This window comes from Mangifera indica, chromosome 17, assembly GCF_011075055.1.
Source record: "Mangifera indica cultivar Alphonso chromosome 17, CATAS_Mindica_2.1, whole genome shotgun sequence".
Lineage (NCBI taxonomy): Eukaryota > Viridiplantae > Streptophyta > Magnoliopsida > Sapindales > Anacardiaceae > Mangifera > Mangifera indica.
In genome coordinates this window covers 12,925,423-13,210,666 of record NC_058153.1, presented here as the reverse complement: position 1 = coordinate 13,210,666, position 285,244 = coordinate 12,925,423, and the positions used below count along the sequence as shown (strand labels likewise).

The window sequence follows — 285,244 nt, the reverse complement described above, 5'->3', positions numbered from 1 at the left end:
TTTTCTTGATGTTTCAATTTTTTTGTTGTGGGCTTTACTTATGTGGTAACTAACTGGACAAATTTGGTATTGGTGATAGTTTGTTTGATCACTTGTATAGACACTGAAATGCCCTTGAGTTACTACAGTTTGCCCTTTTGTAAGCCACTGGAAGGTGTCAAAGATAGTGCTGAGAATCTTGGTGAACCTTTGATGAGTGGTGTGATCGAGGATTATCCCATTAAGTTTAAATTGCATGCCAATGAAACTGAAATCTCTTTTGTGTAAATCTGATCTGTTATCAAAAGATAATTTTGATTAGTTGAAGAAGAGGATTGACGAGTTGCATGAGGCAAATTATTACTCCAAGGAGCAGTGATGGTCATTTGGTTGAGATATGAATTCAACCTTTACCAAAGTTTCTTGTTTTACTTCTGAACTATCTTTGCTTGAGAGCTTTCAGTAAAATGGTATATATCAATAATTTGGTTCAGTCTTCTCAATCTTTGTTGCATTGAGATCTTATTATGATAGTGTTAAACCCAAGTGTATTTGCATAGCATTGAGATAATTTTGCATGTTCGATACTTAATGGCTCTGATCTTTACGATAGTGTCCTGTCCCTTTGAAGGTTTTTCCCTCAGAATGGCCTCTACTGATGTATGTTATTCTTAGGTATCTGCGTTCAGTGCAAGCTTCCTCGTTGTTCAACACTGCAGTATCATATTATTAGCTTATTCAAGTTATAAATAGTCAAATGACAAGTTGCAATGCATTGAATATTTTGTTACTGGGTTCTTGACAGCCATGAAAATTCCCTGGAAAGGTTTCTATATCTTTCCCTTTAAAGTTTTACTTTCTTTTGGGTGATAGTGTTATTAACTCATTTTCAATACTTGCTATGAATGCCAATTGAATTCATAGAATATCTTTCTCGTTCAATCGATCATACTTTTTGTTTGATCAATATGCATTCAATCTTTGACAAATTACACATATAGTTAATCTAAATTTATAAACATTAGTAGAAGTGTGGGACTAGAATTGGATCCGAATTGAGCTAGCTTAGCTCGAATTCCCTTTCAATGACACTATTTATCACGTAGATGACACTATTTATCTTGTTGATGATAATATTTAACCAGCCTATGTTTAAGTTCAGTTCGGTTTGAATCCAACCCTAAGTAAGACTCATTGTTTTCCATTGATCAACTAGCAAGATTCTATCATCAAATGATAATACCCTTCTTGTTGAGGAACTCTCTTTGAGCCCTTTTCAATTTGCAGTTTGTATTTTTTTTTTTTTTTAATGGTTGTTTCTTTCTGGTGAAGGATTTGAATGGAGCTCTTGTTTTGCGTGCTTAGCCATGTGATGGAAAAGGCAAGAAATGTGATAAAAGCTTGTGATTCAATCACATTGACCATACACACAGTTCCTGTTGAAGTTTCCATTTCTTATTTTATCATCTTTTGGTATGCTTTCTTTATCATGAAATTGTAATGTAACTTTCACTCTTTCAAGATTCAATTACAATAATAGTGGAAATGTGGTTAAAATTCTTGTCCCTCGCTAAACTCTTAGTGAGTTTGCACCTTTTAATGTTATGATTTTTTTTTTTTTTTAATTACAAGATAGTATTGAATACCAAATATTTTTGGATTCAAATTGGATATTAATATGAACAAAGGGTTAGTCTATAGATTAATTGATTTAATCGATCAGATAGATAAATAATATTAATATGATATAATAAAAATTTACAATGGATTTTAGTCATATTGATACTAATATGATAGTTGAATTAACTTGTATAAACGATTAAATTGTGACTTGATATGATTCATTCGGTTTAATCAAAAGTGAATTTAGTTTGATGGTTAAAACAAGTTTTAACTATTATCTCGATTGGATTTATCATCGATTCTCTATCAAACTTATCAGCCTTATCTAAATATATTTATTACTCAAAACTCTTATCACTTTCATTTGACATTTTTGGATATATTGTGAAATGTAGGGCATAAAGCACATGAAAAATTTTACTGAAAATTTTTTACACAATACGTCACCCGACCACAATTCTATTTGAATATATATTATAATTATATTTGTTAATTTGTATATCAATAGTTCTTATGTCCTAATCAAACCATGCCCTCCAACTTGATCAAAGCCCTATTTTGATTCGGAAACATGGATAGGAAGTAGAATTAGATCTATCTAAGCTTAAGATATATAAGTTTAGCTATACCCAATTAGTCAGAATATTAAACAACTTAAATGATCCTAAACCAAAATTCAAATATTATTATAATATAAATTTATTCATACAAATATGTAATTTTAAAAATATAATTTTAAAGTGAAAAAAAATAATTATTATTTTAGTGGGTAAGTATAATTTTACACAATTTATTTAATTATATAATTTTATTATATTATTATTATGTGAAAACTTATTTTCCTTTGTGTTTTTCATTTTTTTAATCTCTAATGAAAGTTTGGAAATTCATTAATTATTTTTTTAATGTTATTAATATGAAAGAGAAACTGTAAATAGTATAGTAACAAAATCAAATCCATCCCATATAAAAGCTCTTCAAACACAAAATCTCTCCCTGTTCACATAGTCATAGACTCTCAATTCTCTCTCTCAAAGGTCAGTCAGATCCAGAACCCTCTGTAACCTTCTCTGTTTCATCATTTATTGATTGTGTATTGCTTTTACTATTTCATAGTTTGCTTTTTCATTCATTTCACGATCTGGGTCTCCCGGATCTACGTCAAATTCATCCAAAACTGATCAATAATGGACTTAACACGCAATTTTAGCGTTTGTGTACTGTCTTTTATCTTGATATTTCAATCTTTTTCTTATGGGTTTTACTTGCCTGGTAGCTACCCTCACAAATACGACGTCGCTGATGTGTTGTCTGTGAAAGTTAATTCAATTTCTTCTATAGAAACCGAAATGCCCTTTAGTTATTACAGTTTGCCTTTTTGTAAGCCTCAAGAGGGCGTCAAAGATAGTGCTGAGAATCTTGGTGAGCTTTTGATGGGTGATAGGATTGAGAATTCTCCCTATAGGTTTAAGATGTATAACAATGAAAGTGATATCTTTCTGTGTAAAACGGATCCGTTGTCGAAAGATAATTTTAATTTGTTGAAGCAGAGGATTGATGAGTTGTATCAGGTTAATTTGATCCTTGATAATTTGCCTGCAATAAGGTACACCAAGAAGGATGGCTATCTTTTGAGGTGGACTGGTTTTCCAGTTGGGGTTAAGTATCAAGATGCTTATTATGTGTTTAATCATTTGAAGTTTAAGGTTCTTGTCCATAAGTATGAGGAAACTAATGTTGCACGTGTTATGGGTACTGGTGATGGTGCCGAGGTGATTCCAATGAAGGCTAGTGATGGATCTGATGATCCTGGTTATATGGTTGTTGGATTTGAGGTTGTGCCATGTAGTGTGATGCATAATGTTGACTCGGTGAAGGGATTGAAGATGTATGGCAAGTACCTGAATCAGATTAGATGTGATTCAAACATTGTGTCTATGCCTATTAAGGAGGGTCAACCACTTGTGTTCACTTATGAGGTTAACTTTGATGTGAGTGATATTAAGTGGCCATCACGTTGGGATGCCTATTTGAAGATGGAGGGATCGAAGGTCCATTGGTTCTCAATCTTGAATTCTCTTATGGTCATCACTTTCCTTGCCGGTATTGTTCTTGTGATCTTTTTGAGGACTGTTCGGCGTGATCTTACTCGGTATGAGGAGCTTGACAAAGAGGCTCAAACACAAATGAATGAGGAATTGTCTGGGTGGAAGCTTGTCGTGGGGGATGTTTTCCGTGCCCCAAGCAATCCTGGGCTTTTGTGCATTGTGGTTGGAGATGGAGTGCAGATTCTCGGCATGGCTGTTGTGACTATTTTGTTTGCTGCTCTTGGATTCATGTCACCAGCTTCCCGTGGAACTCTTATCATAGGTATGCTGATTTTCTACATGATTCTTGGTGTTCCAGGTGGCTATGTCGCCGTTCGTCTGTGGAGGACAATTGGTGGCGGTGGTCTTAAAGGATGGATTTCTGTGGCATGGAGGGTTGCTTGTTTTTTCCCTGGTATTTCCTTTTTGATTCTAACCACTTTGAATTTCTTGTTGTGGGGCAGTCATAGCACAGGAGCCATTCCATTCTCTTTATTTGTTATTTTGCTTCTGCTATGGTTCTGCATCTCTGTACCCCTTACCCTATTTGGCGGATACCTTGGGGCAAAGGCACCTCATATTGAATACCCTGTTAGAACCAACCAGATTCCACGTGAAATCCCTGCCCAGAGATACCCATCTTGGCTTTTAGTTCTTGGTGCTGGCACTCTTCCATTTGGTACCCTCTTCATTGAGCTCTTCTTTATCATGTCTAGCATCTGGATGGGTCGTTTTTACTATGTTTTTGGTTTCCTCTTGATTGTTTTGATGCTGCTTGTGGTGGTTTGTGCCGAAGTATCTCTTGTTCTCACATACATGCATCTTTGTGTTGAGGACTGGAAATGGTGGTGGAAATCCTTCTTTGCTTCCGGATCAGTTGCAATCTACATTTTCTTGTACTCCATAAACTATCTCGTCTTTGATCTCCGAAGTCTGAGTGGACCTGTCTCAGCCACCCTTTACTTGGGGTACTCTCTCTTCATGGTTATAGCAATCATGCTAGCAACGGGCACAGTTGGTTTCCTTGCCTCATTCTGGTTTGTGCATTACTTGTTCTCTTCAGTGAAGCTGGACTGAAGAACTCCCTCCTTTTCGCAGATCACCATTCTGAAGAGCAGTTGCAGTTCATTGGCAGATAAAAGAATGCAACCTTTACGGAATTTTATCATGCTATACTTCATTATTTCTGAAATTTACTTCACTGGGAACTTAGTAAATTGTAATATCAATAATTTGGTCCAGTTTTCCTTAAATTTTGTTTATATTGAGTTCATGGCATGATAGTGTTATACTATAGTTTTTTTGCTTCCTTCCGGATTAGAGGCTTATCTAGTTGGTTGTAGTTTGTTAATTTGGCATTCTGAATTTCAAGAACTATGTTCTTGACCATTCAAGCATCTTCTTTTGTTTCACTATTTTGGCTGCCGTGATTTGCATTTTGGTGCCTTTTGCTGCTTTTTTAACTATTTTGGTTTACAATTTTCATGTTATGAGTTTACAAATTTAACATGAATATACTGTTTACAAATTTCATAATGATATTAATTTATTGTCATAGCGATGGAAACCGAATTTCCCATTGATGTAAACCATATGAAATTGGTATGTTAATGTTTATCAAACAGCTGTGGAGGCAGAAAGACAATGTATTGATGAAGAGGAATCTCAAATCAATCTAATATGGCCAATTTAATAAGCTACAAGGTTCTTCTCTTAAGCAATGTTTCTGTATCTAAGCCGGGCCTTGATTTGATCGAGAAGTCAGTCTAGGTCTTGACTGGTTTGATTGCCTGTTGGATAGGTGACAAATTTTATGAATATGGGTCTTGATTGGCTTGACTGATGGTTGCAGAGGTGTCGATGGGCCGGACCGGGTTGATTCAGGCTTGACCCATCGAGCTAATGGGCCGGGCCCAAAGCCTAAACAATAATAGATTTTTGGACTGAGCCGACCCATTAATATATAAAGGCCCAAGACCCAACTCATATAAAAATAGGCCTTAAATAGGCCGGGCCGGGCTTTAAATATTTAAAAATTTTATTTAAAATTTTTAAATACAAATTATAAAATATAAATAAATATATACTATGATAATATTCAAATGGATCGAATTCATTTGATATTTGATTCATTTGTAATATTTTGTAATGATAAAATTAAAATTATAAACACAAAGAATTATTATTTATGAATTTAGATATTTTCTGAAAGATAATTGATGAGAGAAAATGAGATTAAAAATATAATAAAATAATTAAGATTGAGAGATTTGTAAATGAAAGTGAAAATGAAGAATAATTGAATAAATTTAATAAAAAAATTAATTAATTAAAAAATTTAAAAAAAATTTGAAGGCTTTCCCTCTCTGCCTAACAAGGCTTCTGCCTTGCGGCAGAAGAAAACACAAGATGCTTCTGTCAACAGAAATTATTAAAAGAAAAAATTTAAACAGTAGCGGGTCAGCCAGGCCAGCCCATGGTTTAATATTAAAGTCCGAGGCCCAGCACAATAGGCTCATGGGCCTAATCTGACACACTACAGTATCAAGTTGAGCTTTCTCGTATCGTATTTTTTTTTGTGTTTCGTATCGGGCCTCTATTTGGCCCGACCCAATTGACGTGTCAAGATGGTTGGATAGGTGATAAATTTTATAAATAAAATTATGATCTCATGACGTATAATGTATATTCTTTGACAGATAGATTTGATTTAAACCTGAACCCTCTCTAAGGGCATTGGGCATTGGGTGATATCAGATAAAAATTGAGTTATTAACGTGTACAGTCGAACATATCAGGATGAAATGTCAAAAATTATAAATATTCAATCATATTAGGAGGAAATGCCCAAAAATTACAAATATTCAAATAAAATAAAAAAATAGAAGATGTGGTAACCGTTTATCCGTTAATATCAACTACTTTACAAAGATAATTCTTCTCCCTTTCGCAGAACTCCAACAACAAAAATGCAGCCCTCCTCTTCACTTTCTTCTCTTCATTCTTCCATTAATCTCCATTCGACTCCCTCTCTCTCTCTTCTCCCCTCTTCTCCCTCCTCTTCTTTTTCTTCTTCCTTTCTCTCTTTTCATCCCTCTTCTTCTCTTCACTTCATTCCTCTTAATGTGTCCTTCTCCCCTCTCCATGCCACTTCCCCTACCAACAAAGCTAAGGTCCTTTTACATACACATACATAGCAATTTTCCCACAAGGAAACACATGTAAGATATTAATATTTTTGTTTTGGGCTGCAGGGTTTTAGGGTCACTTGTGCTTCAACTAACCGGCCCCTTAAGATGATGATATCTGGAGCTCCGGCTTCAGGGAAAGGGACTCAGTGCGAATTAATTGTTCAAAAGGTAATTTGATTGAATTTTGTATCAGCAATTTCATTTTTAGTTAAAAGGGTTTAGGAAAAATGACTTTTGTTGTTGGATTGTGGTTTGAATCAAAGGGTTTAGTTATTGATGACTATTCATTCAAAGGGGAAAATAGTACTTGATTATCAGCCATTTTGATGGTCATAAAGGCTCAAATTTATGTGATTTTCTAGTGCTTTGTATGAACTGGCTGTGAATGGTAACACAATTCCTCATTATCCAAATGGTTTTTCGGGTGATAATCTTAATTGTTGTTGTGAAATTAAGTTGCATAATTGATGAGCTAATGCTGTGAATAGCATATAATGGCTGCAGTTTGGGTTGGTCCACATATCAACTGGGGATTTGTTAAGAGCTGAAGTGTCAGCCGGGACTGACACTGGGAAAAAAGCAAAACAGTTTATGAACGCTGGTCAACTTGTTCCGGATGACATCGTGACAGCTGTAATACAATAATTCATTCACTTGGATGAGTTTTCTTTTTTCTTACATTTTTTGTCTTGAATACTTTTATAAGATAAAATTTCTTTTCTGTAGATGGTAACAGCTCGATTATCTTGTGAAGATGCTAAAGAAAAGGGGTGGCTTTTGGATGGATATCCGCGGAGTTTTTCCCAAGCTGAGAGTCTTGAAAAATTGAAGATTAGACCTGATGTCTATGTCGTGTTAGATGTATGTGACTTTATTTATATTCACTATCATTGCTTATGATTATTGGGCATCGTCTCAGATTGATTTGCATTTACTCCTTTTAAAGCATTAAAACTTTTGGTTGAACTTAGCTGAAAGTTTTCTTGTAATGCACACCGCTGCACTTCCGCATTGGAGATATATGTAAATAAGTATTTATCTTATCATTGGATGTTTTAATGCATCAATGCTAATGGTGGTTCTCTGTGTTTTAGGGTCTAATTAGACTTTTAATCGTTTTATCTCAAATCTTTGTTTGCATGTTTTACAATCTATGGTGAAAATGGTTTAATTGCTCATAATCAGACCTTTCTTGGTGAAATGAAATGTGTCTTTTACATGATGTTATGTCTTAATACTCAGGTTCCTGATGAAATTCTAATCGACAGATGCATTGGGAGAAGACTAGATCCAGTGACTGGGAAGATTTATCATCTGAAAAATTTCCCTCCAGAGAGCAAGGAAATTAAAGCAAGACTTGTTACCCGTCCTGATGACACAGAGGAAAAAGTAGGACCAGATATCATTTATAGTCGAAACAAATAGTTGAACTAATCTGCACATATGTTTTCTATTACCTTTTTGAGACACAGTGCCGAAAATTGGTCATCACTGTCAGGCATTTGACATGGTATCATACATGTCTCTTTGAAATTTTTGTGTAGGTGAAATCACGACTGGAAACATACAAACAAAACGCTAAGTCAATCTCATCGACTTACTTAAACATTTTGAAGAAGGTGCTTGAATCTTTCAATAGTTTGTTATGACTTAATTATTGAACCTTGTTAATATGAATACCTTTCAATCTTTTCACTGACATTTCAATGTAAAGGTTGACGGAAATCAGCCCAAAGAAATGGTTTTCAAAGATGTTGAGTCTTTGCTGTCTCAAGCACAAGAAGAGAAAGTGGAAACAGCAACATCAGGTAAATGTTCTAGCATTTGAGTTGTACTCTGCAGGATTGCAGTACATTAATGTTGTTGATGTTTTATATCCATGTATGTTTCAGCGAAACCAATGCTTAAAAGTGAGAGCAGGCCAGATCAATCATCTTTTAGCCAGGTATACTTTTGTCATATTGGTATCTATGTAAATTCCCTGTGTACATGCGATGTCTGTATGCTGGTCTTTATTATTCCTTTCTTCGATATATTTCACAGGATAACTGGAGAGGAATTCCAACTAGATTGAATAATATTCCTCATTCTAGAGAAATCAGGAACTATTTCTATGATGATGTGCTGCAAGCGACGCAGAGAGCAGTAAATGATGGAAGAACTCGGCTAAGGGTCAGAATATTTGCACATACATCTTTTCTGTTAGATATTTAATTACCTTTGATCCATGAGGCATTATGTTTTATATTCAACTATGACAGGTGGATATTAATATTCCAGAATTGAACCCAGAAATGGTAAGGATTAAATCTTGTAGAGAGCAAAACTTTCCTATTAACGTGTTCTTAACCTTATTTTATGATGCACAGGATGTTTATCGTATAGGGACCTTGATGGAACTCGTTCGAACGATTGCTCTTTCATTTGCTGATGACGGAAAACGTGTCAAGGTATTTTGCCAATTAATGGTGTAGAAGTAAAATCACTGCGGCTAATCATCTAACTCTTTCAACATTTTTTCTGTAAGGTCTGTGTTCAAGGGTCTATGGGTGAAGGGGCACTTGCTGGAATGCCCTTGCAACTTGCTGGAACTCGTAAGATTTTGGAATTCATGGATTGGGGTAATGAAGGTGCAATGGGGACCTTTATCAATATTGGCTCAATAGGTACAAGACTTAATTATGTACCTCCAGCTCATGTTGCTTTTTTTTTTTGAATTTCTGAAATATGACTTTGATATATAACTTGCTGACTTTGACAGTGTTATCATAACTTCATGTTTTGCAAAATAAATGCCAATTTCTATAAGCTTTACAGCAATCAGTCACTTGGCAAATGAAGAAGTTGGTGAACAAGAGGATATGGTTAGCTGATGATTTCTTTTCTGGGATGATGGCAGGTGCCAAAGAAGTTAGTGAACAAGATGACATGTTTCTCTTAGTCGCTCCTCAAAATGCTGTAGGGAATTGTATAATAGACGTAAGAAGCTCGAGTGTAGATGTTCCATTTCAGAATTTGAAAGTCTTACATGTTTTAGTAGCAGGGTCAGCTTTTAACCTTGTGGTTGACTATGCAGGATCTAAGAGCTATGACTGATGCAGCTGGGAAGAGGCCTGTCATTCTTGTCAACCCAAGGCTTAAGGTTAGAATCTCTGACATGATTTTTCTTTAATATTTTCTCTCATGTAATGATTTTTGTATCTTGAAACTAGCAGATGTATCTATCCTGCATTTTGCATATGTAGGATTAGAGCCAATGTGGCTCCAGAATGTCCAAATAATACTGTATTGCCATTTATTTTACCGGCATTTTGCATTTGCTGCCACAATACACCAGATCAAAGAAACATCCTGAACAGCCACTTTAAGGAAGAAAACATGTATCTTTCTCTTTTATGTTGGGCTAATGCATTATCGAAATTATTTCAATTCAGGATTTACCGAGCTCAAGCGGTGTCATGCAAGTAAGTAAGCCAGAAATTTAAACTCATAAACATCAGTAGCAACCAGCCAGTGCCTTACTAGTTCATTTGTCTCCAGACAATGGGTAGGGAGGAGAGATTGGAGTACGCTGCTTCATTTGAGAGCTGTTATTTCTTTCGACTTCTGTATTACATGGGAACTCAATATCCGATAATGGGAGCTCTCAGGATGTCATATCCGTATCGTTATGAGTTGTACAAGAGGGTTGATGAGGCTCCTGGCAAAGAAAAGTATGTGATCTTGTCTGCCTTTGCAGACAAGCCAAATTCAGATGAAATTAACAACGCCTTCCTGGGAAAACCGAGGTAATTAACATGCATTCCAAGATTACATGTAGTTATTTTTAAAATGATTAACATTGTCTTTAACCTATGCATGCAGGAATCAAGCAAAGAAAGCCTCAGGATTCTGGTAAGCTAGCAACATCTATATATGTTTTCCATGTATATATATATATAAGATCCCATTATTATCTTCTCATGTTGATGGATAATAGACACTTTTCTATTTCATTTTTCTTATAGGGGCTTCCTGAGCAGCGTATTTTGAGTAGAAATACATCTGTAAATACTACCGTATGCATCAGCAAGAAGTTTTGTTTTTCACAGTTTTGAGTCCATTGTAGAAGTTACTGTTGATATATTTCTTTTTTGTTACTAATCCTTCGTTATAGTCTTGTAAAAGTCATCCATGTTGTGATTGCACCATAGACAACTCTCATTTAATTGACCGCAATTACAAGACTTGATAGTTAGTATCTTCGAGTTGTGTTCATAACGTGTCATTTCAGGTTTAGGATCAAAAAATTTTTAATTTGAATCCAAATCTAAAACTCAAACACAATCTAAACTATAAATAGGATGACACACTTAACTTTAAAAAGAAATGGAAATGATGAAATTAACATAAGGAGGAATTGTCCAAGAGGAGATTGATGTGAAATGAAGTTGGAAATGACAAAGATTGACATCACAAGGAGTTATTGAAGAGGAGATTGATATAACATAGGGCTAAAAATAACAAAATTGGTGTAAAAAAAAAAAAAAGCTAAAAAGGAGGAAATAAACATTGAAGAGACCGACAACTAGGGTTTGTGTGGTATGGGGTTAGGGTTTTTTTAACTTCTCACTTATTATTTATACTAACATAAAAAAGTAACATTTTAGTCTCTACACAAAATAAAAATGATATATTCACCCTTAATATATATTAGATTCACTCGTAACCAAAACAAAATAGACAAAATCACTCTTAAACAATTCATATGTCCATCCAATAATTAATTTAGAGTAATCATTTTACTAAATCAATATCTGATCGGAATATAAAAACTATGATTACAAAATTCATAGGTATAATCTTATTAAAAAAAAGTCAATTATATTGTGATTACACTGTAGATTATCTCTAATTTTTTATATTATAAAAATGTTGTACTAATTCATCATATAGAGACATAAAAAATATTAAGATTGAGAATGTGTATGGCAAGTGAGGTTGTGATAATAATGACATAGAAGGATTTACATGTAATTGAAGTAGTAGATAGAGATTAATATTGATAATTAAGGGAAAATAATTAAAATGCATTCGTAGGTATTAATTAGAATAAGGATTGTGCTAAGGTCATGGTGTTGACTCAGAATTTCTTAATCTTAACGTAATAAGATCAACCAATGGCTTCAACTTAGAAAAAAAATCTTCAAGGAAATATCAAATATATTATCTTTCCAATAGAATTGTGTAGACTTTAGATCAAATAACAAGATAAAATTGTGACGACTTTCTCTTGAGTGGCTGATTTGATTTTTGTAATGATGATTTTAGTTTCCCAAAAATCTTGATACCAACATTGCGTGGTCAAAGATTAATCTATTCTATTATAGGGAAGAGGGCATTGGCTTTGGCCCCTCTCAATTTTCTTTACAAAATGTATAATTGTAGTTTAGATACTACAGTAAGTAAGCCAGCAGCATTATGAGTATACTGTTAGAAAATAAAAAGAAATTATCAATCCAAATCAATCACCAATAATAAAAGAAATTTACTTGTTTCAGTTAATCATGTTTTTATCAAATTGGGATTTGAACAATATATATAACTATACATTTATATAAGAACTTAGGATATCCGTAAATCTGAATAATATGACTCAGTAGAAATTGAATTTGACTTAAACACCGATTAATTTCAAATTGATTTGATTAAAAGATGGCTCAATTTCAGTCCTATTTAAATTAAAAAAAATATTTAATTCGAGTTTGATTTGGGCTTATTGAATCAAAATTAAAAGCAATTTAAATTTGATTTGAATAAAAAAAATTTGATTCAATCTAGCTTAAGTTCGAATCAAATCTATGATTCAAATTTATGTTTTCGTGACTTAAGTTTATAATTTATTGATAAAACAATATCATTTTATCTATAATGGATACAATAACGTTATTTAGATAATTGTTTGATATAAGCCATTTACAATAACGTCGTTTAGATAATTGTTTGATATAAACCAAATTAAATTATAAGTCAAGTTCATATTAAACTAGACTATCCTTCAATTCACAAACCAAATCAAATTGAATTTTTTTTAACTCAATTCGATTTGAAAAATAAATTGACTTATTTAGTTTTACTTTACTTAAATTTGAATTAAACAAATTTAAACTAATTAAATTGAATTAAATCAGTTTTTGAGCCTAAACTAATTTAATTAGACTCTAATTCTAAAAAAAAGAAAAAAAGAAAAATCCTCCCACCTCCTTGACCCGCGGTTGCCCGCAATGACACCCAATCATTCCTGTGATATTCCTTAGGCCGCAGTTCAACATAATCTTAAAAAACTTGCTTTCTCAAGTAATTTGATGGAATCAAGACCTTTCAGATTTTTCTTGGGATCAGAATCATAAACAAAACAGGATTATGAAGTCCAATATTGGAGGAAACCGTTTTCCCACTTTCAAACTGCCAATATTTAAAACAAGGTGAAGCAAATACTTTTTATAAATTTATATATATTATTATATAATTAAATAATCTTAAATTAAAAATAAAATAAAATTTAATCGTATAATAATATATATAAAAATATATATATTTATGTTTTTAAAATAAAAACGTATATAATTGTTTAATATTTTTTCAACTCATATAATAATTTATTCATAACAAAATTCGTAAATATATTATATATGATTCATTATATGTCATAAATTAGTATCTAAAATTATGCTATCTTGAGGGAATTGATAATGAATTTATATTGCATTTAATTTGTGGTTTGACATAGAATGAAGCAGATAAAGGTCGGTATCTAGATGCTAATTTGAAGCTCACCACATATGGTAGAAATTCTTATTACAAAAAGGAAGTTTGAAGCCCATTTCATTGTTAACTTGTCATGTCTTGCTTTTTCTGCCAAAACTAAGACAAACCCAGAAAAGTTTTTCTTCTTCTTCTATATGATGATGAGGAAGAACTGAAGGTTCTCATAAGTTGCGTCTCGTAGAACTGAAAGTTTTGATAAGTTGCAGCTGGTTTTAGTAAGTTTTGGGAGAAGAGAAAGGGAGGGATTTGAAGATGGCAGGAGGGCATATTGGACCAACTGGTGTGGCAAAGGAGAGAGCTGAACAATATCAAGGAAGGGTTACATGTTATGTGGTTATTGCTTGCCTTGTGGCTGCAGTTGGTGGGGCAATTTTTGGTTATGATATTGGAATTTCAGGTACATCTCTGTAAAAAACCAAAAAAAAAAAGTTCATGAAATCAATACTTCTTGGCTCTTTTTTGTCTTTTCATTTTCACTTTTTGGTCCCATTAGAAGAGGAACTGATATATTCATGATAATCTGGATGAAAATTACTTCACCTTTTTCCAGATTCTGATTCTGAGAAAAAAATTAACTTTTAGTATTTTGATTAGAATTTGCTATTGATTCTAGTTGAATATACAATTGGCAGGAGGAGTGACATCTATGGATCCATTTCTTAAGAAATTCTTTCCCCATGTTTACAAGAAAAAGGGTCTTGCACATGAAAATAACTATTGCAAGTTTGATGATCAAGGCCTTGCAGCATTTACATCTTCTCTATACCTTGCTGGTTTGGTTGCATCCCTTATAGCTTCACCAATTACAAGGAATTATGGCCGCCGTGCAAGTATAATTTGCGGCGGTGTCAGCTTTCTTACTGGCTCAGCTCTAAATGCTGCATCTGTCAACCTGGCAATGCTCCTCTTGGGTCGAATCATGCTTGGTGTTGGCATTGGTTTCGGAAATCAGGTATCATGTTTTGCAAAATTGCTTGATTGTCATATAGGGTAAACCATCGGTTCAAACTGTGAACTAGTGGGTAGATTGGTTCGACTGTGGTTCAATCCAGTTCAAAACTCCTAATGGACTGGCTCTTGGTTCTCAGTCGAACTGATCAGAATGTTTAGTAATGTTGCAAAACAGTTAACTTAGTCTTCCATACCATTTTTTGAAGGCCGTTCCTCTATATTTATCAGAGATGGCTCCAACCCATATTCGAGGAGCCTTGAACATGATGTTTCAGTTAGCAACAACCCTGGGAATTTTTACAGCAAACATGATCAATTATGGAACACACAGGCTTGAATGGGGATGGAGGCTCTCACTTGGCCTAGCTGCATTGCCAGCTTCATTGATGACTTTGGGAGGGCTATTTCTTCCTGAAACACCCAACAGTCTAATCGAAAGGGGACTTGTAGAGGAAGGGAGAAAAGTCCTGGAGAAAATCAGAGGAACCACACATGTTGATGCTGAGTTTCAAGACATGATAGATGCAAGCGAATTAGCTAACTCAATAAAGCATCCTTTCAGAAACATCCTTGAGAAAAGGAACAGGCCTCAACTAGTTATGGCCATCTTCATGCCCATGTTTCAGATCCTAACCGGCATAAATTCAATTCTCTTCTATGCTCCAGTGTTGTTTCAGTCCATGGGGTTCCAGCGAAATGCTTCTCTCTACTCCTCAGCTTTGACCGGAGCAGTTTTAGCATCATCCACTGTTCTTTCTATACTAGCTGTAGATAGATTAGGCCGAAGAGTTTTACTTATCAGTGGTGGATTACAAATGATTACATACCAGGTAAATATTGTGACAAAAAACGCAAGCTCTCATACTATTTAACTAATCTTAATGTTCTCTCGCGCTTTGTGGATATGTATGCAAACAGGTGGTAGTTTCGACAATCTTGGGGCTGAAACTTGGCAACAATCAAGTGCTATCAAGAGGCTTTTCAGTGCTGGTGGTGATAGTGATATGCCTGTTTGTATTGGCTTTCGGATGGTCATGGGGGCCTCTAGGATGGACAGTGCCCAGTGAAATATTCCCATTAGAAACACGATCAGCTGGGCAAGGCATCACCGTTGCTGTGAACCTCTTCTTCACATTTGCCATAGCGCAGAGCTTCCTTTCTCTCCTCTGCGGACTGAAATTCGGGATCTTCCTCTTCTTTGCTGTATGGATTGCCATCATGACAACATTTGTCTACTTCTTCCTGCCTGAAACCAAGGGGGTTCCCATTGAAGAGATGATATTCCTATGGAGAAAGCACTGGTTCTGGAAGAAGATCATGCCGGATATCCAATTCAAGCAATTCGATTCAGTGGATCAAGTTACATGAGAATGTAAATAGCAGAAGCAAGTTCAGCTGGCTCCCCAGAAAAAAAAGATGCAACAGAGAGATATGCCCAAGTAAATTATTTACGAATATAGAATCCTTGAAGCTTAATGTACCCAAAACTTTATTGGCAATAAACTTGGCCAGATTTGTTTGTGGCTTTTGCTCTCAGTTTCAGTTTCCTTCCAACAAGTTTAGCACCATCAGTCCAAGTATTTGAGTAATTAGCCTATAAATAGGAAGGAAAAAACTCAGTTGTTTTTTCCTTGAATGTTATTTGGCTTTTTTTTCTTTCTTAATTGTTCAATACATCATTTTTACTTTTTTCATCCAACATAACTGGTACATTCTTGATATGTAAGAGTGAGCAAAAATGTCCTTAACCCAGAAAAATCAAACCTTTGCTTGTTTGGCATCACTGGATATACAAAAATTAGATTATCAAAACAAGAAGGTTAAGCATATATTAATCTAATGGGTATGAAGGCTCCTTGTTAAAGATTGTAATATAGAAAGGCTGTTGTTGCTGCGTCTAGCCAGTATAGTATGATAGCTAAATCCTTTCCAGGAGAGTGTCAAATAACTAACCGATATTTGATTCAAGTGATATTCAGTACTTCGTACTTTTGAGAATTAAAAGGTCACTAGCCTGTACACCAGACACCCAATTATGCCATCACTGCAGTGCTCAACATAATCTCTCTGCAGTCTCGATGCCAGTACAATAGCCTGTTTCATGTCACCTTGACAACAAATTTCTTGCTCTTCAAGAGGAGAAAGAAGGTGTCCTTTTAGTTCTCCGTAATGAAACTCAACCTCTTGGAAATGTTTCATTTCATCGATCAGTTGTATTCCTTGTTCATGAACACATGATTTGCTATTAGAAACTTGATATTTTGGGAGAGAAATTTGTTGAGTTATAAGAGAATCCAAATGATCTGTTGAGTGGACTGCTATCTCTTGTTTGGAAAATCAACATTCATCCAAAAAAAAGATAGAGAGAAAAGTTGAGGCCTTAAAATTAAAAGTCATACAATAGCCTGTTCCATCCCAGCCGCTAAGTCAAATTGTCTATCTTAATTGGCCAAAAGACTTGTCCTCACCAAAAGTATAGTAAAATTTTAAAACGTCATTATTTGGCCTTTAAAAATTTAAATATTCACTTATAAATGAATTTTTATTAAAAATCTTAGATAAAGTTAGAGATAAAATAATTATTTATTAAAAAATTAAAATTTTATCATATTTTCCTCTTTAAATTTAAAACTCATAATTTTTCTCATCCGAAGTTTGAAAAGTTCCCTTTCACCCCTAAGTTTTTTTCTCCTCCTCCTCCAACAACAATCTCCTCTCCAACCATTTGTCGGCTTCCCACCATCGTCAAGATCGACTGATATTCTCTTTTCGGTGGTCGATTTTTGTTGGAAGAAGACAAATCGTTTTCGTCTAACGAAAAGATGAATTCGACTAGCTTGAGAGAAACCATGCATGTCTTCATTCAACCATTTTCTTCAATTAACTATCTATGTTGACAAAAATTACATCTCAAGATATGTATCTCTAGAACAACGAAGACGAAATATTAGCCACTGAAAAGAGAAGATCGGCCAACCTTGAAAATAGTGGGAAGTCGATCGACAACTCGGGAGGAGATTGTTGCCAGAGGAGGAGGAGGAGAAAAAACCTAGGGGTAAAAAGGTAACTTTTAAAACTTTGGATAAGGGTAAAATTGTAAGATTTTAAATTTAAGGAGAAAAATGTGATACAAATTTTAATTTTTTTAATAAATAATGATTTTACTTTCAATCATAATTGAGATTTTTAACTGAAATTGAGTTATAAATAAATGTTTAAATTTTTAAAAATTAAAAGATAAGATTTTGAGATTTTATTATAGCTTGGGTAATAATAAGTCTTTTGGCCATCTTAATATGCTCTAACACTAACGATTTTATATCTTTTGGTTTTCGAACCATCCAATTTGTGACATACTAAATTGAGTATTGCCTTATTTCTCATTTTAAAATATCTAATCCTATAATAATAAATTATTATTTATACACAAAGATATTCACGCTACTCTTACAAAATTTGCCAATCAAATTACAATGCACCCTTAAAGTTGAATTAAATTTATTGATGTCGTCGTCATAAACCTCACATCAAACATTTTGTTAAACCCTACAGGCCTACCCATATAGCGAGCTTTCGCACCTTAAATTCACATACGAAACCTCACTTATCTTTATTTAAAGACAAGAAACTCAGAAAAGAACCCAATTTCGTCCATTTCATTGGTATGCATTCCTTTCGAAATATAAATTTTCTTTTCTTTTCTCTTCAGTTGTTTCTTAGTAACGAATTCTTCGTGGGTTGTGTTGATTTTGTTAGATTTTTGGAATTTGGAAGTTGGGGAGATTAAATTGTGTTATATTTTGCAAGTTTCCATTGAACTTGTGACGTTTTCCATGAAATGCCTCCGAGAGAAGTGTTTTAATAGTTATACTTAAGAAGTGATCAGTTTGAATCTTACATAAATTTTTTTGTGTTTTTTTTTCCCCCTTTTCGGTGCTAGAATGAACTCAAGAGGATTAAATATCTTCAATAATAGAACCAGGAGGTTAGGGAATTTGATCGCTTTTTTCTAGTCAAAATGAATAATTTCTTTGTTTTTTCTGTTGAAGTACATAGTTTTGGATACTGGTTGAATGATATATTGACTGAAGGAGTATTGAATTTCTCAGTGCTAGAACAAATTCAAGAGTTTTATTGTACATTTTTATGATTACTGTGTTTTTGAGTACCCATCAATCATAATGTTTGCTTCACTGATTCTTATGGCGAAGCAACAGGTTATGGCATGTTGATCTCTTTTTCAGGTCATAGTTAATAATAATTTTGTTTTGGCAGCTGAAATATACAGTGTTGAGTGGAAAAAATGCCACCTTATGATTGTATGTTGCTGGCGAAACCCCATGTGAAAGCAGGAGCGTTGATGGAGTTGGTAGCAAGAGTTGCCAAACATGTCTAGAGTAGAAATGGGGTTCTTACTGAAATCAAATCATTTGGGACCGTACAGTTGGGCTATGGTATCAAGAAGCTCGATGGAAGACACTTTCAGGTAATTTAACTCACCCATGTTTTCCTTGCACTCTTAATCTTTTTGTTGTTTATATTTTATTTTTTAAACTTAAAAATTTATACCGAACCCCTTCTGTCTTAGAGTCTTTGATCTCGAGATCTTTATACAACCCTAATGGGTCCAAGTAGTTGAATTAGCTAGTAGCCAGTAACATTTTGTTGTTTACTTTGTAACTTATTGCCGTGATTTCTTTTTGTGAACATTATCGCTACTGTCAAAAATGCCTCTTTATGTTTGTCTACTTACTAACAACCCTCCTTTTTATTTGGCTTTGGACTTGACAATAAAAAAGGTAATTGGCTTTGGACTTGACAATTCATAAACTGGTTGATATTATAGGGTAAACCACTAATTATGGTTGTGATGGGATTGATCTTTCTCAATCATGTTGATGAAATGAAAAAGGTAATTGTTGTTATTGTACAATTGAAAGCTTCCACTTGGCCCACAGAATTTTCATGTAAAGTCTCTAAATTCTAAAACTTCCCTTTGAAGTATTATAACACAATTCATTTAACTGATTGTGCTTTACTCTGTTTTGAACCCTAGCATATAGGGGTACTCTTTATTTGGTTTCTTATGTAAAGCATTGCAATACACTGGAGCATGCAAACTTGGAAAAAGAGCACAATTAGAAATCCTAAATCTTAATTGATTTCCAAACTAAATCATCATATGACCATAGAGCTTATTGGCTTTTAATTATAAAAGATATCACAATTGTTAAGTTAGAAATTCTTTGGAATTCAATAGTTGCAAAAGTTAGGTCAGACAGATATTTATAGTCTTACCATATTACATGCACTAGGAAATGTCTTAAAATTTACTGACATATAGTTAAAGAACCCACATCCTAAATTTCCTAGGATTCAAACTCAAGACCATTTGAAAAATCTTATATAAGTGGTGGTAATGAGAGTTTTTATTTACCGCTGTGGACCATAATGGGAAAAAATGAAGTTACAGGGAAACAAGTTATTTACATAGAAAAGTAGACTGTATCTTTTTAGCTATTGGTGTATATATTATGAAGCTTGTGAGGCTTATGGCTTCATGGAGGATGAGTGACACTACATAGTCATGCTTTATTTATCCCTTTTTAACTGGATGGATTTCCCATGGTTGATCAATGAAACAAACTGGCTGTTTCTTTTCTACATTGTGTAGGGCCAAATGATGCAGTTGACTATGATGGCTACACCCAACATCAACAAGGAGCTACATTACCTGAACAAGGAAGATAGGCTACTGCGTTGGCTTTTGGTTAAGCACACAGACAAAATATGGGCTGGAGTTTCTTAGTGAAGAAGATGGAAAAGCTGAACTTAGCAAATTTTCCCGAAGCAGCATCTATGACGATGAGGATCTTGATGAAGATGATGACGATTATGATGAATATGATGCAGAGCAAGAGGAAAGAAAAGAATATGTTCATCTTTTTTCTAGTAAGGTTGACATCATCTATTTTTGTCAGTTAAGAGTAATGAAATTATTTAATTGTAATTCTGCTGCCAGCTGATAATCTGTTGTGAGCTTTAAGTTTTGTTCTTTTAGACCTTTTTGCTTATATTTCAGCTACTAAACAAAAGGGACCTAAAGGCAACTCTTGTTCTGGGTCTCTCATTTATGGAATCACTTGATTGTAGACGTTTGGAATAGATATATGGTGATAGGGCATATCAAATCTAGTTGTATAGCCAATGAATTAGGATTTTGAAATTAGAGATTTAATATGTCTTAATGGACTTGGTATATGTCTCCAATTTTGGCCGTGAGATTGCGTAAGGGGCTTGAGCATGGTCCCCTTTATCACAATCAATTGATAATAATTGACACATTGGGCTAGTAATATGGGTATGCCTGTCCAAATTTCATCTTTCTACTGAATTGTTTGTGTTTCTGACATTTCGTTGAACATTTTTAACACATTATTTCTCTTGGTGTGCCCAGTTGAAACCGATAAATGGAATTCAGAAAGCATATATATATATAATCTCTAAATCAAATTTATCAATAGCCAGTTTAGTTAGAGAGCCAAGGCGCCTAATACTGAACTCATGTCACGTTATAAGTGTGATTGTCTATATACTAATATGGTGAATTTTCGAGTTTGACAGATAATATCTACGTCAAAGAGTATAGTATGGATAGCATTATGTGTGTTAATAAGTAGTAGTGGATGTCTGAACTGAGTTTAAGTAAGGGATAGCTACTATGTGTTTAAAATGGATAATTTATTAATAGTTAGTCGTCTATTATATTAGGATGTTACAAGTGATATTTACTAATAGGATAAACCGTAACGATGATATTGAGTCTTTTAAAGAGTAAATATAATACTATAGAAAAATCTTACATCGATAAAGTACAAAAGAGACATTGAATTTATATGAGAATCATACATTACGTGAGAATACTAAAAAAACATTAATTAATATAGTCATGAGCTTTTAAACATATTTTAGGTTTCAAAATTCAAAAATAATCTGTGATAGATTATGTGTTCATAGCATCCAACTGTGGTTATAAGTTCAACGTTACGAATTAATAAATAATTGGTTGTAGCTTTTAGGTATGATTAGGTAAAAAGGGTGTCAATTCAAATGAGGTTAATGGCTAAGTAACGTATATCTTTTGACTGAAATGGGTTGGCATCCAATAAAAGGGGAAAAATCTCTTCTCTTATATTTTATTTTCCTGAAAAAGAAGTGTTTTTTTCCCAGTACACACGGCCACGTAGTGGGTGCCATATCTTTTTCAAAAGTGTCTTGGAAAAATTTCCGTCAAACCGTAAAGTTTTACCATTTTTGGCCCTTTTTTGGGTGATCATAAGCTATCTGTTATTGTTTTAGTCTTTTCCCCTCTTCTGTGTTTAAGGTAATTTTGTTTGATATTCAAATTTCTACTACAGAATCAGGGTAATTTTGTTACATAACCAGTACATCCAGGAGCGGATTTGAGTCAAACGGAGTCCAAAGAAGGGCCAGTTTGAGCTGGGTAGCAATATAGATAGGGGCAGAGCGGCAGCATTCTATAGCAGTGAAGGATTCATTGAGAATTAACTTTCTCAGCAACTTTTCTCTGAAACAACATTAATGGTGGATTGCTTCAGCCAAACATTATCTTCACGGGCTCACTGTGACGTATTGCGGACGAAGAGGAGTTTTCTTGTGATGCCAAAACAATTTAATACCTCTCACTGTTCTGTTTCCAATAAATGAAACCACAACCAGAGCACAAAATTAGTTTCAAATTAACAGCAACAAAAGACAGAGTCTTTTATGTCCATTGCAATTAAATTTTCATAACTTAAACCCTCTTTGTCTTTTCACATTTTGTTTCACTCTTTCTTACCATCCATCATGATGTTTTTAAAATGAACTAAAAGTTAGTATATTATTCATAATAATATTTGATGAGATGATTCTGAAATGACAGAATAAATAAACAATCAATTTGAATAATGACAAACTCTGTTGGTTAATTCATTATAGTATGTTTAGATTTTATAAGTTAAAAAATGTCAAATTATTTGCCCCATTATTGATTAATCTACACTTTAAAATCATAACATTCTTCTGCTATGTAAATTGATAATTTTATTTGGTGTTACATTAAAATTAATACCAAATATTAATTTATTATTATATAATTAAAAATTACTTTAACTTTAATTCAAAATTATTTAATTATATATGTGTTTGCATCTATGTTTGTACTTATTTTGAGTACATTTTTTTTTTAATTGATAGGTCATTGTCACATAGTTAACATGATCATCGTCAAAGACGCTTAAAACAATATTGATATCTTGTTTTAAGGTTTCAAATCACGATTTAGAGAATTACGAATCTTAATTTAAGAGCTTATTAAAAGACTTATTAAAAAACTTAAAAGGGATTAATGTTACCTTTATAACTCACCAAATATATATTGTCTTCACCTCGATTATAAGACTAAATAGATCATAATCAGAAATTAAAAAAAAAAGGAAAAAAAAAAAACCCTCACAAAACCCTTACAACAATTATTGGAATGAATGATTTGGACCACAAAGGGATGGACTGCAAGTAGCTTTGTCTATTATTTGAGAACACAAAAGGCAAGACTCATCATCATAAATCAGAAAGAAAAAGGGAATTGCTTTTATCAAAACCAGTGTCTTTTACCCTTTACCTTCCCTGCACTTGCAAAATGTCACTTCCTTCACTAGGACAAGATTTACTGTTGTCTTCTTTACTTTATTTCAACCTAATTTTCTTTGTTCTGTCAAAACCCCAATTTCTAACTCCAAACTAACAGTCCCCTCTTTCTTTACGCATTATAAATGTCGTCTTAAAATGAAAAGGAAGTTACTCATTTCATCTAAACATAATATGAGTTCAACAAAGATGGAATAGCTTGATAATTATGCAAATTTGCCAGAAAAAGTCAGGCCAGTAACCTTATAAAAGATGTCTATAAAATGGATATATGCTAAAAAATAGCATAGGTTATAGGATTCTCTCCAGTGAAAAAGAAAGTGCAAATGCCTCTCTGTGAGTGTGATCAGGATAAAACAAAAAGTTTTAATTCTTTAATGGCCAACAAAATTAAAATAAATTAACCCATCCAGGGTCCCTCTTGCCCCCAAAAGCACCCTAATAATATTCTCATTTCATCTAATCACTATCTCTAGTTCCCATGCATCATTCAACCCACAAAAAAATGAAAACGCCAACCCGCTTTGTTGTTTTCTTTGTTTCCTGAAAACAAAAAGAATTTTTTGCAAAATTTTGTGAGTGTGTGAGTGAGAGAGAGAGTGTCCCTCTTGGTATTTTCAATGGAAATTTTTCATTGCTTGTACTTGATTTTTGTTATCTCCTCCATGTCTCTTTCATTAGTTTTTGCAAATGATCCTTATTCTGAAGCCCTTCTTGGTTTAAAATCTCAAGTCATTGATGATTTCAACAGTCTAGATGATTGGTTTGTGCCTTCTGGAGAAAACCCACTGGGGAAAATCTATGCTTGTTCATGGTCTGGAGTTATATGCAACAAGAACAATTCCATTGTTGTCGGTTTAAACTTGTCCACAAAACTGCTTGCTGGTGAGTTACCAGGGAAATACTTCTGGGTTTTCCATGATCTTGTTGATCTTAATCTCAGTCAGAACTCTTTCTCTGGTCAATTTCCTGTTGAAATATTCAATCTTTCTAATTTGAGAAGCTTGGATATCAGTAGAAACAATTTTTCTGGTCACTTTCCAGGAGGGTTGCAGAGTCTTCAAAACCTGGTTGTTCTTGATGCCTTTAGTAACAGCTTTTCAGGTCCTTTACCTGTTGAAGCTTCTCATCTTCAGAATCTCAAGGTTCTGAATTTAGCTGGGAGTTACTTCAGTGGACCAATCCCATTTCAGTATGGTTCTTTCCAGAGCCTGGAGTTTATTCATCTAGCTGGAAACTTTCTCAATGGCGAAATTCCACCAGAGCTTGGAAATCTCAAGACTGTGACTCACATGGAAATTGGTTACAACTCTTACCAGGGAGGCATCCCTTGGCAATTGGGTAACATGAGTGAGATTCAGTATCTTGATATTGCTGGTGCAAATCTCTCTGGCTCAATACCAAAAGAACTCTCCAATCTCACCAAACTTGAGTCTATTTTTCTCTTTAGAAACCACTTGACTGGGAAGATTCCCGGGGAGTTTAGCAACATGAAGGCTCTCTCAAGCTTGGATCTTTCCGATAACCAGCTTTCGGGGCCTATTCCTGAGAGCTTTGCTGAGTTGAAGAACCTGAGTTTGCTAAGTCTTATGTACAATCAAATGAGTGGCACTGTACCCGACGGCTTAGCTCAACTTCCTGCCCTGGAAATTCTATTCATATGGAACAATTTTTTCTCAGGGTCACTTCCTGAGAATCTTGGCAGAAACTCAAAGCTTAGATGGGTTGATGTTTCTACTAACAATTTTGTTGGTAGCATTCCTCCAGATATTTGTTCTGGAGGTGTGTTGTTCAAGTTGATTTTGTTTTCAAATAATTTTACTGGAAGTCTTTCACCATCCCTCTCCAATTGTTCCACTCTTGTCAGACTGAGGCTTGAAGACAATTCATTCTCAGGTGAAATCCCTTTGAAATTCAGCCATTTTGCTGATATTTCTTACATAGACTTGTCTAGGAACAAGTTCACTGGTGGGATTCCCACTGATATATATCAAGCTTCAAAGCTTCAGTACTTCAATGTCTCTGATAATCCAGAGCTAGGAGGCATGATCCCACCTAAAACTTGGTCTCTTCCACTGCTGCAAAATGTTTCAGCATCAGCTTGTAACATTACAGGCACTCTCCCTCCATTCAAGTCCTGTGAATCCCTTACTGCCGTTGAACTGCAAATGAACAACTTATCAGGAACTATCACTGGAAGTATTTCGGATTGCCAGGCACTTAAGAGAATTAATTTAGCTAACAATAAGTTTACTGGTTCTATCCCTGAAGGACTGGCAAATCTCCCTGATTTAGGTGTCCTAGACTTGTCACATAACAATTTCAGTGGCTCAATACCACGAAAGTTTGGGAATTGTTCAAGCTTGGTTCTCCTAAATGTATCTTTCAATGATATATCTGGCTCCATTCCCTCAGGAAAGGCCCTGAAAATGATGGGTAGTAGTGCGTATGTTGGAAATCCAAAGCTATGTGGAGTTCCTTTGCAATCGTGTGCAACTTCAATAGCTATATTGGGAAGCAAAGGCTCCGGAAAGCTCATACTTGTGCTGCTACTATGTGTAGGGGTTTTAATGTTCATTGCAGCAGCACTTTTGGGGATACTTTGGTTCAGAAGAGGAAGTAAAGGCCAGTGGAAAATGGTCTCATTTCTTGGACTTCCTCGGTTCAAAGCAACCGACGTCTTGAAGAGCTTCAATTCTACTGATGCAGAGGAAGCAATGCAACCTCCACAATCAGGTTCCATATGCAAGGCAGTTCTGCCTACAGGAATTACAGTATCGGTGAAAACAATCAAATGGGGAGCAAAGAGAATGAAGGTCATGGAAGAATTTTTAACTAGGTTGGGAAGTGCAAGGCACAAGAATTTGATTAGATTGCTTGGTTTTTGCCACAACAATCATCAAGCCTATCTGCTATATGACTACTTGCCTAATGGAAATTTGTCTGAGAAGATCAGAATGAAAAAGGATTGGCCCACCAAGTGCAGAATTGTGATGGGAATTGCTAGAGGACTTTGCTTCCTTCACCATGATTGCAATCCTGCAATCCTTCATGGAGATCTCAAGTCAAGTAACATAATTTTCGACGAAAATATGGAACCCCATCTAGCTGAATTTGGCCTCACACATCTTACACAACTAGCAAATGGTTCAATTCCAGCAACAAATTCCAGGAGAGAATCAGGTACAGTTTACCTTTTACATGCTTTCATGTAGCATGCATTTTAGCTTCATGCCTTTGTGCATAATTTATAAGCGATAGATGGGCATTTATTCAGGTGAATTCAACAATACCATCAAGGAGGAGCTGTACATGGACATCTATGGTTTTGGAGAGATCATTCTCGAAATCTTAACAAATGGTAGGCTTACAAATGCTGGAACTAGCATTCGAAACAAGCCAAGAGAGAGCCTCTTGAGAGAAATATGCAATGACAATGAAGTTGGTTCAAGCAGTTCATTGCAAGAGGAGATAAAATTGGTTCTTGATGTTGCACTTCTCTGCATTAGAACTACTCCTTCGGATCGCCCTTCCATGAACGACACGTTGAAGTTTCTATCACGACTGTCGCCACTAAGCAAAACTGCAGAACTATGAAGCAAGAACAAACAAGGCATGTCAAAGAGCGAGAATACATATCTACATATATATATATCATGAATACATATATATTTATGTATATAAGAAGCAGATAACATATATGATATGAGAGTGGCATTGTTATATTTAGTTTTGAGTCATATTGATTGAGTTTGTGGATTAATTCTGTAAGTATGGTATCACACTGAAGATTAACTAGTGGAATCTCATCCTGTCAGGTTTTTAGCTTTCTTCATGCCTAACGGTTTAAGAATTTCATGTGTTTTTAGTGCCTAATTGCTAGTTTCTTGCCATGTTTAGCTCAAAATGATCCACAATAGATAAGGTTTAATCCATAATAAGCTTACTACCACTCGAAGATTCAAGTTAAGAGGCATCGTCATTTGTGGTAAGAATCAAATCTAAACTTACCTAAGAAACGAGTAAGTATATGACATCCAATGACTTTTTATCTTTTGTTTCTGGTTTTTCTTCTACTCTAGTTTATTTTTTGTCGATTCTTCTTTTTTATTTTGAACGAAGCTTTAACTTTTTGTTTGCCTAACACTTTTGGGCAATTTTTCAGAAAAATTCATTATTAGCTTATAGGGATATGTATAATTTATTTTAAATTGTAAAATTGAATTTAACTATTTAAAAATTACAGTTTGGTTTGGATTAAAAATTTTTCAATCCTTTTTTTTTTTTAGTTTGGATGATTTTTAAACAGAACTAAATCGTAAATCATATTTTTTAATATATATATATATATATATATATATATATATATATATATATATATATATATATATATAAATTTTTTAAAAACTTAATTTTTCTTATTATATATCGTATAATATGTATTTTAAAAAATAAAATAATAAAAAAATTATAATTGATATGTCATTATTTTAAAAAATATCATAAACACTCATAACATTTAAAAATTTTTCATAAACATCCACATTGTACTATTATTTTTTTTTAAAAATATATCGATTTATATTAATAATATGTAGTATATATTGTAAGATATTAATAACTATGATTCAAATCGTAATTTAAACTGAATCAAATTATATTTTTTTAATTTGGTTTGATTTAATTTAAAATCTAAAATGATTTAATTAGATTTAATTTATAAATTTTATAAACTTTTTTAATTTAATTTAAAAAAATTCTCAAACTATATTAAACCAGGGTAAACAGACCCTCGTTAGCTTGAAGGAGCCGAACTTAAATTTGAATATAATATAAAAGGCTTTAGTCGATATATAAATCCGAAGATTGGCGGGAATAGTCACGTGCCAACGTCACGTCAGCACCAAAAACTTAAAACCCAACCCCATATCCCCTCCATTTTTACACGCAGAGAGACGCTCTAAACCTGCTTTACTCTTCCAACCACCGAAACAAATAAGAGTAGAAGAAACTCAGAAAGATTGAAAATAAACGATGTCCGGATGGGACGAAGGCGCGGTGTTTTACAGCGATCAAGCCCTGTTCCCGAAGGACGCCGCGGGGGGAGCTTCGACGGAGGCCACGCCACGCCGCCACTCGGTCCTGATCAAGTTCAAGTAGTTCATCAGAAACTTCGAGAGAGACAAGAACGTGTTTCTTACAGAGAAAGCTTGATCGAAGTTTTTGCTGGTTCACTCGGAGGACCTCCTCTCCTTTGATGCCGACCTTTCCTCTCTCCTCCGCTCCTCTCCTGCCGACTACCTCCCTTTAGTACTATCTGCTTTTCGATTAATTTTCAAATTTAAATTTAAGTAGGTGTACGGATTGAAAAGTTTTTATTTTTATTTCTTTATTATGTATCAGAAATCAGGGTTATCAGATTTTATGTGGTATAATATTAATGAGTCTTGAAAATACAGCAACATTTTAATGTATAATGAAGGATTTGATAAATATTCTATTTTACTTTTTAATTGGTTGCATGATTGTTCAAGTCCTGTATGCGTTTATTAGTTTGAGACGGCGGCAGCTGAGGTTTTGGCAAGTTTGAAGATGAAGATGCAGATGGAGGAGCCAAAGGTAGGGGAGGTGCAGATTTTGCTTACCTCTAAGGAGGATTCTATGTCAATACGGTTGCTTGGCGTAAGTGAGTTTGGATTTTCGTTAAAATTATTGTGAGTTGTTTATTTTATGTTTTGAATGACCATTTAAAGGGAGTGATGTTTCTCTAACCGTTGGGCATTCTCAATATATCTCAAAGCTGGTACAGATATCTGGGATTACTACAGCTGCTTCCAGGGTTAAGGCACAGGCAACTCATGTTCATCTATCATGCAAGGATTGTAAAAGTACCATTGATGTCCCTTGTCATCCAGGCCTTGGTGGGGCGATTGTTCCTCGATCTTGTGGCCATCTCCCTCAGTTTAATATCATAAAATCTTGTCATAGTTCATGTTTTTGGAATTAGGAGTTGGAGGAATTATTGGTATTTTCTGTAGGTGGGAGAAGAAGCTTGCCCCATTGATCCTTGGAATGTGATTCCTGAAAAGAGCCAGTATGTTGATCAGCAAACCCTGAAACTGCAAGAGAATCCTGAGGTAATGAAATTCTCATTTGATGGGTGTGACTTTGAAATTAGAGTTTCACAAGGTTGATCATTACAGGGATTTACAGCATTTTTCAAGCTGCCAATTCATCTGCCTTATAAGAATCCTTGCACCTTGAGGGATAGCATTCTAATATATCTTAATTGTATTTCATTGCTGATTTTCTTGTGTTGCTTTAATTTTATTCAGTCATTAAGGAGCAGTTGCAGTCAGCCAACCTTATATCAGGGTTGTAGGTATAGAAGAAACAAATGAGGCCATCTCTTGATGTCCTTCTGCTTTCACACAAGAAGAGGTAAGAACTGAAATTATGTTGAACACATTTTTCTAAATTGTACCATCATCTCTCCAGTGCCTTTATACTGGTGTGCATTCAATCAGGTGGGATTCTTATGAAGGATATATAATCTTTTTGTCGTGGTGCTCATTTAGAAGCCCTATGTTTTCTCCTTTTTTTGTTGGTTGAGAAAAACAAATTGTACACTAATTTTCATCTGATTTTTCTGAAATTTTTATGCGAACAAAACTGCAATTTGGTTGGCAGAGTTATGATGCATGACTAGAAATTTTATTTTTGATGGGTTATAATCTTCATTATAACCCAACTTCTCAGAGCTTGTGCCTTTTCTTCTCCAATAATTTTCATTAGCTAAGTCCTGTGTTGCTAGTATATACCTTTAAGTGTTGACCAATGAAACCCAGAAAAAAAGAAGAGCAAATATTTGTTGAATAATGATATGATCCTGTTATGGGAGCCCCTTTTTCATATTGTAAATTGTAATTTCACTACTTGCAGATAGAAGAATTCAAAAAATTTGCTTCACAACCAGATGCATACAAAGCAATATGCTCTAAAATTGTTCCCTCCATATGTGGTCACAATGATGTGAAGAAAGCTGCGGCTTGCCTTCTGTTTGGAGGATCAAGAAAGGTATATCATAAACTTCAACAGTGTGAACTTGTCTAATTTATTGATTTAATATGAATTTATTAGTGAATATAGAATTTGCCAGATGGTGTGAAGTTAAGAGGTGATATCAATGTCCTGCTTTTGGGAGACCCATCTACTGCCAAATCTCAGGTTAGTTCTCTATATTTTTATTAGTGTTATGCATATAGGTTTTTTGAAGTTACTGTTTGGTGGTTGCTTTGTGGCTCTGTTTTATTCCTGCTCTTATTGAAAGGTTCTTGATGTATATGTAAGCTTTTTCGTCTAGGCATGATAAGTTTCCATCTAAGATAATTCATTCTCTTGCTTCTTTTGCCACACCGGTGCTAATTTTATGATTACTATTTTTAGTTTGTCAAGTTTGTTGAGAAGACAGCTCCTATAGCGGTTTATACTTATGGGAAAGGTTCATCAGCTGCTGGTCTTACAGCTTCAGTGATCCAAGATAGCAGTACTGTATGTTCTTGATCTTATGTGTCAATACAATTTATATTGTTCATTTTATTCTTTCCCTATGTTTCATGGAAGTTGGTTTTTAATTGATTAATAATTTCCTGTTAACTTGAATTAATTGATTCCATGACTTCATTTTCTTCCAAATCAGCATGAATTTTATCTTGAAGGAGGAGCCATGGTTTTGGCAGATGGTGGTGTTGTCTGCATTGACGAATTTGACAAAATGAGATCAATGAGATCAGAGGATAGGTATTTCTAAATAGAATTAGATTTTGAAGACTGCATTTCTCCATCTTATGATGATGGTCCTTCAAGAGTTTGGCTTTCTGTGGCTTGGGGTTTCTATTCATGAAGCCATGGAGCAGCAGACAATATCCATTGCGAAAGCAGGAATAACAACTGTTCTCAATTCAAGAACTTCAGTTATTCCTCCTGCTAACCCTCCATCAGGATGTTATGATGACCTTAAGGTTAATGCAGCTTCTGTTGTTTTTTTAACCGGGGACCTTACCCGTATTTGTTGGATGGATAAACTCAGGTCACAGTGATCTGACTCACAATCATTACATCAAGTAAGTCCAGGTTTTACTGTTACAGACCTGGAGGGTGAGGAGTCCTAATCCAGAAAGGTGCAGTTTCTTCCCAGGAAGCAGCACCAGAACTGCAGAATTCCCAGAATTACAACACCACACAGTATAGTTGGAATAGTAGTCAATGTAACAGTGAAATGTAAACCATTCAATGTAACAGAACATCAAGATTTGTGTATTCATTCCATTTAACGAGATCTGATTACAATCAAGGAAGAATCCCTCTTTCTGTGTATTACAATATTGATTTTCAGAAATTACATAGAACAGTGATTGCTTACTCAAAAGAACACAGCTCCACAATAGCCTTATCAAACACAACTGCCCATCCCACACAGCTCTTCGAGAGGCTTACTCTCCCTTCCTAATCACTTTCCTCTAAAAAAAGCTCTCCCCACTCTTCCCTCCTCCAAGTCTATATCTACTCTCCCACTCCTCTGCCTTCTTTCTGCCACTCAGGGTTTGCCACCTCATCACCTGAATTTCCCAAGATCAAATATAATTTCCTTGCTTCTAACTCCTGCTGCCTTTGACTTGAGAGACTCTTCAAACTTTTTTGATTATCTTCTGTCTTTCCAGCTTGGCTGCCACTTGTCATTCCTCCTCTCTTGGTCTTCTTTTTGACATACACCTTCATCCTAACAATCACAAGCATGACAGATATTCGAACCCAAACTTTCTTTACTTGGATCAGTTTTTCATTTTCATACTGTATTTTCTGCTTGAGTAATTAACCACGTTTTTCTCTTTTCAGACAGCTCTAGATAATATTGATTTGTATACAACCATTCTTTCTAGATTTGATTTAATTTTTATTGTGAAAGATGGTAGAATGTAGAGTCGGGACAAGGTAATATATGACATCTCGCTTAGCTATTAAATTTCCTTTAATTAGTTGCTGAAAATAAATTTCTATATTGCAGCTTATTGCTAGCGATATCATGAAAGTTTCTGCATCTGCAAATGCTGTCTCAGGTGATAGCAAAGCTTCTGAGGATGAGAATTGGCTGAAGAGGTATTTGTTCCAAGCAAGTTTTTATATGTTCTTCAAAAACCCAATCTGCTTAAATACATATGATATACTCAAGTGTTTGAGTTGCAACTCTGACAGGTATTTATAATACTGTAGAGTTGAATGCCGCCCCCGTCTATCAGAATCTGCCTTAGCAAAGCTTCAGGATCAGTATGTCCAAATAAGAAAGGTATTCTAACGTTAGTTTATGGCCCCTAGTCTGACAACCAGTAATAGCTATTATCATAATTATTATTGCAGAACATGAGACGCCAGGCAAATGAAACCGGTGAGGCTGCTGCAGTACCCATTACTGTAAGGCAGCTTGAAGCTATTGCAAGGTTAAGCGAGGCACTTGCTAAAATGAAATTGTAAGAACTGGATTTAAACATAAGACTAAAAAATTCAAGTTGTATCCATATGTTTCCTCTAGTTTTTGTCTTTCCCTTTGCGGGGCTAACATCTGTATTACTTATCTGCCACTCCTTGAACCATGATATTAGGTCCCGTATTGCGACTGAGAATGAAGTTAACGGTGCTGTAAGACCAGGGGTGGATTCGGGCCGGGTCGAGCCCGAACACCCTTTGGCTTGAGTTCAGCTTGAATAGATATGGTCAGGCTTGAATTCAACTCGAGTTCATCGAACCAAAATTAAATCTAGCTTGAGTTCGGCTCAAATGAAAAATAGCTCAGTTTAATTTAGTTCAAGTGCGGCTTGATTTTATAGCTCAAATTAATTATTCAAATTCGTAGCTCGGTTCGGCTCAGATTAATGGTTTGAATTGATGGCTCAAATGTATAGCTTGGATTCGTAGCTCGAGTTTGTGATTCATTAACAAAACAACATTGTTTTATTTAAATAATATTCAAAATTTCTGTTTCGAGTCACAGATTCGAGCTGAATTGAGTCACAAATTCGAACTGCCAATTCAAACTACTAAAATCGAGCCATGAATTCGAACCAAAACAAGCTACGAATTCGAACTACTGATTTGAGCTATGAATTTGAGCTAAACACCTATTGACTCAAATTAAAAAATGAACCAAATATTTTAGCTCGAGTTCGGTTTGAATTTTAATTAAACGAATTTAAGCAGAACTAAATCAAATCAAATCAACTTTTGAGACTGCGCGGATTTGGATCATATCTACGGCTAAGTAAGACATTTTACAGTTTCCACAATGGGCGCAGCACAATCTGGAATACATCAACAGGTAAATCTAACCGGCGAGATGGCTAATGAGATAAAGGTTGAGCCATATGAATGATGACCACCATTCTGCCCTTTTTTCCCCCCAAAACTTCCATTAATCATTGGTTCCCTTTAAACAGCAAGCCGAAACCCATATAAAAAGAAAACTAGGCATCGGAAACCAAATTTCGGAAAGGAGATTGATTGATGATCTCGCCAGAATGGGACATGAATGAATCAACAGTAAGTGATGATTGTCGGATTTAACAATGTTAGACATTGTTAGTTTGGATAATGGTTCAGTAGATAGACATCATTTTTTAGTGGCAAATCACCCATTAGGTTTAAATAATTGCTGTTTGAACTGAGATCGTCGCTTACATGTGTTGGCGGGTAAGAAGAGCTCTGATACCTGTGCACCAGAGAGATGAAGTTGAATACAAATAAGACAGGCGGGTTATTTTCCGAAAAGTATACCAGCCCCTCAAAGCATATGTGATTATTCCTAATGACACATTTTATAAAATTACCAAAAAGGCCCCTAAACTTAGCGGATACTAGGGACAAATTAAAAGACATACATGTACCGCACGCATATTTCTCTGGTTTGAGTATAAAAAGAGGTTTCCACTTCCTTGTAGTTTTGTTGGTTGTGACATAAATTCATGAATCACTTTACAATAATATGATGCAGCGAAACTAGAGTTGGTTTCAATTTGAACTCAAATTTGAGTAAAAAATTGTATTCATTTTCATTATAAATTGAGTTCAAATTGATTTTAATATTTTAGAGTCGGTGCGGATCAAGTTAAAATATCTTAATTAATATTTTATAGTATGATAATATTTTATTATTGTTACTTGTGTGTTATTAAAAATAAATAAAATGTGAATAACACAAAAATTCATCAAAGAGAACTCTAAAGGAATAAAATGAAAATTTTATAACATCCAAATTTTAATAATATCTAATAATATATTGAAAAACAAATAAGGGTATTATGGATTTTTACTTAAAAGTTGAGGGTAGATTCCAATTGTGATAAATTTGAATAAAGATTCATTTGAGTTTGATTTAAATTTATAACGGTTAGTTCAAACTTAAGTTTAAATTTTTTGAAACAGTAAACAATAATGTTAGAGAAAAAAAAATCATTTAAAAAGATGAAAAAAACAAATTTTGATGTTTATGTTAATCGACAATTGAGCTTAAGTTTGATAAGCTTGAAGTTTGGCTCGCTTGAGATAAACAGTGAGTTGAGTCCGAGCCTGCTTGGTTTGAATTCACCTCGACGTTTGACTTCTGAGGGGGTTTTACAGTACTTTTGGAAACTTATGGATCAAAGATATTCCGATATGTACGGGCCAAAAGAATTATGAATTTACGACACATTGTGAAAAAGGCGGCCGAACCGGCTGAATTAACTCTGTAGTCCATCATCCTACAAAACTATATTAGGTAGAACTGAAAGTGAGCCATGCCGGCGCGGCCGCCGCCGGGCAAGAGTCTTCTGGCCAAATGGAGCTCGCCATTTATCGGCGACTACAACTGCTGCCGCCACTGTCGTTTACATAGTAGAAGAATGACTTCACTAGTGGTCTCTTCTCACCACCAACGTCCTCTTAGGTCATCTTTCTAATACTTTAAATTGTTTTCATAATTATTATTTATCTATTTAAATTAAAGACATAATTTAAACTATAATAATTGAATGCAGATACGCCGTGCTTGGTGCTGGCTTTGCTGGTCTCTCAGTCGCTTGGCATTTGTTGAAAGTACTATTTTATATTTTACATTATTATTTTTTGAAGCAGATCTCATAAAGTGAACTGAAAAAGCATGAATTTTGATTAGAATGATGCACTATATCTTCCCAAAGACAGAAAAAATGATTTTTTTGATGTATTGACACTATCAAATTTGTTTTTTATGGCCTTAAAAATGTTGTTGAAGTTGAATTTGGTGTAACTGAATTTGCAGGAGAGTGCTAAGGAGTTGAGTGTATGTGTTGATATATATGATGAGATTGGCATAGGAGGTGGTGCTTCTGGAGTATCAGGAGGACTCCTCCATCCTTATTCTCCTAAAGGTTTTCATTATATTATTATCTTTATATGTATGATACTCCTTTTATCTTGATTTGGGTTCAACTTGTATTTTACTATCTAAGTTTTTTCTGAGGATAATTCTGTATTAAGGATGGAAAAGATACCAGGAATGTTTTGATAATACAATTGAAGTTTTTTTCTTAGGATAATTCTGTATTAAGGAAGGTAAAGATTCCAGGTATGTTTTGATCATTTGATGCTGATGCCATAGCATAAGAAAATATTTGTTGTAATTTATGACATAACATTTTTTGTTCATAGGGTGTCATTTAAAATTGAAAAGAAATTTATTACTAATATGCTGTTTTCGTTAGTAGATGATTTGTTTTACTTTCATTACCAGTTCTTGTTAGCCTGGATGGTTTTTGGTAACTATGAGAATGTTATATACAAAGTTTGAGATGTTTTTTAGGTGTATTTACATGTTATAGCTTTTGCAGCTAAGCTTCTTTGGCGGGGTGCTGAATGTTGGAAAGAGACTTTAAAACTTTTAAGCATTGCAGAAGCAGCAATTGGTTTAGAAGAAGCAAATTCAGAATTGGAGGAATCTGGTCAAGATTTGAGTGAATTTGTCATAAGGAGAAGGTTTGTCTCCTTTTCAGTCAAGTTTCTATTTCATTTCATAGTAAATTTCTTTCTAGATCTTGGTAATCCTTCCCAAACAGGTGCGGTAAACAAAATATGCGCACTTGGATAAAATTAATGTTTTTTTGTCTTACAATTTATACTAACACAAATAATTAATGAACTTACCTATCAGGTCAGATTATTTTATGTTTACTTTATTGCTCATACACATGGGACTTGGAAATTTGTTTAGATTCCTTTTTTTTTTAATACAAGCTGCACTCTTATTCTCTGCATCAATTAACTCATACCTATTCCATTGCTTTCATTCGTATTCAGGGGCATCTTGCGGCCTGCAACAAATATGAAGACTTTGAATACATTAAATGATGTAATATTTTTGAAACTCAATAGAAATTTGCTAGGTTTGTGATTGGTAAATGATTTTCTGGTAATATTGATGTTTCTGTCTTATGTGATTAGAATGCTCAGAACTGCCTTTCCAGTTGCAGAATAGAGACTATTGATAAGGATTCTGCCCAAAGACTTGTTCCCAATTTATGTGTCCCTTTGAACACAGCCTTTTATATGCCTGATGCTGTCAATGTTCATCCCCAGCACTATCTTCAGGTATGAACAATTAAGAAATTAATCTTTGTTACAGCAAGTTTTCATCTACTTCTTGTAAATTTTCTTTGTTTTCTGGTTATCTACTAGGGGCTATTCTTAGCATGTAAAAATCTAGTGAAGGGATTGTCCAGTTCTGGTTTTGGAAGGAAAGAGTTGTATCTCCACCAAAAATCCATTAGTAATCTCCTGGAATTGAAAGGTAATCTCCCATTCTGTTGATTAAGCTCCTTTCTTTTCTTTTTTTCCCCCTCTATTGCATGTGATATATTACAAGTGGTGATGGAAAACTACTGGATTGGATTTCATGTTTTAGGATTCCCAGATACTGCCCATCTAGTTTGTATGTAACAACCTGATGATATACTCGACATTCTTATGTTTGGACAGGCTGACAGTTGCCGTTTTCTATATGCTTATTTGTGCTTAGCTCATGTCCTGGGTGTTTTCCATGGTTGTGAAGTATATAATTTATGTTCCATATGTAGTATACTTTAATGAAGACTCTTTCTTCTGCAGAATCCTGATTTTCGCTTTATGTGTTTAGGAGAATATGACGCTGTGATTGTATGCATGGGTGCCAAAGCAGACATGCTTCCAGAGCTCTCTGGTAGGCTTCCATTGAGAACATGCCGGGGAGTCATTGCTTGCCTGCAACTACCTGGTGGTATAGGGTAAAAGTCACTATATGTTTTCTTATGAATTAAAAAGTCAATTGCTACAATTTGATGTGAAAACTGATACGAACTTTAGAAGAACCACACCTCAAAAACTACCTATTGAGATGAGAGATCTCAAGGCTATATAAACCCCACACTAGTTGTTCATACTTTTCAATGTGAGATCTAAGTTTCATACTTTGTACTTGAGATCTTAACATACCACGACTCTCCGTAGCCCTGGCACCCACGCGGGTTGGCTGTGCGTTAACTCCTTGCTAGTCTCGGGTGAACACTATAATGCCAGCATCATCACCCGCGCCGCACAATTGCAACTGGGAGACATAGTGATGACTCTGATACTAAATGATACGAACTTTAAGAGAACCATATCTCAAAAACTAGCTATTAAGATAGAATAGCCCAAAGTCATATAAACCCCACACTAGTTGCTCATACTTTCTAATGTGAGATCCAAGTCTCATACCTTGCACTTGGGATCCTAACAAAAACTCAATTTGTTCACAAGCAATGCTATGTGAACTTATAATGAGTGCCAATTTGAATACGAAAGAGGATGTGTCATAATGTAATTAGGTGTTATTTTATTTTTGATTCAAAATCACTCAATCATATGATGACATACCATTATTGGTATCTAAATTGGTTTCCATTTTAAGTGCAAATGGTTTTCTTGTTTGTTTACATGACTTATTATTTGTAATGCTATACTGTAGGCAAGAGTATCCAGATGATGGCCCATCAATATTGGCAGATGCATGGCTGGCTGTCCAAGGGACTCGCAGTCTGTATGTGGGCTCAACATGGGAATGGAAATCAAGAAATTCATCACCAAAAGTCTCTGTGGATGAAGCTTCAAAAGCCTTGGAAGAACTTCTGCCAAAGGCATCTTCCATATATCCAGGCATAACGAATTGGTCTTTCACTGAAGCTAGGGCAGGCTTGAGAGCAATGCCACCACTTACAGTCAATGGATCACTTCCCCTTCTGGGTTGTATTGAAGACCTTATAGGTAAAACTCAGACCTGTAAATACTGGCTATTTGGAGGACTTGGTTCAAGAGGCTTATTGTACCATGCCTGGCTTGGGAAATTAATGGCACAGGCTGTGCTTTCCTGTGATGAACGCATAATCCCACCTGAACTAACTGCATGGAAGAAAATAAATCGATAGTTAACTAGAGATCATTTTTTGGAAACACTGACATTATTCACACATGAACAAGATCCCCATTTGTGGCTCCTGCTAGCATCCCAACTTCACAAGGGTGTGCATGAAGCCTGTGAGAAATTGCAGACATACACAAGCTCCAAAAGCTCATCTTCTTTCATCAGCTAGGGAATCATCGGCTAGGGACAGGACCTCATATTGCTTTGCCCTCACAATGAGATCTATATAAAAAATAAACTCCATTTTATTGTGAACGTTTACAGAGTTCCAAGCAGTATATTTATGATAATAACGTGGATGAGATTTAATTATGGTAAAATGGCAGCTGAAGATAGGAGAGGTTGAAGAAAGTAAAAAAGGGCGAATTTCCATCAAATCTTAAAATTTACAGATTACAGGAAAGTTTACCAAAATTAGTATTAGTATTACACTTTACTTCATAGAGCAGTTTCAAAACTGAAAGTAGAATTCAATTTGACAACTAAAAGTAAATCCTACAAGCCACGAGTGCCGTCTCGATTAGCTTAACAAAAACAGTTGCATGTCATTTAGCAACAATAACATTACTCTTCTGCATATTCCTGGCCTGTTGTCCACACGTAAACCTGGCCTCCACTTGTGGCCCCTGCCAGCATCCCAACTTCATAAGGGTGTGTATGAAATCTGCAAGGAATTGCAGACATATGAGGGCTCTGTAGGGTCATTACTGTTCTTCTTTCAGCTGGAGATATTATATCAACTCCTCTTTTCATGTTGCCGATGAAGACATATGAATCATCCCAGCCCCATACCGCTCTGCTCCAACATACGGTAAGCAAGTTGAGTTTAAAATATGCTCAGTTTTCATAATGTAAAACACATAACTGAATCAGGAAACCACAGCTTATAAAATCTGACAAATTTCTTCTGTTGGAAACGCTGTCAGATTGATCATATAACATCAAATGGATAGTTTTAAAAGAAAAACCCAACTTTCCATTTTAGGCAACAGGAATACCTGAAAGTAGATATCCATCTGCCTGTCTGATTATAATGTTCTATCATGCAAGCGTCCTCAAAGTTGACACCACTCCATATTCCAACCGTATCATCATAACTACATGAAATAAAAGTAGACATTAGTACTTGATGAAAAACAATTAATCTAATACAAGGAATAAAAGCTAAATGCAAAGTGAGACCTAAACAAAATAACAAACCTTGTTGTTACAAGGGAGCTTCCAGAGGGTGAGAAGTATGCAGCATGCACAGCCTTTTTGTGACTTGCTATCTTCAAAGGTTGGGGTTTATGTGCATTCATACTTCTCAAGTCCCAAAGACAAGCGGTCCCATCTGAGGAACTGGTAGCCATGGTGCTGAGGTTTTGTGAGTTAAAATCAATGGTGTTGATCCTTGCATTATGAAGATGAGATTCAGTTGTGGATTTTTTAGTTCTAACATCCCAAATATTCAGTCCCCCTTGACCTTCACTGAAATATAGGGTGTTTGCGACATTTGGCTGCTGTGAAAGAGAATATATGGAGTACTCACCAGAATGAACCAAATCAAATACCTCCTTTTCAACATCCATCAATCGAATGAAACCATCATAGCAGCTAGTAAAGATCTGAAATTAAAATTAAAAAACACATAGATCATGAAGGACAAGAAACCTTAGACAATAAAAATAATGGCAGGCAAGTTACAAAATACTAAACACTAATTGCCTCCTCACTTCTTAATTTCTATCATGCAGTAAACATCTACCATTTAATCAAATAAAATAGTCATCTTCAGAAAAACACAAAATAAGACTAAGCTTATGTTTGGGTACTTAAACACCATATAATTATAAATGTTTCAAAAAAAAAAAGTACCTTAGACAAGCAAGATTGTTGAACTACAATTCCTGATATAGGTCCTGTATGCGTGTGGTACAAATTTATCCCATCTTCTTCATCTTGCATAGCATTTAAATTCCAAAATCCGACATTCCCATACCTGTTCCCAGCCATAACCATCCTCGTATCATTAGAAGGGAAAAATTTCGTTACCAGGATCTTTCCAGGCATAAGTCGTGCTATATTGTTTGACTTCAAAATCAATGATCCCAAATCAACATGACTCCTAAGTTCAGTCTTCTCAGCCTTAACTACACTGTTAATCAAATCAGAAGAATAATCCTCATCTTCACAAGTCTTAGACCTGTCAAATTCTTTAACTAAATCATGTGAATCACATTTTTCACTCAAGTTCTCATCACTTTCTTGTTTAACCAAAACAGCCACTTGGGATTTTATTTCAATATCCGAACAAGTATCAGACTTCTCTTCAACTAAACCACCATGGTGTTGCTTAGCAACACCTAAAATGGCATCAATAAGTGATCTATCAGAATCAGACTCACTTCTCTCAGCATAAGCATTTTTAAAACTAATAGAACCACTCATATCAGGAGAAGAAGACCCCTTGAAACTAACAGACTTTGAAGTTTTATTATCAGAATCAACAAAATCATCACTTAAAGCTAAACCCTTAAAATCTGGAGGCATCCCTCTAGTTCTTAAAGATTGCCTGATCACAACTGGAGTCTCTGATTTGACCTTCTTCTGTGGAGTGAGTTTATATGATTTAGTTTCAACTCTGCCACCAGCAAATTCAAACATACATGTATACATTAAATTGTGTGCTTGCACAGTAGTACACACAGAAAGTAAAAAAATTATTTCACAACACCACTATCTTTTAAAATCAAACATCAAATTTGTAATATTTCCGAGCCTATTTGCATCTTTCAATGTCAAAATCTATGCTGTTACAAGTTCTAGTATTTTTTATTTGTGAATATAAATCAATATTATCTTATCACAGGCTTTTTTCAATATTATCAATACGCATAAAATTTCTCAACAAAGATGGCAGATTTAAGGCAGAAAAAAGGTTCCTTTAAATATATTTATTTCTTAATGCCAAAAATCAGAAAATGAGTTGGGTTTGTTCTCTGACCTAGCTTTGGACAGATAAAGCATCAATTCAAGAGAAACACAAAAATAAACTCTGAATAAAAATTACATGACAAATTTCAAGCCTTATTCATTACAAATACCCACAAATTTCTCCAAAAAATTATGGATTTTGGGCAAAAACAAGTTTTTTTCTTATTTTAATCCAAAATAAAGATGGGTTTATGAAAATGAAAGGCAAAAATTCAACAAAAATACGAAAAAAGGGTATTCAATAAAAATAAAAAATCAAGCACAAACACATATATAGAGAGAGAAAAAGGATAAGTACTTTTGGCGCTTTGCAGCAGCAGAGAGATCGGAGGCCTTGGAGAGTATCTTAAGAGAAGCCAAAACCTCGTCGTTTCGCTTAATGTTTTGGAGTCGTTTTCGCTCGTATTCAGTTAGTTGTTCAGACGCCATTTGAACGCAGAATCAAAGAGATTCAGAATGCTGATAGGTTTTGAAAAAGGAAGAGTTTTGTTGTGTTCATCAATGGCGGTGGTGGTTTTTTTGTATGGTCGGCTCAAGTGGGCGGGAAAATGTTTCATGCAGCCACGTGGCTTTGTAATGGCGCTTTTATGAAAGTCCTGTTTTGGTCTCAAAAGAATTTAGAGAAAAAATATATATTATTTGCACATAATTTTATTATATATATAATATAATATATGTTGACACAACTAAGCCAATGGTTTGATCAAACTTATTCAAGTTTGAATTCGATGTAAATGTGCCCAAAAAGAGCTACGTTCAAACAGACTCGAATTCAAGCTTTAGAGTGTTTAACTCATCAATCTCATGAGCTAAAAATTTTAATACAAAATAATATCGTTTTAATCAATATATATTAAAACAATATCGTTTTAATAACGAACTAGTTAAAAACTCGATTTAAGTTTAAACTCGAGTTAAATTTTTTTGAAACGATCCGAGCTCGAATTCGAGCTCATTTGAAGTGAACTCAAACTCAGTTATATGCAAATCTAGCTAGGCTTGAGCTCAAGTAAACTTGAACTTGGTTTGATTCGAATCTAACCTTAGCTATGCCCTATATTGTGTACTTGTAATTGGTAACAAAAAAACTCATCAAAATTAATTAGGTTTATGTTTAAAAAATACATAACCACCATAATTAATAATTATATATTCCTTGATAAATTATGTATAATATAATTTTATGATTTAAGTAGAAAGGGAAAGATTTTCATGTAGTGAGAAGTTGAGATAACAATAAATCAAATCCCTTCTTAGAATCAGCAAACCAACAAGTCTCATCCTCCTCATTCTCTTCCTATGCTTGAAAATAAAAATAATACAATACAATACAATAATGAACAGAAAAATAGTACAGGAAAAAGGACTCCCCACTTTGGTTTCCCTTGTGCACCATGTTAGTTTAGTTTCTTGGTCTTTCTCGTAATTTTTAAGCATTTTGATCCTGTTCTTCAATGTTTTTTGATCATGTTTCGAGTAAACTTTCTCATACTGTGTAGTGTTGTTGGATGGTATCAATGTCAATGCCCTTCAATTTCACCACTGATTCAACATGCCCTTTAAGTGTATGGAGCTCTCTCAACCTGTAACATCATAGGCTTTTAGCTTGGAACCTGTAATATTATTGATCAGATATAAACGTTAACAATGAAAAATGGGATACCTTGCAATTTCAGCACGCTTCTTGGCCTGCTCAGCAAGCTCATTATGGTCATGGTAACTGGCCTTATCTTTGCCTTTACCTTCACTGTCAACTGTCTGCAGACCATGCAGGGTGCGTTGTGCCATGGCCCATTGTGCCTCCCTTTCTCCCTTGCCAAAGTCTTTCTTAGTTGTGAAAGCAGTCTGGATTGCACAAAACAATCAAGTTAGTAAAACAACCGTTTTCGTAATCATGAGAAAGTCCTATGATTGTTTGTCTCATTGAAGAAATTTCTAGTTTAGTATAAAAACCTTGTTCTGGAGCATGTTATCCCAGGCCCTGCCACTCAATGCATAGCGAATGAGGAACTTGATAGCATCAAGAGGTAAGTATGTGACAATGCTGAACAGCCAGATGACTCCAGCCCATCCCCATCCAATGCCATAAACTCTTGCAAAACTCCACCTTGCATACACAGCAATAAGAGTAGCAAGCTGAATGGAACAAGCACCAAGAAGTTAGAAATATTGATTCAAGCATTGTCTTGTGCAACCAAAATTTTACAAGAAATTTACTGACCAATTGTGCTATAAGGAAGGCAATAATTAGCATGACACCAGGGCGCTCTAGGAATGACCAGCTCCTTGACCTTGTCACAAAGATAAGTGCTTGACTGACGATGCTCACTTGGAGATACAAAGCTGATGCAAGCTGGTCTGGTTTATCATGGATTGGCGCCACTCCAAATTTGTCCTGCAATATTTAAGGTTATATACAAATCCGATTTCAAAACTGGAGACTGGCTAAAGCCTACAGTCATGAATCATAGACCCTGTGGGAGCAAAGCATATGTCTAACCCTATCAGCTTTTAGTTGAGTAAGTGATTAATTACTTACGGAGAAGAAGTTGGTGTCATGGACAAGCCAGAAGAAGACTGCGGTCCAAAGAGCCATGTATGTTCCAAGGACAATACCAGTGGCAAAGATTTCCTTGAGCTTCCATGAGTCAGGCATTGGAGATGGCTTGACTCTATCCTTGGAGATGGTCATGATGGTTCCATCATTGAGTATGGCAATAATCAAAACCATGAATGGAGGGAAGTCAAACTGCCAGATGAGAGCGACTAGCAGGAATCCAAACACAACTCGGATGGTAATTGAAACTGCATAGATTGTGTAGTTCTTCATTCTTTGGAAAATGGCTCTGCTTGTCAACACAGCACTGACTATCACACTCAACCCGGGCTCAGTTAATACAATGTCTGAGGCACTCCTGGCAGCATCAGTTGCATCTGCAACTGCAATGCCAATGTCTGCCTTCTTCAGAGCTGGTGCATCATTCACACCATCTCCTGTCATACCACAGATGTGTTTCCTCTCCTGTAGCTTCTTGACAATCTCATACTTGTGTTCTGCATTAATTAAAGTGCTCAAATGAGATGTGAATCTTGTGATTAGTTGATGAAAATGAAAATTACATACCGGGGAAGACTCCAGCAAATCCGTCAGCCTTCTCAATCAGCTCATCAATTGGGATGGAAGAAATTGACTCATCCTTGGTCTGACCAAGGAGGGAGGATGAGGGGTACATATTTGTGCCCATGCCAAGTCGACGAGCGGTTTCTTTTCCAATGGCAAGCTGATCCCCAGTGATCATCTTAACATTGACACCTAGGTCAAGAGCACGGCGAATAGTCTCAGCACTGTCATGCCTTGGAGGGTCAAAGAGAGGCAAGAGACCAACAAATTCCCATGGACCTCCCGGACTGTCCTTGGTCTTCTTTGGGACAGTCTGCAAATTGTAGGAATTCATAAGTACCATAGAATCATTATGAACAAGTAATGCATATTTGGGACACTTCACCTGTTTTGCAACTCCCAAGGAACGCAGACCACGATCAGCAAAATTAGCAATGATCTTATGAGCCTTTTGCAATGTCTCGCCTCTGAGCTGACAGAGATCAATGATCTGCTCAGGAGCACCCTTGCTGCTTCTGTGCCAGTCCCCATGGCTGTCAATGTAGGTGATTGCAGTGCGCTTCTCCACAGGATTGAAGGGTAAGAAATGCACCTCAGTGATTCCAGCTCTAGCCTACAACATGAAAAAAATAACTCATTTCGGTTGTCTAAAAGAAACCTACACATAAACAATGTTCTGGAGACAGATATTTTATGTACCTCTTGGGGGTCACTCAACATTCCAACTATTGATGCATCAATAGCATCCTGATTTTCAGTCCTAGAAGCCCTTGCTGCATACAGAACAAGGCCATCTTTGTCAATGTCACTTGCAAACACCTGCAATTGTAAACATACACGCCATTATAATAAGAAGTCAATTTTTTTTATCCATGGCATTGGCTTCTGACACTGACCTCAAGAAGGTTTTTATCCACTGTAAGCTTGTTGAGGGTGAGAGTTCCTGTCTTGTCACTGCAAAGAACATCCATTCCAGCCATTTCTTCAATAGCAGTCATCCTCTTTGTGATGGCACCTTGCTGCGACAGCCTATGTGATCCAATAGCCATAGTCACTGACAAGACTGTTGGCATGGCAATCGGGATGCCTCCAATAAGAAGCACCAATAGATTGTCAATACCATCTCTGTAACTCCTGTGCTGGATTGGATACATCACAATGATCTCAACCAACATCCCCACTGCAATTGAGCAGATACAGAAGTTACCAATGGCTGTCAAGACCTGAATGATCAAATTGAAGCATAACTATGAGTTCAAAACACAATTCATATGTGAAAATTTTGATAATCAGCAATGAAAAAAATCATATGCGAGGCCCAGCTTTTACCTTCTGGAAGTGACCAACATTGTTGGTGTTATCGACAAGGTGAGCAGCTTTGCCAAAGAAGGTATGGACCCCAGTAGCAATGACAACAGCCTTGATTTCACCTTGCTTGCAGGTTGAACCAGAGAACACCTCATCACCAGGGTTCCTTGTAACGGGGAGGGACTCACCAGTGAGAACAGCCTGATCAATCTTCAGTGGATCTCCCTCCAAAAGACGAGCATCAGCTGGTACAATATCTCCCAACTTGATGCTAATTATATCTCCTGGTACCAAAATCTCTGCGTCTTGTTCACTCCATTTGCCATCCCTCAACACCTGCAACACAAATCATACACAGACAGTTGCAATGTCAGGAAAACTTTTTCAGCTTCACGAATTGCAAAGTTAAGGCAGAATTACCTTAGTTTTAGGGGCCAGACCAGCCATCAGAGCAGCTGCAGCATTACCAGCATTGTTTTCTTCAATAAAACTAATAGTGGAGTTAATAAACAGCAAAGCAACAATGCCAACGAAGTCAGGCCAGTCGGGTGGCTTGCCACCTCCATTGGCTAAAACAATTGCCATAATAGCAGCAGCTTCCATAACCCATGATAAGGGATTCCACATGAAACCTAAAAACATGAGAAATTTACTCTCCTTTTTCTCTTCAAGCTTATTCCTGCCAAATATTTGAAGCCTTTTTTCTCCTTCCTCTGTTGTTAACCCCTTTTCTGTACATTTTAGCTGTGCAAAAACTTCCTCCATAGGAACTCTCTCCTACACACACAAAAACACCATCAAACACAAACTCTTTGAACCTCCTTAAACACAAATATGTACATACATACATACATACATACATACATACATACATACATATATATATACACACACACACACATGAAAAAGTACAGTTTAAGTTTACTTACAAGATCAACATTTTCTTTCTCAATTTCTTCTAATGAGATATCAGCCATGGTGCAAGTTTATTACAAAAAGTAGGGAGAAAAAAAAAATCAATAATGAAGAAAGAAGAGAGCTGTGGTCAGATAAAACCGCCCATTACTGCTCTTCTTTCTTCAAGCATTATTAAAGCTGTTCTAATTAGACATCTTCTTCATCTAATCCCTACTTTATAAAAAATAAAATAAAAATAAGAAAGAAAGAGAAAAAGGAAGGAATGAGACTTGTTTAGTTGAAACCAATGTTAGTTCGGCAGCTACTCTCTGCTTCAATTCTAATTAGTTTTATAACTTTCTGTATGAAAATTAGAGGGAAAGAGAGGATCTCGGAGATGGTTGGTTTTGCCACTATGGCTTCCAAAAATGTCTCCGGATTTTGCTTAAAATTGTTAGACCGGTTTCACCCTTTGCCTTTGTTTTTCTTTTCGCTAACCGTGTTTGTTAATTTGGATTTTCTCTGTTGAAATTTGGTCAAGAGTATCAACATTCGTGTGTTTAGCCGTTAATTCTTTTTGAGTATCAAAAACTACCATACACCCAAATAAGGATATTATAGTTCTGTACCGATTCCATAATGTTATTGAATCATTAATAACTAAATGTCTTAACATATGTTATAATTTATTTCATCATCAATTAACTTTAATTTCTTATAAATCTTATACTGATGTTTGGGAAGGAAGCTTCATTACTCAATATTCAAAAGAGAATTTCCCCTAACAATCAAGCTGAACCGATATGGATTGATAAGGTTGAAGTAGGCCTAAAAAAGGTTGCAGATAAGCATTTTTTGACATGAATAGAAAACGGGTTGTGTTTGTACTGGTTTGCAAAATTAATCAAGCTCAGCTTGACCCTTCATAACCCAAACACAGCTTAAATTCAAATGTCACGTCATTTTGTGTTAAATAGATCAGATCAAATCAAGTCAATTTAATACATATTATTCAATGTAAAAAAAAAATTAAGCATGCTATGTTAGAACACAAACTATAGACACAAGATGTACCTTGATTAGTACATTTATCCAAATATATGCTACAAAATCTAAACGATGATCTGTGACAACAAAATAAAATGATCAGCTGGCCACACGTTAAGCCAATGTATGGTAGTTTTTTATCATTCAATCAAAAAAAATCAACAGCTGCAGTTGTATATTCAACAGTGAAATCATTTTCAATCTCCCATTTCAGGTATAGTATAACAAAAACATAAAAACACAAAGCAGGCATGGACCTCTAAGCATACTATTGTTATGGTGATAACAGGTACATAAAAAGGTTGTCAGTAGTAGCCCTGGTTATTTTCTGTCTAAAATGCACCCAAATCATACATACAATCTGCAAACCAAGGAGAGAAGATCTATCTTTATTTCAGGACTTTCCAATAAAAAGAAACTGCCTATAAGCTTCACAATCAAATCCCTAATATAAAATCAAAATGATTTCTCAAAAACCTGACTAATCCTAATCTCATTGATATAGCCCAATCAGATAGTAAGTGATAATAATAAGTATGCCATTGTAAACAACACCTACACTTCCCTACAAAAGCTGATGCATAAACAATCCTGAAGAAATTGACTACTTACATATATCCAAATAGACTTCACAAACTCCCTTTACTCATAAGTTGAGAATATGCAGATTTCTGATGATAAGGCCGGTCAGTTCCTCTCAAGAAAATGAAGTTTTCATCCTCAACATAGCAAATAAAAATACATAAAGCTTTCAACCAACTTCACAAATTATCTTCTACATTTTCAGTCTCCTTAAACCTAACTCAAGGCACTAGAACTGTTTATCATGAATTTGTGGTCAACCAATCTATAATAAAAAATTTGAAGACATGCATTGTGCTGCTCAGTCACAATCAGCATAACTCTTCCACTAACTCCTGCTCATGCTAATAACTTATAATCATTACCACGGGAAAAAATCACAATTCCTATCGAAAGATGATGTTATCAGAAAAGACATATATCCGTCAAAACCATAAAACCCATTAAAGATCAGCTTTACCTTAATTTAACTCAACTCAACCAGCTCCCGTAGGCAAAGAGAAACAAATAACATTGAACACATTAAAATAACAAAATGATGAAAGGGGCTAGAAGAGCAACTTGAAATTCTCACATTGAGATGGATAGAATAGTTGAATTCAAAACCATTACTTGAAAAAATAACAACATACAATAAATCTCAAAACACCAGTCTTTCGGTTGCTCCAAAAACAACAAAATCAAATACTTAAACTAACTCGTCCATCTTAGAACCCTAGCTTGGTACGGCGCCAGTGCCTACGCTTCGCATTATACCTGCAACAAAAACAAAACAAAGCAAACCCTTAAACTAAAATGTTTTCAACTCATAAAAACTCAAAACAATAGCATGGAAGACAACACAAAACAATCCCATCTTTAAAATTTCTTCAAATCACAAATACTAAGAACAAAAACATAAAAATGATGAGAAGTAACAATACCTGATAGTATTGTCTGTGCGCAGACGGATCCAGTGGGGGATGGGCCTGTTCTGTCTCATCTTCTTCGCCAGCTTCTTCTTGATGATGAAAGTCTTGTGTGACGGCTACACACATAAACACTTAGTGAAACACGTTACACTATGTATAAATAAAAAATAGAAATCTAGAACTTAAGAGGCAAAAACCAGCCCAAACCAGCAAAGAAAACAATCAAGTGAGATGGGTCTATACCATTTTCTCTCGTAGAGCTTCGGTTACCAAAAGTTGGCGAAGCTGCTGCAAATGGCGAATAAAACCCTAGTTTCAAACGGTTAGGTCAGTTTATATAGTACAGTTATTTCGGCGGTAAGCGATGAGTTGGGCCTGAATTGGTAGGTTTGTTATAGGCCTTTTATGATGATACATTTGGGTTGGCCCGTAATTATAGCTAAGCCTTTTGGCTTGTTCTTTGCTCTCTCTTATCTTGCCCATCTATTTCTTATACCAACAAAATTATAGAACTTATAATCAACACTATTTTGATACTTTAAAAATAAAATAAAGTATTTTCATATGATTAAATAATTTTAAATTAATAATAATATCTATTTGTCGTATGATATGATATATATATAAAATAATACGTGTATATTAAGATGTTTAAAAATTATAAGATATGATGTATGTATCATATAATACGATACGATACATATTATTTTTATAAATCAATTAACCTTTTTTAAAGAAGTGATGATATAGTAAAAGTGTATTTGAGAAATTTTAAAATTTCAAAGAATATTTGTGAAATTTTTTAAGATGATGAAGTAACAATTAAAATTTTTTATTATTTTATCAATTTTTAAAAGATGTATGCAATATATGATATAAACTATTAACTTTTTAATATATAATACGATATATGATTAAATTACCATGTTTAGTACAAGTACGTGTAATCTAACTTTTTGTATACATGAAATGGGGAGGACTTCCAAGAAAAAACGTGGATGACAAATTATAATTCTACAAAAATATAAGTTTGTTTGTGTTTAATTTAAGATCGATAAATTGAAGTTTGCATTTAATTTAAAAATAACATAACTTTGCATTCGAACACAATTGGCATGTTTCACATAAAATTAATCGACTCAAATTTCACTCGATTATAAAAATAACTCGTGTCACATGTAATTAGCTAGAATGGAAGTGAACAAATAGAACTTGATAACTAAAAAATTTAAAAAGCCTTTGCATTCTCATGTAATTTTATATTTTTTTATTAAATTATACATTATTTAAAATAGAATTTCTTTTATTTAAATTTCATGAATTTTCAATAATTATTTATTCTTCATACCAGCAAGTCAAGATATAGATCCGAGAAAACTGATTCAAAGACAAATGACACCAAGAATTGTCCGAAAATTTAACAAAGCAAACACATAAATTCTGCATAATTCTATCAGCCTAATCCTCCCACATAATTTTCCTGTCCGAACTTCATTCCAAAACCTGTAACAAACAAGAAACAAATATTCAAAGAAACTGATATGGCAGGGCCAGAGCAAGTAGCACAGCAGTCAACAGAAGTTCTTCACCAGAGAAAACGCCTTGGCCAGTGTCCTTTGAGAATGGCGATTACAGGATTTGCCTGTATTGGTGTCATCGGCTACTTTGTTTTGTATTCCAACAAGAAACCTGAAGCGTCAGCGCTTGACGTCGCCAAGGTTACGACTGGCGTTGCCAATTCTCATAACTCGAGCCCTTCCAAATAGATTTTTCAGCCATTTCCAGGATCATTGTCAGTTTTTGCTTTTGCTGGTTTAACCTGTTTGGCCGGCACTATTATGGATTTGGATGATTCCTTATTCTGTTGTTGTTTTGTGATTCTAAACAAATAAGAATATATTACTACTACAACTGTAACAACTATTGTCTCATGAACCATTTCTGAACATGAGACTTTTAAAGTTGAGGAAATTCAGTTTAATTGAAGTTCCCTTTATATATATGTGTGTGTGTGAGAGCAATATTACGTGTATTTTTTATTTTGAATTAAAAATTATTTAATTATATAATAATATATTATTTGTATATTAAAAATGTATGTATATATAATGGACAAGAGTTGTGATGAAATCAAACACTTCATTGTTCAGTTCTAATAGACCCATTTAAGTTAAAACAATTTCAGTTTATCAAACTCGAATTGAACATCAACATCGGAGGACTCTTTTGTTTTATTTTTTTTTAATTTTTCTCTTAAAATTTTTCTTCCTTAACCGCAATAACAAATTTCAGAAAAGTGATGAAAATTTTGGTTACAAGAAGAAAAAATTCACTCTAAAAGGTTAAGCAACATAATATATCAAATTATCACAAAAACTACGATAGCAAAAGGTTGTTTTTAATGACTGATTAATATAGATGAACTACAGTTTTGGGCTCGGCTCTTCACTTTTTATGACAATTCTTTTATTTTTCCTGTACAACTATTCACTTGCTCTTTTTCCACCCGAATTAACATGAACTAACCATCCTAAAATTGGCATGGGGAGCTTTTCGATTTGAATAGGAAAGGATGATATGAAAGATCAGATGAAGCCAAAAAGAGGAAGATGATAAGCTATGTTAAGTTAGAATATGCCTTTTAGTTGCTAATTCCAAAACCAAATGTTGAAGAAATTTATGTAATTTTGTCATCTACTTATTAGTTGCCTTTATGATCAAGACAGACTAAACTAAAGATGCCCTAACAGTTCTTTAATTGATTTTAGATGCTAGAAATTTTTATTGTCTCTTGCTTATTGTCTTGAAAAACACTCCCAAATCCATCCAAGTTTGCTGAAAACAAGAAAGAGTCAAGATTGGTGTTACCAACAAAATCATGATTGAAATTGACAAAAATCAGCAAGCCGGCCTATGAGCAGCATAAGAAACTACACAATTGGCATTCTGCTGAGAAATTTCTTAGATGTGAATTTTCCTTGACAAGAACTGACTCTTGTGTATAAGAATTGCTAAAAATTTACATAATTTTGTCGTTTAACATCAAAAAGTAGCAAATTTTCATAAATTTCTATCAATTCTTACAAATAATTTCAAATTTTACAACCACAGGTCAAATCCAACCTTTAAAAATATATGGAAGTCCGTAAAAGAACTGAAGATATTATATATCTCCCTGGCAAGAATCCGAGCACAAACCTCCAAGCATACAAATAACAATGGCGATAAAATCGTAGACTTATTGTACCATCATCATCCTGACGTATATAAGCATATGCTTCTTTATGTTTAAACTACGAAACCTGCAATAATAATCACAAGGCTTTGGCCTTCAGGAAAATCTTGTCAATGGGTAGCCTGAAAATTATGCCAATCTTCTGGAACATAGTCCTGATTGCTTGTGCAGTCTTTCCATTGTCTACAGGATTTCCTTCCAGGAGTCTTACCGATTACTCAGCAGGGCCTGGAACATCAGCTCCAAAATCTCCACCAGTTTCATGGTCTCCTGCAGCTTCACCGGTTCCTTCTTGGCATATACCATCCACACCTTCAAAATCTCCATCTTCATCTCCATGGTCTCAACTTTATCCTCCAGCTCCTTCTCCGGCTATTACAAGGCCTGAACCATCCACTCCTGAAGCTTCTCCGTCTTCATGGTCTCAGCGACCATCAGAAATCAGTCCTATTTCTTTTCCTCCTTCCTTGCCTCCATTGCCATATCCTGAGCTCCCATCTCCATCACCAATGCCATCTTCTGTGACTCCGTATCCATGCGTTGAAACTGCAGCTCCAATGCAATCTTCCATGCCTCCATCAATGCCTTATCCTGAGCCTCCATCTTTATCTCCAATGCCATATCTTGAGCCCCCATATCCATCTGTTGAAACTCCACTGCCAGTGCCAGCTTCTATGCCTCCAGTAATGCCATATCCTGAGCCTCCATCTTCAATGCCTCCTTATCCATCTAGTGAAACTCCACCGCCAGTGCCAGCTTCTGTGCCTCCAGTTATGCCATATCCTGAGCCTCCATCTTCAATGCCTCCTTATCCATCTGTCGAAACCCCACCGCCAGTGCCAGCCTCTATGCCTCCAACAATGCCACATCCTGAGCCCCCATATCCATCTGTTGAAACTCCGTCGCCGGTGCCAGCTTATATGCCTCCAACAATGCCATATCCTGAGCCTCCGTCTTCTATGCCTCCTTACCCATCTGTTGAAACTCCACCGCCAGTGCCAGCTTCTATGCCTCCAGTTATGCCATATCCTGAGCCTCCATCTTCAATGCCTCCTTATCCATCTGTCGAAACCCCACCACCAGTGCCAACCTCTATGCCTCCAGTAATGCCATATCCTGAGCCTCCATCTTCAATGCCTCCTTATCCATCTGTCGAAACTCCACCGCCAGTGCCAGCTTCTATGCCTCCAGTTATGCAATATCCTGAGCCTCCATCTTCAATGCCTCCTTATCCATCGGTTGGAACTCCACCGCCAGTGCCAGCTTCTATGCCTCCAGTTATGCCATATCCTGAGCCTCCATCTTCAATGCCTCCTTATCCATCTGTCGGAACTCCACCGCCAGTGCCAGCTTCTATGCCTCCAGTTATGCCATATCCTGAGCCTCCATCTTCAATGCCTCCTTATCCATCTGTCGAAACCCCACCACCAGTGCCAACATCTATGCCTCCAGTAATGCCATATCCTGAGCCTCCATCTTCAATGCCTCCTTATCCATCTGGTGAAACTCCACCACCAGTGCCAGCTTCTATGCCTCCAACAATGCCATATCCTGAACCTCCGTCTTCAATGCCTCCTTATCCATCTGGTGAAACTCCACCACCAGTGCCAGCTTCTATGCCTCCAGTTATGCCATATCCTGAGCCTCCATCTTCAATGCCTCCTTATCCATCTGTCGAAACCCCACCGCCAGTGCCAACCTCCATGCCTCCAGTAATGCCATATCCTGAGCCTCCATCTTCAATGCCTCCTTATCCATCTGTTGGAACTCCACCGCCAGTGCCAGCTTCTATGCCTCCAACAATGCCATATCCTGAACCTCCATCCAAATCACCAATACCATCTCCAGTATTGCCTCCCGACAATGGCATCAAAGGTGGATACTGGCCCGTCTGGATGGCTCGAGAGGTCCCTCCTTCGGCAATTCCGATGATATATTTCACACATTTATTCTATGCTTTCGCTTCTATAAACTCCTCAACTTATGAGCTCTCCATCACTAACCGTGAGAGTCATTGGATGAAGAACTTCACAGCCACTCTCCACGCTCAAACCCCACCACTAAAAGCTTTCCTATCTATTGGAGGAGATGGAGTAAGCGCTGATACTTTCTCCAAAATGGCCAATAAAAGCGAAAACCGTGCAATCTTCATCCAATCCACTGTTCAATTAGCAAGAAAATATGGCTTTGATGGCCTAGACCTCAGCTGGGTATACCCAGCCACAACAGAAGACATGTCAAACCTTGCACTTCTGGTCAAAGAATGGCGAGAATACGCTGAAAATGAGTCGAAAGAATCCGCAAAACCTCGCCTTCTCCTCTCCGCTGCAGTTTACTTTTCTCCGGATTTCTTTTTATCAGATGTTCCTAGGAGCTACCCTTCAGTTTCCATTAGAGACAATCTTGATTTTGTCAACACTTTGAACTTCGACTACCATGGAAGCTGGAACACTTCTGCCACGGCGGAACATGCTTTGTTATATGACAATAATAGCAGGATTTGCACAAGTTATGGAATGGATGCCTGGCCTGTGGCAGGAGTACTTCCTGAAAAGATTGTGATGGGGCTGCCAATGTATGGCAGAACCTGGAAACTGAAAAATCCTGAAGAACATGGAATTGGAGCACCAGCAGTGGGAATTGGCCCTGGAAAGAATGGAGTTATGCCATACAAGGACATTTTGGAGTTCAGTCACGGCAATGGTGTCTCTACGGTGTATGACAATGCCACAGTTTCTCAATATACTTATGAAGGAACAGATTGGATTGGTTATGATGGAGATAGTTCAATATACGAGAAGATTGCCTATGCCAAGAGAATGACGCTTCTTGGGTACTTTTTTTGGGTACTTGGGTATGACAGCAGCAGTTGGTCACTCTCGCAGTCAGGTAAATTCTTTTGTTACACATCAGTGATAATATGTCACCATATAATTTAGATTAACTAAATGAATTTTGTGCTCGGTTTTTGCAGCATCAGACGTATGGGATTACCTGTGAAGATTTCTGCTTACAATTGTGAGCTTTTCCCGCATTTGTATGTAATGTGACAAATAAATTTCATAATCCATGCTTGTAAGATCATGTTAATTTTGTAGCATTTTGATAAAGTGCTTTATACCAACACAAGGAGGACATAAATGATATCTCTTGAGAAAAATAAATCAACTTTATCCATACATATTTCTTCTAGAAGGGATATAAAAATTAAGATTGATGTTATCAATCCATAAATCCCTAAAGCAATTTATTAGAAGAAGGATTTCATTACATTGTGCCACATTGTACAAGTTTACATTGAATTTTATAGGTTTATTATTAATTTTTGTAAAGTTAATCTTAATGAACATTTCAATGGTGGTTTTAGTAAATACAAATAAACTATCTTGTTATTATATAATTAGATAATATAATTGTTTATATTATTTCTAACTTAAAATCACACAATCATATGATAACACAACTTACTCTCATAGTGATATATCAGTTTATTTATATTCATTAGGATCCGTTTATTTATATATAGAGTATTATTACATTAACATTAGTACATCACTACCAAAAAAGGCAAAACTTTAGGCTTCGAATAGGTCAAGTTGTGTTTGATCATAATTTATTTAAAAATAAGGATGGATGAAGAGTCTAAGTTAAAAACTATTATTGTTCAATATTATCCAGTAAATAAACCCGTTTTAAAATTGTAATTATATAATACTAATGTCAACGATCAAATCGATAAAGATTTACATTAGTCCTTTAACAACGTCAAGACCCATGAATATAAATACAAGACAAGCATTTCATCTCAATAGAATCAATATTGCATATTCTCATTAGTAATTGGTACTATCGTTTCTATTTACCAAATCAATGTGCCTCATTGTTTATGATAATTTTAATAATATTGTTATTTATGAAAAATAAGTAAAACTTACTATAAATGTAACATTTTTTATGACATAAATTATCGCATAACACACATCAAATTTGGAATTAAAATTTATATCATAAAAAAATGAGGTTTGTGAATGCTCATGATTAGCTATAACATCCCAAGAGAGTGAAGGATTTTATTATGGCATTGTGATTTCCTCCATCCTTGATGCCCTTGTTTGAGATGCATAAAAAAAAAAAAAAGGGAAAAATAAAATCTCGAAGCTTATATTGAAGTTCTATTTCAATCATTCCGAATCCATGCCCTGGAAGCTGCAAATATGAAAAAGTAAAATAACATATGAGTTAGTTTGAAAGCATTTTAGAACAAGTAATCAAAAAGAGATTAACGTGTTAAAATTTAAACTTAATTTGAAAATAATTTAATTTTGGATTCGATTCAAGTTAACTCAAATTTAAATATTCGAATTAGCTTTAACTTTCAACTTTTAGATTAAAATTGATTCATACTATCTGAGCTCAAACAACTTAATCGAATCCAGTCCTAAGAACATTACCTTGGGTTGAAATTTCCCATTTGTGATCGAAACTGAGGTCCCAAAAGAAGTACCCACGAAGCCCAAGGGCCTGAGCAAACCCAATTTTTATAGTGGTTGATATGGGATCATCATACCCAATCCATGTTGAGCCCGCATATGAATATGTGGATATACTTTCCAAATCATAAGTCACAGTGGCACCATTTTCCTTATTGAGCTCCTGGGCCAGTTGCAACTGCTGGCGAGCCAATCCCATTTGAATTTGGGTCCTTCAGAATCCAAGACTTCCCCTAGAGAGGCAGGCCCATAACCATTTTGCTACCTGGTAGCCCGGCTTGTAGCCACGATTGCAGCCCATTGCTTGTGCTTAGGTTGCTGGTTGGGTCGTACCACGCGGCATGGCCACCGGTTGATGAGATATCCCAAGACCCGTGATAGTCGAAACACATTGGACTGACCCAGTCCAGATTTCGAACTATCGACTCAACTGGGTATTTTTGTTAGATTATGTGTCGACAAAGAAGTCCACGGAGAAGTACACAGCGGCGGTGAATAGTAGAGGAGGCTGGTTCGTGACCTTAGCTTCTTCGTCAATGGGGAGCCGCTATTCTTGAAGCAGCAGGCTCAAATCATCCATCTCTCTTGGGCTCTTAGGGAACTCCCAATCAAGGTCCAGCCCATCAAACCCAATTTATGAGCACCTATGTACCACGAAAACGGAAACGGAGAAACATGAAAACACGGAAACGGAAACGTGGAAACACATTTTTTTAAAAACATAGAAAACGGAAACGTAGGAAAACTTATAAATATGAAAAATATAAGAGTTTTTTTTATAAATACTAAATTTTTTATAATAAAAATACATAAACATGTATAATATAAAAATAAATAATAAAAAAAGAATGAAGAGAAAGAATACTATAAAATAGAATTATAGAACCTATTGTAAATTATTCTTAAGCAAACGTATATAGATATTTAAGAAAAAAATAACAATACACACCAATCTATATAATATGTCGGGAAGAGATGAGTAACACATCAAAAAGTAGAGAGAAGATGAATTCAATATGAGATTTAAAGACATTTTCGGTTTGAAAATATAAAAGATATGTATTTAATCGATTTTATGATTTTTCTTCTAAAATAAACGTGTTTCAAAATTTTTCAAAAATTTTGAAATGGCCCGAAACGTTTCCTACAAGTTTTAGAGAGTTTCGGAAACGAAAACGTTTCCAAAACGTGGAAACACATCCTATTATAAGTTTCCGTGCTACTTAAATGAGCACTTTACGTGACTGAGGATCTGAAGCTATGAGAACAAAGAGTGAGGAATCACATCGCCACCACCAATGGAGAAAAGTGTCTTCACCGGAGGAGTTTTGTAGCGGAGGGTGGTGGTGAAGTTGGACAGAAGAACCGCAGTCGAATTCGCGATTTCAAACTTGTATGTAATGTTACCTGGAAAAAGAAAAGCATAGTAAATATGTGTGAACAAAGAAGTCTTTATGGCTGATGGAGGGAAATTCTCAGACCATGAAGGCCAATAAGCGGCTTTGACTGCCGGCCGCGACACATCGACACAGCCAGTGGCTGCCATGGTTGAAAGGCAAACAACCATAGAAAGGAGAGCCACATAATATTGGGCACATGCCATTTTTCTTATAATAAAGTTTTGATATTTGACAAATGCAACCCCACCATTAAAGATTTCTGTTTACATATATAATACAAGCTATCTATATATAAATGAGGAGACATTTTTTTTTTAAGTTTAAACGATGACCTATTCAAAATTGTCTTAGAAAAATCAAGTGACTCTTTGTCCACTTCATATTGGCATTAAGCTTGAAGTTGATTGTAACATACATAAATCATATATGATAACATAAACATATTTCTTGCTATGAAATTCTAGCTGTTTTATCCTCAGTTTCGTGTGGTATATAAATACAATTTTATATATTCAAAAATGATATTTTACATACCAACAGTTGAATATCCATAGTTATAAACAAACTAACGTATCATTATATAATTAAATGATTTTGAAATTAAAAATAAAATAAACAATCTATGGATACCCACAATTTATATATGATAGAAATCGGCCAATCACTTACATATATATACATATATGTTAAGGACCACTTCAGTCTCAATGGTTTACCGAAAAAAAACAAATGAAAGTGGCATCAAGCCATGAAACATGAGTGAATAAATATAAGAGAGAGATTCAAAGGAGAAATAAATAATTAATTTTCAATTCTAAATTTGATTGGGTGGCTCATGTGTTTGTCCAGCATTTGTGTATGCTTATGAAAATGAAGGAACATGTGGAAGGAAGATCACAACATCAATGATTTTGAGAGGTGTACATTTGCAGCTATTCTAAAATCAATATGGTTTGCGCATCCATTAGTATATGGACATCCCTTAACCAGAGAATGCATGACACCTCATCCATGTCATCTGTCCATAGTGAAAAACAATAACTTTCTTTCTTATTAACCTCAATTCCTTGTCAACCTTAATTGCAATTTTGTCTTCAATATAACCCAGTAGCACAGTAATGCTTGAATTTGAATTGTAACAATAACATTATAACTCTTTTCTAGTTTGAAAATTAAAAAAAGAGACGAGGGAACATATGAAAAACACAGATAGATATCAAATATCTCATTCAAAACTTAGGATCAACCCATTTCATCCTAAGCAAAGCTGCAAGATTCTTAAACCCAACAATACCCCTAAAGGCTTCTTTCTGACGTTCAGTCCTCCTAAGGTTGTTTCTCTATAATCTTTGTATTTACTCTTTCAAAGCACTCTCCCAAAGCTATTAATGTCATAACCATAAACATAGATTGTAGGTCAAATTGCCTTGAAAAATCACTATGTCCAACTTATTTGTTTTCATATGGCATCATTGTAACGGATATCGGAATTCATTATTGAATCTTCATCACGACTACTGTTGTCAATCTTGCATAAGACTCTAATTAGGAATCTTATCAACACCACAGACACCGCCTCCTAGGATGTGAGAAAATCAGAGTTACTAAGGAGCAAAAACGCAGGCTTCTTTGAAATTTTGGATGATTAAGCATACCAAAGATGTAGAAATGCAAGCTTTTGTTCGGTGTGTACCTGTTAATCCCAAGACTGGTTCCAGATTTACGTGTTGAAGTCTTGCTGTAAGCTCAACTGCATTCTTGAGATCCTCCAGTCCTTGATGAGAAGTTTTGGACGCTGGCAATTTCCCCTGAAATATTTACATAGAGCTGATTAACTTCATTCTTGAACTCCTTGCAGATTGTTTGCATATTTGCTAAGGTTCCTGGCAGCTGACACGTCTGTTTTCAGTTTAGATTGCAGTCTTTCATTCTATGTCCCTGAAAGAACTAGCAGTTTTTATGGGGATTCAATAAAAGTCTTTCTGGAAGACGTTTGGTTTATCATTAATGAAATAGATCGAAGAGTATTAGCGTCTAGCCCAGATAAGGTGAGTGAAAAGAGCAAGTTTTATGTCAGAAATTCGAAGCTCACTGCAAGAAATCCAGGACCCAGCTCTAATCCAACTTTGACAGAATGAACTCTGCAAATTGAGGGGCAGATAGAGGAAAAGTGGTGTGTTGGTTTTGCAAGCCATTGAAGAACTTTGGCAAGTTTCAGGCAATTGATGCTTTTGCTTGCCATAAAAGCAAGCAAGCCAGCAACTTGGTCCCTTGTAAAACAGAAATGTTAGCGAAGTACCAACTTTGAAGCTATCTAAGGTATATGTGTGTACAGTAGAAAAAATAAAATTCTTTTATATGTTTAATCAGGCTTTCAATAGGAGGAATTTCAACTTTTATACTTTTTTGGTGATTCTTTGGTCAACTGCCTATGAAATATGCACTATATCAGACAGAATCAAAGGAAAGGATGCATATCTTTACTGAAAGCACAGCTAATTAACTGAACATCCCCAGAATTGTGGGTTATAAAGTGAGATTAACAAGAACATGTCAGTGTCACATTTTGTGAGGTGACTGCAACATATAACTACCAACAACTATTTAAGAGGAGTGAGCTGGGATAAATGAAAATGTCAGACTTGTAAGCATTTTAGTGAATATATTGTTCTGCAGCTACCAAGACAAAGAATGTCATTTATGTTTGATATATATATGTTAGACAAATCGAAAAACATGCCCGAAGACAGAAAGTGCTAAGAAAACCTTAAAAAAAAAAGCCAAATGCACAAATACTCCAAATAAGAACACACTATTTACGCGAAAAATTCAATAAGGGAAAAACCATTGACTGAAGATATATAAAATTTTCACTATAAATAGTAATATAGATCACAAGATGGAGAAAGACTATTTTGTGCTTCCTTTGGCTAAGCTGTCAATCTTAGCTCACTCTATGTTACATCTCTCACACTATCTCCTTTTACATACACTTTAATATAATATTTATATGAAAACCTTTTTTGGTAGAGCTATATTCACAGGTAGCATGTTTACAATAACTCTCACCTGTTTTGCATGCAGGTTATACCAATTTAGCTGCAGGTTACTCATATTCTACCAGTTAACTGTTGCATTTATTTAAGTGTAATTAAATGTTTATCTGCTAAGTCAAGTGGTCCATATACTTCTCCTAATCCTCAGGACAATTTTTATATATAAGATATAAACCAAAACAAAGTTTTGGCAATAGGTATAAACACTTTTAGTCTTAGCATAAGAAAGAAAAATTAACTTTTGATAATAGACTTTAGGGGTAAAAAATAAAACAATTCTCTGCAACATTACATGGGATGAAAAATAAAAGAATGAAGCCTGACTATTTCGTAAGAACCCTGCATTATCCTCTGCTTACCAGGAAACACAGCAATTACAACAGTGGTTTACAGGTTGTGTGCCATACTTAATAAAGAATCTACAATTTCTTGAAAATCTTTAGAGATTAGCCCTCCACTCATCGTGGTTCCGGTTGAGTAATTGTTGTGTCATTGACTGAAAATATTTTCTCCTTGAAGATGCAATTACTATATTCATGTTCATCTCTTCTAACTGAAAAAGCAGGCTTCTTTGGGGAAGGGATATCTGCACTTTCATTTTTTAGCATGTTATAAACTCTGAGCATGGTTGGTCTATCTGCAGGAATTTCCTGAACACACAATAAAGCTACTTGCATGCATCTCTTTAGTTTCAATGAAGAAGAAGAATCATCCAGTGATGAATCAAAAAACTTCATGCTTTCACCTTCTCTCCACAATCCATACCCCTGAAACATTGCAGATTCCCAGACAGATTTCAATAGACTGAAATTTTGTCTTTTACTTAGTATAAAAAAGAGACTTACATATTCCAAAAGGTTTAAATTTTCATTGCTGCCATAATAGCATGAGGTCTTCTTGCCACTTATGATCTGCAGAAGAAGAACCCCATAGCTATAAACATCATACTTTATGGAGTAAATACCTTTTCTTACATATTCAGGAGGAACATAGCCACTGCAATTCAACATAGCAAAGAAAACGCCATTATTCAACACGACACTTGAAGAAATGTTGTGTCACATCGCAACTTAGGCAAATTAATTACTTACTATGTTCCAACTATGTGGTCTGTGTTAGCTTCGCATTCATGTCTTCTGAAAGCTCTAGCCATGCCAAAATCTGATATTTTGGGATTCATTTCACTATCCAACAAAATGTTGCTAGCCTTTAGGTCTCTATGAACTATTGTAATGTTTGAGTATTCTTGCAGATATAAAAGCCCTTGAGTAATACCTTCAATGATCCGAACACGTTTTTGCCAATTTAAAAGATACTGCTTGTTAGAATCTGTAGATACATTATTCATTCTTTAGTATCATACCTGAAGGATTTATTGTTATGCAGAGAAGCTATTTAAATCCAATCAAAGATATATAGAGGACAATAGGGAACACAAAGTGGCATACCAAAGATGTAGAAATCCAAGCTTTTGTTAGGCATATATTCATAAATCAGCATCTTTTCTTCCTTTTGGGTGCAAATTCCCAATACTGGTACTAGATTTACATGTTGAAGCCTAGCTGTAAGCTCAACTTCATTCTTGAACTCTTCAAGTCCTTGATGAGAAGATTCTGCAAGCCTCTTCACTGCTATTTCTTGTCCCTTCAGTAACCTCCCCTGAGGGTTAAAACCCACTACTCTTATAAACAAGACATACTATTAACCCAATAGTTTTTGAATAACATGAACAACCCGACAAAATGGCATCAGTTGCAAATCCTAAACCAGTGCCTAAAATGTAAGAACCTGCTAGCATTACCTTGTAGACAGGTCCATATCCACCCTCGCCAAGCTTATTATCGTTTGAAAAGTTATTCGTAGCTGCTTTAATTGTTAGAAAAGTGAATACTTGCAGCTTGTTTGCATCACTGTTAAGGATTTCAATACCTGTTACTATGATTTTCAGTTTAGATATTGAACTCTTCATAGTACTCATAATCCCTGAAACTAAGTTGAATGTAAAGCACAATTCAGTCATACAAACAGTCCAATCCCATTATTTCATGGTTGATTATAGCACTCATATCTAACTATAAGCTTAAGTTACCTGTTGTTTTGAGTACTATTTTTTTCAAGCAGCAAATTACAGTACCAAGAAGCAGCATAAGGGTAGCTGTTGTAACAAGAATTATTATCAGCAAACGCCGCTTGTCCTGCCAGTCTTTAGTACTTTCCTTTTGAGCTGAAAAAGCATTGCTTATGTTCATTAGAATCACAAAGTTATTAAACTTGTTTAATATTTTAATAAAACGATTTAATCAGAAACACTTAGGATTGATCTTCCCACTGAAATTCCTCTGCATTTTCTCCGTTTAAGCCAATGATGGAGAAGATAACATACCAGCTGAAGAAAGCTCCCATTTGTCGTCATTAGAGAGCTGGAACACATTGTAACCAAGCAGCCCTTTCTCTTTTGCATAAGAAACTTTAGCTGTTATAGCCTCCACACCATCAAAATTGATCCAATTTGTTCCAGCAGCGAAGATGTTCACAACATAAGTATGATTATACACTGCAGTAGCTCCATAACCATAATCTTGAATGAACGATTTGAGGAACTTGTAACCTATAGAACCATCTATTGTGATACTGGGACCAGAAGCCGGTGCACCAATAGCATTATCGGTTGGACTAAGAAGTGTCCACGCGTAGCCATGGTAAGGCAAACCCAGAACAAGTTTATGAGCTTCAATTCCAATGCTCAGCCATTCATTTATACTATTATTGGTATTGAACCAACCTGAAGAACTATATAAAGCAGCATGAAACCCTGTAAAATTATCCCTTGTAGGCACATAATAGTCATATGCTGAAACATGTATCCAATTGAGATTCCTTTTCAATGATTCTATGGGGTAAATGACCGAGTCTTGAGCAGGTAAGTGATGGCTGGTGATTACTAGTAAAAGCTCTGAAGTACCTGAGTTTCTTGGCTCTGAAATTTGTCGAAAAGGGTTCCTAAATTTGTCATGTTGATGGCTCTGTTTGGCTTCACACCAGCAAGGTCTAGGCCATGGAAGCCATACAGCCTGGCTGTTTCTATGGAGGATTTGATAAAAGTCTTTCTGGAAGATGATTCGTTTATCATTGAAGAAAAGATTGAAGAGTCTTGTCCTCCACCCCATATTGATAACAGTGTTACAACGGATGGGTTTTTGCGTTTCACAGTGGTGGTGAAATTGTAGAAAGATTGTTCAGAAGTTGAGTTGAAAAAAATATGATAAGTGGAGGAGTTTATACGAGCGAAACCGCACATAAGGTGAGTGAAAAGAGCAGAATTTATTTCAGATATGGGGAGCTCGCTGTAAGAATCCCAGTAACCACCTCTAATCCACCTTGGTGACGAGTCCTTGCAGCAGGAATGTGTGAGAGAAATGAAGAGGAAGAGCAGGAAGGCGATGGTTTTGTCAGCCATGCTTGATTATTGTTGATTAGGGCTCGAGTCTGGTACTTAAGCCAAGTTTGAGCTTGTTGTGGCTCGACTGAACAAGCGTGCAAATTTGCCCAACTCTCTTACGTAAAACTCTAAATTGGCTGCGATTAGAAAAACGACAGATCAATTGTCCTCTGATGACTTCATTGATAGATTTCGTGGGAAAATCAGACACTTTCTCCTTGTTTTTAAAGCACATGCTGTATAGGTAAACCTATGTAAGAAATTATTATTATTTTTTTGTTTTTGGGGAAAAATTCAACTCAGTTATTATTGATTCCAGTTTGAGTCTTGTATTTAAGGGAAGTATGAGTTTGTTGTTGTTTGACTCCACAAACATACAAATTTATCCTCTTTATTTTATTTTATATAAGACTTTAAATTGCATCCAATTGGAAAGAAACGAAAACCATTGAAAATGAGTGATTTTATATTTGATCAAAACTCATATTCATTGGTAAGTCAATTTTCAACTTGGGTAACCACTTGCACATTTCTCTTGGACGCCTCTTTCTTGTTGCTTCTTTGCTCCGTGGGAGATAAACATCTCAATGTCTGAAAACAATTAGCTAAAAGTTTCAAAAATGTAGAAACTTTAAGGGAAACTAAATTAAACACCCATTTAGCCCCCCTTTTAGTAAAAATGCTCTGTTTTTCTATTTTTAAATAAAAATGCCTATTTTTCAAACTTTCAAATAAAAATGTCCTAAATATTTTTTAAAATATCAAAACTACCTTCCATCACTTCTATATAAACTCTCACTTATATACATTTCTCATATCATTCAAACACTCATTCTAATTTTTATTTTTACTTAATATTTGATATTGTGAATTCGCTTAAAAAAAATTCATATTTTTGAATTTGAATCAAAAAAATTAATTCGTGAGAAAAAAATATTTATACAAATTTTAATTCAAAATTTAATTTTATTTGTTAAATCTAATTTGTAAGTTATGTAAAAGGGGCATTTAAATATTTGATAATAATTTAGAGGTTAAACAAAATATTAGAAAAATATGAGAGAATTTTGATATTAAACAATATATGAAGGTTTTAAATAAAATGTTAGTAAAATATAAGGGTATTTGGATACAAGTCAACTTATGAGGGTGTTAAATGAAATATTAGATGATTATAGAGGTTGAAAAATGTTAGAAAAATGAGGGATATTTTGATATTAAACAATGTAAGAAGGTTTTAATTGAAATGTTAATAATATATAGAGACATTTCGATACAAGATAATATATGAGGGTGTTAAAAAATGTTAGATAATTATAGGTGTTAAATAAAATTTTAGATAAATATGGGTGAAAAATTGGCCACTGAAATTCGTCCAATTTCATGCAAATTCGGTGCAATTTTTCCTAACTAAACATGTATCTCATATCTAGAATTCATCATAACATGATTTTAGGCATCAATTTCGGAAAATCACAACAAATTCATCAATAATTAAAATACGTTCGTACGTATTTATATATATATAAATACACTGTTCACACCAATTAATTTCTAAGCATACTTCCAAATCATGTTTATATCACCAACATCACAATTGCATTGATAAAACAAGACTCTAATACCAATGTAAACAAAAATAACACAAATCAAAGATCATAGAAAAACATACCCGATTTAGAAATTTGAAACTTTAGTGATGATTGGTAATACAATGCACTCTTGTCGGAATTCACAACACACTTTGCTTGATTTACTTTCTTGTTTTCTATAAAAATTTCTTCCAGATAAAGAGAGTAGTGGAGAAAAAAGCATTCTATGAGATTTTTTTTTAGCGTAAAAAAGTAATATCCCAATAAAAGTTACGCTCATTTATATTAAAAGAGAGAGTCACAGTTAATTTCAATAATTGTCAATGGTAAAAAGGTCATTTTCATATATATAAAGGTTAATTTTATCTTTTAACCCTAATGGATTTGGTCAACCCAACATAGGTGGACCGGATCCAATATCAAAGATCAAAACAATGATTGGAAATAGAAGTTCGGCCACATTTTTTTTAAAGATTAATTATTTTGAGTAATATTATATGCATATATTTTTTATACATAATTTGAGTATATATTTGATATGTTATTATGTGACTGAATATTATTTATCTTTAATTCAAAATCATTCATGACATATAATTTATATATTTAATTTATATGAAAAAAATGTGCACACAATTTTATTGAATTATGTTAGCCATTTATGCCTTTGAATCCTCATTTTTTTAATAACATTTTTTACCCAAGACTCCAACTTCATACCCATTTTATTCTCTCCCTAAGCTTACAATTATACAACCTTAGCCACTCAAACTTATTTCATTCATATTCTTAATTAAAAGTCACTTTAAAATCAAAGAAATGTTATTAAGACGACGAGCTTTCTTTAGGACTTAAAAAATATACAATGCTGTTGTTTCTGACCCAGAATATTGTAAAGTTCCATTATTCTAACTCTGGTCTCTTTTAGCCAAGCATGGTCCTTCCCTGGACAAATAAAAACTTACAAACAATGAAGCCATTTATTCCGAGGAAAGAAATTTGAAGGCGTCAAGTCAATGTCGTCAAATGGCATTCGATGCAACATCAACCGAAAATATTTCTGAACTTGTAGCCTTTTCTTTTCATCAGTCTGTTCCCAGAAAGCAGGCTTCTTGGGGATGATCATTTTGCTGTTCCTGGAAACATAGAAAAGCTGGTTGGCAAGAATCTCAACAATTTACAACAACAGCAATTGCTGATGCGCCAATTCCACTATCATCAGGATTCCTGGACACCAGCAATTTTCCCAGATCGATCCTAGCTTTGAAATTCTGGTAAGGATCCAAAAATATTTGGATTAAAATGCAGACAAAAAATGCGAAGGTTAGGTAATTTAAATATCTTTGCAAGGAGTTCGCATGGCATGTTTTTAAAAGTTGAATGGAGAGAAGCAATCTAATTTAAAATTCCACATGGGTTGTCCCCGCTCTTTGTTTCCAGGCACTAATTCTAATTCGACTGTGACACGGCATCAATGTAGGTCAAATCCTCCCAAATATACTTCGATTTTTTGTCTCCTGATTATAATTTTTTTTTTTGCATTAAATGCATGAGTTGACGGCATTTACTTAGCTATGAGTCTATGACCCAGCAATATCACAGCGGAGAAAACATTAAAAAGAAAAGTATTTAATAAAAAAAATAACGAGAACAAAATACCCACGGTTATAAATATTTATTTTAATTATTTTATGACCTGATTATTTATATTTTTGTTATAATTAAATAAATTTATACTTTTAATTATTAATTTTTTATTAAAAAATTTTGTCATTATTAATCAGATTGGATCGAAATCAAATTTACTTAATCTCAAAAATTAGTTTAACTCAGTTTAACTCAATTCAGATTTTAGATAAGTTAAAATCAAATGGTCAACTTATTTTAGAAATTAAGTCGAATGTAAATTAAAAGAAGTTTAGCTTGATCTAGATTGAGGTTGACTCGATTTAAAAGAACAAACTAAATTGTTCGGTTTGAATTTGATTTAATTTTGAATTAAAAATATTTAAACCGAGCCAAATCAAATCAATCTGAATTTTAAGATTAAACCTGCTTAATTCGAATCTATAAGTAATGTAGATAATAATCAGATTATCACATTTATATTAAACATTAATAGATTACATTTTTTATAATTAAAACACTCTTACCTTTAATTTATATAACAAATAATATGATATATGTTTTAAAATAATTATATCTAAAAGATTTTAATAAAATAATATTTTAATGTTATTTTATTATTTTTAATAAAAATATAATAATTATTTATATTTACTTTTTACCAAATAAGATAATAAACTACCTCGGTGGTGGGAATAAAATATTATTTATAACAAACCCTGCTCAAAAGACATTAAAAATTTTTAGAAAATGTGAAACGTTGCCCTTTCACTCCATTGCAAAATCAAAATATCTGATTCAATTTCCATTCCAGTGTTCCATCTCCAAACAATATTGAATCAGCTTTCTAGTTTCAATTCTCCAGCTCCACTCCAGCCGCTCCCAAACCAGTGCATTATTCCTAAAATCGGCGGCCGGCAACGATCGAGCGAATGGCGACCAACTGAGAGGAACGAACGAGACTGTCCGACGATAATCAAGATGAGGAGAGACTAAATCCGACCGACGGAGACCAATCAACGAACTGAGAGGACGACCGACCAACCGATGACGACGACAGACAATATCCGACCGAGAATCGAACAGAAATTGGTAAATCCTATTTTTTATGTGTTTTTCTTTTAGGTTTCAGCAGTGATTGATTTTGATGCGGGGGTTTTATCTTTTATTAGGTTTCTGCAGCTTTGTTTCATCAAAGTCAATCCTATTATTTGGATTGGTAGTTTTATTGTTCTCTTGGCTTTTTGTAAAACCCCGGTCGCTAATATGGACTATGGCCAGGGTGTGCTCGTAATTTCTTTTAAATTATGATGTATTGAATTCTTGATATGATATAGAGGCAATGTTTTATGTATAATTACGGATATTTTTATTGGTTAATCAGTCTTTTCTTAAATGGATGCCTTATCATATGAATAATAGCTATTAAGACGTATCACAGGTTTTGGCATGTCTTTTCCTTTTGTTTCCCCATTCTGGTTTTTTTTTTTTTTTTTGGGTACTTTCATTGCTGCTGGTGCGTTTACCTTCATGTTAGCCTTGTTGACTATATAAATACCTCACTGATGCATACTTTTTGAGTTTTCATCCAGTATCTCAGAGTCCCCGTTATAAGTTTCTGACTCTTTTGGCAAGAAGAGGAATTAAGAGGTGTCGTTGTTCTCATTTTTGCAAACAAACAAGTCTATATTAACACCCTTTTTTCTTTTTAAAGATTCACAGACAACTTGGCATCTAGTTTGTGTTTTTTGAACATAAATGAGAATGACGACCAATGTATGATTGCCTTTGTTGTTATTCTGAGAAGTACTGTCAATCAGGGATTTTTTTTGCTTGCTAGTATGGGATTCACATTATTTTGTGCTCTAAAGGACTGTTAATGTTATTATCTTGTGTCCTCTATTTAAGAGAAGCGCCCGTATTGTAGGAAGGTATTCATTGTTTTGTCCTTTCAATTATTTGTAGGGAAGTGAAGCTGGAAGAGAGCACTTAATTTAATTCTTGAAGAAACTCTTTTGATATTTATTTAGCCTCTGCATTTGGATGAAACGTATGCTAAGATGATTAGAGATTTCAAATTAAAAGGCTTATGCTTCTAGCTAGTACCTGCAGATATACATGATTATAATAGTTGCTATTATTGTGGTATGCCTAGAAATGTTTTATGTGCCTCCGGATAGCTGTTGGGACTATTTTGCATTGCATCTTTTGGTTTTATAAGCTGCATTTGGACATTTGGGGGGTTAAATTGCTTGTTTCTCTTGGTAATTGGTTGAAAATGTGAATACAACCAAGATTTTGATTAAATTTGTTTTGTATTTTTTGCTTTTAAAATTTAGAGAAATGGAAATGATACTTTATAAACCATGGTTGTAAAATTCTGGTCCAGAAATGTGTAAATTTTGCACTCATGTGCCTTTTTACAGTTCTAACTTTAATTGTATCAAACTAGGTAACAATCTAAAACATATATCTACAGTTGGAAAGTCGGCAAACATCACGGTGGATAAAATTGATAGGCAAGAGTTACTTCAACAGAAGGGATATGTCATATGGATTATTGGTCTTAGTGGTTCAGGTTTGTTAGATGTTACTTCCAATACGTTTTATGTGTATGAATTAATCATTGGCATTTGTACTGGTCCCACTGGACACTAATTTTCTTGATACTCTGAAGAATTTGATTATTTAAAATGATCTGTTGTCAGTATTCGATTATTCCTTTCGTATAGAAGAAAATATGGTATAGAAGCAAAGTTTTATGTATAATAACTGGTATTGTTATTGGTAAATCAATCTTTTTCTATATTTTAAGGATTCTTTATCATATGAATAATAGCTATTTAATAGTATCACAGGCTTTGGCGTGTCTTTTCCTTATGTTTTCCCATTCTGTTTGTTTTTTTAAGTATGCTCATTGAAAATTAATAAAATAATTAGTGTTTGCTGTTGGTGTCTTTACCTTCATGTTAGCCTTATTGAGTATTTATATGCTTACTGATGGATACTTTTTGAGTTTTCATCCAATATCTTAGAGTCCCTGTTATAATTTTTTCACTCCTTTGGCAGGAAGAGGAATGAAGAGGTGGTGTTGTTTTAGTTTTTGCAAACAAGGTCCGTATTAACACCCTTTTTATTCTTTTTAAAGATTCATAGACAGTTTGGCTTCTAGTTTGTGTTTTTTTAATGTAAATGAGAATGACAACCAATGCATTGCCACCTTTGTTGTTATGAGAATAAAAGGTTAAAATATTATTGTTATTTATCGGAGACCATTCATTTATGGTTCATGTCTTGATATTGCTTTTTCATATTAATTTTCTACAATAATTTCCTTCTTGTATTTCTTCTATTTTTGCAATTTATAAATGTGGATACTTTGATACTGGTGTTTGAAATTGTTTAACAGACAAAAGTATCATGTGAGGTCATGGTAAATTAATGTTAGACCATTGCCTGTAAAATCTGCTACCCTGAGATGCTGATCAGAGGCTGTTAAATTTTTTTTTTGGTTAATTATATTTAAAATCCACTTCACCACTTAAATTTTATGATGTTATAATTACAAGAGCTCCAGCATTCTAGTCCTTTCAAGCAAGTTAAAAATTTTGTTTTAGCATTTCCTAGAAATCTCCCAGCAGTGAATTATTGAAAATTATTTGCAGTTATGTTTGCATAATCCTTGACCATTATCTTTTACTATGATTAGTGATGAATGACAACATTCAAAAGGTGCAGCAAAGCTGAGAGATTCAGACATGGTCCTGTTATGTGTACAAAATTGAATCAGGTTTTGGAATTGATTTAAATGTGACGATGTAAGGCATGTGATGATATTCTAATAGCATATGCCAAAATTGTGGCAGTGGGTGATATAATTTTGATGATCTTGATCTCATTAATATATTAAATGCAGGCTCTCTTTTCATCATGGAAGAAGGGCGGTGCAATGCCGTTCATAGTTGATACAGTAATGTTTCGGTCATTTCTTCATTTGCTCTATGTAGTTCTTTCTATATTGTTTACCTCTCTTCACAATTTGTAGGTATTTGAAGATACAAGTAAAATATGAAACACTTGATATTGATTGTGCATAATACAGGCATTCATATGTTACCTATAACAATATTTAATTTTTATTAAAGAAAAAGGTTATCATAATAGAAAATTTAGAGATTTTTTTTAATTTTTTATTATTGAGGATCATAACGGAGACTTTAATATAATTGTAATCAATATATAATTAATATCAAAAATCATATTTTAAGAATTAAATTTGCATTATCAAAATCTCTCTTACCGTAACAATGAAACTTATTTTGTTATTATAATGATCAATACAAAAATATTTATCATTCATATTATGTTTATTTATCAATATGTATGCATAAGTGACATGCCTATCTGTAATCAGATAGTCGCTTTTTGAGTGTCTATATATAAGTTTAACTAAGAATAAGTTTTGACTTTATAATAAAATTTTAAGTAAGAGGGATTTTATGTGATAATTTTATAAAAAAAACATTCAAAAACGTCCTAATGTTGTATTATTTGTTTAAATCTACCTTAAAACTTTAGAACCTCTCGAAATTCCAACTTTTAGCAATTAGTGTTAAGGGCCTTTTTTTTATTGCATTCTTTTTGACTGTATTGACTACATTATAAGCTCAATTTTTCTCAAAAAAGAAAGAATGATGGCCTTTCAAAAGCACTATATTTGTGGAAATTTATAGATAAGACAGTTGGATATTGGAACATCTAAAGTCTTTTGCATTCTTTTTACGTCAATAAATTTGAAACTTTGAACAATGAGAATTTTGAACAATGAGAAAAAGAAAAAAGAGAAAATAGTTATTGAAATATCTAAAGTCTAGCCCATATAAAGGTTTGAAAATTTAGTCAATTAAAGACTGATAAATACATCTTTTTGAAAAGAGGTCAAGTATGTGTTGTTCAATTATTTCATATCGATGAACTCATAAATCTTCATCTAATTATTCAAATCATTAAATACTCATTAGTAATTACAAAAAAAAAAATCAAAGATCTCATAACATCATTGAGGAAACATCCTGTATTATTTTTTCAAGATAAATTGATAATAAAAAATGAAATGGATGAAAAAAGTTTACATAATTTATAAGGGTGGATTACTTGCTTTTGGAATTCCAAATTGTATCTTATCATGCAATAAGTCTCTCTATTATTAATGGATGGAATTGATTTGCAACCAATTCTCCATCTGATTCTTTTAACTAATTAACAATATATGATTGGAAATTGGGTTAGTTTCACATTAAATATTTTCTGGATAGATATTTCTTTGAAAACAAACTTAAGTCTACTTAAACTTAACTATGGTGGATGCTATGAGTTAATTTCATGAAAAATAATAAGACGTAATAGTAAAAGAGCAAAGAAATAATATACACTATATGTCATAGAAATATTTGATATATAAATATCACCATATATAAAAACTTTAGATATTTACATTGACTCTAAAGTCTTTGAAATAAATACAAAACATGCATAGATTAATCAGGTTTCAAGTTGTTTTTATGAAGATGATACACTAATTTAGACTCTAAATTAATTGAAGAAATTAATAATATATCATTTTTATTAATACAACTGAGATTATATGTTTTTATAGATTAATCAGGGTTGAATGTTAAATATTACTGTGAAGTACCCAAGAGATGTTTCTGTAAAAATTAAAAAAAATTAAATTAAACTTAAATAACAATAACATGTATAGTTATCAACCAATTACATCAACTTGAAAAAAAAGATTACGTTCACAATACTCTAGGAAAAAGTTGCAGAGTTGCCTAAGTCAACAAATTTTGGAAAATAAAGTTACGTTCACAACACTCTAAAAAAAAGTTGCAGAGTTGCCTAAGTCAATAGATTTTGGAAAATAAGGTTACATTCACAATACTCTAGAAAAAAGTTGCAGAGTTGTCTACGTTAACAGATTTTGGAAAATAAGATTACGTTCATAACACTCTAGAAAAAAGTTGCAGAGTTGCCTAAGTCAAGAGATTTTGGAAAATAAGGTTACGTCTATAATACTCTAGAAAAATAAAAAGTTGCTAGACAGTTGCCTTAGTTAACAAATATGGATAGGTGGATAGAGTGATCTCATTGCATTATAAATAGAGTGAAGACAATGTGTTGTGAGTCACAAGAGCTAGCATTCTATAGTTTATTATTCTGATAAGAAATGGGTTGTAAGTGGCTTTTGATGTTGTTGCTAGTAATAAAGTTGGTTTGTTTGGGCGAGGGGTGTTGGGATGAAGAGAGAACTGCTCTTCTACAACTTAAGTCTTTTTTCAATTATGTCAATTCTTACAATTGGGTGGAGAATTCAAACTGCTGTGAATGGAAAAGGGTTGTGTGTGATGACATCACTGGAAGAGTCATCCAACTCTATCTTTATGCAAATTTCGAATCAGAATTGGAAAAGAGCTGGTACCTAAATGCATCATTGTTTTCTCCCTTCCAACAACTACAAAGTTTGAACTTAAGGTTCAATAACATAGGTGGTTGTATTGAGAATGAAGGTCAATTGTCTTTCTCCTTTGAATTTTATTATTTCTACAATTAGCATCATGTTTATTTGTCCATAAATTTCTTTGCATCCATCTAGTATCATGTGATTTTAATAAAATGAATTCTTTTTATTAAAAAATAAATCCTCATAAATTTCTCCTTTGCAATTAAATTGCTTAAAAACTCAAATTTTTACTTGCCAACAACATTTATTATTTGTATGCATTGATTTAAAATATTGAGAAATGTCCTAAAAAATATTAATGTTGGAATTTGATTTTTACTTATTGATTCATATTTTCTATATTTTGTGATAAATTATATGATTATATACATGAAACAATTTATTGGCTTGAAAATGTTTGAGTAGTTGCAGGTTTTGAGAGGCTATCAAAGTTAAGAAACTTGGAGGAGCTAGTATTAAACTACAACCAATTCAATAATAGCATTTTATCATCTTTAACTGATCTCTCCTCATTAAAATATTTGGATCTAAGTCAGAATAATTTGAATGGGATTATTAATATTCAAGGTAACTAATAAGCTTCTCATTTCCATAATTTCAACCTTTCTTTTTTTGTTGTGAATTTATGATATAATTAAACCTTTAAAAATAAATATATGAAACAATTTAATCTTGTGAAATTGTTTGACTATTTCCAGGTTTGAGTAGCTTGGAGAGACTAGATTTAAGTCACAACAATTTCAATAACAACATCTTATCATCTTTGGGTGGTCTTTCTTCATTAAAATCTTTGAGTCTAATGGATGTTGGATTGAAGGGAAGTGTTGATATTGAAGGTAAGTATGATATATTTTGTCATGTCTTCTTATTATCAATTTTTTAATTAATTATATTTCAATTATCATTAGGATTATATTCCTTGAAAAACTTAGAGGAGTTGAACATGGGGGAGAATAACATTGACCAATTTGTCAACTCCAAAGGTAAAACCATTAAACACAATTCTTGAAGTTAATATTAATTCCTTTTATGAAAGAAAAAAATGTGTTTAATAAATCTTTATGCTCCCACTAGTAAAAAAAGGTATAATTTTTTTTCTATAATTTGTAATATATGCGAATGAATTTTAATCTCATTTATTAGTTGAATTAAATGTCACTAAACATTAAATACATTTTAAAGTTCAATTCTTGGTATTAAATTGAAGTTTGTTAATTGTGAATTTAATATTTTAACTTGCAGATCATAGAGGTTTGACGAAGTTGAATATCCTCTATCTATATGATATTGAAACCAGCGATGCAAGTGTTTTTGTACAATCAACATTAAATTCATTCCCATCTTTGAAGATACTCGACCTTTTATATAATAATTTTAATAGAACAGTCATTGTTCGAGGTAAGAAATAAGTTTAAAGTTATAATGCTAATACAAAATAACCGTTAATTTATCAATTACTAATTATCTAGCATCATTTTAAATATGTTTCACTATTTTAACAGAGTTGCACAATTTAACCAATTTAGAAGAATTGTGGTTGGATGGATCTAAGCTCCATATAAGCTTTCTACAAATTGTTGCGACTATTTCTTCGCTGAAACATTTATCAATGGAATATTGTGAATTCAATGGCTTCTCATATGATCAAGGTAAATTCAAGATTAATTTTATTTATATATTAATTCATATATCACACAAGTTCAAGTTAGATATTAATTTTTTTTTGAATTTGTGGATGAAACACCTTCTATTGTTGTTATTGATGAATGAGTTATCAAAAAAACTCTTATGCATATAGAAAATTTTAGATTCCGGTTAGATATAAAAATGAAATGTTTCTTAAAATGAGATCAAATATTAATTTGTATACATATAGAAAAATTATTTTTCTTTTTCTGAAAATACTGTAGATATGTAGTTCCAAAAATGAGATTAAATAGTTATATTTTAATTGATCAGGCTTTTACTATTCAAGTCCGCCTCGTTAAGTATTTAAAAATATAAAAATGTTTATTATAACAAAATTAAGTGTATAAACTTTTGAATAGATAATTAGATATGTAAATGATGTGTTATCATGTGAATAAGTAATTTTTAATTAAAAATAAAATAATATTTAATCACATAATGACACATTATTTGTATACTCGATCATATATTTAAAAATGTATACATATAAGATTGCTCGTGTTTAGTATTATTACATATACACACACATATATAATTAAATATATAAATGAAATGTTATTATGTGATTGAATGATTATGAATTAAAAATAAAGTAATATATAATTATATAATAACACATTACTAATGTATTAAAAGTATATATACATACCATTGCTTAAATATTTATTATAATAAAATTATGTACATACACTTTTGAGTGTATAATTAGATACATATATGATGTATCATCATGTAAATTAGTAATTTCAAATTAAAAAAAAAGTAAAATCTAATTATATGATAACATATTATTTTTATATCCAATCGTATATTAAAAAATGTGTGGAAATAAGATTGATCATGTTTAGAATTATTATTATATATATAAAAGTAGAATGTGCAGTTAAGCTTAATAAAATTATATTTTATTAAATTTCTATATTTCGAACAATAAAATTCACAAACATTTATGTCAATATTTGCAGGTCCAATCGCTTTCAAAAATTTGGAAAGTTTGTTCATGGATTGGAGCACTCTCAACAACAGCTTTTCTAAAATATTTAGACCAATAACTTCTCTCAAGCAATTATTATTGTCTGATTGTGGACTCAATGGCACACTATATGATCAAGGTTAGTAATTTGCTTCTTCAAAGACATCTTTTCCTACTCTTTGTTTCTCTCCAATAGCTGCGTCACTTGAAGTCCCATGCTCATCTAGAACATTTTGTTTAATACCCACTTTTAGCAAATCTCTGACCATCACTCAAGTGTTAAAGTAACAAGGTCTTCTTAAAAAAAAGCAAAAAATCTCTTAATAGTTTCTATAGAAGACAACTAAAAAGAAACAAGGTTAATTAATTATTGACCCTACATCTTTAAAAAAATAAACATAATAATAATATAATTTATAACATATATTAAAATTCTATATTACCCTTATATTTGATAGAATATATTCACATTGACATTCAATGAGTAGGTATTTGAGTTTTTTAATTAATGGATAAAATTTGGCGATACACTAAACCTAAGGCGGGAGTAAGTTTTTTGGCCATCAATTAAAGGAAAATATTATCTACATGCTTCTTGTATTAACTTAAAAATCACTTTTATTAATAAATTATACTTAAATGAAAAGGTGACAAAAAAGACAATAAACCATGTTTACTACAATAATAAAATATTTAAACAATTTATGTTAAGTATTAAAAGATCAATTGTATTTATTAACTGATGAATTTAAGATAATAAACAGTAAATAATATTAAAATCACTAAAAGTTAGATTTACTAATATTTTTTATAAATTTTTAAATTATATATCATCATAATAAAATAACATATTTTATTTCAGGTGTGTGTGAGATGGTTCATTTGCAAGAGTTGGATATTACCGACAATAATTTATGGGGTACCTTACCTTCATGTCTTGCAAATTTGACTTCACTTCAACAATTATATATTTCTTCGAATCAAATTACTGGAAACATCTCTTTGTCTCCCCTGAAGGATCTTGCATCCATCAAAGCTCTTTACATTTCAGACAATCTTTTTCAAATACCAGTTTCACTTAATTCATTTTTTAACCTTTCAAACCTCAAAGATTTCGAGAGTGAAAATAACCAATTATATGTGGAGACCATGTCAGATTCCTTGATCCCAAAGTTTCAATTAAATTTCATAACGTTGTCTGGTTATGGAAATGTTGGTGTTTATCCCAAATTTCTTTATCATCAACATGACTTGCAATACATTGACCTCTCTCACATTAACTTGGGTGGAAATTTCCCTTATTGGTTATTGCATAACAATACCCAATTGAAAGCACTTTATCTAGTTAATAATTCTCTTTCAGGAACTTTTCATGTGCCTTTTAAGGCCAATTTGAATTTAACATTAGATGTATCCTTCAATTTCTTTCATGGACAAATTCCAAAAGATATCGGTGCAAAACTACCAAACCTAATATCTTTAAACATGTCTAGAAATAATTTCAGTGGTAGCATTCCATCTTCTTTTGGTGATATGAAGTCATTGGTAGATTTAGACTTATCCAACAATAACTTATCTGGTGGAATACCTGAACACTTAACCATGGGTTGTTTCTCACTAGAACTACTTTCACTATCAAACAATAATTTGCAAGGTCACATCTTCTCCAATAATCTGAATATGACAAGATTGTTCTGGTTACACTTGGGTGGAAATCATTTTAGTGGAAAGATCCCAACAAGCTTGTTGAACTGCTCCTCGTTAGCAGTATTATATCTCAATGATAATCATCTCTCAGGTAAGATCCCAAGATGGTTTGGAAATCTATCAATTTTGGGTGATATAGTGATGCCTAGTAATCAACTTGAAGGTCCACTTCCGAAGGAACTATGTCAATTGAATTATCTTGAAATTTTGGACCTTTCAAATAACAATATCTCTGGAAGTTTACCACCTTGTTTTGGCTCTGTAAGCTTCAAACAACTTCACTTGTCAAGAAATAGATTAGAGGGATGTCTAAAAGATACTTTCTACATTAATAATTCTGTCTTGGCAGTCCTAGATCTTAGTTATAACCTCTTAAAAGAGAATATTCCAAGTTGGATTGGGAAACTCTCTTCTTTAGGTTACCTGATTTTAAGTAACAATAATCTTGAAGGTGAGTTACCTACTCAATTATGCAATTTGGGAGAGCTACGCTTAATAGATCTTTCAAAAAACAATCTTCATGGTGAAATTCCTTCTTGCTTATATTTTACTGCCCTCTATGAAGGAAATGGGAATGATACAAGTTTAACTTTTGCCTTTGATGATGGAGGTGCTTTTGGTAGTCCAAAATGGCTTCCAAGGGGAAGTGAAGAATCTATAGAAATCACAACAAAAGGTATATCATACTTTTATAAAGGAAGAATCCTTAGATTTATGTCTGGAGTTGATCTTTCATGCAATAAATTGTCTGGTGAAATTCCTCATACAATTGGAAATCTTACTAGGATTCATACTCTTAATCTTTCTCATAATAATTTGACAGGATCAATCCCAACAACATTCTCAAATCTCAAACAAATTGAAAGTTTGGATCTTTCCCATAACAATCTAAGTGGAAAAATTCCCCTTGAACTAGTAGAGATATATACTTTGTCTGTTTTCAGTGTGGCATATAATAATTTGTCTGGCAAAACACCTGAAATGATTAGACAATTTGCAACATTTGAAAAGAGTAGTTATGAAGGAAATCCTTTTCTTTGTGGATTGTCATTGAACAAAAGTTGCAACCCATTGGAATCATCATCGTTGGCACTAAAAGCTTCAACAAGTTGTATAGAAGATGATAATGATATTGTTGACATGGATATTTTCTATATAAGTTTTGTGGTGACCTACATAATTGTGCTATTAGCAATGGCTGTAATTTTGTATGTAAACCCATATTGGCGACGAACTTGGTTTTATTTTATAGAGACATGGATGCTCTCTTGCTACTATTTTGTCATTGACTCTTTTGGACAATTTCGTTGTTGAATTGTATTATATATAATATTACACGTTCGAAAACCAATTTTTATATTTCAATATATAGTTTTATTGTCAATTGATAATATAAATTTATTGAACCATTTAAATGAAACTAAAAATCTTGTACTGATTTTTAAAGTTTATTAAATCTATACAAATAGATTGATGCATAAACAATTTTAGATGTCAAATTCTTATGGCATTATTAGTCAGAACATAAAAATCTACTCATCACTTACTAAGAAATGGAAGTCTATCGATATTCAACAAAAAAACATTAATGCATGTTCTTCCTTGAGCAAAAGAGCAGTCGAGAGAGTGAGAGTGTTTAAACAGTATCAAGAGAGAGAGAGTATTGAGAATCTTCTTATCAAGCAAGCCTGTTCAATAACAATTTTTAGAACGACAGTGTGATGCTTCAGCTGGTGCGCTCCGTTTTATTAAAGACCAACATCTGTTAACTATTGTAATTTAACAATTTTTAGAACGACAGTGTGATGCTTCAGCTGGTGCGCTCCGTTTTATTAAAGACCAACATCTGTTAACTATTGTAATTTACTGCTTCTCCTCAGCTATTCCACAACTATCAAAACACACCCCTTTGTGTGCTGATATTCTTAACAATAATTTTTTTTTTCTCAAAATATGAGCTTCTTTAGGACCTAAAAAATACGTAATGCTCTTGTTTCTGACCCAGCATATTGTAAAGTTCAATTATTCTAACCCTGGTGTCTTTTACCCAAGCATGATCCTTCCCTTGTCAGACAAAAATTACAAACAATAGTCTGAAGCCATTTATTCCGAGGAATGAAATTTGAAAGCGTCAAGCCAATGTCATCAAATGGCTACCACTTGAGAATTTGTTGCATCATCAACTCCATAAACCATATGGGCAATAGTGGAACTGGGAATTGCCCTTGCAACTTATTTGACTTTAAAGAATAATAAGACTAGGGGAGAACACATAATGAAGCACTGGATAAACCATATGGGCAACGAGAGAACTTATTTGTTGGCAAGGTTCAAGGTTTGCAATGAATCTATTCTTCTAGGTATTTTGCCAGCAATCTTATTTGATGAAAGGTCTAGGCCGTCAATTTGTCTCAGGAAATCCTCCCGAATAAACTTTGATGAATTTGTCTCAGGAATTTTTTTTTTTTATATTAAATGCTTGAGTTGACAGTACTTATTTAGTTATGAGTCTATGACCGATCGATATCACAGCGGCCCCGAAAGCATTAAAAAAAACACTTTTTTAATAAGAAAAAATTAATGAAAAAATAAATATCCAAATATTATAAATATTGTTTTGATAATTTTAATAATTAATTATTTATATTTTTGACATGATTAAATAAATTTATAATTTGAGTTATAAATTTTTAAATTTATCATAAAAAACTTATAATTTTGTTGTTACTGATAGGGTTGGATCTGAATCAAATTAACTTAATATCAAAAATTAGTTTAAATTGATTTGATTTAATTTAAATTCAAGATAAGTTAAAATTGGAGGTGAGCTAGTTTTTAAAGTTGAGTCGAATTCAAATTATGAGGAATTTAATTCAATGTAACTAAAGGTTGACTCGATTTAAAAAAAGAGTGAAATTATTTGGTTTGAATTTGATTTGATTTTAAATTAAATAAATTTAAATTGAACTAAATCAAATCGATTTAACTTTTAAAACCAAATTAACTCAATTTGGATGAAAACCTTTTCAAACCGAAGCAATTCAAGCTCCTTAAAAAGGCTCAACTTGAATAACTCTAAACAATTAGTGTATTTTTCAAATTTTAGCTAGAGCTTGAATCTAAGCTTTGTGGAAGTCAAATCGAGCTGCTTGTTCCTGCCTCAAAATGACATCGTTTGGTGTGCACCTAAGGAGATTTGACTAGATTAAAAGACATGAAAATTTGTAAATAAAGTGTGAAACGTTGCCGTTTCCCACACTACAAAATCTAAATATCTAATTCAAATTCCATTCGACTTCTCCAAACAAAATCAAAAAATGAATCGGCGACTGGCAGCGACCGAGCGAGCGCGACCAACTGAGAGGAACAAACGAGACTGTGCGACGATAATCAAGATGACGGACGATCGACGGACGAAGAGGAGAGACGAAATCCGACTGATCAACCGATGGCGATGAGAGAGAATATTCGACTGATACGGACAGAAATTGGTAAATCTTATTTTTTATGTGTTTAACTTTTAGGTTTCAGCATTGATTGATTTTGATGCGGGGGTTTTATCTTTTATTAGGTTTCTGCAGCTTTGTTCCATCAAAGTCAATCCTATTATTTGGATTGGTGGTTTTATTGTTCTCTTAGCTTTTTGTAAACCCTGGTCGCTGATATGGAATATGGCCAAGGTTGGCTCCTAATTTTTTTTTTTTTTTAAATTATGATGTAGAGGAAGCCTTTGAATTCTTGATATGATATAGAGGCAATGTTTTATGTATATTTACTCGCATTTTTATTGCTTAATCAATCCTTTCTTATAGTTTAAGTATGCTTTATGATATGAATAATAGCTATCAATACGTTTCACAGGTTTTGGCGTGTCTTTTCCTTTTGTTTGCCCGTTCTGGTTTTTGTTTTTTTGGGCACTCTTTGAAAATTAATAAAATAATTAGGCTTTGCTGTTGGTGTCTTTACCTTCATGTTAACCTTGTTGACTATTTAAATGCCTTACTGATGCATACTTTTTGAGTTTTCATCCAGTGTCTCAGAGTCCCTGTTATAAGTTTCTGACTCTTTTGGCAGGAAGAGAAATTAAGAGGTCCGGTTGTTCTCATTTTCGCAAACAAGCTGGTCCGTATTAACACCCTCTTTTCTTTTTTAAATATTCATAGACAGCTTGGCATCTAGTTTGTGTTTTTTGAACATAAATGAGAGTGACAACCAATGTATGACTGCCTTTGTTGTTATTCTGAGGAGTACTGTCAATCAGGATTTTTTTTCTTGCTAGTATTGGATTCACATTATTTCGTGCTCTAAAGGACTGTATATGTTATTATCATGTGTCCTTTATTTAAGAGAAGCACCTGTATTGTAGGAAGGTATTCATTGTTTTGTCCTTTGAATTATTTTTAGGGAAGTGAAGCTCGAAGAGGGCACTTCATTTAATTCTTGAACAAACTCTTGTGATATTTATTTAGCCTCTGCATTTGGATGAGAAGTATGCTAAGATGATTAGGGATTTCAAATTAAAAGGTTTATGCTTCTAGCCAGTTGCTGCAGATATACATGATTATTATAGTTCCTGCCATTGTGGTATGCCTATAAATGTTTTTGAGCAATTATGTGCCTCCGGATAGCTGTTGGGACTATTGCGCATTGCGTCTTTTGGTTTTATAGGCTGTATTTGGATATTTGGGGGGTTAAATTTCTTGTTTCTCTTGATAATTGATTGAAAATGTGAATATAACCAAGATTTTGATTAAATGTGTCTTGTATTTTTTGCTTTTAAAATTTAGAGATTTGCATACATGTTAATTACTCTTTTAGTGGAAATGATATTTTATAAACCACGTTTGTAAAATTCTGGTCCAGCAATGTGTAATTTTTGCTCTCATGTGCCTTTTTAGATTTCTAACAAACTAGGTAACTATCTAAAACATATATCTACAGTTGGAAAGTCGACAAACATCTTGGTGGATAAAATTGATAGGCAAGAGTTACTTCAACAGGAGGGATGTGTCATATGGATTACTGGTCTCAGTGGTTCAGGTTTGTTTGATGTTCCTTCCAATACGTTTTATATGTATGAATTAATTATTGGCATTTGTACTGGTCCTGCTGGACACTAATTTTCTTGATACTCTGAAGAATTTGATTATTTAAAAATGTTGTTAGTATTCGATTTGTCAATTTTGCATTCATAATCTTGCTTCTAGAATTGAGCAATGGGTAATATTTAAGAAATTTCCTCACTTAACAGTAGTTTTATTTCTTTGGTCTTATTATTTTCTATTGTACATCAATTTTTATATGTATATTGGTGGTGTGTTGTGTCCTTTGGGAGCTTAGAGGGAGTTGTAATTTAATAACCAATTAACCATGCACATCAGCTTCACTTGCCTTTTGCTTTTACAGTGGCATAATTGATGATTATTTACAAGCTAAGTTTTCCAGTCCTTTCATATAGAAGAAAATATGATATAGAATCTAAGTTTTATGTATAATTACTGGTATTTTTATTGGTAAATCAATCTTTTCCTATATTTTAAGGATGTTTTATCATATGAGTAATAGCAATTAAGTAGTATCACAGGTTTTGGCATGTCTTTTCCTTTTGTTTTCCCATTCTGGTTTTTTTTTTTTTTTTTTAAGTACTCTTATTGAAAATTAATATAATAATTAGTTTGCTGTTGGTGCCTTTACCTTCATGTTAGCCTTGTTGACTATTATATGCATTACTGATGAATACTTTTTGAGTTTTCATCCAATATCTTAGAGTCCCTGTTACAAGTTTCTGACCCTGTTATAATTATTGGCAGTTATATTTGTATAATCCTTGACCATTATCTTTTACTGTGATTAGTGATGAATGACAGCATTCAAAAGGTGCAGTAAAGCTGAAAGATTCAGAAATGGTCCTGTTATGTGTATAAAATTGAATCAGATTTTGGAATTAATTTAAATGTGAAGATATAACGCATGTGATGATATTCTACATCAATAAAACTATGTATACCCATTTTTAATACACAATTTATGTACACAGATAAAGTGTTATCATGTGATTGGATGTTTCTTTATCATATGATGACACATATTTTAAAATCACCTAATTACATGATGACACATCACTATGTGTATGAATTGTGTACCAAAAATGGGTACACATAGCATTGCTCATTCTACATTTAAGCTCAAAGATTCAGACATGGTCCTGTTGTGATATTCTAATAGCATGTGCCTAATTTGTGACAGTGGGGAATATGATTTTGATTACCCTTTTGGGACAACATTGCTTGATGCTTCAGAACCTGGGTTATCTGATAAAGATAGTGTCCTTTTCAGAAACTTGATCTCATTAATATATTAAATGCAGGCTCTTGTTTCATCATGGAAGAAGGGCGATGCAATGCTGTTCATATTTGATACGGTAATGCTTCGGTCATTTCTTCATTTGCTCTATGTAGTTATTTTTATATTGTTTACCTCTCTTCACAATTTGAAGGTGTTTGAAGATACAAGTCAAACATGAAACACTTAATTTTGATTGTGCATAATACATGCATTCATATGTTACTTGTAACAATATTTAATTTTTATTATAGAAAGAAATTATTGTAATAGAAAATAAAAATTTTTTTTCATTGTTTTATGATTGAGAATCGTAATGGAGACTTCAATATAATTGTAATTATTATATAATCAATATTGATAATTATATTTTGAGAATTAAATTTTCATTATCAAAATCTCTCTTACCATAATGATGAAATTTATATTATTATTATAATAAGCAATAAATATAGTTGTTACATCAAAAAATTCTTCGTTAATATTATGTTTATTGGTCAGTATGTATATATAAGTGATATGCCTATCTGTAAACTGGTGCTTTTTGAGAATCTATACGTAAGTTTGACTAGAATTCCAAATTTTAACTCAATGCAAGTTTTTCAAATTAGATTGGAGACAAATAATATAGCCATGTTTTAGGAAAGTTATTTAGTCATCTTGTTGCTCTCCTCGACTTTATTATTACATTATAAGCTTAATTCTTCAGAAAAAAAAAAAAAAATTTATTCATGGATCATTATACTTGCATTTAAATTAGACCTTTTTTTGTCTACTCTAAGATTTCACCAGATTACAAATCCTGACCGATGTTGGTTAAATCATCAACAGGGTAATTAATTCTGGGTGTAGAAAAGAGCTTCAGCTTGTAGTAACCAGTCTAACCTGCCAGAGTTCCCGGAATCTGCAGTGCAGTTAGGGCATCTTGCTGCAATGCTTTTGCAACTTTCTGAGGATATACCACACATTTGTCATCACAGCTGCTGCAAGATGAAAGAATTACATGGAAAATTCAATACAGAAAAAACTATGGACAGAAGATAGAAAACCTTTCGCTCTGAATAAATTAGATTACAAGAAGAAGAAAGACTATTGTGTATTCTTTTTGACTAAGCTCTTAATCGTAGCTTACTCTGTTTTACATCACTTATATTATTTCCTTTTATATACACTATGATACAGCTTTTATATGAGAACCTTATTTGGTAGATACTTTTATATGAGAACCTTAGTTGGCAAATACTTTACATGTGTACTTGCAGGTAGTATGTTTACAATAAGTCACACCTGATTTGCATATAGATTATATTAGTTTAACCGAAGGTCACTCATATTCTACCTGTTGATTGTTACATTTATTTAAGTGTAATGAAGAATTTATCCACCAAGTCACGTGGTCCATATACTTCTCCTAAACGTGAGGACAATTTTGTGCATATCAAATGTATATTAAAATAATGTTTTGGCATTGGTATGAACAGTTTTAATCTTAGCATAAGAAAGAAAAATTAACTCTTCAGAACAGACTTTAAGGGTGAAAAAAAAATTAAACAATTCTCTGTAACATTACATGGGACAAAAAATAAAAGAATGAAAAGCCTGACTATCTCGTTGGAACCCTGCATTCTCCTCTGCTTACCAGGAATCAAAGCAATTACAACAGTGTTTTACAGGTAGTGCCATACATAATAAAGAATCTACAATTACTTGAATATCTTTGAAGATTAGCCCTCGACTCATCGTGGCTCAAGTTGAGTAATTGTTGTATCATTGACTGAAAATATTTTTTCCTTGAAGGTGCAATTACTAGACTCATGTTCATCTCTTTAAACAGAAAAAGCAGGCTTCCTTGGAGAAGGGATGTTAGCACTTTCACCTTTGAGCATGTTATAAATTCTGACCATGATAGGTCTATCCGCAGGAATTTCCTGAACACATAGTAAAGCTACTTGCATGCATCTCTTCAGTTTCAATGGAGAAGAAGAATCATCCAGTGATGAATCGAAAAACTTCATGCTTTCACCTTCTCTGAACAACTCATACCCCTGAAACATACCAAATTTTACATCAGACTGAAATTTTGTCTTCTAATTTTAGTATAAAAAAATTATTTTCATATTCCTCAAGGTTTAAAGTTTCACTGGAGCTATAATAGCATGCAGTCTTCTTGCCACTAATGATCTGCAGAAGAACTCCATAGCTATAAACATCATACTTTATGGAGTATACACCTTTTCTTACAAATTCAAGAGGAATGTAGCCACTGCAATTCAGCATAGCAAAGAAAAGGCCATTATTCAAGCATGACACTTGTCACATATCAACTTAGGCAAATGAATTACTTACTATATTCCAGCAATGCCATCTGGGTTAGTTTTGCATTCATCTTTTTTGAAAGCTCTAGCCATGTCAAAATTTGAAATTTTGGGATTCATTTCGTTATACAACGAAATATTGTTGACCTTTAAGTCTATATGAACTATTGTAAACTTTGAGTATTCTTGCAAATATAAAAATCTTTGAGTATCTTCAATGATTCAAACACGTTTTTTTCAGTCTAAAAGATACCGTTTGTCAGAATTTGCAGATACATAATTCATTTTTTAGTATTGCACTTAGAGAAGCTATTTGAACCCAAATAAGGATATATAGAGGACGGTGGGAAACATAAAGTGGCATGCCAAAGGTGCATAAATCCAAGCTTTTGTGCAAATTCCCAAGACTAGTACTAGATTTACATGCTGAAGCCTTGCAGTAAGCTCAACTTCCTTCTTGAACTCTTTAAGTCCTTGATGAGAAGTTTCTGAAAACCTCTTTATTGCTATTTCTTGTCCCTTCAGTATTAAGCCACTACTCTTCTAAAGAAAACACTCTATTAACCCAATAGTTTAAGAATATCATGAACAGCCCCATAATTGGCATCAGCTGCAACTCTTAAATCAGTTCCTAACATGTAACAATCTGCAAGTATTACCTTGTACACAGGTCCATATCCACCCTAGCCAAGCTTATTATCATTCGAAAAGTTATTCGTAGCCGCTTTAACGGCTATAAAACTGAATACTTGCAGCTTATTTGCATCATTGTCAAGGATTTCAATGCCTGTTACTTTGATTTTCAGTTTAGACACTGAACTCTTCATAGTACTCATAATCCCTGAAACCAAATTGAATGTAAACCACAATTCAGTCATACAAACAGTCCAATCCCATTATTTCATGGTTGATTATAGAACTCATATCTAACTACAAGCTTAAGTTACCTGTTGATTTGAGTAATATTTTTTTCAAGCAGCAAGTTATGGTACCATGAAGCAGCATAAGCACAGCAATTATAAATCAAAGTAGTAAGTTTAACATACTTGGTCATTCATGACAATGAAAGAGAATCATGACTTGAAAAATCGTTGAAAGAAATGTACAATTCTTCTAAAGAAGAAAGATTTCCAAAGGCAATCGACAACTCACCTGAAAATTTGCTGTTATATAAGTAAAGATGAGTAATCTTGATAAGATTACCAAGTGAAGGCGGAATCAATTCTGAAAAACTACAAGATCTTATACCCTAAGTTGGTAAGGAATTCCCCATTGAATATGGAACCTCACCAAAAAATGTTGTGTTCACAACTCTCAATTCTTCGAATGGTTGTTGTTTTGAAATTCTGATAAGGATCCAGAGAGATTTGGATTAAAACACGCATAAAGAATGCAAAGATTGGGTAATTAGAATATCTTTGCAAGGAATTCACACGACATGTTTTTAAAACTTGGAACTTGGAAGCGTAATGGAGAGAAGCAATCCGGTTTAAAATTCCACGTGGGTTGTCCCCACTCTTTGTATAAAAGCACTTGTTGTAATGTAATAATTCCAGAGACTATAACGCATCATCAATGTGGGCCTGGAAATCCTCCCAAATAAACTTTGATGAATTTGTCTCTATGACCAAGCAATATCATAGTGGGGAAAGAACTAACGAAAAACTAAAACTATAATAAAAAATTTGAAAGAAAAAACTCACGATTTTAATTATCAATTATTTATATTTTCATTATAATTAAATAAATTTATACTTTTAATCATGAACTTTTTAAAATTTTTATTTAAAAAACTTATAAATTTGTTAAAATTGATAGAGTTGGATTTAAATTAAATTGACTCAGTCTCAAAAATTGATTTTGCTAAGTTTGACTTAATATGGATTCAAAACGAGTTAAATCAAGGGTCTAATTCTTGAAATTAAGTTGAACCTGAATTAGAGGGGTTAAACTCAATCCAAATAATTTGACTTGAATTTAATTTGATTTTAAATTAAACAAATTCGAATCAAACTAAATCAAATTAATTTGACTTTTGAAACAAAATTACCTCAGTTCAAATGGAAACCTTTTTTAAGTCAAAGCAATTTGAGCTTATTAAGAGGCTCAATTTGAACAAGTCTTAACATTATATATAATTTTCGAATTCTAATTTGAGCTTTACTTTAAACTTTGTGGCTCGTTTCTGCTTCAAAATGTCGTCGTTTGGTGTGCACAGAAAGACGTTGGTTTAGGTCAAAAGCTATAAAAAAATTTTAAATAAAGTGTGAAACGTTGCCGTTTCACTCTGTTACAAAATCAAAATATCTAATTCAATTTCCATTCCACTTCTCCAAACAAGGTTTCCATTTTCCAGCTCCAGTCCAGTCTCTCCCAACCCAATGCCTTATTCCTAAAATCTCATGAAATCGCCGACCAAAAACGACCGAGTGAAGACTGGCGACCAACTGAGAGGAACAAATGAGATTGTGCGACGATAATCAAGATGACGGACGATCGACGGACGACGAGGATTTACGAAATCTGACCGACGGAGACCAAACAACGAATTGAGAGGACGACCGACCAACCGACGACGATGAGAGACAATATCGGACTGGGAATCGAACAGAAATGGGTAAATCCTATTTTTTTATGTGTTTTTTTTCTTTTAGGCTTCAGCATTGATTGATTTTGATGCGGGGGTTTTATCTTTTATTAGGTTTCTGCAGGTTTGTTCCATCAAAGTCAATCCTATTATTTGGGTTGGTGGTTTTATTGTTCTCTTACCTTTTTGTAAACCCTGGTCGCTAATATGGACTATGGCCAAGGTTTGCTCCTAATTTTTTTTTTTTTAAATTATGATGTAAAGGAACCTTTGAATTCTTGACATGATATAGAGGCAATGTTTTATGTATAATTACTGGTATTTTGATTGGTTAATCAATCATTTCTTATATTTTAAGGATGCTTTATCATATGAATAATAGCTATTAAGACGTATCACAGGTTTTGGCATGTCTTTTCCTTTTGTTTCCCCATTCTCTCTCTCTTTTTTTTTTTTGGGTATACACTCATTGAAAATTAATAAATTAATCAGTCTTTGCTATTTGTGCCTTTACCTTCATGTTAGCCTTGTTGACTATTTAAATGCCTCACTGATGCTTACTTTTTGAGTTTTTGTCCATATTTTCCACATCTTAGACTCCAACTCTTTTGTCAGGAAGAGAAATTAAGAGGTGTCGTTGATCTTATTTTTGGAAACAGGCAGGTCCATATTAACGCCCTTTATCTTCCTTTTAAAGATTCATAGACAGCTTGGCTTCTAGTTTGTGTTTTTTGAACATAAATGAGAATGACAACCAATGTATTGCCACCTTTGTTGTTCTGAGAATGAAAGTTTAAATATTATTGTTATTGATAGGAGACTTTCATTTATGGTTCATGTCTTGACATTGCTTTTTCATATTAATTTTCTACAATAATTTCCTTATTGTATTTCTTCCATTTTTGCAATTTATGAGTGTAGCACAGTATAATGTTCCTTATTGTCTTGATATTGGTGTTTGAAAATGTTTAACAGACAAAGTCTCATGTGAGGTGGTGGTAAATACAACGAGGTAGACCATTGCCTGTAAAAACTGCTACTCAAAGTTGCTAATCAGAAGCCATTAAATATTTTTTTCTGTTAATTATATATAAAACCCACTTTGCTACTTAAATTTTATTATGTTATAATCACTAGAGCTCCAGCATTCTAGCCCTTTCAAGCAAGTTAAAAATTCTGTTTTGGCATTTCATAGAAATCTCCCATCAGTGAATTATTGAAAATTATTTGCAGTTATGTTTGTATAATCCTTGACCATTATCTTTTACTATGATCAGTGATGAATGACAGCATTCAAAAGGTGCAGCAAAGCTGCAAGATTCAGACATGGTCCTGTTATTTTTGAATCAGGTTTTGGAATCAATTTAAATGTAAAGATATCAGGCATGTGATGACGTTCTAATGGCATATGCCTAATTTGTGACAGTTGAGAATATAATTTTGATGATCTTGATCCTATTAATCTATTAAATGCAGGCTCTCGTTTCATCATGGAAGAAGGGTGATACAATGCCATTCATATTTGATAAAGTATTGCTGCAGTCATTTCTTCATTTGCTCTATGCAGTTATTTTTGTGTTGTTGACCTTTCTTCACAATTTGGAGAAGATACAAGTCAAACAAAAAACACTTGATATTGGTTGTGCATAATACATGCATTCATATGTTACTTGTAAGAATATTTAATTTTTATTATTGGGAGAGATTATCATAATAGAAAATTTAAAGATTTTTTCTTCATTTTTTATGATTGAGGATCATAACAGAGATTTTAAAATAATTGTAATTAGAAAATAATCAATATCAATAATCATATTTTGAGAATTAAATTTTCAATATCAAAATCTCATTATAATGATGAAACTTATATTATTATTATAATGATTGATTACAACAACAATATTTATCATTGATATTATGTTTATTGATTAGTATGTATGCATAAGTGACGTGACTATATGTAAACTATTTGTAGCTTTTTGAGTTTCTATACATAAGTTTGACCAAAAAGGAGTTTCTATATATAATAAAATTTTAATTAAGGTGGTTCTATGTGACAATTTCATAAAAATAATGAGAAACGTCTTAATGTTACATTATTTGTTTAAATCTTGCCTTAAAATTTTGGACCCTTCTCGAATTCCCAATTTTAACTCAATGCAATTAGTATAAGGGTGTGTTTTTCATTGCTTTCCTTTTGACTGTATGATTGCATTATAAGCTTAATTTTTTCCAAAAAAAAAAATAATGGCCTTTCAAAAGCCCTGTGTGTGGGAATTCATAGATAAGACAGTTGGAAGAGAGAAAGTAGCTATTAGAATATTTAAAGTTTAGCCCATATAAAGGTTTAAAAATTTAGTCAATTTGAGATTGACAAATACATATTTCTAAATGAGGTCAAACATGTGTTATTCTATTATTTTATATCAATAAACTCATAAATCTCTATTTAATTATTTAAATTAATAATTAGTAATTATAAAAAATGATTTTAAATATCTTATAACATCACTTAGGAAACATCCTATATTATTTTTTTCAAATTAAATTGATAATAAAAAATGAAATGGAAGAAAATAAAGTTTATATAATTTATATGGGTGGATTACCTGCTTTGGAATTAAGATGGTGGAGCCTTCTGGAATTCCAAATTTTACCTTATTATGCAATCACTCTCTCTACTATTAATGGATGAAATTGATTTACAATCAATTCTCCATCTTTTCTTTCAGCTAATTAATAACATATTATTGGAAATTAGGTATTTCACCTTAATTATTTTTTGGATAGATATTTCCTTAAAAACAAACTTACCTCTAGTTAGACTTAACTAAGGTGGATGCTTTGAGTTAATTTCATCAAAAATAATAAGGTGTAATAGTAAAAGAGCAAAAAAATAATATACACTATATGTCATAAAAATATTTGATAATAAATATCATGCATATATAGAAACTTTAGATATATAAAGTAACATTGATATTTTCTTGTTTGATAATCGCATCAATTGCATATTCCATGAATAAGATATCCATCCTAAGAACATACAAATTAATTAGCATATAAGGTAGGTAGAGTGACATATCCTCCTAAACTTCAGGACAATTGTGTGCATATAAAATATAAACTAAACTAAAGTTTTGGCATTAGGTTTACAGGCTGGAGTGCCATACTTAGGAAGGAATTTACAATTACTTGAATATCTTCCAAGATTAGTCCTCGACTCATCGTGGTCCCAGTTGAGTTACTGTTGTATCATTGACTGAAAATATTTTCTCCTTGAAGATGCAATCACTATTCTCATATTCATCTCTTTTAACTGAAAAAGCAGGCTTCTTCGGAGAAAGCATGTCTACACTTTCACCTTTGAGCATGTTATAAACTCTGAGCATGGTCGGTCTATCTGTAGGGATTTCCTGAACACACAGTAAAGCTACCTGCATGCATTTCTCTAGTTTCAATAGAGAAGAAGAATCATCCAGTGATGAATCAAAAAACTTCATGCTTTCACCTTCTCTCCACAATCCATACCCCTGAAACATTGCATATTCCCATATAGATTTCAATAGATTGAGACTTTGTCTTTTAATAGTAGTATAAAAAAATGACTTACATATTCCAAAAGGTTTAGATTTTCACTGGAGCCATAATAGCATGCTGTCTTCTTGCCACTTATGATCTGCAGAAGAAGAACTCCATAGCTATAAACATCGTACTTCATGGAGTATATACCTTTTCTTACATATTCCGGAGGAACATAGCCACTGCAATTCAACATAGCAAAGAAAAGGCCATTATACAACACATGACACTTACAGAAATGTTATGGGCAAATTAATTACTTACTATGTTCCAACTATGTGGTTTGTGTTAGCTTCGCATTCATCTTTTTTGAAAGCTCGAGCCATACCAAAATCTGATATTTTGGGATTCATTTCGCTATCCAACAAAATGTTGCTGGCCTTTAGGTCTTTATGAACTATTGTAAAATTTGAGTATTCTTGCAGATATAAAAGCCCTTGGGTAATACCTTCAATGATCCGAACACGTTTTTGCCAATCTAAAATATACCATCTATCAGAATCTGCAAATATATCCATCATTTTTTAGTAACATGCTTAGAGAATTTATTGTTATGCAGAGAAGCTATTTGAACCCAGAGAAAGATATATAGAGGACAGCGGAAAACAAAGTGGCATACCAAAGATGTAGAAATCCAAGCTTTTGTTTGGCATGTATTCATAAATCAGCATCTTTTCTTCCTTCTGGGTGCAAATTCCCAAGACTGGTACAATATTTACATGCTGAAGCCTTGCAGTAAGCTCAACTTCATTCTTGAACTCTTCAATTCCTTGATGAGAAGTTTCTGAAAGCCTCTTCACTGCTATTTCTTGTCCCTTCAGTAGCCTCCCCTGAGGGTTAAAACCACCCACTACTCTTATAAACAAAACATACTATTAACCCAATAGTTTAAGAATATCATGAACAGCCCCATAAATGGCATCAGCTGCAACTCCTAAACCAGTACATGTAACAGTCTGTTAGTATTATTACCTTGTACACAGGTCCATATCCACCCTCGCCGAGCTTATTATCATTCGAAAAGTTATTCGTAGCTGCTTTAATGGTTGTAAAACTGAATACTTGCAGCTTACTTGCAGTATTGTTGAGATTTTCAATACCTGTTACTTTGATTTTCAGTTTAGATGTTGAACTCTTCATAGTACTCATAATCCCTGAAACCAAATTGAATGTAAAGCACAATTCAGTCAAACAAACAGTCCAATCCCATTATTTCGTGGTTGATTATAGCACTCATATCTAACTACAAGTTTAAGTTACCTGTTGATTTGAGTAGTGTTTTTTTCCAACAGCAAATTATGGTACCAAGAAGCAGCATAAGTACAGCTATTGTAACAAGAATTATTATCAGTGAACGCGGCTTGTCCTGCTGGTCTTCAGTACTTTCCTGTTGAGCTGAAAAATATTTCTTATGTTCAGTAGAATCACAAAGTTATTAAATTTGTTTAACATTTTAATATTATGATTTAATCAGAAACACTTAGGATTCATCTTCCCACTGAAATTCCTCTTTATCTTCTCTGTTTAAGCTAATGATCAAGAAGACAACATACCAGCTGAAGAAAGCTCCCATTTGTCATCATTAGAGAGCTGGAAAACATTGTAACCAAGCAGTTCTTTCTCCATCGCATAAGAAACTTTAGCTCTTATAGCCTCCACACCATCAAAATTAATCCAATTTACTCCAACAGTGAATATATTCACGACATAAGTGTGATTATACACTGCAGCAGCTCCATAACCATAATCTTGAATGAACGATTTGACAAACTTGTAACCTATAGAACCATCTAGTGTGATACGGGGACCAGAAGCCGGTGCACCAACAACATTATCAGTTGGACTAGTAAGTGTCCAAGCGTAGCCATGGTAAGGCAAACCCAGAACAAGTTTTTGAGCTTCAATTCCAATGCTCAGCCATTCATTTATACTATTATTGGTATTGAACCAACCTGAAGAACTATATAAAGCAGCATGAAACCCTGTAAAATTATCCCTTGTAGGCACATAATAGTCAAATGCTAAAACATGTATCCAATTGAGATTCTTTTTCAATGATTCTATGGGGTACATGACCGCGTCTTGAGAAGGCAAGTGATGGCTTGTGATTATTAGTAAAAGCTCTGACTTACCTGAGTTTCTTGCTTCGAAAATGATCTCATCATGCCATTCATCGAAAAGGATTCCTAAATTTGTCATGTTGATGGCTCTGTTTGGCTTCACACCAGCAAGATCTAGGCCATGGAAGCCATATAGCCTGGCTGTTTCTATGGAGAATTTGATAAAAGTCTTTCTGGAAGATGATTCGTTTATCATTGAAGAAAAGATTGAAGAGTCTTGTCCCCCACCCCATATTGATAAAAGTGGCACAACAGATGGGTTCTTGCGTTTCACAGTGGTGGCGAAATTGTAGAAGGATTGTTCAGAAGTTGAGTTAAAAAAAATATGATAAGTGGAGGAGTTTATACGAGCAAAACCGCACATAAGGTGAGTGAAAAGAGCAGAATTTATTTCAGATATGGGGAGCTCGCTGTAAGAATCCCAGTAACCACCTCTAATCCACCTTGGTGACGAGTCCCTGCAGCATGAATGGGGGAGAGAAATGAAGAGCAAGAGGAGGAAGGTGATGGTTTTGTCAGCCATTGAAGAAAGGAAGGTGCTGTTTAGCAGGAAATGTGAATGTTCATTCATCAAGCTAGGCAAAAATACAACACATCAATTGTCCTCTGATGACTTTATTGATAGATTTCGTGGGAAAATCATACAATTTCTCCTTTTCTGGACCACGAGTTGTATCGGTAAATCTATACAAGGAATTTGTGATGCTTTGATTTTTTGTACGGATACAAGTGTAACAACTTTGAATTTCAAGGGATTGACTAAGAACTTTGTTGCTTTCCAGACAGACATAGGAAACACCTTGACTCACTGTTTTTTTCTGATATTCCAGGTTTGATTTTTATTCCAAATATTGGACCCTTCCCAGGGGTTTCTATTAGTCTGGTTGACTACTAATACATTTCCTCATCATCGTCTTAATGATTTATTACCATTTGCTAAATAATATCAATTGCCCAATCTCAATTAGGGTTGCGAGCCTCACTGATCAGCTCGTATTGAGCCGAATTCAACTTAATTATTGTTGATTAAGACTCAAGTTTTGTACTTAAGCCAAGGTTGAGTTTGTTGTTGTTTGACTCAACAAACTTACAAATTTGCCCCCTTCATCCTATCTTGTGTAAGATTTTAAGTTGTCTAAAATTGAAAATGAACAAAAGCCACTAAAAATGGGTGATTTTATGTTGGATCAAAACTCATATTCATTGGACAGCTCTTTCCTGTTGCTTCTTTGCTTTGAAGGAGCTGAATGTCTCAATGCCTGAAAACAATTAGCTAAAAATTTTACAAATTTAGAAACTTTAAAGTCCTCTATCTCTAATCAACTTACATTAATGATAATAAAGAAAATATGAAAGAACGACAAAAAGAATACGAAGCAAGAAAAAAGAAAAACAACGAAGAATTTACAATGATTTGACATTTAGTTATATTATCTACATCTGTTGTCAAGGTAGCCAATCAATCTACCATAAAAACAATTAGAGAATTTACAAGATACTTACAAACCAAAGCTCTTTACCTTAATTATCATTTGTTTTCTTCCTCTTTATTCTCTCTTCTATATGCTCTATCTGTTATCTAATTAGGACTCCACTTCTCTATCATTTTTGTATGCAAGCCCTACTCATAGTATATTTGACACTTGTTTTACCACTAATCGTATTTGTTTTACTATAGGTCACACTTGTACATTTGACTAGATGAACTAACAAATAAAGTTTTAACCATTACACTTACCAAAATAATGTAATGATTCACTTAAAAAAGAAATTGAAATTTCAAAGGTCAAAACAATGAATGGAAATAAAAGTTTTGACCGCATAATATTTTTTTTTTTGAAATTTCAAAGATCAATACAATGAATGGAAATGGAAGTTCGACCATATGATTTTTTTTTTACCACAATTTTTTTTTTGAAAGTTCAAAGATCAAAACAATGAATGGAAATAGAAGTTCAATCACATAAATTCTTTTGTTTTTTTGAAGATTAATTATTTTGAGAAATGTTATGTATATATATATTTTTTATATATAACTTGGGTATAATTTGATGTGTCATCACATAATTAAATGTTATTTATTTTTAATTTAAAATCACTCAATTACATGATTATGCATCATTTGTGTACCTAATTTATGTATAAAAAATATATATGTATAATTTTATTGAATTATTTTAATCGTTTATACCTTTGAATCCCTTTTTATTTTATACATTTTTTACCCAAGATTCCAACTTTATTCCCGTTTTACCCCCTCCCTAAGCTTACAAGTGTACAACCATACCGACTCAAACTTATTTCATCCGTATTCTTAATTGAAAATCACTTCAAAATCAATAGAATGTTATTGGGACGATTAGGACTTAAAAAATAAATAAAATATTGTAAAGTTCAATTATTCTAACTCTGGTGTCTTTTGAATTGTGTTTTCTGTCTCTGTAGACTTTCTACCTGATTTCTTGAAACTTTCGTTAAATTCGTACCGGATCAAACCAGTTGGTATCAAAGTTGAGCGCCGAACATGGATGAGGGGAACAGAGTGCAAGAGCCTACAAGATTAATGATATAACTTGTTCAGGAATCAAAACTTCATCAGCCATGATTACTGAAGGACACAATTGATGAAATTAAGAGTTTGATAGGAGGCTCGAGCATTTAGCAGTTTGTGATCTTTACTAAGTAGAAGATGGTGGACCTAATAGTGGAGGGAATCACTGCGGGAACATCTCAGAAATTGCCATGGGGCAGTTCAACTGAACTTTCCCAGGCCAAGTACTTTTTCGAAGTGGATGGAACACCACTTGAGAATTGGGTGAAGGTGGCTGCTCGGCACCTGGACGGATGAGCTATCCAGTGGCACCTAGGGTTCGTCAAATCCAGAGGTAATCAATTAGGGACAAATACCCAAATCCCTGTCCTCGGGAAAATCTTTCTCTATCCGTGCACCATTCTTGATATGGGGATCCGGGGAGTCTCCATGCCCTATTGTGGGAAAATTTTTTATTTCATTTCTCTTCTTTTTACTATTATATTAAAAAAATAATAAAATATTTATTAAATAAATGTTTCAATATTTTTATTTAGTTTTTGTTATCCTTAAAGCGTTTAGAAGTCCAGTAATAATTAATCTAATTAAAATTAAAAATTCTAATTTGATCAGGACCACGACTCTTAGAAAACTAAGTCTTTCATAAAACCAGTTTTATTATTTTATCATGACTTAAAAAATGACGGAAGGAAAATATCCATTGTTATAAATACGTATTTTAATGATTTTATCCTCTAATTATTTATATTTTTGTTTTAATTAAATAAATTTATACTTTTAATTATGCATTTTTTTAATTTCTTGCAAAAAATTATGTTGTTATTAGTCAGGTTGAATTCGAATCAAATTGATTGAATCTTAAAAGTTAGTTTAGCTTGGTTCAACTCAATGCAGATTCAAGATGACTTAAAATCAAAAGGTCGGCTAGTTCTAGAAATTGAGTCCAGTCTGAATTAAAGAAAGTTTAGCTTGATCTAGATTGAGGTTGGCTTGATTTAGAAAGACAAGTCAAATTGTTTAGCTTGACTTTGATTCAATTTTGAACTAAAATTATTTGAACCGAGCTAAATTCATATCAGAAATGAGTTAAAATCAAAGGGTCGATTAATTCTAGAAATTGAGTTGAAGCAAATTAAAGGGAGTTTAGTTCAATTTAGCTTGAGGTTGGCTCAATTTAAAAAAACGAGCCAAATTTTTTGACTTAAATTTGATTTGATTTTAAACTAAAAATATTTAAACTAAGTCAAATTAAATCGATTCAAATTTTGAGACTACATCAGCTTAGTTCGAATCTAAACTTATTCAAATCGAAGCAATTTGAGCTCATTAAGAGGTTCAACGCAAACAGTACAAATAATTCATGTATTTGTCAAATTCCAACTTGAGCTAGTTTTATAGAAGCAAACATGAGCTACCCATTTTTGCTTCAAAATGACATCATTTGGTGTGCATCAAAGGACGTTGGTTTAGATTAAAGGGCCATTTGATTTTTGATAAAAAAATATTATCGTGATAATATATCTTTTATTACTTGTATTATTTTGTTTAATTTGTTAATAATAAAAAATTACGATAATATTTTATTACTTATGTGATATGATAGATAATGTAGATGATAATATGATTATCACATTCATATTAAATATTAAAAAATTATATTTTTTAAAACTGAAATAGTCTCACTTCTAATTCATGTAACAAGTAATATGAAATATATTTTAAAATAATTATAATAAAAATATTTACGTAAAATAATATTTTAATATTATTTTATTATTTTTAATAAAATATAGTAATTATTTATAATTATTTATTTTTATCAAATATAATAATAATTTTCATCTAATAATATTTAAAATAAATAATAAAATATTATTTAAACCCAAGACCGTCACCAAGGTGTAAGAAATTTAAAAAAAATGTGAATCGTTTCCGTTTTACTCCATTACAAAATCAAAATGTCTAATTCAATTTCCATTTCACTTCTCCAAAAGATATCGAATCAGCTTTCTAGTTTCAATTCTCCAGCTCTATTCCAGTCTTTCCCAAACCAGCGCATTATTCCTAAAATCTTATGAAATCGGCGACCGGCAACGACCAAGCGAGTGGCGACCAACTGAGAGCAACAAACAAGACTGTGCGACGATACTCAAGATGACGGACGATCGACGGATGATGAGGAGAGACGAAATCCGACCGAGGGAGACCAAGCAACGAACTGAGAGGACGACCGACCAACCGATGACGACGAGAGACAATATCCGACCGAGAATCGAACAGAAATTGGTAAATCCTATTTGTTATGTGTTTTTTCTTTCAGGTTTCAGCAGTGATTGATTTTGATGCGGGGGTTTTATCTTTTATTAGGTTTCTACAGCTTTGTTCCATCAAAGTCAATCCTATTATTTGGATTGGTGGTTTTATTGTTCTCTTGGCTTTTTGTAAAACCCCGGTCGCTAATATGGACTATGGCCAGGGTTTGCTCCTAATTTCTTTTAAATTATGATGTAAAGGAAGCCTTTGAATTCTTGATATGATATAGAGGCAATGTTTTATGTATAATTACTGGTATTTCTATTGGTTAATCAGTCCTTTCTTATATTTTAAGGATGCTTTATCATATGAATGATAGCTATTAAGACGAAATCACTGGTTTTGGCATGTCTTTTCCTTCTGTTTCCCCATTCTGGGTTTTTTTTCTGGGAAATTATCAAAAATGGCCAAAATACCCTCCCACTAAGCAAAAATGCCCAAAGTCACTATTTTCAAGCAAAAATGCCCAAATTCACTATTCCTAAACAAAAATGCCCATGATTTTTTTTAAAATACCAAAATTACCCTTCCCTTCATTTATATAAACCTCCTCACTCACTAGAAGGGGTTAAATGAAATTTTATTAAAATTAGAAGGGTATTGTGATATTAAACGTTATAAGAGCATTATAAATTTCTCAATGAAATTTTAGGAACAGATAATTGAGGGGTCAAACAAAATGTTATTAAAATTTGGAGCGCATTTTGATATATCGACTCGTATTTTTCAGATTTTTGAAGAATTTTTTTATTGTTGCCATTTTAGGGTTTTTCAACTTTTAGAATTCGAATTTCAGTTCCATTTTTTTGAATTTCATCGTTTTACGATAGATTGACTCGTATTTTTCAGATTTTCGAAGAATTTTTTTATTGTTTCCATTCTAGGGTATTTCAACTTTTAGAATTCGAATTTCAGTTCCGTTTTTTTGAATTTCATAGTTTTACGATAGATCGACTCGTATTTTTCAAATTTCTGAAGAATTTTTCGATTGTTGCCATTCTAGGGTATTTCAACTTTTAGAACTCGAATTTCAGTTTCGTTTTTTTGAATTTCATCGTTTTACGATATATCGACTCGTATTTTTTAAATTTCTGAAGAATTTTTCGATTATTGCTATTCTAGGGTATTTCAACTTTTAGAATTCGAATTTCACCATTTTACGATACATCACTCAAATCACATATATAATGAAATCAAATACATATCTATATATAATGGCAGATAAAGTACATCGTACACATACGCACATACAATAAATATATACATACGAACATATGAAGAACGATAAACAAATAACGAGGTAACTAAATATACATCCGTGAGCTACTCGATATAGTGAAAATACAACTGCGATGCTAAACGTCGACGCATAGAGGTAGACGACTCTCGGGGAAAATCGTAGCTCCGTGACAACGCTAAACACTAAAAAAAACATAACATAAACACGCCACAGTCATCGGAGCCCAATCCCTACTGAGGGATATCCGTCGCTCGATACAAAGCAAGGGAATCACGTCGTAGAGTCCTCCCAGAAGCAAGGGAATGAATGTCATATACGGTTGCATGTGCTGCTCAAGAGACCTCATATTCTCCGAATATGATACCTTCGAATCGTATACCGTAATCGACCACTCACGAAAATCTATAACTCTAGCGACCCAATGTGCATTGTCGAAGTTTATAAGGATGTAAACTTATAAACATTGACAAATAGTTAATTATCGCTGTCGTCAACCAATTCAATGTAATAGAAATATATATACACTATACCTGATCGACCATCCCCCATGGTTTGTACAACAATCCCGGGGTGTACGTTGCCTCAACCATCCTCGTGAAAAGCCCCGAAAACTCAAACTCGTCAATCGGTGTGGTCTGTCAACTCTTTCAAGCCATCTCAATATGGTCTCCGAAGAATGTGTGGGCAGTCATCCAACGCTGGGAAACAGTCGTACGGTGCTCGTCCTGGTGCTGACATAATAAAGCCAAAAAAGAATCTACATGCTAAAATGGTATAAACAAGTTCACGTGTTAGTTATTGATAAATATATCAAACTTTTTACCAAATTATATAGTATAGACAGCTTACATCGTCGGTTAGCCGCTCACGGAACTCTACAATAAGCCGCCAAAAGCCGTCCTTCGACTTCGATCCGACGAAGTAGACATCATGCGTGTCAGAAGCCGCAACTCTGATATACCATGTGAGGAAAGATTCCTCATACTCTGACGTAGAGGATCGAATGGTCAGGAGTTACCGTTTCGCCCTCCCTCTGAGTGGATTTGTATACGGGGTGCGAACCAGCGGACCCTTCCGAATGATCCGACCACGTGCTATACGAACCAGCTGCATGATACAAAAAACTATTAATTCATTATTTCATTCTACATTACAATTAACATTAATCGATTTATTTTACCTTCTTTTGTGAGAATTATCCTGCACAAATTTTAAAAATTCGTTAGACATTCAAAAAAACAAATATGTAAACAAATGTATTCGTGGAAAAAACATAAAAAGAAAAAAATACGAAATAATCAAAAAGGAAAGGGAAATTATAAAAAATAGTCAAAATTTAGGGGGTCTAAGGAAAATTACCCAAAATATTCAGGTTTAAGCAAAAATGCCCAGGTTTTGTGAAATGACGAAACTGCCCCCATATATAAACACAGCAAATTTCTTACTTCCCACGGTCAACCAAATTTCCGCCGATTTTCTTGCTTTCCGGCAACCGCAAATGGCAAAAAAGGTTAGTATATCTCCCATAATCTTGTTTGAATCAAGTTATTGCTCATATTATTGAGATTTGATTGAGATTTCGAGGTTTGAAATTTTAGGGTTTCAATTTGAACAATGCTTAAAATGTTTTTATTCTTGGTTGTTTTCGTTGAATTGATTGAGGGGTTTTGTGTTATACAACGTGTACATTTGATTTATGAACAAATTTTGGCCAAAACAACCAAGTTTTGGCTGCAAATGGCTGCCGAAGGATTGGCAGTCCGATCATGGGAACAGTATTTCCCACAGTCAAACGATTTCTCCCATGGTCAGCAGACATTGACCGTGGGTTAGGGGGGTAAAATAGCTTTGTTAAAATATTGGGGAGCCGGGGAGATTCATTAGAACACAACGGGTTTTTCTAAAATTTGCCATATAACAGTTGACCTGTTTTAAAAAGGAATTTTCATGAGGGGGTAAATTAAGAATTTTGTTATCTAGGGTTTCTGATCGTGCAGTTTTCGAATTTTATATCCGTTTTTTCTGTTTTAGGGTTTTTTATATGTAATTTTCAAATTTGAGATTCGATTTTTTGAATTTTGGAGCTTTTGGCACAATTTACGATGTAATAACATAATTTCAACTCAATATTTCGATTTTTTCATTTATAGGATATATTGATTCGTGTTTTTGAATCTCAGTTCCATTTTTTTGAATTTCACCGTTTTTTCGAATTTCACTATTTTATGATAGATCGATTCGTATTTTTCAGATTTCCGAAGAATTTTTCGATTGTTCCCATTCTAGGGTTTTTCAACTTTTAGAATTTGAATTTCAATTCTGTTTTTTCAAATTTCACCATTTTACGATAGATCAACTCGTATTTTTCAGATTTCTGAAGAATTTTTTGATTGTTGCCATTCTAGGGTTTTTCAACTTTTAGAATTTGAATTTCAGTTTCGCTTTTTTGAATTTTATCGTTTTACGATATATCGATCGTATTTTTTAGATTTTTGAAGAATTTTTTGATTGTTGTCATTCTAGGGTTTTTCAACTTTTAGAATTCGAATTTCAGTTCCGTTTTTTTGAATTTCACCTTTGTACGATAGATCGACTCGTATTTTTTAGATTTCCAAAGAATTGTTTGATTGTTACCATTCTAGGGTTTTTCAACTTTTAAAATTCAAATTTCAGTTCTGTTTTTCAAATTTCACCGTTTTACGATATATCACTCGTATTTTTTAGATTTCCAAATAATTTTTTGATTGTTGTCATTCTAGGGTTTTTTAACTTTTAGAATTCGAATTTCAGTTTCATTTTTTTGAATTTCACCGTTTTAAGAGATATCGACTCGTATTTTTCAGATTTCTGAAGAATTTTTTGATTGTTGCCATTCTAGGGTTTTTCAACTTTTAGAATTCGAATTTCAATTCTGTTTTTTTGAATTTCACCTTTTTACGATATATCGACTTGTATTTTTTAGATTTCTGAAGAATTTTTTGATTATTGTCATTTTAGGATATTTCAACTTTTAGAATTTGAATTTGAATTTTGTTTTTTCGAATTTCACTGTTTTCGGGATATATCAACTCATATTTTCTTATTTTCGATCGATTTTTTGATTGCTAACATTCTATGGTATTTCAACTTATAGAAATCACATTTCATTGAAGTTTTTTTGTATTTCACCGTTTTTGGCTATATCGACTCGTATTTTCTAGATTTCGATCAATTTTACAATTATTGACATTTTAAGGCATTTCAACGTCTAGAATTCGAACAATCTTATTTGTTAAGTTTTGTCATTTCTTTTTTGATTATTTCGTATTTTTCTTCTTTTTATGTTTTTTCCACGAATACATTTGGTTACAAATTTGTTTTTTTGAATGTCTAACGAATTTTTAAAATTTGTGTAGGATAATTCTCGCAGAAGAAAACGGGTTGACGACAAGTTGCGAATCCCCGATGAGTCTAGACACTTTCGGCCAGATGCGATATGTCATGCACGGGTTGAAATTCGAATTCTAAAAGTTGAAAAACCCTAGAATGGCAACAATAAAAAAATTCTTCAGAAATAAAAAAAATACGGGTCGATCTATCGTAAAACGGTGAAATTCAAAGAAACAGAACTAAAATTCGAATTCTAAAAGTTGAAAAACTCTAGAATGCAACAATCAAAAAATTCTTCAGAAATCTAAAAAATACGAGTCGATCTATCGTAAAATGGTGAAATTTGAAAAAATGAAACTGAAATTCGAATTTCAAAAGTTGGAAAACCCTAGAATGGCAACAATCAAAAAATTCTTTGGAAATTTGAAAAATACGAGTCGATATCTCGTAAAACGATGAAATTAAAAAAAACAGAACTGAAATTCAAATTCTAAAAATTGAAAAACCCTAGAATGGCAACAATCAAAAAATTCTTCGAAAATTTGAAAAATACGAGTGATATCTCGTAAAACAGTGAAATTCGAAAAAACGAAACTGAAATTCGAATTCTAAAAGTTGAAAAACCTAGAATAACAACAATCGAAAAATTCTTCGAGAATCTGAAAAATACGAGTTGATATATCAAAATGCCCCCCAAATTTTAATAATATTTTGTTTGACCCCCTAATTATCTATTCCTAAAATTTCATTGAGAAATTTATAATGCTATTATAATGTTTAATATCGCAATACCCCCTAATTTTAATAAAATTTCATTTAACCCCTTCTAGTGAGTGAGGAGGTTTATATAAATGAAGGGAAGGGTAATTTTGGTATTTTAGAAAAAATCATGGGCATTTTTGCTTAAGAATAGTGAATTTGGGCTTTTTTGCTTAAAATAGTGACTTTGGGAATTTTTGGTTAGTGGGAGGGTATTTTGGACATTTTTGAAAATTTCCCAAAAGGAAATGACAAAACTTAACAAATAAGATTGTTCAAATTCTAGACGTTGAAATACCTTAAAATGTCAATAATCAAAAAATTGATCGAAATCTAGAAAATACGAGTCGACATAGCCAAAAACGGTGAAATACGGAAAAACTGCAATGAAATGTGATTTCTATAAGTTGAAATACCATAGAATGTTAACAATCAAAAAATCAACCGAAAATAAGAAAATATGAGTTGATATATCCTGAAATGATGAAAATCGAAAAAACGGAACTGAAATTCGAATTCTAAAAGTTGAAATACCCTAGAATGGCAACAATCGAAAAATTCTTCAAAAATCTAAAAAATACGAGTCGATATATCGTAAAACGGTGAAATTTGAAAAAACGGAACTGAAATTCGAATTCTAAAAGTTTAAAAACCCTAGAATGATAACAATCGAAAAATTCTTTGGAAATCTGAAAAATACGAGTCGATATATCGTAAAACGATGAAATTTGAAAAAACGAAACTGAAATTCGAATTCTAAAAGTTGAAAAATCCTAGAATGACAACAATCGAAAATTTTTTCAGAAATCTGAAAAATACGAATCGATATAGCGTAAAACGATAAAATTTAAAGGTAGTGTGGGTGTGGTGGGGGTTGAGGCACTTTCATTGCTGTTGGTGCCTTTACCTTCAAGGTAGCCTTGTTGACTCTTTAAATGCCTCGATGATGCATACTTTTTGAGTTTTCATCCAGTATCTCAGAGTCCCTGTTATAAGTTTCTGGCTCTTTTGGCAAGAAAAGGAATTAAGAGCTGTCGTTGTTCTCATTTTTGCAAACAATTTATATGGGTGGATTACTTGCTTTTGGAATTAAGATGGTGGAGCTTTTTGGAATTCCAAATTTTATCTTATTATGCAATCACTCTCTCTACTATTAATGGATGGAATTCATTTGCAACCAATTCTCCATCTGTTCTTTCAGCGAATTAACATCATATTATTGGAAATTATTTTCTAGATGGATATTTCTTTGAAAACAAACTTACCTCAAGTTAAACTTAACTAAGGTGGATACTTTGAGTTAATTTCATGAAAAATAATAAGTTGTAATAGTAAACGAGCAAAGAAATAATACACACTATATGTCATAGAAATATTTGATATATAAATATCATGTATATATAGAAACTTTAGATATTTACATTGACTCTAAAGTCTTTGAAACAAATACAAAACATGTATAGAAAATGTACAAAATTTCAATAAATAAACAAGTGTTTATGTTGTTTTCATGAAAATTATATATTAATTTAGACTTTAAATTAATTAAAAAATTAATTATATATAATTTTGATCAATACAGTTGAGATTTTATGCTTTTATAAATTCATCAAGTTGGATCTTAAACATTGCTTTTACCATAACATGAGGTTTTTGGTATTATGTTACTGTTATTACAGTATCATTACCATAAAATAAAATTCTTTTCAGCAATGACTGACATGTATTTTTATATCATCCCACTATTTTAGATTAATAATTTCTTGCCAATTTTACAACATTGTAAATTAGTAGTTCTCTTATATAACATTTTTTAATATTTTATCTTACAAAGTTATAGTTTTTTTTTTTTTTTCAATAAAATAGAATATAGTTGAAAGATAAATTGTTTTCATACTCGCAATTATCTAGCGCGTGGTCCATGTTCAAGATCCATGAGATGTTTCTATAAAAAAAAATTAAAATTAAATAACAATAACATGTGTAGTTGTTAACCAATTACATCAACTTGGAAAATAAGATTACGTTCACAACACTCTAAAAAAAAATTTGAGTTGCCTAATTCAACAAATTTTGGAAAATAAGGTTACGTTTACAATACTCTAGAAAAATAAAAGTTGATATATAGTTGTCTTAGTCAATATATATGAATAGGTGGATAGACTGAAGGTCTAGTTGTATTATAAATAGAGGGAAGGTGGTGTGTTGTGAGTCACAAAAGGTAGCATTATATAGTTAATTATTTTGATAAGAAATGTTTCCTAAAAAGAGATTAAATAATTATATTTTAACTGGTCAAACTTTTAGTTAACCTTAAATGTTGCCCACGACAAAAATGGGTTGCATTGAAATCATTTTAGTATTCAAGTCCACATAACAAAATGTTTATTACAATGAAACTATGTAAATATATTTTTAAATATATAATTGAATACATAGATGATATGTTATTATATTATTGAATGATTATAAATTAAAAATAAAGTAATATCTAATTATATAATAATATATTACTGTATACTAAAAGTATGTGTACATAACATTGCTTAAATATTTATTATAATAAAATTATGTGTATACACTTTTGAGTACGTAATTAGATACATATATGATATGTCATCATGTAAATTAGTAATTTCAAATTTTAAAAAAAGTAAAATCTAATTATATGATAACATATTATTTATGTATTCAATCGTATACTAAAAAATGTGTAGATATAAGATTGCTCATGTTTAGAATTATTGTTATATATATATATATATATATATATATATAAGTAGACTGTGCAGTTAAACTTAATATATATTTACATGTTGAAAATTTAAAATGATTTTTGGAATGCATAGGTTTTATTAAATTTCTATATTTCAAACAATAAAATTCACAAACATTTACGTCAATATTTGCAGATCCAATTGCTTTAAAAAATTTGGAAAGTTTGATTATGAATGATATAACTTTCAACAATATCTTTTTAAAATTTTTAGACCGATAATTTCTCTTAAACAATTATCATTGTCTTATTGTGGACTTAATGACACATTATATGATTAAGGTTAGTCATTTGCTCATATTCTCTCTACTCCCCCACTTCATATTTGATTTTCACAACATGCTTAAGTCAAACCTTATATATATATATATATATATATATATATATATATATATATATATATATATATATATATATATATCGAAACATATAAAATATTTTTTAAGTTGGAGATTGCTTTTCTACTTTTGATTATTTGAGACATTGAAAGGTTTTGAGCTACTATTTTCCTTTCTCTTAGCGTAAAATATATTGTATTTCAATAATTAGTATATATAGTTTCCCCAAAGCCATCAATTCTATTTATGTTATAAAGATAAAATTTAAATTAAAAAATTTCATCTAATTTTAATTCTACTCAATAACAAATAAGTATATAAAATTAATGTTTTAAAATAAATTGCTACAACGGATGAGATGTTTCTAAATATCACAAGACAAAAGTAAATGAAATTTAATATTTAGTCAGTCAAATAAATACTTTTGCAACAAATAAAGGCCAAAAAACCTTTTTCCCACCCAAGATTTAGTTTATTGTTAATGTCTCACCCACTAATTTTGAAGAATCTGTATACCCACCCATCATCCCATTCCGTTAATTTAATTATAAATTATCGATGTACTTTTTATTAATATAATAACAAAAATACCCTTTTCTCATTTCTCAAACAAAAAAATAAAATTAACTCAACCTGTCTCTCAAATATTTTCTACGTCATTAATTCTATTTCTTTCTCTCAAACCTCATCTCACCTCACCTCTACTGTCGCCTACTCTGCTTCTCTCACTCTCTTTTTCTCCCAATCCCTTTCAACACTCTGTTGTTGATATTTCCTTCTTCAAAGACATCTTTTCCTACTCTAGAACATTTTGTTCAGTACCCACCTTTATCAAATCTATGAGCATCACTCCAATGTTAAAGTAACAAGGTTTTTTTTAAAAATAGTAAAAAAATCTTTTAATGGTTTCTGTAGAAGACAATTGAAAAGAAACAAGGTTAATTAATTATTGACTCTACATCTTTAAAAAAATGAATATAATAATAATAATAGAATTTGTAATATATATTAAAATTCTATACTACCCTTATGTTTGATAGAATATATTCACATTGACAATCAATGCATAGGTACTTCAGTTTTTCAATTAATGTATAAAATTTGCCAATACACTAAACCTTTGGTGGGAGTAAGTTTTTTCGCCATCAGTTCAAAGAAAAAATTATTTACATGTTTCTTGTGTTAACTTAAAAATCACTTCTATTAATAAATTATACTTAAGTGAAAAGGCGACCAAAAAAAAATAATAAACCATGTTTACTATAATAATAAAATATTTAAACAATTTATGTTAAGTATTAAAAGATCACTTGTATTTATTAACTGATGAATTTAAGATAATAAACAGTAAAAAAACTAAAATCAGTGAAAGTTAGATTTACTAATTATTTCCATAAATTTTTAGATTATATATCACCTTACTAAAATGACATGTTTTATTTCAGGTGTGTGTGAGATGGTTCATTTGCAAGAGTTGTATATTGAATCCAATAATTTATGGGGTACCTTACCTTCATGTCTTGCAAATTTGACTTCACTTTAACAATTATATATCTCTTTAAATCAAATTATAGGAAACATCACTTTGTCTCCCCTTTAAGGATCTTGCATCCCTCAAAGTTCTTGACGTTTCAAACAATCTTTTTCAAATACCAATTTCACTCAATTCGTTTATTAATCTTTTAAACCTCAAAGATTTCAAGAGTAAAAATAACCAATTATATGTGGAGACGATGTCAGATTCCTTGATCCCAAAATTTCAATTAAATTCTGTAACGTTGTCTGGTTATGGAAATGTTGGCACTTATCCCAAATTTCTTTATCATCAACATGACTTGCAAGATGTTTACCCTTCCCACATTAACTTGGGTGGAAATTTTCCTTATTGGTTATTGTATAACAATACCCGATTGGAAACACTTCATCTAGTTAATAACTCTCTTTCAGGAACTTTTCAAGTGCCATTCGAATATAACAACATTAGATGTCTCCTTCAATTTCTTTCATGGTCAAATTCCATTAGATATTGGTGCAAAACTACCAAACCTAATGTATTTAAACATGTCTAGAAATGGTTTCAATGATAGTATTCCATCTGCTTTTGGTGGTATGAAGTCATTGAGAATTTTGGACTTATCTAACAATAAATTGCCTAGTAGAGTACCTGAACACTTAGTCATGGGTTGTTTCTCACTAGAAGTACTTATGCTATCAAATAACGATATGCAAGGTCAAATATTTTCCAATAATTTAAACATGACAGGATTGTTGTGGTTAAACTTGGGTGGAAATCATTTTAGTGGAAAGATCTTAGAAAGCTTGTTAAATTGCTCCTCATTAAGAGTATTATATCTCAATGATAATCATTTCTCAGGTGAGATCTTAGGATGGTTTGGAAATCTATCAAATTTAGTTGATATAGTAATGCCTAATAATCAATTTAAAGGTCCACTTCCGAGGGAACTTTCTCAATATAGTTCTCTTGATATTTTAGACCTTTCAAATAATAATATCTCTGGAAGATTGTCATCCTGTTTTGGCCCTTTAGGTATCAAACAAATTCACTTGTCAGGAAATAAATTACAAGGACGACTAAAAGATGTTTTCTACATTAATAGTTCATCTTTGGTGGTTTTAGATTTTAGCTATAACCACTTAGAAGGGAACATTCCAAGTTGGATTGGGAAACTCCCTTCTTTAAGTTACTTGATCTTAAGTAACAACAACCTTGAAGGTGAATTACCTACTCAATTGTGGAATTTGGGACAATTATGCTTTATAGATATTTCGAAAAACAATCTTCATGGTAAAATTTCTTCTTATTTATCTTTTACTGCCCTCTTTGAAGGAAATGGGAATGATGAAACTTTAACTTTTGGCATTGAGGATAGACATCATTATATTTATACAGATGAGCCTTTTGAAGCAAATGGGAATGATGAGCTTCCAAGAGGAAGTGAAGAATCTATAAAAATTATCACAAAAAATATATCATGCTCTTATAAAGGAAGAATCCTCAAATTTATGTCTGGAATTCATGCAATAAATTGTCCGGTGAAATTCCTCATACAATAGGAAATCTTACTAAGATTCGTACTCTTAATCTCTCTAATAATAATTTGATAGGATCAATTCCAATGACATTCTCAAATCTCAAACAAATTGAGAGCTTGGATCTTTCCCATAATAATTTGAGTAGAGAAATTCCTGTTAAACTAGTAGAGATATATACTTTATCTGTATTCAGTATAGCATACAATAATTTATTAGGCAAAACACCTGAAAGAATTAAACAATTTACAACATTTGAGGAGAGTAGCTATGAAGGTAATAAATTTCTTTGTGGATTGCCATTGAATAAAAGTTGTAACCCATTGGAATCACCATCATTGGCACCGAAAGCTTCATCATGTAATGAAGAAAATGACAGTGATTTTGTTGAAATGGACATCTTCTATATAAGTTTTGTGGTGACGTATATAATTATGCTTTTAGCAATTGTTATAATTTTATATGTAAATCTATATTGGCAACGATCTTGGTTTCATCTTGTGAGGATATGAATGTTCTCTTGCTACTACTTTATTATTGATCACCTCACAAAACTTTGTCATTAAGTTAAGTTGTATTGTAATATTATATGTAAACTTTGTTTTCCTGTTGAAAATGTTTTTTTCTATCTGTTGTTGAAAAGTGAAGTAGTTACTTTGAAATCTGTGAAACTAAAGGCAAGTGAAAGAGCTATTGTTAAGCTTTGTTAAAATCCTATTAGTTGCAATCTTCAATGCATATTTTAAAGACCTATAACTTGAGGAAAATAAGCTACTAATTAAGCCAAGATTTTTTTTTTTTTTAACGTTGAAGTGTCCTAACGAGTAGTCATTTTATATGAGAGGATTAAATTAACAAATTAAATGCAAATGTGAAAATGAGAATGTGGTAACTATTGGATTCATATTCATTTGATGTAAACTCCAAAACCACTTGCTACTTCAACCTTATCTTTATTAATTTCAAAATTTTCAATCAAATTTTATTATAAGTTTCAATAACTTCTATGGTTTTAAATTAATGAGGAGAATATTGAAATACTCAAAATTTCAAAAATACCTTTACAATTTTTTTAAATTTCCAAACTCCCCAAAAAATTACATTAACACCTCTGATATTATAAAAAATTATAGTTCATCTTCCAAACTTCTGAAAAGATAAAATAAAAAAAAAAAGTAAGAAAAAGAGAAAATATAAAGAATAAGAGAAAATAAAATTATCTATGCAAAATGACCTTTTTGTCTTTTTACTTAATAAAATTCATTAATAGAAATAAATGACAAATGAGAATCTAATTTTTTAAAATTTAAATAACAAGAATTTATCATTGTAATAAACCTTGGATGGGAAATAGTCTTTTGACCTAATTGTATACTATTTATGTGGCCAGAGGACTAATTCCCACCTAAGTTTTAACGTTTTCTTATATTCATATCCACTGACTTTGTAAAACCCAAAGTCCCACCCATTAAGTGCTAAATTAAATAGTTTCTATTAGTCAGATTTAAACGACTATTTTATCTTATATTTAATAATATTACCAAAGTATCTTTTAATTTAAATAATTATTTTACCCTTTCTAAAAAATGATCAAAATTGCCCTCTAATTTAAATTATTAATTTATTGTAGTAATCAAGCGATTTGATGTTAATTATAGTGCTTCTCCTATTGTTACATTCGTTAATGTGATTTGTTAATTATGTTAATTACATTTTAGACTAAATCAATGGCTGAATTGTTGGATTGCTTGAAGAGCTGGATTGTGTATCTGTTCGTTTGCATATATGCTGCGCAATTTAGAGTTTCAAACTGAAGCTGGAAATGCTGTAAATTATGTATCCTAGAAATGCATAATTTATAGCATATTATACAAATTTTCAAAGATATGGAGAAGCTCTTATATATCAACATCCACGTTTTTCACAAAATTAAAAGAAAAAACTCATTAAATGAGAGTAAAATTTTTTAACAACAGTGGAAGAAAGAAGGAAAAACAACAACAGTTTGATATCATGTATGGAATACAAAACCCTTAACGAACGAATTTTTTTTCATTTTAATGAACATAATAATAATACACAAACTAAATTGATAGATATACAAGTGTCAAAACCATACCATACCCAAACTTTTAGCACTCAGAACAAGTAACAACAATTCCATGTAAAGAATGAATTTTTTTTTTTAATGAACAGAATAATAGACATCAAATCACAACAAACTACGAATGAGCCATACTAAAAAGTTTTCCTATGCTTTTGAAGGTGTTGTCGTCGTCATCTTAGCCGTGAACGTAAACAGTTCACCGATTGTTTAGGACCACAAGCTATAATGGATAGGAAGATGAAAGGCCAAATGACTTCCTTTTTCCTTATTTTCAATTATGGTGCATTAAAGATGGCGTTGATGCGAAGCAATTCCTTTCGTCAAAATAATACCAGTCGTTGGATGTCAAGCATTTATGGCCCATTAAACACGGCTACTTGGACTGCAAATGGGTCAGTGTTTGTGTCGCCGAATTTGCAAAAAGTCGGCCGTATTTCGTTCAGCGGCCCGCATGGTTAACACTCATTTCGTCACACCAGCGTTTTGTCAATAAATCGCTGATCCATTCTGCCAAGACGCCAAAATATTGAATGACGTAAAATCAATTCGCCACATGTCACACACAAAGGAGATAATGTATAAAATAATGAATCTGGGGTTTTTATATTATTATTTATATTACTAATAATTTCTGTTAATTTTAACAATTGATGAATGAAACTTTTGATTTTATAAAATTAATGGATAAAATTTTAAGAAAGTATCAAACCTTGGGTAGGAAAACATCAATATTGGGCTTTTATATATATATATATATATATATATATATATATATATATATATACATAAAGAAAGAGAGAGAGAGATATGAGGTATTAGAAAAAGTTAAAGGAATCTCCTAAGTTAATAGTCAATATAACTGAAATTATATAAGTTCGTCAGAAGTAGCTAGCTAGAACGTGACTTAGAAAATTAAGTTTGAGTTGATAGTCTTTGAAAATTAAGTTCGTCAATACAACTTTTTTTTTTAAGAAAAAGTTGATAGTCTTTGAAAATTCATCTTTTAACTTCCACATTTTTAGAATTCACTATAATCACCACTATAAAACATATATGACGAATTAAAAGAGGAAATATATATACTTATTATGTTCCAACAACTTTTTCAGTGTTTGCTTCAAGTTCATCATTTACAAAAATTCTAACCATACTGAAATATGATATTTTTAACTTCTTACGTTTATCTAATAATATATTATTTACTTTCAAGTCTCGATGAATAATAGTTAATTTTGAATATTCTTAAAGATTTAAAAGTCCTTGAACTATATATTAGAGTTTAGACAACACTTAACTCGGTTATGATTTTTAAAGCGTTGCTTAAAAATAACATAAACTACAATTTTAATACTGTTGCATTAGGAAATTGGCAATAAACAATGGTTACAAAAAAAACCGTAACATTACAAGATATAAAACAATATATTTAATAATGTTGTATTAAATTAATAATAAGCAACAGTTGCAAAAAAATCAGAGCGTTATAAAATATAAAATAATGGATTCGATAGTGTTATATTAAGAGATTGATAAGGAGTCACAGTTGCAAAAAAACCGTAACATTATGAAATATAAAACAATGAATTTATATCACTATCGTTATAGATCAAAATTTTAGCCACAACTTAATTAGATATGAAATATTATAGTGCATCAAAACTATGACCATCAATTCGTAACTATGAGCAGAGTTACAAATTTAAAGTATTGATTCGAACCATAAATTCAAGTTAAACCAAACCATGAATTCAAACTATCAATTTCAAGTCATAAAAGAATTGAGTCGAGTCAAATTCGAGTCAAATTATTTTATATTCAAGATAGATGACATCATTCTCGATTAAAAGAATTAAAATAATTTTAAAAAAAGTGTGAAACGTTGTTGGTTCACTCCCATATACAAAAATAAAATATCAATTTCAACATTTCTCCAAACGATAACAAAAGTAGATTTCTTGTTTGTACTTAATAAATTCAATTCAGTCTGTTCAAACTACCCAAAAAAAAGTTTTAACGAGAAGTAAATATCTCATATTATAAATATTATTTTCATTATTGAAATGATTAATTATTTATATTTTTATTAAAAATAAATAAATTTATTAGGCTTTTTGGCAAAATTTTTGTCTTAAAAGTATTTTCCGATCTCCGGCTCGAATATTAAGTGTTCAAGCCCTAAGCCCAATAAGGGCCACCGTACATTAAGGCTACACCTATTGCTGATGTAAGATATAACTATCTACCAAATATAAGATTGTAGCACTCCGTTTTCCAAACAATTCGTTTGTATATAATGTCTAAATTCCATAGTCTTGTAAGATTCAATTCCCAATCCGCCGGCCAACCACTCCCAACTGTTCATTGTTCCTCGACGCCGAACGTTTTGAAGAAAATGAGCTGCGCTTGGGGCTATCGGGAGGTGGCCGGCGGTAGTGGTGGCAAAAGTGAGATAGCCAAGAGCAGTGGAAAGAGAGGCTTTTCGGATACGGAGGTTAACGAAAGAGTCGTCGTAGTCGGTCGTGATTGATGTTGATGTTGTGGCGAAGATGAAGGAGAAGACCAATGTTTCAAAGCCACCGGCCAAGTAAGTTCTTATGCTGTGTTCATGTTTACACTGGTTAAATTGAAATCTTTAAAAAATTATTACTTAAAACGTCAAAATGATCCATTAATTACAGAGATCTGGATGATGAGATAAGTTATTAACATTATAGTGAAGATTTTAACTTCAGATTTGGAGTCATACTGTGTTCATCTTTATACATTGGAAGATCTGTTCCTCCAAAATTGCTAGTTACGTCGTGCTCAAACTAGGCAATTTTTTTTTTTAAATTTCTATATATGTTAATGGTTTCTTTCGTAATTGAATTTCTTTTGTTACTTTTCCATGTATTAGAGATATGTGAGTTCTCTTGTTAATTGAATTTACTTCTCATATCAATCAAAATTTCATGAAATTTGTCACTGTAATTGCTGCTATCTTCCCACTGTAATTGTTGATTTTTTCTGTATCGGCCACTGATGAGTAGTTGTCGTCAACATTTTTTTTTTTTTTATGTTTTTAATTTTGTTATATGATAATTATGTATGCCTTTTTAATACACATTCCTCCATCGTTGCCATTGTAAGTAATTGACTTGTAGTTAATCTCTAATTTTGTTGTTTGTGACTACTTTTATTCTATTGCCATTGTTGTTTCTGAAATCCGGTTACTGCCACTCACCACCATTTTTCCACAAGAAGTTTAATATAGCCCTTTGTCAACGAAATTCAAGTAATGTCTATTGAGTAAGGAATTTCGGCTGGTGAAGGGGCTTACTGACAAAAAGAACCGAAGTTTCAAGTGAAGTGAAATATAGATGATTTGGCAGTCACTTATGTATATTTATCATATGAAATTGTGAAGATATTAAAACAACTGTGTTACCCTAGAAATTCTTGAAATAAATTATTCTGATTACAATCATGATTTTGTTTCCACATATGTAGAATTTGATTTGAGGTGCACGCCAATAAGTGAATCTTGATTGATTCAGTTCTTGAATATACTGGTTGGTGTCTCTATCTACTTTTCTACATGGTTGGGTGTGTGTGTGTGTTGTCTGATGCTTAATAAATGGAGAACCATTTTAGATTATACCTATGAAATATTTCTTTAATGTCAATTGAATTTATTTTTGAGAATGCTTGCTGTAATAGATGAGGATAATGCATAACTGGAGCAGGCTTTTGCTATGTCCATGAATATTCTTGGATGTGATGTTTCCATGGTTGATGCTGATATGCCAGATGCAACTAATGAAGACAAGGAGTTGGCTTTGGGTAGGCTCTTTGGTTGTGCGCCTTTGTTATGTGTTTCTATACAAAGTATCATGCTAATAAATGCTTAATGGCTTACTTCTGGGATTGACAAAATTTCACCTGAATCTCAAAACGCTTTCTACAGTGAGCTGGGGCATTTAAAGCAGCATCTCAATTGGCAACTGCTATTCCACCTCCTGATTCTATATTGAGCCATGGTTTGGTTGGTAGGTGAGTAATTTGATGTACTTATAATAGCACCATCTGAGTGTGTTTAATTCATTTTTAATTGACTTTGAATATATTATGTTTAGCTGTTATTTGGCAAACTAGGTTGCGAGAGTTAGTTTACTTCTAGGTGCTTCAAGCGCATGAAACAGCGAAAGATAATGATGTTATTTTCTTTAAAAGTTAAAACCATCTTTGCAATTTAACTTGTATTTACTAGTGGAAAATTGTAATGAATTTTTTTTCTTTAAATTTTGTTAGTTGTTGCAGTGGAATTTGACCATAGTGAATTATATGTACGAATTGTTAGTTTAGATAGAAGGTGGATTGTAGTTTTTATATTATAATATTATCGTAAATTTTATTTGCTTTTTTTTTTGGTGACATGTGAGTACATAGTGGTTTGTTAATTTATATTCTAATATTTTGTTAAATAATAAATTCATTGATTATTTTCTTTTTTGTTTAAGAATGGTGGTAAAAGACAGTGTGGACATTTAACTTCATGATTATAGAGGAGGCATGGGATTTAGACGTCTTTTGAAGATGTCATTCATCATATTAACATCATCCGAGACTCCCCAAATATGATAGCCAAGCAGCTTCTTCTCCTTTGCATAAGAAATTTTGGCTCTAATTGCCTCAACGTCATCAAAACCAATCCAAGTTTTTCCTTTTGTCCAGTAATTCACCACATAAGTTGAGTTGTACTTGACATGAACATCAGGACCATATTGCTCAATATAATTATTGATTTCCCTATATCTTACTGCTCCGTTTGGCAATCTAATGGCTGGTCCCTTTGCTGCTGCACAAATACCATTCTCCATAGGGTTCTTTAGTGTCCATGCGTAGCCAAATAGAGGCAAACTCAAAACCATGTTATTTGCTAATAATCCTCCATTAATCCATTCTCTCATACAGAGCTACATGAGCACCTGTAAAGTTATCAAATAGAGGTTGAATATAAACCTGAGCCAATTCAAGCGTTGTTGTATGCTCTCTATAGGGTAACAGGCCGGAAGGCAGCATTGGGTAAAGTTATCAAATAGAGGTTGAATATAAACCTGAGCCAATTCAAGTGTTGTTGTATGCTCTCTACAGGGTAATGGGCCTGGAAGGCAGCATTGGTGTATGTTTAACTCTTGCTGTCAAGAGGAGTTGGGACTAATTAGAGACTGCCGCCTCTAAAACGATAGCAACTCTCCACTCTTGAAACAGAACTCCTATATTGAACACCTCAGAGCTTGAAAATGGATAATGCCAATCAAAGTCAAGGCCATGAAAACCGTAAAGTCTGGCTAATCTTATCGAGGAATCAACGAAGGATATTCGTTACAAAAAGTCACTTACCATAAAAGAAGTTGCTGATTTATTTGCATCATTACCCCCAATAGATAGCAGTGTAGTGAGTGATGACAGTGTGTGTGAATGTGGAGAAAATTTCTGCATCAGTCGGTGATACTAAGAGCTGGTAGGAGCATAGCCACAGATAAGGTGAGTGAAGAGAGAAGAATTAATCGCCGAAATGGGAAGTTCATTGTCTGTTGAATGCAAATAATAACCAGCCCTGATCCAATTAGTTGCGCCATAGAAGATTAGAAGAAAATACAGAAAACAATGGTGATAATCTTGGACTTCATTTGAAGGTGCTTAAATTGCGCCACTTGTTATCTATCAGGGTCTTTGCTTACCTCATACGCCTTGCAATTGCTTTCATATCGTCCAGAGTGGTGTCAACATTCCAATAACCAGATGACATGACGGAATTTAATTGGAATATAACATGGCTTCCACATATAATCGGGTATCTTCATCCTTTAAATTAAATCTGAGGTTTGAAAGGTTGAATAATAAATTGAGTGAAAGTGGGGTTTAAAAGTAAACATTTGAGATATAAAAGACATTGATATACTCTTGATGATCCATTAGTCGAGATGAAAAGATGTTTATGATATTTTGATTCAAATTAAGAGATATTTAATTGTTAAAGTGAAGTAAAATTGGCAAAACACGAACCCCATAAATCATTAGAGCCAATATGCAACTCTTCCAAATGCATCATCTCACACAAGCTTTAAATAAAACATGTCTTTTATTATGAAGATATTGAATTTAGAAAATTTTACATAAAGCATTAGTGAACTAAATTTCTAGCAATTTTAATATATTTCTCTTTGTCATTACTTATTATTTCAATTTTAATATGTTAGCAGAGTTTAATATATAAACCATATCAATAACAGCCAACATGATTCTAAAAGTTAACAAAACTGTTGAAACATTAAAATTTTTAAGGTGAAGGTTTGAGTTCAAACCTTTGTCATACTTATAAAACCTTAACTTACCTAGTACAGTAATTATGAGTTTAATCATTATGTCTCGGGATGGGGTTTCCGATTATAAAAAAAAATTCTAATAATAATAGCCAACATATAAAAGAACTGAGATAATTAACTGTCTCTCATTTCAATTCTCTTACTAGAGATTTTATTCCATCGAGAGGCCAAGAATCGAATATGGGAATTCAAAAGGATAGAGTTAAGTTTAATATAGACGGTACAATATTTGAAACAACTGTTACAACTCTAGCAATTATTTGATGAAAACCAGGACTTAAACTCACAATTCAACAAATCTTATAATCATTTATTTAAGATCTTTGGCGTTCTCAAACCCTAAATCTAAATCCTAAACTCATCAAATTTTGTTCTATATATAAATACTAATTCAATAAAACACCAGTGTCTTTAGCAAAGAAAAGTAAAGAAAGATATTTCATTTCAATATTATATATGGAGCTTCCAAGCTGGTCACATTGTGCGACTTTGTTGTAACAAAGCAACCGATTTAAAATGACAAATGAAACTGATGAATTGCTAAGGCATTGGTTAAATAATTTATAACCTTTCAAACTGTCCAGAAATATTTAAGTTTACGAAGACTACAATCTTTGCTAATATTGGACGAGGATGTTACAATATCAATGGTTATTTTATTCAATTTGATGTCAATCATATACAAAGATTTCAACGAAGAGAAGCCACTCCCAAGATGATAATATTATACTATCGAGGTGTTGTTAAACTGATTCATATATTTAATTTAGAAAGTCCAATCATATCATGAATTCAAAAATTAAATTAGTTGCAATTTCAAGCGAATAATTTGCTTCACATAGATATGGTCATACAATGTTTCAAAATACTATTGGAAAAATAGATAAATCAATGAGTAAAATTAGTAAAATTCCAACTTTTATATTTGTTTTTGGCTAGCGAAACTGAGGTCTTACAGATTGAAAGTTGTTTAAGTTTAAGAGTCTGATGTTCATATTTCTTTTGTAAGAATGTCATATAATATCGTATCCATGCTTGCTTTGAAATAATTATACGTATAAAACAAAATACTAAACCTTTCCTTCTTTATGGTATGACATTCTTGCCGATGCATGATCCCCATTCTATATTTTATTCTGGATAATCTCTAATAAAAAAATATAGCTTAATGAACTTTAGCTCTTGGCAAATTAAAATTTCCAAGAGAAGGCCAAGTCAAGGGGACCCAACCCAATTAGAGAGTATGTTGATATCACAGGATGGGAAGGGTGATGAAATCACAACCGTCTGATCTATCTAATGTGGAAACAAAATTGAAATAAAGCCCGCTTTCTCAACTACGTTTGGTCTAAATAAACGAAGACTAAAGAAGTCTTAGACATTAAAGAGAACAACATGGAGAAAGCAAAGTTAAAAAGAGAGAAGAAGAATTGAGCCAACAATTTGTTTGAAATCAAACCCTTCCAAAATTCTCCAATAGACAAAAAAATCTTAAACCCCTCTCTAAAATTCTTCTCTCTCCAATACCCACATCTTGTTTTCCCATGATTTCATCAAATTTTGCATCTTTTTGATTCATTTCATTTCCTCTGTTTCCTCTGTATTTCAAGTTCAGGTTCCGTTCATGTTCTTGTAGTATTCTTCATTTGTTTTATTTGAAATGTCTCCTTTATTTAGTAGGTAGAATTTTCTCCAAAGTTTCCTGGAAGTTTAAAAAATATCCTCTGCTTTCTGTGTTTTTGGTCCAATAATCCCGCAAATTTGTGTTCAAATCAAATTTTTTGGTTTGTTGACTGCGTAAATTTGTAAAATTTGGTTGAAAAAGCCAAGAATCTGATATGGGAATTCCAAAGGATCCAGTGAAGTTCAATGTTGGCGGCAGAATATTTGAAACAACTGCAGCAACTTTGGCAAATGCAGGACAAAACTCTTTTATTGGTGCATTATTTGATGAAAACTAGGACTTAAACTCATAATTCAATAACAATTCTAATGAAGCTTTCTTCGTTGATAGAAACCCCAACTGCTTTTCAGTTCTTCTTGATTAATATAAGTGAGTGATATAAAGTCTCGCATCTAATAAAATCAATATAAGTGAACAGTATAAAAGGTGTTGGAAACTAAAGTCTCACATTTAATAAAATTGTGTAATATGAATTTCGATTTTCACACTTATAGACCTAATAAATAAAATTGTATAATATGAATTTCGATCTTTACACTTATAAACTCCGCATATTCCAACATGCAAAATGAAAGGAATGTAGGTCAAATTAGGATTTGTCATCCCTTTTTATCTGATATTTTTTTCATTCCTCCATGAATTTCTAATCTACTTATGTGTCTTGCCAATTAATTTTCTTTAATATTGTATAATAGTCTGTCATAATGAAAGAATAATAATAACTTTTATGTTTACTTAAAAGAAAACTAAATTAAGAGATAATTGATACCATGATGTCTTTCATTTGAAACTTGAAAATGAAACGTACATTGGTGATTAATGAGTTGTCATTTTGTGCAAATTTAGTTTTCAACAGCCGCTTTACTGATGATGCCCAGGAAGAAGAAAATTACAAAGGGTATGTGGTAGGAATAATTTATCAACTATGAGAACACTTTCCAGATGCCCAGTTCTTAATGTTCAATTTCCGTGAAGAAAAGACCAAAAGTCTTATAGCCGAGGTCTTTGCTGAGTGTGATATAACCATAATGGACTACCCTCAGCATTATGAGGGTTGTCCATCGCTCACACTGGAGGTCATCCACCATTTTCTGAGATCTACCGAAAGTTGGGCAGCAAAATGTACTGATAATGCATTGTGAGCGCAGTGGTTGGCTAGTTTTGGCTTTCATGCTGGCTGCACTCTTGATTTATATGAAACAGTAATAAGTTATTAATTATTAATTACAATTTTTGGCTAATTGATTGAAATTTTGATTCCAAAAATCAAAATATAACTTTAAATATCTAATAACATCACTAAGGAAGCATCTTGCATTATTTTTCAATAAATTTTTAAATAAAAATTGATAATAAAAAATAAATTTGTTGATAAAAAATTATATAAAAATATGGGTGAATTACTTGCTTTCGTAGAGATGATACTTCAAAATAATTAAAATGGTGGAACATTAATTTTCAAATTCTATTTAGGAGATGCAATATGACATTTTTTTTGCAAACTTACACATTGCCCTTATTATTATTATTATTAACGAAAATATTTTCATTATTATTAATGTTTTTTGAAAAAATATTATATTGAGTAGATTAAAGAAATGGGCATCCCTATTCCAAACACGCGAAGTCTTGGTCAATGATTGTTAAGATGATGGAGCCTTTTTGGAATTGCAATTTTTTATCTCACAAGTCTAAGCATTGGTTGTTGATAGAATTGAAAAATTAGGATTATTTAAACTTTAGATAGTTACATTGATTTAAAAGTCTACGAAACAACGACACAATATGCATAGAAAATATTCAAACTTCCAATAAATAAAAAAATGTTCAAGTTATTTTCATGAATATTATAGTGAAGCACCCATGAAATGTTTCTATAAAAAAAAAAAAAATTAAATAAATCTTAAATAAAAATAATTTGTGTAGTTGTCAACTAATTACATTAACTTGGAAAATAAGATAACTCACAAGTCTAGGCATTGGTTGTTGATAGACTTGGAAAATTAACATTGACTTAAAAGTCTATGAAACAACAATAAAACATGTATAGGAAATATACAAACTTCCAATTAATAAAAAAGTGTTCAAGTTATTTTCATGAATATTATAGTGAAGGCCCCATGAGATGTCTCTATAAAAAAAAAAAAAATTAAATTAATCTTAAATAAAAATAATTTGTGTAGTTATCAACTAATTACATCAACTTGGAAAATAAGGTTACGTTCACAACATTATAGAAAAAAGTTGGAGAGTTGTCTAAGTCAACAAATTTTGAATTGTTTATTCATTAGTAATGAAATTAAGCCATATTTATTGAAAAGTAATATTTCATATATAAATAAATTGTACAAACAATTTCTCAAAAATTGATGTGAAAATTATTACAAATTAATTTTGTTTGTATGCATAAAATTATTCATTTATTAGTTTTTTTAATTTTTATCGAATGATATTGAATGTATATTTTTAATATAATTGTAATTAGTATATAATCAATATCAATAATCATATTTTGAGAATTAAATTTTCATTATCAAAATCTCTCTTATTATAATGATGAAACTTATATTGTTATTATAATGATCAATAAATATAATTATTACAATAATAATATTCATTATTGATATTATGTTTATTGGTTAGTATGCAAACAAAAGTGACATGCCTATCCGTAAATTGTTTGTAGCTTCTTGAGTTTTTATATATAAGTTTGTCTAAGAAAGAGTTTTGACTGTATAAAAAAAATTTAATTAAGGTGGATTCTATGCGACAATTTCATAAAAAATAATTAGAAACGTCCTAATGTTGCATTATTTGTTTAAATCTTGCATTAAAATTTTGGAATTCCAACTTTTAACTCAATGCAATTAGTACAAGGGCGTGCCTTTTAATTGCATTCCTTCTAACTATATGAGTACATTATAAGCTTAATTTTTTTCCAAAAAAAAATGATGGCCTTTCAAAAGCCCTATGTGTGTGGGAATTCACAGATAAAACAGTCCGACATAATATCTGCATCAATAAATTTGAAATTTTGAACAATTGAGAAAAAAAAAAGAAAACAAAAAATAGCGATGGAAACATCTAGAGTCTAACCCTTATACAAGTTTAGAAATTTAGTTAATTTAAAATTGATAGATACATTTTTCTAAGGAGGTTAAACAATGTTGTTCAATTATTTCACATTGATGAACTCATAAATCTCCAGCTAATTACTTAAATCAATAATTACTAATTAGTAATTATAAAAAATAATTTCAAGTATCTTATAACACCACTAAGGAAGCATCATGTATTATTTTCTTCAAATTATTTTTATATTAAATTGATAGTAAACAATGAAATGGATTTTAAAAAAGAAAGTTTATATAATTTGTATGGGTGGATTACTTGCTTTTGGAAGTAAGATGGTGGAGCCTTTGGGAATTCCAAATTTTATCTTATTATACAATCACTCTCTACTATTAATGGATGGAATTGATTTGGAAGCAATTCTCCATCTTTTCTTTTGGCTAATTAACAACATATTATTTGAAATTACGTTAGTTTCACATTAATTATTTTCTGGATAGATATTTCTTTGAAAACAAACTTACCTCTAGTTAAACTTAACTAGAAATTAGGTCGATACCTTGAGTTAATTTCATCAAAAACAATAAGATGTAATAGTAAAAGAGCAAAGAAATAATATACACTATATGTCACAGAAATATTTGATATATAAATGTCATGCATATATTGAAATAGAAAGTAACACCAATATTCTTGTTTGATAATCGCATCAATTGTATATTCCATAAATCAGATATCCATCCTAAGAACATACAAAATAATTAGCATATAAGGAAGGTAGAGTGACATATCCTCCTAAACTTCAGGACAATTGTGTGCATATTAGATATTGTTGAAAGAAATGCCAAAACTAAACTAAAGTTTTGGCATTAGGTTTACAGGTTGGAGTGCCATACCCAATAAGGAATCTACAATTACTTGAATATCTTTCAAGATTAGTCCTCGACTCATCGTGGTTCTGGTTGAGTTATTGTTGTATCACTGAATGAAAATATTTTCTCCTTGAAGATGCAATTACTATTCTCATATTCATCTCTTTTAACTGAAAAAGCAGGCTTCTTCGGAGAAGGGATGTCTGCACTTTCACCTTTGAGCATGCTATAAACTCTGAGCATGGTTGGTCTATCTGTAGGGATTTCCTGAACACACAGTAAAGCTACATGCATGCATCTCTCTAGTTTCTATGGAGAAGAAGAATCATCCAGTGATGAATCAAAAAACTTCATGCTTTCACCTTCTCTCCACAATCCATACCCCTGAAACATTGCATATTCTCATACAGATTTCAATAGACTGAGACTTTGTCTTTTAATATTAGTATAAAAAAATGGCTTACATATTCCAGAAGGTTTAGATTTTCACTGGTGCCATAATAGCATGCTGTCTTCTTGCCACTTATGATCTGTAGAAGAAGAACTTCATAGCTATAAACATCGTACTTTGTGGAGTATATACCTTTTCTTACATATTCCGGCGGAACGTAGCCACTGCAATTCAACATAGCAAAGAAAAGGCCATTATACAACAAATGACACTTACAGAAATGTTATGGGCAAATTAATTACTTACTATATTCCAACTATGTGGTATGTGTTAGCTTCGCATTCATCTTTTTTGAAAGTTCGAGCCATGCCAAAATCTGATATTTTGGGATTCATTTCACTATCCAACAAAATATTGCTGGCCTTTAGGTCTCTATGAACTATTGTAAAATTTGAGTATTCTTGTAGATATAAAAGCCTTTGGGTAATACCTTCAATGATTCGAACACGTTTTTGCCAGTCTAAAATATACCATCTATCAGAATCTGCAAATATATCCTTCATTTTTTAGTAACATGCTTAGAGAATTTACTGTTATGCAGAGAAGCTATTTTAACCCAGAAAAGAATATATAGAGGAGTGTGGGAAAAACAGAGTGGCATACCAAAGATGTAGAAATCTAAACTTTTGTTCGGCATGTATTCATAAATCAGCATCTTTTCTTCCTTCTGTGTGCAAATTCCCAAGACTGGTACAAGATTTACATGCTGAAGCCTTGCAGTAAGCTCAACTTCATTCTTGAACTCTTCAAGTCCTTGATGAGAAGTTTCTGAAAGCCTCTTCACTGCTATTTCTTGTCCCTTCAGTAGCCTCCCCTGAGGGTTAAAACCCACTACTCTTATAAACATACTATTAACCCAATAGTTTAAGAATATCATGAACAGCCCCATAAATGGCATCAGCTGCAACTCCTAAACCAGTACATGTAACAGTCTGTTAGTAGTATTACCTTGTACACAGGTCCATATCCACCCTCGCCGAGCTTATTATCATTCGAAAAGTTATTTGTAGCTGCTTTAATGGTTGTAAAAATGAATACTTGCAGCTTCCTTGCATCATTGTTGAGATTTTCGATACCTGTTACTTTGATTTTCAGTTTTGATATTGAACTCTTCAAAGTACTCATAATCCCTGAAACCAAATTGAATGTAAAGCACAATTCAGTCAAACAAACAGTCCAATCCCATTATTTCAGGTTGATTATAGCACTCATATCTAACTACAAGTTTCAGTTACCTGTTGATTTGAGTACTGCTTTTTTCCAACAGCAAATTATGGTAGCAAGAAGCAGCATAAGTACAGCTATTGTAACAAGAATTATTATCAGTGAACGTGGCTTGTCCTGCCGGTCTTCAGTGCTTTCCTGTTGAGCTGAAAAATATTTCTTATGTTCAGTAGAATCACAAAGTTATTAAATTTGTTTAACATTTTAATATTATGATTTAATCAGAAACACTTAGGATTGATCTTCCCACTGAAATTCCTCTTTACCTTCTCTGTTTAAGCTAATGATCAAGAAGACAACATACCAGCTGAAGAAAGCTCCCATTTGTCGTCATTAGAGAGCTGGAACACATTGTAACCAAGCAGCTCTTTCTCCATTGCATAAGAAACTTTAGCTCTTATAGCCTCCACACCATCAAAATTAATCCAATTTGCTCCAACAGTGAATATATTCACGACGTAAGTGTGATTATACACTGCAGCAGCTCCATAACCATAATCTTGAATGAACGATTTGACAAACTTGTAACCTATAGAACCATCTAGTGTGATACGGGGACCAGAAGCCGGTGCACCAACAACATTCAGTTGGACTAGTAAGTGTCCAGGCGTAGCCATGGTAAGGCAAACCCAGAACAAGTTTTTGAGCTTCAATTCCAATGCTCAGCCATTCATTTATGCTATTATTGGTATTGAACCAACCTGAAGAACTATATAAAGCAGCATGAAACCCTGTAAAATTATCCCTTGTAGGCACATAATAGTCATATGCTAAAACATGTATCCAATTGAGATTCTTTTTCAATGATTCTATGGGGTAAATGACCGAGTCTTGAGAAGGCAAGTGATGGCTTGTGATTACTAGTAAAAGCTCCGACTTACCTGAGTTTCTTGCCTCGAAAATTACCTCATCACGCCATTCATCAAAAAGGGTTCCTAAATTTGTCATGTTGATGGCTCTGTTTGGCTTCACACCAGCAAGGTCTAGGCCATGGAAGCCATACAGCCTGGCTGTTTCTATGGAGAATTTGATAAAAGTCTTTCTGGAAGATGATTCGTTTATCATTGAAGAAAAGAATGAAGAGTCTTGTCCCCCACCCCATATTGATAAAAGTGGCACAACAGATGGGTTCTTGCGTTTCACAGTGGTGGCGAAATTGTAGAAGGATTGTTCAGAAGTTGAGTTAAAAAACATACGATAAGTGGAGGAGTTTATACGAGCAAAACCGCACATAAGGTGAGTGGAAAGAGCAGAATTTATTTCAGATATGGGGAGCTCGCTGTAAGAATCCCAGTAACCTCCTCTAATCCACCTTGGTGACGAGTCCCTGCAGCATGAATGGGGAAGAAAAATGAAAAGCAGGGGGAGGAAGGCGATGGTTTTGTCAGCCATTGAAGGAAGGAAGGTCCTGTTTAGCAGGAAATGTGAATGTTCATTTATCAAGTTAGGCAAAAATACAACACATCAATTGTCCTCTAATGACTTTATTGATAGATTTCGTGGGACAATCATACACTCTCTCCTTTTCTGGACCACGTGTTGTGTTGGTAAACCTATACAACTTTGAATTTTAAGGGATTGACTAAGAACTTTGCTACTTTTCAGACATAGGAAACACCTTGACTTAACTGTTTTTCTCTGATATTCCAGGTTTGATTTTTATTCCAAATATGGGACCATTCTCAGGGGTTTCTATTTGTTTGGTTGACCACTGATGCATTTCCTGTAATCGTCTTAGTGATATATTACCATTTGCTAATTAATATCAATCTCCCAATCCTAATTAGGGCTCCAAGCCTCGCTGATCAGCTTGTATTGAGCCGGGTTCAACTTAATTATTGTTGATTCAAGCTTGAGTTTTGTACTTAAGCCAAGTTTGAGTTTGTTGTGTATTGCCTCGACAAGCTTACAAATTTGCCTCCTTCGTCCTATCTTGTATAAGACTTTAAATTGCCTACAATTGAAATTAAACAAAAACCATTAAAAATGGGTGATTTTATGTTGGATCAAAACTCATATTCATGGGACAACTCTTTCTTGTTGCTTCTTTGCTCTGGAGGAGCTAAACATCTCAATTTTTGAAAACAATAAGCTAAAAGTTTAAAAAATGTAGAAACTTTAAAGTCTTCTATCTCCAATCAACTTATATTAATGATAATAAAGAAGATATGAAATAGCGGCAAAAGGGATACAAAGCAAGTAAAAAGAAAAACGACATAGAATTTACAGTGATTTGACATTCAGTTGTATTATCTACGTCCGTTATCAGGGCAGCCAATCAATCTATCATAAAAACGATTAGAGAATTTACAAGATACTTACAAGCCAGAGCTCTTTACCTTAACTCTCATTTGTTTTCTTCCTCTCCATTCTCTCTTCTATATGCTCTATCTGTTATCTAATTAGCACTCCACTTCTCTATCATTTTGTATGCAACTCCTAATCATAATGTAATGATTCACTAAAAAAAAAATTGAAATTTCAAAGATCAAAACGATGAACGGAAATAGAAGTTTGACTGCATGATTTTTTTTTTTTTGAAATTTCAAAGATCAAAACAATGAATGGAAGTGGAAGTTCGACTGCATGATTTTGTTTTTACCACATAATTTTTTTTTTTGAAATTTCAAAGATCAAAATGGAAATAGAAGTTCAACCACATAAATTCTTTTGTTTTTTTGAAGATTAATTATTTTGAGAAATATTATGTATAAATATTTTTTACATACAATTTAAATATATATTTGATGTGTCATCATATAATTGAATGTTATTTATCTTTAATTCATAATTGTCTAATTATATGATTTTACATCATCTATTTACTTAATTTATGTACAAAAAATATATACGTATAATTTTATTAAATTATTTTAGTTATTTATACCTTTGAATCCAATTTTATTTTATACTTTTTTTACCCAAGATTCCAACTTCGTTCCCGTTCTACCCACTCAAACTTATTTCATACATATTCTTAATTAAAAATCACTTCAAAATCAATAGAATGTTATTGAAACGATGAGCTTTCTTTAGGACTTAATAAATCAATAGAATATTGTAAAGTTCAATTATTCTAACTCTGGTGTCTTTCAGCCAAGCATGGTCCTTCCCTTGACAAATAAAACTTACAAACAGTAGTCTGAAGCCATTTATTCCGAGGAATGAAATTTGAAAGCGTCAAGTCAATGTCATCAAATGGCATTTGTTGCAACATCAACCGAAAATATTTCTGAACTTGTAGTCCTTTTCTTTTCATCAGTCTGTTCCCAGAAAGCAGGCTTCTTGGGGATGATCATTTTGCTGTTCCTGGAAACATAGAAAAGCTGGTTGGCAAGCATCTCAATAATTTACAACAACAGCAATTGCTCATGCACCAATTCCACCATCATCAGGATTCATGGACACCAGAAATATTTAAATAAAATAATATTTTAATATTATTTTATTATTTTAAACAAAATATAATAATGATTTATATTAATAATAAGTAGGAGTAATAAAATATTATTTAAAACAGTTCAGAAGATGTGAAAATTTTTTTAAAAAGGTAAACGTTGCCGTTTCACTCCCCTGCAAAATCAAAATGTCTGATTCCATCTCCAAACAACATTGAATCAGCTTTCCAGTTTCAATTCTCCAGCTCCACTCCCGTCTCTCCCAAACCAGTGCATTATTCCTAAAATCGGCGACCGGTAACGACCGAGCGAATGGCGACCAACTGAGAGAAACAAACGAGACTGTGCGACGATAATCAAGATGACGGATGATGAGTAGAGACGAAATCCGACCGACGGAGACCAAGCAGCGAACTGAGAGGACCACCGACCAACCGATGACGACGACAGACAATATCCGACCGAGAATCGAACAAAAATGGGTAAATCCTATTTTTTACGTGTTTTTCTTTTAGGTTTCAGCAGTGATTGATTTTGATGCGGGGGTTTTATCTTTTATTAGGTTTCTGCAGCTTTGATTCATCAAAGTCAATCCTATTATTTGGATTGGTGGTTTTATTGTTCTCTTGGCTTTTTGTTAAACCCCGGTCGCTAATATGGACTATGGCCAGGGTTTGCTCGTAATTTCTTTTAAATTATGATGTAAAGGGAGCCTTTGAATTCTTGATATGATATAGAGGAAATGTTTTATGTATAACTACTGGTATTTTTATTGGTTAATCAGTCTTTTCTTATAATTTAAGGATACTTTATCATATGAATAATGGCTATTAAGACGTATCACAGGTTTTGACATGTCTTTTCCTTTTGTTTCTCCATTCTGGTTTTTTTTGTTTTTTTTGGGTACTTTCATTGCTGTTGGTGCCTTTACCTTCATATTAGCCTTGTTGACTATATAAATGCCTCACTGATGCATACTTTTTGAGTTTTCATCCAGCATCTCAGAGTCCCTGTTATAAGTTTCTGACTTTTTTGGCAATAAGAGGAATTAAGAGGTGTTGTTGTTCTCATTTTTGCAAACAAACAAGTCTGTATTAACACCCTTTTTTCTTTTTAAAGATTCATAGACAACTGGGCATCTAGTTTGTGTTTTTTGAACATAAATGAGAATGATGCTCAATGTATGATTGCCTTTGTTGTTATTCCGAGAAGCACTGTCAATCAGGAATTTTTTGTGCTCTGAAGGACTGTTAATGTTATTATCTTGTGTCCTCTATTTAAGAAAAGCACCCCTATTGTAGGAAGGTATTCATTGTTTTGTCCTTTGAATTATTTTTAGGGAAGTGAAGATAGAAGAGAGCACTTAATTTAATTCTTGAACAAACTCTTTTGATATTTATTTAGCCTCTGCATTTGGATGAAACGTATGCTAAGATGATTAGGTATTTCAAATTAAAAGGTTTATGCTTCTAGCTAGTACCTGCAGATGTACATGATTATTATAGCTGCTATTATTGTGGTATGCCTAGAAATGTCTTATGTGCCTCCGGATAGCTGCTGGGACTATTTTGCATTTCATCTTTTGGTTTTATGGGCTGCATTTGGATTTTTTTTTTTGGGGGGGGGGGGGGGGGGGGGGGGGGGGTGTTGTTTAAATTGCTTGTTTCTCTTGATAATTGATTGAAAATGTGAATATAACCAAGATTTTGATTAAATGTGTTTTGTATTTTTTGCTTTTAAAATTTAGAGAAATGGAAATGATACTTTATAAACCACGGTTGTAAAATTCTGGTCCAGAATTGTGTAATTTTTGCACTCATGTGCCTTTTTAGAGTTCTAAGTTTAACCATATCAAACTAGGTGACAATTTAAAACATATATCTGCAGTTGGAAAGTTGGCAAACATCACTGTGGATAAAATTGATAGGCAAGGGTTACTTCAACGGAAGGGATGTGTCATATGGATTATTGGTCTTAGTGGTTCAGGTTTGTTAAATGTTACTTCCAATATGTTTTATGTGTATGAATTAATTATTGGCATTTGTACTGGTCCCACTGGCACTAATTTTCCTGATACTCTGAAGAATTTGATTATTTAAAAATGATCTGTTGTCAGTATTCAATTAGTCCTTTCATATAGAAGAAAATATGATATAGAGTTTGGAGGGATTTGCAATTGAATAACCAATTAACCATCCACATCAGCTTCATTTGCCTTTTGCTCTTGCAGTGGCATAATTCATGATTATTTATAAGCTAAGTTTTGCAGTCCTTTCATATAGAAGAAAATATGATATAGAAGCAAAGTTTTATGTATAACTACTGGTATTGTTATTGGTAAATCAATCTTTTCCCATATTTTAAGGGTGCTTTATCATATGAATAATAGCTATGGAATAGTATCACAGGTTTTGGCATGTCTTTTCCTTATGTTTTCCTATTCTGTTTATTTTTTTTTTTTTTTGTATGCTCATTTAAAATTAATAAAATAATGGCCAATGGACTATTTCCCACTCAAAGTATCCTCCAATCTAAAGTTTCCACCCCTCAACTTTGAAAATTCCATTTACCCACCCCTGCGCAATTAAAATTAACGGAACCCTAATTTCTTAAAATTTTATTTCTCCCCCCCCCCCCCCCCCCCTCCCCTTTAAACTTTAAAAATTAAAAGTTTCCCCTGACCTTAGTTTTAAAAAATGGTAGTTTCCTTTTAGGATTTAGTTTCTAGATCTCTGATGTCATTGTCGACAATCTCTCTCTCCCGAAGCTTCTTTTGCCTCTGACAGTCTCTTTCCACTCAGTTGGACGCTTGATCGGCGTCCAACGAAGCTTCGGAGATGACGGTAGACAAAGAGCTTCGTCAAGAAGACCACCAGAGGGAGAGGAAGCTTCGAGAGAGAGAAGTTATCGGCAATGACATCTGAGATTTGGAAATTAAACCCTATGGGGGAACTGTCATTTTTTAAAACTTAGGTTAGGGGGAATTTTAGTTTTTAAAGTTTAAGGGAGGAAAAGTAGATTATATTTTAGTTTATTTTTAATATTACAAATAAAATAACAATTTTGCCCGTAGAACCATTAACTTTAACCAGTTATGGGTAGGTATTTAGGATTTTCAAAATTAAAGGGGGGAAACTTGGGAAAACAACATACTGTGGAGGGGAATAAGTCCTTTGGCCTAAAATAATTAGTCTTTGCTGTTGGTGTCTTTTACCTTCATGTTAGCCTTGTTGACTATTTATATGCCTTACTGATGCATACTTTTTGAGTCTTATCCAATATCTTAGAGTCCCTGTTATAAGTTTTTGACTCTTTTGGCAGGAAGTGGAATTAAGAGGTGGTGTCGTTTTCATTTTTGCAAACAAGCAGGTCCGTATTAACAACCTTTTTATTCTTTTTAAAGATTCATAGACAGCTTGGCTTCTAATTTGTATTTTTTTAATGTAAATGAGAATGACGACCAATGCATTGCGCCTTTGTTGTTTTGAGAATAAAAGGTTGAAATATTATTGTTATTTATTGGAGACCATTCATTTATGGTTCAAGTCTTGATATTGCTTTTTCATATTAATTTTCTACAATAATTTCCTTCTTGTATTTCTTCCATTTTTGCAATTTATAAATGTGGTATGGTATAATGTTTTGATGCTTTGATATTGGTGTTTGAAATTGTTTAATAGACAAAAGTATCATGTGAGGTCATGGTAAATACATTTTAGTCCATTGCTTGTAAAAACTGCTACCCTAAGGTGTTAATCAGAAGCCGTTAAATTTTTTTTTTGGGGTTAATTATATTTAAAATCCACTTCGCTACTTAAATTTTATGATGTTATAATTACGAGAGCTCCAGCATTCTAGTCCTTTCAAGCAAGTTAAAAATTCTGTTTTGGCATTTCATAGAAATCTGCCAGCAGTGAATTATTGAAAATTATTTGCAGTTATGTTTGCATAATAATCCTTGACCATTGTCTCTTACTATGATTAGTGATGAATGTCAACATTCAAAAGGTGCAGCAAAGCTGGGAGATTCAGTCATGGTCCTGTTATGTGTACAAAATTGAATCAGATTTTGGAATTAATTTATCTGTGAAGATACAAGGCATGTGATGATATTCTAATAGCATATGCCTGAATTGTGACAGTGGGGGATATAATTTTGATGATCTTATCTCATTAATATATATATATTGATGATAAGATTAGTACAAACGGTAAGTGTACTGAACATTTGTGAAAGTTAGAGCAAGAAAATAAAGACACTGAGATTTTTAACATCATTTGGTCGATCAATTCGTAGCCTATATCCATAAAGCGATGAATGCTTGTATAATTACTAAAATGTCATCCCTTAACCATTTTATTGTTTTCAATTCAATAAACTTGAAATTTAGATATATGAGAAAAAGGAAAAGCTTAGAAATTAAATAGTGAATGGAAATTTAAAGTCTAACCCCCGTAAAGGTTTAGAAATTTAGACACTTGAAATTGATAGATACATATAAGTCTAACCTCTACAAAGGTTTGGAAATTAAGTCATTTACAAATTGACAGATACATCTACAAATCAAATGTTCAATTATTTCAAATCAATAAGTGCATAAATCTACATTTAATTATTTAAATGATAATAAATTCTAAATAGTAATTGCATAATATGATTTTAGATCTCTTATAACATCATTAAGGAAGTATCTTGTGTTATTTTTTTGAATTATTTTCTAAAATAAATTGATAATAAAAAATAAAATAGATCAAAAAAATTTGTATAATTTATATGGATGGATTACTTGCTTTTGAAACTATGATTCTTGATTATCAATGAAATGTGTCTTAAATATAGGTTATCAAATTAAGGTAATCTTTTTTACTTGGAAGATAAGACAATGGAACATTAATTTTCAAAGAGCAATACTATGCATACTCAATTTGGATACATAAATAAGTATATACTTATATGTGTAATTATGTAATTGAATATTATTTTATCTTTAATTCAAAATTATTTAATCCTATGATGATACATATTAAGTGTGTATTCATTTGTGTATCTAATATGAGTACGCACAATTTTATTCATTTTGAAAGAGCTTCTATTTAGAAAATGCAATATAGTATTCTTTTTACACATTGTCTATATAGTTTCCTTTATTATTATTATTATTATTAAGGAAAATATATTTTTTATTTTTTTAACTAAAAATATATTAGCACAAAGAAACAACAAGCCAAGTTTGGGCTTAAAAAACAAATTAAGCTCACCCATGCCCAAAGGGAGGACAACAAAGGAAAAGTCTAGAACCAAACTAATGGGTATTCTTATAAGATTCTCCGTAACACCAAAGTCTTGGTGGTGGAGCCTTTTGAAATTTCAAAAATTAACTTATTATGCAATCAATCTCTTTGTATTAATGGATGAAATTGATTTGCAACCAATTCTCCATATTTTCTGTCAGCTAATTAACTACATATTATTGGAAAACAGGTTAGCTTCACATTAATTATTTTTTGGATAGATATTTCTTTGGAAACAAACTTTAAGTCTAGTTAAACTTAACTGAGGTGGATGCTATGAATTAATTTCATCTAAATAATAATGCAATTTTTTCTGGATAAACTTGAAATATATACTTTCAAAAGCATATGTGTGAAAATTCATAAATATGATAGTTGTAATCAATATCAAGTCAATAAACTTGAAATTTGGATATATGAGAAAAAGAAAAAGATAAGAAATTAAATAGAAAATGGAAATAAAAATTCAAAGTTTAAACATTTAAAGTCTAACTCCTATAAAGGTGTGGAAATTTAGTTACTTAGAAATTGTCAGATACATACGAGTCTAACCCCTATAAAGGTTTAGAAATTTAGTTACTTAGAAATTGATAGATACATACGAGTCTAACCCCTATAAAGGTTTAGAAATTTAGTTACTTAGAAATTGATAGATACATACGAGTCTAACCCCTATAAAGGTTTAGAAATTTAGTTATTTAGAAATTGACAGAAACATACAAGTCTAACCCCTATAAAGGTTTAGAAATTTAGTCATTTAAAAATTGACAAATACATACTTTTGAAGGAAGTCAAACACATGTTGTTCAATTATTTCAAATCGACAAGTGCATAAATCTCCATCTAATTATTTAAACGATAATAAGTTTTAAATAGTAATTCCCTGATATAATTTTAAATATCTTATAGCATCCCTAAGGAAGCATTTTGTGTTATTTTTTAAAATTATTTTCTAAAATAAATTGATAATAAAAAATAAAATGGATCAAAAAAGTTTGTATAATTTATATTGGTGGATTACTTGTTTTTGAAGCTATCATTCTTGATTATAGTTAGTATATAATCAATATTACTAATCATATTTTAAGAATTAAATTTACATTATCAAAACTCTCTTACCATAATGATGAAACTTATTTTGTTATTATAATGATCAATAAGTATAGTTATTATGACAAAAATATTTATCTTTAATACTATGTTTATTGATCAGTATGTATACATGTCTATCCATAGACTGTTAGCCGCTTTTTGAGTGTGTATATATAAGTTTAACCAAGAATAAGTTTTGACTTTATAATAAAATTTTATCTAAAACATCCTAATGTTGCATTGTTTGTTTAAATCTTGCTTTAAAATTTTGGACCCTTCTGGAATTCCAACTTTTAACTAATGCAAATAGTACAAGGGCATCATTTTTATTGCATTCGTTCTGATTCTATGATTACATTATAAGTTTAATTTTTTCCAAAAAAAAAAATGGTGGCCTTTCAAAAGCCTTATATTTGTGGAAATTCATAGATAAAATTGTTGGATATTGGAACACCGAAAGTCTATTGCACTCCTTCTACGTCAATAAATTTGAAATTTTGAATCATGTGAAAAAAAAAAAGAGAGAAAATAGCCATTACAACATTTAAAGTCTAGCCCATATAAAGGTTTAGAAATTTAGTCAATTTAAGATTGACAGATACATATTTTTGAAGGAGGTCAAACATGTGTTGCTCAATTATTTTATATCGATGAACTCATAAATTTCCATCTAATTATTCAAATCAATTATTATTAATTAGTAATTACAAAATATAATTTTAAATATCTTATAACATCACTAAGAAAGCATCCTATATTATTTTTCAAATTATTTTTAAATTAAATTGATAATAAAAAATTGAAATGGATGAAAAAAAAGTTTATATAATTTATATGAGTGAATTACTTGCTTTTGGAATTAAGATGGTTAAGCTTTTGAAATTCCAAATTTTATCTTACTATGCAATCACTCCCTCTACTATTAATGGATGGAATTGATTTGCAAGCAATTCTCCATCTTTTCTTTCATCTAATTAACATGTTATTGGAAAATAGGTATTTCACATTAATTATTTTCTAGATAGATATTTCTTTGAAAACAAACTTACCTTTAGTTAAACTTAACTAAGGTGGATGCTCTGAGTTAATCTCATGAAAAATAAAAAGACGTAATAGCAAAGGAGCAAAGAAATAATATACACTATATGTCATAGAAATATTTTATATATAAATATCAGACACATATAGAAACTTTAAATATTTACATTGACTTTAAAGTCTTTAAAACAAATATGAAATATGCATAGAAAATATACAACTTTCAATAAATAAAAATGTGTTCAAGTTGTTTTCATGAAAATGATACACTAATTTATATTCTAAATTAATTAAAAAAATTAATAATATATAACTTTTATCAACACAATTGAGATTATATGTTTTTATAGATTAATCAAGGTTGAGTCTTAAATATTATTGTGAAGTATCCAAAAGATGTTTTTATAAAAAAATAATAATAATAAATTTAACTTAAATAACAATAACATGTGTAGTTGTCAACCACTTACATCAACTTTGAAAATAAAGTTACGTTCACAACACTCAAGAAAAAAGCTACAGAGTTGTCTAAGTCAACAGATTTTGGAAAATAAGGTTACGTCTATAATACTCTAGAAAAACAAAAGTTGATAGACAGTTGTCTTAGTTAACAATTATGGATAGGTGAATAGAGTGAAGATCTCATTGTATTATAAATAGAGTGAAGGTAGTGTGTTATGAGTCACAAGAGCTAGCATTTTATAATTTATTATTCTGATAAGAAATGGACTATAAGTGGCTTTTAGTGTTATTGTTAATGATGAAGTTGGTTTGTTTGGGTAAGGGGTGTTGGGATGAAGAGAGAACTGCTCTCATGCAACTTAAACCTTTTTTCAATTATCCCAATTTTTACAACTGGGTGGAGAATTCAAACTGTTGTGAGTGGAAACTTGTTGAGTGTGACAACATCACTAGTAGAGTCATCCAACTCGATCTTGTTAATGCAATGGATAGGAAATTGGGAGAATGGTATCTGAATGCATCTTTGTTTTCTCCCCTCGAACAACTGCATAGGTTAGACTTAAGTGACAATAATATACGCGGTTGTGTTGAAAATGAAGGTCAATTGTCTTTCTCCTTTTAACTTTATTATGTCTATATTTAGCATCCTATTTATTTTTTGGTAATTTTTTTTTTTTTGCATCCGCCTAGTATCATATGATTTTAATAAAATGATTTCTATTACTACAAAATAAATCTTCATAAATTTCTCCTTTGCAATAAAATTGCTCAAAACCTCATATTTTTTTGTGCCAACAACATTTATTATTTGTATGCATTGATTTAAAATATTGAGAAAGGTCCATAAAAATAATATTGTTGGAATTTTACTTTTACTTATTGATTTATATTTTCAATATTTTGTGATAAATTATATCATCATATACACAAAGCAAGTTATTGGCTTGAAAGTGTTTGAATAGTTACAGGTTTCGAGAGGCTATCAAGGTTGAGAAACTTGGAAGAACTAGTTTTAAGTTACAACAAATTCAATAATAGCATCTTATCATCTCTAGCTGGTCTCCCCTCATTAAAAATATTGTGTCTAGATGAGAATAATCTGAATGGGATTATTAATATTCAAGGTAATTAACCTAATTAGCTTCTCATTCCCAGAATTTCAACTACTTGTTTTTTTTTTTTTGGTTGTGAATTTATGATATAATTAGACATTTAAAAATAAATATATGAAACAATTTTAATTTTGTGAAATTGTTTGACTATTTCAAGGTTGAGTAGCTTGGAGAGCCTAGATTTAAGTTCCAACAATTTCAATAATAGCATCTTATCATCTTTGGGTGGTCTTTCTTCGTTACAATCTTTGGTTCTAGCAGATGTTGGATTGAAGGGAAGTGTTGATGTTGAAGGTAAGTATGATATAATTTATCATGTCTTTTTAGCATCAATTATTTAATTAATTATATTTCAATTATCACTAGGATTATATTCTTTGAAAAACTTAGAGGAGCTGGACATGGGGGAGAATAACATTGACCAATTTGTCAACTCCAAAGGTAAAACCATTAAACACAATTCTTGAAGTTAATATTAATTCCTTTCATGAAAGAAAAGAATGTGTTTAATAAATTTTTAAACTCCTACTAGTTAAAAAAATATATATAATTTTATTTTTTTTGTAATTTGCAATATATGAGAATGAGTTTTAATCTTATTTATTAAGTGAATTAAACGTCACTAAACAATAAATCATTTTTAAAGTTTAAGTCTTGGTATTAAATTGAAATTTAATACTTATGAATTTAATATCTTAATTTGCAGATCATAAAGGCTTGAAGAAGTTGAATGTCCTCTATCTAAATGAAATTGAAACCACTAATACAAGTGTTTTTTTACAATCAACATTAAATTCATTTCCATCTTTGAGGACTCTCGACCTTTCAGAAAATATTTTTAATAGAACAGTAATTGTTTGAGGTAAGAAATAAATTTAAAGTTATAATGCTAACACAAAATAGTTGTCAATTTATCAATTACTAATTACCTAGCATCATTTTAAATATGTTTCACTGTTTTAACAGAGTTGCACAATTTAACCAATTTAGAAGAATTGTGGCTGGATAGATCTAAGCTCCATATAAGCTTTCTACAAAATGTTGCCACTATTTCTTCACTGAAACGTTTGTCAATGTGGGATTGTGAATTCAATGGATTCTCATATGATCAAGGTAAATTCAAGATTAGTTTTATTTATATATTAATTCATATATCACACAAGTTCAAGTTAGATATTAATTTTTTTTTTGAATTTGTGGATGAAACACCTTCTATTGTTGTTATTGATGAATGAGTTATCAAAAAAACTCTTATGCATATAGAAAATTTTAGATTCCGGTTAGATATAAAAATGAAATGTTTCTTAAAATGAGATCAAATATTAATTTGTATACATATAGAAAAATTATTTTTCTTTTTCTGAAAATACTGTAGATATGTAGTTCCAAAAATGAGATTAAATAGTTATATTTTAATTGATCAGGCTTTTACTATTCAAGTCCGCCTCGTTAAGTATTTAAAAATATAAAAATGTTTATTATAACAAAATTAAGTGTATAAACTTTTGAATAGATAATTAGATATGTAAATGATGTGTTATCATGTGAATAAGTAATTTTTAATTAAAAATAAAATAATATTTAATCACATAATGACACATTATTTGTATACTCGATCATATATTTAAAAATGTATACATATAAGATTGCTCGTGTTTAGTATTATTACATATACACACACATATATAATTAAATATATAAATGAAATGTTATTATGTGATTGAATGATTATGAATTAAAAATAAAGTAATATATAATTATATAATAACACATTACTAATGTATTAAAAGTATATATACATACCATTGCTTAAATATTTATTATAATAAAATTATGTACATACACTTTTGAGTGTATAATTAGATACATATATGATGTATCATCATGTAAATTAGTAATTTCAAATTAAAAAAAAGTAAAATCTAATTATATGATAACATATTATTTTTATATCCAATCGTATATTAAAAAATGTGTGGAAATAAGATTGATCATGTCTAGAATTATTATTATATATATAAAAGTAGAATGTGCAGTTAAGCTTAATAAAATTATATTTTATTAAATTTCTATATTTCAAACAATAAAGTTCACAAACATTTATGTCAATATTTGCAGGTCCAATCGCTTTCAAAAAGTTGGAAAGTTTGATCATGACTCATACCACTCTCAACAATAGCTTTTCTAAAATCTTTAGACCAATAACTTCACTTAAACAATTATTACTGTCTGGTTGTGGACTCAATGACACATTATATGATCAAGGTTAGTAATTTGCTCATAATTTTCTCTATTCCCCCATTTGATATTTGATTTTAATTAGAAGCTCAAGTTAAACCTTTTATATATATAAATATATTAAAAACATATAAAATATTTTTTAAGTTGGAGATCACTTTCCTACTTTTGATTATTTGAGACGTTGAAAGGTTTGAGCTACTATTTTCCTTTCTCTTAGCGTAAAATATATTGTATTTCAATAATTAGTATATAGAATTTATCCGAAGCCATCAATTCTATTTATGTTATAAAGATAAAATTTAAATAACAAATAAGTATATGAAATTCATGTCTTAAAATAAATTGCTACAACAGATGAGATATTTTTAAATATAATAAATGTTCATCACAAGATAAAAGTAAATGAAATTTAATATTTGGTCAGTCAAATAAATACTTTTGCAATAAACAAAGGCCAAAAAAAGCTTTTTCTCACCCAAGATTTAGTTTATTGTTAAAGTTCCACCCACTAATATTGAAAAATCTATATATCCACCTATCATCCAATTCTATAAATTTAATTATAAATTATCGATGTACCATTTATTACTATAGTAACAAAAATACCCTCTTCTCATTTCTAAAACAAAAAAAAAAGATCAAATCTATTATTAATATTGGATGATGTCTCTCAAATCTCACCTCACCTCTACCGTTACCCACTCTGCTTCCCTCACTCTCTTTTCCTCTCAAACTGTCTCAACACTTTGTTATTAATATTTCCTTCTTCAAAGACATCGTTTCCTACTCTTCGTTTCGCTCTAATGGTTGCATCACTTGAAGTCCTATACTCGTTTGGTACATTTTGTTCAGTTATCATTTCTTGATAAATTGTTTGTCGAGTCAGGTGGCAATGATGGTATAGTTAAATATTGGGATGTTGCTAGTAAGATGATGGTATAGATAAATTACCTATTCTCAGTTCTTTTTGTGTACCCAACATATCTCCACTTTACCAGATCTATGATCATCACTCCAGTGTTAAAGTAACAAGGTCATCTTTCATAAAAAGTAGTAGAAAATCTTTTGTCAATTGAGGGAAAGTGGATCTCACTAGGTTTTCCAAATTGGTTTCTAAGACCAAAAAGTGAAAAAAAAAAAATACTCTTTGGACACATTCATCACCATTGCGAAATACCAAAGCTTTTCATAATAAAGAAGGAACAGATGGGAGGATTTAATGGCTTCAGTGGGAGACAACTGAAAAGAAATAAGGTTAATTAATTACTGACCCTACATCTTTAAAAAAAAATGAATATAATAATAATATAATTTGTAATATATATTAAAATTCTATATTACCCTTATATTTGATAGAATATATACACATTGGCAATCAATGAGTAGGTATTTGAGTTTTTTAGTTAATGGATAAAATTTACCAATAGACTGCACCTTAGGTGGGAATAAGTTTTTTGGCCATCAATTAAAAAAGAAATATTATCTACATGCTTCTTGCATTAACTTAAAATTCACTTCTATTAATAAATTATACTTAAATGAAAAGGTGACAAAAAATATAATAAACCATGTTTACTATAATAATAAAATATTTAAAGAATTTATATTAAGTATTAAGAGATCACTTGTATTTAAGATAATAAACAGTAAAAAAAATTAAAATCACTAAAAGTTAGATTTATTAATATTTTTTGTAAATTTTTAAATTATTTATCATATCATAATAAAATGACATGTTTTATTACAGGTGTGTGTGAGATGGTTCATTTGCAAGAGTTGCATATTGACTACAATAATTTACGGGGTAGCTTACCATCATGTCTTGCAAATTTGACTTCACTTCAACAATTATATATCTCTTCGAATCAAATAACTGGAAACATCTCTCCCCTTAAGGATCTTGCATCCATCAAAGTTCTTCACATTTCAGACAATCTCCTTCAAATACCAATTTCGCTTAATTCATTTTTTAACCTTTCAAACCTCAAAGATTTTGAGAGTGAAAATAACCAATTATATGTGGAGACCATGTCAGATTCCTTGATCCCAAAGTTTCAATTAAATTCCATAACGTTGTCTGGTTATGGAAATGTTGGCACTTATCCCAAATTTCTTTATCATCAACACAACTTGCAAGAAGTTCACCTCTCCCATATTAACTTAGGTGGAAATTTTTCTTATTGGTTATTGTATAACAATACCCAATTGGAAACACTTCATCTACATAATAATTCTCTTTCAGGAACTTTTCAAGTGCCATTTGAGGCCAATTTGAATTTAAGAGCATTACATGTCTCCTTCAATTTCTTTCATGGTCAAATTCCAATAGATATTGGTGCAAAACTACCAAACCTAATTTATTTAAACATGTCTAGAAATGGTTTCAGTGGTAGTATTCCATCTTCTTTTGGTGGTATGAAGTCATTGAAAATTTTGGACTTATCTAACAATAGATTGTCCAGTAGAATACCTGAACACTTAGTCATGGGTTGTTTCTCACTAGAAGTACTTATGCTATCAAATAACGATTTGCAAGGTCAAATCTTTTCCAATAATTTGAACATGACGAGATTGTTGTTGTTACACTTGGGTGGAAATCGTTTTAGTGGAAAGATTTCAAAAAGCTTGTTAAACTGCTCTTTATTAGAAATACTATATCTCAATGATAACCATTTCTCAGGCGAGATCCCAAGATGGTTTGGAAATCGATTAAATTTATATGATATAGTGATGCCTAATAATCAATTTGAAGGTCCACTTCCGAAGGAACTTTGCCAATCTGGATCTCTTGAAATTTTAGACCTTTCAGATAATAATATCTCTGGAAGTTTACCATCCTGTTTTGGTAGTGCAGGTATCAAACAAATTCACTTGTCAGGAAATAAATTACAAGGACAACTAAAAGATGCTTTCTACATTAATAGTTCCTCCTTGGTGGTTTTAGATCTTAGCTATAACCACTTAGAAGGAAACATTCCAAATTGGATTGGGAAACTCCCTTCTTTAGGTTACTTGATCTTAAGTAACAACAACCTTGAAGGTGAATTACCTATTCAATTGTGCAATTTGGGAGAGCTACGCTTGATAGATCTTTCGAAAAATAATCTTCATGGTAAAATTCCTTCTTGTTTACATTTTACTGCCCTCTTTGAAGGAAATGGGAATGATGAAACTTTAAATGTTGGCTTTGAGGATATAATTCAATATATTTATGGAGATGAGACTTCTGAAGCAAATATGAATGATGAGCTTCCAAGAGGAAGTGAAGAACCTATAAAAATTATTACAAAAAATATATCATGCTCTTATAAAGGAAAAATCCTCAAATCTATGTCTGGAATTGATATGTCATGCAATAAATTGTCCGGTGGAATTCCTCGTACAATAGGAAATCTTACCAGGATTCGTACTCTTAATCTCTCTAATAATAATTTGATAGGATCAATTCCAGTGACATTCTCAAATCTCAAACAAATTGAGAGCTTGGATCTTTCCCATAATAATTTGAGTGGAGAAATTCCTGCTGAACTAGTAGAGATATATACTTTGTCTGTATTCAGTGTAGCATACAATAATTTATCGGGCAAAACACCTGCAAGAATTAAACAATTTGCAACATTTGAGGAGAGTAGCTATGAAGGGAATAAATTTCTTTGTGGATTGCCATTAAATAGAAGTTGTAACCCATTGGAATCACCATCATTGGCACCGAAAGTTTCATCAGGTAATGAAGAAGATAATAGTGATTTTATTGAAATGGACATCTTCTATATAAGTTTTGTGGTGACGTATATAATTGTGCTTTTAGCAATTGCTATAATTTTGTATGTGAATCCATATTGGCGACGGTCTTGGTTTTATCTTGTGGAGGTGTGGATGTTCTCTTGCTACTACTTTGTTATTGACCATCTCACAAAACTTTGTCGTTAAGTTGTATTGTAATATTATATATGTAAACTTTGTTCTCCGGCTGAAAACGTTTTTTTCTATCTGTTATTGGAAGGTGAAGTAGTTATTTTGAAATCTGTAAAGTTGAAGGCAAGTGAAAGAGCTGTTGTTAAACTCTGCTAAAATCTTATTAGTTGGCAATCTTCAATGCATATTTTAAAGACCTATAACATGAGGAAAATAAGCTACTAATTAAGCCAAGATTTTGTTTTTTAAAATGTTGAAGTGTCCTAACAACTAGTCATTTTATATGAGAGGATAAATTAATAAATTAAATGCAAATGTGAAAATGAGAAAGTGGTAACTGGTGGATTCATATTCATTTGAAGTAAGCTCCAAAACCACTTGCTACTTCAAGTGCCTTCTCATTGTAACAAAAAATGATCGAAATGCCTTCTCATTTAAATTATTAATTTATTGTAGTAATCAAATGATTTGATGTTAATTACAGAGCTTCTCCTATTGTTACATTTGTTAACGTAATTTATTATTAATTATGTTAATTACATTTAAGACTAAATCAATAGTTGAATATCATCATATACAGAATACAAAACCCTTAATAAACGAATTTTTTTTTTAAATTTTAATAAACATAATAATAATACACAAACTAAATTGATGGACATAAAAGTATCAAAACCCTAACATACCCAAACTTTTAGCACTCAGAATTGGTAACAACAATCCCATGTAAAGAATGAATTTTTTTTCTTTTAAATGAATAGAATAATAATAGACATCAAAACACAACAAATTACGAACGAATCATACTGAAAATTTTTCCCACGCTATCAAAGATGTTGTCGCCGTCATCTTAGCCGTGATCGTAAACAGTTCACCGATTGTTTAGGAATGGAAAGGAAGATGAAAGACCAAATGACTTCCTTTCCTTATTTTCAATTATGGTGCATTAAAGATGGCCGGCGTTGATGTGAAGCAATTCCTTTTGTCAAAATAATACCAGCCGTTGGATGTCAAGCATTAAAGACGGCTGCATGGACTGCAAATGGGTCAGTGTTTGTGCCGCATTTCGCTCTGCCGTCAGACACAAAGGTGATAACGTATAAAATAGCTAAGGTTAGATTTGAATCTAGCTATTTTGAGTTTAGCTCAGTTGAGTCTGAAATGAGTTGATTTTAGATAAGTTTGAGCTCAAATTATTTGTTATATTTTTTAATTAAAATTTTTTATACAAAATGATGTCGTTTTAATAACAAAAAATAAACGGAACAAATTTCAAATCAAATTCGAGCTGGCCTTAACTGAGTTCGGTCAAGCTCGAGCTCAAACTCGAACAAACTATATATAAACCGAACTGAATTTGAGCTCAAGTAAGTTTGAGTTCGATTCAGCTCAAATCTAACCCTAAAAATAACTATTAATTTATTATTCATGTCACTAATAATTTATGTCAATTTTAACTATTAATGAGTAGAAATTTTGATTTTACAACATTAACCTAATTTAATAAACTAAAATTTGTTATTTTAATTTTTAAGTTTAAACTAAAATTTAATAAAATATAATTCTTTTACCATATATATATATATAAAAGACAAAGTTAAAAGAGTCCTCTAAATTAATAATTGGAATTAAATAAATCCGTCTAATATGTTAGCTATAGCTGAACTTGGAAACTTGGGATACGTTTACAATATCTTTTTTAAAAAAGTTGATAGTCCTTTGAGTAGGTAGCCAGAGTATTTGACATATTAAATACATTCAATGTTGATTTTGTAATAGAAAATGAATCAAAAATGTATTTTATATTTATGTTTAAGTTTTTCTTAAAATAAATAAGTTTTTTAAGAAAATGTATTACTTTGAAAATTTATCTTTTGAGTTCCACACGTTTTGAATTCATCATAATCACCACTAGACAACATATATTGCAAAGTAAAAGAGGAAATATATGTACTTGCAATGTTCTAACAACTCTTTTAGTGTTTGTTTCAAACTTATTATTTGCAAAAATTCTAACTATATTGAAATACGATATTTTCAACTTCTTATATTCATTTAATAATAATTACTTGCTTTCAAGTCTCAATGAATGATAGTTAGTTTTGAGTATTTTTGAACATATAAATCTCCTTGAATCATATATCAAGGTTTAGACAACACTTAACTTGACTGCAGTTTTTAAACCATTGCTTAATTAAAATAATATAAACTATGGTCTTAATATTGTTGCATTAGAAAATTCACAATAAACAACGGTTACAAAAAAATTGTAGCATTACAAGATATAAAACAACAGATTTAATAATGTTGTATTAAATTAATAATAAGCAACTGTTGTAAAAAAACTGTAACATTATAAAATATAAAACAACGGATTCAACAGTGTTATATTAATAAATTAACAATAAGTCGCGGTTGCAAAAAAACCCATAACATTACTAAATATAAAACAATGAATTTATATCACCATTGTTATATATCAAAATTTTAGCTACTGTTTAATTAGATATTAAATATTATGGTGTATCAAAATTATGATCATCAATTTGTAACCAAAAATTTGAGCTACAAATTTAAAGTATTGATTCAAACCATGAATTCAAATTGAACCAAACCATAAATTCAAACTATCGACTTCGAATAATAAATTTGAGCCAAACTATGCCACGGATTCAAGCAATTAATTTGAGCCATAAATTGAAGTCAAATTCTAATTGAACTGAGTCAAATTCGAGTTAAACTATTTTCTATTTAAGCCAAACAACATCATTTTCGATTAAAAGAATTAAAATAATTAAAAAAGTGTGAAACATTGTTGTTTCACTCCCATATGCAAAAATAAATTATCAATTTCAATACTTTTCCAAACAATAACAAAAGTGGAAAAACTTTTGTTATTTCAATACTTTTCCAAACAATAATTAATTATTTTAATAATTAATTATTTATACACTGATTAAAAATAAATAAATTTATTAGGGCTCTTGGCAAAACTTTCGGCTTACAGTATTTTCGCGCTCCGGCTTGAATATTAAGTGTTCAAGCCCTAAGCCCAATAAGGCCCATTATATATTAAGGCTACACCTATTGCTGATATAAGGTTAATTATACAAAGTAAAAGACTGCAACACCCTGTTTTCCAAACAATTCATTTGTATATAATGCCTAAATTCCATATTCTTTAAGATTCAATTCCCAATCCGCCGGCCATCCACACCCAACTGTCCATTGTTCGTCGACGCCGAACGTTTTGAAGAAAATGAGCTGCGCTTGGGGCTATCGGGAGGTGGTCGGCGGTCGTGGTGGCAAAAGTGAGATAGCCAAGAGCAGTGGGAGGAGAGGCCTTTCGGAGACGGAGGTTGACTTGAAGTTTCATTTGTTAACGAAAGAGTCATCGTAGTCGATTGTGATTGATGTTGATGTTGTGGAGAAGATAAAGGAGAAGACTAATCTTTCAAAGCCACCGGCGAAGTAAGTTCTTCTGCTGTGTTCATGTTTACACTGGTTAAATTGAAATCTTGAAAAAATTATTACTTAAAACTTCAAAATGATCCATAAATTACATAGATCTGGACGATCAGATAAGTTATTAACATTATAGTGAAGATTTTAACTTCAGATTTGGAGTCCTACTGTGTTCATCTTTATACATTAGAAGATCTGTTCCTCCAAAATTGCTAGTTACGTCGTGCTCAAACTAGACAATTTTTTTTTTTAATTTCTATATATGTTAATGGTTTCTTTCGTAATTGAATTTCTTTTGTTACTTTTCCGTGTATTAGAGATATGTGAGTTCTCTTGTTAATTGATTTTACTTCTCATATCAATCAACATTTAATGAAATTTGTCACTGTAATTGCTGCTATCTTTCCACTGTCAGTTGATTTTTTCTGTATCGGCCACTGATGAGTTGTCTTCAACATTTTTTTTTATGTTTTTAATTTTGTTATATGATAATTATGTCAGCCTTTTTAAAACGCCTTCCTCCATTGTTGCCGTTGCATGTAATTGACTTGTAGTTAATCTCTAATATTGTTGTTTGTGACTACTTTTGTTCTATTGCCATTGTTGTTTCTGAAATCCAGTTACTGTCACTGACCACCATTTTTCCATAAGAAGTTTAATATAGCCTTGTTGTCAATGAAATTTAAGTAATGTCTATTGAGTAAGGAATTTTGGCAGGTGAAGAGGCTTACTGACAAAAAGAACTGAAGTTTCAAGTGAAGTGAAATATAGATGATTTGGCAGTCACTTATGTATATTTAGTATATGAAATTGTGAAGATATTAAAATAACTGTGTTACCCTAGAAATTCTGTGAAATAAATTATTCTGTTTACAATCATGACTCTGTTTCCACATATGTGGAATTTCATTTTAGGTGCATACCAATAAGTGAATCTTTGATTGATTCAGTTCTTGAATATCCTGGTTGGTGTCTTTATCTACTTTTGTACATGGTTGGGTGTGCGTGTGTGTTGTTTGATGGTTAATAAATGGAGAACCATTTTAGATTATACCTATGAAATATTTCTTTAATGTCATTTGAATTTAGTTTTGAGAATGCTTGTTGTGATAGGAGGATAATGCATAACTGGAGCAGGCTTTTGCTATGTCCATGAATATTTTTGGATACGATGTTTCTGTGGTTGACGCTGATATGCCAGATGCAACTAATGAAGACTAGGAGTTGGCATTGGGTAGGCTCTTTGGTTGTGCCCCTTTGTTATGTGTTTCTATACAAAGTATCATGGTAATAAATGCTTAATGGCTTACTTCTGGGATTGACAAAATTTCACCCGAATGTCAAAACGCTTTCTACAGTGAACTGGGGCATTTAAAGCAGCATCTTGATTGGCAACTGCCACTCCTGCTTATGCATTGTGCCATGGTTTGGTTGGCAAGTGAGTGATTTGATGCATTTATAATAGCACCATCCTAGTGTGTTTAATTCATTTTTAATTGACTTTGAATATATTATATTTAGCTGTTATTTGACAAACCAGGTTGCAAGGGTTAGTTCACTTCTAGGTGCTTCAATCGCATGAAACAATGAAAGGTAATGATGTTATTTTCTTTAGAAGTTAGAACCATCTTTGCAATTTAACTTGTATTTACTAATGGAAAATTGTAATGTAATTGTTTTTTTTTTTTAAATTTTGTTAATTGTTGCAGTGGAATTTGACCATGGTGAATCATATGTATGAATTGTTAGTTCAGATAGAAGGTGGGTTGTAGTTTTTATACTCTAATATTATGGTAAATGTTATTTGCTTCTTTTTTTTTTTTTTGGTGACATGTGAACACATAGTGGTCTGTTAATTTATATTCTAATATTTGGTTAAATAATAAATTAATTGATTATTTTCCTTTTTGTGTAAGAATGGTGATCAGTGATGGTAGAAAAAAGAGTGGACATTTAACTTCAGGATTGTTAAGGAGGCATGTGATTTAGAGGTCTTTTGAAGATGTTTTTCATCAAATTAACATCATCTGAGACTCCCTAAATATGGTAGCGAAGCACCTTCTTCTCCTTTGCATAAGCAAATTTAGCTCTGATTGCCTCAACATTATAAAAACCAATCCAAATTGTTCCTTTTGTCCAGTAATTCACCACATAAGTTGAGTTGTACTTGACATGAACATCAGGACCATATTGCTCAATATAATTCTTGATTTCCCTACATGTTACTGCTCCATTTGGCAATCTAATGGCAGGTCCCTTTGCTGCTGCACAAATACCATTCTCCATAGGGTTCTTTAGTGGCCATGTATAGCCAAATAGAGTCAAACTCAAAACCATTTTATTAGCTGATAATCCTCCATTAATCCATTCTCTTATACAGAGCTGCACGGACACATGTAAAGTTATCAAATAGAGGTTGAATATAAACCTGAGCCAATTCAAGTGTTGTTGTATGCTCTCTACAGAGTAATGGGCCCGGAAGGCAGCGTTGGTGTATGTTTAACTCTTGCTGTCAAGAGGAGTTGGGACTAATTAGAGACTGCCGCCTCTAAAATGATAGCAGCTCTCCACTCTTGAAACAGAACTCCTATATTGAACACCTCAGAGCCTGAAAATGGATAATGCCAATCAAAGTCAAGGCCATGAAACGTAAAGTCTGGCTAATCCTATCGAGGAATCAATTAAGGATATTCGTTGCAAAAAGTCACTTACCATAAAAGAAGTTGCTGATTTATTTGCATCTTTACCCCCAATAGATAGCAGTGTAGTGAGTGATGACAGTGTGTGTGAATGTGGAGAAAATTTCTGCATCAGTCGGTGATACTAAGAGCTGGTAGGAGCATAGCCACAGATAAGGTGAGTGAAGAGAGAAGAATTAATCGCCGAAATGGGAAGTTCATTGTCTGTTGAATGCAAATAATAACCAGCCCTGATCCAATTAGTTGCGCCATAGAAGATTAGAAGAAAATACAGAAAACAATGGTGATAATCTTGGACTTCATTTGAAGGTGCTTAAATTGCGCCACTTGTTATCTATCAGGGTCTTTGCTTACCTCATACGCCTTGCAATTGCTTTCATATCGTCCAGAGTGGTGTCAACATTCCAATAACCAGATAACATGACGGAATTTAATTGGAATATAACATGGCTTCCACATATAATCGGGTATCTTCATCCTTTAAATTAAATCTGAGGTTTGAAAGGTTGAATAATAAATTGAGTGAAAGTGGGGTTTAAAAGTAAACATTTGAGATGTAAAGGACATTGATATACTCTTGATGATCCATTAGTGGAGATGAAAAGACGTTTATGATATTTTGATTCAAATTAAGAAATATTTAATTGTTAAAGTGAAGTCAAATTTGCAAAACATGAACCCCATAAATCATTAGAGCCAATATGCAACTCTTCCAAATGCATCATCTCACACAAGCTTTAAATAAAACATGTCTTTTATTATGAAGAAATAGAATTTAGAAAATTTTACATAAAGCATTAGTGAACTAAATTTCTAGCAATTTTAATATGTTTCTCTTTGTCATTACTTATTATTTCAATTTCAACTTCTTCGATATCATTTCACCAAAGTTTGTTGGAATTTGACCATCGAAGAAATTAACAGAGATATCTAGTGTTATTAAATTCATATGAGAGTAAAATGGCGGCAAGAATTCAAGCCGAAATCAAGTTTGGCCCTCGAGTTAGAGTATATATATATCAAACATAAATATGACTCCTAGTTAAAGTAAATGATCTTTGGAACAAATAAAACGTAAATTGTGACACTTGGATCATACAAGTTCCATGAATAAAAGCAACACACATTCCTATACATATTAATATTATCCTTATCACTAAAATGATAACTATTCAACCTGGATTCATGTTAGTAGAGTTTAATATATAAACCATATCAATAACAGCCAACATGATCGTAAAGGGTAACAAAACTGTTAGAACATTAAAATTTCTAAGGTGAAGGTTTGAGTTCAAATTTCTATCATACTTATGAAACCTTAACTTACCTAGTACAGTGATTATGAGTTCGGTCATTATGCCTCGGGGTGGGGTTTCAAGTGAATAATTTGCTTCAAATATATATAGTCATACAATGTTTCAAATAATATTGGAAAAATAAATAAATCAATGAGTAAAATTAGTAAAATTTCAACTTTTATATTTGTTTTTGGCTAGCGAAACTCTGAGGTCTTACAGATTGGAAGTTGATTATGAGCATCAAACCATGGGTCTGATGCTCATATTTCTTTTATAGGAATGCCATATAATTTCGTATCCATGCTTGCTTTCAAAAAAATTATACGTATAAAACAATATAAACAAAATACTAAACCTTTCCTTCTTTATGGTACAATATTCTTGCGAATGCTTGATCCTCATTTTATATTTTATTCTGGATCATCTCTAATAAAAAAATATAGCTTCATGAACTTTAGCTCTTGGCAAATTAAAATTTCCAAGAGAAGGCCAAGTCAAGGGGACCCAACCCAATTAGAGAGTATGTTAATATCACAGGATGAGAAGGGTGATGAAATCACAACCGTCTGATCTATCTAATGTGGAAACAAAATTGAAATAAAGCCCGCTTTCTCAACTATGTTTGGTCTAAATAAACGAAGACTAAAGAAGTCTTAGACATTAAAGAGAACAACATGGAGAAAGCAAAGTTAAAAAGAGAGAAGAAGAATTGAGCCAACAATTTGTTTGAAATCAAACCCTTCCAAAATTCTCCAATAGACAAAAAAATCTTAAACCCCTCTCTAAAATTCTTCTCTCTCCAATACCCAGATCTTGTTTTCCCATGATTTCATCAAATTTTGCATCTTTTTGATTCATTTCATTTCCTCTGTTTCCTCTGTATTTCAAGTTCAGGTTCCGTTCATGTTCTTGTAGTATTCTTCATTTGTTTTATTTGAAATCTCTCCTTTATTTAATAGGTAAAATTTTCTCCAAAGTTTCCTGGAAGCTTAAAAAATATCCTCTGCTTTCTGTGTTTTTGGTCCAATAATCCCTCAAATTTGTGTTCAAATCAAATTTTTTGGTTTGTTGACTGCGTAAATTTGTAAAATTTGGTTGAAAAAGCCAAGAATCTGATATGGGAATTCCAAAGGATCCAGTGAAGTTCAATGTTGGCAGTAGAATATTTGAAACAACTGCAGCAACTTTGGCAAATGCAAGACAAAACTCTTTTATTGGTGCATTATTTGATGAAAACTAGGACTTAAACTCATAATTCAATAACAATTCTAATGAAGCTTTCTTCATTGATAGAAACCCCAACTGCTTTTCAGTTCTTCTTAATTAATATAAGTGAGTGATATAAAGTCTTGCATTTAATAAAATCAATATAAGTGAGCAGTATAAAAGGTGTTGGAGACTAAAGTCTCACATTTAATAAAATTGTGTAATATGAATTTTGATTTTCACACTTATAGACCCAATAAATAAAATTGTGTAATATGAATTTTGAGTTTCACACTTATAAACTCAGTATATTCTAACATGCAAAATGAAAGGAATATAGATCAGATTAGGCTTTGTCATCCCTTTTTATCCAATATTTTTTTCATTCCTCCATGAATTTCTAATCTACTTATGTATCTTGCTAATTAATTTTCTTTAATATTGTATAATAGTCCGTTATAATGAAAGAATAATAGTAACTTTCATGTGTACTTAAAAGAAAACTAAATTAAGAGACAATTGACAACATGATGTCTTTCATTTGAAACTTGAAAATGAAATGTACATTGGTGGTTAATGAGTTGTCATTTTATGCAAATTTAGTTTTCAACAGCTGCTTTACTGATGATGCCCCGGAAGAAGAAAATTACAAAGGGTATGTAGCAGGAGTAGTTGATCAACTACAAGAACACTTTCCAGATGCCCAATTCTTAATGTTCAATTTCCGTGAAGAAAAGGCCAAAAGTCTCATAGCCGAGGTCTTTGCTGAGTGTGATATAACCATAATGGACTACCCTCAGCATTATGAGGGTTGTCCATTGCTTACACTGGAGGTCATCCAGCATTTTCTGAGATCTACCGAAAGTTGGCTCTCACTTGGGCAGCAAAATGTGCTGATAATGCATTGTAAGCGCAGTGGTTGGCTAGTTTTGGCTTTAATGCTGGCTGCACTCTTGATTTATATGAAGCAATAATAAGTTATTAATTATTAATTACAATTTTTGGCTAATTGATTGAAATTTTGATTCCAAAAATCAAAATATAATTTTAAATATCTAATAACATCACTAAGGAAGCATCTTGCATTATTTTTCAATAAATTTTTAAATAAAAATTGATAATAAAAAATAAAATTGATAATAAAAGGTTATGTAAAAATATGGGTGGATTACTTGCTTTTGTAGAGATGATACTTGAAAATAATTAATTAAAATGGTGGAACATTAATTTTCAAATTCCATATGGGAGATGCAATATGATATTTTTTTGCAAACTTACATATTGTCCCTATTATTATTATTATTAAGGAAAATATTTTCATTATTATTAATGCTTGTTGAAAAAAGATTTATTGAGTAGATTAAAGAAATGGGCATCCTTATTCCAAACACACAAAGTCTTGGTAAGCATTGGTTAATGGTTGTTAAGATGATGAAGCCTTTTTGGAATTTCAAATTTTTAATTTACAAGTCTAGGCGTTGGTTGTTAATAGACTTGGAAAATTAAGATTATTTAAACTTTAGAGAGTTACATTAACTTAAAAGTCTATGAAACAACAAAACATGCATATAAAATGTACAAACTTCCAATAAATAAAAAAGTGTTGAAGTTATTTTCATGAATATTATAGTGAAACACCCATGAGATGTTTCTATACAAAAATAAAAATTAAATTAATCTTAAATAAAAATAACTTGTATAGTTGTCAACCAATTACATCAACTGGAAAAATAAGATAACTCACAAGTCTAGGCATTGGTTGTTGATAGACTTGGAAATTTAAGATTATTTAAATTTTAGAGAGTTACATTAGCTTAAAAGTCTATGAAATAACGACAAAACATATATAAAAAATGTACAAACTTTCAATAAATAAAAAAGTGTTGACGTTATTTTCATGAATATTATAGGGAAGCACCCATGAGATGTTTCTATAAAAAAATAAAAATTAAATTAATCTTCAATAAAAATAACTTGTTTAGTTATCAACCAATTACATCAACTTGGAAAATAAGATAACTCACAAGTCTAGGCATTAGTTGTTGATAGACTTGGAATATTTAAAATATTTAAACTTTAGAGAGTTACATTGACTTAAAAGTCTATGAAACAACCACAAAACATGAATAGAAAATATACAAACTTCCAATAAATAAAAAAGTGTTCAAGTTATTTTCATGAATATTATAGTGAAGGCCCCATGAAATGTTTCTATAAAAAAAATAAAAATTAAGTTAATCTTAAATAAAAATAATTTGTGTAGTTATCAACCAATTACATCAACTTGAAAAATAAAGTTACGTTCACAACATTACAAAAAAAAAGTTGGAGAGTTGTCTAAGGCAACAAATTTTGAATTGTTTATTCATTAGTAATGAAATTAAGCCATATTTATTGAAAAGTAATATTTCCTAAATAAATAAATTATACAAACAATTTCTCAAAAATTGATGTGAAAATTATTATAAATTAATTTCGTTTGTATGCATAAAATTATTCATTTATTAGTTTTTTTAAATTTTTATCAAATGATATTAAATGTATATTTCAATGCTTGGAGACTGAGAGTTGGGTAAAGTATTAATACTTTTCAATTGGGTGGATAAAAAATTGTAAGAATCTCATTGTACTATAAATAGAGTGAAGGCAATGTGTTATGAGTCATAAGAGCTAGCATTATATTCTGATAAGAAATGGATCAAACACCTTCTATTGTTGTTATTGATTAATGAGTTATCAATGAAACTCTTATACATATAGAAAATTTTACATGCCTGTTAGATATGAAAATGAAATGTTTCCAAAAATGACATCAAATATTAATTTTTCTTTTTAGGATAATAATTTGTATACATATATTTAAATTGATCAGACTTTTACTATTCAAGTCCGCCTCATTAAGTATTTAAAAATATAAAAATGTTTATTATAACAAAATTGTGTGAATAAATAATTTGATATGTATATGATGTATCTGATTAAATAATTTTGAATTAACAATAGAATAACATTCAATCATATAACGACATATATTTATGTACTTAATCATATACTTAAAAGTGTATACTAATAGCACTGAGTATGTTTAGTAATATTATACACACACATACACATATATAAGTAAACTGTGCAGTTAAGCTTAATATATATTTATATGTTAAAAATTTAAAATGATTTTTGACATGCATATAGGTTTTATTGAATTTCTATATTTCAAACAATAAAATTCACAAATATTCATGTCAATATTAGTAGGTCCAATTGCTTTCAAAAATTTGGAAAGTGTGATTATGGACTATACTACTCTCAACAACATTTTTTCTAAAATCTTTAGACCGATAACTTTTCTCAAACAATTATCATTGTATGATTGTGGACTCAATGACACATTATATGATCAAGGTTAGTAATTTGCTCATATTCTCTCTACTCCCTCACTTCATATTTAATTATTAGACATTGAAATGTTTGAGCTACTATTTTCTCTTCTCTTTCTAATAGAAATATATTGTATTTCAATAATTAGTTTATATAATAGAGTAAGATCAAATTTAAATTAAAAAAATTCATCTTATTTTAGTTCTATTCAATAACGAATTAGTATATGAAATTAATGTATTAAAATAAATTTTTACAATGGATGAGATATATCTTAATATAATATATGTTCATCACAAGATAGAAGTAAATGAAATTTAATATTTAGTAAGTCAAAAAAAAAAACTTTCATCATAAATAAAAAAAAATTATCTACAGACTTCATGTATCAGCTAAAAAATCACTTATATTAGTAGATTACACTTAAATGAAGAGGTGACAAAAAAGAAAACGTACCATGTCTACCGTAATAAAATATTTAAACAATTTATGATAAGTATTGATCATTTTCATTTATTGATGAAATTAAAATAGTAGATAGTAAAAAAGATACTAAAATCATTGAAAATTAGATCTTTCAACAAGTTTTTAAATTATATGTCATCATAATTAAACAATGTGTTTTATTTCAGGTTTATGTGAGATGGTTCATTTACAAGTAGGGTTGGATTCGAACCGAGCCAGCTCAAGCTCGGATTGGTCAACTCGAAACAAGCTTGCCTTAGCCGAGTTCGGTCAAACTCGAGCATGAAGTCATTGCAAAATTTGGACTTATCCAATAATAACTTATCTGATGGAATACCTGAACATTTAGCCATGGGTTATTTCTCACTAGAACTACTTTCACTATCAAACAATAGTTTGCAAGGTCAAATCTTCTCCAACAATTTAAATATGACAAGATTGTTATGGTTACAATTGGGTGGAAATCATTTTAGTGGAAAGATCCCAATAAGCTTGTTGAATTGCTCCTCATTAGAAGTATTATATCTCAATGATAATCATCTCTCGGGTAAGATCCCAAGATGGTTTGGAAATCTATCATATTTGGTTGATATAGTGATGCCTAGTAATCAACTTGAAATTTTGGACCTTTCAAATAACAATATCTCTGGAAGTTTACCACCTTATTTTGGCTCTTTAAGTTTCAAACAACTTCACTTATCAAGAAATAAATTAGAGGGACATCTAAAAGATACTTTCTACATTAATAATTTTGTCTTGGTAGTCCTAGATCTTAGCTATAGCCTCCTAAAAGGGAACATTCCAAGTTGGATTGGGAAGCTCTCTTCTTTAGGTTACTTGATCTTAAGTAACAATAACCTTAAAGGTGAGTTACCTACTCAATTGTGCAATTTGGGAGAGTTATGCTTGATAGATCTTTCAAAAAACAATCTTCATGGTAAAATTCCTTCTTGCTTATATTTTATTGCCTTTCATGAAGGAAATGGGAATGATGAAATTTTAACTTCTAGCTTTGATGATGGAGGTGCTATTCTTAGTTCAGAATGGCTTCCAAGGGGAAGTGAAGAATCCATAGAAATCACAACAAAAAGTATATCATACTTTTATAAAGGAAGAATCCTTAGATTTATGTCTGGAGTTGATCTTTCATATAATAAATTGTCTGGTGAAATTCCTCATACAATTGGAAATCTTACCAGGATTCATACTCTTAATCTCTCTCATAATAATTTGACAGGATTAATCCCAACGACATTCTCAAATCTCAAACAAATTGAAAGTTTGGATCTTTCCTATAACAATCTAAGTGGAAAAATTCCCCTTGAACTAGTAGAGATATATACTTTGTCTGTTTTCAGTGTGGCATATAATAATTTGTCTAGCAAAACACCTGAAATGATTAGACAATTTGCAACATTTGAAAAGAGTAGTTATGAAGGAAATCCTTTTCTTTGTGGATTGCCATTGAACAAAAGTTGCAACCCATTGGAATCACCATCGTTGGCACCAAAAGCTTCAACAAGTGGTAAAGAAAATGATAATGATATTGTTGACATGGACATTTTCTATATAAGTTTTGCGGTGACTTATATAGTTGTGCTATTAGCAATAGCTGTAATTTTGTATATAAATCCATATTGGCGACGAACTTGGTTTTATCTTGTGAAGACATGGATGCTCTCTTGGTACTACTTTATTATTAACTATTTTAGACAATTTTGTTGTTGAATTGTATTATATATAATATTACATGTACAACAACTTTTTTTAATATTTCAATATATAGTTTTACTGTCAATTGATAATATAAATTTATTGAACCATTTAAATGAAGCTAAAAAGCTTGTACTAATTTTTAAAGTTTATTAAATCTATAAAAAAAAAATTGATGCATAAATAATTTTAGATGTCAAATTCTTATGGCATTATTATTCAAAACATAAAAATCTACTCATCACTTCCCAAGAAATGGAAGTCTATGGATATTCAATAAAAAAAACATTAATATATTTATTTGCTTACTGCTTACGACTGTTCTCTCTTATGGAAGCCTGTTCAATAAAAATTTTTAGAACGACAGTGTGTTGTTCCTCCTCAGCTATTCCACAACTATCAAAACACACCCCTTTGAGTGTTGATATTCTTAACAATAATTTTTTTCCCCTTAAAATGTGAGCTTTCTGTAGGACCTAAAAAATATATAACGCTCTTGTTTCTGACCCCACATATTGTAAAGTTCAATTATTCTAACCCTGGTCCCTTTCACCCAAGCATGATCCTATATGGAGCAGGGTGGTAAAGAATTAAAATTTCTTATTGAATATGGAATCTCACCGGAAAATATAGTGTTTACAACTCTCAATTCTTTAAAGGGGTTGTTGTTTTGAAATTCTAGCAAGGAAAATATTTCAAATATCTTATACATCTCTAAGAAAGCATCCTGTATTATTTTTCAAAATAAATTGATAATAAAAAATGAAAAGGATTAAAAAAAAGTTCATATAATTTATATGGGTAGATTACTTGCTTTTGGAATTCTAAAAAGTAATCAGTCTCTTTTTTTATTTGTTGATGAAATTGATTTACAACTAGTTCTCCATCTTTTTTTTCAGCTAATTAACAACATATTATGGAAAATTAGGTTAGTTTCACATTAATTATTTTCTAGATAAATATTTCTTTGAAAACAAACTTAAGTCTAGTTAAACTTAACTAGAAATTAGGTGGATGCTTAGAGTTAATTTCATCAAAAATAATAAGATGTAATACTAAAAAAGCAAAGAAATATTATACACTATATGTCATAAAAATATTTGATATATAAATATCATGCATATATTGAAACTTTAGAGATAGAAAGTAACACTGATATTCTTGTTTGATAATTGCATCAATTGTATATTCCATGAATGAGATATCCATCCTAAGAACATACAAATTAATTAGCATAGAAGGCAGGTAGAGTGACATATCCTCCTAAACTATAGGACAATTGTGTGCATATTAGATATAAACTAAACTAAAGTTTTGGCATTAGGTTTACAGGTTGGAGTGCCATACTTAGGAAGGAATTTACAATTACTTGAATATCTTCCAAGATTAGTCCTCGACTCATCGTGGTCCCAGTTGAGTTACTGTTGTATCATTGACTGAAAATATTTTCTCCTTGAAGATGCAATCACTATTCTCATATTCATCTCTTTTAACTGAAAAAGCAGGCTTCTTCGGAGAAGGCATGTCTGCACTTTCACCTTTGAGCATGTTATAAACTCTGAGCATGGTCGGTCTATCTATAGGGATTTCCTGAATACACAGTAAAGCTATCTGCATGCATTTCTCTAGTTTCAATGGAGAAGAAGAATCATCCAGTGATGAATCAAAAAACTTCATGCTTTCACCTTCTCTCCACAATCCATACCCCTGAAACATTGCATATTCCCATATAGATTTCAATAGACTGAGACTTTGTCTTTTAATAGTAGTATAAAAAAATGACTTACATATTCCAAAAGGTTTAGATTTTCACTGGAGCCATAATAGCATGTTGTCTTCTTGCCACTTATGATCTGCAGAAGAAGAACTCCATAGCTATAAACATCGTACTTCATGGAGTATATACCTTTTCTTACATATTCCGGAGGAACATAGCCACTGCAATTCAACATAGCAAAGAAAAGGCCATTATACAACACATGACACTTACAGAAATGTTATGGGCAAATTAATTACTTACTATGTTCCAACTATGTGGTTTGTGTTAGCTTCGCATTCATCTTTTTTGAAAGCTCGAGCCATACCAAAATCTGATATTTTGGGATTCATTTCGCTATCCAATAAAATGTTGCTGGCCTTTAGGTCTTTATGAATTATTGTAAAATTTGAGTAATCTTGCAGATATAAAAGCCCTTGGGTAATACCTTCAATGATCCGAACACGTTTTTGCCAATCTAAAATATATCGTCTATCAGAATCTGCAAATATATCCATCATTTTTTAGTCACATGCTTAGAGAATTTATTGTTATGCAGAGAAGCTATTTGAATTCAGAGAAGGATATATAGAGGACAGCAGAAAACAGAGTGGCATACCAAAGATGTAGAAATCCAAGCTTTTGTTTAGCATGTATTCATAAATCAGCATCTTTTCTTCCTTCTGGGTGCAAATTCCCAAGACTGGTACAATATTTACATGCTGAAGCCTTGCAGTAAGCTCAACTTCATTCTTGAACTCTTCAATTCCTTGATGAGAAGTTTCTGAAAGCCTCTTCACTGCTATTTCTTGTCCCCTCAGTAGCCTCCCCTGAGGGTTACAACCCACTACTCTTATAAACAAAACATACTATTAACCTAATAGTTTAAGAATATCATGCACAGCCCCATAAATGGCATCAGCTGCAACTCCGAAACCAGTACATGTAACAGTCTGTTAGTATTATTACCTTGTACACAGGTCCATATCCACCCTCGCCGAGCTTATTATCATTCGAAAAGTTATTCGTAGCTGCTTTAATGGTTGTAAAACTGAATACTTGCAGCTTACTTGCATCATTGTTGAGATTTTCAATACCTGTTACTTTGATTTTCAGTTTAGATATTGAACTCTTCATAGTACTCATAATCCCTGAAACCAGATTGAATGTAAAGCACAATTCAGTCAAACAAACAGTCCAATCCCATTATTTCGTGGTTGATTATAGCACTCATATCTAACTACAAGTTTAAGTTACCTGTTGATTTGAGTACTGTTTTTTTCCAACAGCAAATTATGGTACCAATAAGCAGCGTAAGTACAGCTATTGTAACAAGAATTATTATCAGTGAACGCGGCTTGTCCTGCTGGTCTTCAGTACTTTCCTGTTGAGCTGAAAAATATTTCTTATGTTCAGCAGAATCACAAAGTTATTAAATTTGTTTAACATTTTAATATTATGATTTAATCAGAAACACTTAGGATTGATCTTCCCACTGAAATTCCTCTTTATCTTCTCTGTTTAAGCTAATGATCAAGAAGACAACATACCAGCTGAAGAAAGCTCCCATTTGTCATCATTAGAGAGCTGGAAAACATTGTAACCAAGCAGTTCTTTCTCCATTGCATAAGAAACTTTAGCTCTTATAGCCTCCACACCATCAAAATTAATCCAATTTACTCCAACAGTGAATATATTCACGACATAAGTGTGATTATACACTGCAGCAGCTCCATAACCATAATCTTGAATGAACGATTTAACAAACTTGTAACCTATAGAACCATCTAGTGTGATACGGGGACCAGAAGCCGGTGCACCAACAACATTATCAGTTGGACTGGTAAGTGTCCAGGCGTAGCCATGGTAAGGCAAACCCAGAACAAGTTTTTGATCTTCAATTCCAATGCTCAGCCATTCATTTATACTATTATTGGTATTGAACCAACCTGAAGAACTATATAAAGCAGCATGAAACCCTGTAAAATTATCCCGTGTAGGCACATAATAGTCAAATGCTAAAACATGTATCCAATTGAGATTCTTTTTCAATGATTCTATGGGGTACATGACCGCGTCTTGAGAAGGCAAGTGATGGCTTGTGATTACTAGTAAAAGCTCTGACTTACCTGAGTTTCTTGCTTCGAAAATTATCTCATCATGCCATTCATCGAAAAGGATTCCTAAATTTGTCATGTTGATGGCTCTGTTTGGCTTCACACCAGCAAGATCTAGGCCATGGAAGCCATATAGCCTGGCTGTTTCTATGGAGAATTTGATAAAAGTCTTTCTGGAAGATGATTCGTTTATCATTGAAGAAAAGATTGAAGAGTCTTGTCCCCCACCCCATATTGATAAAAGTGGCACAACAGATGGGTTCTTGCGTTTCACAGTGGTGGCGAAATTGTAGAAGGATTGTTCAGAAGTTGAGTTAAAAAAAATATGATAAGTGGAGGAGTTTATACGAGCAAAACCGCACATAAGGTGAGTGAAAAGAGCAGAATTTATTTCAGATATGGGGAGCTCGCTGTAAGAATCCCAGTAACCACCTCTAATCCACCTTGGTGACGAGTCCCTGCAGCATGAATGGGGGAGAGAAATGAAGAGCAAGAGGAGGAAGGTGATGGTTTTGTCAGCCATTGAAGAAAGGAAGGTGCTGTTTAGCAGGAAATGTGAATGTTCATTCATCAAGCTAGGCAAAAATACAACACATCAATTGTCCTCTGATGACTTTATTGATAGATTTCGTGGGAAAATCATACACTTTCTCCTTTTCTGGACCACGAGTTGTATCGGTAAATCTATACAAGGAATTTGTGATGCTTTGATTTTTTGTACGGATACAAGTGTAACAACTTTGAATTTCAAGGGATTGACTAAGAACTTTGTTGCTTTCCAGACAGACATAGGAAACACCTTGACTCACTGTTTTTTTCTGATATTCCAGGTTTGATTATTATTCCAAATATTGGACCCTTCCCAGGGGTTTCTATTAGTCTGGTTGACTACTAATATATTTCCTCATCATCGTCTTAATGATTTATTACTATTTGCTAAATAATATCAATTGCCCAATCTCAATTAGGGTTGCGAGCCTCACTGATCAGCTCGTATTGAGCCGAATTCAACTCAATTATTGTTGATTAAGACTCAAGTTTTGTACTTAAGCCAAGGTTGAGTTTGTTGTTGTTTGACTCAACAAACTTACAAATTTGCCCCCTTCATCCTATTTTGTGTAAGATTTTAAATTGTCTAAAATTGAAAATGAACAAAAGCCACTAAAAATGGGTGATTTTATGTTGGATCAAAACTCATATTCATTGGACAGCTCTTTCCCGTTGCTTCTTTGCTTTGAAGGAGCTGAATGTCTCAATGCCTGAAAACAATTAGCTAAAAATTTTACAAATTTAGAAACTTTAAGGTCCTCTACCTCTAATCAACTTACATTAATGATAATAAAGAAGATATGAAAGAACGACAAAAAGAATACTAAGCAAGAAAAAAGAAAAACAACGAAGAATTTACAGTGATTTGACATTTAGTTATATTATCTACATCCGTTGTCAGGGTAGCCAATCAATCTACCATAAAAACAATTAGAGAATTTACAAGATGCTTACAAACCAAAGCTCTTTACCTTAACTATCATTTGTTTTATTCCTCTCTATTTTTTTTTCTATATGCTCTATCTGTTATCTAATTAGCACTCCACTTCTCTATCATTTTTGTATGCAAGCCCTACTCATAGTATATTTGACACTTGTTTTACCACTAATCGTATTTGTTTTACCATAGGTCACACTTGTATATTTGACTAGATGAACTAGCAAATAAAGTTTTAACCATTACACTTACCAAAATAATGTAATGATTAACTTAAAAAAGAAATTGAAATTTCAAAAATCAAAATAATGAATGGAAATAGAAGTTTTGACCTCATGCTTTTTTTTTTTACCACATAATTTTTTTTTTGAAATTTCAAAGATCAAAACAATGAATGGAAATAGAAGTTCAATCACATAAATTCTTTTGTTTTTTTGAAGATTAATTATTTTGAGAAATGTTATGTATATATATTTTTATATACAACTTGGATATAATTTGATGTGTCATTATATAATTGAATATTATTTATTTTTAATTTAAAATCACTCAATTACATGATTACGTATTCTTTGTGTACCTCATTTATGTATAAAAAATATATATGTATAATTTTATTGAATTATTTTAATCGTTTATACTTTTGAATCCCTTTTTATTTTATACATTTTTTACCCAAGATTCCAACTTTATTCCCGTTTTACCCCCTCCCTAAGCTTACAAGTGTACAACCATACCGACTCAAACTTATTTCATCCATATTCTTAATTGAAAATCACTTCAAAATCAATAGAATGTTATCGGGACGATTAGGACTTAAAAAATCAATAAAATATTGTAAAGTTCAATTATTCTAACTCTGGTGTCTTTTGAATTGTGTTTTCTGTCTCTGTAGACTTTCTACCTGATTTCTTGAAACTTTCGTTAAATTCGTACCGGATCAAACCAGTTGGTATCAAAGTTGAGCTCCGAACATGGATGAGGGGAACAGAGTGCAAGAGCCTACAAGATTAATGATATAACTTGTTCAGGAATCAAAACTTCATCAGCCATGATTACTGAAGGACACAATTGATGAAATTAAGAGTTTGATAGGAGGCTCGAGCATTTAGCAGTTTGTGATCTTTACTAAGTAGAAGATGGTGGGCCTAATACTGGAGGGAATCACTGCGGGAACATCTCAGAAATTGCCATGGGGCAGTTCAACTGAACTTTCCTAGGCCAAGTACTTTTTCGAAGTGGATGGAATACCACTTGAGAATTGGGTGAAGGTGGCTGCTCGGCACCTGGACGGATGAGCTATCCAGTGGCACCTAGGGTTCGTCAAATCCAGAGGTAATCAATTAGGGACAAATACCCAAATCCCTGTCCTCGGGAAAATCTTTCTCTATCCGTGCACCATTCTTGATATGGGGATCCGGGGAGTCTCCATGCCCTATTGTGGGAAAAATTTTTCTTTCATTTCTCTTCTTTTTACTATTATATTAAAAAAATAATAAAATATTTATTAAATAAATGTTTCAATATTTGGTGTGCATCAAAGGACGTTGGGTTAGATTGAGGGGCCGTTTGATTTTTTGATAAAAAAAAATTACCGTGATAACATATCTTTTATTATTTGTATTATCTTGTTTGGTTTGTTAATAATAAAAAATTATGATAATATTTTATTATTAATATAATATGATAGACAATATATATGATAATCTGATTATCACATTCATATTAAATATTAAAAGATTATATTTTTTTAATTGAAATAGTCTTTCTTTTAATTCATATAATAAATAATATGAAATATATTTTAAAATAATTATATTAAAAATATTTATATAAAATAATATTTTAATATTATTTTATTATCTTTAATAAAATATAATCATTATTTATAATTATTTATTTTTATCAAATATAATAATAATTTATATCTAATAATATTTAAAATAAATAATAAAATATTATTTAAACAAAACACCATTGGCGATATGTAAGAAATTTTTAAAAAATGTGAAACGTTTCCGTTTTACTCCATTACAAAATCAAAATGTCTAATTCAATTTCCATTTCACTTCTCCAAAAGATATCGAATCAGCTTTCTAGTTTCAATTCTCCAGCTCTATTCCAGTCTTTCCCAAACCAGTGCATTATTCCTAAAATCTTATGAAATCGGCAACCGGCAACCACCAAGCGAGTGGCGACCAACTGAGAGGAACAAACAAGACTGTGCGACGATAATCAAGATGACGGACGATCGACGGATGATGAGGAGAGACGAAATCCGACCGACGGAGACCAAGCAACGAACTGAGAGGACGACCGACCAACCGATGACGACGAGAGACAATATCCGACCGACAATCGAACAGAAATTGGTAAATCCTATTTTTTATGTGTTTTTTCTTTCAGGTTTCAGCAGTGATTGATTTTGATGCGGAGGTTTTATCTTTTATTAGGTTTCTGCAGCTTTGTTCCATCAAAGTCAATCCTATTATTTGGATTGGTGGTTTTATTGTTCTCTTGGCCTTTTGTAAAACCCCGGTCGCTAATATGGACTATGGCCAGGGTTTGCTCCTAATTTCTTTTAAATTATGATGTAAAGGAAGCCTTTGAATTCTTGATATGATATAGAGGAAATGTTTTATGTATAACTACTGGTATTTTTATTGGTTAATCAGTCTTTTCTTATAATTTAAGGATACTTTATCATATGAATAATGGCTATTAAGACGTATAACAGATTTTGGCATGTCTTTTCCTTTTGTTTCTCCATTCTGGTTTTTTTTTTTTTTTTGGTACTTTCATTGCTGTTGGTGCCTCTACCTTCATATTAGCCTTGTTGACTATATAAATGCCTCACTGATGCATACTTTTTGAGCTTTCATCCAGCACCTCAGAGTCCCTGTTATAAGTTTCTGACTTTTTTGGCAATAAGAGGAATTAAGAGGTGTTGTTGTTCTCATTTTTGCAAACAAACAAGTCTGTATTAACACCCTTTTTTCTTTTTAAAGATTCATAGACAACTGGGCATCTAGTTTGTGTTTTTTGAACATAAATGAGAATGATGCTCAATGTATGATTGCCTTTGTTGTTATTCCGAGAAGCACTGTCAATCAGGAATTTTTTGTGCTCTAAAGGACTGTTAATGTTATTATCTTGTGTCCTCTATTTAAGAAAAGCACCCCTATTGTAGGAAGGTATTCATTGTTTTGTCCTTTGAATTATTTTTAGGGAAGTGAAGATAGAAGAGAGCACTTAATTTAATTCTTGAACAAACTCTTTTGATATTTATTTAGCCTCTGCATTTGGATGAAACGTATGCTAAGATGATTAGGTATTTCAAATTAAAAGGTTTATGCTTCTAGCTAGTACCTGCAGATGTACATGATTATTATAGCTGCTATTATTGTGGTATGCCTAGAAATGTTTTATGTGCCTCTGGATAGCTGCTGGGACTATTTTGCATTGCATCTTTTGGTTTTATGGGCTGCACTTGGATTTTTTTTTTTGGGGGGGGGGGGGGGGGGGGGGGGGGGGGGGGGGGGGGGGGGGTGGTTGTTTAAATTGCTTGTTTCTCTTGATAATTGATTGAAAATGTGAATATAACCAAGATTTTGATTAAATGTGTTTTGTATTTTTTGCTTTTAAAATTTAGAGAAATGGAAATGATACTTTATAAACCATGGTTGTAAAATTCTGGTCCGGAATTGTGTAATTTTTGCACTCATGTGCCTTTTTAGAGTTCTAAGTTTAACCATATCAAACTAGGTAACAATTTAAAACATATATCTACAGTTGGAAAGTTGGCAAACATCACTGTGGATAAAATTGATAGGCAAGGGTTATTTCAACGGAAGGGATGTGTCATATGGATTATTGGTCTTAGTGGTTCAGGTTTGTTAAATGTTACTTCCAATATGTTTTATGTGTATGAATTAATTATTGGCATTTGTACTGGTCCCACTGGACACTAATTTTCCTGATACTCTGAAGAATTTGATTATTTAAAAATGATCTGTTGTCAGTATTCAATTAGTCCTTTCATATAGAAGAAAATATGATATAGAGTTTGGAGGGATTTGCAATTGAATAACCAATTAACCATCCACATCAGCTTCATTTGCCTTTTGCTCTTGCAGTGGCATAATTCATGATTATTTATAAGCTAAGTTTTCCAGTCCTTTCATATAGAAGAAAATATGATATAGAAGCAAAGTTTTATGTATAACTACTGGTATTGTTATTGGTAAATCAATCTTTTCCCATATTTTAAGGGTGCTTTATCATATGAATAATAGCTATGGAATAGTATCACAGGTTTTGGCATGTCTTTTCCTTAAGTTTTCCCATTCTGTTTATTTATTTATTTTTTTGTATGCTCATTGAAAATTAATAAAATAATGTCCAATGGACTATTTCCCACTCAAAGTATCCTCCAATCTAAAGTTTCCACCCCTCAACTTTGAAAATCCCATTTACCCACCCCTGCGCAGTTAAAATTAACGGAACCCTAACTTCTTAAAATTTTATTTCTCCCCCCCCCCCCCTCTAAACTTTAAAAATTAAAAGTTTCCCCTTGACCCTAGTTTGAAAAAATGATAGTTTCCCCTTAGGATTTAGTTTCTAGATCTTTGATGTCATTGTCGACAATCTCTCTCTCCCGAAGCTTCTTTTACCTCTGACAGTCTCTCTCTACTCAGTTGGACGCTTGATCGGCATCCAACGAAGCTTCGGAGATGATGGTAGACAAGGAGCTTCGTCAAGAAGACCGCCGAAGGGAGAGGAAGCTTCGGGAGAGAGAAGTCATCGGCAATGACATCTGAGATCTGGAAACTAAACCCTAGGGGGGAACTGTCATTTTTTAAAACTTAAGTTAGGGGGAATTTTAGTTTTTAAAGTTTAAGGGAGGAAAAATTGATTATATTTTAGTTTATTTTTAATATTACAAATAAAATAATAATTTTGCCTGTAGAACCATTAACTTTAACCAGTTATGGATAGGTATTTAGGATTTTCAAAATTAAAGGGGGGAAACTTGGGAAAACAACATACTGTAGAGGGGAATAAGTCCTTTGGCCTAAAATAATTAGTCTTTGCTGTTGGTGTCTTTTATCTTCATGTTAGCCTTGTTGACTATTTATATGCCTTACTGATGCATACTTTTTGAGTCTTATCCAATATCTTAGAGTCCCTGTTATAAGTTTTTGACTCTTTTGGCAGGAAGAGGAATTAAGAGGTGGTGTCGTTTTCATTTTTGCAAACAAGCAGGTCCGTATTAACAACCTTTTGATTCTTTTTAAAGATTCATAGACAGCTTGGCTTCTAATTTGTATTTTTTTAATGTAAATGAGAATGACGACCAATGCATTGCGCCTTTGTTGTTTTGAGAATAAAAGGTTGAAATATTATTGTTATTTATTGGAGACCATTCATTTATGGTTCAAGTCTTGATATTGCTTTTTCATATTAATTTTCTACAATAATTTCCTTCTTGTATTTCTTCCATTTTTGCAATTTATAAATGTGGCATGGTATAATGTTTTGATGCTTTGATATTGGTGTTTGAAATTCTTTAATAGACAAAAGTATCATGTGAGGTCATGGTAAATACGTTTTAGTCCATTGCTGTAAAAATTGCTACCCTAAGGTGTTAATCAGAAGCCGTTAAATTTTTTTTTTTGGTTAATTATATTTAAAATCCATTTCGCTACTTAAATTTTATGATGTTATAATTATGGGAGCTCCAGCATTCTAGTCCTTTCAAGCAAGTTAAAAATTCTGTTTTGGCATTTCATAGAAATCTGCCAGCAGTGAATTATTGAAAATTATTCGCAGTTATGTTTGCATAATAATCCTTGACCATTGTCTCTTACTATGATTAGTGATGAATGTCAACATTCAAAAGGTGCAGCAAAGCTGGGAGATTCAGTCATGGTCCTGTCAATAAGTGCATAAATTTACATTTAATTATTTAAATGATAATAAATTCTAAATAGTAATTGCATAATATGATTTAGATATCTTATAACATCATTAAGGAAGTGTCCTGTGTTATTTTTTTGAATTATTTTCTAAAATAAATTGATAATAAAAAATAAAATAGATAAAAAAAATTTACATAATTTATATGGATGGATTACCTGCTTTTGAAACTATGATTCTTGATTATCAATGAAATGTCTTAAATATAGTTTATCAAATTGAGGTAATTTTTTTACTTGGAAGATAAGACAATGGAACATTTATTTTCAAAAAACAATTCTATGCGTACTCAATTTGGATATATAAATAAATATATACTTATATGTGTAATTATGTAATTGAATGTTATTTTATCTTTAATGCAGAATTATTTAATAACATGATGACACATATTAAGTGTGTACTCATTTGTGTATCTAATATGAGTACGCACAATTTGATTCATTTTGAAAGAGCTTCTATTTTATATTGGTGGATTACTTACTTTTGAAGCTATCATTCTTGGTTGTAGTTAGTATATAATCAATATCAATAATCATATTTTAAAAATTAAATTTGCATTATCAAAACTCTCTTACTATAATGATGAAACTTATTTTGTTATTATAATGATCAATAAGTGTAGTTATTATAACAAAAATATTCATCTTTAATATTATGTCTATTAATCAGTATGTATACATGTCTATCCATACACTGTTAGCCGTTTTTTGAGTGTGCATACATAAATTTAACCAGGAATAAGTTTTTGACTTTATAACAAAATTTTATCTAAAGTGGATTCTATGCAAAAATTTCGTAAAAAAAACATTGAGAAACGTCCTAATGTTACATTATTTGTTTAAATCTTGCTTTAAAATTTTGGACCCTTACGAAATTCCAACTTTTAACTCAATGCAATTAGTACAAGGGCATCCTTTTTATTGCTTTCCTTCTGATTGTATGATAAGCTTAATTTTTTCCGAAAAAAAAAATGATGGCCTTTCAAAAGCCTTATGTTTGTGGAAATTCATAGATAAAACAGTTGGATATTAAACATCTAAAGTCTATTGCATTCCTTCTACGTAAATAAATTTGAAATTTTAAACCATATGAAAAAGAAAAGAGAGAAGATAGCCATTGGAACATCTAAAGTCTAGCCCATATAAAGGTTTAGAAATTTAGTCAATTTAAGATTGACAGATAGATAATTCTGAAGGATATCAAACACGTGTTGTTCAATTATTTCATATCGATGAACTTATAAATCTCTATCTAATTATTCAAATCAATAATTACTATTTAGTAATTACAAAAAAATAATTTTAAATATCTTATAACATCACTAAGGAAGCATCCTGTATTATTTTTCAAATTATTTTTAAATTAAATTGATAATAAAAAATTGAAATGGACGAAAAAAAAGTTTATATAATTTATATGAGTGGATTACTTGCTTTTGGAATTAAGATTGAAATGGACGAAAAAAAAGCTTTTGAAATTCCAAATTTTATCTTATTTTGCAGTCACTCCCTCCACTATTAATGGATGGAATTGATTTGCAAACAATTTTCCATCTTTTCTTTCATCTAATTAACAACATGTCATTGAAAATTAGGTATTTCACATTAATTATTTTCTGGATAGATATTTCTTTGAAAACAAACTTCAGTCTAGTTAAACTTAACTAAGGTGGATGCTATGAGTTAATCTCATGAAAAATAATAAGACGTAATTGTAAAAGAGTAAAGAAATAATATATTCTATATGTCATAGAAATATTTGATATATAAATATCACCATATATAAAAACTTTAGACATTTGCATTGACTCTAAAGTCTTTGAAACAAATACCAAATATGCATAGAAAATGTACAAACTTTCAATAAATAAAAAAGTGTTCAAGTTGTTTTCATAAAAATGATACACTAATTTATACTCTAAATTAATTGAAAAAATTAATAATATATAACTTTTATCAATACAACTGAGATTATATGTTTTTATAGATTAATCAAGGTTGAGTCTTAAATATTATTGTGAAATATCCAAAAGATGTTTCTATAAAAAAATAATAATAATAAATTAAACTTAAATTATAATAACATGTGTAGTTGTCAACCAGTTACATCAACTTGGAAAATAAAGTTACGTTCACAACACTCAAGAAAAAAGCTACAGAGTTGCCTAAGTCAACAGATTTTGGAAAATAAGGTTGCGTCTATAATACTCTAGAAAAACAAAAGTTGATAGATAGTTGTCTTAGTTAACTATCTATGGATAGGTTAATAGAGTGAAGATCTCATTGTATTATAAATAGAGTGAAGGCAATGTGTTGTGACTTACAAGAGCTAGCATTCTATAGTTTATTATTCTGATAAGAAATGGGTTGTAAGTGGCTTTTAGTGTTGTTGTTAGTGATGAAGTTGGTTTGTTTGGGTAAAGGGTGTTGGGATGAAGAGAGAACTGCTCTACTGCAACTTAAATCTTTTTTCAATTATCTCAATTTTTACAACTGGGTGGAGAATTCAAATTGCTGTGAGTGGGAAAGTGTTAAGTGTGACAACATCATTGGCAGAGTCATCCAACTCGATCTTGATTATGCAAGGGATGAGGAATTGGGAGAATGGTATCTAAATGCATCATTGTTTTCTCCACTCCAACAACTACAGAGGTTGGACTTAAGTTACAATAATATAAGTGGTTGTACTGAAAATGAAGGTCAATTGTCTTTCTCCGTTTCACTTTATTATTTCTATATTTAGCATCATATTTATTTTTCTATAATTTTTTTTTGCATCCACCTAGTATCATGTGATTTTAATAAAATGAATTCTCTTATTACAAAATAAATCCTCATAAATTTCTCCTTTGCAATTAAATTGCTCAAAAACTCATATTTTTACTTGCCAACAACATTTATTATTTGTATGCAATGATTTAAAATATTGAGAAAGGTCCTAAAAAATATTAATGTTGGAATTTGATTTTTACTTATTGATTCATATTTTCTATATTTTGTGATAAATTATAAGATTATATACATGAAACAATTTATTGGCTTGAAAATATTTGAGTAGTTGCAGGTTTCGAGAGGCTATCAAAGTTAAGAAGCTTGGAGGAGCTAGTATTACGCTACAACCAATTCAATAATAGCATTTTATCATCTTTAACTGATCTCTCCTCATTAAAATATTTGGATCTAAGTCAGAATAATTTGAATGGGATTATTAATATTCAAGGTAACTAATAAGCTTCTCATTCCCATAATTTCAACTTTTTTTTTTTCGTAAATTTATGATATAATTAAACCTTTAAAAATAAATATATAAAACAATTTAATCTTGTGAAATTGTTTGACTATTTCCAGGTTTGAGTAGCTTGGAGAGCCTATATTTAAGTCACAACAATTTCAATAATAGCATCTTATCATCTTTGGATGGTCTTTCTTCATTAAAATCTTTGGATCTAACAGATGTTGGATTGAAGGGAAGTGTTGATGTTGAAGGTAAGTATGATATAATTTATCATGTCTTTTTAGCATCAATTATTTAATTAATTATATTTCAATTATCACTAGGATTATATTCTTTGAAAAATTTAGAGGGGCTGGACATGAGGGAGAATAACATTAACCAATTTGTCAACTCCAAAGGTAAAACCATTAAACACAATTCTTGAAGTTAATATTAATTCATTTTATGAAATAAAAAATGTGTTTAATAAATCTTTATATTACTAGCAGTAAAAGAAAGATATAATTTTATTTTTCTTTAATTTGCAATATATGAAAATGAGTTTTAATCTTATTTATTAAATGAATTAATTGTCACTAAACAATAAATCCTTTTTAAAGTTCAATTTTTGGTATTAAATTGAAATTTATTAATTGTTAATTTAATATTTTAACTTGCAGATCATAAAGGCTTGAAAAAGTTGAAGGTCCTCTATCTAAGTGAAATTGAAACCACTAATGCAAGTGTTTTTTTACAATCAATATTGAATTCATTCTCATCTTTGAAGACACTTGACCTTTCATATAGTAATTTTAATAGAACAGTAGTTGTTCGAGGTAAGAAACAAGTTTAAAGTTATAATGCTAATACAAAGTAGTTGTCCATTTATCAATTACTAATAACCTAGCATCATTTTAAATATGTTTCACTATTTTAACAGAATTGCACAATTTAACCAATTTAGAAGAATTGAGGTTGGAGGTATCTAAGCTCCATATAAGCTTTCTACAAAATGTTGCCACTATTTCTTCACTGAAATATTTGTCAATGTGGTATTGTGAATTCAATGGCTTCTCATATGATCAAGGTAAGTTCAAGATTTTTATGATAATACAGTGGATATTTCTAAAAAAGAGATTAAATAATTATATTTTAATCAGTCAGATTTTTAGTTAACCTTAAATGTTGGCCACGACAAAAATGGGTTGCATTGAAATCATTTTACCATTCAACTCCATGTCACAAAATGTTTATTATAATGAAACTATGTAAATATACTTTTAAGTATATAGTTAAATATTTAGATAATATATTATTATATGATTGAATGATTATGAATTAAAAAAAAAGTAATATCTAATTATATAATAACACATTATTATATACTAAAAGTAATACTCATTATTATGAATGATTATGAATTAATATCTAATTATATATAACATTGTTTAAATATTTATTATAATAAAATTAAGTGCATACACTTTTGAGAGCATAATTAGATACATATATGATGTGTCATCATGTAAATTAGTAATTTCAAATTTAAAAAAAAAGTAAAACTAATTATATGATAACATGTTATTTATAATCCAATTGTATACTAAAAAATGTGTGGAAATAAGATTTCTTATGTTTAGAATTATTATTATATATATTTACATGTTGAAAATTTAAAATGAATTTTGGAATGCATAGGTTTTATTAAATTTCTATATTTCAAGCAATAAAATTCACAAACATTTATGTCAATATTTGCAGGTCCAATTGCTTTCAAAAATTTGGAAAGTTTGTTCATGGATTATGTTACTCTCAACAACAGCTTTTCTAAAATCTTTACACCGTTAACTTCACTTAAGCAATTATCATTGTCTGGTTGTGGACTCAATGGCACATTATATGATCAAGGTTAGTAATTTGCTCATATTGTCTATACTCCCCCATTTGATATTTGATTTTAACTAGACGCTCAAGTCAAACCTCCTATATATATAAATATATTAAAAACATATAAAATATTTTTTAAGTTGGAGATTGCTTTTCTACTTTTGATTATTTGAGATGTTGAAAAGTTTGAGCTACTATTTTCCTTTCTATTAACGTAAATTATATTGTATTTCAATAATTAGTATGTATAGTTTACCCAAAGCCATCAATTCTATTTATGTTATAAAGATAAAATTTAAATTAAAGAAAAATTCATCTAATTTTAATTCTACTCAATAACAAATAAGTATGTGAAATTAATATTTTAAAATAAATTGCTATAACAGATGAGATGTTTCTAAATATAATATTTGTTCATCACAAGACAAAAGTAAATGAAATTTAATATTTAGTCATTCAAATAAATACTTTTGCAATAAATAAAGACCAAAAAAAACCTTTTTCCACCCAAGATTTAGTTTATTGTTAAAGTCTCACCCACTAATTTTGAAAAATCTATATACCCACCCATCGTCCCATTATGTTAATTTAATTATAAATTATTGATGTACTTTTTATTAATATAATAACAAAAATACTCTTTTCTTATTTCTCAAACAAAAAAATAAAATTAACTCAACCTAACTGGCTCTCAAGCTTTTTATGCTCCATTAATTCTATTTCTTTCTCTCAAACCTCACCTCACCTCACCTCAACCGTTGCCCGCTCTACTTCTCTCACTTTCTTTTCCTCTCAAACCCTTTCAACACTCTATTATTAATATTTCCTTCTTCGAAGACATTTTTTCTGCTCTAGAACATTTTGTTCAGTACCTACTTTTACCAAATCTATGAGCATCACTCCAGTGTTAAAGTAACAAGGTCTTCTTAAAAAATAGTAAAAAATCTCTTAATGGTTTCTGTAGAAGACAACTGAAAAGAAACAAAGTTAATTAATTATTGACCCTACCTCTTTAAAAAAAATGAATATAATAATAATATAATTTGTGATATATATTAAGATTCTATATTATCCTTATATTTGATAGAATATATTTACATTGACAATCAATAAGTAGGCATTTGAGTTTTTTAGTTAATGGATAAAATTTATCAATAGACTAAACCTTAGGTGGGAATAAGTTTTTTGGCCATCAATTAAAAAAGAAAAATTATCTACATGCTTCTTGTATTAACTTAAAAATCACTTTTATTAATAAATTATACTTAAATGAAACGGTGACAAAAAAGACAATAAACCATATTTACTACAATAATAAAATATTTAAACAATTTATGTTAAGTATTAAAAGATCACTTGTATTTATTAACTGATGAATTTAAGATAATAAACAGTAAAAAATATTAAAATCACTGAAAGTTAGATTTACTAATATATTCTATAAATTTTTAAATTATATATCATCATAATAAAATGACATGTTTTATTTCAGGTGTGTGTGAGATGGTTCATTTGCAAGAGTTGGATATTACCGACAATAATTTATGGGGTACCTTACCTTCATGTCTTGCAAATTTGACTTCACTTCAACAATTATATATCTCTTCGAATCAAATTATGGGAAACATCTCTTTGTCTCCCCTTAAGGATCTTGCATCCCTCAAAGCTCTTCACATTTCAAACAATCTCTTTCAAATACCAGTTTCACTTAATTCATTTTTTAACCTTTCAAACCTCAAAGATTTCGAGAGTGAAAATAACCAATTATATGTGGAGACCATGTCAGATTCCTTGATCCCAAAGTTTCAATTAAATTCCATAACGTTGTCTGGTTATGGAAATGTTGGTGTTTATCCCAAATTTCTTTATCATCAACATGACTTGCAATACATTGACCTCTCTCACATTAACTTGGGTGGAAATTTTCCTTATTGGTTATTGCATAACAATACCCAATTGAAAACACTTTATTTAGTTAATAATTCTCTTTCAGGAACTTTTCATGTGCCTTTTGAGGCCAATTTGAATTCAACAACATTAGATGTCTCCTTCAATTTCTTTCATGGTCAAATTCCAAAAGATATCGGTGCAAAACTACCAAACCTAATATTTTTAAACATGTCTAGAAATAATTTCAGTGGTAGCATTCCATCTTCTCTTGGTGATATGAAGTCATTGGCATATTTAGACTTATCCAACAATAACTTATCTGGTGGAATACCTGAACACTTAACCATGGGTTGTTTCTCACTAGAACTACTTTCACTATCAAACAATAATTTGCAAGGTCACATCTTCTCCAATAATCTGAATATGACAAGATTGTTCTGGTTACACTTGGGTGGAAATCATTTTAGTGGAAAGATCCCAACAAGCTTGTTGAACTGCTCCTTGTTAGTAGTATTATATCTCAATGATAATCATCTTTCGGGTGAGATCCCAAGATGGTTTGGAAATCTATCATATTTGAGTGATATAGTGATGCCTAGTAATCAACTTGAGGGTCCACTTCCGAAGGAACTATGTCAATTGAATTATCTTGAAATTTTGGACCTTTCAAATAACAATATCTCTGGAAGTTTACCACCTTGTTTTGGCTCTGTAAGCTTCAAACAACTTCACTTGTCAAGAAACAGATTAGAGGGACGTCTAAAAGATACTTTCTACATTAATAATTCTGTCTTGGCAGTCCTAGATCTTAGCTATAACCTCTTAAAAGGGACCATTCCAAGTTGGATTGGGAAACTCTCTTCTTTAGGTTACTTGATTTTAAGTAACAATAATCTTGAAGGTCAGTTACCTACTCAATTATGCAATTTGGGAGAGCTACGCTGGATAGATCTTTCAAAAAACAATCTTCATGGTAAAATTCCTTCTTGCTTATATTTTACTGCCCTCTATGAAGGAAATGGGAATGATACAAGTTTAACTTTTGCCTTTGATGATGGAGGTGCTTTTGGTAGTCCAAAATGGCTTCCAAGGGGAAGTGAAGAATCTGTAGAAATCACAACAAAAAGTATATCATACTTTTATAAAGGAAGAATCCTTACATTTATGTCTGGAGTTGATCTTTCATGCAATAAATTGTTTGGTGAAATTCCTCATACAATTGGAAATCTTACCAGAATTCGTACTCTTAATCTTTCTCATAATAATTTGATAGGATCAATTCCAATGACATTATCAAATCTCAAACAAATTGAAAGTTTGGATCTTTCCTATAACAATCTAAGTAGAAAAATTCCCCCTGAACTAGTAGAGATATATACTTTGTCTGTTTTTAGTGTGGCATATAATAATTTGTTTGGCAAAACATCTGAAATGATTAGACAATTTGCAACATTCGAAAAAAGTAGTTATGAAGGAAATCCTTTTCTTTGTGGATTGCCATTGAACAAAAGTTGCAACCCATTGGAATCACCATCGTTGGCACCAAAAGCTTCAACAAGTAGTATAGAAGATGATAATGATATTGTTGACATGGACATTTTCTATATAAGTTTTGTGGTGACCTATATAATTGTGCTATTAGCAATGACTGTAATTTTGTATGTAAACCCATATTGGCGACGAACTTGGTTTTATTTTATAGAGACGTGGATGCTCTCTTGCTACTATTTTGTCATTGACTCTTTTGGAGAATTTCGTTGTTGAATTGTATTATATATAATATTACATGTACGAAAACCATTTTTTATATTTCAATATATAGTTTTATTGTCAATTGATAATATAAATTTATTGAACCATTTAAATGAAGCTAAAAATCTTGTACTGATTTTTAAAGTTTATTAAATCTATACAAATAGATTGATGCATAAACAATTATAGATGTCAAATTCTTATGGCATTATTAGTCAGAACATAAAAATCTACTCATCACTTACCAAGAAATGGAAGTCTATGGATATTCAACAAAAAAACATTAATGCATGTTCTTCCTTGAGCAAAAGAGCAGTCGAGAGAGTGAGAGTGTTTAAACAGTATCGAGAGAGAGAGAGTATTGAGAATCTTCTTATCAAGCTAGCCTGTTCAATAACAATTTTCAGAACGACAGTTATGAGTCTATGACCGAACGATATCACAGCGGCGAAAGCATTTAGAAAAAAAAAACGTTTTTAATAAGAAAAAATTAATGAAAAAATTAATATCCAAATATTATAAATATTGTTTTGATCATTTTAATAATTAATTATTTATATTTTCATTATGATTAAATAAATTTATAATTTGAATTATAAATTTTTAAATTTATCATTAAAAACTTATAAGTCTGTTGTTTCTGATAGAGTTGGATCTGAATCAAGTTGACTCAATATCAAAAATTAGCTTAAATTGATTTGACTTAATTTAAATTCAAGATAAGTTAAAATTGGAGGGTTAGCTAGTTTTTAAAGTTGAGTCGAATTCGAATGACGAGGAATTTAACTCAATGTAACTAAAGGTTGACTCGATTTAAAAAAAGAGTCAAATTGTTTGGTTTGAATTTGATTTGATTTTAAACTAAATAAATTCAAATTAAGCTAAATCAAATCAATCTGACTTTTGAAACCCAATTGGCTCAATTCGGATGAAAAACTTTTCAAATCGAAGCAATTCAAGCTCCTTAAAAGGCTCAACTTGAATAACTCTAAACAATACATATATTTTTCAAATTTTAGTTTGAGCTTGAGTATAAGCTTTGTGGAAATCGAGTCGAGCTGCTTGTTCCAGCATCAAAATGACACCGTTGGTTGCACCAAAGGACATTTGACCACATTAAAATACGATAGAATCTAAGTTTTCCAGTCCTTTCATATAGAAGAAAATACGATATAGAATCTAAGTTTTATGTATAATTACTGGTATTGTTATTGGTAAATCAACCTTTTCCTATATTTTAAGGATGTTTTATCATATGAGTAATAGCTATAAAGTAGTATCACCGGTTTTGGCATGTCTTTTCCTTTTGTTTTCCCATTCTGTTTTTTTTTTTTTTAAAGTACTCTTATTGAAAATTAATAAAATAATTAGTCTGCTGTTGGTGCCTTTACCTTCATGTTAGCCTTGTTGACAATTTATATGCGTTATTGATGCATACTTTTTGAGTTTTCATCCAATATCTTGGAGTCCCTGTTATAAGTTTCTGACCCTCGTATAATTATTGGCAGTTATGTTTGTATAATCCTTGACCATTATCTTTTACTATGGTTAGTGATGAATGACAGCATTTAAAAGGTGCAGCAAAGCTGAAAGATTCAGACATGGTCCTGTTATGTGTACAAAATTGAATCGGGTTTTGGAATTAATTTAAATGTGAAGATATAAGGCATGTGATGATATTCTAATAGCATATGCCTCATTTGTGATAGTGGGGAATATAATTTTGATGATCTTGATCTCATTAATCTATTAAATGTAGGCTCTGGTTTCATCATGGAAGAAGGGTGACACAATGTCGTTCATATTTGATAGAGTAATGCTTTGGTCATTTATTCATTTGCTCTATGTAATTATTTTTGTATTGTGCATAATACAAGTCAAACTTGAAATACTTGATATTGATTGGGCATAATACATGCATTTACTTGTTACTTGTAACAATTTTAATTTTTATTATAGAGAAAGATTATCATAATAGAAAATTTAGATTTTTTATGATTGAGGATCAAAATGGAGGCTTTAATGTAATTGTAATTGGTATATAATCAATATCAATAACCATATATTTAGAATTAAATTTTCATCATAAAAATATCTCTTACCATAATGATGAAACTTATATTGTTATTATAATGGTCAATAAATGTAGCTATTATGATAAAAATGCACATCGGTATGTATAAAGGACATGCCGATCTACAAACTGTTAGTTGGTTTTCAAGTATGTAATGTATGATAAAATTTTAACTAAGGTGGCTTCTATGTGATAATTTCATAAAGAAAATAAAGAGAAACATCCCAATGTTGCATCATTTGTTTGAATCTTGCATTAAAATTTTGGACCCTTCTGGAACTCCAAATTTTAACTTAGTGCGATTAGTATAAAGGAGATTTTTCAAATTAGGTTTTAGACAAATAATACAACCACGAATTAGGAACGTTATTTAGTGAGCGAAGACGTGTTTTTTATTGCATTCCTTCTTGATTGTATAATTACATTATAAGCTTAATTTTTCCCCCAAAAAAATGGCCTTTCAAAAGCGCTATGTGTGTGGAAATCATAGATAAGACAGTTGGAGAACAATGAGAAAAAGAAAAGAGAGAAAATAGGGACTGCAACATTTTTTGTTTAACCCTTAGAAATTTAGTTAATTTTAGATTGACAGATACATTTTGTTGTTGAAGAAGGTTAAGCATACGTTGTTCAATAATTTCATATTAATGAACTCATGAATTTCTATCTAATTATTTAAATCAATAATTATTAATTAGTAATTACAAAAAATAATTTCAAATATAGTATAACATCTCTAAGAAAGCATCCTGTATTTTTTTTAAAATTATTTTTCAAAATAAATTGATAATAAAAATGAAAAGGATTAAAAAATAAAAGTTTATATGATTTATATAGGTGGATTACTTGCTTTTGGAACTCCAAAAATTAACTTATAAGACAATCAGTCTTTTTTTATTTATTGATGAAATTGATTTACAACTAGTTTTCCATCTTTTCTTTCAGTTAATTAACTACATATTATTGGAAATTAGGTTAGCTTCATATTAATTATTTTTTGGATAGATATTTCTTTGAAAACAAACTTATGTCTAGTTAAACTTAACTAAGGTAGATGCTATGAGTTAATTTCATCAAAAATTATAAGACGTAATAGTTAAGTGTCCTCATTTTTCATTACATGCTTAAATCTTGCATTAAGATGGTGGAACATTTTTAAAATTCTAATTTTTTAACTTATAATACGGTTAATCTCTCACAAGTCTAGTATTTCACATAATCTTATAAATAAAATAGTTTAAACTTTAGATACTTACATTATATGTCATAGAAATATTTGATGTCTAAATATCATGCATATAAGCTTTAAATAATTACATTGACTCAAAAGTCTCTTTAAGCAAAGACAAAACATGCATAGAAAATGTACAAACCTGCACGAGTCCCTAAGTTATGCCAAAATACTAAAAGAAACCCACTAGAAACTCCCAATCAAGGGTACAAAAGAAAGATCAAACAAGACCACATCTTTTATAGAAAGAACTATCCCATAAAAAGTTATCAATTAACTAAGAGAAACACAAACGCCCAAAGGGACCAAACTCAAATGGTGCATATTCATCCAAATATGTAACAAGAAACCAAAAATCAAAAACTGTTTTTATTGTTCATATGGTATGAGTAGTTTTTTTGTTCTTGTAGTTTAACCAACCAAATCAACTCTAAATCCAACCGAACTTTCTTTCAAGCTATGGACGTACACAATTGATGTAGAGTAAGACAATTAAATTACAAGTAGAATGCAGTGGTAGAAATGGTAATTATGTTGCAATTCTCTGCCACTAATTTGATTGCCTTAAACTCTTAATGCTCCCAACCGAAAAGGTGCACTAATTTAAACTCTTAATTGATTGAAAATATTAATAAAATATAACCTTAATCAATATAGTTGAGATCTTATTAATCAAGGTTGGATCTTAAATATTATTGTAAAGTACCCAAGAGATGTTTCCATGAACAAAATTAAAAATAAATCAATTGTGAATAACATGCATAGTTGTCTGCCAATTACATCAATTTGAAAAATAAGATTGTGGTCACAACACTCTAAAAAAAAAGGTTAATAATTGTTTCAAGTCAACATATATAGATAGGTGGATAGCTCGAGTAAATTTGACGTTGATGACCAAAATGTGTTTGGTATTTTTAAATTAGACAACAAATTAGTTATACATTTATTAATGAAATTAACTCATGTTTATTAAAAAGTAATATATATATATTATATATACAAATTAATTATATAAACCATTTCTCACAAATTGATGTGAAAATTTTTACTTTTTTCCTTTCTTTTGTTTGCATGCATTATATGCTTAAATCTTGCATTATTATGGTGAAGCCTTTTTGGAATTCCAAATTTTTAACTCAGAATGCAATTAATCTCTCACGAGTTTAGGCAATGGTTATTGAGTAGGAGTATTTCACATCAGTTTAGAAATGAAACAGTTTAAACTTTAAATATTTAGACATGGTCCTATTACGTGTACAAAATTGAATCGGGTTTTGGAATTAATTTAAAAGTGAAGATATAAGGCATGTGATGATATTTCACATTTAAGCTGAAAAATTCAGACATGGTCCTGTTATGATATTCTAATAGCATATGCCTAATTTGTGAGAGTAATTATCATAACAGAAAATATAAAATTTTTTTCTTCGTTGTTTTATGATTGAGAATCATAATGGAGACTTCAATATAATTGTAATTAGTATATAATCAATATTAATACTTATATTTTGAGAATTAAATTTTCATTATCAAAATCTTTGTTACCGTAATGATGAAATTTATACTATTATTATAATAAACGGTAAATATAGTTATTACACTAAAAATATTCTTCTTTGATATTATATTTATCGATCAGTATATATACTTAAGTGACATGCCTATTTTGACTAACTAAATTAAATTTACTACACGTTAATATTCCTGGAACCTGCAGCTGCAGTTACAGCATCTCGCTGCAATCCGACCGACCAACAGACGACGATGAGAGACAATATCGGACTGGGAATCGAACAGAAATGGGTAAATCCTATGTTTTTATGTGTTTATTTTCTTTTAGGCTTCAGCATTGATTGATTTTGATGCGGGGTTTTTATCTTTTATTAGGTTTCTGCAGCTTTGTTCCATCAAAGTCAATCCTATTATTTGGATTGGTGGTTTTATTGTTCTCTTAGCTTTTTGTAAACCCTGGTCGCTAATATGGACTATGGCCAAGGTTGGCTCCTAATTTTTTTTTTAAAAAAATTATGATGTAAAGGAACCTTTGAATTCTTGACATGATATAGAGGCAATGTTTTATGTATAATTACTGGTATTTTTATTGGTTAATCAATCATTCCTTATATTTTAAGGATGCTTTATCATATGAATAATAGCTATTAAGACGTATCACAGGTTTTGGCCTGTCTTTTCCTTTTGTTTCCCCTTCTTTTTTTGGGTACTCTCATTGAAAATTAATCAATTAATCATTCTTTGCTATTTGTGCCTTTACCTTCATGTTAGCCTTGTTGACTATTTAAATGCCTCACTGATGCATACTTTTTGAGTTTTTGTCCATATTTTCCACATCTTAGACTCCAACTCTTTTGTCAGGAAGAGAAATTAAGAGGTGTCGTTGATCTTATTTTTGGAAACAGGCAGGTCCATATTAACGCCCTTTCTCTTCTTTTTAAAGATTCATAGACAGCTTGGCTTCTAGTTTGTGTTTTGTGAACATAAATGAGAATGACGACCAATGTATTGCCGCCTTTGTTGTTCTGAGAATGAAAGGTTAAAATATTATTGTTATTGATAGGAGACTGTTCATTTATGGTTCATGTCTTGACATTGCATTTTCATATTAATTTTCTACAATACTTTCCCTATTGTATTTCTTCCATTTTTGCAATTTATGGGTGTAGCACAGTATATTGTTCCTTATTGTCTTGATATTGGTGTTTGAAATTGTTTAACAGACAAAGTATCATGTGAGGTCGTGGTAAATACAGCAAGTTAGACCATTGCCTGTAAAAACTGTTACACAAAGGTGCTAATTACAAGCCATTAAATATTTTTTTCGGTTAATTATATATAAAATCCACTTTGGTACTTAAATTTTATTATGTTATAATCACTAGAGCTCCAGCATTCTAGCCCTTTCAAGCAAGTTAAAAATTCTGTTTTGGCATTTCATAGAAATCTCCCATCAGTGAATTATTGAAAATTATTTGCAGTTATGTTTGTATAATCCTTGGCCATTATCTTTTACTATGATCAGTGATGAATGACAGCATTCAAAATGTGCAGCAAAGCTGCAGGATTCAGACATGGTCCTGTTATTTTTGAATCAGGTTTTGGAATCAATTTAAATGTGAAGATATCTGGCATGTGATGACGTTCTAATGGCGTATGCCTAATTTGTCACAGTGGAGAGTATAATTTTGATGATCTTGATCCCATTAATCTATTAAATGCAGGCTCGCGTTTCATCAAGGAAGAAGGGTGATACAATTGCATTCATATTTGATACAGTAATGCTTTGGTCATTTCTTCATTTGCTCTATGAAGTTATTTTTGTATTGTTATTGGGAGAGATTATCGCAATGGAAAATTTAGAGATTTTTTCTTCATTTTTTATGATTGAGGATCATAGTACAGATTTTAATATAATTGTAATTAGTATATAATCAATATCAATGATCATATTTTGAGAATTAAATTTTTATTATCAAAATCTCTCTTATTATAATGATGAAACTTATATTGTTATTATAATGATCGATAAATATAGTTATTACGACACTAATATTTATTGATGATATTATATTTATTGATCAGTATGTATACATAAGTGACATACCTATCCGTAAATTGTTTGTAGCATTTTGAGTTTTTATATATAAGTTTGACCAAGAAGGAGTTTTGACTGTATAATAAAATTTTAATTAAGGTGGATTCTATGCAACAATTTCATAAAAAATAATGAGAAATGTCCTAATGTTACATTATTTGTTTAAATCTTGCATTAAAATTTGGAACCCTTTCAGAATTCCAACTTTTAACTCAATGCAATTAGCATAAGAGCGTGCTTTTTATTACATTCCTTCTGATTATATGAGTACATTATAAGCTTATTTTTTCCCAAAAAAAGAAAAAAATGATGGCCTTTCAAAAGCCCTATGTATGTGGGAATTCATAAATAAGACAAGTGGATATAATATCTACATCAATAAATTTGAAATTTTGAATAATGAGAAAAAAAAAAGAGAAAATAGTGACTGGAACATATAGAGTTTAACTTTTATATTGGTTTGGAAATTTAGTTAATTTGAAATTGATAAATATATTTTTCTAAAGAGGTCAAACAGTATTGTTCAATTATTTCATCTTGATGAACTCATAAATCTCCGTCTAATTACTTAAATTAGTAAATACCAAAAAATAATTTAATATATCTTATAGCATCGCTAAGGAAGAATCATGTATTATTTTTTCAAATTATTTTTTATATTAAATTGATAGTAAACAATGAAATGGATAAAAAAAAAAAGTTTATATAATTTGTATGGGTGGATTACTTGCTTTTGGAATTAGGATGGTGGAGCCTTTGGGAATTCCAAATTTTATCTCATTATGCAATCACTCTCTACTATTAATGGATGGAATTGATTTGGAAGCAATTCTCCATCTTTTCTTTCGGCTAATTAACAATATATTATTTTTTGCATTAATTATTTTTGCATAGATATTTCTTTGAAAACAAACTTACCTCTAGTTAAACTTAACTAGAAATTAGGTGGATGCTTTGAGTTAATTTCATCAAAAACAATAAGATGTAATAGTAAAAGAGCAAAGAAATATTTGATATATAAATGTCATGCATTTATTGAAATAGAGTCACATATCCTTGTTTGATAATCACATCAATTGTATATTCCATGAATCAGATATCCATCCTAAGAACATACAAAATAATTACTAATTAGCACATAAGGGAGGTAGAGTGACATATCCTCCTAAACTTCAGGACAATTGTGTGCATATTAGATATTGTTGAGAGAAATGCCAAAACTAAACTAAAGTTTTGGCATTAGGTTTACAGGCTGGAGTGCCATACCTAGTAAGAAATCTACAATTACTTGAATATCTTTCAAGATTAGTCCTCGACTCATCGTGGTTCTGGTTGAGTTATTGTTGTATCACTGAATGAAAATATTTTCTCCTTGAAGATGCAATTATTATTCTAATATTCATCTCTTTTAACTGAAAAAGTAGGCTTCTTTGGAGAAGGGATGTCTGCACTTTCACCTTTGAGCATGTTATAAACTCTGAGCATGGTTGGTCTATCTGTAGGGATTTCCTGAACACACAGTAAAGCTACCTGCATGCATCTCTCTAGTTTCAATGGAGAAGAAGAATCATCCAGTGATGAATAAAAAAACTTCATGCTTTCACCTTCTCTCCACAATCCATACCCCTGAAACATTGCATATTCCCATACAGATTTCAATAGACTGAGACTTTGTCTTTTAATATTAGTATAAAAAAATGACTTACATATTCCAAAAGGCTTAGATTTTCACTGGAGCCATAATAGCATGCTGTCTTCTTGCCACATATGATCTGCAGGAGAAGAACTCCATAGCTATAAACATCGTACTTCATGGAGTATATACCTTTTCTTACATATTCTGGAGGAACATAGCCACTGCAATTCAACATAGCAAAGAAGAGGCCATTATACAACACATGACACTTACATAAATATTGTGAGCAAATTAATTACTTACTATGTTCCAACTATGCGGTCAGTGTTAGCTTTGCATTCATCTTTTTTGAAAGCTCGAGCCATGCCAAAATCTGATATTTTAGAATTCATTTCGCTATCCAACAAAATGTTGTTAGCCTTTAAGTCTCTATGAATTATTGTAAAATTTGAGTATTCTTGCAGATATAAAAGCCCTTGGATAATACCTTCAATGATCCGAACACGTTTTTGCCAGTCTAAAATATACCGTTTATCAGAATCTGCAAATTTATTCTTCATTTTTCAATAACATGCTTAGAGAATTTATTGTTATGTAAAGAAGCTATTTGAGTATATAGAGGACAGTGGGAAAAACAGAGTGGCATACCAAAGATGTGGAAATCTAAGCTTTTGTTCGGCATGTATTCATAAATCAGCATCTTTTCTTCCTTCTGTGTGCAAATTCCCAAGACTGGTACAAGATTTACATGCTGAAGCCTTGCAGTAAGCTCAACTTCATTCTTGAACTCTTCAAGTCCTTGATGAGAAGTTTCTGAAAGCCTCTTCACTGCTATTTCTTGTCCCTTCAGTAGCCTCCCCTGAGGGTTAAAACCCACTACTCTTATAAACATACTATTTACCCAATAGTTTAAGAATATCATGAACAGCCCCATAAATGGCATCAGCTGCAGCTCCTAAACCAGTACATGTAACAGTCTGTTAGTATTATTACCTTGTACACAGGTCCATATCCACCCTCGCCGAGCTTATTATCATTCGAAAAGTTATTTGTAGCTGCTTTAATGGTTGTAAAACTGAATACTTGTAGCTTACTTGCATCATTGTTGAGATTTTCGATACCTGTTACTTTGATTTTCAGTTTAGATATTGAACTCTTCATAGTACTCATAATCCCTGAAACCAAATTGAATGTAAAGCACAATTCAGTCAAACAAACAGTCCAATCGCATTATTTCATGGTTGATTATAGCACTCATGTCTAACTGCAAGTTTCAGTTACCTGTTGATTTCAGTACTGCTTTTTTCCAACCGCAAATTATGGTACCAAGAAGCAGCATAAGTACAGCTATTGTAACAAGAATTATTATCAGTGAATGCGGCTTGTCCTGCCGGCCTTCAGTATTTTCCTGTTGAGCTGAAAAATATTTCTTATGTTCAGTCGAATCACAAAGTCATTAAATTTGTTTAACATTTTAATATTATGATTTAATCAGAAACACTTAGGATTGATCTTCCAACTGAAATTCCTCTTTACCTTCTCTGTTTAAGCTAATGATCAAGAAGACAACATACCAGCTGAAGAAAGCTCCCATTTGTCGTCATTAGAGAGCTGGAACACATTGCAACCAAGCAGCTCTTTCTCCTTTGCCTAAGAAACTTTAGCTCTTATAGCCTCCACGCCATCAAAATTGATCCAATTTGCTCGAACAGTGAATATATTCACAACATAAGTGTGATTATACACTGCAGCAGCTCCATAACCATAATATTGAATGAACGATTTGACAAACTTGTAACCTATAGAACCATCTAGTGTGATACGGGGACCAGAAGCCGGTGCACCAACAACATTATCAGATGGACTAGTAAGTGTCCAGGCGTAGCCATGGTAAGGCAAACCCAGAACAAGTTTTTGAGCTTCAATTCCAATGCTCAGCCATTCATTTATACTATTATTGGTATTGAACCAACCTGAAGAACTATATAAAGCAGCATGAAACCCTGTAAAATTATCCCTTGTAGGCACATAATAGTCATATGCTAAAACATGTATCCAATTGAGATTCTTTTTCAATGATTCTATGGGGTAGATGACCGAGTCTTGAGAAGGCAAGTGATGGCTTGTGATTACTAGTAAAAGCTCTGACTTACCTGAGTTTCTTGCTTCGAAAATTATCTCATCATGCCATTCATCGAAAAGGATTCCTAAATTTGTCATGTTGATGGCTCTGTTTGGCTTCACACCAGCAAGATCTAGGCCATGGAAGCCATATAGCCTGGCTGTTTCTACGGAGAATTTGACAAAAGTCTTTCTGGAAGATGATTCGTTTATCATTGAAGAAAAGATTGAAGAGTCTTGTCCCCCACCCCATATTGATAAAAGTGGCACAACAGATGGGTTCTTGCGTTTCACAGTGGTGGTGAAATTGTAGAAGGATTGTTCAGAAGTTGAGTTAAAAAAAATAGGATAAGTGGAGGAGTTTATACGAGCAAAACCGCACATAAGGTGAGTGAAAAGAGCAGAATTTATTTCAGATATGGGGAGCTCGCTGTAAGAATCCCAGTAACCACCTCTAATCCACCGTGGTGACGAGTCCCTGCAGCATGAATGGGGGAGAGAAATGAAGAGCAAGAGGAGGAAGGTGATGGTTTTGTCAGCCATTGAAGAAAGGAAGGTCCTGTTTAGCAGGAAATGTGAATGTTCATTCATCAAGTTAGGCAAAAATACAACACATCAATTGTCCTCTGATGACTTTATTGATAGATTTCGTGGGAAAATCATACACTTTCTCCTTTTCTGGACCACGAGTTGTATTGGTAAATCTATACAAGGAATTTGTGATGCTTTGATGTTTTGTAGGGATACAAGTGTCTAACAACTTTGAATTTTAAGGGATTGACTAAGAAGTTTGCTGCTTTCCAGACAGACTTAGGAAACACCTGGACTTACTGTTTTTTTCTGATAGTCCAGGTTTGATTTTTATTCCAAATATTGGACCCTTCTCAGGGTTTCTATTAGTCTTGTTGACTACTAATACATTTCCTCATCATCATCTTAGTGATTTATTACCATTTGCTAAATAATATCAATCTCCCAATCCCAATTAGGGCTGCGAGCCTCACTGATCGGCTCGTATTGAGATGAATTCAACTCAATTATTCTTGATTAAGGCTCCAGTTTTGTACTTAAGCCAAGGTTGAGTTTGTTGTTGCTTGACTCAACAAACTTACAAATTTGCCACCTTAGTCTTAAATTGTCTAAAATTGAAAATGAACAAAAGCCATTAAAAATGGGTAATTTTATGTTAGATCAAAACTCATATTCATTGGACAGCTCTTTCCTGTTGCTTCTTTGCTCTGAAGGAGCTGAACGTCTCAATGTCTGAAAACAATTAACTAAAAATTTTAAAAAATGTAAAAACTTTAAGGCTCTCTTATCTCTAATAAACTTACATTAATGATAATAAAGAAGATATGAAAGAGAGGCAAAAAGGATACAAAGCAAGTAATAAGAAAAACAACACAGAATTTACAGTGATTTGGCATTTAGTTATATTATGTACATCCGCTTATACCTTTAATCCCATTTTATTTTATACATTTTTTACCCAAGATTCCAACTTCATTCCCGTTTGACTCCCTCCCTAAGCTTACAAGTATACAACCATACCCACTCAAACTTATTTCTTAATTAAAAATCACTTCAAAATCAACAGAATGTTATTGGGACTATCAGCTTTCTTTAGGACTTATCTAAAAAATATAGAATGCTCTTGTTTCTGACCCAGAATATTGTAAAGTTCAATTATTCTAGCTCTGGTGTCTTTTAGCCAAGCATGGTCCTTCCCTGGAGAAATAAAAACTTACAAACAATGAAGCCATTTATTCCGAGGAAAGAAATTTGAAAGCGTCAAGTCAATGTCGTCAAATGGCATTTGTTGCAACATCAACCGAAAATATTTCTGAACTTGTAGCCTTTTCTTTTCATCAATCTGTTCCCAGAAATCAGGCTTCCTGGGGATGATCATTTTGCTGTTCCTGGAAACATAGAAAAGCTGGTTGGCAAGAATCTCAATAATTTACAGCAACAGCAATTGCTGATGCGCCAATTCCACTATCATCAGGATTCCTGGACACCAGCAATTTTCCCAGATCGATCCTAGCTTTGAAATTCTGGTAAGGATCCAAAAATATTTGGATTAAAATGTATACGAAAAATGCAAAGGTTAGGTAATCAAAATATCTTTGCAAGGAATTCGCATGACATGTTTTTAAAAGTTTAATGGAGAGAAGCAATCTGGTTTAAAATTTCACATGGCTCTTTGTTTCAAGGCACTAATTCTAATTCGACTATAACTCACCATCAATGTAGGCCAAATCCTCCCAAGTATACTTTGATTTTTTTGTCTCGTGATTTTATATATATTTGCATTAAATGGACGAGTTGACAGCATTTACTTAGCTATGAATGAGTCCATGACAAAGCAATATCACAACGGTGAAAACATTTAAAAAAAAAGTATTTAATTAAAAAAAATAACGGAAAGAAAATATCCATAGTTATAAATACTTATTTTAATTATTTTATGATCTGATTATTTATATTTTTGTTATAATTAAATAAATTTATACTTTTAATTATAGATTTTTTAAATTTTTTATTAAAAAATTTTGTCATTATTAATTAGATTGGATCCAAATCAAATTGACTCAATCTCAAAAGTTAATTTAACTCAGTTCAACTTAATTCAGATTCTAGATGAGTTCAAATCAAAGGGTCAACTTGTTTTAAAAATTGAGTCGAATCTAAATTAAAGGGAGTTTAGTTTGATCTAAATTAAGGTTGGCTCAATTTAAAAGAACAAGTTGAATTGTTTGACTTGAATTTAATTCAATTTTAAATTAAAAATATTTGAACCGAGCCAAATCAAATCAATCCGAATTTTTAAATTAAACCGGCTTAGTTCGAATATATAGATAATAATCAAATTACCACATTTATGTTAAGCATTAAAAGATTATATTTTTTATAACTAAAATACTCTCACTTTTAATCCATATAACAAATAACATGAAATATGTTTTAAATTAATTATATCAAAAATATTTTAATAAAATAGTATCTTAATATTATTTTATTTTTTAATAAAAATATAATAATTATTTATATTTATTTTTTATCAAATAAAATAATAATTTATCCTGATAAAATATTATTTATAACAAATACTGCTCAAAAGACTTTAAATTTCTTTTTTTAAATTCTAAACGTTGCCCTTTCACTCCATTGCAAAATCAAAATATCTGATTCAATTTCCATTCCACTGCTCCTTCTCCAAACAATATTGAATCAGCTTTCTAGTTTCAATTCTCCAGCTCCACTCCAGTCTCTCCCAAACCAGTGCATTATTCCTAAAATCGGCGGCCGGCAACGTTCGAGCGAATGGCGACCAACTGAGAGGAACGAACGAGACTGTGCGACGATAATCAAGATGACGGACGATCGACGGATGCTGAGGAGAGACGAAATCCGACCGACGGAGACCAAACAACGAACTGAGAGGACGACCGACCAACCGATGACGACGACAGACAATATCCGACCGAGAATCGAACAGAAATTGGTAAATCCTATTTTTTATGTGTTTTTCTTTTAGGTTTCAGCAGTGATTGATTTTGATGCGGGGGTTTTATCTTTTATTAGGTTTCTGCAGCTTTGTTTCATCAAAGTCAATCCTATTATTTGGATTGGTAGTTTTATTGTTCTCTTGGCTTTTTGTAAAACCCCGGTCGCTAATATGGACTATGGCCAGGGTTTGCTCGTAATTTCTTTTAAATTATGATGTAAAGGAAGCCTTTGAATTCTTGATATGATATAGAGGCAATGTTTTATGTATAATTACGGATATTTTTATTGGTTAATCAGTCTTTTCTTAAATGGATGCCTTATCATATGAATAATAGCTATTAAGACGTATCACAGGTTTTGGCATGCCTTTTCCTTTTGTTTCCCCATTCTGGTTTTTTTTTTTTTTTGGGTACTTTCATTGCTGCTGGTGCCTTTACCTTCATGTTAGCCTTGTTGACTATATAAATGCCTCACCGATGCATACTTTTTGAGTTTTCATCCTGTATCTCAAAGTCCCTGTTATAAGTTTCTGACTCTTTTGGCAAGAAGAGGAATTAAGAGGTGTCGTTGTTCTCATTTTTGCAAACAAACAAGTCTGTATGAACACCCTTTTTTCTTTTTAAAGATTCACAGACAACTTGGCATCTAGTTTGTGTTTTTTGAACATAAATGAGAATGACAACCAATGTATGATTGCCTTTGTTGTTATTCTGAGAAGTACGGTCAATCAGGGATTTTTTTTGCTTGCTAGTATTGGATTCACATTATTTTGTGCTCTAAAGGACTGTTAATGTTATTATCTTGTGTCCTCTATTTAAGAGAAGCACCCGTATTGTAGGAAGGTATTCATTTTTTTGTCCTTTGAATTATTTGTAGGGAAGTGAAGCTAGAAGAGAGAACTTAATTTAATTCTTGAAGAAACTCTTTTGATATTTATTTAGCCTCTGCATTTGGATGAAACATATGCTAAGATGATTAGAGATTTCAAATTAAAAGGTTTATGCTTCTAGCTAGTACCTGCAGATATACATGATTATAATAGTTGCTATTATTGTGGTATGCCTAGACATGTTTTATGTGCCTCCGGATAGCTGTTGGGACTATTTTGCATTGCATCTTTTGGTTTTATAAGCTGCATTTGGACATTTGAGGGGTTAAATTGCTTGTTTCCCTTGATAATTGGTTGAAAATGTGAATATAACCAAGATTTTGATTAAATGTGTTTTGTATTTTTTGCTTTTAAAATTTAGAGAAATGGAAATGATACTATATAGACCACAGTTGTAAAATTCTGGTCCAGAAATGTGTAAATTTTGCACTCATGTGCCTTTTTATACTTCTAACTTTAATTGTATCAAACTAGGTAAAAATCTAAAACATATATCTACAGTTGGAAAGTCGGCAAACATCACGGTAGGCAAGAGTTACTTCAACAGAAGGGATGTGTCATATGGATTATTGGTCTTAGTGGTTCAGGTTTGTTAGATGTTACTTCCAATATGTTTTATGTGTATGAATTAATCATTGGCATTTGTACTGGTCCCACTGGACACTAATTTTCTTGATACTCTGAAGAATTTGATTATTTAAAAATGATCTGTTGTCAGTATTCGATTATTCCTTTCGTATAGAAGAAAATATGGTATAGAAGCAAAGTTTTATGTATAATTACTGGTATTGTTATTGGTAAATCAATCTTTTCCTATATTTTAAGGATTCTTTATCATATGAATAATAGCTATTTAATACTGTCACAGGCTTTGGCGTGGCTTTTCCTTATGTTTTCCCATTCTGTTTATTTTTTTAAGTATGCTCATTGAAAATTAATAAAATAATTAGTCTTTGCTGTTGGTGTCTTTACCTTCATGTTAGCCTTATTGAGTATTTATATGCCTTACTGATGCATACTTTTTGAGTTTTCATCCGATATCTTAGAGTCCCTGTTATAAGTTTTTGACTCTTTTGGCAGGAAGAGGAATTAAGAGGTGGTGTTGTTTTCATTTTTGCAAACACGGTCCGTATTAACACCCTTTTTATTCTTTTTAAAGATTCATAGACAGTTTGGCTTCTAGTTTGTGTTTTTTTAATGTAAATGAGAACGACAACCAATGCATTGCCACCTTTGTTGTTATGAGAATAAAAGGTTAAAATATTATTGTTATTTATGGGAGACCATTCATTTATGGTTCATGTCTTGATATTGCTTTTTCATATTAATTTTCTACAATAATTTCCTTCTTGTATTTCTTCTATTTTTGCAACTTATAAATGTGGATGCTTTGATATTGGTGTTTGAAATTGTTTAACAGACAAAAGTATCATGTGAGGTCATGGTAAATAAATGTTAACCATTGCCTGTAAAAACTGCTACCCTAAGGTGCTGATCAAAGGCTGTTAAATTTTTTTTTGGTTAATTATATTTAAAATCCACTTTGCCACCTAAATTTTATGATGTTATAATTACAAGAGCTCCAGCATTCTAGTCCTTTCAAGCAAGTTAAAAATTCTGTTTTGGCATTTCATAGAAATCTCCCAGTAGTGAATTATTGAAAATTATTTGCAGTTATGTTTGCATAATCCTTGACCATTATCTTTTACTATGATTAGTGATGAATCAAAACATTCAAAAGGTGCAGCAAAGCTGAGAGATCCAGACATGGTCCTGTTATGTGTACAAAATTGAATCAGGTTTTGGAATTGATTTAAATGTGAAGATGTAAGGCATGTGATGATATTCTAATAGCATATGCCAAAATTGTGGCAGTGGGTGATATAATTTTGATGATCTTGATCTCATTCATATATTAAATGCAGGCTCTCTATTCATCATGGAAGAAGGGCGGTACAATGCCGTTCATATTTGATACAGTAATGCTTCGGTCATTTCTTCATTTGCTCTATGTAGTTATTTCTATATTGTTTACCTCTCTTCACAATTTGTAGGTATTTGAAGATACAAGTAAAATATGAAACACTTGATATTGATTGTGCATGATACAGGCATTCATATGTTACCTATAACAATATTTAATTTTTATTATAGAAAAAGACTATCATAATAGAAAATTTAGAGATTTTTTTTTATTTTTTATTATTGGGGATCATAACGGAGACTTTAATATAATTGTGATAAGTATATAATCAATATCAATAATCATATTTTAAGAATTAAATTTGCATTATCAAAATCTCTCTTTTCATAACGGTGAAACTTATTTTGTTATTATAATGATCAATACAAAAATATTTATCATTCATATTATGTTTATTGATCAATATGTATGCATAAGTGACATGTCTATCTGTAATAGTCACTTTTTGAATGTTTATATAAAAGTTTAACCAAGAATAAGTTTCGACTTTATAATAAAATTTTAACTAATGGGGATTTTAGGCGATAATTTTATTAAAAAAACATTGAAAAACGTTCTAATGTTGCATTATTTGTTTAAACCTTCCCTTAAAATTTTAGACCCTCTCGGAATTCTAACTTTTAACTCAATGCGTTTTAAGGGCCTTTTTTTAATTGCATGCATTCCTTTTGATTGTATGATTACATTATAAGCTCAATTTTTCCCAAAAAAGAAAGAATGATAGCCTTTCAAAAGCGCTATATGTGTGGAAATTTATAGATAAGACAGTTGGATATTAGAACATCTAAAGTCTTTTGCATTCTTTTTACGTCAATAAATTTGAAATTTTGAACAATGAGAAAAAGAAAAAAGAGAAAATAGTTATTGGAACATCTAAAGTCTAGCCCATATAAAGGTTTGGAAATTTAGTTAATTAAAGATTAACAAATACATCTTTCTGAAAGAGGTCAAACACGTGTTGTTCAATTATTTCATATCGATGAACTCATAAATCTTCATTTAATTATTCAAATCAATAATTACTCATTAGTAATTACAAAAAAAAAAAAATTAAAGATCTTATAACATCATTGGGAAAGCATCTTGTATTATTTTTTCAAGATAAATTGATAATAAAAAATGAAATGGATGAAAAAAGTTTACATAATTTATAACGGTGGATTACTTGCTCTTGGAATTCCAAATTTTATCTTATCATGCAATAAGTCTCTCTATTATTAATGTATGGAATTGATTTGCAACCAATTCTCCATCTGATTCTTTTAACTAATTAATAATATATGATTGAAAATTGGGTTAGTTTTACATTAAATATTTTCTGGATAGATATTTCTTTGAAAACAAACTTAATATACACTATATGTCATAGAAATATTTGATATATAAATATCACCATATATAAAAACTTTAGATATTTACATTTACTCTAAAGTCTTTGAAATAAATACAAAACATGCATAGATTAATCAGGTTTCAAGTTGTTTTTATGAAGATGATACACTAATTTAGACTCTAAATTAATTGAAGAAATTAATAATATATAATTTTTATTAATGCAACTGAGATTATATGTTTTTATAAATTAATCAAGGTTGAGTGTTAAATATTACTGTGAAATACCCAAGAGATGTTTCTGTAAAAATTAAAAAAAAAAAATTAAACTTAAATAACAATAACATGTATAGTTATCAACCAATTACATCAACTTGAAAAAAAAGATTACGTTCACAACACTCTAGAAAAAAGTTGCAGAGTTGCCTAAGTCAACAAATTTTGGAAAATAAAGTTACGTTCACAACACTCTAAAAAAAAGTTGCAGAGTTGCCTAAGTCAATAGATTTTGGAAAATAAGGTTACGTTCACAACACTCTAGAAAAAAGTTGCAGAGTTATCTACGTCAACAGATTTTGGAAAATAAGATTACGTTCATAACACTCTAGAAAAAAGTTGCAGAGTTACCTAAGTCAAGAGATTTTGGAAAATAAGGTTACGTCTATAATACTCTAGAAAAATAAAAAGTTGCTAGACAGTTGCCTTAGTTAACAAATATGGATAGGTGGATAGAGTGATCTCATTGCATTATAAATAGAGTGAAGACAATGTGTTGTGAGTCACAAGAGCTAGCATTCTATAGTTTATTATTCTGATAAGAAATGGGTTGTAAGTGGCTTTTGATGTTGTTGCTAGTAATAAAGTTGGTTTGTTTGGGCGAGGGGTGTTGGGATGAAGAGAGAACCGCTCTTCTACAACTTAAGTCTTTTTTCAATTATGTCAATTCTTACAATTGGGAGGAGAATTCAAACTGCTGTGAATGGGAAAGGGTTGTGTGTGATGACATCACTGGAAGAGTCATTTATCTCTATCTTCGTGCAAAAATTGAATCAAAATTGGAAGAGAGTCGATACCTAAATGCATCATTGTTTTCTCCACTCCAACAACTACAGAGGTTGGACTTAAGTTATAATAATATAAGCGGTTGTATTGAGAATGAAGGTCAATTGTCCTTCTCCTTTGAATTTTATTATTTCTATATTTAGCATCATGTTTATTTGTCTATAATTTTTTTTGCATCCACCTAGTATCATGTGATTTTAATAAAATGAATTCTCTTATTACAAAATAAATCCTCATAAATTTCTCCTTTGCAATTAAATTGCTCAAAAACTCATATTTTTACTTGCCAACAACATTTATTATTTGTATGCAATGATTTAAAATATTGAGAAAGGTCCTAAAAAATATTAATGTTGGAATTTGATTTTTACTTATTGATTCATATTTTCTATATTTTGTGATAAATTATATGATTATATACATGAAACAATTTATTGGCTTGAAAATGTTTGAGTAGTTGCAGGTTTCGAGAGGCTATCAAAGTTAAGAAACTTGGAGGAGCTAATATTAAATTACAACCAATTCAATAATAGCATTTTATCATCTTTAACTGATCTCTCCTCATTAAAATATTTGGATCTAAGTCGGAATAATTTGAATGGGATTATCAATATTCAAGGTAACTAATAAGCTTCTCATTCCCATAATTTCAACTTTTTTTTTTTTTGTAAATTTATGATATAATTAGGCCTTTAAAAATAAATATATGAAATAATTTAATCTTGTGAAATTGTTTGATTATTTCCAGGTTTGAGTAACTTGGAGATACTAGATTTAAGTGGCAACAATTTCAATCATAGCATCTTATCATCTTTGGGTGGTCTTTCTTCATTGCAATCTTTGGTTCTAATGGATGTTGGATTGAAGGGAAGTGTTGATGTTGAAGGTAACTATGATATAATTTGTCATGTCTTCTTATTATCAATTTTTAGTTAATTATATTTCAATTATCACTAGGATTATATTCCTTGAAAAACTTAGAGGAGCTGAACATGGGAGAGAGAATAACATTAACCAATTTGTCAACTCCAAAGGTAAAACCATTAAACACAATTCTTGAAGTTAATATTAATTCATTTTATGAAATAAAAAAATGTGTTTAATAAATCTTTAAACTCCCACTAGTAAAAAAAAATATAATTTTATTTTTTTGTAATTTGTAATATATGCAAATGAGTTTTAATCTTATTTATTAAGTGAATTAAACGTCACTAAACAATAAATCATTTTTAAAGTTTAAGTCCTGATATTAAATTGAAATTTAATAATTATGAATTTAATATTTTAACTTGCAGATCATAAAGACTTGAAGAAGTTGAATGTCCTCTATCTAAATGAAATTGAAACCATCGATGCAAGTGTTTTTTTACAATCAACATTGAATTCATTCCCATCTTTGAAGACACTTGACCTTACAGAAAATAATTTCAATAGAACAGTAATTGTTCGAGGTAAGAAATAAGTTTAAAGTTATAATGCTAATACGAAATAGTTGTCCATTTTTCAATTACTAATTACCTAACATCATTTTAAATATGTTTCACTATTTTAACAGACTTGCACAATTTAACCAATTTAGAAGAATTGAAGTTGGGTAAATCTAAGCTCCATATAAGCTTTCTACAAAATGTCGCCACCATTTCTTCATTGAAACATTTGTCAATGATCGATTGTGAATTCAATGGCTTCTCACATGATCAAGGTAAATTCAAGATTAGTTTATTTACATATAAATTCATATATCACACAAATTCAAGTTAGATAAATGTGGTTTCAAACTTAATCCAAGATATTAATTTTTTTTTTTCAATTTGTGGATCGGATACCTTTTATTGTTGTTATTGATTAATGCGTTATCAATAAAACTCTGACATTATAGAAAATTTTATATTCCGGTTAGATATGAAAGTTAAATTGTTTCCAAAAATGAGATTAAATATAATTTGTATACATATAGAAATATTATTTTTCTTTTTATGATAATACTGCAGATATTTCCAAAAATGAGATTAAATAATTATATTTTAACCAGTCAGGCTTTTAGTTAACCTTAAATGTTGGCCACGGCAAAAATGGGTTGCATTGAAATCATTTTACTATTTAAGTCCACGTAACAAAATGTTTGTTATAATGAAACTATGTAAATATACTTTTACGTATATAATTAAATACATAGATGATATATTATTATATGATTGAATAATTATGAATTAAAAATAAAATAATATCTAATTATATAATAACACATTACTGTATACTAAAAGTATGTATACATAATATTGCTTAAATATTTATTATAATAAAATTATGTATATATACTTTTGAGTGTATGTGTATATATATATATGATATGTCATCATGTAAATTAGTAATTTCAAATTTTAAAAAAAGTAAAATCTAATTATATGATAATATACTATTTATATTTCTAATTATATACTAAAAAATGTGTGAAAATAAGATTGCTCATGTTTAGAATTATTATTGTGTATATATATAAGTAGACTGTGTAGCTAAGCTTAATACATATTTACATGTTGAAAATTTAAAATGATTTTTGGAATGCATAGGTTTTATTAAATTTCTATATTTCAAACAATAAAATTCACAAACATTTATGTCAATATTTGCAGGTCCAATCGTTTTCAAAAATTTGGAAAGTTTGATCATGGATTATGTTACTCTCGACAACAGTTTTTCTAAAATCTTTACACCGATAACTTCACTTAAGCAATTATCATTGTCTGGTTGTAGACTTAATGACACATTATATGATCAAGGTTAGTAATTTGCTCATATTCTCTACTCCCCCATTTGATATTTGATTTTAACTAGACGCTCAAGTCAAACCTTCTATATATATAAATATATTAAAAACATATAAAATATTTTTTAAGTTGGAGATTGCTTTTCTACTTTTGATTATTTGAGATGTTGAAAAGTTTGAGCTACTATTTTCCTTTCTATTAACGTAAATTATATTGTATTTCAATAATTAGTATGTATAGTTTACCCAAAGCCATCAATTCTATTTATGTTATAAAGATAAAATTTAAATTAAAGAAAAATTCATCTAATTTTAATTCTACTCAATAACAAATAAGTATGTGAAATTAATATTTTAAAATAAATTGCTACAACGGATGAGATGTTTCTAAATATAATATGTGATCATCACAAGACAAAAGTAAATGAAATTTAATATTTAGTCGGTCAAATAAATACTTTTGCATTAAATAAAGGCCTAAAAAAAAAACTTTTTTCCCACCCAAGATTTAGTTTATGGCTCAATAACAACTAATTTTGAAATATCTATATACCCACCTATCATCCCATTCTGTTAATTTAATTTCAAATTACCAATGTACCCTTTATTAATATAATAACAAAAATACCTCTCTCTCATTTCTCAAACAAAAAAATAAAATTAACTCAACCTAACCATCTCTCAAACCTTTTATACTATATTAATTCTATTTCTTTCTCTCAAATCTCACCTCTACCGCCGCCGCCCACTTTGCTTCTCTCACTCTCTTTTCCTCCCAAACCCTCTCAACGTTCTGTTTTTAATATTTCTTTCTTCAAAGACATCTTTTCCTACTCTTCGTTTCACTCCAATGGCTGTGTCACTTGAAGTCTCATGCTTGTCTAGAACATTTTATTCAGTGCCCACTTTTACCAAATCTATGACCATCACTCCAGTGTCAAAATAACAAGGTCTTCTTCCATAAAAAATAGTAAAAAAAAAAAAAGAATATAATAATAATAAAAAAATTTATAATATATATTAGAATTCCATATTACCCTTATATTTGATAGAATATATTCACATTGGCATTCAATGAATAGGTATTTGAGTTTTCCAATTAATGGATGACATTTGCCAATACTCTAAACCTTAGGCGGGAGTAAGTTTTTTGGCCATCAATTAAAAGAAAATATTATCTACATGCTTCTTGTATTAACTTAAAAATCACTTCTATTCATAAATTATACTTAAATGAAAAGGTGACAAAAAAGACAATAAACCATGTTTACTATAATAATAAAATATTTAAACAATTTATGTTAAGTATTAAAAGATCACTTGTATTACTGAAAGTTAGATTTACTAATATTTTCTATAAAATTTTAAATTATATATCATCATAATAAAATGACATGTTTTATTTCAGGTGTGTGTGAGATGGTTCATTTGCAAAAGTTGTATATTGACTCCAATAATTTATGGGGTACCTTACCTTCATGTCTTGCAAATTTGACTTCACTTCAGCAATTATATATCTCTTCGAATCAAATTATGGGAAACATCTCTTTGTCTCCCCTTAAGGATCTTACATCGCTCAAAGTTCTTCACATTTCAAACAATCTCTTTCAAATACCAATTTCACTCAATTCATTTTTTAATCTTTCAAACCTCAAAGATTTCGAGAGTGAAAATAACCAATTATATGTGGAGACGATGTCAGATTCCTTGATCCCAAAGTTTCAATTAAATTTCATAACATTGTCTGGTTATGGAAATGTTGGTGCTTATCCCAAATTTCTTTATCATCAACATGATTTGCAAAATGTTTACCTCTCTCACATAAACTTAGGTGGAAATTTTCCTTATTGGTTATTGTATAGCAATACCCAATTGCAAACACTTCATCTAGTTAATAATTCTCTTTCAGGAACTTTTCAAATGTCATTTGAGGCCAATTTGAATTTAACAACATTAGATGTCTCCTTCAATTTCTTTCATGGTCAAATTCTAAAAGATATTGGTGCAAAATTACCAAACCTAATGTCTTTAAACATGTCTAGAAATGGTTTCAATGGTAGTCTTCCATCTTCTTTGGTGATATGAAGTCATTGAGAATTTTAGACTTATCCAACAATAACTTGTCCGGTAGAGTACCTGAACATTTAACCATGGGTTGTTTCTCACTACAAATACTTAAGTTATCAAATAACAATTTACAAGGTCAAATCTTTTCAAATAATTTGAACATGACTGAATTGTTATGGTTACAATTGGGTGGAAATCATTTTAGTGGAAAGATCTCAGAAAGCTTCTTAAACTGCTCCTTGTTGGAAGTATTATATCTTAATGATAACCATCTCTCCGGCAAAGTCCCAAGATGGTTTGGAAATCTATCATATTTGGGGGATATAATGATGTCTAATAACCAACTTGAAGGTCCACTTCCGAAGGAACTTTGCCAATTAAAATATCTTGAAATTTTGGACCTTTCTGAGAATAATATCTCTGGAAATTTACCATCTTGTTTTGACTCTTCAAGTATCAAACAACTTCACTTGTCAAGAAATAGATTTCAAGGACATCTAAAAGATTTTTACATTAATAGTTCCTCATTGGTGGTCTTAGATCTTAGTTATAACCATTTAAAAGGGAACATTCCACATTGGATCGGGAAACTCCATTCTTTAGGTTACTTGATCTTAAGTAACAACAACCTTGAGGGTGAATTACCTACTCAATTGTGCAATTTGGGAGAGCTACGCTTGATAGATTTTTCAAAAAACAATCTTCATGGTAAAATTCCTTCTTGCTTATATTTTACTGCTCTTCGTGAAGGGAATGGAAATGATGAAACTTTAACTTCTAGCTTTGAGGATGAAAGTTATTTTATTTATTCTGATTGGCTTCCAAGAGGAAGTGAAGAATCTATAAAAATCATTACCAAAAATATATCATGCTCTTATAAAGGAAGAATCCTCCAATTTATGTCTGGAATTGATCTTTCATGCAATAAATTGTCTTATGAGATTCCTAATACAATAGGAAATCTTACAAGGATTCGTACCCTTAATTTTTCCAATAATAATTTGACAGGATCAATCCCAATGACATTCTCAAATCTTAAACAAATTGAGAGTTTGGATCTTTCCCATAACAATTTAAGTGGAGAAATTCCTTCTGAACTAGTAGAAATATATACTTTGTCTGTATTTAGCGTAGCGTACAATAATTTATCAGACAAAACACCTAACAGGATTAGACAATTTGCAACCTTTGAAGAGAGTAGCTATGAAGGAAATAAATTTCTTTGTGGATTGCCATTGAATAGAAGTTGCAGCATGTTGGAATCACCATCATTGCCACCAAAAGCTTCATCGGGTAATGAAGAAAATTATAGTAATTTTGTTGATATGGACGTTTTCTATATAAGTTTTGTGGTGACCTATATAACTATGTTTTTAGCAATTGTTATAATTTTGTATGTGAATCCATATTGGCGACGATCTTGGTTTTATCTTGTGGAGATTTGGTTGTTCTCTTGTTACTACTTTGTTATTGACCATCTCACATTGTAATATTATATGTAAATTTTGTTTTCCTGTTGAAAACAATTTTTTTTTCTATGTGTTATTGGAAAGATAACACATATTTTAAAGACGTATAGCTTGGAGGAAAATAAGCTACTAATTAAGCCAAGATTGTTTTCCTTTTAAATGCTCAAGTGTCCTAATAATTTTGGATTTAGAGATGAATAAAAAGATAGAATAGAAAATGAGAAAGTGGTAACTATTGAATTCACATTCATTCGAAGTAACCTCCAAAACTACTTGCTTATATCCTAACTTCATCTTTATACATTTCAAAAATTTCAATCAAATTTTAGTATAAGTTTCAATAACTTCTATGGTTTTAATCATTATGTGATTTCAGATAATTAGAAATTCATCAAAAACCCATTTATAAGCTGCCATTAACACTTAATAAAATCCCCTTAATTCATTTTCTGACATACATATATATATATATATATATATATATATATATATATATATATATATATATATATATATATATAGCTAACATAAACATTTCTTGATTTGTTATGAATATTAATTAAACTATTTGATGAACAAATCTTAATAAAAGTTTTTCAAATTTTGGATGGATTTTATCCAAATTATTTCAAGTCAGATTGAACTAATTAAATTCAAATCAAAGTTTGAATTTGTTTTCACAAACAAAATGATTTAAAACAATTTCAAATATTTGAATTTGAAAAAAATTATTTTTTAATAAAGTTTTTAAATTAAACCCGACTGCATTTTTTAATTATAAATATATTATTTATATATGTATATATATATATATATATATATATATATATATATATATATATATATATATATATATATATATATATATATATATATATATATATAGTTTTTTAAAAGGTATATGTTTTTTATTGTTACACAATCACTGCACTAAAAGCAATTGTCTCTATTTCTCGTTCTATCCCTCTCGACATCACAGCTACAACCCACAGCCGACCTCGCACTTTCCGCCCTCCGTTTCCCGTTCCATATTTACCGTCGTTGTCTCCTGCCAGAAAAGAATTATAGATTCGTCATTGTCATTCTGGTTTCAATCATTATCTCAGGCGTCAATCAACTTGTCATCCAACAGTTTTTTAGTTGTGTCGTCATCTGAATCGCTTCATTGTCACTCAATTCGCCGGTAAGTCGTTCTTTTTCTTCTTCTTTGCGATTTGTTTTTTATGTGCAGTTTTTTTTTTTTTTTTGTTTACTTGGAACTACATCTCTCTCTTTCTTTTTTCATTTTAGTTATTTCCTGCAACTTCAGCTTTAAGTTAGGTTGTCATTCATTTAGTTGATGAGAAACTGGACAGTGTCTTCATTTGCTTATCATTCATTTGTTTTTGTCTGTAATTGGAAGAAATGAAAGTGCTTTTGGTAATAAAGGTTTAGTGCATTATGATGCTCACAAATTGTTTGATAAAATTCCTACATAGGAATATTAAAATTTTTAAAACAAAGTCTAAGTGCATTATGATGATGATGCTCATTGTGAGTTACTGGTTTGTTGGAACAAAGTCTTACACACTTAGGAATAAATGGACGTCTGATATTTGTAATCTGTCATAGTTGTCATAAAGGGAAAACTTTTATGCTTGGATGATGTATGTGTTTTTGTATAATAATAAACTCAATTAACTTGCAACCTATATAATATGAATTTCATCCTCCTCGCATTGTGTCTCCCACATTCTTCTTAGTCTCCTTTTTTTTTCTCTGACTTCTGATTTGTTTCACCCTAGCATTGCCTTTTCTATCTCGTGACTCAGCAGACGAATTAAAGTGCTCTGTTGGACTTAGGTGATAGTTATATTTGTTTTGCATGGTTGCATTCTTCTTTTTATATATTTCTTACTAATAAAATCTCATTTTGAAATTGTATCATTTCTATAGGATACAATTTGGCTTGCGCAATTACTGTGTATATATCCCACTTGCAAGTTAAAAAAAGTATCTAAGCATTCTAGCTATATGCTTTCTACTCTGAGCCGGGATACAATTTCCTTTAGTGTGTAGACCAAGAAAGTTTTCATGAATAATGTTAGAATTTATGGTATGGTGACTGTTATCAAACTTGTGATAACATTTCTCGATAGTTGATTAGAACATTATGTTAGATGTTTTTCCATATATGCAGGAGCAGTGAAGATTTGCAACATTTGATTATTAGAAACAATGGGGCTTTCGGATTTATTTTCCATTGCTTCTTTTCCAGTTATAAAGACGCTACTTTTCACTGTGGTTGGCTCTCTTCTTGCTCTGGATCACATAAACGTTTTGGGGGAAATGGCAAGGAAGGAATGGAATGGTGTAAGCCATTTTGTTAGATTTCAGTTCTACAGTTCAATGTTCCTCATTGCTTAGTGCCTATGGAAAGGATCTCTCAATAATCAAATGGGCTAACGGTTGTATTTCCTTTTATTATTATTATTATTATTTTATCTTCAGGTAGTGTTTTTTGTGTTCAATCCAACACTAGTGGGAAGCAACCTGGCATGTTGGTGGTGATGAACTGTTGATTGGCAAGCTATCATTGATTCTCAACGTTTGGATGTGGTTTCTTCAGAGAGGCCTGGACCCATTGATAATGCTGATTTAGTAGAAAATATTAATGGTCCTGAAGGTGATGCTCTAGAGCTTCTAGAAATTTGGTGGAAGGGCAGGACTATGTTTTAGTTCCTCAACAAGTTTGGGAAAAGCTTTTTCACTGGTATTTCATTTTCTTCCTATAACCTTTGTGGTTTGATTCTTTTCATATCTCCAAGGCTTTAGTTTGAGTTTGTTTGTGCTCAGGGTGAATGAATTTTTTAATTGCTTCCATGGGGGAAATGGCAAGGAAGGAATTGAATGGTGTAAGCTTTTTCATTGGTATTACATTTTCTTCCTATAATCTTTTTTTTTCCTCTGTTGAGTACATCTGCATACACTTGGCTTATATAATTTATGTGTGCAGGAACATGACTATTTAAAACTACTAACTTGCCCACTAGTTCTCAAATACGACAAAACATTCTCTTGTTCAGTGCTCCAAATTATGATGGATGAATCCCGGTAAAAATACTTTCAATTTCTCCCTTTTGTTTTTCCAGTTTAATCTTAGCAAATGTGTGTACTGAAATTAGTTAATTGATATTTGATCCCACACATTTGCATCTAAGAGAAAATTAAAAAAGTTCTACCACCACAAGTTATGTATGTGTGTGCTGAAATAATCTTTATTTCAAGATTGATTTGATTTTCATGTCAGCATGTTTATCGTTTGTAATGTTGCATGCACATCTCTTTTTATTGTGTTTGCTACTGCTATGTTCATTGTTTGCTTGACTACTGCAAGGATATGAGTTCTGGTGTTTCTTTATTTACTATCTAAGGCTAATGTTCTGTTAGAAAGTGGTGAAGCAATTTTGGTGAGCACATGATATGTTTCATGTGCCATTTAGGCAGGTTTGTTCATACTGCATTATGATCACTTGGGCTGGTGAAATCCTAGAGTTTTGCTATCACATAGTTGTACATGCATAGAAATAAAGATATTGATTTTTTTATGTATAGGAGTTATATTTAATAAGATTGGAAAAGATTTCTTTCATGGATTGATTGCTACTGAAATCAATCTCTGACATGCTTCTTGTGAGTCGCATCACTGTATTTTAATGAGTCGCGTCACTATATAAAGAGGGCTCATGATTTGTTTCGCTTCTTATTCTAAACATTTTTTAACATCTTGTAAGGTAGAATATGATACTTCTTGGCAGAGGTAAGAATACACATCCTTCCGTCTACAGTTACATTTTTTGGAGGCTGAAAATTGTCTAAGTTTGCTGATATGATCTTATAATCTCCTAGAAGTGAAATTTTCACAGATAATGGGATTTCATATCACAAAATGTTTGAAGGGTTATGCAAATGTTCATTCTATCCTCTTCCTTCACAATTTGTATGTACTTGAAGATAAAAGTGAATTATGAAACACTTGATTGTACATAATACATAGATTCTTAAGTCACTTATAACAACTTTTTAGTTTTTATTATCAGGAGAGATTACCATAAGAGGAAATTTATAGTTTTTTTTCTTTTTTTTTTATAATTGTGGATCATACGAAGACTTTTAGATAATTATAATTAAAACATAATCAATGTCAATGATCACATTTTGATAATCAGAATTTTATTATCAATATTATTATAACGATGAAGATATTCATTATTAATATTATGTTTAGTAACCGGTAAATATTGTTATAATGATAAGGGTATTCATCGTTTATATTATATTTGGTGATCAACAAATATTGCAATGACGATGAGGATATTGATCGTTGATATTATGTAGAGTAACCAATAAATATTGTTATAATAATAGGGATATTTATCGTTGATATTATATATAATGACAGGTAATTATTATTATAACGTTAGAGATATTCATTACTGAAATTACTATTTTTAAGGATGGGGCTTACCTCTCTTGTTATTTATATAAACAATGAGATTTTTCTTTCGTTGTTAGTACTTTTAGTGGCGAAGGCTATAATAACAGACAATGACAATATTTTTCCGTCATTAAAACTTTTTAACAACAAAAAATTGATTTTTAATGACTAATTTTCCTTTTTGGGTAGCCTTTTTCTTTATAGTGTTAGCCAACTTTAAAATGTTGTGTTTTAGTCAGTTCCTTGAGGTTAAACTGTTATTTTTTTGAATTGATAAGGGACACATTGAGATATTCAAAAATACCATCAAAACTTTTTTCAAACTTTTAGACCCCTTAGAAAATTACATTAACACCCCTAATATTATAAAAATTATTGTTCATTTTCTAAACTTTTGAAAAGATAAAACAGAAAAATAAGTAGGAAAAAAGAGAAAATAAAAAATATAAGAGAAAATATAATGATCAATGCAAAATGATCTTTTCCTCTTTTTATTTAATGAAATTCATTAATAGAAGTTAATGATAATAAGGAATTTGACTTTTTGAAACTTAAAAAATGAAATTTATCATTTTAATAAACCTTAGATGGGAGATATATATCTATATGTTTGAAATATGATTTATTCTGTTGATAATATTATTAATCCTATTAGTGATGTTATTCATCATGTTGGCGATCTCCAACAACATCTTATGTTAACTCAAGCTAATTATTATGGATTTGTGCAAAGGTTGAGTTAACTCATGTTAGTTCTACTTAGTTTGAATCTAACCCTAATTAGTAAAGGTGGATTTGATTTGAGCCAAATCGAGTTTGAGGCTGGTCAAACTCAAATTAAAGTCATGATACCCAATTCGAGCTCTTTCAAGTTGGTGTACACTATAATTGGAGGGTTATCGACAAAGTGAATAATGTAACCAAATGGACAAATGAGTCGATCTCGAGCCTAACTAAGCAAGAGCACCCACTTGTGATCATCTCATTCAAATTGAGCTATGGATTCAATCCAAGCCAATTTGATGAGATCTACCCCACCCCTATCAATTAAAGAAAATATCTATATTACCAAGAGTTTTTAGAGAAAATTAAACTTAATTGAACTATTCTTGCCAGTCAGAGTTCCTAAAATCTCCAAATTACAGCACCTTGCTACAGTGCTGCAAATCCTTCAATCATCTGCCTACAAATTCTGAAATAGTTGTGCCATTGAGTCTTGCCATGTTTTCTCCATCTTCATCATCTTGTTTCGAGAAAGCTGGCTTCTTCGGAATCATTATATCTGAGGTTTCATTTTTAAGCATGGAAGAAACTTCCAACCTATCATTTGGATTCGCTTGGACAAATAGCAGAACTATTTGCTAGCACTTCATTAATTTACACGAGGAATTTGTATCATCTAGTGATGGATCCATAAACTTCATGCCTTTGTTATCTTTCTAGAGCCCATATGCCTGAAATTATCAAATACACATTATCTGTCTAGTTGATCAAATTCCAAATTTCGCACAAATTAGAAACCTTATTAATAATACTGGCTGACACAAAACTTATATATTCTAGCAGGCTTAAGGAAATCCTTTTTCCACTTGTATTTGTAGAAGTAGAACCCTAAAGCTATACGCATCAAATTTCGTAGAGTATATGCCTCTTTCAACATATTCAAGAGGACTTAGGTTGAAGTTTCTGCCACGTTTGTGAATCCCTGTAAAATTACTTTTAAAAAAATATATATTCAGGAGGAATATAGTCATTGCATTGGACAATACAAGCTTGAGTACATGAGATACCATAAATGTTTTTATGAAACCCAAAGGAAAAAAAATGACAAAATGTGCACTAAGCATAGGAATGCAAGTGTTTTTGTGGAAACATCAATATGAGGAAAAAAAACCACGAATAGACAAAAGAGAAAATTTCCCTCCAAGTGAAGAAAAGATTATTTTGTTCTCTATGTGTAAAATCTTTTGTTGTACAATCTCTTTGTTTACCTATACTTTAATATAACTCTCATATACAAACCTTACTTGATAAATATTTAACACATGTTCTCGCTGACCACATATTTACAAGTGATATGTAAATGCACTATAGCAAGTCTCACCCATTACGTTCAACAATACCAAGAAGTGGGCAAAGTCTTAACTGATGCATTCTCCCAACCCACACCCCATATAAGATCAGTAGTGGGTTATAAGATTAATTAGGTCTATCAACCTAAACCCTTTATTACCATCATAGATATTCTTGAAAATTCATCTTTCGAATTGCACACTTGCAGAATTCACCACTATGCAACATATATGCCAAAAGAGGAAATACTACATTTCAACAATTCTTTTAGTGTTTGCTTCAAGTTCATCTTTTGCAAAAATTCTAACCATACCTAAATCTAATATTTTTGGCTTCATATGTTCATCTAACAGGACATTATTAGCTTTCAAGACTTGGTGAATTATAGTTAATCTTGAGTATTCTTGAAGATAAAACTTCTTGAATAATTTGAATTCGCTTAATCTTAACTGGAAGATGTATAACTTGGAGGAAAATAAGCTTTGAAGCCAAGAATTATTTTATATTAGTCTGCACTGAAAGCTTTTCTAGTGATCAAGGTGGAGATTTTTGACTGATACTCGTAAAAGCTGGAAATGATACTAATTGGCTATAGTCACAGTTTTTATCCTTATATAATTATACTCATCACCATATATATTGCTGTATGATTTGATGAATTATCGATTGTTTATCTCCAATGTGAGGTTCACACATTGTCCCTGTAGTTCCTTTTATTTATTTAGTTATTCGTATTATTAAGAAGCATATTTTTAGCTCTTTGATAGTTGGTAAAAATAGGGGTAAATTCAAGTCAAACTTGAACAAGAGACAACTTAAGCTTACCTCAAGTCCAGGACAACGAGCTCGAGCTCGAGCTCAAACTCAAGCTTGAGTTAATTCAAATGGTCAACAATGATGCCTGAGAGAGAGAAGAAGAAGAAGGGCCTCCTTTGAGCTTAAGTCAATTGAATTTTGGAACCCTTGAATTCGTTTGAGTCAAACATGCATTCCAACCTAGTGTGTCTCGGCTCAAATTCACCTCAAGTGAAAAAAGGTTATATTGAGTAACTTAAAGTAATGGGGCTTCTTGTAAAATTCTTCCAAACACACAAGTCTATGTTGTCCTTTGAGTCAATAGTTCATGGAATTGGAATGCCCAACTTAGGTAAGTTCTCAAGCAGCTGTATTGACTTTGAAAATTAAACTGACATGTCAAATACGTTCGCTATTGGTTTTGCAATAAAACTAATTTTAAGTTTTTCTGGAAATAAATAAGATGATGTAAATAATTTATCTTTTTGTGGTCTCCTTATGAGCAAACATCCAGAAAAGACTGTGTGTAAAACTCCTGTCACTCAATTTAACAATATAATATTCTTGATTTTTTTGTAAGATTAATGTGATACCTGAAGTTGCTTTTCGAAGGATTAACTAACAAAAAATTCTAGAATTATGAATGAAGAAGAATTACAGAGTGAAGATGAAGAGAGAATTAGAATTATCAGTTTTGCGCCAGAACTGACTCCTCACTTTATTCTCTAGTTTTTTTTAATAAAACTATATGTGTCTATTTTGAATATATAAATAGGTACACATTTATATATGTTATTATATAATTAAGTGAAGTTAAATTAAAAATAAAGTAACGTTCAATCATGTAATGACACACATAAATATGTATCTATTTATATACTTAAAAAAATACATATAGTATTACTCTTATTAAAAAACATAAAACCCGTGTTTTATAATGAGGCAACACCGTATTAGAACAAGGAGCAAAATAAATTGTTGCAACTTATGAGATATATCTAAATATAATATATGTTCAACACAAGGCAAAAGTTAATTAAATTTATTATTTAGTAAGTCAAATAAATACTTTTGCAATAAATAAATAAATAATAATTATCTACAGATTTCAAGTATTAGCTTAAAGATCACTTATATTAATATATTACACTTAAATGGAAATGTGATAAAAAGATAATAAGCCATGTCTACCGTAATAATGAAATATTTAAATAATTTATGATAAGTTTTAAGTGTTCACTTGTATTTATTAATTGATGAAATTAAAATAATAAACAGTAAAAAAAGATGTTAAAATTACTGAAAATTAGATTTACTAACATTTTTTCCATAAGTTTTTAAATTATATATCATCATAATTAAACAACATGTTTAATTTCAAACGCTTGTGAGATGGTCCATTTGCAAGAGTTGCATATTGACTACAATAATTTACGGGTTACCATACTTTCATGTTTGGCAAATTTGACATCACTTTAATAACTAAATATTTCCTTGAATCAAATTACGAGAAACATCTTTTCGTCTCCCCTAAAGGATCTAAGATCTATCGAAGTTCTTTACATTTCAAACAATCTATTCCAAATCTCAATTTCACTCAATTCATTTTTTAATCTTTCAAACCTTAAAGATTTCGAAAGAGAAAATAACCAATTATATATGGAAACCATGTCATATTCCTTAATCTCAAAGTTTCAATTAAATTCTATAACATTGTCTGTCTATGGAAATGTTAGTACTTATCATGAATTTTTTTTATTATCAATATGACTTGTAAGAAGTTTACCTCTCTCACATTAACTTATTGGAAATTTTCCTTACTGGTTCTTGTATAACAACACCCAATCGCAAACACTTCATCTAGTTAAAAATTCTCTTTTAGAAACTTTTCAAGTGTAATTTGAGGCTAATTTGAATATAGCAACATTAGATGTCTCCTTCAATTTCTTTCATGGTCAAATTCCAAAAGATATTTGTGCAAATCTACCACACCTAATGTTTTTAAACACGTCTAGAAATGGTTCCAATGGTAGTATTCCGTCTTCTTTGGTGATATGAAGTCATTGAGATTTTTGGACTTATCCAATAGTAACTTGTCTAGTAGAGTACCTAAACACTTAACCATGGGTTGTTTCTCACTACAAATACTTAAGCTATCAAATAACAATTTGCAAGGTCAAATCTTTTTCCAATAATTTGAACATGACTGGATTATTATGGTTAAAATCGAATGGAAATCATTTTAGAAGAAAGATCTCAGAAAACTTGTTAATGCTTCTTATTAGAAGTATTATATCTCAATGATAACCATTTCTCAAGTGAGATCCCAAGATGGTTCGAAAATCTATCAAATTTAGTTGATATAGTGATGTCTAATAATCAATTTGAAAGTCTACTTCTAAGGGAATTTTGTCAATATAGTTCTTTCAGTATTTTTGACCTTTCAAAGAATAATATCTCCGGAAGTTTACCATCCTGTTTTGGCCCTTTAGGCATCAAACAACTTCACTTGTCAAGAAATAGAGTACAAGGATGAAGGATGTTTTCTATATTAATAGTTCCTCTTTGATGATGTTAGATCTTTGCTATAACCACTTGGAAGGGAACATTCCAAGTTGGATCAAGAAACTCGCTATTTAGGTTACTTGATCTTAAGTAACAACAATATTGAAGGTAAATTACCTACTCAATTGTGCAATTTGGGAGAGCTACGCTTGATAGATCTTTCCAAAATAAATATTCATGGAAAAATTCCTTCTTGCTTATATTTTACTAGCCTCCATGAAGGAAGTGAAGAATTTATTAAAATCATTACAAAATATATATTATGCTCTTATAAAGGAAGAATCCTCAAATCTATGTCTGAAATTGATCTTTCATGCAATAAATTGTCCCATGAGATTCATAATACAATAGAAAATCTTACAAGGTTTCATACTCTTAATCTTTCTACTAATAACTTGACAGAATCAATTCCAATAACATTTTCAAATCTCAAACAAACTGAGAACCTAGATCTTTCTCATAACAATTTGAGTGGAGAAATTCCTCCTAAACTAGTAGAGATATACACTATGTTTGTATTCAACGTGGCATGCAATAATTTATCAAGCAAAACACTTGAAGGACTAAACAATTTGCAACCTTTAAAGAGAGTAGCTATGAAGGAAATAAATTTCTTTGCAGATTGGCATTGAATAGACGTTGCAACACATCAGAATCACCATCATTGGCACCAAAAGCTTCATCAAGTAATGAAGAAAATGATAGTAATTTTGTTGACATGGACATCTTCTATATAAATTTTGTGGTGACCTATATAATTGTGTTTTTAGCAATTGCTACAATTTTGTATGTGAATCTATATTGACAACGATCTTAGTTTTATCTTGTGGAGATGTGGATATTCTTTTACTACTACTTTGTTATTGACTATCTCGCAAAACTGTCATTAATTTGTATTGTAATATTTATATGCAAACTTTGTTCTCCTGTTGAAAATGTTTTTTCTATCTGTTATTGGAAGGAGAAATAGTTACTTTGAAATCTATGAAGCTGAAGGATGAAGGCAAGTGAAAGAGTTGTTGTTAAGCTCTGTTAAAATCCTATTAGTTGCAATCTTCAATGCATATTTCAAAGAATAGTCACTTTATATGAGAGGATTAAATTAACAAATTAAATGCAAATGTGAGAGGAATAATTTTGGATTCAGAGAAGATTTAAAAAGATAGAATAGTAAAGTGGAAAGTGGTAACTTTTGAATTCACATTCATTCAAAGTAAGCTCCAAACCACTTGCTACTTCATCTTTATTCATTTCAAATTTTTCAATCAAATTTTAGTATAAGTTTCAATAACTTCTATGGTTTTAATCATAACATGATTTCACATAATTAGTAGAAGTTATGGTTTTAATCATAACTTCTATGTTTCTATTAAAACTTAATAGAAACATCAAATTATTAATATATTTTATTAACCTAAAATTTTATCATTAGATTTTTAAAAATATCAAAACTTTAAAATATTATGTTTTGATCAGTTCTTTGGGGTATAACTGTCAATTTTTTAAAATTAATGAGGGGTATATTGAAAAATTCAAAAATTCAAAAATACCTTTAAACTTGTTTTAAATTTCCCAAACCCCCCAAAAAATTGCATTAACACCCCTAATATTATAAAAAATTATAGTTTATCTTCCAAACTTATGAAAAAGATGAAATAGAAAAAGTTGGAAAAAGAGAAAAAGAAAATGAGAGAAAATAGAATGATATATGCAAAATGACCTTTCTACGTTTTATTTAATGAAATTCATTAATAAAAATGAATGATAAATAGGAATATGATTTTTTAAAAACTTTGGATTGTAAATAGCCTATATATATATATATATGAGGTATTAGAAAAAGCAATAAATTGCAAGGTCATACTTTCTCTAGTAACTTAAGAACACTTTAAGAGAAAGTTAAGAGTCCTCTAAGTCAATAGTCAATATAACTTGAATTGCAAAAATTCCTCAAAGAGTTGGCTATAGCTTGACTTGGAAAATTAGGTTATGTTCACAACACTTAAAAGAAAAAAAGTTGATATTCTCATGGAAAATTAGGTTGTGTTCACAACATTTTTTAAGAAAAAGTTGATAGTCTTTTTGAGTGGATAGTCAATGTAATTAAAATCCCCAAATTACGTGAGCTCTGAATCTCAAGTAGCCATATCAACTCCCCGTTAGTGATATTATTCATCATGTTGGGGGCCTCAACAACCAAGATCAAGCCAACTCATGTTAGTTCGACTTGGCTTGAATCCAATCCTAACTAGAGAGATAAATTCAATATAAACCAAATCAAGTATGAGGTTGACTCAAACTTAAATCGAAGTTATAATACCCAACTCAAGCTCGTTCAAGCAAGTGCACAATATAATTGGAGGGTTGCCAACAAAGTGAACAATGTCACCGGATAGACAAATGAGCCGATCTCGAGCCTAGCCACCAAGCTAGAGCTCCAACTCGTGATCATTTCATTCAAACCAAGCAATAAATTCAATCCAAGCCAATTTTGATGGGATCCAACCTTATCTATTAGAGGGAATAAAGAGTTTTTAGACAAAATTAAGCTTAATTGAAGTGTTCCTGCTAACCAGAGTTCCTAAATCTCCAAATTACAACACCTCGCTGCAGCGCTACAAATCCTTCAATCATCTACCTACAACTTCTGAAATAGTCGTGCCATTGAATGTTGCTATGGTTTCTCCATTTTCATCATCTTGTTTCGAGAAAGCCGGCTTCTTTAGACTCATTATATCTAAGGTTTCATTTTTAAGCATGGAGTAAACTTCCAACATGGATGGTCTATCATTTGGATTTTCCTGAACACATAGCAAAGCTATTTGCAAGCACTTTATTAACTTACATGAGAAATTTGTATCATCTAGTGATAGATCCATAAACTCCATGCCTTTGTTATCTTTCCAGAGCCCATATGCCTGAAATTATCAAATACACATTTATCTTTCTAGTTGATCAAATTCCAAATTTTGCACAAACTAGAAGCCTTGTTAACAGTAATGGTTGTCGAAAACTTACATAATCTAGCAGGCTTAAGCTTTCTTCATGGCCATATAGAATTGAAACCCTTTTTCCACTTATTATTTGTAGAAGTAGAACCCCAAAGCTGTGCACATCGGATTTCATAGAGTATATGCCTCTTTTAACATATTCAGGAGGAACAAAGCCATTGCGTTGGACATTACAAGCTTTAGTACTTGAGATACTATATATATTTTTATGAAACCCAAGGTAAAAAAACAACAAAATGTGCAATACTAAGCATAGGAATGCAAGTATTTTCGTGAAAATCTCAATACAAGGAAAAAAACCACAAACAGACAACAGAGAAAATTTTACTACAAATGAAGAAGAGATTATTTTGTTCTCTATATCTAAGATCTTAATCTTAGCTCACTCTCTTTTGTTGTACAGTCTCTATTTACATATACTTTAATATAATCATTATATACAAACCCTAGTGATAGATACTTGACATGTGTACTCATTAGTTGCATGTCCACAAGGCATACTTACAGTGTAGCAGGTCTTACGTGCTATGTTTGACTATACTAAGAAGTGGGCAAAGTCTTAACTGATGCGTTTACCTAACCCACACCTCATATAAGATAAATGGTAGGTTACAAGATCAAGTCTACAGCCTAAACCCCCTACTACCACCACAAATCTTCTTGAAAATTCATCTTTCGAATTCTACAATTTTGGAATTCACTAAAATCTCTACTATACAACATATATGCCAAAAGAGGAAATTTATGTACTTACTTTGTTCCAACAACTCTTCCAGTGTTTGCTTCAAGGTCATTTTTTGCAAAAATTCTAGCCATACCAAAATCTGATATTTTTGGTTTCATATATTCATCTAACAAAACATTACTAGCTTTTAAGTCTCGATGAATGATAGTTAATCTTGAGTATTCTTGAAGATATAATAATCCTTGAACAATCCCCTCAATAATAAGAACACGCTTTCTCCAATCCAAAGTATACCTTCTAATAGGATCTACATCAAATTCAATTGTTTGTCAACAACCAAGAAGAAAAAAGAAAATATATGCACAAAAATCAGAGCTAAGACTTCACAGTACCAAAAAGAAAGTAGTCCAAGCTCTTATTCGGCATGTACTCGTAGATCAACATATGTTCTTCTCTGTCAGTACAAAATCCCAGAAGTCTCAGAAGATTTACATGTTGGAGTTTTGCTGTAAGCACAACCTCATTCCTGAACTGCTCATATCCTTGAGTGGATGTTTTCGAAAGTTTCTTTACTGCAACTTCCTGTCCAATGGGTAATAAACCCTGGCAAAAAAAAAAAAAAAAATTATGTTCCACAATAAGCTAGAAAAGCCAAATTGCAATAGAATGTACCTTGTAAACAGGACCATATCCCCCTTCTCCAAGCCTATTTTCAATTGAAAATCCGTCTGTAGCTGCCTCAATGTCATGAAAATTATAAGTTATCAGATTTGGAGCACTGCAGTGAAATTCCCGAGCTGCAGATGGGTCATTTCTTCTGTACTTTGATCCTTTACTAGCTGAGTCCACTGTCCCTATAAAACAAACATGGCTCCAAAAATTACATGAGTATTCATCACTCTATGGACAAAATAACTGTTGATTTATATGAACCACTAGCAATAATCAGTATATTAATTGTTACCTTTTAATTTGAGACTTCTCCTGCAGCAGTAAAATATCACAAATACTCCCAATAGAAGAGCAAAGGTAGCTGTTGCAGACAGAAGGATTACTAACAAAGGCCTCTTATTATCCTTCTGAACGTTTGAGGAAGATGAATTATTTATACGCACTTCGGCTGGAAAAATAATTAATATGTAAGTATCTGAATTCAAGAAGTCAATTGTCCAATTTAATCATAACTTACCAGCAGTTTCGGAAAGAACCCAATTAACATCATCTGAGACTCCCCAAATATGGTAGTCAAGCAGCTTCTTCTCGTTTGCATAAGAAACTTTAACTTTAATTGCCTCAACGTCATCAAAACCAATCCAAATTGTTCCTTTTGTCCAGTAATTCACCACATAAGTTGAGTTGTACTTAACATGAACATCACGACCATATTGCTCAATATAATTCTTGATTTCCCTATATGTTACTGCTCCATTTGACATATTAATGGCAGGTCCCTTTGCTGCTGCACCAATACCATTCTCCATAGGGTCCTCTAGCGTCCATGCATAGCCAAATAGAGGCAAACTCAAAACCATTTTATTAGCTGACAATCCTCCATTAATCCATTCTCTTAGACAGAAATCCGTGCTAACAAAACTAGTTGGGTTATACAGAGCTGCATGAGCACCTGTAAAGTTATCAAACAGAGGTTGAATATAAACCTGAGCCGCAACATGGACCCAATTCAAGTGTTGTTGTATGCTCTCTATAGGGTAACGTGCCCCGGAAGGCAGCGTTGGTGTATATTTAACTCTTGCTGTCAAGAGGAGTCGGGACTGGTTAGAGACTGCCGCCTCTAAAACAATTGCAGCTCTCCACTCTTGAAAGAGAACTCCTATATTGAACACCTCAGAACTTGAGAATGGATAATGCCAATCAAAGTCCAGGCCTTGAAAGCCGTAAAGTCTGGCTAATTTTGTCGATGAATCGATGAAGGATTTTCGGTACAAAAAGTCACTTACCATTAAAGAGGTTGCTGATTTATTTGCATAGTTGCCCCCAATAGATAGTAGTGTAGTGAGTGATGGGTTCTTTTGCTTCACAGTATGTGTGAAGGTGGAGAAAATTTCTGCATCAGTCGGTGATACTAAGAGCTGGTAGGAGGTGAAATCCACGTCAGAATAGCCACAGATTAGGTGAGTGAAGAGAGAAGAATTAATCGCGGAAATGGGAAACTCATTGTCGGTTGAATGCAAGTAATAACCAGCCCTGATCCAATTAGTTTGCGCCATTGAAGAGCAGAAGAAAATACAGAAAACAATAGCGATAATCTTGGACTACATTTGAAGGTGCTTAAATTGCGCAACTTGTCATCTGTCAGGGTCTTCAGCATTACGTTTATATGCATATCCAGTGGGGAAGAAAGCTGTGCCAAATTTCTGGAGGACACTATTTTGGACGATATGAAAGCAATTGCAAGGCGTATGGGGCAAGCAAAGAACAGAAATGTTGAAGATGTTTAATTGATAGTTGACTGGTTCAGAAAATTCCGGTTAAAATCATTGTTTCATAAATTTGTTGAGTAAAAAGATATATTTGGATTATGATATGGAAATCAATTATAGTTCTTCCAAATACATTGAATATAGTTTCACTTACTGAATGCATAAGTTCCATTGTTATTAGTATTTCAATCAATTCACAAATCTAATAGAATTAGATTTTGGGTGGGAAAATGTGATTTACGGATTCATCAATTCAAAAAGTGCTTTTAAGACAAACCTTCGATAGAGTTAGATTCAAACTGAACTGATTGGGTCATGACTTGGTGTTCATCTCAAACTCGAATCCAACAAGTTATTAGAAAGTCATAGATAAATTTATCTTCTCCAAACGATTGTTCTTCTTCTTTATCTCTGGCAATCTTTCTTCTTTTCCAACACTTTCTTATAATTTATTGAACGACCTCATTGTTAGCTCGAGTGCAAACCAGACCTTTTGTATTCAAACCAAGCTTAAACTGACCTTTGTTTAGGATCAGCCTGACTCGAATCCACCACTAACCTTAAATGGGAAATGTTAATTACTCTTAAATATTCAATCTTTGAATAGAAATGAAATTTTATTTTAGTCATTATGTTTCATAAATTCCCCGCACCCCACCAAAATGTCATACATCAATGAGTTGTTTTAACAAGATCTGGGGGGTCAAAATCTTTATGTTCGTACAAAGGTGCCACAAATTTCTTCTCCCTCCACCCCTATTGTCATACAGATGGGGGCAAAGTCTTCATATCTTTTAAAGGTTTCGTAAATTTTGGTTGCCTAGAAAGTTGCCATAAAATGCGTGGGTCAAGTAAATGCTCTTGATATTTCAAAGCTTGTGTCTTGGTTTGATATATGGTTCAGCTCCAGTATTAGATTGACGTGTAAAATGTGATAACTCCATTGAAGGATCAAACTCTTAGATTTTCTTATTGAAATAATCAAACTTTTAAATTTTCATATTTAAACAACAAAATTTTCAACATTTTCTATTGAAAATATCGAAAAGATACAATTAAATTATTTCTTTTGTTTTGTTTTGGAAACAAAATAATTAGTTTAGTCAGTGCTTTCAATAGAGAAATTAGAAAATTAACTTAATTTTATTTAATTAAAAAATAAAGTTCAATCCAAAAAAAAAAAATGATGATACCATACCTCTACATGTTGATGTCACATTTTGTAATAGAGTCAAGCCTGCCCTCTTCATCTGTTCTGTTACCAAGGCCAAAACTAATCATTTCAACTTCTGGTAAAAAAGTACACCAGCTTGAATCTGCAGCTGCAGTTGAGGATATACCACACATTTGTCATCAGAAATGCTGAAAGATGAAAGAGTCAAGAGTGTATGGAATCATTAAGTAAACAATCAAACAGTCTAGAGAAAGCATGGGTGATTTATTCTAGTTCACCCAAAATAGAGCTTCGTCAAATAGAAGCAATAATTTTCCAATATCACCTCACCTCTCTTGTTACAATGAGTGTATCGTTTAATGAATTATTATAATGTGTTCATATATCAAGATTCTAATCCCTAATACAAACCTTACAAGGATTCATATTGCAAAAAAAAATTCTAAAATGACTTTGGATGGGTTAAAGCCAAACAGCTTATGGGTTCGGGAACACTGCCCCCGGCACCCCCACCTACTTACAGGGGAGTAAAGCCCACACCCACTAATCGGGCAGCAGAACCCTGAAAATGTCAGAGTAACACCTTGTAGATGAAGTGATTGTCAATTTCAACACAATCATCTACCTACAACTTCTGAAATGGTTGTGTCATTGAATGTTACTATGGTATCTCCATCTTTATCGGCCAGTTTCGAGAAAGCCGGCTTCTTAGGACTCATGATATCTGAGGTCTCATTTTTAAGCATAGAGGAAACTTCCAACATGGATGGTCTGTCATTTGGATTTTCCTGGACACATAGCAGAGCTATTTGCAAGCACTTTGTTAATTTACATGATGAATCTGAATCATCTAGAGATGGATCCATAAACTCCATGCCCTTTGCTTCTTTCCTGAGCTTATATGCCTAAAATCAATTATCAAACACCAATTATCATTTAATTCAAATCAAAATTTTCAACTAGTTAACTACTTTTCTCACTAATTGTTAAGAAGAAACTTACATAATCTAGCAGGCTTAAGTTTTCTTCAGGGCCATATAGAACAGAAATCCTGTTTCCACTGATTATTTGTAGAAGCAGAACCCCAAAACTGTATACATCGGATTTCATTGAGTATATGCCTCTTTTAACATATTCAGGAGGAATATAGCCACTGCATTTGACAATTCAAGTTTGAGTACATGATATATATAATTAGAAAACAAAAGCTTGTTATGAAAACCAAAGGAAAACAAACAGCAATGAAATGTAAAATACTCGAAACAAGAATACAAGATTTATGTGAAAAACCCAATCAATATCACTATGAATGAAGGGGAGACTATTTTATTTATATTTGTGGTACTCTATACTCTATTTTTTTCCCTCTCTCATTCTTTTTACTAAAATATTTTTTTTGTATTTGCACACTCGCATGTCACTTCGATTCTATCTGTTGATCTGCATTTGCTCTGCTCAAATCTTTTATCCACCATACAACATATACATATGTACACACACACACACACTTACTATGTTCCAACAATTTTTTCGGTGTTTGCTTCAAGCTCATCTTTTGCAAATATTCTAGCCATACCGAAATCTGATATTTTCGGCTTCAAATCTTTATCTAACAATACATTACTTATTTTCAAGTCTCGGTGAATGATAGTCAATCTTGAGTATTCTTGTAGATATAAAAGTCCCTGAGTAATCCCCTCGATGATTTGAACACGTTTTCTCCAATCCAAAATATACTTTTTAATCGGATCTGCATCAAATTCAGCTGTCAACAATCAAGGAGAAAAATGAAAATTTATGCACACAAATTACAGGTAAGACTTCACTATACAGTACCAAACAGGTAGTAGTCCAGACTTTTATTTGGCATGTACTCGTAGATCAACATTTGTTCTTCTCTGTCAGTACAAAATCCCAAAAGTCTTACAAGATTTACATGTTGGAGTTTTGCTGTAAGCATAACTTCAGTCCTGAACTCCTCATATCCTTGAGTGGATGTTTTCGAAAGCTTCTTCACTGCAACTTCCTGTCCATTGGGTAGTAGACCCTGGCCAAAAAAAAATTATGTTTCACAATCAGGTAGAAATACACATTGCAATATGTTATAAAACCTAAAGACTCAACCCAAGAATATGAACATTTACCAGAAAAATCCAATATGAAAAAAGACCAGGGACAAAGGTGGGGAAGAATTTCACTATGAATGAGGAAGAATACAAGATGAAGAGAGATTATTTTGTTCTCTATTTTTCGACACACACTCACTCGCTACAATATACACTTTAATACAACTTTTATATATAAATTCTAGCTAATATAAACTTGACACATGTAATGGCTGGTCACATTGGCCAAACCAGGATTCAATTTTCAGGGATTCACTCTTTGTAATTATGTAAAGTGGTTTTTTCTTTTAATAAAAATACTCAAAAAGTTAAAAAAAAAGTCCAGGAGGCCAAGTCCCTAAACACACTCCCCCTCAACCCCCTCCCCCAAACTGGCTGGTCTCATTTTCACATTTTCAAAAAAAGTCGTGCCTGCACTACATTAAGTCACTCCACTCACTCTATTTGACTAGACTAACAAACAGACAGGTAACTAACCTTTACATTTACTTAAGTGTATTTAGATATGTCCTAGGAATTTAATTGACCTAATCCCTCCACTACTTCCACTGATCTTGAAAATTTACCTTTCTGAATTCAGGTTACCTCTTACACAATTCGGGTCAGCAGTTTCCAACACAATAGAATATTTGGTCTAATGGATTATGGACTATACCTTGTAAACAGGACCATAACCTCCTTGCCCAAGCTTATTTTCAAATGAAAATCTGTCTGTCGCCGCCTCAATGTCATGAAAATTATAAGTTATCAGGTTGGGAGCATTGCTGTTAAAATCTCCAGCTGCAGATGGGTCATTTCTTCTGTACTTTGATCCTTTACTAGCTGAGTCAACTGTCCCTATAAAACAAACATGGCTACGAAAATTACATGATTATGCATCACTCTATTATAATCGACATAGCTGGAGCTGGACAAATCACCTTTTGATTTGCGCTTTCTTATCCAGAAGTAATACATCAAAAAGCAGCCCAGAAGCAGAATAGCAGCTGCAGTTGTAGACACAACAATGGCTAATAACCGCCGCGTATTTCTTCCATCATCGCTACCTTCCTGAGCTGAAAAAATAATTCCCTGTATTAACTGTCATATAATTTTCCAATGCGTAAAACTTGTTTTTGTTAACAACCTTTGTTTGAGTTGGATCTAGTAATCAGTTTTACAACCACTACATTAAATAAGTCAAGAGTTTAATCTTGCATAAAAGTTGGTGTTTTTGTTTTAACAAATGGTTCATATATCAATACAGCTGATGTAATTACTCTGTCATAGTCATACAGTTATACCTGGTATCATTTATGGGAGTCCCTTGCCCTGTGTACTTTGCATCATTGACCAATTTAATTGTAATGAGAACCAGTTCACATTATGTCATGAATCGCAAAGAAAAACCAAAATTTCATAAATACTCTGAGGGACGAAAGTGTTCACTTGGAAAATCCAATAAGGTAAGAAACCATGGCCAGTAAACATAGCTCACTCTAATTTTGCGATGCACGCTTTTATATTCATTTTAATACAGTGTTTATATACCATATACTTAACTCATGTACTTGTTTGTCATATTTCCACAAGTCTTACCCGCATTATAATAGGTCATTCCAATTCATAGTTTCTATCCACTATGTTCAACTAGACTAACATGTGGGCAATGTACTAAGTGCTTCATTTACTTAAGTGTATTCGAAAGGTCCATAAAATTGACATTTCTAGTCTGCACCTCCTGAGTTTAGATAACCCCTGCTAGAATTCAAGTGACCAATATACAACACATTATAATAGACTTGTGTTAGGATTGGGACACTTGTCTTCAATCCAATGGTCACTTTTTATTATAAATATATGTTTTGACTTTAAAATAAGGGGGGAGAAGAAAATATATTAGGGTTTTGTTTGAGAGAAGCCATCCTTGGCTGATTTAGGAAGGTCTTAGACGCCTTGAATGACCGAAAAATGGGAGGCCCCGAACTCCTCGAAATGTTCAACTTATCTTTGTAATATTTTTATTAATGAAATAATTTTAGTTTATTATGTTTTTTTGTGTTTTAGTAAAATAAGAGTTGGGTTCCTAACAAAATGGTATCAGAGTATTTGATCCAATGGGGAAGACAGATGATGGTTGAAAAAGTGAAGATTCATCCGAAAAAGTGAAAAGTCACCAAAAAATGTTCACTGAAGAGGCTAACTTGAAAAAGAATCATCACAGGGAGAAATGAGTCCGAAAGTGCAAAAAGAGAAGAAGAGGAAAACGAAAATAGAAGAAGAAGAAGGAGAAGAAAATTAAACGCCGGCGGAAGCGAAAAAAAAAACAGAAGACAAAAGGCAAAAAACACAAAAAAGAAAGAAGAAGAAAAAAAGACGAGGAGAAGAAAAGAGAAAGGAGAGAGAGAAAAAATTAAAAAAAAAGGGCAGAGGGCAGTGGCGGTTGGTTTGTTGGAAAAAGGAGGAGAGCTGTGATTTGGAGAAAATAGATGGGAAGGCAATAGGTGGGTTCTTGGGAAGAGGGAAGAGAAAAAGAAAAGATGTGGAGCATTGGAAAAGAAAAAAAAAAGGTGGAGAAGCAACAATAGAGAGAGGGCGTAGGGAGACAAAAAAATAATAATAATAATAAATTAAAACAAAAATTAAAAAAATCAGAAAAAAATCATTATATAAATATCCATCTTAAGGACAAGATGATTTTGAAAGAGAGAGAAATGTTAGGATTGGGATACTTGTCCTCAATCTAATGGTCACTTTTTATTATAAATATATGTTTTGGTTTTAAAAGAAGAGGGGAGAAGAAAATATATTAGGGTTTTGTTGGAGAGCAATCATCCTTGGCTTATTTAGGGAGGTCTCCGACGCCTCGAACGGCTGAAAAATGAGAGGCCCCAAACTCCTGAAAATGTTCGATTTATCTTTGTAATATTTTGATTAATGAAATAATTTTAGTTTATTATGTTTTTTGTGTTTTAATTTTGGATTGAGGACAATTTTAATTTTGGATTAAGGACAAGTGTCTCAATCCTAACATTAAGGTTTTGTTTGAGAGCAGCCATCCTTGGCTGATTTAGAGAAGACTATGGAGCCTCGAATAGCTGGAAAATGGGAGGCCCCGAACTCTTTAAAATATTCGGTTTATTTTTATAATATTTTGATTAATGAAATAATTTTAGTTTATTAAGTTTTTTGTGTTTTAGTAGAATAAAAGTTGGGTTCCTAACAACTTGTTATCTTTAATTGATCTAAAAAACCTGTCATCTAGACAATGACAAAGGTTGGAATTTGTCAGGGAGCCCAATTAAAATTCAGGGGTTTGTCTATGCATCTGGATTCTGGATGAATAAATGATGTTATAGTTTTAGCTTATATGCCGGCTAAGGAACTACTGATAATATAAACAATTGGGGAAGCCACCTAAAAATAATTGATTTCGTCATAATCATACTTTGAATAGAAATCATCATAAAATTTTCATGGTGAACTAAGTTCTGATCACTTACCTGCAGCCTGAGAAAGCATCCAGTTATCATCTTGTGAGATCTGCCAGGCCGTGTAACCAAGTAGCTTCTTCTCCTTGGCATAAGCAACCTTAATTTTAACAACATCAACATCATCAAAGCCAATCCAGGATGTCCCAATTGTGCAATAATTCACCACATAAGTTGCATTGTACAGAACTTTAGTCCCATTTCTCCCAACAAAATCCCTGATGTCCTTATAGCTCATACCTCCATCCTCTGTTCTGGCCGGCCCTGTTGCCGGTGCACCAATACCGTTGTCCTGAGCATTCACGAGCGTCCATGCGTAACCATAAAAAGGCAAACTCAAAACCATCTTATTTGAAGATAATCCTCCACTAATCCAAGCCCTTATCCCGTAATCTGTGTTAACAGTACTAGTCGGATCATACAAAGCAGCCTGTGCTGCAGTGAAATTATACCGTGTAGGGGAGTAGAAGTCATAAGCCATAACATTAGCCCAATCCAGGTACTGTTCCATTTCTTTTACGGGGAAGTTTCCTGGCTGAAATTGAACAGTTGCAGTCAATATAAGCTCTGCCTGGCTAGAGTTTTCAGCCTCTAACTTGATAGCAGCTCGCCACTCCTGGAAGAGAAGTCCCATGTTATACATATCAGAGCTCGAGTTCGCTGAAACCCAACAGAGATCCAGGCCCTGGAAGCCATAAACCCTGGCTGTTTTTATTGAAGAGTCAATGAAAGATTTCCTGAAAGATGAATTACTCACCATGGTAGAAAAGGTTGAATATTTTGCATTTCCACCCCCAATGGATAGAATTGTAGTAACAGATGGATTGTTCTGTTTCACAGTATCTGTGAAGTTGGAGATTTCTTTCTCATCAGCAGCTGATGAGAAGAGCTCATAGGAGGTGGAATTAACATCAGAAAAGGCACAAAAAAGGTGAGTAAACAGCGCAGAATTTATATCAGAACTCGGAAACCCACTGCCTGAGTACCAGTAACCACCTTTAACCCAAGTTTGTGATCTAGCCGAATAGAATTTTGAAGAGAAGATGACAAAGAACACCAGCAGGATTATTTTGGGTGCCATTGATGAGCTCAAAAACATATTTCAAAGCAGATGAAAGTAGTTATGAGTTCCATGTGTTGACTCTGTTGAAAGAATTTGAACGGCAAAGCTCCAATCTGAAGACAAAAATTTTTAGCAGATGTCATTATTTAGATGTGTAATTGAAAGATAAAAATTGACCCTTTCGGTTTTGGATAATTGTGGGTAGTTTTCCTCAAGCAGAAACCACTGTTACTGTTGTGAGTTGAAATTTATCCAGAAATAGTCATTTCAAATACAATAAAGTATAGAGTCAAGGAAATGCAAACGAAAGATTCAATCTAGTTCTTGTCCAGCTTTTGATCTTTCAGCTGTTTAATGCAGACAATTTCACGACAGTGGATCCATCAGGCATGCTTTTGGAATCTTAGCTGGCCACCAAGAGCAATAAGTGCTCACTATTAAGAAGCTCACACTTCATTTGGTGGAGATACACTTGGAGACGTAACAAGAGGAGGATTTAAAATGTTCTTTTACTTTGAAGTGAATCGGATGCAAACTAGTTTAGCTAAAATCCATCACTTTTTTTAAATTTTGTTTGATTATTGAGTAACATCACTCATTATATTGATAATATTATTCGTTTTCAATGATATTGTTTATCTTTGTAGTATTTTTACAGTGATGTTATGTATTAACTCAAACAAATTCACGTTTAAATTAAGTTTTTAAATTCAATTCAAACTTAAACTAATCTCAGCCTCTACTCATGTCAGATTTATCTTTATCTTAACTCTTTGATTCAATATATTTAATAATAATATTTTTTTCCTTTTAGATATTAATAAATACAAATAAATTTATTTATATAATATAATTAAATAATTATAAATTAAAAATTAGATTTGTACATATGATATTTTCTTGTATGAGATTCGTACAACTAACTTTACAAACCCATCTCATTTTAGACTGTAATATTGACTAATTAGACCTTGATTTGACTGAATTTGCCGCTATGGGCAAAGAACTATTTCCCACTTGAGTTTTAATCAAATCTTAAAACATACTTATGACAATTTAAAACTCTAAATATTCACTCATAAATTAATTTCTGTTAAAATTTTCTATTAGAGGTAAAAGTAGAATTATCATTTTACTACTAAATTTCAAAATTTTAAAAATTTATATCATTTATCTCATTTAATTTAGAAAACTAACAATTTCCTCTCATAATAAAACTTTGAAAAGCTACAATTTTCCCCCTAGGGTTTCAATTTTTTAGGTCAACCACCGATCCACCAAAATTCGGTAGCTCAATGACACCGAAGAAGCTTCCATAAGCACATCGTCGTCCAAATACGTCAATTTGGAATAGGACGCATCATCGAGAAGTGTCAATGCTTTTGAACAATTCTCCACCTCCGTTGAGCCACTGGATTCCAGTGGATCAACGGCTCAATTGAAAAATTGAAATCCTAAGGGGAAAACTTACAGTTTTTCAAAGTTATATTATGAGGAAAAATTGTTAGTTTTTTAAACTAAAGAGAGAAAATAATATAAATTTTTAAAATTTTAAAATTTAATAGTAAAATGATAATTTTACTTTTATCTCTAATAAAAAATTTTAATAAAAATTAATCTATAGATGAGTATTTGAGATTTTGAACTATTGTAAATATGTTTTTAAGATTTAATTAAAACTTGGGTGAAAAATACTCATTTGCCCTTTGTAGCTTCCATTCGTTACTACAGGAGTATTATGGTTGAAGTGAGACTTGGATTGGATACCTCATAAAATAACCAGATCGTCGGTGATGTCTCATTATGTGTAGTCAAAAATATCTGCTGGAGATACCAAGCACTAAAAATTGCCGGCAGCTTGGGTCAAAATATTACATAAGTAGATGAAACTTACTAATTACTTGGCATCACGGGCAAGACAAATACATACATATATTGAATTGCCAGATACAAATACATACATGTAAAGAATATCCATATTTATCCTGGAATAAGACTCATAAAGTTTGGTTGCTCGGATAATGTCATGCTTACATGTAATTAGTAGTGCAAATCAATTATATTAAATTAAATAGTGTTTAACTCAAGATTAATTTAATTATATAAATATAGAGAGCAAGGTTTTCAAAACCGGACCGGGATAAAAACTGTTTTAAGTACTGGTTTTGGTCAGACCGTTTGGACCGATCGGTTAGACCAGAATTACAATTTTATATAAAAACCTAAAAAAACTATGTTTAATTAGTAATTACTTATGTTTTACACAGTAAATTTTATATTTTGCATACTTTTCATCAAAGATTGATAAAACATTGGTTTTTCAAATAGCTTATGAATCGGTAAATTCAAACAGCAACTGTTTACAAACGCAGTAAATTCAAACAAACGAAAACATTGGTTTTTCAAACAGTTTACAAAGCCTTGGATACACACCAGCTTCCCGTCGTTGTCTGAAAAGTCACTGGTCAACAGCAACGGTACCTCGTCGTCGTCAGCCACCGTCTTAGCCTGAGAAGTCGTCGTGAAAGGTTGCAGTATTGTCGTGAAACTGTTGTCTTGTGAGCCTGCAAATCACCACCCCTCAGCAACGTCGTTGTCGTCGGCAGGTGTCTTTAAACTGTCGTCGGCAAGAGTCTTTAAACTGTCGTCGGCAAGAGATGAATCAACGGCGGTTTATTAATATGTGCAGTCGGAGAAGTTCATCGGCTGTAGCAAAACCCTTCTGCGTCTGCGTGCAATGCAAGGAACAAGGTACAGCAGGAAAGAAATAAAACTGTTGCTTTTACACACAGCTTCTGAACCGGGAACCGCCATGACCGGTTGGACCGCGGTTCAGACGCAAACCAGCGGTTCGACCGCGGTTCAGACGCAAACCAGCGGTTCGACCGCAGTCCAACCCGAAATTAACATTATAACGGTTTTATGTTAAACAGTAACCTGCTACAGTACCGGTTCATTTAGGATCAACTTGACTCGAATCCACCATTAACCTTAAATGGGAAATGTTAATTACTCTTAAATATTCAATCTATGAACAGAAATGAAATTTTATTTTAGTCATTATGTTTCATAAATTCCCCGCACCCCACCAAAATGTCATACATCAATGAGTTGTTTTAACAAGATCTGGGGGTCAAAATCTTTATGTTCGTTCAAAGGTGCCACAAATTTCTTCTCCCCCCACCCCTATTGTCATACGGATGGGGCCAAAGTCTTCATATCTTTCAAAGGTTTCGTAAATTTTGGTTGCCTAGAAAGTTGCCATAAAATGCGTGGGTCAAGTAAACGCTCTTGATATTTCAGAGCTTGTGTCTTGGCTTGATATATGGTTCAGCTTCAGTATTAGATTGACGTGTAAAATGTGATTATTTCATTCAAGGATCAAACTCTTAGATTTTCTTATTGAAAAAATCAAACTTTTAAATTTTCATATATAATTGACAAAATTTTCAATATTTTCTATTGAAAATATCGAAAAAATACAATTAAATTATTTATTTTGTTTTGTTTTGAAGACAAAATAATTAGTTTAGTCAGTGCTTTCAATAGAGAAATTAGAAAATTAACTTAATTTTATTTAATTAAAAAATAAAGTTCAATCCAAAAACAAAAAAAAAATTGATGATACCATACCTCTACATGTTGATGTCACATTTTGTAATAGAGTCAAGCCTGCCCTCTTCATCTGTTCTGTTACCAAGGCCAAAACTAATCATTTCAACTTCTGTTAAAAAAGTACACCAGCTTGAATCTGCAGCTGCAGTTGAGGATATACCACACATTTGTCATCAGAAATGCTGAAAGATGAAAGAGTCAAGAGTGTATGGAATCATTAAGTAAACAATCAAACAGTCTAGAGAAAGCATGGGTGATTTATTCTAGTTCACCCAAAATAGAGCTTCGTCAAATAGAAGCAATATTTTTCCAATATCACCTCACCTCTCTTGTTACAATGAGTGTATCTTTTAATGAATTATTATAATGTGTTCATATATCAAGATTTTAATCCCTAATACAAACCTTACTAGGATTCATATTGCAAAGAAAAATTCTAAAATGACTTTGGATGGGTTAAAGCCAAACAGCTTATGGGTTCGGGGGCACTGCCCCCTGCATCCTCACCTACTTACAGGGAGTAAAGCCCACACCCACTGATCGAGCAGCAGGACTCTGATGTCAGAGTAACGCCTTGTAGATGAAGTGATTGTCAATTTCAACACAATCATCTACCCACAACTTCTGAAATGGTTGTGTCATTGAATGTTACTATGGTATCTCCATCTTTATCAGCTTGTTTCGAGAAAGCCGGCTTCTTAGGACTCATGATATCTGAGGTCTCATTTTTAAGCATAGAGGAAACTTCCAACATGGATGGTCTGTCATTTGGATTTTCCTGGACACATAGCAGAGCTATTTGCAAGCACTTTATTAATTTACATGATGAATCTGAATCATCTAGAGATGGATCCATAAACTCCATGCCCTTTGCTTCTTTCCAGAGCTTATATGCCTAAAATCAATTATCAAACACCAATTATCATTTAATTCAAATGCCAAATTTTCAACTAGTTAACTACTTTTCTCACTAATTGTTAAGAAGAAACTTACATAATCTAGCAGGCTTAAGTTTTCTTCAGGGCCATATAGAACAGAAATCCTGTTTCCACTGATTATTTGTAGAAGTAGAACGCCAAAACTGTGTACATCGGATTTCATTGAGTATATACCTCTTTTAACATATTCAGGAGGAATATAGCCACTGCATTTGACAATACAAGTTTGAGTACATGATATATATAATTAGAAAACAAGAGCTTGTTATGAAAACCAAAGGAAAACAAACAGCAATGAAATGCAAAATACTCGAAACAAGAATGCAAGATTTATGTGAGAAACCCAATCAATTTCACTATGAATGAAGGGGAGACTATTTTCTCTATATTTGTGGTACTCTATGCTCTATTTTTTCCCCTCTCTCATTCTTTTTACTTAAATATTTTTTTTTGTATATGCACACTCGCATGTCACTTCTATTCTATCTGTTGATCTGCGTTTACTCTCCTCAAATCTTTTATCCACCATACAATGTATACGTATGTACACACACACACACTTACTATGTTCCAACAATTTTTTCGGTGTTTGCTTCAAGCTCATCTTTTGTAAATATTCTAGCCATACCGAAATCTGATATTTTTGGCTTCAAATCTTCATCTAATAATACATTACTAATTTTCAAGTCTCGGTGAATGATAGTTAATCTTGAGTATTCTTGCAGATATAAAAGTCCCTGAGTAATCCCCTCGATGATTTGAACACGTTTTCTCCAATCCAAAATACACTTTCTAATTGGATCTGCATCAAATTCATCTGTCAACAATCAAGGAGAAAAATGAAAATTAACGCACACAAATTACACGTAAGACTTCACTATGCAGTACCAAACAGGTAGTAGTCCAGACTTTTATTTGGCATGTCCTCGTAGATCAACATTTGTTCTTCTCTGTCAGTACAAAATCCCAAAAGTCTTACAAGATTTACATGTTGGAGTTTTGCTGTAAGCATAACTTCATTCCTGAACTCCTCGTATCCTTGAGTGGATGTTTTCGAAAGCTTCTTCACTGCAACTTCCTGTCCATTGGGTAGTAGACCCTGGCCAGAAAAAAAATTATGTTTCACAATCAGGTAGAAATACCACATTGCAATATGTTATAAAACCTAAAGACTCAACCCAAGAATATGAACATTTACCAGAAAAATCCAATATGAAAAAAGACCAGGGACAAAGGTGGGGAAGAATTTCACTATGAATGAGGAAGAATACAAGATGAAGAGAGATTATTTTGTTCTCTATTTTTCGACACACACTCACTCGCTACAATATACACTTTAATACAACTTTTATATATAAACTTGACACATGTAATGGCTGGTCACATTGGCCAAACCAGGATTCAATTTTCAGGGATTCACTCTTTGTAATTATGTAAAGTGGTTTTTTCTTTTAATAAAAATACTCAAAAAGTTAAAAAAAAAGTCCAGGCGGCCAAGCCCCTAAACACACTCCCCCTCAACCCCCTCCCCCAAACTGGCTGGTCTCATTTTCACATTTTCAAAAAAAGTCGTGCCTGCACTACATTAAGTCACTCCACTCACTCTATTTGACTAGACTAACAAACAGACAGGTAACTAACCTTTACATTTACTTAAGTGTATTTAGATATGTCCTAGGAATTTAATTGACCTAATCCCTCCACTACTTCCACTGATCTTGAAAATTTACCTTTCTGAATTCAGGTTACCTCTTACACAATTCGGGTCAGCAGTTTCCAACACAATAGAATATTTGGTCTAATGGATTATGGACTATACCTTGTAAACAGGACCATAACCTCCTTCCCCAAGCTTATTTTCAAATGAAAATCTGTCTGTCGCCGCCTCAATGTCATGAAAATTATAAGTTATCAGGTTAGGAGCATTGCTGTTAAAATCTCCAGCTGCAGATGGGTCATTTCTTCTGTACTTTGATCCTTTACTAGCTGAGTCAACTGTCCCTATAAACAAACATGGCTACGAAAATTACATGATTATGCATCACTCTATTATAATCGACATAGCTGGAGCTGGACAAATCACCTTTTGATTTGCGCTTTCTTATCCAGAAGTAATACATCAAAAAGCAGCCCAGAAGCAGAATAGCAGCTGCAGTTGTAGACACAACAATGGCTAATAACCGCCGCTTATTTCTTCCATCATTGCTACCTTCCTGAGCTGAAAAAATAATTCCCTGTATTAACTGTCATATAATTTTCCAATGCGTAAAACTTTTTTTTGTTAACAACCTTTGTTTGAGTTGGATCTATTAATCAGTCTTACAACCACTACATTAAATAAGTCAAGAGTTTAATCTTGCATAAAAGTTGGTGTTTTTGTTTTAAAAAATGGTTCATATATCAATACAGCTGATGTAATTACTCTGTCATAGTCATACAGTTATACCTGGTATCATTTATGGGAGTCCCTTGCCCTGTGTACTTTGCATCATTGACCAATTTACTTGTAATGAGAACCAGTTCACATTATGTTATGAATCGCAAAGAAAAACCAAAATTGCATAGATACTCTGAGGGACGAAAGTGTTCACTTGGAAAATCCAATAAGGTAAGAAACCATGGCCAGTAAACTTAGCTCACTCTAATTTTGCGATTCACGCTTTTATATTCATTTTAATACAGTGTTTATATACCATATACTTAACTCATGTAGTTGTTTGTCATATTTCCACAAGTCGTACCCGCATTATAATAGGTCATTCCAATTCATAGTTTCTACCCACTTTGTTCAACTAGACTAACATGTGGGCAATGTCCTAATTGCTTCATTTACTTAAGTGTATTCGAAAGGTCCATAAAATTGACATTTCCAGTCTGCACCTCCTGAGTTTAGATAACCCCTGCTAGAATTCAAGTGACCAATATGCAACACATTATAATATACTTGTGTTAGGATTGGGACACTTGTCCTCAATCCAATGGTCACTTTTTATTATAAATATATATTTTGGTTTTAAAAGAAGGGGGGAGAAGAAAATATATTAGGGTTTTGTTTGAAGGCAGCCATCCTTGGCTGATTTAGGGAGGTCTCTGACGCCTCGAACAAACAAAAAATGGGAGAAGAAATGTTCAGTTTATCTTTGTAATATTTTGATTAATGAAATAATTTTAGTTTATTTTGTTTTTTGTGTTTTAGTATAATAAAAGCTGGATTCTTAACAAAATAATATTAGAGCATTCGATCCAGTGGAGAAGACAGATGATGGTTGAAAAAGTGAAGATTCGTCAGAAAAAGTGAAAAGTCACCAAAAAATGTTCACAGAAGAGGCTGACTTGAAGAAGAATCATCACAAAGAGAAATGAGTCCGAAAGTGCAAAAAGAGAAGAAGAGGAAAACAAAAACAAAAGAAGAAGCAGAAGAAAATTAAACGTCTACAGAAGCAAAAAAAAAAAAACAAAAGACAGAAGGCAGAAAATGCAAAAAAGAAAGAAGAAGAGAAAAAGACTAGGAGAAGAAAAGAGAAAGGAGAGAGAGAAAAAATTAAAAAAAGGGTGGAGGGCAGTGGCAATTGGTTTGTTGAAAAAAGAAGGAGAGCTATGGTTTGGGGAAAATATAAGGGAAGGCAGTAGGTGGGTTTCTTGGAAAAAAGGAAGAGAAAAAGAAAAGATGTGCGGCGTTGGAAAAGAAAAAAAAAGGTGGAGCAAAGAGAGGGCGCAGGGAGATAAAATAATAATAATATATTAAAACAAAAAATTTTAAAAATCAGAAAAAAATTTAAAAAAGAAAAAAAATCATTATATAAATATTCATCTTGAGGACACTATGGTTTTGAAATGGAGGAAAATATTAGGATTGGGACACTTGTCCTCAATCCAATGGTCACTTTTTATTATAAATATATGTTTTGGTTTTAAAAGAAGGGGAAGAAGAAAATATATTAGGGTTTTGTTTGAGGGCAATCATCCTTAGCTAATTTAGGAAGGTCTTCGGCACCTCGAACGGTCGGAATATGGGAGGCTCCGAACTCCTCGAAATATTCGATTTATCTTTGTAATATTTTGATTAATTAAATAATTTTAGTTTATTATATTTTTTGTGTTTTAATTTTGTGTTTTAGTAGAATAAAAGTTGAGTTCCTAACAACTTGTTATCTTTAATTGATCTAAAAAACCTGTCATCTAGACAATGACAGAGGTTGGAATTTGTCAGGGAGCCCAATTAAAATTCAGGGGTCTGTCTATGCATCTGGATTCTGGATGAATAAATGATGTTATAGTTTTGGCTTATATGCCGGCTAAGGAACTACTGATAATATAAACAATTGGGGAAGCCACCTAAAAATAATTGATTTCGTTATAATCATACTTTGAATAGAAATCATCATAAAATTTTCATGGTGAACTAAGTTCTGATCACTTACCTGCAGCCTGAGAAAGCATCCAGTTATCATCGTATGAGATCTCCCAGGCCGTGTAACCAAGTAGCTTCTTCTCCTTGGCATAAGCAACCTTAATTTTAACAACATCAACATCATCAAAGCCAATCCAGGATTTCCCAATTGTGCAATAATTCACCACATAAGTTGCATTGTACAGAACTTTAGCCCCATATCTCCCAACATAATCCCTGATGTCCTTATAGCTCATATCTCCACCCTCTTTAATGGCCGGCCCTGTTGCCGGTGCACCAATACCGTTGTCCTGAGCATTCGCGAGCGTCCATGCGTAACCATAAAAAGGCAAACTCAAAACCATCTTATTTGAAGATAATCCTCCACTAATCCAAGCCCTTATCCCGTAGTCTGTGTTAACAGTACTAGTCGGATCATACAAAGCAGCCTGTGCCGCAGTGAAATTATACCATGCGGGGGAGTAGAAGTCATAAGCCATAACATTAGCCCAATCCAGGTACTGTTCCATTTCTTTTACGGGGAAGTTTCCGGAATCTAATCCTGGCTGAAATTGAACAGCTGCAGTCAATATAAGCTCTGCCTGGCTAGAGTTTTCAGCCTCTAACTTGATAGCAGCTCGCCACTCCTGGAAGAGAAGTCCCATGTTATACATATCAGAGCTCGAGTTTGCTGAAACCCAACAGAGATCCAGGCCCTGGAAGCCATAAACCCTGGCTGTTTTTATTGAAGAGTCAATGAAAGATTTCCTGAAAGATGAATTACTCACCATGGTAGAAAAGGTTGAATATTTTGCATTTCCACCCCCAATGGATAGAATTGTAGTAACAGATGGATTGTTCTGTTTCACAGTATCTGTGAAGTTGGAGATTTCTTTCTCATCAGCAGCTGATGAGAAGAGCTCATAGGAGGTGGAATTAACATCAGAAAAGGCACAAAAAAGGTGAGTAAACAGCGCAGAATTTATATCAGAACTCGGAAACCCACTGCCTGAGTACCAGTAACCACCTTTAACCCAAGTTTGTGATCTTGCCGAATGGAATTTTGAAGAGAAGATGATAAAGAACACCAGCAGGATTATTTTGGGTGCCATTGATGAGCTCAAAAACATATTTCAAAGCAGATGAAAGTAGTTATGAGTTCCATGTGTTGACTTTGTTGAAAGAATTTGAACGGCAAAGCTCCAATCTGAAGACACAAATTTTCAGCAGATGTCATTATTTAGATGTGTAATTGAAAGATAAAAATTGACCCTTTCGGTTTTGAATAATTGTGGGTAGTTTTCCTCAAGCAGAAACCACTGTTACTGTTGTGAGTTGAAATTTATCCAGAAATGATCATTTCAAGTACAAAACAGTATAGAGTCAATGAAATGCAAACGAAAGATTCAATCTAGTTCTCGGCCAGCTTTCAATCTTTCAGCTGTTTAATGCAGACAGTTTCACGGCAGTGGATCCATCAGCTCAAACAAATTCGAGTTTAAATTAGGTATTTAAATTCAATTCAAACTTAAACTAATCCTAGCCTGTACTCATATTGGATTTATCTTTATCTTTACTTGATTTAATATATTTAATAATATTTTTTTTTAGATATTAATTATTTGTATAATATGATTAAATAATTATAAATTAAAAATTAGATTTGTTCAAATGATATTTCTTTGTCTGAGATTCATACAAATAGCTTTATAAACCCATCTCATTTTAGACTGTAATATTGACTAATTAGACCTTGATTTGACTGAATTTGTAGCTAGGGGCAAAGAACTATTTCCCACCTGAGTTTTAGTCGAATTTTAAAAACATACTCATGACAGTTCAAAACCCCAAATACTTACTCACTTCTGTTATAATTTTTTATTAAAGACAAAAAAAAAATTGTCATTTTACTACTAAATTTCAAAACTTTAAAAATTTATATTATTTATCCTATTTAATTTAAAAAACTAACTATTTTCCCTCATAATAAAACTTTGAAAAGTTACAATTTCTCCCTAGGGTTTCAATTTTTTAAGTGAGCCACCGATCCACCAAAATTTGGTAGCTCAATGACACCGAAGAAGCTTCCAGAAGCACATCGTCATCCAAATACGTCAATTTGGAAGATGATGCATCATCGAGAAGTGTCAATGCTTCTAGACACTTCTCCACCTCCGTTGAGCCACTAGATTCCAGTGGATCAACGGCTCAATTGAAAAATTGAAATCCTAAGGGGAAAAATTACAGTTTTTCAAAGTTATATTATAGGGAAAAATTGTTAGTTTTTTAAACTAAATAGAGAAAATAATATAAATTTTTAAGATTTTAAAATTCAGTAGTAAAATAACTATTTTACTCTTATCTCTAATAAAAATTAGTTTATAGATGAATATTTGAGATTTTGAACTATTATAAATATGTTTTTAAGATTTAATTAAAACTTGGGTGAAAAATACTCGTTTGCCCTTTGTAGCTTCCATTCGTTACTACAGGAGAATTATGGTTAAAGTGAGACTTGGATTGGATACCTCATAAAATAACAAGATCGTCGGCGATGTCTCATTATTTGTAGTCAAAAATATCTGCTGGAGATACCAAGCACTAAAAATTGCCGGCAGGTTCGGTCAAAATATTACATAAGTAGATGAAACTTTCTAATTACTTGGCATCACAGGCAATAAATTATTTGTACGACGTCCTCGTCATATATTGAATTGTAAAGAATATCCATATTTATCCTGGAATAAGACCCATAAAGTTTGGTTGCTCGGGTTATGTCATGCTTACATGTAATTAGTAGCGCAAATCCATTATATTGAATTATGTAGTGTTTAACACAAGATTAATTTAATTATATAAATATAAAGGGAACTTAAGTTCAAACTTATCGAATTGGTTGGATCTCGGCTTAACTTCAAGTTTGGAACAAAGATAGTTAGTCCAAGTTCAATTTAACATATTATATTTTAATTTTTTGAGAGATTACATAAAAATCCCTATTTGATTTTAATGGTGTTAATGTATTTTATTAACTAATCAAAAATAAATCATTAAACACGACACGATAATGGATTATATCAACCAATTCCAATGCAGCTCGTGTTTATTGGATCTTTGGTCACTCTGCTAATGTAACAAGGTTTGAAGCACTATTCAAAACCCTTTAAATCATGTTTTAATTGGTTCTTCCGCTAAATTATATTTTTTTATTTTTAATTATTTATTATATTTTAATCAATCGTATTGGATCATCACGGAGGACTTGTCCCGCGGATCTTGTCAAAAATGGGGCCCCGGCCCTGCCACGTCTACAAACCGGGATTAAAGTCAAAGTTTGACTTTGCTCGTTAGAAATTCTATTGGCGCGCTAGTGTTAGAAGATAAATAAATAAAGGGAATGCTAAGCGTTTTCGCCCACGTGCAGCCTCTCAACTTTCTCTCAGCTTCTCGTCTCTCCGCTTCCGTCAGAACCTCAGCCTCCACCTCGTCCATGTCATCTTCCGTCGTCCGGATAGCCGTCGTTGGAGACGTCGTGAGTTTCTCTCTTTTGAAGTTTATAATTTTCATTTATTTCTTTTTTCAATATAGTTTTTTAGTTTTTTTTTAAATATAATTTGTCTGGTCTTGGTAAAGCATGATTTTTGGGATCTAGAAGAAGACGCTAAAGCACTCCGATTTCTGAAGGTAATTTCTGTTACTTTCAATTATATTTATCACTTTTTATTTGACTAATAAATGGATTATTACTAACTGTGTGAGTTTCGTTTTCAGTAATTCCTAATATTACGATTGCCAGTATTAGTTCTTTCCTATATCAATACTGATAATTTGATTGTGAAATGCTATTGTGAAAAATAATTCACTAATTCCTTTATATAGGATAAGGATGTATGGTTACATGTAATTACAAAACATTATGTTCCCGGTACAGTGAGGAATCTAGAGATTTTATTTCTATTAGAACTCTATGAAAATAAGATAATTACATCTATTACATGATTTCGATTTTTCAGTAAGTGATGTCTTTACTGTGTAGACACATGATAGAATGAGAACATAATCTTGTAGATCCTGAGGAGTTAAATTGCCAAGTTGTGTCCTCTTTCCTGTCTCTGGATGGAGAGACTTTTATTTGCACTTTGTAATGATTTGCGGATAGGAGACACATCTGGTCGCCGACCGGGTAGCTTGTTGTTGGCTAGTGGCTAGTCACCTCTTAAGTGTCGTTTCCGTGAGTTTGGTCAATAAGAAGTTTACTACAATCTGTGAGTTTACTACATAACACATGCCATTGCATTTCTAGGCTAGCTTGAGTGGGAGCATCAGATATGTTGTTGTAGTTGATGATTTTAAGAAAAAAAAATTACATGTATGTTAACAAGTGCCAGAATATCCTATTACAGACTGGTGGGGTAACTACAAGGAACTGTGTAGTAATTTGGGTACTTATAAATGCTTTTGAACACAAACAAAGGGTACAGTGGTGCAAGTAAATGTAGTTGATTGGAAAGTTTTTACAAGTGTGTTTATATGTACAATCCTGAATATGAAAAGAGGCTGAGATTTTAAAATAAAAGAAAGCGGTTTCTTGTTTTCAGACAGATTGTATTTAGAAATTCATGGGGTATAGTTTTAAGAGGCTAACACCAAGCATGTATAATTTACTTAAGTTCAAAATAATACTTGAAATTCACACTAATTGTTCTTTCAGTAATAAAAATGTTGAAATTTTAATAATTTTTGTAGGATAATTTTCTGTTTTCTTAACAATTCAGAAGAATTGTTTGTGCAATAGTCTATACCTCAATGAACCACCAAAATTTGTTGCCCACCAAAATTGCCGGAAAACTTTTATCTACATATATTAGAGTTGTCATATGAGCAGACTAATCAAATGGAAACATGCACTTGTTTCCAGTTGGAGAATTAATCGACATGTGATGTTCATTATGCCTATTTTTTCTTCTCCTTTAAGGTTTAAATTAACTATTTCATGATAAGTTTTCATATAGGTCTGTTCTACCTATCTAATTTTTTTTTTTTATTTCAAAGTGCAGCCAGACTTGGTGCTATTTACAGGCAGGTTTTCTTCTCCATTGTTGTTTATATGCCCACTGGGTGGCCTTGGTTAAGTTTATTTTCTGGCACCATCTGTTTTCTTCCTCCTATTCTGAACCTTTTGGTTAGGTGGCAAGGTCACCTATATGGGAACCGAGTCCATATCGACGCTACTTTTGTTAAACGCCTTGTACGCCTAATAACCTACTTGAAACATGATTATTTAAAAGAAACAGACTGACCTTGGTGCACTGCCCATAATTTGGTCTTGTTATAGATATGATAGCATTTGGCCTTTTTTTCGCTGTTTTAATGTAGCCCAATTTGTTCATTTTTCTCCCTCCTTTCTGGGCTCTTATAGGTGATTTTGGTAATGAGAATGTTGAAGGAGTTAAAAGTGTTGGAGATCTTGAATTTCCTAAAGCAGTTATCTTGGGAAATCATGATGCTTGGAGAACTCAGGAGTTTTCTGGAGGGTTAGTTCAAATATTTTGGTCCATGTTTAGTGTTTTTTTTTGTATTTCTCATATTAATTTGTTTCAGTTACCAATAAATATGCCATCTTGTAAATTCCATTTCTTCTTAAACTTCTTGCGATTGTACATTTATAATTGGCTTTCTTTTCTGGACTTTTGTTCAGTTTAGAAACTAACTGCATGAGAAATTGTTTGGGGAACTATCATCTAAAATATATTTTTAATTAAATGTCAGGAACAAAAATCGTGTTCTACTTCAGCTAGAGTGGTAAGCTTATTTATATCTTTGAATGCAATGTTTTGGTTTCTTTTTTTCACATTGTTCTGATATTTCTACCTACTTTTGTTTGTTGTTTCACATTTTTTGTTTTTGTTCCATTCAACTGTTTCTTTCTCACATTTGTGAGACGGAAGTTATGCACTAGTACACTTTCAATTTGTGTATATCTTGAAAAAGTTGGATTCTAAATTTTATGTTCTTATTTTGCGAGATATATCAGTTAATGGATGTAGGACTGGCTAATACAAATTGTTTTTGATAATGATGATGAAGCCAAAACATGAAGATAGAGGAAACAAGATGAGAATATTGAGAAAATATCAAGTTCTGTTAATTAATTAGTTAGAAATTTAACATTACAATAATGTAAAGTATAATATACCCTTTAAGACCACCACCTAAAACAGTCTCCCTTCCTATTACTGAATTAGTTATGTCACTATCTTAGAAAGGTTGGCAGCATATCATCAGCATGTATAGGTTTAATAAGAAACTAAAGAAAATGTATTAGTAATGATTCAAAGTGGAAAAGATTGTATAGAGGGGCATTCATGCTACACAAAGGGAACCCCAATCATTTGTCTATCACTCAATATATATAACTGCTGTTAGTTTTCTATGATCTTTAGCACATTAAACATCATGTATAACTGTTAAAATTTTCAAGCAATTCAGTTGGTAATAACAACACTTTTGGCAACAAATAGTCTTGGTCAGGAGCATGTAGCTTATCGACGTCTAGATTTTCCTATTTTGAAACTCAGTGTTGTTGGCGGACGGCCATTTTCCCATGGTGGCAAGCGAATATTTCGTAAGGGGCTTCTGTCTGAGAGGTTAGTGGTGCAGTACAGTATTTTTTTACTCAATCTGTCCATTCTTTTTTCTTTATTTTTTGTCAACTCATTAGCACTTTTTCCCATTGACTTAGAGAACAAACTTCCATATATTGACCCCATTGTTGATTTCCTTTGAAGTAAATTCAACAACACACATCTTGTCTCCTAATTGTTACATTTTTTTCAATCCTTTTTTTTTCTTGGCATCAATGATGTAGTCTTCTTGTTATTTTAGTGATTCTGACCCTCTTTGCAACTTTTCATATTGGAATTCAGATATGGAGTTAAAGACATGGATGGAAGTGCCAACAAAATATACAAGGCCGCATCAGGTGTGCCAGGAGATCATTTGGTTATAATTCTTGCACATAATGGACCCACCGGTAAATCATCCAGCCAAAGTTGCTTTTGATTTAACTGTTCTGTTCAAGGCAAATTAAACAAGTTCAATTGAAATACTCGAGTCTGCAGGTCTTGGTTCTGAACCAAATGACATCTGTGGAAATGATTTTGAAGCTGAATCTGGTGACCATGGTGATTTAGGTAATTTTCTTAGGGTTTCTATTGGGTAGGTTTTCTCAGTTTTATTGAGTCACCAAATAGTGTACCATTTCAAGGCCATTAACAGGTGATTTTCTTACGGGAAAACTGGACTATTTAACTAATCATAATGTCCCACTGTTATTGTGAAACAATATCATTATTTTTTTTTAGCATCTTGTGATTGGTACTTAATAAACCTGATTACCCCAAAATTGTGGAGAACACAAATGGTCCTATAGCATGCATTTTGTTTTACTCATCTATTTAATGATGTCATCATATATCTCACCCTACCATCTTAACCAGAGGATCTTCTACTACAGATCTAGCACAAGCCATTGCCCTTTTAAAAGAGACAACCAAAATCTGTATTCCCCTGGTCGTGTTTGGTCACATGCACAAACAATTGCACGGTGGAAAAGGTCTGCGAAAAATGATTGCGTTTGGTGCTGACAATACCATATACCTGAATGGGGCCATTGTTCCAAGAGTTAAAATACTAACTGATGATCAAGGAACTGTAAACAGAAGCTTCATGAATAACGAAACCTCAGTTGCCACATCAGACTCCAGTGGTACAATGCGAGCCTTCACTTTAGTGGAAATTAGAGATGGAGTAGTACATAAAATCACAGAAACATGGGTTGCTGTTGTTGGAGATATGGCAACATTACAAGAAGAGAATATATTGTTTAAACATGGAAATCAGGTTCTTCCATGACTGGGTTTTCATTTCAGTCACTAAGCATCTATTGCCGCTGTAATGTGCTTTCAATGCATACAACTGTTCTTGAGTTGGGTTTAGAATGTCATGAGACAGTTCAGTTCCTATCTAATGTTGGGCCAATTTATGGTGTAACAGTTATACTAGTAGCAGTACCAGGCAGCTAGTTTGTATGGAAGAACTGCTGCGCTGCAGGAAATCCTTAAAAGACATGCTTTAAGTACCAACTTAGCTTACCACTTTTTCATTGTTTCGATGTTTGTAACTGTCTGGGTAAAGCACTCCTAACACTGGCCAAATTGTATAAAGTTTCTCCATTGCAGTGGCTTACAATTGAATCAAGTTTGACCAAGAATTGTCATCATTAACAACAAGATCCTACGCTACCAAAAAAATCCAGAATACCACAAAGGTACCACATATGAATCATTTCTTTCTTTCTTATCTTTACAGTCAATATAATTTGTGTTTATGAAACTAAATATCCATGTCAAATTTATACATTGGCTTGTGGTACTATCAACGCGACAACTGGATGATTCTATAGACTAACCAATAAAGAAAGCTTTAAGTTTGTCTGTGATACTGCTGACATGGTAGTGCATTGGCACTACAGTGAATTTTGCACACTGACTGAAAAAGCTTAAGTTTTGCTTGTGGTTCCTTAGAGCTTCCTAGGTTAGGTACGAGACAATAGAAATATATACCATAGCTGACTTGGTTGACTATTTTGTAATGATTTGAAGCTGACTACTTTTCATTTTTCAATTAGGTGAATTGAAACCCATTTGTAAAATGTTCATAATGTATCAATTAAAATCAATAATATAAGCCTTATGAAAAGGTATAATTCACATGGAAAGTGATGATGCATTTCTTGGATTTATACAATCATGTAAATTAGACATAAGGAAGAGAAACAGTTGAACAACTCATCTTAATTTATAATTGTGCAGTCTTTTCTTATTTTACAACTCCTCTTGCTGCCTTTTGTCATCTTTAAGCCCTAACTTTTTCCTCTTGTTAGTAGGGCATCAACTTCCATGCATTCTTTGACCTAGTCTGCTTTTCCTCTGGGCCCAAGTTTACTCTTACCTAAAAATTTAAAAAAAGGCACTTCACATTACCCCACCTACCCTTTTGTGTAAACCATTATTAAGTTACGTTGAGATTGCAATACTGGTGGTGATATTGTTTCGTTCCTTCTTAGGTTTTTGTTAGCTTCATTAATATTGAAATAACAGCTTCTAGTTGTTATAAATATTAGTTTAAAAGCTTCTAGTTGTTATAAATATTAGTTTAAAAAGATAGATTCATTGATACGAGTCAACAATATGTCGATAAAAACGTAGATGTTTTAATACATATAAATGTGATATAATGTTATTAATTGGTTGTATTATAACAAAATACATGAAAAACTTTTTCGATTTTATATGTTTATTCTGTGAATATTTTGAAAATACACATCATTTTTGCATCTAATCATGAATTGTTTACTAGAAACCCTTTTATATTTTGAAAAAGAAATTTTAGATTGATGACGGACTATTATTGATTAATTGATATGCACCTTCATCTTCCACATGCCAAACAAACATCATCTCCTAAATTAGGTTTCCTATTCGTTTAATATTAGTTGACCCCCACTTCATTTTAGATGGTTTAGGTCCCTAATTTGAAATCACAAGAGGTGCCTTGCTCTAGATTAAGACTTTATTTGTCTAGTAATTTTCCCCTTCATTAATGTTTTTATATCTGGACAAGATGTTGACCTGATTAAAAGGTCGGTTTAAGTCTTAATTAGTTTGATTGGTCAAGTAAATCAGTGATATCATTATGACATAATTTAAAATTTTAAACAAGGTTTTTGAATATATTATATGATAATAATGAAGAATAAATGTTTCGAATTCAAAAGTGAATGTGTCTCCTTGCAACCCGATCTTGGGTTCAAGTTTTGTAATTCTCAATTTTAAATAAATAATGTTGATGTTAGTTTAACATTATATTAATGTTATCATAATGGTTAGACTGATTTGACTTGAGAGTTGAACTATGACTTTATTTAATTCGGTTGATTCAATTGTACATCAAACCAATCCAAAAACTAAAACAAGTTTTATCCTTAGCATGCACTAGACTAACCATCATATCTAGATCAAAATAGGTTCAACCAATTGGCTCGGGGTTTAAAACACTGCCCAAAATTTGTCACTTCAAGCTACAATTTTCCACCATTATTAATTTCAAGCTCTCATCTTATTCTCCCGTTACTTAAAGGGTCTCTTTTGCATCATGAAAAGTTGAACCAACAACTTATTGAATGATGGATATCATTGAAGCAATACATTTGAAAGAAGGAAAGTCTATAAATTGATCACTTTTTCATGTGACATTGTCATGTTATGCAAAATTCGTTGGAATCTCTAATTTGTTATATGACATTTGTCTCTTTTTTCTCTAAATATTAGATTTTATTCTAATGGAAACTTGAAATAATTATTAACTATTTTTTATTCTTATCTAAACTCAATCAAATGCATATTTATATGATAAATTGCATATACTAGGCATACATTAAAAAAAAAATGTAAGCATGATTTTTTTTTTTTAACAAAAGTCAGACACGTAAATTTTAAGACATAATAACTAGACTTACAATCACCACAACGAATAATTCAGGATTTCATTTTACTATAGCACATCACTATTTGATTGTAAGTTAATTAATAAAAACAAGCATGATTGTTCTGTGTGTTAGAAATTTTTGTTTAGGATATTGTTCTCATCATATTACTCGAAATATATTTTGTTCTTGAATGGAGTTGGTTTGTGGTCCATACGAGTTTTGCTTGAGTTAGTGCATGGTTTTCCATTCTATGACAAATGTGGTTGTTAGGGCTTTAGTTGTTGAGTTGAGTTGAGTTAGATGTTCGTGGTGGTGTGTATTGGTATTGTGTTAAAATCTAAACCAAATCGATAGGTTTGATTGAGAATCGGTCTCAAATATGATTCATTAAACTCATTTTGGTTATTAGACCAAATTAACATGAGGTTAAACTTATGTGAATAATGTCAAACTACAATTCAATGAATGAGTTAGAGTGATTGTCATAATATGAATTTTGGATTTACATAGATTTATTACAAAGATTTATCAAAATTTTATAATTTAGTTATATTATATTGATGTCACTAATCTAATCAATCAACAAATTAGTTGTACAAAGATCAACACTTTTCAAGGTTTTAAAACCTTCTTGATGTGCTTTCACAAAGTCTTTGAAGGATGTTTAAAGGTCATAAAACTTATTCCTACACAAGGTTTGGTTTTTTCAACTTTTATTAAAATTTTCTATTGGAGTTAAATATAAAATCATTATTTTTATTAATAATATTAAAAATATATATAATTTATTTTATTTTTCCTTTTAGATTTTGAAAACTCACAATTTCACCCTGCACCATAGGTTCTGCATTTTATGCATATTTTTTTCCTTGCAATCACCTTTCTAAGTTTTGAATTGTACAATTTCACTCCATATCCTTCACATTTTGCATATTCGACTATAGCACACCACGTCCTTCATCTTTGACCAACCTTCTCCTTCATCTTTGGCTAACCATCCAACCTAAGATTGAGTCAACGCCTATCAAGGCTTTCGAACAAGAGATTTGGGTGCGTGACTTAGGGTTTTGACTGGCAAAATTCATCTTTGATTTGACGATTTGGTGTTCTATTTTGCTTCCATTCGACAAATCAAAGGAAAGATGTGTTTGCATCATTGTATACCATCAAAGGAGAGGTTGACAATGGCACAAAATCGGTTGAAATTGAACTGAATCTCTCACTCAATTTTAGGGAGAGGCGGCTAAAGACAGCACTAACACCAAAGAGGAAGAGGCTAGTAGTAGCTTAAATCTTAGGGAGGGGCGACTAAAGACAGAGAGATATAATATCGAAAGAAAAATAGCAAATTTTACAAAACTGCAAGGAGGCGGGGGGGGGGGGGGGGGGGGGGGGGGGGGTGGGAATTATGAAACCTTACGGTTGAGAGGAAATTTTCATTTTTTTAAATATAAAAACGGAAAAAAAAATATCAATTTCTAAAATATTTTAAAAAATAAAATAAAATAATATATTTTAATATAACTAATAAAATAAAAATTTTATTCTTTTATCGTAAGGAAGAATTTTAATAAAAATTATATAATAAATAAATATTTAAAATTTTAATATTTAATAAAAAATAAAAATGAATAAAAACTTGGGTGAGAATAAGGCTTTTGGCCTTGTTAAAAATAACACTAGAGCTCGAGAGCTCGATTTGTGACAGAATAACGGGAATAACAGTAGATGATGAAACAATGAGAGAGACCAGAATGGTCAAAGATTCAGAAGAGTGAAGAGATATCATCGATTTGATGAACAAAGAATGAATGTCTCCGACGTCACTCCTCTTCAAAATGCAGCCTTTGACTGAGTCTCAGCCATTCATCTTGCCACCTTTGTACACTTTTATAAATTCCAAGCTGTTATTATATACATATACAGAGAGAGGGAGAGACTTTTGTTTTCTGTTACTAATGTGAAGGCTCCTGATCTGAGGAAGGTACCCCTTGTTTTGGATCAAGGGAACATCCCCATTTATCAAGATTCCACCTCATCTCTCTTTTTCTCTTTTTTCTCTCTTACTTAAAATTATTCATCTCAATAAAATATAAAATAGTATTTTTATTTAATAATATCTTAAATATAATTTATATATATAAATAATATATTATTATATAATTAATATTATTTTATTTTTAATTTAAAATTATTAAATTAAATAATAATAAATTATTTATATATATAAATTATGTATTCAAAATAAATATATATAATTTTATTATTTGATATCTAAAATAATTTTATAGTCAAAAGGATGGATGGTTCAATGGTTCTCACTAAAAAATTCATCATATATAAGTGTATATAAATGTAAATAAATATATATATATATAAATATAAAATTTTATTGCTTTATACTATTTGGATTTCGTTTTAAAAAAAATACTTGAATTTGATTTTTTTTAATTTAGTGTTAGGGAAACTACCTTTAAAAATTAGTAAAATTGATAAAATATTAAAATTTTTAAAATAAAAATCTAAGTTTAAATTTATGTTATGTTTATAAAACTTTGACTTATTTAATGTGATGTAATGATTATAACTTCAATCATTATATCCCGAATTTATCTGTTCAATGAATACGGACAAAATCTCCAGTTATAAAAAACAATAAAACTATGTGTATCTATTTTTAGTACACAATTTGTATACACAAATGAGGTATTATCATGTGATTGGATATTTCTTTATCATATGATGACACATGTTTTAAAATCACCTAATTATATGATGACACATCACTGTGTACATGAATTATGTATCAAAAATAGATACGCATAGCATTGCTCTATAAAAAAATACCCTAATAAATTGTTATCAGTTCAATAAATAACTTTTAATTACATAACAATAATATTCAAATTATGTACCTATGGTATTGTTCTTATACACATTCTTGAAATATGAAGTGTTATTGTATAGCAAAACATTGTCTTTTGGTTTTTTCTTATTGTACTTTTTTTAAATGCCTATGGAGAAAATGTGTCAAGGACAAAGAAGACATTGGAACATCAGTTGGTGTCATGCATGAATTCAAAAAATATATATAAAAAAAATTTGGACAGATCATTATCAACTATCAAAACTTGTTTCCATGTTTTTATTTTATTTATTTTCTGTCTCCAAAAACAATACAACAAAAAACATAAATTTTTCACCTGATGCTCTTCTACCTTCCATCTCCTTGCTCATCCGCTTAGATCGGTTCCATTTACCTTTAATCTCTCCTCCTCTATCCATCCCTTTTCATCTTCGCTGTAAAAACAAAAACAAAAACAAAACATTTTCATTTCCTCAGCATTAACAAATCGACCCACCAAGAAAATCCAGCATTTCTTTCTCATCTTTTACTATTTTGGTGTTTTCATCAACAAAAGAATAGTCTTTTCTGTTTTTATTTTGATGTTGACTCATAAAAATCAAAACTTGATGTTTTTATTTTCACCCTCTTAGAGCCTCTCAATTGAAGCTTGCTTGCATGTTTCGGTCCTAAATGAGAGAATATGGGAAATGTGACATCGAATGTGGCTGCAAAGTTTGCGTTTTTTCCACCTGACCCCCCAACGTATGATGTGATTAGAGAAGAAGATGGCAGGTTTGTGTTCTCGGGAGTCACGGCTGATAAGAACGTGGACGTTCATGTTTTGGAAACAAAAGCTGGCAACAAAATTGCGGCAACGTTTTGGAAACACCCTTTGGCAAGATTTACTCTTTTGTATTCTCATGGAAATGCTGCTGATTTGGGGCAGATGAAGGAGCTCTTCATGGAGCTTAGAGCTCACCTTAGAGTCAATATTATGAGGTATTTTTTAATCAAAGTTTTATTCTCAAATGGGTTTATTTTGTTTTTGATAAGTTTGTTTCTTTTATTTATTTTTGTGCTTCATTCCATTAGTTTTCTTTCAAAATGATGCTTCTGGTTTTTGAGTTCTTTGTTTTGTGATACTTTTGTAATTTTTAAGACAGTTTTTTTCTGGTGATGTTTTTAAGCTCAAAGATGAACTTAGAGTTAATATTATGAGGTACTTTTTGAATTTTTCTTTTTTCTGTTTGGTTCATGAATATTCTCAAATGGGTTTGTTTTTTTTTTTTCCGTTGGTTTTTCCATTTTTGTTGCTTGTTATTTGATGATTAATTATCAAAATTGCTTTACATTTCATTATGTTTATTTCTTTCTTTGTTTTCTATTTTTTGTTTAGTTGTCATAACACTTAAACTATTGAACATGTTTTGTTCTTGATATTTGGATAGCTCTCACCTTATGGACGATATTGTGAGGTTTTGTACAATTTTTATTTTTTTAATTTCTTTGGTTTTGTTTTCTATCATTCTGAAATGGGTTCGTTTTGTTTTCATTGTTTTTTTATTCTTGTTGCTGGTTTTTCAATAATTTTTTTTTCTTCTTTTGTTTCTTCTTTTGTTTTGGTAACTGTTAAAATACTTCCATCATAATAATACATATTTTATTTCTGATATTTTTAAGCTCTTCATTTAGCTTTCAGAGTCTATCATGAGGTAATTTTTAGGAATGTTTTGTTTTCTTGGATTAGATTCTGATCATCCTGAAATGGTTTTGTTTCATTTTTTGCTGTTTTTTGATGATTGATTCTCAAAAATCGCTTTCATTTTCATCTTTTTAAGCTTCTGTTTGCTTTTGATTTTTGCCTTTTTGCTTGTCTAACTGGTAAGACACTTTGAATTACTCATCCTGTTTTATCTTATTCTGTTTGGATTCTTGTCTCTTTGTTTTCTCATATTTGGGAATCTCTCTGTTTGTCAAATTACAGCAGAGAGAAAGCTAATCATTTGGATTACATGAACAAAATTAATAATTTAATCTTGTTAGCATATCTTTGCGCAAGTGATAAAAATCCTGAATTAAATATAGTGTTTAAAGGATTCTAAAATTCACCTGGATTGTAGACTTGTAGTGACCGGTCTTCCTATCTTTAAGGGCTTTCAATGGCTGAAATCTTTCTCTCTTGGAACCTACCTAAATGAAGACTAAAGTTGTTGTGTTAGGATTTAAAGAGTAGACCTACCTAGATTATAATATGTGAAGTGTATTACACTATCCTTGTTGATCATATTAATTTCATCTATGAACTCTTACTAAACTATTCACTTAGACAGTTTAATTAAATCAAAATTATGATTAATATTAATCCACGTTAAGGAAATTTTCTAACACCAATCTCTGATAAGCTAGTGAATCTTCAATCAAATGTGGCTGGCTCCATAATTTTTATTTTATTTTTGTTTAATTTTCATTTTTGATTGTACGAGTCTGATCTTGCTAATAATGTGATATTTTCCCTAATTTACAGTTATGACTATTCTGGATATGGCGCTTCCACCGGCAAGGTAAAGGAGAATCTGACACATTACTCTTCCTTTGGAATATAATTTCACCTTTTTCCTAGGGGTTGATTGATCTGAGCTAGCTCAGATTGGATCATAGCTCAGTTCGAACTATTCAATTTCAAGTTAAGAGTTTTAATTCGATAATTTGACTTAAAATCGGTTCGTTTGTCTATCCAGTAATACGGTTTATTCTACTAGTGATACTATTCACCCATTTGACAACCTTTTTTATAGGGTTGGACTTGAACTGAGTTAGAGCGGATTCGAAAGTTGGCTCGGTTTGGTTTGAATTCGTTTTATTCGAATTTGAATCGAGTTTAAGTTATAAAGTTCGATTTATTTTAAAACCAAGCTAAACTTCGACTCGGTTTGTCTTGTGAGCTAAATAGATAGTTCGATTTGGTTCAAACTTGGCTTATGGCTTATGGCTTATGGTTTAATTCGAATTATGTTAATTAATTATTAAACGATATTATTCTGTTAATGAGTTACAAATTTGACCCATGAATCTAAGCCACATATCTGAGTCAAATTTGAACTAAATCATTTTCATTTGAATCGAACTCGAATCACCTTCAATGTTAGCTCGACAAACTCAAATCAAACTATTTTTCATTTGAACCAAATGGTGTTCAGGCTTAGTTCGATTCGTATCTACCCCTACTTGTTCACACCACCTGTAGCCTTATGGTGACACTGTTTACCCGTTCAAATGAGTTCGAGCTAGGGTTGGATTCGAGCTAAGTCAGCTTGAGCTCAACTCGGTCGAGCCCGAAACGAGTTGGCCTTAGTAGAGCTTGAGCTACTCGTCAGATTTTCAAATTAAAATTTTTGATATAAAACAACGTCGTTTTAACCAATATATATTAAAACGATGTTGTTTTTATAACGAAAAATGAGTCGAGCCGAATTCGAGCCTGAAACGAGCTGGCCTTAGCCGAGCTCGGTCGAGCTCGAGCCAATTATATATGAACTGAGCCGAGCTCGAGCTTGGCTCGGCTCAAATCCAGCCTTAGTTCGAGCCAACCATAACCTTGGCTTGTTTCAGATCGAATCCACCCCTGCCTTTTTCCTATTTAATAATTGGATCATCAAGCTACCGATCGACTTGACGAGTGTTTGATTTTATATTGTGATAGCCTTCAGAACTCAACACATATCAGGACATAGAGGCTGTGTACAACTGTTTGAAAAGGAAGTATAATGTTAAGCAGGAGGAACTGATTTTGTATGGCCAATCTGTTGGAAGTGGACCTACCCTGCATTTGGCTTCTCGCTTACAGAAGTTAAGAGGTGTTGTTCTTCATAGTGCCATCCTTTCAGGCATTCGCGTCTTGTATCCTGTCAAGATGACATTTTGGTTTGACATTTTTAAAGTTAAGTGCTTGTGTTGAATTGTTTGTTCTACTGCAACCTGCAAGCTTAAATTGTAGTTTCACTGATCAACTTTCTTCAATATTTGCAGAATATAGACAAAATCCGACATGTCAACTGTACTGTTCTAGTTATACATGTATGTATCTTGTTATCCTTAATTTATTTGATTGTCCACGCATGTTTGCTTTCTTCTTACTAAAGCTTTTGTGACTGCCGGCGAATGGTGGATTGTGTTAAGAATCCACCTTGGTTGGAAAACAAGTTGGCTGTGGTTATATGTAAGTGTGAGAGAAAGTCTCGTCTCTTAAGCTAGCTTTTGAGATAGAAAAAATTCAATTGACACTTGGTATTAGAGCCCAGCTTTAAACAATTCTATCCAAGTCCACAGTAGTACCGGTCCTTTTGAAGCTCCATCCTGTAAAATCCCAACCCAGTCCAGATGAGGAGAGGTTTAATCCATTTACTTCGCTTAGCTTGGTTTTATGGGCCCTCAAATCTAGATGAGGGGGAGTTCATTCATTTACTCTCCCGTTGGCCTATTTCCCGAGGCTCAAATAAAGAAGAGGTCCTTGTTGGCTTGGATGAGGGATAGGTTGTTAGATTTTGGTATGAGTGGCGTCGAATTGATGGCCCTAAAAGGGAATTGTTGAGAATCTGTCATTGGTTAGAAAACAAATTGGGTGTAGTTATATAGTCTTACCTCTTAAGCTACTTTTTGGTGTCCAAAATTCCGTTGTGACTCATGTTAGCACATTGTGAGCGAAATAAAGATGCAGGAACATTACTAGCAAAATTCTTGAAAATTTTGCAGTGATGCTTTGTTCAAGTCTTGTTATGGTTCTTATTGTCTATTATTGCAACCATTGCTGATGTGTTTCTGGTGACAAACGTTTGCAGGGAACGAACGATGACATTGTTGATTTTTCCCATGGGAAGCGCTTATGGGAACTGGCCAAGGAAAAATATGATCCTCTATGGGTCAAAGGCGGTGGCCACTGCAACCTGGAAACTTACCCTGAGTACATTAAACACTTAAGAAAGTTCGTAAATGCAATGGAGAAAATCTCAATCACAAATCCTCCAAAAAAAGAACTTTCCCCTAATCCAAGCTTTACAGAGAGTAAAAATAACAAGTGCTTGAGATTCGGGAAAAAATAACCCAATGGGACGTACTGAATCAGAACAGGTAGCTCATTCGTGAAGTCATTACATCTCCAAGAATAGGCTTGCTTGCTTTAGGCTTGGTATGATTCTCAAAAACGGCAACCTTTGATCCAGATCTTCACCAGGCTGCAACTTTTGATCTGGATTTCATGTACAATGTAGCAAAGTCATTCATGTAAAAACCATTGTCGATGTCAACAAAGTGAAGAAAAGAATTCATGAGTTATATTAGTTATGTATGTTTCACCATTGATCAATGAATTTACCTTTTTTTCCTGCTTGCTCTCTTCTGCTGTATCTTTAGTTGCAGTCAGAGAGGTTTCTCAATGGCTATGTAAATTGTCATGTCGTTTTGAGCTTTAGAATGTTTTCTGTGTTTGCGAATTAACAACGATCAGACCTTGTAGCATTTAAGAATGAAGAATGGCTGCTAATCCACCAGCCATTGCTGCATAATTTGGAGTTGTAATCTTGCAAATGTGAGAACTTGTTAGGGGTGAGTATTGATCAAGATACAAGGATTAAAAGCATTATGTTCTCAAGTTATTTATAGAAGTTGAGGTGTTGATGAGGATGGACAGTATAAACCCATCTAAACCTCATACTAGAAATTCCTCTTGTTTTTTGTAGGAAAAGTTTTATATTTTACGTTTGAGACTGTAACTTACCAACAAGCTCTACAACCTCAGCACCTATGTGAATTAGTTATACGGTAACTCTTTATTAGTCCCTGACAAATCCTGCACTATCGACATCACTATTCATACTATATGATTACAACTAAGAGACATAATTATATCTTCAGAGAGTTCAAAGTTATATAATTTTTATACTAGAAACACTTATTTTTCAATATAGAATCTGAATCTCATATCTTACATTTAAGATTGTAACAAATTGTTTGTGTATAGAGTAATACTGTATGCACTAACATTTGGTGTAGATACAAATATTGATGTGTCATCATATAATTGTATATTATTTTATTTTTAATTCAAATTATTTAATTAAATTATAATATGTCAATATTTGTATATATATTTATATTTATTATTAGTATACATAGTGTTAATGTTGTGATTATTTTCCAGGCCCAATTCATCAAACCCGCCTCCTGCATCTAAGCCCATTCACATCACTCTAAGCAAGAGGCACAACTAGAAGTTCAACTTTTTGTTTGGGTGAGCTTATCTTGAATAAAATAAATTGGGTTTGGATTCAAACTGATTTAAACTGAACAAGAATCAGTTTAAGTTTAGCTTGAATTTAGAATAATCAATTTAAGATTAAACTCAACTAGTTCGAATTGTTCAAATAAAAAAATTGTTGAGGAATAAGAATTGTTTGAATCCAAAATAATTATTGAGAAAAAAGGAAGAATTAACGATGAAACAAACTTAGATTGGCACTAAGCTGAACAAGTACAACAATCCAGACGCAAATTGCTTAGATCGAATCCAATTTTAAACTTATAAAAGAAACTATTTTTCTAAAATTCAAAAATGATTTTGAAATTATGACTAACCTCGTTTTTTTAAATTTATTTTTAATTTAAAATTATAAATAATATTTCCAATTCTCAAATCTAAAACTAAAATAAATAAGAAAAACCAAATAAATAATAAGGAAATAATTATTCATTAATGGGTGTAAAGTAATCTTAGAATAGTAGTGTTCCCAGCCTTGCCTGATCTGGGGAAGGCCAAATTTCACTAATAAATTTCATCATATTCACACGCCATGGCCCCCTTCAAAGAATAAATTAGGTTTCAACTTTATACCATTTATTAATATAAAAAATAAAATTAAATATACAAATAAATATATGAAAATATTAAGTTACTTGCTAATGTAACGTTACTTATCGACCAATCCATATCTACCATCAAATGGTTTTGACTTCTTATGCTAAATATTGATTTATCCAAATCAAGCGATCTTTATTAAATTAAAGATATTACCATTTCGATTATAGAATTATGAATTCACATGAAAGTAGCAAAGAATTTATTAATATTAATATTAATATAATATATAAACGATAGGTATTAAATAGTATAAATAAATTGATTTATCATTATATAATTAAATAATTTAATTATATATTCATGTTTAATTTAAAATCACTCAATCATATATCGATAAATCAATTTGTTTATACCTATTCATATACATCCGAATGTATATATTATAAAATACAAATTGTTTAAATATAAAGTCAAAGTCGTGTTGACTTGAAGATCATAGAAATCTTTCAAAGACTTGCTTGCATGTACTATAATTTCGCAAATATTTAATAAAGATCAATTAGGAAATGAAATTTTCAACATTGATGAGTTTTTTTTTTTTTTAATTTATCAAAGTAATTAACTCCCCATTTGGTTTGTGATTTGAAAATAATTTTTAAAATTAAAAATTTATTTACTAAACACAAGATAATAGTTAGGACTAACCCGAGTCTTAAAAAAAAGAATATTCAATTTCATAAAAGAATTGAGTTTCAACTAATTTAAACGTTTCAATTCAATTCAACTTCAACTTAAATTAGGTTCAAAGTCAAATTTAATCTAAGTCAAGTTCGAGTTTTAATTTTACAAATCAAATTAAGTTTGAGTTAAAGAAATTTCAACTCATCAGTTGTAAACTGATATTTTTGAATTCGAATCGATTTTAACCTAACTTTTATTTAAATTTAACTTAAATCGAATTCAACCTTAACAATTTATGTATGCAATTCACAAATAAATCATTGGACCTCCAAAAAACTAGGATTATATTTTTAATGAAGCTCATTATGGTGTACCAAACAATCAAATGTACACAATAATTAATTAATTAATTAATGTAAAGTATATCTTCATAGAATATGCTTTATGCTATTTTTATCTTTTGTTGAAGAAAGGTTGTCTATATGTCTCCCCTACTTATTCCATCCCTAAAGCAACTAAATTTGTCTCTGATTTATGATTCAAAAATAATTTTTAAGAAATTAAAACATCTTCTTAAAATTAATTACATCCTAAAGTTTTAGTTTCTATAAACTTGTTTGATATTTAATTCCACAAGGGAGAAGGGATTTTCGGAAAACGATTTCCTTTTTACCCAATGTTTTGTTGTAGTTTGAAAAACGACAAATTATTTATAAATTGTATATACATATATATAATAGGTTGGTATATTATCAAGATAGCATAAATTTATGAGCGTCTACTAATGATTTGTTTTCAAAGATCGTAATCTGATTAGTATTTATGATTCTTTTTCAATAATGAAATCCTGCGTTCAAATATATCAAACTTGTATTAGTATCTCAATTTCATAACTGATTGTTCGAAACTCTACGAATTTTTAAAAATTGCAAAAGGTAATTATTAAATAGTTAAAATTTAATTTATATTAAGCAAAAAGGACCCACATTCTTAATGATGGAAGGCAAGATTTAATTGTAGAAGATTAGTGGAGAAAAAAATGATTAAACCAAAAAAGGAAGAAGCAAATTTCAATTGTTTGACACTTAAATTTTTGTGACACAACATCATGTTTGCTTAATGTGGATTCCAGTATGTTTTAGAGTTTGTTTCTACGTATGATGATTAATTGATTTGAAAAACATAATGAACAAGGACTACCAATGGCAGGCTTGAGTTCAAGTCGAAATGAATTTTGTTAGACTTGAGTTTGGTTTCATTATGTTTATATAAGACTTGAGTTTAAATTTGAGCTCAGAAGTTACAAGGTTAAATTCAAGATAAAAACGGTTAACCATAACTCGGTTGAAAAAATTATTATAAAATTCATAGTTTATGTATTTATTAATTACCATATTCAAAGTTCGAGATTTTGTTGGATGTACGAAATTAAAAGCTTGGGAAGCTAGATATATTTATCATATTAAATTAAGCAATAAAATTATGTATGCCTATTTTTGATACACAATTTGTGTACATAGATGATATGTCATCATGTGATTGGATATTTCTTTATCATATGGTGACACATATTTTAAAATCACCTAATTGTATGAGGACACATCACTGTGTACATGAATTGTGTACTAAAATTAGGTACACATAGTATTGCTCTAAATTAAGATATATAAGTTGGGAGGTAAATATAAGTTTTAGGGGGATAAATTGTTATGTTGTAAGAGTATATGTATGAAATTTCGAACTTTTAAGAATTTATTAATATTATATAACAAGCAAACTTGCAAGTATATTAAATCAACAAAAGTAAGCTTGAGTTGGCTTGACAGTAACCTGAGTCTAAACCAACTCTTATTTAGCCCTGACTTCAACAGCTTCAATCATCATAACCATCGTATGTCATAGAAGGGGAAGTTGACAATCAAGCCAAACTCTTATAGATTGCAAAATGGCTCCCTTTAAGGATTGCTAACTTGGTTTATCTCAGGTAAAAGTTAACACCAGGAATTCCGATATGATTAATCATGTAACATTATTATAACAATCCAATCCATTGATAAGATATTATAAATTTATGTGTATCTGTTTTTATTAAAACCTAAGATTTCAAACTAAAATTGCGAATGTTTCTGATTAATCAAGGAATCCTAAACATAATAAGTCATTTTTTGATCCAAAACCCATCCTGTTAATACGTTGTTAATCGAGATTAGGATGGGTGATTAATAAATAATTATATTTATGACATGTGATTGTAATTAAAAACTTTGGTAGACCACATGGGGGGCTCAAAATTTCAACTAATTGTTGCTGTATTTAGCTGGCCGGCAACCAATTTTCAAATGCTTCTAAAAATTTTAATTGAATTATCAAGCAACTTAGTTGTATACATGATATATATATATATATATATATATATATATATATATATATATATATATATATATATATATATATATATATATATATATATATATATATTTGTTATAATCTACTTGACCATCTAAAGATTAAAGTTTCAATATGTTTATGATATATAAAATATCTATATATATATATATATATATATATATATATATATATATATATATTTGTTATAATCTACTTGACCATCTAAAGATTAAAGTTTCAATATGTTTATGATATATAAAATATCTACCCGATTGACCTAAGAGTAATATTATGCATACTTATTTTGGGTATATAAATTTATACACATTTATGTGTGTTATCATGTAATTAAATATTACTTTATCTTAAATTCAAAATTATCTAATCACATGATGACACATATAAATATATACATATTTATATATCTAGTTTTACTATTTAATTAATATAGAGATCACATGCATGTTCCAATTTGGGAGTGTCAATATCAATGTTTTCGTATTTGGATTGGACATTAATCTACTTAAGAGATTGGTATAGGGATGAATATTATAACAATCTTTCAAGTAAACAGAATTGTTGTATGGTGGTAGGTGGTGCAAATTTCTTCTCAGATAGCTCAACAACTAAGAAAATTTCACTCTCCAACATGGCCAATTTCATGACGGGTAAGATAAAAATTATAATAATAATATATAACTAAATAAAATTGTGGTCTAGTGATAAGGTGCATATTTCTTACAAATTTTACAAAACAATGTGCTGAATTGACAATGGTTTAGCTATATTTTGGTGTAAATCACCAATTCAGTCATTAATCAATAACACACGACCTTGAGAGTGGGAAAACACACAATCATTTTCGAAGCATCTTTTGCATAATACAACCTCTCACAAGTTAAGGTAGATGACATTGTTGAGAATTCCCAAAACTGCTTGAAATACAAACTTTTTAAAGAATCTCTAGTTTTAGTCATTTATGTGGGTTATAACATATGAGCCTCGAATGTGGGGGAACGCTTGACAATTTTTGGGTGTCATTTGTACCATTCACTCTATCACGAGTCAAAATATATAATCAAATTAAGAATCCTAAGAACTTGAGCCCAAAATTGCTCGAAATCTAAAATTTTACCAAAAGCCTTTGGTTTTGATCATTTTTGTGAGTTTATAACACACATGCCTTGAGGGTGGAGGAACGCTCAATAGTTTCTGCAGTGTCTTTCACACCGTTCACCCTCTCACTAGTCAAGGTAGAGAATCCTTAAAATGTGTGTCTAAAACCACCCAAAATACACTTTTCTGAAAACGGTAGTTTTGGTTATTTTGTAGGTTATAACACATAATCTTCGAGGGTAAGGGAATACCAGACAGTTCTTAGGATGTCTTTCGTATCATTCATCCTCTTATGAGTCAACCTGATGACTCATTAAGAATCTTCAAAACATGTGTTTTTCCTCTTGATTAATGGATATAAAAATGTTTTATATTTGTTTTTCTTATGATTAATGAATATGAAAAACTTCTATTATTGTTTTTCCTTATGGCTAATGATTTCGAAGGTAAATAAGTCTTTATGATACAAATTTAATTAAGAAATTATATATTATATGTATTTTTACTTATCAAGTTAACGACTCGTTCTTCGTCTTCATTTTTTTGCAAAATTTGTTTTCTATAATTGCTAAAAGGTGTGAAATAAAACAAAATCGAGATGAGTAGATAGATTAAAAATTCTTGAGGTCTAGATTTTAATATTTATGAATTGTATAATTGCAGATAATTATCAATAAGACTATAAATATGTTAAATTTATTACATTATTATTTATGAGAAATTTAGAATCTGTAATGATGTGGAAAAAAAATTCAAGAATAATGTCTTAGAAATTAGTAACATTCCAATTTGATTAGGTTTTGAATTTAGGGTGTTACAGTGATTTACAATTTCCCACCAATATTTGGGCAAAAAATCTTGTCCATCCATTTTACTTATTAATCATACTTTCTCATCTAAATCAGGCTTTGTCAATGGAAAATATATAATAATATAGTAAAATAGTCAATTTTCTTAAACTTGGTATGTCAAAAAAAAAAAAAAAGATCAAATTAAAATAAGAAATTAGATAGACAGAGCAAAAGAAAAGGGGAGTCGTGTTTCTCCCTACTAATCAAATTCCTACTAAAGGTTTTCAACTTTCATCTTAATCTCATTCTTTCTTCTTCCTCATTACTTCTCTCCTCTTTATATTGCTCTCTTTTTTATTTTACTAAAGTTATATGCATAAATAATGTAACAAACTTATTCGTAAACAATAATATATCATTATATGATTAAGTAATTTTTTATTAAAAATAAGATAATACACAATTATATAATAATATATTATCGTTTATATAAATTATTTGTACACATAATACTATTCTTCTTACACACCACATGCGGTTGAAACCTCACTAAATCACCAATCACCAAGACAATAACTTTAATCTATCTCTCCTTCACCCCAAAGTTACAACCCAAACCATAGCACCAATAGACATCACTGTATTATCACCACCATCATTTTTTTCACCACAAAGTTCTCCTCCTTGAATTCACAAAAATCCCACCATTCATTTGGCTAATTAAAAGGAAAAAATGGTTTTAATCAACTAAAAGCAAAAAAAAAAAAAATCTACTCTTATTTAACTACCACTACTTTAATCACAAACAACATTACGACACAGTTGACATTGTCATCTCCACCACTGCCACCATTAATGAGGATGACAATAAAACGTTATAAAAAATACTCAAACTATGAAAATCGGAACCCAATCATACTTAGTTTTTTAACGTCATTTCAATGTCCATTGACAACTAAATGTTTGAGTATGATTCGATTCATGGCTGCATTTGCAAACATAATTCTTAAAATAGCAAATTGAAGGCTTTCCAAGCCTTTAAATTCCTATCCAAAATTAACAAATTTCTATTTTTCGTTAGTGAAGAGAAACATAGATAATTGGTGACGTGAAATTTGTGAGAGAGGGAGATAGAGGTTCAAGATTAAAACAAAAAAATTGATAGTGTGAATTTCTACGCCAAGATTCAACATAAATCTCTTATCAAAATTGTCGAGTTTGTTGATCTTGTCCTTAATAAAGGAACTACAACCATCAAGGCATTGTCATTTAGTAGAGGTTTGGGGCAATTAAGAAAGTGTTTGGGCTTGTCGATTTTGGCCTCTACCTATGTCACTATGATTGATGGTGTGAATTTTGTGATAGAGGGAGACGAAGTTTTAATTTAAGTTTTTGTATTATCTCCTATCATATTTTCTATTAATGGTGTCAAACTTTGGGTGAACTTTGGTTGGGAAAAAAATAAAAATAAAAATAAAAAAATCCACTCTTATTTAACTATCACTGCTTCATTCACAAACAACATTATCACACAGTTGACATTGTCATCTCCACCACTGTCACCATTAATGAGGACGACAACAAAACCGCTATAGAAAATACTCAAACTATGAAAATTATAACCCAATCTTACTTAGTTTTTTATTATCATTTTAGTGTCTATTGACAACTTAATGTTTCAGTATGATTTGATTCATGGCTGCATTTGCAAACATAATTTTTAAAATAGCAAATTCAAGGCTTTCCAAGCCTTTAAATTTCCATCCAAAATTAACGAATTTCTATTTTTCATTAGTGAAGAGAAATATAGATGATTGGTTATGTGAATTTTGTGAGAGAGGAAGATAGAGGTTCAAGATTAAAAAAAAAATATTGACGGTGTGAATTTCTACACCGAGATTCAACATAAATCCCTTATCAAAATTGTTGAGTTTGCTGATCTTGTCTTTAATGAAGGAACTACAACCATCAGAGGCATTGTCATTTAGTAGAGGTTTGGGGCAGTCAAGAAGGTGTTTGGGTTTGTCAATCTTGGCCTCTAACTATGTCAATATGATTGATGGTGTGAATTTTGTGATAGAGGGAGATGAAGTTTTAATTTAAGTTTTTGTACTGTATCCTATCATACTTTCTATTAATAGTGTTAAACTTTGGGTGAACTTTGGTTGGGAAATGTAATAAACTCTTTAAAGATTTGAGTTTATCACATGCTCATGGCTCATGGCTCATGGCTCATGGCTCACGGCTCATGGCTCACGGCTCATGTTAAATTATTAGAGTTTAAAACCAAAGGGTTATAATGTTACAATATCAATATGATAACATTCATGATAATATTAAATTTATCATAGTAATATTAATATATATATTAACATGTATATGTAAATGGAAAGTTTGATAACAAGTCAAATCTATTAATTCAACCAGAGATCGAGTTAAAATGTTCGGTCTCATTGATTTTATAACTGATACAATTTCAAAACAAAATAAAGGGGAGGGGGGGGGGGGGTGGCGGGGAAGAAGTCATGAATTATATGATGAAAAATAAAACAAAAACGAAAGAGATTCATGCTTATAATCATGTATCAGTTGTATTCATATGTAAATAAAATATCTAAAATAGTATAACTCAAATGAAAATATCTTTCAAATGTTGTTGACTAATTTACTGAGTGATTTAGTACAAAAAAACCCTAGTAGATGGTTAAAAAAATAAATAATAAATTGATTAATTAATCTTAGAAGAAATTAGAATTTTGATTTTGATTGATATACGAAACTTTCCTCGCTTAACGAATCTATTTTCAAAGTGGGCTTAAATGAATGCATTATGAATTGTATGATAAAAAATAAATTGGGTATATATTAAACGTTCTTTTTTTTTTATAAATTTGTAAATAAATGTTGTGTATAAATAGTGAACTTAAAAGGAAAGTGCTATTGAATTGTTGAAATTCTGTTATTTTTTTATTGTTACTTGGAATGCTTCAACAAGAAAAAAAGAAAAGAGTAATAGTAATGATAGAATTATCTATCACTAACTCTAGGACTTCTTTGTTCTATGTTATTTCACCTTTCCTTCTTTGTTTCACCTTATTTGTATCAACAAAAGTTCCCTCTTTTATATAATATTAAAAAATAATTATTTATATATATTTATTATGTATTTTTATTTTTAATTTTAAAAATAAAATTCAAGAAAATATTAAAAATAATTAACTTTTACCCTCAAATTAATGATAGTTTGAATGGTAAAGTTGAAGGACTTAAACAAAAGATATGGATCAAAATTTATTAGAGATATTTCAAGATCAAACTTTTGATTTATCTTATGTAATAGTTGTAAAATTGATTATTAAACCAAAAGTTTTTTTTGTTTGGCGTAATCGGTTTGACGCAGTTAAGAGTTGGTATAACTCAAGTAACGGTTATTTATTGTAAAAAAATAATAATTATTTTTAGATTAAGGTAAAAAGATTTTTTATAACATTCTATTAGTCTTAGACAATAACAAGTGTGGAGAGCATACAATGTTGGTTGGTTTTTCAAAAGTATTTAAGTGGGATGTGACATCTAGGACATAAGGTATGTTTCATTATGTTACAATTTTTTAAAAGGTAGGTACTCTAAAGAAAGGGAATGTAGGATGAGCTAAGAGAAGTTCTTCATAGTCAACAAGGAATAAAGGTTTGGGTTTTCTATGTGCAAATTGATTAGGAGCTAGAGTTGTTTAAATAATGAGTCCATGATATCATAAAAACCAATGAACTTCAAACTAATGAAGGACATACATGTAGGGTAACTTTGCTCAACATTGATGTCAAGTTGTCTCATTAGCCAATCTATTGGGACAAAATTCTAGATTTGTGACAAATGATACTAGAGCAAGAAATGATGTGTTAACACCAACATTGAGGTGTTCCCTTTTAAATAATCCTAACAATCGAAGAGTTCTTCCGTATTCTTACAATAAATTGTAAGGGTTAATTTTATCAAATTTGATATTTTACTTATCAAAAAAAAAAATTTGAGGGTCTACACATAAACAGATGTAAAATAGTGTTATCAAATCAAATTTGCAACATCGTAAAAATAACAACAAATGTGGAGAACGTGAGAGTTCTGGTAGTTTCGTAAATTATTAAAATAAAATGTGATATCTGAGATATGAAGTATGTTTTTTCTTATCACATTAACAATACTTCATTAGGGGGTAATTTAGAGAAAATGATTGTAGAATCAAAGTGAAATGAGTTCTTAATAATTGATAATAAAAAAAGAATTAGATCTCTACACAATTTGTCTAGTTGAGTTACTTCCCTTGGGTCTATTATAAAATAAAACCTTTCTCAACAATAATGTTGAAGAAGTGCCACGTGGGCCATTTCGCTTCTGTAAAACTTTCCTTGTGACATCATTAATTGATCATATTTCTAAAAGGTACGCAAGATTAGGAAAATCCAAATTTGCCAACTAATCAACTATCATATTAGCATAAATAAAAAAATGCATTTAAATTCAAAAATTGAAAATTAAAATTTACCACCAAATAATTTTTTTAATAAATAATAACAAATTACCCTATTTAATAACACTAATAGGTCCATGTGCCCAAAATATACTATATACTATATATATATAATGATGTGACATTTAGCAAAGATAAAAACGTGTCACCGGTAAAGGTTGCTTCCAAAACTTGCTCACTCAATCAAAATTTAATATTAATATAAAATAATATAAAAATTAATAGATTGAAACTTTAAGCAACCATTAATGGTCCATTTTTCACATGGGTTAACCTAATAACCTTGATCAAAGCCATAATAATTTATTATCTTTATGATTTTTCTAAATTTATTAACACTAAAATTTCCATAATTATGTAATTACTATTTCCTTTATTTCCAATTTTCATAAAACAATTCCTTCTATTTATAAAAAGACAATTTTGCCCCCAACATGCAAACCAATGTACTTGTAAATTGAAGGGCATGGTAGTCTTTCATTACTCATCAATTATTACCACACATTAATTTCAAATTAAGGGCTTTATCAAAAATTAAGAAAGGAATTTTTGGTTGGTTTTTAGGGATAATTTTCCAAAAATGCAAAATTAATGGTAATTATAATAATAACCCATTTAAGTCCTAATTTATCTCATTATTTCCAATATTGACAATAGTTTCCTTTCACAAAATTTCATCAATTTATTTCATATAATTTTTAACAAAAAATATTTTCACCTCAAGTTGATGGTGGATGATTGTCTTCAAGAACACATCAATCACAGATCAGATTAAATGAAAGGCTTAGATTAGTATCCTTAATGTCTTCATTGAGACATCAATAGGGCTCTTCTAGAACCCCTAGGATTTAATCAAAGAACAATAATCCTCATGAGATATCAAAAACTGACATAAATCCCCTACTGTTAATTACCCATTAGAGCTTAAAATGTGATGGTGTTAGGACTCCTTAACAGTCAGGGTATCAAATATTTACTTAATTACCCCTACATTGTTCGTTAATTGTCCAATACTATGTATACACACATTTGTATATATAAATAAGTATATACATATATTATTTTATCATTAATTTAAAATTATTTGATCATATAATAATATATAATATGTATATCTATTTATATATTCAAAAATAGGTATGCATAATTTTATTAATAAAATTAAGAACAAGGATATATCTATAATTTCCATAACTAAAAGAAAACTTAATTATTCAACTAAACTTGGGGACGATCACACATTAATCCTAAGAAATTAGTTTACTATTACAACTTAATGTAAAACTATGTACACATTATCATCAGTATACGAATTAGTGTTCGTTGTTAGTGTAATAGTTTTATTGTTAAACTTAGACTTGAATTCAAACTGAATTAAACTCGAATGTATATTAGCTTAAGTTTAGCTTAAATTTATCATAACAAATTTGATTTAGTTAGAAATATTATTAGAAGATTATCGATGAGATAAATAGTATTATTAATGAGATAAATAAACTATTAATAAATAAAAATTATTATCGATAGAATGAATAATATTATTAATAAGATAAATAATATCATTAAAAAAGAATTTAAATTGAATTCAAGGTAAACCATTGAACTAAAGCTTTTGTTAGAATTCAACTCTAATCAATTCAAACACTAATTTGAGTTTAGTTGAATTGGTTCAAATCCACCCCTAATACTGCTTATAACGCGATGGGTTAAAGAAATATACTATGTTTTTTATTTTAACTGAAAAATTTAACAATAGGGGGATATCTGCTATGTATATTAAGTAAAAGGAAATTTGGTTGGTCGAATAAACTTAAGTGGGCATAAGTAATTTTCCCTAAGCACGATCCAGAGAAGGATTTGTTTGGGTTGTACTTAGAAAGAGTAGGAAAAAGCCAAAAACACACAGCAGAGAGAAAAACCAAAACAAAAACAATAAAAACAAAAGCAAAAACACAAAGCGCCCACAAAGAGAGAGAGAGAAAACAAAAGTGTTTTCGTTATGTAGTTCGAAAATTAAGAAGAAAAGAGGAAAATAACTGTTTTGGTTTTCTGTTTTTGATTCCTCAGAACTCTGTTTTCCTCTAGCCATCACCATCATTGTCCACTTGTACAAAGCCTTCTTTTACTGAGTTTTTCTTTTTTAATCTTCTCTAATTCACTTTCTCTGTTAGTTTGGCCATTGGGGTTCGTGTTTACCTCTTAAAGTTCATGTCCTGAGTGGGTCTAACTCCCAAAAATCTGAACTTTTCTTCGGTGATCTCTGTTTTTCCTCTGTTCCTCTTCTGGGTTTTTTAAGGTTTGAGATTCACAATGACTGTTGAGAACAGAATGGGTTATTCAACTGGTGAAGATGGAGGTGAAGATAGGTTTCCTATTGGTATGCGTGTTCTTGCTGTTGACGATGACCCTATTTGCCTCAAAGTCATTGAGACTCTCTTGCAAAAATGCCAGTACCAAGGTTTGTTTTTTATTTTTGTTTTTTGTGTTTTATACAAGAAGGGGTTTTTGAATTTTTGCCAATACTCCTTGTTTTGTTGATTTTTTTTGTTTGTATTTCTTTGACCTTTAAAATTTCTTTTTTTTTTTTTTTTGGTGGGAATCTGTTTAGAGTTCTCTACTTAGTAAATTTGTCAAAAATATGAGAAATTTTGTATTTTTGATTTGTGTTTATGTTTATGCTTATGATTTTTAGTTTAATTAGTTAGTTTAATTGGCGGTTTAAGGCCGTTATGCACAGTTGCTATTGTGATATGAACATGGTTTTGACTTTTTTGTTTTTCTTAGTAGGGCACATTTGCTTTGATCTAAGCTACAATTGTTCTTGTGTAAATTAGGACTCTGAAAAAGCTATCATATTTTTGCTTAATTTTTACATTTCATTTATTGTTTTTCTTTTGCAGTTACTACCACCAATCAGGCAGTCACAGCCCTAAAAATGTTGAGAGAAAACAGAAACAAGTATGATTTGGTTATCAGTGATGTTAATATGCCAGACATGGATGGCTTTAAGCTTCTTGAGCTTGTGGGGCTTGAGATGGACCTACCTGTCATTAGTAAGTTTAAAAGCTTTTTATTACTTTATGACATTCAACAATCTTTACCCTTTTTTTGGTCAAATTGATTGAATTTTGTTTTGTAACGAGTTTCAATATGGTGACCAAATATGGTGAAAATGATTCAATTTCGTGTGGATAATACAGTGGATGGGTTACATTTTAATGTTGATTTTGTTTTATGGTTGCAGTGTTGTCAGCACATAGTGATACCAAGCTTGTGATGAAGGGTATTAGTCATGGTGCTGTTGACTATTTGTTGAAACCAGTTCGAATTGAGGAGTTGAAGAACATATGGCAGCACGTGGTTCGGAAAAAGAAATTTGACCCCAAGAACCAAAGCAAGTCAGCTAACCAAGAGAATGCTCGTGCTGCAATGGGAGAAAATGGACAAGTGGCTGCATCTACTGGTGATTCTGATCAGAATGGAAAGTCCAACAGGAAACGGAAGGACCAGGATGATGACGAGGATGAAGAAGATGATGATGAGGGAAATGAGAATGAGGAGTCTTCAACCCAGAAGAAGCCTCGCGTTGTTTGGTCTGTGGAGCTGCATAAGAAGTTTGTCGCAGCAGTTAATCAATTGGGACTTGACAGTAGGAATTTTATTTCAAAGAAGTAGTACCATGTTTTCATGATAATAAATTCTTAATTCCTGATTTAATTTTCCTTATCTTTTATTTTTGATCAAATGCAGAGGCTGTTCCAAAGAAAATTCTTGATATGATGAATGTGGAAGGGCTAACTCGAGAAAATGTGGCAAGCCATCTGCAGGCACTGACCTTTTCCTTATCATTCTTTATATTAGAGTGTCTTTGTAATGTTGTCCATAACACCGTATATGTTGATTTTTATTTTCAAACTACATGTATTTATCTGAGGGATGATTGAAGTATTAAATATGAGTATAAACATGATCAATATTGTGTATAGTTGCAAGGTACTCAAGTATTGGCAAAAATTTAGCAAGATATTCAAGAAAAAAGAACTACTTGTTTAATTTATGTGGACTATGTTGTTACTTTTGAATTTAATTCTAATTTCACCAAATAGAAGCGCCTCATTACCTTAGGTTTTTACTTAGGTGTAATCCTAGAAGCTATAATGTTCTATTTTCTTTACAAAGTAGCTAAGGCATGCATTCAAACATTTTGTTGTGATGTAATCTCAGACTCACTATATCTGGGATTTATGTAAAAATTCCTAGAAATAGGTAACAATTGTCTCATTCATGCTAACTTTTTTATTTCTTGACGCAGAAATATAGGCTCTACCTAAAAAGAATTAGTAATGTAGCAACTGAGCAGGCTAACATGGCTGCTGCATTTGGGCGTAAAGAGTTTACTTATTTGCGTATGGGGGCACTGGATGGATATGCTGATTTTCGCTTGGGTGGTTCAGGCAGGAATTCAAGTACTACAATATCATCATATCAGCCAGGTGGCATGCTCAATAGATTGAACTCCACGACTGGTTCAACTGTACGTGGGATTACTTCTTCCGGCATTATACAACCAAGTCATTCCCAAATCTTGAACAACTCCTTTTATTCTCTTGGGAAGATCCAGCAATCAATCTTGCCGACAAACCAAAGTGCAAATACTTTTCAAGGAGTACAGACATCAATGGAGCTCATCCAGCTACCACAAAGCAAGTCAACTACCGTCATTGGAGAATCTAATCACGTTAGTTATCCAACAGCTTTTCCGACTTCAACTAGCTTTGCTGATGCTAGAGTGACTCTTGGTGGCTCAAGCAGCTGTACGACCATTGCCTCCGGAAACTCTTTTATGCTACAAGCAGGCTCACAACCTGCACAGATGAGAGGAGCTTTTGGAAGTCAATCTTCTTTCAGCGTACCTTCAGTGAATCAAGATTCTTTTAACGTTGGTGTCCATGGTTCATCTAATATTCTGGATCATAACAGATGTGATGAAAGCTGGCAGGGTGGAGCTCAATTATCAAAATTTCCCTCAAATTCTTTGCCGAGGAGTGAACCCTTTGGCCATGATCAAATTCATTCTAACAGTTTGAATGGCAATTTATCATCAACCATCAGTCAAATCACTAATAACCCTGTGGATCTTTCATCTTCAATTACTGCTTCAATGCATCTGGATGACTCTAGAGGAGGTGTTCAATGCCAAACTGGCCTGATTGATAATGTTGTTCAGAATATCAACTACAACCACAACGTAAATAATTCAATCAGCCCTGGAAATTCCTTAGCTTATGTTAATTGTGGTATGGGCCCCCTTAGCCAGAGTTTGGATCAAAGTATTCCTTACATTGCTCAGCAAAATGGAGTTGAAAAATCTCCTTTTGACCCAAAACTGAGGTCAAACGAGGACTACCTCTTTGAGCAAAGCAAGTCACAGGACGTTTTCATTCAAAATAACTATGAGTCCTTGGATGATATAATGAGTGGAATAATAAAACGGGTAACTATTATCTTTCTTTTTCTCTGTAAACTTTCTACAAGTCTAGTCTGTATATTTAAATACTAAGGTTGACCTCTTTTTAATTATATGAATGTTAGTGATAGGTTTAACTTGTTAGTAGTTTTTTAACTTGACTCTGTATCGTTAATGTTTCCCATTAAAACAAGTGTAAGAAAGTGCTTAAGATGATTCTATGTGGAGAAATAAACCTTGTGTTCATGATGATAGATGATTAAAAAATTTTCATTGGATTTTTCCTTTATGATAAGCAACTCTTGAGCCATAAGCGAATACTTGTGTTCTTTGCTTGTCTTCCTGAGTTTGATATCCATTAAGGATCACCATCTTGTTGAGTCTAAAATACATGTAATTTTCAAAAGCAATACAGTCCATGCCACACTACAAGGGGCAGTGAAGAATGATATTGTGGTATTATACAGAGGCAATGGTGAACTAATTAGTGATTATAATATAGAACAGATGTACAGATGTTGTAGTTTAATCTTTTTCTTCTAGTGCTTAAGTCTTTTTTGTAACTTCTTCATAATCATTTATAGGGTGGTATCTATGATAATGCAGGAACAAAATGACACGTTGATAATGGATGGAGAACTGGGATTTGATGCTTTTTGATGCTTACTCGCTCGGGTCCTGCATGTGAAATTTGTTAAAGCTGATTCTTAAGGAGGAAAAAGGTGACACAACATAAGTTTAGTTGTGATTTGAGCAGCTTGTAATCATGTAATTCATCATGGTTAACATATTTTCTTCTTTTTTAGTTTTCATTTTTGTTTGCACATTCAATTTCTGGTTGCAGTTGATGACAGCTCTGTTCTTTACTTTCAATTCTTTCTCTTGCTTACACCTGCAGTAGAAGTAATGGCTTGAGAAAATTTCAGCTTCAGAGTTTTCCTTTCTTTTTCTTGTTTTCTTGTGTTTTTTATTTCAAAGTAGTTCAAGTTGCACAAGCAATGTTGAATATTAGTTTGTTACATAATCACATTCAATTTGTTTATGAATAAACATGAGTAGTAGTTTAAGATTATTTCATTTGATGCATTTATGCAGTCTTTGATATCTCAACACTTGTCTGAATATATAATTCAAATATAGTCATTGTTGAAATAAATTAGGTCTTAGAATTGTCAGCACATGGAAATTGTGCAAAAGTTGGGTTTGATTTACTCCATGTTTAGCTTGCTGCAAAAGTTGAGTAAATTGAGTTTGTAAAGGTAGTGACATGAAAAGTCAAGCACATGAAACAAAAAGTACAATGGGGACTGCTCTTGTGTCCTCTTCCATAGGATTATAATGTTAACCAAATATATATAACAATAATACTACGCATACAAACAGTGGGTACCAATGGGAACAATTTATGTGTTATAATGGGATTAAATAATTTTAAATTAGATCAACTAAACAACTAAATTATTCAATCATCTGATGATACGTCATTTTGTTTGTACCCATTAGTATCCACTGTTTGTACTTTGTAGTATTACTCTTTATCAATTATTTTATGAAGAATAATGTATAGGGGTGGAAGCATAAGAGACCGACCCTTTGATCAGGTCTAAGTGAGCATGAAAATTTGATCGTAATTACTCTTTGGGATGAAGTGGAAGAAGGGAAGAGATTTTTGAATGAGGAAAGAGACTTAAATAATTTAGAAATGAACAAGGAACCTTTACATTAGAAAGAATAATATTGCATATGCAAACTCTTTACACAAATTGATATGATTAGGTGATATTAAATTAGAGATAAACTCAATAATTAAGTAAATAATATTTCAAACATATGGACTTATCACATCATTTTATAGGGAATAATTTGTGTATATGACAATATTTGAGTTGAAAGTATTATGTGTTTGTTCTGCAGAGTGGAAGTAAGGGTAGCTATTCTGCCAACTTTTCCACTATCATCTCAATAAAAACCAGCCTTTGAACCTTTGGGTGTGAGAATACTGCTAACATAAACTTGCAGAGTAAAAGTATGTGCACTAACAATAAGTACTAACTTATGTAATAACGATGACGTGTCACTGTGTGATTGGGTGTGACTCTTTCTAATTCAAAATCATCTAATTATATAGTAATACATTATTAGTTTACAAATTAGTACTTATTGTGAAAGTACATAGTTTTATTAAAACTTGCATGTTACACAGTTACAGTATGTAAACAATGTTATCAATATCATCCTTAAGAAACCATTCAAAATTATGTATCATTGCTTAAAAACTTTGCAGAAGTTACAACCTTCAAACTTGATTTTGTGGTTCTTTTGTAGAAAACCAGGAAAAAGCTCCATTAATAACAAAAAAATGTTCTTTGTTTGATTACCTTAGTAGTTTCATTTATTAAACTATTTCTTGTCAGCCATCAAATGGAGCATATTGAACTCCATGGAACCAAAGAATGATGAATAATAAAAGAGGTTGGGCCATTTTGAAGCATTGAACTCATTCCAGCTCAACAAGCTGAGCTCTTCTTTCTGCAGGTTTCTTCCTTACAAATATTCCCCATCTTAATGCAGTTTTAAGCTTAACCATCTGACAACAGGCTTCCCTGAGAGCCTGCTGGATTCGTGCCTGTAAGTCTGTTCCACTTTATGCTCATACTGTTTTTAGCACTCTCTGCAAGTCATATCCTCTAACATCTCTAAACTCCTAAGTCGGATTTCCTCAGCATAAAAGTCTTCCAATCCCTGTCCCTTTCTTGGCTGCAACCAATCTCCTGGAAAATAAAAACCCTGGACTGCAGGATTTCCATCTGTTATGTAATCAGTGCTGCTAGGTAATGCAGCTTGTGGGTTATTTATCATCGTCAATGCAGTCCGAGTCTGATGAGACCTCGCAAGTGGAAATTCAATCAACAGAGAGCTGAGAGGGGTTATTCTCAGTTTGACATATGTTACCTACCGTAGAATAAGCGGGCCTTTGATATGTTTGCTAAGTAAGTCACTTTATTATTACCCATTTCATGAGTACAGCTTATCATTGATGTCTAACTTATCTAGAAGGATGTTGATTGAACATACAAGAAATTGTGAACACATAATGATTCTGAAGAATATCTAACCTTCTGAGTTCTGAGTGTGGTTAAGAGATTCCAAGGAGACGAATTGCCCATCAACAATAAGGCCTCTAAGCTTAAAACTATGGTTGAAAACAAAACCAATATTATGCGTTTCATCTGTGTACATAAAGCTTCCCACCCAACACACGTCTTAGCAATCTCGGTGAAAATTGAAGATTCGGATGATGAACAACAAAAAGTTCTTGAAAAACTTCAAGAGAAAAAAAAAAGGATTGAGTGAGCATATTTAAGAGAATATAAGAAAGAAGATCCAAGTCATTTCTCAAGTCACCTGCAAATCCCCGTCAAAAGTGGCCTTTGCCCCTCATGCTCCTTCACTTCATAACCTTCAAACTGCTTTTTAGTCCAATTGTCATCACCTTCCTCGTTGAAATCACCTTCAAGCATCACAATACTTATCTTGGCAACACTACCTGTGCTCAGGTCTATCAGGACAATATGGATTGCTGCACCTTAGTCTCCCTCACCCTTTCCACCTGTGAAAAGGTGAGGTGGCATCCTTGTTTTGAATTGAAGCCGCAAAATTTTCCCTCCAGGGCCTTCTATTCTTGGTGGAGGAGACCCGTCATAAAGATGAAATCAATGAGTTAGGCTTTCCAGTACTAGCTACCTTATGCAGGAACATGTTTGAGCATAACATTACTATATAAAGCTCAACATAGTATTTATAATAACTATGAATTCCATTTAGTTTTTTGCCATCAGTATAGTGAAGATACATGATTGAACTATCTAATGTCAGTGTCTGAATATCAAGGTAGAAACCATGAACACACCTTGCTGGAAGTGCAGCGAAACATAACTCTGTCAAAACAAGCTCCACTTCTTCGCTGACCTGTCGTTCATGTAATCAGTAAATTAATAAAAGGAGGATATTTGACTGCATACTGTATATATTTTGTGCATGATTCCTGGCACCTAAAGACTAAAAAGAAAAATATTAAGTCAATTAGAAGCAACATGAGCTTTCTTTCATCATGCAAGTATGTTAGTAACCTGCTATAATCAGTCCAAACACAGCCAAGTTCTACAGAAAAAGCAGCAAGATCCTTTGAAAACCGGAAGTTTATATATTCTGTGAATCTTCAATGCTAATTCCAATATCCACTATCAAGCAAAGCAAAGAAAGTTAAAGAACAATTAATATGGTAACAAAAGAAGTGCTAGGTCCTCCCCCTAGGCTATTGGCTTCCATTTCCCTGTTCTTCTAGAGTTTTCTCTCTACCCAATTCGGTTTATGCAGTAGCTGGTTGGTACCCTATTTCCCTCTTTTTCTTAACGCTCCACGCGCTTGTAAGTGATGCCAAATATTACCACCTCACGTTGAGGCAAATATCTCCTGTTTTTGCTTATATATTTCTTCCCTTGCACCTAAAGTCATAAAAGTGTAATTTTATCTTCACGGCCGTATGATTTTATAAATTTAAAAATTATTTTGATAATTTATTTTATATTATTTAATTTAACAATAATAAAAAATTATAATACCCTTCTATTATTAATATTGAGATAATAAATAATATAAGTAGTAATCTGATTATCATATTTGTCTTATGTATTAAAAGATTACTAATATAATTTTGATTTTATTATAATTATATTATTATTTATTAATTTTTTTAGACAAAAATAAATTTATTGTTAATTAATATAATAAATAATATATAAATATCTAAAAATAATTATATTTAAAGACATTTAAATAAAATAATTTATTAGTATTCTTTTAATACTTCTAACCAAACATAATAATTATGTATATCTATTAAATTTTATCAAATATAATAATTATTTATACATAATAATCTTATAAATAACTTATATTTAAGATAATTTTTTTATTTTAATAATAAAATATTATATAAATTAAACCATCTTATAATTTAAAATTATCAAATTACTTAATAACACATGTAATTTCATGGTTTTCATTTCTCATCTGAGAGACACTCAACTGGGCCTGGCTGGTCCAATTTGACTATTTTCTTCATCTTACTTTACTTTCTTTGTGAAAGTCAATTACTTGGGGCCACTTGAAAAGACCCTGCAGGTTATCCACTTTATCACGCTTTAGTACTGCTTGGATTGTGGGAAAATGAGTAGGAAAATTGCCATTTTGGTTATTAGCCTAGCGGAATAGGGTAAAAGATGGCTTGTAAAACTTTCTTAACGCCAAAATAATTTAATAGATAATGTATCAAAGAAAGTATATAGAAGATCATATTATAATAAATATGTTGGTGGGACTGGGTGTAATCCACAGCATGTCAATTACAAAGGAAAATTGATGGATACTATTTTATCCCAGAACAATAATACTACAACTGAAAGAGAATACAAGTGTGACACTGAAACTCCAGCTTCACAAGCCAATTCAAGCAATTTGCTTGTTGCTTGCATATATTATACAAGGAATTATTCACCTTCCCAACCCATTTGGCGTGCTCGTTGTTCCCACATGACAGTCACTTTCCTCTCCTGGATCAGCAAAGCTTCAGCCCACTCTCTGGCTTCCTCACAGGTTTCTGTCGCAGCATTGCATTTTTCTGCCTCTCTTTGGTACAGAGAAGCCACCCTTTTAGCTTCACCAAAGGTGATGTTCATATGCCGCATGTGCTCTTCAGCAACAGACTCTTGCAGCCTCAACTCCTCTGTCAGAAGATCCACAAACTGCTTTTCCATCTCCTTCTTGACTTCAGGGTCGCTACTTTCACAATCTGCATCATCGATGCAGTTAACATTACACATGATTTCTTCAAATAATGTGATGAAAAGCAAGTTAGGAAATTTGGCAATTTGGGAGATAATCAAGACTCCTCAAAAGATATCCTTGAAAACCTTTGTTGGTGAGCAATACCATCCAAAGGTTACCAGAATGGTCATTTTATTAGTTTCTAAAATTTGTTGTACTATCACTAAACAGAAAACATTATGCAAAATAAGAAGACTATTTAATGCATTAACAACAAGTACAAACACAATTACAAACACTGATGTGTCATCATACGATTGGGTATTCTTTTTCAAAATCACCTAATCACATTATGACAAGTCACCATTTGTACCCATTGTTAGTGTACACAATATTATTGTTAGTTTAATACAAAAACCTATTAGCAAATGCAAGCCTGTATCATACCCTTACATCAGCACAGTACATTTTAGAAATAAGAAAGATCAAATCACTAAAAGAAAAGTTCTGGTACATTAAGGGAGAAAAGGTAGATATTTATAAATTAAAATGGCATTCACCTACAATGGGCAATCTACTAGCCAGAAAGGCAACGTTGTACAGCAAGCAAGTTCCAGTAACTTATTAGACTTCTTTTAAGAAAAAAAAAGCAGAAAATGAGTGACAACTAAGGAACTTTGATCCTCTGGAAGAATCTTCATTGTCATTGGGAATTTAAATGAGAATAAAACTAATATAAAAGAATAATTCATGGAGTTATAACCCTAGTTTAGCTGGTAGAATGAACTTTTACCTGTAACTGAGAGATTGGCTAACCCTGCAAAAAAATAACAAAAGTCAAAAGGTGACATAAGAGTCTAGGAGAAATTTGGACTTTGAAAACATGGCTATATAACAAACAGTAAGTTTGGTGACTTGAATATATCACAGATCAAAGGAAGCTCCCAGTAAGGAATTTCAAAAGTTAAACATTATATATAATAGTATAGAAAGTATCATACAAATCAACCACTAAAATGCATGTGAAGAAAGTAATGTCACTTTCCCTTTCTCCTTTCCAAAAAGATGATGTAAGTACACGTAATAATGATAGAAAAACCAACCGCTATATCGATCATTGAATTCACAGCCCTTACAAATGAGTAAATCAACTTCTAGTAATATAAGCTAGTATTTGGATGTGAACAACTTTTCGGCCAATACTTGCACCTTCAATCATTCATAGAAGTGGCACACGAATAGGCTTATTGCCTTATAAAGTAAGCACAAATATTTTTCTCTGATTATTTCATGGTTTTAAGGATGAACATAAAAAGACTTCCACTTGATATTTACAACCATGAAGAAGCAATTTACGCAGATTCAACAGAACTTTCTACAAGTGTATAAATACCATAATAGCACCACAAGCATTAAATGGTGTTGTAAAAACGTTTATCATGTATTTATATTATAAATAGACTCGTAAATCTAAGGCAGTGATATCATACTTCAGTAATATGAATCATTTTAAAATGGTATATTGAATTTATTGAAGATCTTTTCCAAACAAAGTTCTGCAGTAACAAGCGGACACTGGAACTTTACTAGTTCTCTTAAATATCACAATTTTTCCCTAAACCCAAAACCTCATCAGTCATAAAATGAGCATTCCTGTAGTCTCAATCAAATACACAAGTACAAAGAAATCCCGAATTCATAATTACCAATACGAACCGATTCAAAGTCCCAAATTGATCACAAGGGCACTCTAACTGTATTTGTACAATTTACAAAGCTCAAGAATCAAAATTAGAAACAAAAGTAAATAGAAATTTCAAGTTGCCTAAATCGGCATCCTTAATTCCATTAATAAAATAAACACCTAAACCGGAAAAGGATAAAATCTTGACAACCCAGAAGCAAAAAACATGCGCATTACAAGATTCTAAGAGCACCACTTAAATTCCACTCTAATACTTTGCCAAACAAGACCGGCAACTAACAGCAAGATGAATACAAACAAATCGTCAAAACAAAAACTTGCAGAAAGAAGTATGAACTAATTTCACTTTCATCAACACTTTAAAAAAATCAAATAATCAAATTTTGACAACCCAGAAGCACAAAACATAAAATGAGCTTCAACAATAGATCAAAACTTTAATCTGATACACAAATTACAAACAAATCCAAAACTTACACAAACAAACGCAATAATTCACTTCATCAACACCAAAACACCCCGCCTCCTAAAAAAAAAAAAGAATGACAACCTATAAGCGGAAACCTTTAAATTAGCTGCAGGACAGATCCAAATGTCAAATTGATCACATGAGTAGCCACTAAAAAAATTAAAATCAAGACTTTCTTTAAATTAGTACACACTAATTTACTCTAATCAACACCAACAACCCAGAAGCACAAAACTTGCAATGAGCTATAAGAACAGATCAAAAGCTCAAATTACCAAAAAGGGAACTCAATCTCAATCTAACACGCATATCACATGGCAAAGCAAAGACGTGCACAAATATGTTTGTTGAAATGACAAAAACTACAAAACTAAAAGACAAAAAGGCAAAAGCACAGATCGAAACCTCAAATCGTTGACATGGGCATTCCTCATTTTCAATCTAATACACATATGCACAACATAATCAAAATCTAACGACAACCCAGATGATAAAGATCATCAAAATCAAAACTTTCACAAACAGTTACACAAAAAGAAAGAAAGAGATACCAGGAGCAATCTTGAGAAGCGAAACAGGAGGAGGGCAATCACAGACACAAGGCGGGCAAGAGGTTTTAGAGTGAGCCGACAAAACACCCTTCTTGAATCTCCAATAAAGAGCAGGTCCACACACTGCTAAAGCTGAAGCTACTGCAAATATCACCAGACAACATCTTAAACAAGCCCCAGGTCTCCTCGACATCTTCTTAATCCCTCTTCTTCCGCACAAGCACTCTCTCTCTCTCTCTCTGTAGGTCCTGAGATAATAAAGCGGAGATCTGACTGAGTGATTTGATAGTTACTGTAATTGATCGAATGAAAATACACTGCTTCCGCTTCGATTGTCAGTTAATATTTGCAAGGCCAGTCGTAATAAACAACTCTATCTTTGTATTAATACGAGTGGCTCAATTCCATTTACCGCTTTTTTTTTTTTTTTACAAGTGGATTTATCTTTCATCAATTGGGTTAATTATTTTTTCTTACGAAGATTTATTATTCAACCCAAAAAAAAAAAAAATCTCTTTTCCTTTTGATTTTTAAGACAACATGAATTATGAAGATTCATTTCAATTTTCATAATAGCTTGTTCACAATTCAAAAACATCTTTTGGGCATGGTTTTGAAACCCCGTCCAAGCTGTCTAGTTGAATCGTTCAACTAAGATTTAATGTCAAATTTGATTCAGATTAAATTTTATTTAAGTATACTATTTATCATTAGATTTAATAAATTCATAGTTGAATCAAATGAATTATATAGAGATGTGATTCAATCTTTGGGTTAATCCAATCAAACCGTCATATTACTGCTTAAATAAAAATTTTGCAATTTTGAATCCCAACAATTATAAAACTAATATTATGTTATCAGCCTGCATTTTGGTTGGATAATCTTCTAATGTTATTTAAACAATTCACTAATGTGATTAGTTGAATCGACGTTGACTTAGTTAGGTCGTTATTTTTGTGTATAAAATAATAAACATTAATTCTTCTTAGATGAGTATCTTCCTATAAAGTTAGAAAGTTTACCTAACCTTTATATTTTATTTTACAAAGCAATGCTTTTTAACTGTAATCGTATATTTAATTGATAAAGGGTTGTTATATAATATGGTTTCCATATTTATGCATACGAACTTACATTTGTTGCTACTCAAAATTAATTCCAACAATTATTTTAAAAAAATCAAAAGTTAAATTGATATTTCAACTATAATTCAAACGGTAGACACTTTAAAACTTCGTCTAAACTAAATTGGTTGAATTTCAATTGAATCAGTAAGTCTAGTTTATGTTTCAACGAGGATGTATTAACAAGTTGTATATGCATTCATTATGTACTTTGTGATTATAACATGATCCAATATGGAAGTAATTGACACATAGACTTGTCAAGATAAGAAGTTGTAAAATTCTATTTAGTAAATACGAGAACGGGAAAAAAATGTTACGAGAATTATATAGGTATAATATAATAAATAGTAAAAGAATATGTTATAAAAAGAATG

The 285,244-nt window shown here is 31.8% G+C and overlaps 29 protein-coding genes, 7 long non-coding RNA genes and 3 pseudogenes across 96 annotated transcripts; 24 read left to right on the top strand and 15 right to left on the bottom strand.

Annotated features, from left to right (window-relative positions):
* Positions 1-2,592: 2,592 nt before the first annotated feature.
* LOC123200738 (transmembrane 9 superfamily member 11-like) lies at positions 2,593-5,101 on the top strand. The gene has a single exon (XM_044616095.1). The coding sequence runs from the start codon at positions 2,790-2,792 to the stop codon at positions 4,764-4,766; it is 1,977 nt and encodes a 658-aa protein (XP_044472030.1). The 5' UTR covers positions 2,593-2,789; the 3' UTR covers positions 4,767-5,101.
* Positions 5,102-6,606: 1,505 nt separating this feature from the next.
* On the top strand, positions 6,607-11,122 carry LOC123200031 (adenylate kinase 5, chloroplastic). 2 transcript variants are annotated; one of them, XM_044615113.1, is made up of 18 exons: positions 6,609-6,862; positions 6,944-7,048; positions 7,385-7,513; positions 7,607-7,741; positions 8,123-8,269; positions 8,425-8,499; positions 8,595-8,688; positions 8,773-8,825; positions 8,924-9,052; positions 9,142-9,177; positions 9,250-9,330; positions 9,408-9,546; positions 9,780-9,859; positions 9,957-10,022; positions 10,315-10,344; positions 10,421-10,668; positions 10,745-10,774; positions 10,888-11,122. In XM_044615113.1, exons 1-18 carry the CDS (start codon positions 6,659-6,661, stop codon positions 10,910-10,912), a joined length of 1,806 nt encoding a protein of 601 aa, XP_044471048.1. In that variant the 5' UTR covers positions 6,609-6,658; the 3' UTR covers positions 10,913-11,122. The 2 variants fall into 2 exon arrangements, with proteins under 2 accessions (XP_044471049.1, XP_044471048.1); XM_044615114.1 differs by lacking the exon at positions 7,385-7,513 and having other exon boundaries at positions 6,607-6,862.
* Positions 11,123-13,670: 2,548 nt separating this feature from the next.
* On the top strand, positions 13,671-16,174 carry LOC123201104 (sugar carrier protein A-like). The gene is made up of 4 exons (XM_044616565.1): positions 13,671-14,084; positions 14,320-14,639; positions 14,845-15,468; positions 15,557-16,174. Exons 1-4 carry the CDS (start codon positions 13,940-13,942, stop codon positions 16,004-16,006), a joined length of 1,539 nt encoding a protein of 512 aa, XP_044472500.1. The 5' UTR covers positions 13,671-13,939; the 3' UTR covers positions 16,007-16,174.
* Positions 16,175-18,127: 1,953 nt separating this feature from the next.
* Positions 18,128-20,831, top strand: LOC123200318. The gene is made up of 3 exons (XR_006498528.1): positions 18,128-18,300; positions 18,914-19,124; positions 20,313-20,831. It is a non-coding gene; the product is annotated as an uncharacterized LOC123200318 (long non-coding RNA).
* A 2,983-nt stretch (positions 20,832-23,814) lies between these two features.
* Positions 23,815-27,223, top strand: LOC123200202 (leucine-rich repeat receptor-like protein kinase TDR). The gene is made up of 2 exons (XM_044615354.1): positions 23,815-26,530; positions 26,625-27,223. Exons 1-2 carry the CDS (start codon positions 23,968-23,970, stop codon positions 26,942-26,944), a joined length of 2,883 nt encoding a protein of 960 aa, XP_044471289.1. The 5' UTR covers positions 23,815-23,967; the 3' UTR covers positions 26,945-27,223.
* Positions 27,224-28,389: 1,166 nt separating this feature from the next.
* On the top strand, positions 28,390-32,932 carry LOC123200292 (annotated as a pseudogene).
* Positions 32,933-34,958: 2,026 nt separating this feature from the next.
* LOC123201047 (putative thiamine biosynthesis oxidoreductase ThiO) lies at positions 34,959-38,859 on the top strand. 3 transcript variants are annotated; one of them, XM_044616499.1, is made up of 9 exons: positions 34,959-35,321; positions 35,413-35,470; positions 35,676-35,784; positions 36,307-36,388; positions 36,710-36,761; positions 36,854-37,000; positions 37,088-37,199; positions 37,545-37,671; positions 38,394-38,859. In XM_044616499.1, exons 1-9 carry the CDS (start codon positions 35,173-35,175, stop codon positions 38,848-38,850), a joined length of 1,293 nt encoding a protein of 430 aa, XP_044472434.1. In that variant the 5' UTR covers positions 34,959-35,172; the 3' UTR covers positions 38,851-38,859. The 3 variants fall into 3 exon arrangements, with proteins under 3 accessions (XP_044472434.1, XP_044472435.1, XP_044472433.1); XM_044616500.1 differs by having other exon boundaries at positions 36,244-36,388; positions 37,545-37,664; XM_044616498.1 differs by having other exon boundaries at positions 34,964-35,321; positions 36,244-36,388.
* A 329-nt stretch (positions 38,860-39,188) lies between these two features.
* Positions 39,189-42,371, bottom strand: LOC123201045 (WD repeat-containing protein 76-like). Of its 2 annotated transcripts, none has more exons than XM_044616496.1 (5): positions 42,121-42,371; positions 40,704-41,469; positions 40,047-40,453; positions 39,845-39,943; positions 39,189-39,642 (listed from the first exon to the last, which is right to left on the bottom strand). In XM_044616496.1, the coding sequence occupies exons 1-5, from the start codon at positions 42,249-42,251 to the stop codon at positions 39,411-39,413; spliced, it is 1,635 nt and encodes a 544-aa protein (XP_044472431.1). In that variant the 5' UTR covers positions 42,252-42,371; the 3' UTR covers positions 39,189-39,410. The 2 variants fall into 2 exon arrangements, with proteins under 2 accessions (XP_044472431.1, XP_044472432.1); XM_044616497.1 differs by having other exon boundaries at positions 40,704-41,435; positions 42,121-42,257.
* Positions 42,372-43,009: 638 nt separating this feature from the next.
* On the bottom strand, positions 43,010-49,375 carry LOC123200964 (ATPase 8, plasma membrane-type-like). 2 transcript variants are annotated; one of them, XM_044616391.1, is made up of 13 exons: positions 49,238-49,375; positions 48,223-48,272; positions 46,672-47,028; positions 46,273-46,587; positions 45,840-46,166; positions 45,643-45,762; positions 45,329-45,556; positions 44,947-45,256; positions 44,362-44,876; positions 44,044-44,217; positions 43,776-43,958; positions 43,486-43,667; positions 43,010-43,405 (listed from the first exon to the last, which is right to left on the bottom strand). In XM_044616391.1, the coding sequence occupies exons 3-13, from the start codon at positions 47,014-47,016 to the stop codon at positions 43,309-43,311; spliced, it is 2,796 nt and encodes a 931-aa protein (XP_044472326.1). In that variant the 5' UTR covers positions 47,017-47,028; positions 48,223-48,272; positions 49,238-49,375; the 3' UTR covers positions 43,010-43,308. The 2 variants fall into 2 exon arrangements, with proteins under 2 accessions (XP_044472326.1, XP_044472325.1); XM_044616390.1 differs by lacking the exons at positions 48,223-48,272; positions 49,238-49,375 and adding an exon at positions 47,181-47,379.
* Positions 49,327-50,055, bottom strand: LOC123200965 (60S ribosomal protein L39-1). Its single transcript, XM_044616392.1, has 3 exons — positions 49,932-50,055; positions 49,701-49,804; positions 49,327-49,533 (listed from the first exon to the last, which is right to left on the bottom strand). Exons 1-3 carry the CDS (start codon positions 49,932-49,934, stop codon positions 49,485-49,487), a joined length of 156 nt encoding a protein of 51 aa, XP_044472327.1. The 5' UTR covers positions 49,935-50,055; the 3' UTR covers positions 49,327-49,484.
* Positions 50,056-53,036: 2,981 nt separating this feature from the next.
* Positions 53,037-55,923, top strand: LOC123200291 (proline-rich extensin-like protein EPR1). Its single transcript, XM_044615430.1, has 2 exons — positions 53,037-55,812; positions 55,898-55,923. The coding sequence occupies exons 1-2, from the start codon at positions 53,037-53,039 to the stop codon at positions 55,921-55,923; spliced, it is 2,802 nt and encodes a 933-aa protein (XP_044471365.1).
* Positions 55,924-57,345: 1,422 nt separating this feature from the next.
* LOC123200290 lies at positions 57,346-58,959 on the bottom strand (annotated as a pseudogene).
* Positions 58,960-62,167: 3,208 nt separating this feature from the next.
* LOC123200575 (receptor-like serine/threonine-protein kinase SD1-7) lies at positions 62,168-65,432 on the bottom strand. 3 transcript variants are annotated; one of them, XM_044615819.1, is made up of 8 exons: positions 64,253-65,432; positions 63,959-64,093; positions 63,799-63,858; positions 63,671-63,714; positions 63,318-63,528; positions 62,961-63,198; positions 62,715-62,865; positions 62,168-62,642 (listed from the first exon to the last, which is right to left on the bottom strand). In XM_044615819.1, the coding sequence occupies exons 1-8, from the start codon at positions 65,034-65,036 to the stop codon at positions 62,328-62,330; spliced, it is 1,938 nt and encodes a 645-aa protein (XP_044471754.1). In that variant the 5' UTR covers positions 65,037-65,432; the 3' UTR covers positions 62,168-62,327. The 3 variants fall into 3 exon arrangements, with proteins under 3 accessions (XP_044471754.1, XP_044471753.1, XP_044471751.1); XM_044615818.1 differs by having other exon boundaries at positions 63,671-63,852; positions 64,253-65,431; XM_044615816.1 differs by having other exon boundaries at positions 63,671-63,858; positions 64,253-65,430.
* Positions 65,433-69,271: 3,839 nt separating this feature from the next.
* On the top strand, positions 69,272-92,402 carry LOC123200581 (adenylyl-sulfate kinase, chloroplastic-like). Of its 32 annotated transcripts, none has more exons than XM_044615836.1 (5): positions 69,272-69,618; positions 82,990-83,098; positions 83,493-83,540; positions 84,360-84,458; positions 92,139-92,402. In XM_044615836.1, exons 2-5 carry the CDS (start codon positions 83,090-83,092, stop codon positions 92,310-92,312), a joined length of 330 nt encoding a protein of 109 aa, XP_044471771.1. In that variant the 5' UTR covers positions 69,272-69,618; positions 82,990-83,089; the 3' UTR covers positions 92,313-92,402. The 32 variants fall into 32 exon arrangements, 11 of the variants coding, with proteins under 11 accessions (XP_044471771.1, XP_044471772.1, XP_044471770.1 ...); XR_006498618.1 differs by lacking the exons at positions 82,990-83,098; positions 83,493-83,540; positions 84,360-84,458; positions 92,139-92,402 and adding exons at positions 70,979-71,104; positions 71,596-71,640; positions 72,259-72,316; positions 72,443-72,652; XR_006498616.1 differs by lacking the exons at positions 82,990-83,098; positions 83,493-83,540; positions 84,360-84,458; positions 92,139-92,402 and adding exons at positions 70,979-71,104; positions 71,596-71,640; positions 72,259-72,344; positions 72,443-72,652.
* Positions 74,677-80,732, top strand: LOC123200289 (receptor-like protein 13). Its single transcript, XM_044615429.1, has 9 exons — positions 74,677-75,095; positions 75,455-75,616; positions 75,748-75,885; positions 75,958-76,032; positions 76,292-76,447; positions 76,552-76,698; positions 77,704-77,850; positions 78,574-80,094; positions 80,242-80,732. Exons 1-9 carry the CDS (start codon positions 74,756-74,758, stop codon positions 80,730-80,732), a joined length of 3,177 nt encoding a protein of 1,058 aa, XP_044471364.1. The 5' UTR covers positions 74,677-74,755.
* On the bottom strand, positions 87,288-89,583 carry LOC123200590. 2 transcript variants are annotated; one of them, XR_006498643.1, is made up of 3 exons: positions 89,228-89,583; positions 88,735-88,916; positions 87,288-87,805 (listed from the first exon to the last, which is right to left on the bottom strand). It is a non-coding gene; the product is annotated as an uncharacterized LOC123200590 (long non-coding RNA). The 2 variants fall into 2 exon arrangements; XR_006498642.1 differs by having other exon boundaries at positions 87,288-88,916.
* On the top strand, positions 90,367-91,057 carry LOC123200586. The gene is made up of 2 exons (XR_006498635.1): positions 90,367-90,692; positions 90,777-91,057. It is a non-coding gene; the product is annotated as an uncharacterized LOC123200586 (long non-coding RNA).
* Positions 92,403-93,657: 1,255 nt separating the features above from the next.
* Positions 93,658-96,932, bottom strand: LOC123200574 (receptor-like serine/threonine-protein kinase SD1-8). Its single transcript, XM_044615815.1, has 7 exons — positions 95,798-96,932; positions 95,505-95,639; positions 95,217-95,398; positions 94,864-95,074; positions 94,509-94,746; positions 94,276-94,426; positions 93,658-94,195 (listed from the first exon to the last, which is right to left on the bottom strand). Exons 1-7 carry the CDS (start codon positions 96,885-96,887, stop codon positions 93,887-93,889), a joined length of 2,316 nt encoding a protein of 771 aa, XP_044471750.1. The 5' UTR covers positions 96,888-96,932; the 3' UTR covers positions 93,658-93,886.
* Positions 96,933-100,839: 3,907 nt separating this feature from the next.
* LOC123200580 lies at positions 100,840-136,214 on the top strand. Of its 6 annotated transcripts, none has more exons than XM_044615827.1 (4): positions 100,840-101,201; positions 133,825-133,923; positions 135,259-135,306; positions 135,946-136,214. In XM_044615827.1, exons 1-4 carry the CDS (start codon positions 101,070-101,072, stop codon positions 136,042-136,044), a joined length of 378 nt encoding a protein of 125 aa, XP_044471762.1. In that variant the 5' UTR covers positions 100,840-101,069; the 3' UTR covers positions 136,045-136,214. The 6 variants fall into 6 exon arrangements, with proteins under 6 accessions (XP_044471762.1, XP_044471765.1, XP_044471764.1 ...); XM_044615829.1 differs by having other exon boundaries at positions 100,843-101,201; positions 135,923-136,214; XM_044615828.1 differs by lacking the exon at positions 100,840-101,201 and adding an exon at positions 132,067-132,419.
* Positions 117,131-120,595, top strand: LOC123200587. Of its 3 annotated transcripts, none has more exons than XR_006498638.1 (3): positions 117,131-117,452; positions 118,568-118,900; positions 119,368-120,595. It is a non-coding gene; the product is annotated as an uncharacterized LOC123200587 (long non-coding RNA). The 3 variants fall into 3 exon arrangements; XR_006498637.1 differs by lacking the exon at positions 119,368-120,595 and having other exon boundaries at positions 118,568-118,690; positions 118,815-119,149; XR_006498636.1 differs by lacking the exon at positions 119,368-120,595 and having other exon boundaries at positions 118,568-119,149.
* On the bottom strand, positions 126,686-129,980 carry LOC123200577 (receptor-like serine/threonine-protein kinase SD1-8). Of its 2 annotated transcripts, none has more exons than XM_044615824.1 (7): positions 128,844-129,980; positions 128,551-128,685; positions 128,264-128,445; positions 127,919-128,129; positions 127,562-127,799; positions 127,329-127,479; positions 126,686-127,248 (listed from the first exon to the last, which is right to left on the bottom strand). In XM_044615824.1, exons 1-7 carry the CDS (start codon positions 129,154-129,156, stop codon positions 127,174-127,176), a joined length of 1,305 nt encoding a protein of 434 aa, XP_044471759.1. In that variant the 5' UTR covers positions 129,157-129,980; the 3' UTR covers positions 126,686-127,173. The 2 variants fall into 2 exon arrangements, 1 of the variants encoding a protein (XP_044471759.1); XR_006498607.1 differs by having other exon boundaries at positions 127,746-127,799.
* Positions 136,215-140,016: 3,802 nt separating the features above from the next.
* LOC123200288 (receptor-like protein 15) lies at positions 140,017-181,408 on the top strand. The gene is made up of 7 exons (XM_044615428.1): positions 140,017-140,420; positions 176,002-176,139; positions 176,212-176,286; positions 176,548-176,703; positions 176,808-176,954; positions 177,629-177,775; positions 179,247-181,408. The coding sequence occupies exons 1-7, from the start codon at positions 140,084-140,086 to the stop codon at positions 181,406-181,408; spliced, it is 3,162 nt and encodes a 1,053-aa protein (XP_044471363.1). The 5' UTR covers positions 140,017-140,083.
* On the top strand, positions 140,959-147,242 carry LOC123200573 (receptor-like protein 15). 3 transcript variants are annotated; one of them, XM_044615811.1, is made up of 6 exons: positions 140,959-141,227; positions 141,300-141,374; positions 141,640-141,795; positions 141,900-142,046; positions 143,052-143,198; positions 144,922-147,242. In XM_044615811.1, exons 4-6 carry the CDS (start codon positions 142,007-142,009, stop codon positions 147,102-147,104), a joined length of 2,370 nt encoding a protein of 789 aa, XP_044471746.1. In that variant the 5' UTR covers positions 140,959-141,227; positions 141,300-141,374; positions 141,640-141,795; positions 141,900-142,006; the 3' UTR covers positions 147,105-147,242. The 3 variants fall into 3 exon arrangements, with proteins under 3 accessions (XP_044471746.1, XP_044471749.1, XP_044471748.1); XM_044615814.1 differs by lacking the exons at positions 141,640-141,795; positions 141,900-142,046; XM_044615813.1 differs by lacking the exons at positions 141,640-141,795; positions 141,900-142,046 and having other exon boundaries at positions 140,959-141,374.
* On the top strand, positions 150,194-153,611 carry LOC123200585. Of its 4 annotated transcripts, none has more exons than XR_006498634.1 (6): positions 150,194-150,560; positions 151,668-151,788; positions 151,913-151,992; positions 152,095-152,147; positions 152,264-152,315; positions 152,935-153,611. It is a non-coding gene; the product is annotated as an uncharacterized LOC123200585 (long non-coding RNA). The 4 variants fall into 4 exon arrangements; XR_006498633.1 differs by having other exon boundaries at positions 152,483-153,611; XR_006498632.1 differs by having other exon boundaries at positions 152,471-153,611.
* Positions 168,668-183,320, top strand: LOC123200582. 4 transcript variants are annotated; one of them, XM_044615846.1, is made up of 5 exons: positions 168,690-169,044; positions 170,465-170,563; positions 171,890-171,937; positions 172,552-172,600; positions 182,998-183,320. In XM_044615846.1, the coding sequence occupies exons 1-4, from the start codon at positions 168,913-168,915 to the stop codon at positions 172,552-172,554; spliced, it is 282 nt and encodes a 93-aa protein (XP_044471781.1). In that variant the 5' UTR covers positions 168,690-168,912; the 3' UTR covers positions 172,555-172,600; positions 182,998-183,320. The 4 variants fall into 4 exon arrangements, 2 of the variants coding, with proteins under 2 accessions (XP_044471781.1, XP_044471780.1); XM_044615845.1 differs by lacking the exons at positions 172,552-172,600; positions 182,998-183,320 and having other exon boundaries at positions 171,890-172,113; XR_006498630.1 differs by lacking the exons at positions 170,465-170,563; positions 172,552-172,600; positions 182,998-183,320 and having other exon boundaries at positions 168,668-169,044; positions 171,890-172,113.
* Positions 183,321-186,445: 3,125 nt separating this feature from the next.
* LOC123200589 lies at positions 186,446-186,870 on the top strand. Its single transcript, XR_006498641.1, has 2 exons — positions 186,446-186,504; positions 186,589-186,870. It is a non-coding gene; the product is annotated as an uncharacterized LOC123200589 (long non-coding RNA).
* Positions 186,871-189,370: 2,500 nt separating this feature from the next.
* On the bottom strand, positions 189,371-191,647 carry LOC123200578 (G-type lectin S-receptor-like serine/threonine-protein kinase CES101). The gene is made up of 7 exons (XM_044615825.1): positions 191,522-191,647; positions 191,229-191,363; positions 190,941-191,122; positions 190,596-190,806; positions 190,251-190,488; positions 190,018-190,168; positions 189,371-189,937 (listed from the first exon to the last, which is right to left on the bottom strand). Exons 2-7 carry the CDS (start codon positions 191,284-191,286, stop codon positions 189,704-189,706), a joined length of 1,074 nt encoding a protein of 357 aa, XP_044471760.1. The 5' UTR covers positions 191,287-191,363; positions 191,522-191,647; the 3' UTR covers positions 189,371-189,703.
* On the bottom strand, positions 191,598-192,611 carry LOC123200287 (class V chitinase-like). Its single transcript, XM_044615426.1, has one exon. It carries the CDS (start codon positions 192,609-192,611, stop codon positions 191,598-191,600), a length of 1,014 nt encoding a protein of 337 aa, XP_044471361.1.
* Positions 192,612-195,213: 2,602 nt separating this feature from the next.
* Positions 195,214-198,571, top strand: LOC123200584. The gene is made up of 3 exons (XM_044615847.1): positions 195,214-195,573; positions 197,548-197,592; positions 198,393-198,571. Exons 1-3 carry the CDS (start codon positions 195,442-195,444, stop codon positions 198,519-198,521), a joined length of 306 nt encoding a protein of 101 aa, XP_044471782.1. The 5' UTR covers positions 195,214-195,441; the 3' UTR covers positions 198,522-198,571.
* Positions 198,572-200,517: 1,946 nt separating this feature from the next.
* LOC123200576 (receptor-like protein 1) lies at positions 200,518-207,260 on the top strand. Of its 3 annotated transcripts, XM_044615820.1 has the most exons (7): positions 200,518-201,464; positions 201,594-201,731; positions 201,803-201,879; positions 202,141-202,296; positions 202,401-202,547; positions 203,479-203,625; positions 205,021-207,260. In XM_044615820.1, the coding sequence occupies exon 7, from the start codon at positions 205,694-205,696 to the stop codon at positions 207,167-207,169; it is 1,476 nt and encodes a 491-aa protein (XP_044471755.1). In that variant the 5' UTR covers positions 200,518-201,464; positions 201,594-201,731; positions 201,803-201,879; positions 202,141-202,296; positions 202,401-202,547; positions 203,479-203,625; positions 205,021-205,693; the 3' UTR covers positions 207,170-207,260. The 3 variants fall into 3 exon arrangements, with proteins under 3 accessions (XP_044471755.1, XP_044471756.1, XP_044471758.1); XM_044615821.1 differs by lacking the exon at positions 201,803-201,879; XM_044615823.1 differs by lacking the exon at positions 201,803-201,879 and having other exon boundaries at positions 205,021-206,648.
* Positions 207,261-208,066: 806 nt separating this feature from the next.
* Positions 208,067-211,223, top strand: LOC123200588. Of its 2 annotated transcripts, none has more exons than XR_006498640.1 (5): positions 208,067-208,331; positions 209,328-209,500; positions 209,639-209,900; positions 209,984-210,042; positions 210,144-211,223. It is a non-coding gene; the product is annotated as an uncharacterized LOC123200588 (long non-coding RNA). The 2 variants fall into 2 exon arrangements; XR_006498639.1 differs by having other exon boundaries at positions 209,984-210,058.
* An 8,343-nt stretch (positions 211,224-219,566) lies between these two features.
* LOC123200579 (G-type lectin S-receptor-like serine/threonine-protein kinase At1g11410) lies at positions 219,567-220,221 on the bottom strand. Its single transcript, XM_044615826.1, has 2 exons — positions 220,077-220,221; positions 219,567-219,976 (listed from the first exon to the last, which is right to left on the bottom strand). Exons 1-2 carry the CDS (start codon positions 220,182-220,184, stop codon positions 219,689-219,691), a joined length of 396 nt encoding a protein of 131 aa, XP_044471761.1. The 5' UTR covers positions 220,185-220,221; the 3' UTR covers positions 219,567-219,688.
* Positions 220,222-220,819: 598 nt separating this feature from the next.
* Positions 220,820-223,192, bottom strand: LOC123200286 (class V chitinase-like). Its single transcript, XM_044615425.1, has 5 exons — positions 221,944-223,192; positions 221,719-221,874; positions 221,427-221,608; positions 221,147-221,357; positions 220,820-221,061 (listed from the first exon to the last, which is right to left on the bottom strand). Exons 1-5 carry the CDS (start codon positions 222,980-222,982, stop codon positions 220,820-220,822), a joined length of 1,830 nt encoding a protein of 609 aa, XP_044471360.1. The 5' UTR covers positions 222,983-223,192.
* Positions 223,193-224,714: 1,522 nt separating this feature from the next.
* Positions 224,715-241,305, bottom strand: LOC123200285. The gene is made up of 15 exons (XM_044615424.1): positions 240,003-241,305; positions 237,665-237,799; positions 237,401-237,582; positions 236,470-236,680; positions 236,146-236,383; positions 235,637-235,787; positions 235,259-235,538; positions 230,723-231,060; positions 229,978-230,581; positions 227,416-227,550; positions 227,151-227,332; positions 226,206-226,416; positions 225,882-226,119; positions 225,372-225,522; positions 224,715-225,274 (listed from the first exon to the last, which is right to left on the bottom strand). The coding sequence occupies exons 1-15, from the start codon at positions 241,099-241,101 to the stop codon at positions 224,987-224,989; spliced, it is 4,443 nt and encodes a 1,480-aa protein (XP_044471359.1). The 5' UTR covers positions 241,102-241,305; the 3' UTR covers positions 224,715-224,986.
* A 2,037-nt stretch (positions 241,306-243,342) lies between these two features.
* Positions 243,343-248,226, top strand: LOC123200920. Its single transcript, XM_044616304.1, has 9 exons — positions 243,343-243,503; positions 243,605-243,655; positions 245,029-245,050; positions 245,391-245,505; positions 245,741-245,773; positions 246,493-246,618; positions 246,898-247,004; positions 247,093-247,164; positions 247,488-248,226. The coding sequence occupies exons 1-9, from the start codon at positions 243,369-243,371 to the stop codon at positions 247,883-247,885; spliced, it is 1,059 nt and encodes a 352-aa protein (XP_044472239.1). The 5' UTR covers positions 243,343-243,368; the 3' UTR covers positions 247,886-248,226.
* Positions 248,227-253,681: 5,455 nt separating this feature from the next.
* On the top strand, positions 253,682-258,747 carry LOC123200359 (alpha/beta hydrolase domain-containing protein 17B-like). The gene is made up of 5 exons (XM_044615530.1): positions 253,682-254,367; positions 255,893-255,929; positions 257,069-257,305; positions 257,395-257,442; positions 258,204-258,747. The coding sequence occupies exons 1-5, from the start codon at positions 254,069-254,071 to the stop codon at positions 258,462-258,464; spliced, it is 882 nt and encodes a 293-aa protein (XP_044471465.1). The 5' UTR covers positions 253,682-254,068; the 3' UTR covers positions 258,465-258,747.
* A 12,885-nt stretch (positions 258,748-271,632) lies between these two features.
* LOC123200785 (two-component response regulator ARR12-like) lies at positions 271,633-277,624 on the top strand. Of its 3 annotated transcripts, none has more exons than XR_006498675.1 (7): positions 271,633-272,180; positions 272,623-272,775; positions 272,967-273,371; positions 273,473-273,549; positions 274,035-275,216; positions 275,796-275,911; positions 277,604-277,624. XR_006498675.1 is itself a non-coding variant. In XM_044616166.1 (6 exons), the coding sequence occupies exons 1-6, from the start codon at positions 272,033-272,035 to the stop codon at positions 275,847-275,849; spliced, it is 2,019 nt and encodes a 672-aa protein (XP_044472101.1). In that variant the 5' UTR covers positions 271,633-272,032; the 3' UTR covers positions 275,850-276,275. The 3 variants fall into 3 exon arrangements, 1 of the variants encoding a protein (XP_044472101.1); XR_006498674.1 differs by lacking the exon at positions 277,604-277,624 and adding an exon at positions 276,034-276,275; XM_044616166.1 differs by lacking the exon at positions 277,604-277,624 and having other exon boundaries at positions 275,796-276,275.
* Positions 277,427-279,631, bottom strand: LOC123200283 (annotated as a pseudogene).
* An 887-nt stretch (positions 279,632-280,518) lies between these two features.
* On the bottom strand, positions 280,519-284,104 carry LOC123201103. The gene is made up of 3 exons (XM_044616564.1): positions 283,741-284,104; positions 281,809-281,832; positions 280,519-281,040 (listed from the first exon to the last, which is right to left on the bottom strand). Exons 1-3 carry the CDS (start codon positions 283,931-283,933, stop codon positions 280,739-280,741), a joined length of 519 nt encoding a protein of 172 aa, XP_044472499.1. The 5' UTR covers positions 283,934-284,104; the 3' UTR covers positions 280,519-280,738.
* Between the last annotated feature and the right edge of the window lie 1,140 nt (positions 284,105-285,244).

Bases quoted from the DNA above. Each gene is read 5' to 3' on its own strand.
- LOC123200289 (XM_044615429.1), top strand. From the start codon at position 74,756: ATGGGTTGTAAGTGGCTTTTGATGTTGTTGCTAGTAATAAAGTTGGTT. The intron at 75,617-75,747 runs GTAACTAATAAG...GACTATTTCCAG, and splicing joins TGGGATTATTAATATTCAAG to GTTTGAGTAGCTTGGAGAGA. The intron at 76,699-77,703 runs GTAAATTCAAGA...CAATATTTGCAG, and splicing joins TGGCTTCTCATATGATCAAG to GTCCAATCGCTTTCAAAAAT.
- LOC123200359 (XM_044615530.1), top strand. From the start codon at position 254,069: ATGGGAAATGTGACATCGAATGTGGCTGCAAAGTTTGCGTTTTTTCCA. The intron at 255,930-257,068 runs GTAAAGGAGAAT...ATATTGTGATAG, and splicing joins ATGGCGCTTCCACCGGCAAG to CCTTCAGAACTCAACACATA. The intron at 257,306-257,394 runs GTTAAGTGCTTG...CAATATTTGCAG, and splicing joins TTTGGTTTGACATTTTTAAA to AATATAGACAAAATCCGACA.
- LOC123200965 (XM_044616392.1), bottom strand. The intron at 49,534-49,700 runs GTATTGTTACTT...TTTTTGTTGCAG, and splicing joins CGCACAGACAATACTATCAG to GTATAATGCGAAGCGTAGGC.
- LOC123200578 (XM_044615825.1), bottom strand. From the start codon at position 191,286: ATGCTGCTTCTTGGTACCATAATTTGCGGTTGGAAAAAAGCAGTACTG. The intron at 191,123-191,228 runs GTAACTGAAACT...ATTTGGTTTCAG, and splicing joins AGCAGTACTGAAATCAACAG to GGATTATGAGTACTATGAAG. The intron at 190,807-190,940 runs GTAATAATACTA...TTTAACCCTCAG, and splicing joins GATATGGACCTGTGTACAAG to GGGAGGCTACTGAAGGGACA.
- LOC123200031 (XM_044615113.1), top strand. From the start codon at position 6,659: ATGCAGCCCTCCTCTTCACTTTCTTCTCTTCATTCTTCCATTAATCTC. The intron at 8,500-8,594 runs GTGCTTGAATCT...TTCAATGTAAAG, and splicing joins ACTTAAACATTTTGAAGAAG to GTTGACGGAAATCAGCCCAA. The intron at 9,178-9,249 runs GTAAGGATTAAA...TATGATGCACAG, and splicing joins CAGAATTGAACCCAGAAATG to GATGTTTATCGTATAGGGAC.
- LOC123200580 (XM_044615827.1), top strand. From the start codon at position 101,070: ATGACGGACGATCGACGGATGATGAGGAGAGACGAAATCCGACCGAGG. The intron at 101,202-133,824 runs GTAAATCCTATT...ATATATCTGCAG, and splicing joins CGAGAATCGAACAGAAATTG to TTGGAAAGTTGGCAAACATC. The intron at 133,924-135,258 runs GTTTGTTAAATG...CTCTTTTGGCAG, and splicing joins TATTGGTCTTAGTGGTTCAG to GAAGTGGAATTAAGAGGTGG.
- LOC123201045 (XM_044616496.1), bottom strand. From the start codon at position 42,251: ATGGCGTCTGAACAACTAACTGAATACGAGCGAAAACGACTCCAAAAC. The intron at 40,454-40,703 runs GTACTTTTTTTT...TTTTAATTTCAG, and splicing joins AACAATCTTGCTTGTCTAAG to ATCTTTACTAGCTGCTATGA. The intron at 39,944-40,046 runs GTTTGTTATTTT...TATTTCATGTAG, and splicing joins AGCTCCCTTGTAACAACAAG to TTATGATGATACGGTTGGAA.
- LOC123200577 (XM_044615824.1), bottom strand. From the start codon at position 129,156: ATGGCTACGCCTGGACACTTACTAGTCCAACTGAATGTTGTTGGTGCA. The intron at 128,446-128,550 runs GTAACTGAAACT...ATTTGGTTTCAG, and splicing joins AGCAGTACTCAAATCAACAG to GGATTATGAGTACTTTGAAG. The intron at 127,480-127,561 runs GTAAGTAATTAA...GTTGAATTGCAG, and splicing joins TACCACATAGTTGGAATATA to TGGCTACGTTCCGCCGGAAT.
- LOC123200964 (XM_044616390.1), bottom strand. From the start codon at position 47,228: ATGGCTGATATCTCATTAGAAGAAATTGAGAAAGAAAATGTTGATCTT. The intron at 45,763-45,839 runs GTCAGTGTCAGA...TTACAATTGCAG, and splicing joins TGGATAAAAACCTTCTTGAG to GTGTTTGCAAGTGACATTGA. The intron at 44,218-44,361 runs GTAAGTAATTAA...TAAATATTGCAG, and splicing joins ATGACACCAACTTCTTCTCC to GACAAATTTGGAGTGGCGCC.
- LOC123200285 (XM_044615424.1), bottom strand. From the start codon at position 241,101: ATGTTTTTGAGCTCATCAATGGCACCCAAAATAATCCTGCTGGTGTTC. The intron at 237,800-240,002 runs GTAAGTGATCAG...TTATTTTTTCAG, and splicing joins GATGCTTTCTCAGGCTGCAG to CTCAGGAAGGTAGCAATGAT. The intron at 225,275-225,371 runs GTAAGTTTCTTC...AATTGATTTTAG, and splicing joins ACTTAAGCCTGCTAGATTAT to GCATATAAGCTCAGGAAAGA.
- LOC123200584 (XM_044615847.1), top strand. From the start codon at position 195,442: ATGACGGACGATCGACGGATGCTGAGGAGAGACGAAATCCGACCGACG. The intron at 195,574-197,547 runs GTAAATCCTATT...CTCTTTTGGCAG, and splicing joins CGAGAATCGAACAGAAATTG to GAAGAGGAATTAAGAGGTGG. The intron at 197,593-198,392 runs GTCCGTATTAAC...TATTAAATGCAG, and splicing joins TTTTCATTTTTGCAAACACG to GCTCTCTATTCATCATGGAA.
- LOC123201103 (XM_044616564.1), bottom strand. From the start codon at position 283,933: ATGTCGAGGAGACCTGGGGCTTGTTTAAGATGTTGTCTGGTGATATTT. The intron at 281,833-283,740 runs GTATCTCTTTCT...ATTTTTTTGCAG, and splicing joins GCTTCTCAAGATTGCTCCTG to GGTTAGCCAATCTCTCAGTT. The intron at 281,041-281,808 runs GTAAAAGTTCAT...TCGATGATGCAG, and splicing joins AGCCAATCTCTCAGTTACAG to ATTGTGAAAGTAGCGACCCT.
- LOC123201104 (XM_044616565.1), top strand. From the start codon at position 13,940: ATGGCAGGAGGGCATATTGGACCAACTGGTGTGGCAAAGGAGAGAGCT. The intron at 14,085-14,319 runs GTACATCTCTGT...TACAATTGGCAG, and splicing joins TTATGATATTGGAATTTCAG to GAGGAGTGACATCTATGGAT. The intron at 14,640-14,844 runs GTATCATGTTTT...CATTTTTTGAAG, and splicing joins GCATTGGTTTCGGAAATCAG to GCCGTTCCTCTATATTTATC.
- LOC123200576 (XM_044615821.1), top strand. From the start codon at position 205,694: ATGAAGTCATTGAGAATTTTAGACTTATCCAACAATAACTTGTCCGGT.
- LOC123200202 (XM_044615354.1), top strand. From the start codon at position 23,968: ATGGAAATTTTTCATTGCTTGTACTTGATTTTTGTTATCTCCTCCATG. The intron at 26,531-26,624 runs GTACAGTTTACC...GCATTTATTCAG, and splicing joins AAATTCCAGGAGAGAATCAG to GTGAATTCAACAATACCATC.
- LOC123200291 (XM_044615430.1), top strand. From the start codon at position 53,037: ATGGGTAGCCTGAAAATTATGCCAATCTTCTGGAACATAGTCCTGATT. The intron at 55,813-55,897 runs GTAAATTCTTTT...CGGTTTTTGCAG, and splicing joins TTGGTCACTCTCGCAGTCAG to CATCAGACGTATGGGATTAC.
- LOC123200287 (XM_044615426.1), bottom strand. From the start codon at position 192,611: ATGGCTGACAAAACCATCACCTTCCTCCTCTTGCTCTTCATTTCTCTC.
- LOC123200286 (XM_044615425.1), bottom strand. From the start codon at position 222,982: ATGGCGCAAACTAATTGGATCAGGGCTGGTTATTACTTGCATTCAACC. The intron at 221,875-221,943 runs GTAAGTTATGAT...TTATTTTTCCAG, and splicing joins GGTTCTTTCCGAAACTGCTG to CCGAAGTGCGTATAAATAAT. The intron at 221,358-221,426 runs GTACATTCTATT...TTTTTTTGCCAG, and splicing joins GATATGGTCCTGTTTACAAG to GGTTTATTACCCATTGGACA.
- LOC123200574 (XM_044615815.1), bottom strand. From the start codon at position 96,887: ATGGCTGACAAAACCATCACCTTCCTCCTCTTGCTCTTCATTTCTCTC. The intron at 95,399-95,504 runs GTAACTTAAACT...ATTTGGTTTCAG, and splicing joins AACACTACTCAAATCAACAG to GGATTATGAGTACTATGAAG. The intron at 94,747-94,863 runs GTATGCCACTTT...ATATATTTGCAG, and splicing joins CTTGGATTTCTACATCTTTG to ATTCTGATAGATGGTATATT.
- LOC123200288 (XM_044615428.1), top strand. From the start codon at position 140,084: ATGGACTATAAGTGGCTTTTAGTGTTATTGTTAATGATGAAGTTGGTT. The intron at 176,704-176,807 runs GTAAGAAACAAG...CTATTTTAACAG, and splicing joins TAGAACAGTAGTTGTTCGAG to AATTGCACAATTTAACCAAT. The intron at 177,776-179,246 runs GTTAGTAATTTG...GTTTTATTTCAG, and splicing joins TGGCACATTATATGATCAAG to GTGTGTGTGAGATGGTTCAT.
- LOC123200582 (XM_044615845.1), top strand. From the start codon at position 168,913: ATGACGGACGATCGACGGATGATGAGGAGAGACGAAATCCGACCGACG. The intron at 169,045-170,464 runs GTAAATCCTATT...ATATATCTACAG, and splicing joins CGACAATCGAACAGAAATTG to TTGGAAAGTTGGCAAACATC. The intron at 170,564-171,889 runs GTTTGTTAAATG...CTCTTTTGGCAG, and splicing joins TATTGGTCTTAGTGGTTCAG to GAAGAGGAATTAAGAGGTGG.
- LOC123200575 (XM_044615816.1), bottom strand. From the start codon at position 65,036: ATGGGGTGGAGGACAAGACTCTTCAATCTTTTCTTCAATGATAAACGA. The intron at 64,094-64,252 runs GTATGTTATCTT...ATGCTTTTTCAG, and splicing joins ATGGGAGCTTTCTTCAGCTG to CTCAAAAGGAAAGTACTAAA. The intron at 62,643-62,714 runs GTAAGTCTCTTT...GAATCTGCAATG, and splicing joins ATTTAAACCTTTTGGAATAT to TTTCAGGGGTATGGATTGTG.
- LOC123201047 (XM_044616498.1), top strand. From the start codon at position 35,173: ATGCCGGCGCGGCCGCCGCCGGGCAAGAGTCTTCTGGCCAAATGGAGC. The intron at 35,471-35,675 runs GTACTATTTTAT...CTGAATTTGCAG, and splicing joins TCGCTTGGCATTTGTTGAAA to GAGAGTGCTAAGGAGTTGAG. The intron at 37,200-37,544 runs GTAATCTCCCAT...TTATGTGTTTAG, and splicing joins TAATCTCCTGGAATTGAAAG to GAGAATATGACGCTGTGATT.
- LOC123200579 (XM_044615826.1), bottom strand. From the start codon at position 220,184: ATGAAATCCGATGTGCACAGCTTTGGGGTTCTACTTCTACAAATAATA. The intron at 219,977-220,076 runs GTAAGTTTTCGA...TGATAATTTCAG, and splicing joins GCTTAAGCCTGCTAGATTAT to GCATATGGGCTCTGGAAAGA.
- LOC123200581 (XM_044615836.1), top strand. The intron at 83,541-84,359 runs GTCCGTATTAAC...ATATATCTACAG, and splicing joins TCATTTTCGCAAACAAGCTG to TTGGAAAGTCGACAAACATC. The intron at 84,459-92,138 runs GTTTGTTTGATG...TATTAAATGCAG, and splicing joins TACTGGTCTCAGTGGTTCAG to GCTCTCGTTTCATCATGGAA.
- LOC123200738 (XM_044616095.1), top strand. From the start codon at position 2,790: ATGGACTTAACACGCAATTTTAGCGTTTGTGTACTGTCTTTTATCTTG.
- LOC123200785 (XM_044616166.1), top strand. From the start codon at position 272,033: ATGACTGTTGAGAACAGAATGGGTTATTCAACTGGTGAAGATGGAGGT. The intron at 273,372-273,472 runs GTAGGAATTTTA...GATCAAATGCAG, and splicing joins TAATCAATTGGGACTTGACA to AGGCTGTTCCAAAGAAAATT. The intron at 275,217-275,795 runs GTAACTATTATC...ATGATAATGCAG, and splicing joins TGAGTGGAATAATAAAACGG to GAACAAAATGACACGTTGAT.
- LOC123200920 (XM_044616304.1), top strand. From the start codon at position 243,369: ATGCTAAGCGTTTTCGCCCACGTGCAGCCTCTCAACTTTCTCTCAGCT. The intron at 243,504-243,604 runs GTGAGTTTCTCT...GTCTTGGTAAAG, and splicing joins TAGCCGTCGTTGGAGACGTC to CATGATTTTTGGGATCTAGA. The intron at 247,005-247,092 runs GTAAATCATCCA...TCGAGTCTGCAG, and splicing joins TGCACATAATGGACCCACCG to GTCTTGGTTCTGAACCAAAT.
- LOC123200573 (XM_044615814.1), top strand. From the start codon at position 141,335: ATGGGGGAGAATAACATTGACCAATTTGTCAACTCCAAAG. The intron at 141,375-143,051 runs GTAAAACCATTA...CAATATTTGCAG, and splicing joins CCAATTTGTCAACTCCAAAG to GTCCAATCGCTTTCAAAAAG. The intron at 143,199-144,921 runs GTTAGTAATTTG...GTTTTATTACAG, and splicing joins TGACACATTATATGATCAAG to GTGTGTGTGAGATGGTTCAT.